General features: G+C 40.0%; 1 protein-coding gene across 2 annotated transcripts; it reads left to right on the top strand.

Moving 5' to 3' along the window:
• The first annotated feature begins 91,911 nt into the window (after positions 1–91,911).
• On the top strand, positions 91,912–204,394 carry lrfn1 (leucine rich repeat and fibronectin type III domain containing 1). Of its 2 annotated transcripts, none has more exons than XM_027014882.2 (4): positions 91,912–93,044; positions 177,482–177,567; positions 195,938–197,333; positions 202,214–204,394. In XM_027014882.2, the coding sequence occupies exons 3-4, from the start codon at positions 195,958–195,960 to the stop codon at positions 203,130–203,132; spliced, it is 2,295 nt and encodes a 764-aa protein (XP_026870683.2). In that variant the 5' UTR covers positions 91,912–93,044; positions 177,482–177,567; positions 195,938–195,957; the 3' UTR covers positions 203,133–204,394. The 2 variants fall into 2 exon arrangements, with proteins under 2 accessions (XP_026870683.2, XP_026870684.2); XM_027014883.2 differs by lacking the exon at positions 91,912–93,044 and adding an exon at positions 108,429–108,676.
• The last annotated feature ends 83,964 nt before the right edge of the window (positions 204,395–288,358 follow it).

The raw sequence follows: 288,358 nt of genomic DNA, 5'->3' as shown, positions 1-288,358 counted from the left end.
CCTGGTTCTGGCCTGTCTGTTCCTGTGTCTCATCTGGGTCCTGTCCCTGTTGTTTGTCTTTCCCGTTCTGTTCCTGTTCATGTCTTATCCTAGTCCTTTTTTTTCTGGTTTTGGTTGTTCTTGTTTTTGCATGCTCCATAGTTGGGGGGGCTGTAATGATTTGTCCCTCCTTGCTTTGAAGGTTTCCCTGTTGTGTGTGTGTTATTTTGGTTCCAGTCCTTTCATTTTCTCAAGCCCTCATTTGGTTTTCCACGCCCATCATTGTTTTCATCTATTCATTGTTTCTAGTCTTGTTAAGTTCATGTATTTAAACCCTGTCTTGTTCCCTGTTTCTTTGCTGTTCATTGTTTGACTGATTGAATGTTTGGTTGTTTGGATGTGTTAGAAAGCCTGTCTGTTTTTCGAAGCCTGTGTTTGTTAGCCTGTGTTTGTTTTTTCTTACCTCCATGTGTTATTTCCTAGTCTCTGTTGTAGCCTGCTTCCCATGTTTGCCTTTGTGTGCTTTGGTTTAGTTTATCATGTATCCTAGTATTCTACGTATTGGCTCTATGACCCTGGACTACTCCAAAGACTATAACTCTGGATTTGTCCCTAATATATCTCGTTCTTCTCTGACATGTGCCCGCTTCCTTACCACTCACCGTTACACTCAGCCTTTGCTGTGACAAAGTGCCATTGGTAGATGATATCTTCTCCTTTCAGAGCCCAAAGATGTGCTCAGGCTGGAGTTGCAGGCATGGTGGAAGCATATCCAGGCATTGCGGTGAGGGTTGGGTTGAGGTGGTAAGTATTGTTAGCAGGAATGCAGGCATTTTCTTTCTCTCTGAAAGAAATACCTTTGTGGCAACACGACAGGTGGGATGTGGGAAATGTCAAGCCCCTCTCTGTCCACTTGAATGGCTAAGGAGAGACACAGCTGTGTATCAGCTGTGAGAAAACAGTGTGTATCTGCGTGAGCTGCTCAGAGGTGTGGGGGAGGAACCCTGCCGTGAGGAGCTAATGGGCAAACAGGCCTTTGTGTCACAAACAACACCACTAGATAGCCAGCCAAGCATGATGTGGTCATTTAAAATAATGCTCAAAGAGGTCCTTTACCCCGAGGTAGTTAAACACCCATTTTTAATTTGCGAGGGACACAAGCACTGTGTAGTAAACATGACCAGTGCTAATATAATGCACTGTAATACAATGCCATTTCTACTTAAAAAAGGAATGGAATATGAATTAGCTAACTGCATGTCTGTGTAGGGTCACTGGCTCTCAGAGAGTGAGACACAGACAACTTCACCCACTCAGTGTGCACGTTCTCTCCACACCTCTTAATTGTTATGAGGAGGTTTTTAAATTAAACACATTCCTTCATTTGAAATTCCACTAAAGCATGGCAGCAGCAGCTTTCAGAGGAATGTAAGATGCAGCATTTTCTATGAAGTGTATAACAACTAACAACATCCATAATCTATAGCAATCAGAATCAGGGCTGTAACTAGCCCAAAATTGCCAATTTCAAACAACATCTTTTAAAATTATGCATATAAAAATTATAAATTGATCAAAATACATACTACGATTGTACTGGATTTATTTAGAGCAAACAAATTACATCCTCTGACAAACTGCCATTTGTAATAACAAATCAGTGGTTAATCTTGATTATAACCTATTGCTTCCCCTGTTTAACAAAGCCTTAAATTACAAAATTATTCATTTTTTCTTTTGTTAGAAAAAATGTGTTTGGTTGTTTGGTGATCTGACCACTTCATAAAATATGCATACACAGAGAGAACCGTTAGCATACACACAAAATGTGAGAGAGATGCGGTGAGGTAAAGTTTGCTATCTGGTGTAATGGGTTTCGCTTCCAAGCCTTGAGTGCTCTCAAGGTTTTCTTCTCATGCTCTCAGGATGTTTTCCCATGCCACTATCACCTTAACTGGCTCATTAGAGACCTTAACCCAGATTCTCTGTGTGGATGATTTCTGTAAATCTACACATGAGAAAACGTGTTCTAAAAGTGCTATAGGCATACAAATAAATTTAAATCTAAGGTAGCCCAAATTAAGTCAGGTTAATTGGTATGAACTAAAATAGCAAAGTTATTATGAAAACAATGTGAAACTACAGATTGATTTAAATAGACTTCAGTGTGTACTAACCCTATACATATTTGGTAGTGTGGTCTATTACTTTATGTTTAGTAGGCCATATGTATCTCACTCAAATTTTGATCCTGGTTATGGGCCTGGTCTGAATGCAGCATCTTAGAAGTGGGAACATTGTCGAGGCGGGAGCGAAGAGTGAAAAGAAGGTTTTATTTAAAGAACAAACTGAAACTAAAGATGCTTAGTAGCGAGAGAGTCTCAGGAAGTGTTGCATCATCGTCTTAGCTCTTGGTTTTCTGTGAATACCAAGCACCTGCCATGGAGCCTAAATAACAGGAAATAAATACATAAATGACAGGGGAGGAGGATAACTACTAAACTGGTGACTGAGACTGGGGAAGTGAATGAGTCTCGTGATAGGTGCACGTGGAATGAGAGGGCTGGCTGGGTACCAGCAAGACTGTGACAAGAAGATTTCTTTAACTGTATATAACTATATGTGTTTGTACTAGGGGTGTTTGGTGAACTGCTGCAAATGTATTCACAAAGTAATAAAAAAACACCATTGTTGAATATACGTGCATGGAAACTGGGATGGTTTTAGATTGACACAATAAGATAACCTGAGTGAACGGTTGGTTAACTATCTAAACCATATGTGTTTGTACTAGGGGTGTTTGGTGAACTGCTGCAAATGTATTCACAAAGTAATAAAAAAACACCATTGTTGAATATACGTGCATGGAAACTGGGATGGTTTTAGATTGACACGATAAGATAACCTGAGTGAACGGTTGGTTAACTATCTAAACCATATGTGTTTGTACTAGGGGTGTTTGGTGAACTGCTGCAAATCTATTCACAAAGTAATAAAAAAACACCATTGTTGAATATACATGCATGGAAACTGGGATGGTTTTAGATTGACACGATAAGATAACCTGAGTGAACGGTTGGTTAACTATCTAAAAAATACAGGTTATTATCCTGGTTCCTAAAAGTTCCCAAACCGTAAAGTTTTTTTTTTGTTTTATCTGTCTAACAGGTGTATATTTTCACTGCTATCAATGTTGGTGGCTCAGTTGCCAGTCTGAAGTGCCCCTCCGAAAACTTTTAATTTGCCGATGGAGAACTCGAGAACAGCTGGTGAGAAGCCGTCTCTGCAGTTTCATTGTGATGTGTTGACAGCAGCCCTTCACATAGCTACAGCTGAGTGGCAGGCGTGGCAGCTAGTGAGAACCGTGCTTTCCCTACTTCCACTCAAAGCCCCGCATTGTGCTGCCCCATTAGTCCAGAGCAGCAGTGATAGTGTGGCTCAGAGGAGGCATGACTCCCGGCTACACTGGGCAATGTGACAAAACTACCAAAACAGGATCCTCTGTCTCTTTGGAACTGGAGCGTGAAAACTTAGAACGTGTACACACTGAAAATACTATCTGTTGGATCAACTGTTTGTGAAAATAATATACTGTGTCACTAAACCATGTTGTACCATTATGATGGAATCTATATAAGCATTTAAGGGGACATTAATACTGATAACGGTATTGCTGTAAATGAGTTGAAGCTAAATTGAACTCATAAAGCAGAGGTATATTATGGGTGTGATTTGCCTCCCGACTCGCTCGTTTAGAATCAGTTTAATGCCAGATCAGTTCATCATAATGAAGTAATGAACATCAGTAACACTGGAACTCTCAACCAACAAACAAACTTCAGCTGATATAACAATGGTGTTTGGAAACAAACACCTAAGGCAATACAGTGAAAGAAGGGCCAGTAATAAAGAACAGTGAAGGTGTCACATAGTGTAACAGTAGTTGTCAAGTAAGTGGATAATGGATGTGTAGCAACAGCAGACATGATATTTTTGGTATGATGCCCCTTGTGATGGGTGCTATCTGGGGGTCTTCATACGTTTAAATCTAGTGATCAGTGTTTTTGTTCTGTGGTACAATATAAGGAAGCATGGGCTGGATGATTGGCTGGATGATTGGCTAGCATGGAACAGTGAGAAATTCTGAAGTTTGAACGCAGATGATTGCATTATTTATTGACCTTTACTGAGGGAACAGCAGTGATATAAATCAGCACTGGTGAAGGATATCTTCATGTATCAGACATGGGTGAGTGAGAGATACCAAGCAGGAAAAACAGAACTTCAAACCCTCACTAAAATAATTCTTTGGTGCTGTGTGAGCTTTGATTGCGCTGTTGTTGTTGGTTTTGCAGATGTCGTCTTCTCCCCCGCCCCCTGTACACTGATTTTTCTATTGTACAACAGATGCTAGACACCGGCATTATTGCTCTGAGAGCAAGCGGTGCGCCATAGTGCCCGACAGCTCTGGGTGTTAAGAGATAAAGAACCCGCCGCTATGACCGGCCCTGTGCGAAAATGAAAGTGAAACAACCATGCTACTCCTAGCTGTGCTGCTATGTTTGCCCCTCCCCCCCCCCGTTCCATTAGCTCTGCTGCTGGGAAAGAAATGTGACAAACAGCACTTTTAGTGCAGAAGAGAGTCAGACTGTGCAATTGTAAACTTCATATTTACATTTGTAAATAGCAAAAGAGGAAGAGGTATGTTTGATTATGTCCAGATTATGTCGGCCACATACGCATTCTCTTAAAAACCTTACCTCTTACATTGTGTTTAAATCCAATGTTCAAGTTCAAGTTCAAGTTTGGTTTATTTGTCACATACATAGTCATACACAGTATAACTCGCAGTGAAATGGTTGATGTGGTGCTGGAATCTTAATATTATCCCTGTCATCTTGTCTTGATATTGGCCAGTCTAACAGTTGAATTATCAGTGTCTACAGATGAATTATGACATATTCTGTAACAAATTGCATGTATAATCTATTAGTACAGTATTACAGCACCTTCTCTTTGCTCGAACTTGGCTTAATCAGAGACCAGTTGGGTAAAAAAAAACCCAAATAATCTGACTTTTAGAAAAATGTATACTCGCAGAATAATCACCATACATTGTATTAGGTTTTATTGTCTGTGAATAAGTTTACAAACTGTGACGGCCCGAGTGCCTCAGATCGCAGAGCAGGACGCAAGGACCCCCTCGATGTTGAAAGACATTTAATGACATAAAACATACACGACAACGATGGCACTCACACAAATCATTAATGGTGAACATTATTACATTAACAACGTGAACATTAATGATGACATAACGATGACAAAGGATAAGCAACAGTAATTATACAAAACAATAACGTTTACAACACCTACACCTACAATGACCCACACCAAGGCACACACTTAATGGGGTTTAAATAGGACAGACAAACATGTAACGATAAACCCCATGCAGGTGTGCGTCCTTACGGAGGGCGTGGCCACAAACAGACGTGGTTCCCCCTGCACACGACAGGTCTTTCCACGTGACTTTTAGGGGGGAGCGTTCCATGACACAAACAGTCTGGATGTACTGCAGCAGTGTCACGTAATTCCAAAATTAAACATGAGATTAAAGTGACATGTGTTATTAAAGCTGTATAAAACATGCTCAAAATAAACATGAAATCCACACCTCACGCTTAAGTTTCTCATTCCAATAAACATGGAGTAGTGAAATAGGCCCAGGTTTGTTATAAGATTACATGCATTCTGTTCTTTTAGAGGCTTTACCACAAGATGCAAATAATGTCACATATTGTTTGAGGATACTGTATTGTGGCGTTAGTGGTATATTAGTTTCTAAAAGCAATTTTGCTCTATGCCCTGTGGCATAGAGAAAAAACATTGGAATTGTCCTTTAAGTGTAGAGCTCCCTGCTAATCCATTTTACAATGGAATACTATGCCCCTTGTAATGCAAAATGTAAATGTAAATTTAACTCTCAAGGCAAGCAGGTTGCAATAAGAACATCCCTACCTCCTGCCCTGCCTATAGCCATGGTGTACAACAGGAATAGTCTCACATTTAGACTTATTTATTGGAAACATACTGCACTTAAAGGCTCTAGCCTAGGAATGAGGCAATCTTACCCACAAAGGTCCAGAGTGCTGCCAGTTTGCATTCCAACCAAGATGTAACACACCTAATCACACCACAGCCTCCATTTGTTTGAAGACTGTGATGAACTGATTGAACAAGTAGAATCAGGTGTGCTCCTGCTCGGGTGGAATTAAAAGTTGCAACCATATGGGCCCTTGTAGATAAGACTCTACACTGCTGTTGCCATGGACATTTTGTGTTTGTCACACCAACTCCTCATCAGTAGTCAGTTTCTTACCACTGGACCACTGTTGGCTGGCTATTTTTGGGTGGGAAACTGCTCTTAACCCAGCAGTGACATTGACACTTCTAAAAACACCAGCAAGAACACTGTGCCTGATTCACTCATACCAGCACAACACTCACTACCACGTCCTTACCATGTCAGTTTCCGTGCTGTGTTGAGAATGGTCTGCCACACAAATAATAATTGGTCAGCAGTGGTCCTGTGGTCAGAAACTGACCAAGGATTAACATGGTGTCTGATGCATGGTGACAGGTGAAATGCAGTTTGCAACTATACATTTAACAACACAATAGGTTAATTTAGTGCAAGTGTTTCTAAAAAAAAAGCTGTGTGGGGATTATTATGATGACGGTGGTAATTGTGAATTTCAATGTGAGTTTTAATAAGATTTTTATTAAACTGCATCTCATATCTCACAGATCTTAGTCTTGCACCTCACCACATAACTGCTACTGCACAGTAGTTGTATTGGCACAGTGTCAGACAATTCTTCTGCCTTGGTTTGTCTTTCTGATTTGTAAATGCTAAACAGTCCATTCTAACCCTCGTATACCTCCATTGATGGGAACAAGTTTATGTCCAACTGCAACTCAGGCATTCCATATGCAAGCATGTCTGCCTCTGGTAACATGCAAGACTTGTGTGTGGTACAAAATACACAAGAAGACTCACTAAATAAAGGGGTTAGACACATTTATCATCATGGTTAGGTGATTAGTTAATGCATTGTTTATATGCACTGTATATAGAGTGTTGTTTATATTCTTTTGTGTCACGATCAGGCTATAATGAAATAGATATCTCTGTTAGACGTGGGCCAAAGTGTGGCTCATCTCCTTGAAGCGACTACAAAACCGTAAATAATTGCGCTGAGGGTTATTACAGTAGGGGGGTTGTGGCTGATAAAAGTGGCGGCACTAATAGCAGCTCAGCTTGTTGGGTGAGTGAGTGGGGGTTGCTAAGAGCATGACACATGGTTTGCAGTGGCTGGACTTTAATAAGAATACAATAAGGCTACAGTGGCAGTTTAAGGTTAAACTGGGGGTAATTGAAATATCTAGAGATAGTCTTTTCGTTCTCTACAATGAGAATGGAGAGCTGTAGAGGGGATGTGGCTTAGAAAGAGAAGACTGGAATTGGGGAGCATGCATGTATATTTGTGTGTCTGTTTGTATGTGTGTGTGTGTGTGTGTGTGTGTGTGTGTGTGTGTGTGTGTGTGTGTGTGTGTGTGTGTGTGTGTGTGTGTGTTTAGCACCATGAACAATGATGGCTGTCAAGCACCACCAGGGAATAAGAAATGAAATTACTTTCATTTGAAATTAATGTATGTGTGGAGGTGTTTGGATGTGTAGGAGGCAGATAATATCAGAGATGAAGGGATGCAAATAGAGGAAGAAGAGTAGAAAAGAAGAACAGAAGACAACACAAGAAGGACTGATTCAAGATCTAAGGTTCAAATGAAAGAATATTCGAGGTATAAGACTCTTGTTTAAACCAAGGCGACAGTAACAAACACAGCTTCTCATCCAGCTGATCTCTTTCCAGACAACCCCAGTGGACACCTGCAATTATTCACCGCATTCAATCATTTTGTAATTACAATGCTGAAGCTCCAATGTTGGATTAACATGACTATGGAACGCAGAGATGGCACCCAGTGGCTATAATTTAATGCTGACAGCTCACACTGATAACTACACATCAATAAGGAGGATATGTACTGAGATCATTCTCAGATACATAATTATATAGGATCAGGAATTTTTGCTGCAGATGATAACAATTTTGAGAAGAAAACCCAAATAATGTCTTAGATGACATTAATGTGTGCATATAAACACAGATTCCATGCAATCCATTGCAGCATGTGTGTTAATGTTTAAATGCTTACAGGAAAAATGTAAGGGTTTGCCTTTAGAAAGTGAGGTTAAACCAATAAGTCTGCCATTTGTAGTATATAAAGCATTGGCAGATGTGAGGATGATGGAATGGAGTTTATGGGGCCTTTGCTAATTATTTTCCCAGGGCAGACAAAGGAAACAAGAGAATGCCAGCGAAATGAATTCATAACAAGCTGAACATGAATGATTTGACAAGGCCCTGACGAGTCTTAACATAAGCAGAAATAAGCCAACCTGAGTTTCAACCAAACTCCGGCAGTGTTTACTGGGGAGTCAGGACTCAGGACCCACAATGCTGCATAACTGTGGTTTTTTTTTTTTTTTTTGTGTGTGTGTGTGTGTGTGTGTGTGTGTGTGTGTGTGTGTGTGTGTGTGTGTGTGTGTGTGTGTGTGTGCCAGTTCTGACAATGCTGCACTGTTCAGTTTTTGTTTTCCCTGCTATGACAACACCTGATCTAGCTCATCAGCTAACTGCCAAACCTCACAGAGACAAAGACAGGTGCATTAGAGCAGGAAAAACACATATGTCATCCATGCCTGAACTGCCCAGTTTTAAAGCTGGAATCCATTTCCGTAGTGATGCAGCAGTGCTGATTTAGTTCTGTCATCACTGTGATGTGGCATAATTGCATCACATAGTCTTATTAGGACAACTGACATAAAGCACAGCTAGCTGTTCACTGTTTCAGAACATATAAAGCTCTAGGTCTAAACTTCTGATGACACAAGCATTGCATATACTACGCAAACTGACAGCTATACTGCACATAAAATTGTGTTTGGTTCTGTTTTTGAAATCTATTGACAACATTTTGAAATATATTCCATTTTAATATAGTTATGTAATGAAATAATTAATTCAGTAAGAAACATTTATAGAGCACAACTGCTATTGATCCAGTGTTGTACCACAACGAAAGACATAAAATAATTAAAATGACATTAGACAGTCACAAGACATCAGACCTAAAACTGTATTCCATGTAACAGACAATCCCATTGGTCTTAGAAAACATAAAAATTCTTTCATGGAACGCTCGCCTCCCGCGAGTCACGTGGTTTGGCCCGCCACGTGCAGTGGGAGGATCTTTGTTTATTTGTAACCACGCCTGCACACCTGCACTGGGTTAGTGTTTTGTCTTTGTGTATATAGACCTGTGTCATGGAGTGCAGTGTGGTCGGTCTTTGACATGTTTTCCTTTCTGCATGTTTGTCTCTGTATATGGTTGCTCTTGTTCACACTAGTTATATGTATTTAGATGTTCACCGTTTATGTCATGTGTGAGTGCCGTTGTTGTTTTTGTTATATGTTAATAAATGTCTGTCCACGTCAAAGGAGTCTGTGCATCCTACCCCTTGCCCTGCGGCACCGTTACATAAAGACTGACCTCTACAGGACGCCAGCTCCCACGATAAAAAACAGACTTACTAGCAGGAAGTGCGTAGGCACCCCCGCACTGCTGCCTGGATCCCATGACATTGTGGAGAAGACCACGACCGCTGTCCGTGTCTTCTCCGGAGTTGGAGGGGAACACCCCCAGGAATTTTTTGGGTGGCTGAGGCTGTTGAGCCTTGGCTGAGGAGGACCAAGGGGCACTACAATGACCAGAAAGAGGGCAGATGGGAGGAGCCATTGGGATCGCCTGAGTCCTTTCTCTTCAGCGAACTCGCCAGTGAGACTGGAGGGATCTGCCCAAAACCTTGGAGGCAAACCACCTCTGGGACGCTCCTAGAGCGGCAGGAGAGAGGAGGACTGTTGGGGGAGGTAGCACGTTTGGTACCGGGGCGGAAGTGCACCCACACGTGTCCATTGAGGCCGCAGACACCTTCGAGGTGCCTGCCCGGATGGCGGGCGCCACGTCACAGTGCCTTATGTGTTTGTGTGTGGGCGCTATTGTGTGTTTGCGCCTTGTGTTTTTATAGGCGCAACACTGTGGAGAGCGTATCACACTGTCCTGAGAGAGGCAGGAAAGCTGCCTTTTTCCCTGGCACCTGGCCCGCCTGGTACTGGGTGGGCACCCAGCTTTGTGTTTGTGTTTACGTGTACACGGCACCCGGAGGTTCACGTTCAGGTTGTGTGTGGTGTCTCATTCGCCACACAACCTGCATCAACTGCAACCACTTTAGATTGTTTGTCACCTGTGCAGTGAAGATTCAGCACAGTTACCAGTTCTAAAGCCAGACTGGATAGCTTAAAAAAATATAATAAGTGCCTGAATGCTGCAGGGCCCAGGGCAGGATGCACAGACTTCCTCAACGGTGCAAGACGTTTATTAACATTAAACATATACGACAAAGGTAGAACTCACACATAACATGACTCTACCCTTAACATTAAATGAAAAACACATACTCATTAATACTGGACTACACCAACCAACGTTACGGCTACCACTTATGTTAACAAATAAGTAGCAACAATGACCAACGGGAATGCACACACTGATAGGGTTTTAAATAGACAGACAGACTTTCAACAGTAAACCCTGTGCAGGTGTGTGCAACCCCGGGGGCATGGTTACAAACAGTTCACACGTAAATCCCCCTGCATGCGGTGGGCCGTACCACGTGGCTTGTGGGGGGGAGGAGCCTTCCATGACAGTATGATTGACTTTCAATCACATACATTTTTGGATGTCACAAATTTGACTGGCACCCAACACACCCAAACATTCACTTCCTGAATGAGGCTGAATCCGATCTTCATCTCTGGAATTCTGATCACCCGTTTCTTATCAGATCTTTTAGTCAATCATGATATTTAATGGGGTTACTTCCAGCTTTTGATTGCAAAATATTGTCTTCCATGATGTGTACTGAGTGTTCATTGATGCCTGTCTTCTGTCTCTGATCTGTGCTTTCCCCTCTGACTGCACTTTCTGCATAATCCCCTGGTGCTCTTTGGGCACAACCTACTCTTAATGACCTCGGACCATTAAGACTATGAGCTAGATTTTCCCCCTGTTGGATTACGCAAGCAAACCTCATCATTTGAGTTAGTTACCCATTACCAAGTGTCTTCTACAAGTTTCCAGTTTCAATAAATATCCTTTGCATTTGGACCCTTTCTGTCTGTGGGTATTCCATTGTTACATTGGAGGTAGTATGTCATAGAATTGGAGGTGATATGTCATGGAGTGTGTCTTTATGAAAATCACACTGTGGTCAGTAGTACATTAATAGGTTTAATGTCATTGCATGATTGACATGTCACAAATATGTGCTACCATGGTAGTGCACTGAACCTAAGTGTGTAATATGAAAGAGTACTGAAAATCAAAGCAGGTTGGGGTTTATTTGTAGTTGCTGCCTGTGGAGAAAATCCATCCAAAATAAACAGAACACTGTTCAGATATATCTCCCTTCACTCCAAACTTCATTTCTATTTTTTCTACCAAAGGCAAAATTCTTCCAAGTAAATGGAACACTGCAGACTGTTTGTTATGCTCTTTTGTCCCAAAAGGGGAAAAACAAATATTGAATGTGAGAGAGCAAGAGACTGAGAAAAAACAAATGTGTGTGTGTGTGTGTGTGTGTGTGTGTGTTTATTTAGTGAATTAAAGAATGTGAAGAGAGATTGAGCAATGGCCACATTTTTAGGTCAGTGGAAACAGGTAACTGTGTGAACAGATAGCCAATCTCCACTGTCCTAATATCCTTAAGAAGCTTTGGAGCTTTTAAGCTTTTAAGCTTTGGAGCTGGATACAGAATGGTCCTGCTTTAGGCTGAGGGTCAGCAGTTGCCCAGAAATGGCCTCCTCTCTCTTATGCACACACCAATTGCTCCAGATCAGACAATGCGCAGAAGAGCCTTTTTATGAGCGGACAGTCTCAGACAAAGAGCCTTGTTATGGTCCTAGCCATGCTACTAGCTTACTATTAGAAATGATCTGGTCCCAGGGATCTATGCTACATATACTAACACAAGAATGTCTTTAGCAACAAATTAGGATGTGAATATTTCTGGATTTAATTGATGTTATATGCATTTTGGTGCATTATCATAGTCTTTATGACCCTGATAGAAATAGATATAACAAGAGATGTACAATCATCAGGTTTGACACAAAATCTGATATGATCATTGACATGCAAAAAAAATCAAGATGTGACACTGTCACATTTGACTTGAAATCAGCTTTCAGGCATGTAAGAGGCATTCATTTGCTTCCAGTAGCTAAGAAAACATGAATGCAGTATTATGAGCATTAAATAGTAATATATATATATATATATATATATATATATATATATATATATATATATATATATATATTCTGCACCAATCTCTCACCAAGAGAAAATAAGATTAGGCACCACAACCACTTTACATTTGATAAATGTAGCTCATTTTTCTTTTACAAATATGACTTTTACAAAGACATTTACTAAAGCCAAATCCATCTAATCTACAGTGTAGCTATTTTCAAACCACATTTAGCTACATTTGGTGGCACAATTTGTAATGTTTCTGGTAGTCTGCAGTGTAAGATATCTTAGGTTCCATGCATTTATATACACACATGCATACACATGCCTGCACAGTGTCAGCTATGGCAGGGCATGGAACCTAGGACTTCTAGCTGCATTTATTAACTTTGATCATTGTCTCTCTTCCTTGTTGTTTGCTAGGTTGTTTCCAGAAACCTCAGCAGACTGTTATTCATGACACATATATATTCATGATGCCTGTTTATATGTACACCTACATAAACACAGGTGACAACTTCATATATGCATATTATATATGTATAACATGTCATAGGAAATCATTTCACAAGATTACATTTCAAAGCTTGTGTATATATCACAGACTGCCTAACTGAACAATGAAAGCCATGCGTGTCACCTTTGCTAGTTCTTTACTGATCACCTCTACAATTCTGATTTGTAAGCATGTAAGATGTGTTTGGGGATATTAATGGAGAATTTGAGAAAGTCTATGTCTGTTCATACAGTCTTTTGTGTCTACATAAGATGACAACATCTGCAAACACATTTAATTTAAATAGTCATTGACTATTATCATTGCTCAATGATGGATACAACCTGTAGTGAACATATAGTATATTACCATAGTCCATGTCTGGCTTGACTATAGGAACACAAAAGATGATTGCAAAGGTATGCTGACTTAAGATAAATTACCTACTAAACCATTGGATTCAAGCCTGTGGACTGATTGGCTTATTGTTCCAGGTCATAAAAATTCATGATACAAACTTTGAGTGACAAAGACAACCTTCATTGTCTTTGTTAGCGAAGCTGTTTATGAAAGCAGCTAGTCTGTTTTGCTGCTAACTCTACATGAAGCTGGTTTGCAAGTGTGACAGATTCTTCTACCAGGAGAAGAGTCACTACTGCATTGACAAATTCAAGTTGGGTAATGAAACAAGTGTAACAGACTTAAAAGTTTTCCCCATGCAACCATGTGTCTGTGTCTGTGTCTTAAGATATGATAGAGTGGTGGAAATCTCATTCCTGAAATATCCAACATAGGAGCTGCCTGCAACCAGACAGGGGCAGGTAATTATCACTCAGACTTCTCTGACTACACTAGCTAAATCACATTTCCTACAGCTTTTGAGGATTAGTAATAATGCATTTTAATTAAGTGCTAACAAGTGGTGGCCTGAGTTAGACTATAGATTTACATTCAATCTAACACTATAATAATAACCCTTACACATGTGACACACTGTTGGAGGTGCTGTTAATTAAATCCTTAACCAAAAAATCCTAAAGTAGCTCACATTAAAACAGATACTTTGTGCCATGTAGCTTTGCATCTACTAGCTTTTGGTGGACATTGTACATTTTTTATTCTTCAAAACATGTTTATGTTCAGACTTAAAAAAAAAAATCTCTCTCAATTTTTGTAAGTCTTTACTCATTATTTTTAGACTCCCCTTGACACAATTCATTCTCCTCCATTTCCTCCAGTGACATGTACTGAATTCCTGTTGGAAAGAGAAATCCATATGTGTATGTACCCCATTCATTAACTGTTCAACGTGAGTCAGAGGCGTCGACTCATAACTACTTTATATACTGCTCACTTGTCTCACACCCACTGTTTTTCTGCTTCTCATATATGTAGGAGTTTTACCCAAGTCTGTAATCAGCCATATCCTATGAAATACTATGCATTGGAGATTTTCCCACCCTTTGGCAGGATGTGGCTTTTAGTTGGAAGATGCAACAGACAGAGGTTTGTGTCCAGTTAATGTCAACAGGTTTGAGGTTAGGTGCAATCGTAGTCTATAAATGGGATGAATGGATATCAGACTGGGTGAAATTATCACCTATTATTTAACAGGTTCAAATTAAGACTTCTAATTATGGTAGCTCACTCAGTTTTGAAAAGAACAAAGCCAGCTCAATGAGTAAGACATTATTAAGTAAAGGTCACAGATTCACAGAGATTCACAAATCCTTCCTACAGAAGACCATTGTCAAATAGCTGTTTCTATTAGCCTAAAGCATAATTCACCATTCATGAACATAAAATGCAACACAGCAAAGCAATCTTTTCTCTTTGGCATCTCCATTGAGAACCTATAGTTCTCAGCTGTTCAGAACTTCTCGGCCATCAAGTGTTTGCCCAAGGCAACACGTTAAAGCCAACACTACTGTTTGGGTGAAGGTTATAGTCCACACTGCCAATTAATTTGTGAACAACTGTCATTTTCATGCCTCTGCCTCACTGCAACGGTGTGCACCACCAAACAGAAGAGCAGAATCAGCCCTTAGCAAAGTCAGGCTGCCAGCCATGTGTGGGTATCCTGCTCCTATAAGCACCACAGCACATGTCCCAGATGGAGTGATTATTGGAAGTGTGTCCTGCAGAGAAATTTCATCACTGGCTTGCAGAGATTCCAGGCAGATGTGAGAGAGAGAGAGATGGTCTGTGTTCTCACTGAGCCAGTGCATGCGCTACTCCCCCCCCCCCCCCCGCATCTGTTTTCCTCTCACTTTCCTCTCACTTTCCTCTCACTTTCCTCTCACTGTCTCTGCATCTGTCTGTCTGTGTATGTTTGGATTTCTCTCCCACTTTAATATGAGTTTGATCTGAGCACCAGGCTTTAGTGAACAGATGGTATAGTTCTTACAGCTGAGGGGTTTGTGGTACAGAAAGGAAGGGGAACCGGGACAGAAACAACCCAATGCAAGTCAGCTCTGTTCCATGTTTGTGTGTGTGTGGTTGAGAGCAGGACACATGGTGGGTTTTTGACAGAGATCTTTTCCTGTGTAGGGTGGGAGACCTTGCCATTTTTATAGCCTCTATTAATCTGAGGACTGTCACATAGCAGAATTCATAGAAGCAGAAGTATATGTGTGAAAGAGAGAGAGGCTATGTTACATTACAAGCCATACTTTTCAATTCAGATTTTTTGCTTAGATAGCATTTGCATATCATAACGGTTTAACATTCATAATTGCAAGTTCCCTAATTTGAATGTCTGTCCTCTGAAACTGCATGCACATGTTCACTGATACGTTTGCTCAAGTCACCTGGATCACCAACAACAGGATTCTATTTGTGAGATGACTTACAGTAGTAAAATGGCAAAATGGGCATGCTAATAGTTCATGTATGCGTCACATTTTGCTCAAGAGGACAGCAAATAGTTTGTCAGAGGTACATGATCAGGTTGAGAAAGTGAAGAATGCCAGGGGGCTAGCTTTGCTGGCTTTGTGGTTAGTATTGCTACTGTTGTCGCTCTTCTCCATTGTTGTTTTGACAACTACTGTGCTAAGTGTATGCATATAGGCAAAAAGTTTCATTAAACCCTTTGTGCTCATTCTCATTCAAGTTGCACGGCCAAGAATCAGAAAGCCAATTGATCATCACATACGAAAGTGACTCAAATCTGATGTAAAAAGATGGGATGTGTGTGTCCACACAACCATGAAAAAGATCAGATTTGTGTCACATTAAGGCAAAAAGTTTGAGTCACTTTAGGTAAGTAATGTGAACATAGCATGAGAGAGAGAGAGAAGAGAGGAGAGAGAGAGAGAGAGAGAGAGAGAGAGAGAGAGAGAGAGAGAGAGAGAGAGAGACAGAGAGAGAGAGAGAGAGAGAGAGAGAGAGAGTAAAAAGCACACAGAAAAAAATGCTTATACACATATAACCAGCACATCACTTAGGTTCACTGAATTCCCAAACTGTATTACTGTCAAAGAAACATTAAAGGTTTAAAAGTTCAAATTTGAAATGGCCTCTGGCCAGGAAAACTACAACATCCAGGTTCACCTCTGGCAGAGCACATTTAAGAGTGACACAGAAAGCAATTTAAATGGATCCCATGAGGCAGGAAGCAGAGAAGACCCAGGCAAATGTGTTCATGCCTCTGGCTCTTAGCTCAAGAATAAGCGTGGAGCGGCTAACAGTATTTCAACACATTCTTTTTTGAGTTCAATTTGCAAGGAGTGGGCTTAGGCTTTTGAAAAAAAATACTCTTGATACTGGTAGGCATATTCTTCACTTTGATGCTCCCTATGCACAGGGATGGATGATATACTGATCATTATTGGGATAATGTCACTTAAATTTCTTTTTTTTAATTATTTACAATATTTTTGATTTTTACTTGTTTACAATATTTTGGATTTTTTCTGTTCCTTTTTAATTATTTCAGAAAATATTGAATTGTTAATAAAAATGTCTTAAAGTATTAAATCTATAAGTTATGTAATAACAGCTTATGTAATACAGCTTGGTAAGGGCCTGGATTCAGCAATAATACAAGGTGAATAGATGGGCTTGATAAGTTTTGAAGCCAGATGCTAGCCTGCTCACTGCAGTTGCATGTGAGGTCTAAAGGTGACTGTTTATTGGTGTGTTAGAACACAGTGAGCAGCAGTGTTTCACAGCACAGTGGCATCCTTGCACAACTTCTCTGAGCTTTTCTCCACTTCTGGTTCCATTAGAACTCAGTCTGCTGGTCATTCAGATGCCTGTCCCGCTACGCACCTGGACGCCTCATCACATGGCATGTTTTATCTCTTTATTTCTTTTTTTAAATGAAAAATTAGTAGAAAATTGTAGATTTTGTAGTGATACACGTCAATGGAAATACGCCACAGAGATGTTAATGAATAAGAGTGTGGAGAAAGAAAATGTGTGTGAGAGAGAGAGAGAGAACAAGAAGTGTGTGAGAAAGAGAGAGAGACAGAGATAGAGAGAGTGTGTGCATGTGTCTGTGTGTGTGCATTTGTATCAGTGAGAAAGAGAGAAAATGAGAGAGTGGAAGTTTTGCCCACCACTTTGGCGCCTTCTCCTGGCAGGTGCAAGCTGTTAGGGAAGTGCAGTGTGACAGAGCGTGCTGGTGTCCGCATACCCTGTACTTCTCCTTTTTAACTCCAAATGTGTGTGTGTGTAAAACTCAGAGAGCCATCAAAAATGTAATAAGATAATAAACATTTTCAGTTGTATGTTTGTTAATATCACTACTAGATATGACAACATCCAATTTGCAACTGAAGACCTAATGATTTAATAAGAACAAAAAATAAGAATGAACAGAGATCTTAGATATTTCTATTACCAAGAAGGACGTAATAGGATATAAAAATGGATAATGTCTGGTGGGAATAGTTTGTTAACAATAAGATGCTTATCAGTGTATTGCTGTTGCAAGCAGCCAAGGGGATCAATAAAGTTGCCATAAATCTGACAGAAGCACAGTTCCATCTAACCAACATCTGCTGCCTGTATCCTGCCTGATGCTTCTGCCTCTTGATCTGTGTTTTAATGCAAGCCTAATCCTTTCTATTCAGAAGACACCCCAAAGGTGTGCTCTTAGACACCAAGCAAATGAACTTTTTGTCCTATTTGTTTGAGAATATCAAAACCTGTGCAATCACCCTAATACAATTTTTGTGTGTTGGATTGTTTATGGAAAACAAACAAACAAAAAATAAGAAGACATACAAAGAAATGCTTGTGTGGTTTGACTCTGAATTTGAAAGGTGGCTTCTCTGTCAGGTGAAAAGTGGCTTTCCTGTCAGGTGCTGAGTTCTGACGAAATAGAAAACAAATGTCTCCTTTGGTCTTATCTGGAGTCCTCAACCAAATTTCAGAGTGCAGGGGGCTTCAGTCGAGAAGAAATAGTAAAGCATGGGAAAGGGCCCTGCTCTAACTGCTCTGATTGCTCTGATTAAATCATCATATTAGTTGACTCTTCCTCAGGAGGGTAATGCCTGCTTTTAAATCCTGCACAATAATAATCAGGTTTTTAAACTTTTTCACACACATGCACACACACACACACACACACACACACACACACACACACACACACACACACACACACACACACACACACACACACAAACACATGCAAACTTAATGAACATGGTATGTGTCAACGGGAGGCCAAGGACTACTGTATAATATGCCTCATAGAAACATGGCTGTCTGAGGATATATCAAGCCATTGAACCCACAGCATTCTCCGTATGTTGCACAGAACAAACGAACTTTCTGTGAAATGCAAGGAAGGGTGTGTGTGTTTGATTAACAAAGGTTGGTGTAATCAGAGGAACGAACACCACATCGAGGCTCCCTGGACCTGGAAAGTAGTGGTTATGTTGACCACTGTGGCTACTGAGGAGATGTTGCCATTGCGTTTTCAGGAGTTGTCGTCATCATGATGTACGTACACCACAGGCTGACACCGATGTGGCACTTGGCAATCTGCACGAGGCTATTAACAGAAACCACACACCCTGAGGCTGCCTTCAGTGTTGCTGGGGAATTCAAGAGAGTGAACCTGAGGAATATTTCTCCTAAATATTTCCAACACAATAACTGTAACACACAAAAACAGATACTGGATGACTGCTGCACCCCCTTCCAGAAAGCATACAAAGCCCTCCCTCACCCACTTTGGCAAATCGGACCACTCCTCTGTTCTGCTCCTGCCTGCGTACAGGTAAGAGATGAAGCGGAAGACATTCATCAAAAGGGAGGTCGATTGTTGGTTGGGCCAATCAGTATCCAGTCTTCAGGACTATTTCGATCATGCAGACTGCATGATGATATGCATAGCCTCGACCGACAACAATGACAAGTGCACAGTCTCTGTCCCTGGATTCTTCAAAAAATGCATGGACAGTGCTGTACCCACAAAAACCAGAAACACACATAGATCCTAACCAGAAACACACATAGAGAATGAGCAGCTCAGTTAGAGTATTTACTAAAGTTTTCAACTTCTCACTCTCCCTGTGTGTGGTTCCAGTGTGTTTCAAAAAGCCACTATTGTTCCAGTACCAAAGTCAAACACTGTAACCTGTTTGAAGCTCTAACCTCCATCATAAGCAAGTGATTTTGGAGGCTGGTTAAAGACTTCGTCTACATGTCACTTCCTGCCACCATGGATCCACTTCAGTTTGCCTACAGACACAACAGATCCAGTGATGATGTCATAACAATACACACTCTCTTTTCACATCTGGACAAGAGGAACACATGAAAAAAAAAACTTTGTGGATTTCAGCTCAGTATTGAACAACATAGTACATGAATCTACATGCTCTTGGTCTGAACAGCACAATGTGCAGCTGGATCCTGAACTTCCTGTTGGGCTGGTATACAGGTGGTAAGGATAAGCAGTACCACCTCCTTCTCACAGACTCAGGAGCACCCCAGGGCTATACACTCAGTCCTCTCTTGTATTCCTTGTACAGACATGACTGTACAGCCACACGCAGCTCCAAAGTCATCATTAAATTTGCAGATGATACAACAATAGCATGCCTGCTTTCAGATGAGAATGAGCCTATAGAGAGAAGATTAGTTCTCTGACACACTGGAGCCAGAATAACCTCTCACTCAGTGACAAGCAGAACAAGGAGCTGATTATGGACTTTAGGAAGCAAGAAAAGGGAGAGTATATACCCAATACCATCATTGGATCTTTAGTATAGAGGGTCTGCAGCTTCACGTTCCTCAGCGTAAACATCACAGAAGACCTTGCTTGGACCACTCACATGGGTCAGGTGGTAAAGAAGGAGCAACAGCATCTCTTCTACCACAGAAGGTTGTGTAGGTTTGGCATTCTGAAGACTGGTTAATACATGCACTGTGGAGAGCATCCTTTCAGGCTGCAGGAATCTGCTCTGCACTGGACCAGAAAGCTCTGCAGAGGGTGAGGACAACCTAACACATCACTGAGGTTGAACAACCATTTTGGTGCTGTACACCGAACTTTGTCTGAGGAAATCCAATAACATATATATATATATATATATATATATATATATATATATATATATATATATATATATATATATATATATATATATATATATATAACATGTGTAAGGTGTACAGAGTGTGAGTGTTGTGTTTTATGTATCATTCGTGTGTGTAATAAACGTGTTTAATCGTGCCTCTTCACCTGTTAAATACCTTGAAACGTTACAGTGTATTCACTGTGTCCACTGTAGGCATCATGTCTCCACAGATAAGGGGGTCACTGTACAGGGTCTTGTACAGTCACAGTTACAGGACATATGTAGACCAACATGTCACCCAGGTGGACCCTTTTAAAAGAGGGGATTCCCAGTTGTCTAACTTGCCACTAATCTAGTGGTTATGTAGTGAAGATAGTTTAAAAATTATTCCCCTGATGAAATTCTAACCTGGTCAAAAGAGGGCCTCTCTCCACCCCTGGGCCACACACCAGACCTGGGACATGCTGGTACCTTGAGGATTAGAAACAAAGCCATAAATCCTAAGCTCCTAACCCTCAACCCCCTCTCCTTAAGGGTCATAAACTGATGGATGTCATGGAACGCTCACCTCCCGCGAGCCATGTGGTTTGGCCAGCCACGTGTAGTGGGAGGATCTGTTTGTGGCCACACCTGCACACACCTGCACCTTGCTTGTTTATATGTATTTAAACCTGTGTCAAAGTGTGCAGATGTCATTGGTGATGTCACATGTTAATGTTGTGTGTTGTTGTTAATGGTAATGTTAAATGTTATACTCGTTGTTGTTAGATGTATACATGTTTATCGTGTTCTTATAATGTTAATCGTTTCATGTTCATCTTCTTTGTTTGTAACACGTGTGAGTGCCATTGTCTTTACGTGTTTGAATAAATGTTCGTCCACGTCCTTGGAGCCTGTGCGTCCTGCCCCTCGCCCTTCCGCACTCGGGCCAACCAACGTTACAATGGATGGTAAGGTAAAAAGCTCTTACAAGCCTGGGTATTTATAAGATCATAAATTTCATTAGATTCAAATTCCTATCAGGGCAAATAACTTTGCTCATCTCACATATCCACAAAGTAACAATTTACCATTTAATCTACCATGTTGTCAAATAATAACCAGTAATGTAGTGATTTTTAATATAATCTCCAAATTGTGATGTGTGCTCCTAATTTTATTTTAGAATTACCTGTTGTTGCGTTATTCTGTTCATTACTTGTCCTTCATTCATTTGTATTATTCACTGATATTACCTCATCTGCATATTGCTTAACCGTACATCTCCAAATTGTGACCTTTGCACTGAATATTCTATTATTTATATTGATTCATTATTCTGTTCATGACTGTTTGAATCACTGGACAATTTCACAGAAAGGACGCTACTCTCACCGCCATTTAGGCAGTTGTATGAAAGACTGATCTTAACATCTGAGTTAAGTCTTTTCCCTCAACTGTTACACAGCCTCATAACTGCACTTCACTGTTCGCAATGTCAAACAACTTGTTGAATAAATGGGACATTTATTGATCAATAAATAAACAAAATTATTGACATTGTGAAACAGGTGCTCTATACTACTATGATGGACTTGGTGAACAGGTGAACAGAATATCTAACGAGTGACAAGTGAATGAGAAAAGAAAGGGGGTGGAGCAGATTAAAAAATGAATCAAATAATAATAAACCAACTACAAAGACAAGAACTGGGACCAGAGGGAAGAACGTTTGTACAAGCCAGAGATCTGTTTATCTAACTTAGCTAAGACTAGCCTATCCCAAAATGTTAACGGAGCTAGCGGTGAGTGTCACTACCAGGGAGGTTGCCTAAAAGGTGAGGAGATTCCTTTTCCTATTATTGCATCGACTAATGAGGGGAGGAAATATTAACCTGAACAGGATTATCTCTAGGAAATGCAACATGCTATAGACACCCTGGCTGGTCTGTCTGTGTAAGAGGGATCACTGAAGATTAGGTGTGGACATGGTTGCCTGGTGATACACCTGATCCTGAATATTCCAGTGCACTGCCAACAACACCAATGTCTTGAATTAGTGAGTGTGAGCATCACTGAGAGTGTACAGCTGAGATGGACAGTTCCTTGACTTTGCAGGTATCAATGCGAGAGCATATCCTAGATGTATTTTGTGGAAATCTAAGGTTGGCTAATTACTACTAATTACTATTGGGCAAACAGGATTAATTCTAACTTTACCAATGATGCAAAACAAAAATTTGACTATGTTGACGGAATAGTGGAAAACAAATTAAATGGTTTAAGATGAGATGTTCTAACTTCTTCTTTTCTAGATGCAACTTTCCTCAAGTTTAACCACCTAAAAACTCCTTATTCTGACTCCTGAGTGTTGATGTTTATAACTGTCATAATGCCAAATCCCCTGACAGACTACGATACTCAGCAACCCGTTCGTCACCCAGTCAATGACTCAACCAATTGGAGGCGTCCAATCAGCTCGGTGTCACCAGAATATTGAACTCACCTGTATGTCCTGATTATTGGGTTTCTAACTCTAAGTCTTTATGAAGTATTGCCAATAGTTTCTAGAAGCATACTGAGCGTTATTTTGGATTGTTTTTTTGTGTACCATACCTTAGCTTACTATTCCTCATTGTTGTATTTTGCCTGCCCCTTTTGGATTGTCTGCCTGGTTATATTGTGATTGATCTTCTGCTTTCTGACTCAGACTGTTAAGATCTCTATGATTCGGATTATCCCTTTATCTTCCCCTTTTGTCATCACACCGGATTATTGCACAACCCCTGAACAACGTTTAAACCAACCTACAGTCTTATATCTGCAAGCATCTGTTTTTGCCCAATCCGTCACAATAACCCTTACTCTGGGATTGTTCTCAGATTTGCTCAGGCAAATTCATGCCTTTTTGGTGGGTAAAACCAAAAACAAAATTTTAAAAAGAATTTTAACAAAAAAAAAAGAGAAAGAGGGGAATAAAACAAATAGGTAGTGATATTTGGTTATGAGACATATGTCTTTTAAACTATAACAGGTGGGGTCAGTTACCTTAATTCACCTGAGCCATTTGGTCCACATATTTAGATATAGAGTGCACATGTTCTGGTAGGAAGTAGTATAAAGCACACACCTATATGTCATAAAGCAGTTAGATTTTCCAAGTAACACACAACTTAAAAACAGAGTTGGTTACTGAGAGAGACAGAGGAACATAGAAGAGAGATATAGAGAAAGGTGCATGATTATCACATGTACGTTACTGTACTAGTATTAATGATTCACACAATTTTCCTCTATCTGTTATACTTGAGATTAGGAGGTAGTCACTATTTAATACATATATAAAGGTTAAAATGCAAACACTAGAATAATAGGGTTAAGGCATGGATATAATATATATATATATATATACTGAAATAACCAGACATAAATAACCAGACATAAGAAAAGTTAAGATAGAGAGAGCAGATTTCCTAACAGTCATGTGGTTTGGCCCACCATGTGCAGTAGGAGGATTTGTGTTCGTAACTACACCTCCACCCAATGACAAGAGTTTAAATACACAAAGACAGTGCGTCTTTGTGTATTTAAACTCTTGTCATTGGGTGCAGTGTTGTCTGTTATTGTTGGTGTAGCGTGATGATGTTATGGTTAGTCTCGTCGTTGTTAAATGTATTCGAGTTCGTGTTCATGTTCATCATTATATGTGAGTGCTGTAACATTGTGTGTAATAAATCCAAGTCGAGAGAGTCTGTGTGTCCTGCTCCATGCCCTTTGGTACTCGGGCAGCTCCGTTATGGAAAGAACAACTGCCACAGGATGCAAGCTCCCACAGCAAAAAATGGACTTCCTAGTGGGAGGTGTGTAAGCACCCACCGCACTGCTGCATGGATCCCAGGAGATTGGGAAGAGGACCGCGACCGCTGTCATTGTTCACTCCGGAAGTGGAGGGGAACACCCCCAGGAATTTCTTGGGGGATGCCTGGGGCCATGGAGCCTGAGCCGAAGAAGACCGAGGGGCACCACAACAACCAGAAAGAGGGTGGTTGGGTGGAGCCAGCAGGATCTCCGGAGGGCAGGGCTGAAGCCCTAGTCCCTTCCCGTCAGTGGACTCGAGATTCCACAAGATGCTGTATGACTTTGTTGCCTCCCAGTTCAGGACTGGGTTTGTAAATGGCAACCTTCCTCACAGCATGGTGTGGAGCTCTGATAAGGGAAAGGAGTACCCTTTTAGCAGTGCCAAATGTGTTCTGGTATTCATAAAACAAGGCCTCTCAGAGTGGGTGTGATGAGCTATCCCAGGGGTGAGGGTCTGGTCACTTCACAGGGCAGTGACTGGTATTTCAGAGCATCTTGATAAGGAGACTTTCTGTGAGGGGAGCAGGCTGCAGCGTCCACTACACCATGCAACAACAAGACCCAGTACCAGAGCCATTTTCCAGCTGATATCCAACCCAGAAATCACCCTTCCCTGAGACATTATAGCAGTTAAGCAACATTAACAACTTATACCTCCAGAGACATCACCTCAAATTTGTCAAAGGACTGCTGTTCCAACTGTCCATAGGAGATAAGCCATCAGCAGAAAATAGTTTACTGGCCTTTCATGACCAAAGACATTGATGAATATATCAGGAGTTGCTTGGTATGCTGTCAGTTTAACACCTCACAACCATAGTATAGGGCCCCATTACAGAAAAAGGAATTACCTTTTCTCTGTCCAATCTTCCAGTGGACTGGATCAGTCCAGTCCCAAAATCTTCAAGCGTTAAAAAGTGCCTCCTCACTGTGACATGTGCCTTCAAGAAAGTGCACATGTCAGTGCACATGGGTGGAGTGCCATCCATCACTGATTGACACAGCAGAAACCCCTTGCTGATTAACCATTTATTCTGCTGTTGGGACTAATCCTTGACTATTGTTTCTGAACTGGTACCCATTTTACATCATTATGACATCATTATGGCAGATGATACAGGTTGAAAGTTCCACATTACCTACTATCCTCAGTCAGCTGGAAAGTTTGAGTGACCCAACCGTACCAGTGTAGGCATGCTGCACAATTAAGTCAAGGCCGATGGCATAGACTAGTATATTAAGCTCCCTCTGGTACTCATGGCCATTCAGACAACCCCACGTCGATCCACTGGTGTCTCACCTTTTGAAATGATGACAGAGAGAGAGATGACTCTTCCTTTATACCTCTATATCACATATATCTGAGCATAGTGGATGTATACACTCCCCACCAATATGTAACAAATTTATGTAGGCACCTCCAGAACCAAATTTGGAAGCCAGTGCCAGAGGCAAAAATGCATATCAAGGCTGGATTGCCACTGTCCACAAATACAACACTGGTGATAAAGTATTTTACTTCAACTCTTAAATTTGCTGGCACACCAAAGAAATTCCTGTCAAACTGGTCTGGTCCTCATGAGATTGAATCAGGTTAGGGTATTAAGACTAAACCAAAGCCCTCTCTAAAATGGGTCCATTCCAGTGTAATGGTTTTAACATTTTAATAAATTGTCAATCACAATTGGTAATGCTAATTGGGGCACCACCCTGATTAACAGGGAAAATGTATTCATTTAAATTTTTTATAATGTATAATTCAGTCACAACTAATGAAGTCACTAATTTGATATGTGATTATTTATTGTCTATCGAGCATTAGAATATCACTCTTGACTCACAGATGTAATAAGTAAGTTATGTTTATTGAATAAGCAGAGATGGGACAACAATCACTGGCTAAGATTCTACTAATGGCCAGAAGTATCGAGTTCACTATAATTATTATAACAATTATAACAATGCAATCAAGTGAAAATTTACACAACTGATTCATGGTGAATAAAGGTAGCTAACTAGCCTAATAAAGAAAAGAGAAAGAAAAAAAAGGAAAAAAGCAATTTTCTGGGAATGACCAACTGGGCAATCTACTTCTCAACCAAACAAGCTGAACAAAGAAAACGTATTAATCAAATGAGATATGTGGTGAGAGAACACAACTAAATTATAATAGAAGAGTCAGAAGACAAAGGGAAACCCAATGTGAAACAGCCAGAGAGAGAAATTATAGGAGTGAGGAGTCTGGAAAGGAAAGTGTTAACTGATCTAATTTAATGTATAAGCCACATTACTATTACCAATAATACCAAATATTTTTACTATTGATACCAACTGGTAATGTAAAAAGGGAAATGCCTGTTCTTATTACTCGCTGGTGCTTGCTCATGTAAAAGTCTTATGACTTGCTGGCACTCGATCATGTCTGGGTGGCAATGAGGGAGAGTGCCCATTTTCCATAAAACTGCAGGGATGGCACTGAGAGAGAGTATCCATTATCCTCAGTGTTGCTGGTTCGACAGTGTACAAGCAATGATGGCCAATGATGATGAAAAGATCAGCATTCTCAGACTGAGGGATTGGATCTTCTGAGCTAACTTGGACAGAGAGTCATAGGCCTTCATGGGCAGGCCTTTCCAAAGCAGGAGTTTGGATTTGTTACCTACAGCACAATGGAACACAATGGTCACAATTTGGAGATTATATAAAAATAGTCACACATTACTGGTTGATTATCATTTGACATCATAGTAGGTTAAATGGAAGTTCTTAGTTTGTGAATCTGTGGGAAAGAGAAATGTATACATCTGTGAACATATCTCTGTGGCATGAGAAAAGTTGGTTGCCTGTTAAAAGTTTGACTGTGATGGAATTTATGGTAACAGTTCCTTGAAGTATTACCAGGCTGGTAAGAGCTTCCTGCATTTCAATCTATGGGGTTTATGACACCTAAGAAGAGGGGGAAGGGTCAGAAAGCCAGGCCAGCATGGTGAGTTATCAGCTAGGCTGTTTGTGGTTTTGTTGCTCGATATCATCAGTATCAGGTGCCAGAGGGGTCCTGATTCCTGTCCATGAGAGAAAGCCCACTCTGATCAGGTCAAAGTTTCATCAAAGGGATAATTTGCAGTCTATCTTCACTACACCAGTCAGATCAGGACCCCCACCCCGTCGAAACAGGGTTGCATACATCAGTAAGCCTTATGCATGTGACGATTCTGCTCTCTATTCCTTTCTTCCCTTCTTTTCTGTTTTGTTTAACAGTGATCAACAGGGTGCACCCAAAACATGTTTGTATCCTTTGCAGGATGACCTTTGGGTGAATCCTAGCAGCTGTTCTTCTTTAAACTGCATAGATGGATAGAACCAGGGCCACATATGGGTATCATCCTCTAAGACAAGCAAGAATTACTTCTGACCATCTGCCACATTCATACTCAGAGGATTTATATCCACTTGGATCCCTGAATAGCTTTTCAGTAACAGATCATTAACCCTACACTTAATAGAAGGGGTTAACGGTTCATCAAACCACTCATCACAGAAATTGTTGAACAAAGCTTGAAGCATAAACAAAATCATGATAGAATGAAACAAAACCAAAAGAAACCACAGGACAGACTGGGATGGAACCAGGAGCCAGGGGAGGAGGCACAGGAACAGCAGAGGAGATGGGGCTAGGAGGTGAGGAGCAGATATGACCATGGGAGCAGGAGTTACAGGAGAACCACAATGGGAACTAGACTTGGTGGTTTGACAAGAGGTGGATAAGACAGGTGACAGGACCACAGACAAGACAGGATGTAGAACAGGATGAACCAGAGACGGGCATCCAGACAATGGACTGGAGGACAGTGGACATGGGAATGGCATGACGACATTTACAGGGAAGGGGACAGATGTACTTATGCAAAGATGGAGGCAGACATACACACAAAGAGCAACAACAACTGACACAAGTACAGAAACCATGACAGGGACCAAGACAAAACCAGGAAAGGGTGATGGCAAAAGCACAGGACCAAACAAGGAAGGCTGTGGGGATGGCTGCAGGAGCAGACAAGGAAGGCTGTGGGGATGGCCACAGGAGCAGACAAGGAAGGCTGTGGGGATGGCCACAGGAGCAGACAAGGAAGGCTGTGGGGATGGCCACAGGAGCAAACAAGGAAGGCTGTGGGGATGGCCACAGGAGCAGACAAGGAAGGCTGTGGGGATGGCCACAGGAGCAGACAAGGAAGGCTGTGGGGATGGCTACAGGAGCAGACAAGGAAGGCTGTGGGGATGGCCACAGGAGCAGACAAGGAAGGCTGTGGGGATGGCCACAGGAGCAGACAAAGAAGGCTGTGGGGATGGCCACAGGAGCAGACAAGGAAGGCTGTGGGGATGGCCACAGGAGCAAACAAGGAAGGCTGTGGGGATGGCCACAGGAGCAAACAAGGAAGGCTGTGGGGATGGCCACAGGAGCAGACAAGGAAGGCTGTGGGGATGGCCACAGGAGCAAACAAGGAAGGCTGTGGGGATGGCCACAGGAGCAAACAAGGAAGGCTGTGGGGATGGCCACAGGAGCAGACAAGGAAGGCTGTGGGGATGGCCACAGGAGCAAACAAGGAAGGCTGTGGGGATGGCCACAGGAGCAAACAAGGAAGGCTGTGGGGATGGCCACAGGAGCAGACAAGGAAGGCTGTGGGGATGGCCACAGGAGCAAACAAGGAAGGCTGTGGGGATAGCCACAGGAGCAGACAAGGAAGGCTGTGGGGATGGCCACAGGAGCAAACAAGGAAGGCTGTGGGGATGGCCACAGGAGCAAACAAGGAAGGCTGACGGGATGGCCACAGGCGCAGACAAGGAAGGCTGTGGGGATGGCCACAGGAGCAAACAAGGAAGGCTGTGGGGATGGCCACAGGAGCAAACAAGGAAGGCTGACGGGATGGCCACAGGCGCAGACAAGAAGGCAAAAACTGCATGCTTTCAAATTTTACATTGTCTGTTTAGAAATGTATAAATGTTTTTTTAAATAATTTATGTTACAGCCCCTTATTGAAAGCTGCAATAAATCACTGTATAGCCACTTAAAAAAGGTTGGTATATCATTACTAGTGCAAGTATTAAGTGATAATTGGTACACATTTTTTATTTACCTGCCTGTAGAACATAAAAGGTGATAACAGTAAGGACAACTTTCTTGAATTTACCAAAAAAGTAATGTCTTTACTTTGTAACAAATACTATATAGTGGGGTAATTATGCGCTCATTTGACTTTTTTCTGTAATGTATAGACTAATCCAATATACGCTGATTTAGTCAGTAGGAAATATCCTTCTTATTTTCTTGTCATTAAAAGCATTTTTTTTCCTTTTTTGTACATACCATTCTTTTGGACATTTGCACACTTCATTGCAAACACATATAATTTCTCATCATGAGTTACTTTATTGTTCATGTGCCGTAATAGCAAGCGCTGCAATAGGAGCATTGGCCACTACAGTGTTTCTGTCTACACCAATTGTCCTGTAGGTATAATGATGACTTTTCCCCCTCCTGTACTGCTGCAAAATCTTGCTGGATCTTTTACAGCCTGCTGTGGATTACATTGGGTAACTTGTATCACATTGTGACTTCTTGGCCACTATAATCTCCAGGCATGAACACACACACACAGACACACGTTGCTAGTAATTCACCCAATTTTTCCTTATTCACTTTGACTGTGTTTGCTGTGTTTTGCAAATAATAAATGATTTTTGGTTAAATCCTGTTGCCTGAAGTCAATAATACTAGTGAACTATGACCTTCAGAATTTAATTAAGTTATTAATATTATCATCAGTGAAAACTAACAGATATTTTTACTTGACTGATAAGATTGTAATAATGTTAGTGGTATTAATATCAATCTCATGCTGATTGTTTAGGTTAATGCTACTTAAACTTCCACTTGGGGCAAATCTGTTGTGTAGGTTGGGTCATACAGGCATAGATGCAGCATTTGACTTGTGCATTCAGTCATGAACTATAATTCTTGCCTGGCTTTCATCAACATTAAACTAATTTAACTCTCAACTCTCACCATTTCACTGCGAGTTATACCGTGTATGTACGTAACAAATAAACCAAACTTAAAACTTGAAACTTGAAACTAAACTCGTGCTATCCTGCCCAATCACACATTGGTAAACATTTTGGCTACGCTGCCTGTCTGCTCCAAATGCCATGGAAAACATAACCAATTATGATCAATTTATTTTTACATTTTAGGATATGGGCAATAATCTGGAAACACAAATATTTTTCCATATTCTCTTTTCTTTTTTATATACTTATCTAGACCTCAAAATTACTGAAATCAAATACTATTTAATACTACATAATACTATTTAGCCTACATGCACCACTTTTAATAATAAATAGTTTCATTTCATTCACTTAATTTGATTAATTTAATTATTTCTCAGATTGCTAACTTTTTAAGATGCTAGATCACTCTATCGCTGTTGTTTGTATGAAATCTCACATAATGTAAAATATCTTCATTGTTGCATGCGGGATTTGAAAGTGCCACTGGGAAAAAGTCTGTTATAATGAAAATTATTATATTTGGATACTCTATGCTATATTGTTAGTAAATATAAAATGAACTGAAAGCAGAGCTATCGTTGTCAAAATGGTTGTGGAAAAAGTTTAAAATAATAAATGAAATATTTACATTGAACATTTTAAAATGAAATGAAAGTGCTACATGGAATAATTTGATTTAATGATTTATTGTTTTAATCATTTCTGCATAATTTGTTTTTTCATATTCATGAAGTAGAAAGCTAAGAAATTATTCAAATGCCAGTCAAATGATCTTTGAATGTGCCCTCAAAGAGATGTTGCACAATGGTAAGAGTAGTGACTCTAGGATGTCCTTGAGCTAGAGAAGCCCATTATGGGAACACACATCTCTCTTCTCTCTCTAATCTAGCCATACTCAGCTCTGCCCTTTTCCATAACATCAACAGTGGTGACCTTTCCCTGAGCTCGCGTTGAATTAGCCACAGCGTCCTGCGGGCAATTCAATTAAGGAGGCAGGGGGACGGTGATGAGCTTCTGCCAAGGAACAATTAAGTCGCAATTCCAAGCAGGTAATTTAAAGGCATTAGGCAGAATGTTTGATACTTACTCTGCCGGAAATAGGAATGTATGTGTCTGTGTGTGTGTGTGTGTGCGCGTGTGTGTGTGTGTGTGTGTGTGTGTGTGTGTGTGTGTGTGTGTGTCTAAGGAACAATGGAAATTTAACAAGGATAGTTGACAGGCAGACATGATAAGTACCACTGTACAACCGTGTTTGCAGATCCCCTCACTGTTTACCTTATGCAGATTGCATCATTTTTCATTCCAGTTTAGGCTGTCACCTGATTGGTTTACAATTGGAGAAAAAAAATCTGTTATGATTTAGATGCGACATTTCCATGGCAACCCAGCGACAATGGGCAATAGCTCTTGGCTGCTGTTACTTGCTTGGATCGGGACAGATTCCACTGTCCTGCAACTTAAAAGACAATAAAACTTACAGCGGAACTTTGAGATCATTTGATCGAAAAGCCTATAACAAGTTCATGAACCAGGCACCATATTTTGTAATGATGCCAAACAGATCCAGTAAAACTTCTATCAGCAATTTAGCTGTCCTGGAGAACACCAGCTCTTTGCCCATACCACTGTAAAATTGACTGTCAAGTTCAAGTTGAAACACAGACACACAGACACACCCAGACAAAAACACACACACACACCCACACATACAGACACACAAACAATTTTTTAAAATTTTATATCCATGCTGTAAGCCATTAGTTTTAAGGAGAACTGATAATGCAGCAGAAAGTCAGGCAGGGTATATGGCACCATTGCTAATAAGAATTTATGAAGCTGCTGTCACTCTGAAGTGCTCCCCAAGGGCCAGGTCACTATCATGCATATATGCAGAAACACAAACACAAACACACACACACACACACACACACACACACACAAAAAGGTAATTGGCTGTGTAACTGTGGCCAAGGGTCATAAGCTTTAAATGCAGATGTACGATTTCATTTCTGGAAAGAAACGTGTGAACAGTGCTGGCCTTCTCAAGGAGTTTATTTATGCCTGAAATCATACAAACTTATTATAACATATTATTGCTGCTGTTGTTAGTTATTGTTAGTATTGTTGTTGTATTTATTGTATTTTGTTTTTTAATTCTTTCTTTTCTTTTTAAACATGTATTCCCTTTTTTGTTGGATTAAGTTGCAGTGCTGTTTGCTTGCTGTTTGTATTGATCATCAGCACTGGGACAGCTCATGTGGTTTTCACTATAGAGCGAGATGTAATGCAACTGCTGTGGATGAACCATTATTTTAAGAGGCCAAGCTGTTTCCAAATGCTACCTGCTTTCATTGTTTTTGGGTACATCAGCCTTTTTTGCCTCCATTTTATCTCCCATCTTCCTTGTGTCAAGCGCTCTGACAGCCATCGAGTGCCATTTTCATAAAGCTTAATGTCAATTTGTTGCAAAGCTGCTGTTGCTGTATTGGTGGCCTGGACCTCGGTTGCGTAGCTTAATGAGAACGAGGCTTCTGAGCGGCCACCTGTTATCAGACGCTATGAAATTGCTGCTTGATTGGCCTGTGTATTGGCTTCTGCAGCCTATTTACTGTCTGAATGGCCTGAATCAGACAAACTAACTGCAATCCACATTCATCTAATTTACAACAGTAAACAAATGCATGATAAGTCTGCACAAAGAGGAGCCATTTTACCAATGGAAAATCTGGTGCAGTCTTGGGACACAGGTTAAAATTCAAGTTGTATTTCCTAGTCATGCAGGGTTTATTTGTAAGCAAGTGTGTCACCTTTTCCCTGCTAATCTCAGCAATAAAAAAATAAATAATAAGGACAGTATGAGGTTTTTTTCAGATAGTCCTGTGTGTTCCCACTCAGCGCCTATGTCCAAATAAGTGGGCAAAATGAAACAATGACAGGAAAATACAAACAAACCTTTTTGTGCACAACAACATTTTAAGGTGCAGTAAGAAAAAGTGACTTAGCATTTACCTTAACCAAAAAAAACATTTGAATGCAAACATCTTGGGCACTTGTCAGCAGACATGATTGAAAGCATGATTGAAAAGCAGTTAAGCATAATTGTTTGGAAGAAAGTTTTTTTTTATTTTTTTTTTAACTGCACCTACCCTGTCTCATCTTTTAGCACGCAAACCATGCTGCCTGGCTAATTGTCAGTGAATATGCTCCGTTTGTCAGTTTTTTTAAACACCTTTCCCTGAGCTCATGCATATAAATGAAATGTCCAAACCAATACTTGCACACACTTGTACAAGCCTGAGTGCATATTTCAGTTAGTAATTATGCTAAGTGCAAAGTCCCTTGGGCCTCATAATGTATGCTTTAACATGACAGGCTAACTCACTGAAGAAATAGGCAGCTAATACACTACAAACCAAGTTAGGCTTGCGGGGTTGAGGCATGTTATTGCAAAGAGAAGAAAAAGTACACAATGCTTTTAATGCAATGTCTGGGGCTTTAGTGTGTATGCAGGTGTAGGACTGACACAATATGCTTGTAGAAGGCAGGTGGAAATCCCCTTTTGGTTCTTTTTGTTTATTTTGGAAGTGGCATTGCTTTTACATCTGGCACATGTTTTTCTGTTTCTGTGCTCAAAAGGCTGCTTGTGCGGAATGACCGGGTGCATTGATCTGTTTACCTCCCTGCCCTGTACCCAGCATGCTTCCTGCTGCTTGACATAAATCGAGCCAGCACCAGAACTCATTGTCCTACAGCAAAGTCACCATGGTATCATTAGTGGACTTATGCTAATTATTTGAATTATGTAAATTACTATTAGCAACAATGAAGTGCCCCTGTATTTAGGATCTAATTAGTATTTTTAATAATTCGGTGCCTATATATTTACCTAATAGTAATGCCAGCTGCTGTTGCACAAGTACATTTTATTAGTCATCTTAATTACTTTTGATTATAAATCTGCTTTTAATATTTAATAGTTTTCCCTTCTGTGAGTTTATAGCATGAAAATATACCGTTAACAATGTTGCTGCAATTAGTAACATGTTATGATCATCATATTTTACTGAGCCCTGCAGTGCAATAGATTTTAACAGATTAACAGTTTTAGGGTTTAACCCTTTGTAGGAGAAACTATGCATTCAGCATGTGCTTTGCATCATTCTACAAGTGGTTAAAGTGTTAAAGCAATAGCTATTACAGCCAAGAAAAAGCCTATGCAACCTCACTGCAGCAATACTGAAAAAAGAAACATACAAACAACAAAGCTCAGATAAAGTCTTTTCATGCTTTGTAGTAGCACACCTAATGTAGAGGGGTGGATAGGAGCAAGAGATTCTTATTGTTTAATAACAAAATAATACAAAGTTATGGTAACAGAATGTGTGTGGTTTATTTGGCACAGTTTCTGTAGAACTTCTCAAGGAAGAATTTCATAACTTTCCACTTCAGCAGTAGATAAAACAGCAGGTCAGACCAGAATGTTTTAGCATTCTAGCCAGGGTATTCAAAAGCTTGTGATGTCTCAAGACACCTGTGCTCTGACTCTTTGTCTATGTCTGTCTCTCTCTCTCTCTCTCTCTCTCTCTCTCTCTCTTTCTCTCTCTCTCTCTCTCTCTCTCTCTCTCTCTCTCTCTCTCTCTCTCCTGCAACAGCCTTCCTCTCCCACGCCATAACAGCCAACACCTGTAGGAGGTCAACCAGTGGCAGTTTTGGAAGTTGCTGCGATTTTTGAGGATGCCATCAAAAAGCGCCACGGCTTTCAGTGCTATTGCTGCTTTTTCATGGCCATCGCAGAGAGTGGTGGAGCATGCAGGCAAGCAGTAATATAGCACTCCTAGCTGGTATTTGAATCAGAATGAACGCTGTTGTGACAGTGTGAATATGAGATTGTTCATGCTGTTGGTAACTCAGCATTTCACTTATGTTTTGAGCATCCCCATCAACGAGGAAATGCCCCCTGGCCATTTCTTTGGTGGAAATAGAAAGCCTCACCTGGTAATCATTGCACTTACAATTACATCACAGACAATGCAGGCTCGATCCAGGATACTTTAATCCCAACTAATATTTATTTAATTGTAACTATTATGTACAATGTCTCTGATAATGCCTCATATATTGCTGATTTAAAATGAATGTGGGTCTGAATGTGTGGGAAACAGTAGGCAGTTTGTCACTGACTGTAAATGATTTCCCTTTTTACAAAATATGAATTCTGAGAGTTTTATTGAAAATTGTGCTATTTAGTGCAATTACTTATAGTTTTCTGAAATAGTGGAAAATATTTAAAAACATCTTTGATTCCAGTGGTGCACTCAGTGTTAATCATATGTCTTCCCCATTTTGCACATTTTGGTTTAATGAATGTGGCAGCTGGTGTGGCACTTTTATCAAGTGGACCTTTGTTTTCCCATCGTTTGCTTATAGTGAAGGCCAGCTAGATTAAAGCTGAAGTCCCATCAGTGTACTCTTAATTCTTGGCCTGTACCCTGGCTGCTTTTTCTATACTGATTTGTTAAAAATGTCAGACTCTGTTTTTCACCCAAATAAAATCAACCTTTTCAGAAAAAGGGAAATGAAAAGTGATCTATCATAGCACTCTGCAGATTGCAGTCGTGCAGCCTTTTTTGAAGCAGTACTTTTACCTATTTGCAAAAGGCTTACAAAAAAATGCAAGCAAAACATTTTTGGATCAACCTAGCACATATATTTCATTCTAAAATCATATCTTCTTAACATGTGCAGTACTTACAAAAAGCAAATTAAAAGCATATTTATATACTAAAAGATTTGTTTGTATCTAATGCAAACTTGAAGGTGTGTAAGAGGGGGTTTGTATGAAAAATAAAACTGCTCTAGGGACAATAACCATGTAAAAAAAAATGCTTTATAATAAAAGACAGGCCTTTATTGTAGTAACACAGTGGAAAAGGTCACAAAACAAAAATGGGCAAGGAATGGAGTAGCTCGATGGAGTAGCATTTATGGAAAACAGTCAGTGTAAAAAAAAACTAGAAAGTCCACTCAAAAATCAAGGCAGCAGAATACAAAAGGGGCAGGCAAGAATCAGAAACAAGAAATACAAAGTCAGGGTTCAGTATACAGAAAGCTAATCCAAAAATATCGCTCAGTATGCATAAAAATCTAGAGGCAATACTTCATAATGTCTGAAAACTCAAGACTGGCTTAAATACCAAGCACACAGGTGAGTTCAATATTCCGGTGACAATGATCTGATTGGACGTCTCTGATTGGCTGAGTCGTTGGCCACATGACAAACAGGTTGCTGGGTATTGTAGTGTGATAGGGTATCGGGCGGTATGACAGCTATGATATTCTTACACTAGGACACTGGAGTGAAACAGAGAAAGCTCTAGTAAGAATATGTGCTAAAAAAGGGATATGAGGCAATCAGAATCCTTAGCTGATGTGGAAAAGATATAATTTTTAATTAGAGGCCAAGTCCTTCACTGGTACTGATCCAACCATCATAGACCTCAAATGTGACCTTTACAAATAATTTGTCTGCCTACTGAACTCATTTGAAACCTAATGATTAGGCTAAAAAGGGGACTCTTTTAAATCTTTTACTGTTCTTCACCACCAGTCAGCAAGCTCTCTGACTGTCTGATCCAAAGCTTAATGCCTTACCTGATTTTACCTCCTGTTTTCTGAGGTGCATTTCATTTGTTATTTCAGATGTCAATCACCAGTAGTCTCGCTGTGTCAAACTCTTTTCAAAAATATTTCAGTAAATCTAAAGTATGGCCTGATTACCATGCTATAATATTTACATCGCTGAAATACTACTTACAATACTTAATGCATTAAGTGCATAATTGAAATCAAAAGAAATATATTTCTTTATAGATTCTCTGCCTGTTCTTCTCAATTCTAGAGATCATTAATAGGAATCTCTGGGAAATAACTGTTTATGCTCTCAGATGGCATGCAAGGCATTGCCAGCACAGTGCAATTATGAGGTATGAGTATCTTTTCACATATGGCCATCTGCTGATGATCCCCAAAAACACTCCAAGAATCTGTATTGATGCCAACATCCAAATTATCTGCACAGTAAGAGCAGTCCATGTTGAGGTTCCCTAAAGAGTTCTTTGCTGACAGATTTCTAACCCTCCATTTTCCCTAAACATGTGTGATCTCCACAATGCATGTTCTTGACGTACCACTGACATTGTTGGCTAGAGTCATGCTCCTTGGGTGGAAGCATTTGTAGTGCCTTCTTCCTACATCTGTTTCTGAGACTCTCCACCTCCGGGGTGGTTGAGAGAGGGAAAGGATGTAGAGGTGGAGGCGCGAGGAGAGAGATGAATGACTGAATACACAGATCATTTAATAACTGCATTAGTGGGCCTGCCATATAGTGCTTTTATCTTCCAGAAACAAATTAGATCAGCAGAGGCAGCTCTCCCTCCATGTGTTGCAAGCTGGATATAGAGCAAGAAGAGGGACTTGGCAGGCCTTCCTCCACATAGAAAAGTACAAAACATTTCAGCTCTTGTTTCTGGCACTCAGAAAAGGTCGGAGGGCTTAACAATCTGAATAAATGGAGCAGGCCAGTTGGTAGAAAGAATTCTTTTCTTTTGACCTAAAGGTTTGATGCATGCCAGCCCTTATATTTTGCTATCTGATGTATAGACCGTTTGAGACAATAGTGAAAATGACATGACTAGCATTATGTAACACTAAAGTATCAGGTGCACAAGAACTCAGCAACAAGTTTGCACTGAGTTTTGCTAAGTGCTTGAGTCTTAGTAAAGGTTACAAGAAGGAAATTGCTCATAGCAGTGACCAGACACACCGATTGGCAAACACAGAAATGTAGAGATGTACAAATGCATTTTCCCCTCATCTTTATAAGTTTATACAGAGTTTAGAAGTACGCCTTTTAATGTTGCAAAATGTCCTGAGTTTAAAGGCAAGAGAATAATTGTTGGACAGTGTGATTGATTTATTTCTCTTGTACATGCCTGTAGTCTTGAAGATTAAGAATGCTGTATTCCTTTGTGCAAGTTTATTTTTGAGAAAAGTAACATCTGCTATGAAATATAAAACCAAATAACTCTTCCAGCTGATGTTATTCTGTGATAATTCCAAAACTGTTTTTTGTGACATATGTTCTCAAAGAAAGAGCATAAAGCAGAAATAAAAGAATCCAAATAAACCAGTCCAAATATAGTTTGTACCTTTAGGCCGAAAGCGCATTAGACCATAATACCATTTTCACAAAATCTGCTGTCTTGGCGGTGACCAAGAGCTCTCTCTATTGTGCCAAATGCCATCATCTCACACTTGACTTTAAAGGTAATAGTTTCTACATTTTATATGCATTATGTTTCTGAGTAGTCAGAATTTGGCCTGGAATGATCGAACCACATTTTCCAGGCAGTCTGAATTCCCAGTCATTTGTGGCGGCCCTTTGAAGCCTAATGCACGGTTGCTGTGGCTTCAGACAATTCTCACCCCTCAAATTCTCTATTTCATGGCGAGCTTTGATTTGGCTGACTAACGGGATGCCTTCCCCTCTCCACCCACTGAAGGCTCAGCTGTTTGAAATCCAATCGGCTTAGTGCCGAAAGACTCGAACGTTAAACCAATTAGGTTCTGCGATTCACCCCGCACACATGTGGCAAGGCTCTCTCTGTCTCTCTCTCACTATCTATGTGTGTGTGTGTGTGTGTCTTTTTCTGTGTCTGTGTGTGTGATAATTATTTACATACGTGTAAGGCAGTATTATATGAGTCTGTTGTCCATCTTTTAACCTGTGCAGCTGTGTGAACATTTCTAGCCTTTCAGACTTTTAATCGAGTAGGGGACTGTAGGTTCAAGTTTCCCTTTTCCAACCTCAGCAACCGGGCCTTTTAGCAAGGACACACAAGTGCAAACAATTCCAGGTGGGCTCCTGGAATCCTGAGTCTCCCCAACACCTAGCCTCAGCATGGCTAGCCTGGGAAAGAGCTAGAGTCTGCTCATTACACATAACTTAAAAGGGGAAAAAGATGACTGCATTCATTACATTTACTAGCACACAAGATCATAGGGTTTATCACCTTGGGACTTTTCGTTTGAGCTAGCTCTTCCATTACCTTTACTGTCAAACTGATTCACAAAGACCCTCTTTCTCATTCTCTTTCTCTTTTTTTTTCTTTTCATCATTCTCTGTCTCTCTCCTCGATGGGCTTGTGTTCTAGACTCTAAAACTGAAAAGTTGCATCAGCTTTAAAAAAGTGCATACATTTATCACTTCTAAATTAGGCAGATGAGGGTGAATTGCTTTAGGTGTGCTTTTAAGTGAATAATTCTCACTGAACTCATTAAAAGACAAGCTTCAGATGTACTCAATTTGATACATCCTTAGCTGATTTCACCTATGATGTGCCTGCTCTAAAAACAACATACTGCAGAAATCGTGCAGTGCTGAATTTGAAGAGAAGTTCAAAGTAGATTCCATTCATTATCTGCACTTAATGCCAGTAGCTTCTGAATGTGTCAAAACTTGTGTGTGTAACTTGCTGCACTACAAAAATAGCACAGCTTATTAGGCAGACTAATTACACATAGGCCCAGGCATGCCCGGTACAAAAAAAGTAAAAATACCATAACTGCATTATCTGTGCCCTGTATAATTTCTATAGTGAACAGGTCAATCCAATCATGGTTAAACTCATGGCTTCTAGCACAATATGTTCATATAAACCACTCTGAGTTGTCTGTGTGTGTGCATGTGTGCACGTGCGCGCATGTTTGTATGTGTGTATTTGTGAGTATGGGAGTGGATTCTACTGGTTTGTCTTAAAACATGGGATAATTGTTCTGTGCATTGTTCTGTGCATATGACTTTTATCAAGAATTTCTGTGGGTCAGCTTCTGTCCAGTCTTGTTATAGAATGAGAACCACTTTGTCGTGGGATGAGAATTAATTTTCTGCATAAGACAAAGAATAAGAGCTCCTTGCAAGAATGGGCACAGAGAAACCTCTGCAGAAGGTTTGTGGTAAATTCCAGCACATTGTCCACTACAAGCGTACCATCTATAGGCCAAAATTACATCTTAGTCACTGAGTCCTTGGCCAAGAGAGGCATCAGAATGCAACAGGAGCCATCTGCCCAGGAGCCATAGCTAGCTATCAATATCTAGCCTACTATGCTTATGGTAGCAACTTTGCTACTAACCCTGAACTGCAAGTTAAAAAACAAATGGAACAATATTGCAAAGCATGGACAGAGTGTCTAGTTTCACCAGTAGGTGCTGCTAACAGCCTTTGCTGCGATGTCTTATATAGCTAGTAGATCTTCACTTCTATATGTGAGTCCATGTTATAGGAATTCATTCCTTTCAGCCAGACCAATTAAAAAATTGTGCCTTTATTACTTTTATTTAAGAGTTAAATATTGACTCCAGTTGCTGAAACTGAAGTATGGTGTTTCATGTTCTGTGATGTCTAACAGACGTTGGCCAGTGTCCACATCGTTCAGAAGTGGCTAAAGCCATGACAGGTGATGCACTGGCCTCCTGTGAGCCCTTCTGGTCATACAGAAGAATTGGAGGCAGAATGATGACATCTGGTCAATAACGTTCTCACTGCATGCTTACAAGGGCTCTGGAAGAATTCTCAGTAATGAAAGCAAGGATCACTGATCACATTCCCACATACTTATGCATGAGTATTCGCCCTTATTCACACACACACACACACACACACACACACACACACACACACACACACACACACACACACACACACACACTTAATTCATTTTAGGCGACACCTGCCATAGTTGATATGTGTCTTGGTGGCTTATTCTGAGTTTATTCATTGTCATACATTACAGAGGAGCATTTCATTAACCTCCCCTGATCTTCACACTCTCCATAAGCTGCATGGGCAAATAACACACACATACACACACAAGCATGCACGCATAGATGCACATATGCACACACACACACACACACACACACACACACACACACACACACACACACACACACACACACACACACACACACACACACACACATACCTGTACACCTGCAGGGATTCAATCACATTTGCAAAATGTCACATTTGTAAATTTATAATGTCATCAAAATAAGTCTGGCACAAAATGTAATGAAAATAAGGTCATTGTTAATCTATAAGTAATGGTGACCATTCACCTTATGTATTAAGGATTAACAAAACAAATGTAATGCAAAATAGCTGTGTTTTTATTTAAGATGCTGTTCATTGGTTCCAACTTACCTCTGTATTTAGAAGATACCTCTGCATGAGAGCATGTTTTGTGGAACAAAAAACATTTATCCCTTATAGTGCCTGTTTTCTTTTATGTTGTTGTTAATATATTTTTAACCCCTTCTCTGCTTGCCTGCAACCAAGGACAGTGTTAACTAGGTGGAGGTGAAGGTGCTTCTGTACCTTATAGAGCAAGCTGTACATAGTGCACTTGGATGATTCTCACTGCAAAATGTATACTGTAAATATTCACCACTACACACAGATTATTAATCAAGTGTCTATGATGAACAACAGCACATGATAGGCTGCTCTGGGCTGTTCGGCACCCCAGGGCTGGCCCATTGCCTGGAGGCTGTGTTCTCAGGCAGTTGAAGCCCTGTCAGAAAATGCCTTCCACAGTTTTAGAAGTCAGAAGATTGTGATGCCGAAAGGCAAAGCATCTAAATTTCATTGCTTTCAGATACCTCAGATATGTACACACAAAAAACCCTTTAATAGTAGTAGCAACCTTGCTACTAGTAGTTTAAAAAAGTTTAAAAGTAGCAACCTTGCATCTTCACTCACTGGCTACGTTGGTGGATACACCTGTCTTATAGTTGTACATGTGTACAGTTACAGACTGTAGTCCACCTTTTGTCATGCAGTTTATCAACCATACTAGTGGCATGGTAGTAGGCCTTGTGTTGGTATGAGCAGATCAGGGGCAGTAGTATTGCTGATATTGCTTTTAGTTTTTAGAAGTGTGGGAATCACTGCTGGGCTAAGAGTGTTCTGCCACGCAAAAACATCAAGCTAACAGCAGTACTCTGAAAGTGTTTGTGTGTGTGTGTAAAGGAAAGACAATTATATTATTTAATTATGACACAGGAAGATGCTTTACCTTGTCAGAAATGGTGTCATAAATGTGTCAACAGCAAAAAAAAATCTATAGCTTAGAAAATCTTACTGAAATTAATGAGGCCTTTGGGACCTGAAGGTGGCACAAAGGGGCTTCCACAGGTTTATTTTTCAGTTAGTGTGAATTATTGACCCAGTGAAATTACAGCTTGATGTGGGCTATGCAACCAACTTTTAAAACAGCTCGCCTTGTGAAATGCCCTTAATTATTCAGGTCAGCATGGATGGGGTTGAACACTTGTTTATGTTGGTTAATGTTATGTGCCTTCAGTAAATGCATCAGGCAGTCGTGGATTTAAATTTTTAAGTTTGACGGAGCCTATGGCAAGTGGTCTTGTGGCCACTGGCATGCAGAGAGTTTGGAAATATAATAAAGCAGTGACAAGACTACACACTTAAAAATGAGTGTACTTACCATCTGCTTTGTTAGAACAAGACATGCTGCTGTTTTGAGCTTTTAATGCCCAAACTTTTATTTTACCACGAAAAACTACTCAGAAAATCTGGGCTGTTTCAGCACCATGAGCAGCACAGTTTAGGCCTATAGTGCTGAAACAGCTTATTCCCTTGAAAAACATACCTGCTTTTATTGCTATAAGAGGTTTTGCATGGGTCATGAGAATTACAATATAAATTGTCATGCATTCTGACCTTATTTCTCATAATCAGCCACTTCAAAATGTTTAAAGGAATCATATACAGTGCCAATTCCCTCAGGTGTCACTGATTAACCCTTTCTCTTTCATGCATCACTTGCCCACCATTCTGCATGATTAGCACACTAATAGCAAAATCATTTCAGTTGCCTCAGAAACTGTTGTTTGATGTATTAATACCAGGGTGATGTAAGCCAAACTCTTGTCTATGAAGTCTTGTTCTTATCTATCTCCACTGCTGTGTAACTGTCATCTCACAGAGATAAGGGAGATCACAGCGTAATGGTCACTTTGGTGCTACCCCAGCACAATGGTCATTTGTTATGCAGGAGTGTAAATCAATGTCGCACCAGGTGTGAGTACCTGTGGCTGTTGTTCTATGGTGGAGTGTTACGAGTATGTGAATGCATTTGATTGGTCAGTGGTGCAAACCCTGTTCTAGGTTAAGATTAGACAGAAGAGCATCGTGGCCTTGAGTGAAGAGTCAAATAAATGTAAATAGATTTCTGACACCAATTCCCTATAAAGTATACCATCTACTGCATGTTTAATAGGTTAAATCATAAACCAAAAAGCAGGCTGTACATTGGTTAAACATATTCGCAAAACTTATGCTGAGTTATAGAACATGCCCTTTCCAACACTTTTATTAATTATAAATAATAAATAATAAATTATACATATATTCAATTTTACATACATTAAATATTTAACTATCTATTTCCATCACTGGTTATAGGTAAGCAGGGTAGGGCTAATTAAATACTGTAAGTAAAACTCCATACGAAGTGCAAAACAATTTGTGATAACTTAGACCCTTTTATGGTTTTACATATTTCATGCATCATAAATATTAGGATAATGATTGGATAGGAATATCCACATAAAAATACAAGTATAAATGCACCCAAGATGAATTTAAATGATTGATTTCTCAAACCACTCATGAAAGGAGTGCAATGAATTTTAAATACATATGAAATGCGTTTTAGCCAGATGATACACAAGAGTTTATTGATTGATTGACTGATTGTCGTACTTGTGAAGAAATGGCAGATTCACATTTACATACTGTTATCTGAATGCATTAATCCTCCTCCCATAATAAAAACAAACATGCACTGAGCTGGTATATTAGCAGAGAGAGAAGTACATTAAGCCTATATTAGGGACATGGTTTTGTGGACTGTGATGATCAGATTCTCGGAATATGCCTACAATTTTACAGTCAGCCATTGTCAGAATTGAGCAGTTTACATTTTTGGAACAGGTTTTCCTGCATTCCTTAAAGGGTTAAGCACTTTGCAGCTTCCCTCAGCTGGAGCCATCTTTGTGCCTTTTTTCTTTAGCTTGATGGACTGTATGAACAGATATATTAAATTTATACTTGTCTAAGTGCACTCACAACACTTCATTTGCTAATGCATTAGGTGTATGCAAGAATATTTTTAATTCTGCAAATAAAGTAAAAGGATATGTGATAGGTACCTGCTTTAATTGGTGATAATGAAATTGCTTGCATTTTATACATTGTTGCTGTTAATTTTTATTTATTTTTTTTGCCACGCTTTTTATGTATGAAATGTGTAGCTATTTGATTTGTCAACTTTGCATTAAAGATTTTAGTAATTCTATTCAGACTATATTTGTATAGGACCTTTCATAATGAGTATGTTGTGACAAGCCTTCACAAGCAGAGACTGGATTCAGGTGCGGGCTAATTTATTTAATGAAACAAACAAAACCAAAACAAAAGTAAAACATGAAGAGTATAACAGATACAGAGTAAACACTTAGCCAAGTAAGGACAAAAATGAAATCAAACAAAGCACAAAATTACAGGCAGCACCACATAGAGAGCGACACAGATGAGGGGGTTCCATTACAAATGTCATGAATCGGAATTAGAGATATTTTTTTAAGTTCTTTTCTTTCCTCTTCTTCCTAGTAACAACAACAACAACAACAACAACAATAAAAAAAAAAAAAAAAAAAATAATAATAATAATAATAAGAAGAAGAAGAAAATGTTCTTGAACACATTTTAAAAATGTTTTTGAAAAGAAAAAGGTTGAATAGTTAGAGCTGTCTGTATGATCCCTCATCTTAATCCTTCCTAACAGGCTTGGTGTAACAGTGAGCAGTAAGGAGGCAGATGCAAGTGCGGAGAAGAGCTAGATTTTTTAAAGGCAAATCCAGATTCAGAGTGGTTATGGCAGTCCAAAGTCAAGTTATCAACATGGAGAGTTTGATAATACATGATAACAAAACAAGGGCTTGGATAGTATACACAGAGGCTAGGAAAAACAAAGGCTAGGAATAAGAAACAAGGCCTAGGATTCACACAAACGGGGGCTATTAAGCACGAAGGCACAGATTATATTCACAGACTAAACTTCCAATACAAATACAGGCTTTCAATGAACAGCAAAGACACAGGAAACAAGACAGGGTTTGAATAAACTAATAAATACTAAACCAGACACAGGTGCAAATCATGAAAACAGCGAAAACCAGAACAAGGACTGTAGTGGGAATGGAGAAAGTGAAAAAACAACATGAGACAAGGAAACCATGGAAACATGGATGCTAGGATGGACCAACCGTGACACTTGGCCACAACGTTCGAAAGAGACATGGTGCCCTACTTTGACTAGTAAGCTAAGAAATCCCAAGAATATGAAATGGTGCTCATGTGTTGTGCTGTGTGACTGACAAGGAGTTATATAACCACTATTTAGATGTGTAAATCAAAAAGCAGAACAATTAGTGAATGGCTAATTAGTTCCAATGTTATAGTTATTTTTCTTTGTGTTTTAGAAATACTCTGTTTGAATGGTTAATGATGACTAATGAGGCTTCTTTTAACAAAATTCAAAATCACACAAGAAAATGTTAATGAAGACAGACAGAGAGAGAGAGAGAGAGAGAGTAAGACAGAGAGGTGAAAAGTGTCTGAGATTTGCAGATACTTAAGGAGATGCTAATGTGCTAGCAGTGTGGGCCAGGGTGTAAGAGTATTGACACTTTGTGACTGAGCTAAATTAGGGTGGAAGCACACACCATGTGTAGGTCCATATTGGAGAGCCTTCATGGTGAAATATTAGCACAGGGAATGGGGATACAAAGATGCTGCTTTCAGCATGTTTCCTGCTGATCTCCTCCAATCCATCCCCATCTTACACACTGATTGCAGAAGGAAGAGAACAGACATTTTATTGTGAGTCCAGTGTAACTGACCCATAATTTCTGAGACAGAGAGTCTGAAATGGTGGATAGAGGTGCAAACCAACTGCACTTTGTCCAGAAAAGGTGAAGCTCATGGCTGTAGAAGGCATCAGAAATCTGAATTCCTATAAAGAGAGACAACAATAGGGTGATGAGAGGTCCAACTTTCCAACTTTATTACCTGTGTAGCTGCTAGGTCTTAGGCTTATGAAGAAATATGTGTTAAAGTGTGAACCCAGAGATGTTGTGGAACCAGAAGCACCTGTGTGAGTGGGGGGCTTTGGTCTAGGACTCCAGGAAACTTGACTAAGTAGCATTTTGGGATTAATTTAATACATTTGATGCTATTTTAGATTAGATTAGTGTATGCCAAACCAAATGCTTCCCAGAGCATGCTCCGCGTAGACCAGAATTTATAGAGCTCTCTGTATTTGTGTGTGTGTATGTGATGTCTGCTGCTCTTTGGGAAATGGCTGACATAGTGAGATTGCCATGGGGCACTTGGAATCTTTCTGTCATAGTCCTATATTATATTATAGTCCTATTATTATTATTATTATTATTATTAACAACAACAACAACAATAATAATAATAATAATGATGATGATGATGATGATGATGATGATGAGGATGATGTAGCTGCATTTGCTTTATTGTAATCATTATCTATTATTTATTTACACTCCAAATGTAAAACTACACATCAGTCACACACTGGAGCCTTAGAAAAGTAAAGATGCTATGAGAAAAAAACACACTGGCCTGGTCAGAGACCAAAAGCAACTTCATAAACTTTCATTCTGCTCAGTTATTTCTGTGTGGCACCAACCAGATTGTGAAGCTGTGTGTAAATCAAAGAAGCAGTCAAAGTATATGTCTGCCCTGTGGTTCTTTTTCTAGGTTCTCCTTTATAAGATTTTTTTTCTTCCAGGTTTTCTTGGAATTTGGTAAACTACTATCCAGGATTTTAACACATTTCAATTTTGTATTTATCTCTGAAGACTTTAATATCCACTTTAATATGCCTTTAGATCCCATTTCTAATGGGTTAACATTTTACTGAACTATTTTGATCTTACACAGTTTGTTGCAAAATAGTTTTGGTTACACTGTATCACATTGTTTAGATATCAAAATGTTTTCAATCACCACTGTGCCTTTGTTGAGATGTCTTTGCTCAACTGCAACATGACTGATAAGAAAGTCATTTGTAAATGCTATTTTATTGACCAAGTGGTGATAGCTTTCTCAGACCTCTTTGCTGTTCTTCCTCCTCACATTGACACCTTCTGTGACAGTCTTGTAGAGCATTAGACTTAATGCATTAATACTCCTGCCCCACTTAAAACCAAGCCTATATCTAGCCCTCTGGGGAATCTCATAAGTCACCTTAAAATTAAAAAGAGACAGGAGAAAAGCAGAATGAAAAAATGAAACCACTCTAAACAATCTACTGTGAAATATATAATATTCAACTGAAATTCTTTAATAGTCAAGGTCAAATAGCTAGTAAGGCATATTTTTAAGCCTCAGTGTTATTTAAAAAGATAATCATAAATTTATTTTTCACAATCATTTCCTCTTTTCCATAATTAACAACAGACCAGCATACTTTCCATTAGGATAGAGCATGGCACTAGTAACACCAAGGTCATGGGATCACACAAACTGTCATGCTGATAAATATGTACGTCACTCTAGAGAGCATCTGCCAAATGCCATAAATGTAAATGATCACCTGTCTGCAGACTTTGTGCATGGTAGGGCAAGAAGCACAATGTCAGCCGTCTTTACAGTGAATCATGGAATGCCTACTAAAGTGATTTCATTTTTGAATAGTACTAGCTGCCCTCTTGATTGCCCACCTACCAGTTTTTTTTTAAGTACATGATTTACTCTCTAGTGATGTCCTGTACATTGTTATTCACTTCAACATGATGTTTATCCACAAAGTCTTAAAGCAGATCATAGCAGGTCTCTTCTGAAAGGATACACTGACATTCTTTTCTCAAAAAACAATTTCACATATTCCCTTTCCTAGGAAAAATCATTGAAAAAATGATTTTAGCTCAATTTCATGTCTCGATTCTTACAGCCTGAACAAGGTATTTCAGTTTTCTCTCTCTTTTTTTTTTTTAAGTTCTCAATGACCCTGGAGTGAATCAAAATGCAGGTAGCATATTTACTTAATTTTTATAGTGTCACTTTTGAAGCCACAAGTTATTACTTAATTGGCTTCAAAACTGGGTTGGCTTTTCTGGCTCCGTTTTTGTGGTGACACTGCTGGTGTCCTTCATCAGACGATGGTGGTTTTGCATGCAACTTTTGTCAGGTCTTCTGTCACTCATCTCTGTTTTTGTTTTGTGCCACTCCCTCTACTCAGGTGGTGTGTGCATGTGTGCCTTATTCACACACCACCTGTGTCTTATTATCTTATTATGTTGTTTCTTATTTAAGCAGTTTTGTGCTACTATGACTTTGTCGGCCATTGTTCTTATATTGGATTTCTTTTGTTCCTGTTAGTGCACTTTTATGTTCGGCTTCGTTTTTGTTACTTTCATTAAATTCTTCAACTGGAGACACGTGTTTGCTTCCCTTTGTTTCTTGCAAGTTCTTTGCCCTTGACAGTGTTAGAATGGTATGTTTCATCTTCTGAAATCCCACAAATTGTGATTCTGGGATCTGGGATTATTTAATCTATATATGCCCCCTGAAGTATAATTAATAAATACAATTCCTTCCATCAGGATGCTGGCAACACACTGCTGTATATGTTCCTAGCTACTGACCTTGGCAGGCCTGTAAGATCCCTGTTTGATTGTTTAAATGACAATTCCTGGATGTGCCAGTTTTCTGCAGTTAAACAAAGACAAAACTCAATTCCTTGTTATTGAAATGACGAACTGAGAAATGTTACACTTCATTGGAAATTTTGAGTCCCTACCTAGGAAAGCTAAAACTGTGACCAAAACCTAGATGTTAGTTTTCAAAAGCAGCCTTATCTTTAAGAACCATATAAGTAATGTTTGCAAAACATTGTTTTATCACTTCAGAAATGTTTCCAAGGTCTGTAGCATTCTCCTCTAACATCTTACTGTGGAAAATGTAAACATGTTTTAATGTCAATTTGCCTGGATTACTGTAATACTTTTTTTCTGGAGTACCAATAAGCTCCACTTACACAAAATGCAAAACCCAGCAGTGAGAATTTTGACACGCATGAGAATGTGGGTCAGATTTCACCTGTTTTTACAGATGCACTGGCTCCTTGTATAATTTTAGTACTGAGATAGCTTTGATGACCGTTAAACACCATCATTTTCTGACCACATTCTTCCTGAATTAATTGATTCTTAAGTATGGTTCCACAAATGCCCTTAGATATACTAACAGAAATGTGCTAGTCATACCTGTTACCTGAGTAAAGAGTGGCTAGCAACCTTTTTCTCAAAGCCCAATGCCTTGAAATTCCTTTCTTAGTGATCTGAGGGCTCTTGATGGCATATTTAAGAAAAGTGGAAAGATATATCTATTCTGATTAACTTTTAATTGGCATGCAATAAATCATATATACTATAGTTGCAATTTATGTTCTGTTCCTGAACTTTACCTTGCTTATTCTTTGTTTACTTTTTAGCTTTTCTTAGTATCATATTTCATTCTATATATTTAGACTATACCTGTAAACCTGTTGATTTAGTATGACTATCATAAATATGTGACAGAGGCAGCAAGGAGGGAACAAGAGGCAAGGGAAAGTTTATAGAGTTTATATTCTCTGTGACATGAGCGACAATACAAAATAAGCGGGCTGCAAGGTAGCGTTAAGTAAAATAAACAAAAGGCGAGGACAGTGTAGTAAAAAGCTTGCTCAGGAAGGAGTCTCAGAAGCAGCTCATCGTTGACTCTCAGGCAATGTGAAGCAGCAAGGGTAGCTATCTGTGGGCTTATATAGGGGAAAACAAAAGCAGGAGAAATGAGAAACAGGTGTGCACTGACTAATAGGTAGGTGAATGGGACTGTGGCAGGTGTGTATGTGTGTGTGTGTGTGTGTGTGTGTGTGTGTGTGTGTGTGTGTGTGTGTGTGTGTGTGAATGAGTGGGTGTGTCCCTCCTGCTGGATGGATAGCCAACCATGGCAAAATAAAGATTTATTATTATCATTATTATTTTATTTTTTAAATTATTTTTAATTTTTAACTGCCTTCCATGTGTGTTGAAGGTGGTTAGGTACAGTATATATGTATCAATCTCAAGTGCTTCGTTCATTGTTTTTGCTTTTTAAAATGATTTCCACAGCCTCTATTTGAAATTTGAATACATTCTGAACCATACCTGTAGGTCATCAGAGCATGCTAAACTTTTTGACTAAGAAATGGCCGGAGAACTATTACCCTAAAGTGAAAGCAAATCTAGGGGGTCCCAGACCACATCAAACCTCAACATTCGGAATGATGGTTGGACTTTGGTTTCTGGTAATAGAAGCTGCCATCTCTAGCAGCCACTTTCTAATTTCAGCGTCTGAGTCAGACAGAGGAGTAGACATATGGGCTGTGAAATGGGGTGATGGGGGATGATGATGATGATGATGATGTTGATGATGATGATGATGCTGTGGTAACAGCAGGTGGGCATTGGCAGGGAAGGAGGATGACATCCTGAGTTGAGTCACTGACCTCAACAAATGGCACCTGAAGGGATGAACATCCATAAACTACAGACACACCACTGACAATGATATTCTTTTTTTATTTTACACTGCACCTTCTCAGTGGATGCTGCCTGTTGTATAATCTGTCAGCAAATATTGTTGATGCTGATTCAGTATTTCTTGATGAGGCATGGGACACATCAAAAACAATGTCATGGCTCAGTGCTATACAGTCTGTTTAAGGAATGTAGTACTTGAATTCTATACAATATATTTTTTTGGAATGTATCAAAAGCATATTAAATTGTATTGTATTATTACATAGTGTCTTTAAAGAGAAGTAGATCAGGCTCAAGGAACAATGTCCTACAACACTAACTTGGTAACAAGATTTTGCAATTTTGCCTTATACATAGGTAAACGTTTAGAATGTACAAAACAGATCAAGAGTCTTAAACTAGAAACCTTGTTTGCCTAAGTAATGAATGTTTATAGATATGCACAGACTCATTTCAAAACAGAATTTTTCTACACATTGTTTTTACCATTTACCTGCTAATTAATTTACTGGAGTCAGATATTTGCCCTACCAATAACTGATTCAGTTATCCACCTTTCAAAGACTGGAGCTGGATCACACATGGAATTAATGCAGAGATGAGGAATGACAGCAAGCACAAATTTGTCAGCATCATTAATTAAACTGCAAATGAACCCACAGAAGGCCAATAGTAGATCGGTGGAACTAATCAGATGATGAGAAATGAGAAGTGCTCTCTTTTGACACTTTTCAAGACCGTGAAACTCTTCTTTAAGATCAAAGCTTCCTCCTTTTGCCTACCCAATTCATATGGGCTTTCCCTTCAAACCTTTATATTTATTGCACAGAACACATCTGGTTTAAATAACCCTCACAAGTATCTAGGTGTAGCAATGAGTAGGTATAGTGCAGAGTTTTTAATTAAAGTACACTGCCCCCCAGGTAACAAAGTAAAGATGTTTACTACTCAAATATAAATAGTCTTCTCAAAGATGTACTCATTGCTGTAGTCTCAACATGGATGGCTAAAGAAAGGTTAACTTAAAAGGCAGTAAGGGCTTATGGATAGTGAGCTTTCCACTTGGAATTATCTGGTGTTACAAATCATATATGTTATGTTCCAATGGGCTGGGTATATGCTGTATAACTCAGAATTACAATGGGCAAAAAGTAAAAAATGCAAGTTTCAAACTAAGGTTTTAAATGAAAACAAAGGAAAACTTTTTAAATAGTGCACAAACAAAAACTAAACAAACCCAACGTAAAATTTATGACCAACGCAGTGGATAAAATGAAAAGGGATTTTTAAAGGAAAGAAATAAAGACATAATGACACACAGATGGCACAATGAAAGGGATGAGAACACACACCACCTGTTTGGGGGCACCATCACAACTATTACTTTAAATACCGCTTCTCCTCCTCCTCCTCCTCCTCCTCCTCTTACTACTATTAATGATAACTTCATTTATATAAAACTGGAAATTCATAACTGTGGACAATAAACCAAAACAAGGAGTTTGTTTGAATGTACAAAATATACAAGCAGACCTCTACAAAATGCAAATGCAGAATACACAAAGGCAAACTTGTGAATTGAGTTTGAGTTTTGTCTGTGGTCTGGGGAGTACAAATAAGTATTACAAGCAACACTGAACAGCGTGACAGAAGGAATGTGGATTGGGATGGTGAATTAAAGTGTGTGCCAATTTGAAAAGCAAAGCTTGTCGTACCATCAGTGTATGTTTAACACATTTAAATCTTCTTTGTCTCACCTGTAGCAGGTTAAATTAGATCCATTCTGTTTTTAGACCTGTTAGTTTGCTCATCTTTTAATTTGGGCTTTGTGGTTGCAGTGTTGCATTTTACAGTGTAGCAGAAAAATACTACCTCAAAAGATCTACGGTGTGTGTGTCTGTGTGTGTATAGGCACTTGCATATTTATGCTGTTTTTTGTAATGTTCATACAGACACCTGCGTGAAGTGTATAGATGTGTGATGTGCCTGTGAGTAGGTGTGTATGTTTGTGGGTAATTGTGTGTGTGTGTGTGTCTGTGTGTGTGCGTTATTAGTCATGAATACACAGCCTGGGACTTATAAACAGTCAGCCCAAGCACTGCAGTACTCACATGCTCCCATCCATCTCAAATAATATAACATTTAGCCATATGAATCTTTCACCAGAGCACTTCATATCATTTGAAATGGGATCCTTTACATTCTAAAGGGTCAGATGACTGATACCAGACTTTGGTGAGGTGTATGTATGTGTGTGAGCCCGACTTTCCCCATCAGCCTCGGCCCAGTACTAATCTGAGTAGACCCCAACTGCCTCAAAGCTTTCTCTTGGCTCTGCTGTTTCTGTTTGACATGCAGTAACCTTTCAGAAGTGAGAAATCTGCACACTGGCTTAAAGAGGTAAAATTGTGGGACTGTGGGTGGTCCCTTAGAAGAATGATTTGCTCTCTCCATTTTTAACCTCTCTCTTTTGTCACTGCTTTTTAAACTAATTTTTCTCTCTCTTTTTTTCACAATCACTCTCTTTCTCTATATCTCAGGCATATGTGGGATAGCAACACTTTCACATGATTTGCCAAAACTATTGTCAATCAAAATGATGAAGGAAGAATCAAATTCTTGTTTGGTCACCCTTGTTGTCAAAGACTACAGCTCATCCAATCAATGTTAGCATAGCTAATGATAGATGGATATATATATATATATATATATATATATATATATATATATATATATATATATATATATATATATATATAAAATAAATGGCTGCTAGGTTAGGTTGCATGCATCAAAGTAATTTCCCCTTCTGTTGGCAATCCTCATTTACTATGTGGCAAACCTGGCTACAAATTCATTATAAATGCTAACGAATGCTCACTCAACTTTCCCAGCTTCACTTTTGCCACAAGCAAAGTTGCTTTATTAAACTTCAAAGGACTTATCAAATTAAGAGAGTTTCAGCAATGGAGTTTGCTAAATGCAATTTAAAGTTCAGCTTGAGCCACAATACAATACAATGAGCATTAATTTATCATGACTCCATTTATATGATCGGAAAACCAATATATATTTGCATCCTGCCATGGTGCATTAGGTAACTGGATGAAATAAGTAAGTAAGTGATGCTCTTTGACATAGCAGCAGTGCAACAGCAGGTGCGATAAATGTATCAGACAGAAATGACAGAGTTGGCAGATTCCATTCTTCTCTGTTGCATTAACTTTCTACCTTTTCATGGAGTCGTTAACATTTACATTTTACGGCATTTAGTAGACACAGACGTTAACATTCAGATTTAAACAGTTCTAGTATTAATCTTCTTAAAAATGCGATAAGCTTGAGAAGGATGTGATAGAAAGGAATGAGTCATTCTGAGGGAAAAGTCACTGCTTTGTTTGGAGCAGTGTTGATAAGATGCAGGTATTATCACAAGCTGTATACCTTTCCAAGGAGCTGAAGTCGTGTCTGGAGGCATACGCTCATGACCCTCTCATTCCCCAGAACAAACTCTTTTACAAAATGAAAATATAATAGTTGCATCTGGGGGTGTGGACCATAGTTGGACAGCAGTGCGTTTGTCCAGCCTCTGACAGATTCTTAGGCAATAAGAGCTTTAGGTCCTGCTCACACCCATTCTAAGTTTACCCAAGCTGAAATGAAATGTCCAGCACTTCAGACAAATGGATCGTGGCAGCATTGAGTCAATTACTTAACGTAACCCTAACCCTAACCCAGAGAAAATGAACATACACACAAGTGTACATATATGCACACTTGCACAAACATATGCACACACAGACACGTACATACACAGTCAATAATCTACACACACACACAAATACACACATGCATGCTCACACATATACACACACATATTCTGTCTGAATATGACACAAATCTGAAATATTCCTGTACTAAATGTAGGAGCCTCTGATGTGATTTTGAAAAAAAAAAAGCACTTAATTGATTACTTTGATTTGATCGAATATTCTTTTGCTGTAAGTCTTGTTTAATACTTGGGCAAACTGTAGTCATCTGGTTGTTATTTGGAGGAGTGATTGGATGCTTCATGTGAAGATTGGATTAGACAGATTATCGTTCAAACCACTCGAGTGAAACATGAAAGAGGGAGCTGGAGTGAGGGTGAGACTGAGAGTGAGACAGAGACCAATGGGGAGGGAGAGAAAAAAGAGAGAGGAAACAAGAGAACAAAGCAAAGCTTCCCTGTGTTTGCATCAGGGAGTGGGGGATCGCAGGTGTATTTCCAGCTTCTTCATTTACATCCAAATGGTTCCCTTTGCGTCCAGTCTACACCTCCACTAAAGCCCATCAGAGCTGAGGGAGCCTTGAGATGGGTGGAGAAGGGTCCCAGCATTCCCACGACAAGCTTCGGGAAGCACCCCTCCACCACCACCACCAGCTGATGCCTCTTCTGTAATTGCCATTCTATACCCGTGGTGGGCAGGGCGCAGTGCAAGGTACATTAGATTGAACTGTTAGGCAGTCTCGGAACACCAGGTGAAAGTGGAGGGAGGGCTCGGTATATTCTCCTGTATGCAGAGGCTGTGGAGTCATGCTTAATGACGTATACACTGGCAAAAGAGGATGGGATGGATTATAGAGCTATTACCATCAGTGCTGTTATAATGAGGGGTCATGGACCAAAAGACTAGAAGTAAGATATTTAATGCTGAATAGGGTTACCGGGTTAACAGCATAGCTATCAGGGTAAACAGAGTGTGGGGTCTTGCCATTCATATGCTATGTTAACTTTATGAGTTAAATAGTTTGATATTTATGTAGAAGTAGGTATTATATACCATATTCTAAACAAATTTCTTATAGAAAAGTCTTTGAGTGTTCGTTTACGTACAAATGAACATCAGCCAATGTTTGACTTCTCTTTCAGTCAGTAATGACCCTGCACTGTAACCAGGGACTACCTACTGTCTAACTGCAGCCAGAGTAAGAAGAAAAACAGCTAGACACAGATGCTGTCTCACAGAGTCTGTATGTTTGCATGTATGTAGGTGGGTAGATGTGGGTGTGTGTGTGACAACTGGACTCTGAGTAGTATGATTGTATTTACTGTGCTAATGCACTACTAAGCATAACTGCATGCAATTAGTAGTGATAGTCCTAGTAATTGTACTAGTTAAAATTAGCTGGTTTGTTTAAACAAAGCACTATGTCTGTGTGATGTAATATATATTAAATAAGTCAAGAAAAAAGAGAGAACCATTATTAATGCATTTTAAATTGTATTTTATTATTATTCTGTGTCCCTGAGCTTTAGTTATATGACTCCAATGGATCAGAGCTGGAACTGGGTCAAGTGCACATTAATCTGAATAGCTGTGTGGAGGAACAGTTTGTGGATTCATCTTTTTTTTGAGCTGCTCCTCTCCTTATGTGATGCACAGACTCATTAGCACCCCAGCCTGAATGTATGTTGCAGCAGGAAACACCAGGAAGCTTTCCATCTGAAACATGTGGCTGCAGAGCTGCTGTCAGGTCTAGCATCACCCAGTGGTCTAACAGGGGACATCTGCTCAAAAACTGAACGTGGAGAGATTAGCCCAAAACATGCATGTGCACGCACACACACATGCACATACATCACACACATGCACAAACTCACACACGCACACACACATCCGTGCACGCATGTGCACATACTCTCTCACACACACATGCGCACACACACACTTCAACAAAGAGCAATACTTTCGAGGTCTTTTTTCAAGTCAGAGATAGAAATAAATGGAGACCTTGGCACTTTCAGAGTCTCAGAGAGATGTATTTATCCCCAAGTGTAGATGTGCCCTGCTTAAGATGAAAAGCATGGAGATGATGAACAAAGATTTTGCCCTCACCATCTAGCTCCTCTATAAGTTCTTTCTGTTTCTCATTTTTTCTCAATCTCATTCTTCTCCCTCTCACTGTCACTCACTCACTCATGATCTCATTTTTGTTTTTGCTCTCTGGGTATATCAAAGGCTCAGACCACACCCACATAGAATGTTGTGAATGTACAGCTTGCCACCACTGTAGTAAATGACACATTTTTTACAATTATTTACCCAAAGTGGAATTCTGAGTCTCTTTCACACTCAGCTTACATATTGTTCAATGATGTTTCATTAAGATGACATTGAAAGTGACAAAACATTTTTTCCCTCAGCCTATATGTGAGAGTGTGAAAAGTGGCTGAAAGTAATTTATTTAAACTCTATTTGTTTTAGGTTTTAAATGCTGGCTTGTCAAATCATTTTCTCTCTATATAAGCCAAACAACTTGAGTCACCAGTATAATTAAAAAAAAAAAAAAAAAAAAACCTGTTTGAAATTTGTACGCATTTCTGTTTCTCAATGTGAAACAGATTCCAGCACTTTCAACAGATCTATTTCAATCTTTGCTACAGGACTCAAGCACATCAGAGCTTTCCCAAATCCAACCAACTAAGCATGTATTTATTGAAGACAAACATCAAAAATCAAATTAATTAGAAAACTGAAACTGTTTTATCAGCACATCCAAAATAAAAATAATCAGTTGTTCACTCATTTTGGGATTCCCTTTTAGAGAGAACATGTATGTGTGCATGTGTGTAAGTGAGAGAGAGAGGGGGGGGGGGGGGGAGAGAGAGAGAGAGAGAGAGAGAATGAATGAGGAAAATAGAGTGAATGCTATACTCAAATGTACAATACATTTGATATTCCATTGAAAATTAAAATGACAAATAAGGGAAATGAAATTTTCCTGAAGGGATCATGTGTTCTATGAACATCATTTGCCTATATTTGATTTATTTTGTTTTGTCTTATTCTTCTGCTCCTTACTACGACACCAGTATATTCAAAATATATGTTCATGTTCAATTGTTGCAACAGTAATGACCTACCATCTACATCCAAAATTGACCAAGGCAGAAGTAGCACAGCAAGTTGAGGCTGATTCATACCGACAGAAGGCAAGCTATGTTGAACATTGCCTTCATCCCTCTCAAACTGCATGTGTCTTCAAGCCAGTTTTCGCCATGAAGATTAACTGGATTATGCAATGCTAAGTTAATATTATCCCAGCATTTGTTTAACACCTGTTATCTCTGCACTGCCAGTTATACAGAATTTGCATGTTGTATAAATTGAAATGGGTTGCTAATGCATGCTATGCAATTAGTAAGTTCTGTGTTGTTGTGGTACACATAACCTAATTTTTTTCATCACTTAGCCAACCTAATGGTTTTCATTTTATAGCCTCGTAGTATATCCATGAAGATAAATCATTGACAGTATGTTTCATATACAGTAGTTGAAATGACAAATATCAAATCGCAAGACTAAAACACAAATACCCTGGATGCTAAGAAATTGTTTTTTTTTTGGACATTTTAAAATAGAGCGAACGAGATTGTGAGAACTACTTGGCAAATTAAAACAAGCTGCAGTTGTTAACTAGAACAGCATTCACCGGAGAACAGTGTGTGTGGGAGACCCGGAGATGGGGAGTGTGTGGGAGAACCTGACTCTAAAGGGGCTCTGTCAACACTGCACTGTTTGATGCATGTGAATCCCACAGGTCTCCAAAATCCTAGTTCAAAAGAATACATAGTAGAAGATTCCAGATAATTCAAGTTAATTATGAGTTTCTTCCACCATGTTTCTTATGCTGAGTGATAGTCGAACACCTACGTGTGGCACTACTTTGTAATGCAATATGTGGCAGGGCTTGTATTTCCTCCTTCAGTGGAGCCAACTATTAAAATATGGATTAAGAGTACTTGGAGTATGTGATATATGTGATATAATAATCTCAAATAAACCAAATTTAAGTCATTACCCATTTATGTCATTTATGTCATCAAGCTCTTATCCAGAGCATCTGACAATTTCAATCACGTTACAGAGCTAGGTGAATGTAGTCTTCCGAGTCTTTCTCAAGGATTCTTATTGGTACAGTATGGTACATTTTCCCAGATGAGAGATTGAACCTTGTCCCTGACTGCAGAGGCAGCATTGTTACCCACTACACTATACTATTCACATACACCAAGTTCTTGTCATGACTCATCACTTTTTAGAACTTCTAGAAAGTTCTAGAATTGTAAAAACTTTGCTTCTATGAACCAGGCCCATCAGAGCTCAAATAGAAACATTTAAACTGTTTCATAATCTGATCCTACATGGTTTGGCAAGACACAATCCCACTTGATGATTCAGAGAACAGTTTTTATTTGCCATCAATGTTCTGTCATTCTTTATTTATTTGATTTCTCTCTTTTCCCCCATATGCTCTAGACTCAGTCCTGTTGGATTGGTGCAGAGTATGCAACACAAGAATACGACACATCCAGCTGCTTTCCCCCACTCCTCATACACATCGATCTTACCCTTTCATGCCTTCTCTCAACTCCCAAGAATGTCGTCTTATGGCCCCGTGGCACTGGGGTTTTTCAGTTTTAAAAATGGCGACATCAGAGGTAGTAAAGTTGTTTTTTGTTTGTACTGGGTCGTTATTACATGAACTTGTTCTCGTGGTCTGTCTCTTTTAATGGATGTGAGCAAAGCTCACCTATCATCCTGAGGCTCAGAGATTAATCGAGATGCAGGAAATGTACATCTTGCTCATTTGCACTTCACTTTTTTTCTCTCTCTCTCTCTCCCTCATGCAGTGATAACTATAGCAATGATCATGACTAATGATGCATCATCAATGTGAAACACAGCATTTCCACAAAACTAAATAACATTAGAAACAAATGTAATACTAAATGCCATTGAAGTCTTAAATGCTAATAAAACCACTGCAAACATAAATGCAAGCAGACATCTATGTAAAATGCTTGCATATAGGATTGAGGTCAGTTCTTTTTTACATAACGTATTTACAACATTAGCTATACACCAGTCTCCAAAAAAGACATCAAAGCTAGGAAATGAAAAAAAAAAAACTTCAGATGCTATATGTCTCCCTGTATCAAGGGGGCAGAGTGCTTTTAACCAGAGAAAACTCATTACCCAATGCTTGTGGCTGGCCTGAGGGGATTGTTCTGTTTCTTAGCCTCTTTCTTACGTTCTTTTCTCTCTGCAATTTTCAGTGGCTCTCTCCATGTCTTCTCACTTTTTCTGGTTCTCCATCTTTCCACTTTTCTTTCTTTCATTTGCTTTCTCTGTCTCATCTAGCTGCTCTCTCTGCTTTTCCCACTTGAGCTTGACAGCATGTGAGAGTTAAAGAGTCTCCCTCTTCTACTGTCAATAACCTGGAACTGATTTCCATAATCCAGAGCGGCTGTATTAGGAGGCTAAGCTGGTTTGCCAGTGCAACACGAGAGCTACTAGCCTGTTCTTAACACACCCATTCACACTAAGGGGAGTAAGGCAGGGAGTGGCACAGAGGGATAATCCCATGTGAGATATAATGTCTGTTGGAATGAGAATCTTACATGCTTAAACAAATACCTCACTGCTCAGCATGCACACTTACAGTGAAGTTGCTTTTTAAAGGTGCAGCAGGGTCTTTTCGACAAATGTCTCTTCCTTTGAATTCAGATTCTTTAGTATTTTGGTAAATAGAAAGCTGGCATCACAATTCACAGAATGTTGTTCAAATCTAAGGAACTGGGTGCATTTATTTTCAGTGTTAGTGTACAGAGATAAGAACAGAGTGTGGCGAGGCAAGGGGGAATGAGGACAGCCAGGGTCGGTGTATGACAGTCGAGGTGAAAGGGCATGGAGTCTGGGAATTTTGTTGATCTTAACCTCTTTGTCCAGATATACAGCAGTAATGGACTTCGTTCAGCCTTAGAGGTCTGGGAAGAAAGTAAGCGGAATAGACACAGGGAGGTGGAGGGAGGAAAAAAACAGACTGTTAATGCCATGCGCCCCAAGTGAAGCCTGTAGAGGACACCTGGTTATCATCCCAGTAGACTATTTATCTGTGCTAAATGATGGAGGTTGAGGATGTACAGCCTGAAAAATCAGTAGATGCCAGCCGTGTGTAGTTTGCATGTAGTCTCCATGTGGGATTTGGCTGTCAAAAACAACAGTGCTGAATGGGGCCTGTATTCATTCAGAACCACGGAGAGCTCTTTGCCAACCCAGAGGCTCTCTGCTTTTTGTTTTTTTTAAATCCCTAAGGCTGAAACTGAAAAGGGAAATAATTAAGTTGCCAGTGATTTTTCTGTGTATAGCAATTCTTTAGAAAATATCTTTAAATAACACAATTTGTAACTCCTCTGCCAGTGGAAGTACTTTCAAATACACCATGTAGTCAGTAAGCAGAAGGATGTTGGATATTCACACTACCCTGTATATTGGAAACTTTAAGGAGTAAAATATTTATTATACATTGGACATGCAAAATGTTCCTGTGTTCCTAATGAATGAATTCTGTAAAATGCTATAAATCAAAATGCTAAATTCACTGCTTAAAAAAAATGATAAAACCTGAGTATAAGAAATATAGAGGGAGAGTGTAAATACATGCATCCTGCCTGCCCACAAGCTATATTTTTTTGTTCACATATGTAGTGGAAGCTGTAGCCTTCTACTGTAATTAAACCTAAGGTAACCCAACACCCCTCACAGAAAGTCTACTTATCAAGATGCTCTAGAATACCAGTCACTGCCCTGTGGAATAACCAGACCCTCACCCTTGGGACAGCTCATCACACCCACTCTGAGAGGCCTTGTTTCATGAATACCAGAACACATTGGGCACCGTTAAAAGGGTACTCCATTCCCTTATCAGGTCTCCACACCACTCTTAAGGAAGGTTTATTACTCCACCAGGACACATGTCCCAAACTTCACTACCCCAGCCTTGGACTGGAAGGCAAACTCATAAAGCATCTCGTGGAATTTTGGGATGACTTCACAACATGGAATATTTAGGTCAAGAAAAACTTATTCTTGAAGCAATTTTGGAAAGTGAAGTTCTTCTTGGGAAAGGCCTCCTCGAGAACATTGCAACAAGACCATGATCATGTACAGTATATTAAAAAGAAAAAGGTTTTGTATTTACGATGGATTGTACAGACAATGGATACATACCTCATTGACTATAACAGACTTCCCATGTGGACTTGTTAACCATGTATAGTCATTGTTATATATATGAGAGGCTCAACATGCTCAATTTGGGCTGAAGTCTAACTAAGCTATTATCACTGAACTGTTATGAAATCTATTTATTTAACTGTAACCCCTTCTCTCTCAGTCTGTGGCTCCCTGGCAAGGCTCTGCGTTGTGTTTGATGGAATGAAGGAGACCAGGGAATGCAGAATTGTGGTGCACCAGCTGGTGGTCAACTTCTCTCTAGCTTGCGACAGGCAATGGTTTCTTCAGTGGCATCAAGCTTAGCTGTGGACATTACATATTTAAGGGGATTATTGTCTGTCAATACTGTGAACATACTGCCATAAAGGCGGTCATAGAATTTATCTGTGACTGCCCAGTTTAGCGATAAGAACTCTAATTTATGAGCAGGGTAGCATGTTTCAGCTGGGGTGAGGCCCCTGCTCACGTAGGCTATGATTCGCTCAGCATCTCCCTAGACTTGGGCCAGAACCGCTCCCAGGCCTTCACTTGAAGCATCAACCCGCAGCAAGAAAGGTAGGCTGTAATCAGGATATCCTAAAACAGGAGCCATGGTCAGTTTCTCCTTCAGGGTTTGGAAGGCAGTTTGGCATTCACTGGTCCACTTGAAAGGGAATGCAACCTCAACAGGAGATTTGCCTCTTTTCTTCCACCTTGGATCTCCAGCTGTAAGACAGTAGTGGGGGGGGGGGGGGGGGGCTGCTATGGAGACATAACCCTCTATAAACCAGCAATAATACCCAGAGAATCCCAGGAACTTCAAAGAGTTCCTTGCGGTTGGTTGGCAGTGGCCAGTCTTTCACTTTGTTGATTTTTTCAGGATCTGTCCTGATACCATCAGCCGATACCACATGGCCAAGATACTTTACTTCCTTCCTCAACAACTGACATTTCTGAGGCTTCAATTTCACAAAATTCAGGTCACCAAAACAACGTCATCAATCTTTGAAAGGTAAACGGCGCATTCTGTAAACCAAAAGGCATGCAGTTTGCCTCAAATAGCCCCATCGGAGTGCTGAAAGGAGTCTTATGCTTGACAGGTTCAGCAACTTCATCTTGCCAATAACCACAGGTGAGGTCAACAGTGGAGAAGAACTTGGCTTGCCCAAATGCCTCTAGCGCATCTTCTATTCTAGAGGAGGGGGAAGGCATCTCTAGTGCTGCAGGAGTTTAGTCTCTAATAGTCTATACAGATTCTATGAGACCAAGCTCTTTTAATGACCACAACAATAGGGGATGAGTAAGGGATTTTATTAGGGTAAATTATGCCGGCCTCAATGGCCCAACTGACCTGCTGGTACTGGGTCGGGGGTATATTTCTTTAAGGCAATCGAAAAGGCTTGGTGTCAACCAGTGGTATTTCATGCTGCACAGTCTTCGTGTGCCCCTTCATTACTAGGGCCCACAAGGGGTGTGTCATAACAGTTCTGAGTGACGGTGGCATAAACACCAGGGGGACTTCGCTGACAACCCATGGTTGCCCCAGTAACCACAGGTTCTAGGCATTTAAAGACTGGTTAGTCTCACAAACACTTACTGCTTGGCCTTACTCCTGTCCTACCAACATAGCCCTGCAATAGCATGCAATTTCACCTGGTTTCCCACACCGGTGACAGGTGAAATCTAGCTTGTTCATAGCCAAGCTCAGTGGCTCCTTGTGCTCTACTAATGGCCTACTGGGTTCAGCTAACTTGGCCTCGAATTGAGCTAGCCTATTCAATTGCTCTTCTTACAACCTCAGTGAGTTCTGACAAATCTGGGTTGTTTACCAGGTCTTGGGTCATGATCTGCTCTATGTGCATGCATCTAACTGACTGCTTTCTTGGGCTTGGTCAGGAATCTCTTGGCTTCATGGGCCAGGCCACGTACCTACGTACCTTTGCCTGGAGCTCTCTAAATGAGGAAAATCTTGACTTCTTTGGCGCCATCTTTAAGTAAGTGTCCAAGTCATTTAATCCCCGGAAGAATTGACGAATCAATTTAACATCACAGTCCAGGAAAGGGTAACCTTCATTCTGGGATTCCTCGGCTGCACACAAAGTAGCATCCAGTGCAATAGCATAAGAGCAAGATGACTCACCAGGTTTTTGGCTTCGCTTTAGGTCTGCAAGGGGGTCCAGATGTCTGGGCATCACTATATTGAGCTCTCAGCTCATCAAACGCCCTTACTGGTGTCTGCTCGTGAGCAGGTAAGTTCAGCACTAGCTTCCTCACTTCACCACTCACATAACAGACCACTGTGGCAAAGGCAAGATGAGGGGGAGGCTACCCACATCCAGGAGACATTGCGCATGCCTGATCCAGTCATCTATGAGGATTCAATTATCAGGATTGCCATTAAACACCTGCACATTCTTTACTTGGTGTGCTTGTGTAAAGCCATACTGAGGATGGGTGAGGGAGGGTGTCGTGTAACTACTGGCATACTCGTGATACCTGGAGTTGGGAAAGGATGTAGCTGAGCTGACATGTACAGAGATGGATAGGTGTGTGGACCTTCCAAGTGAGGATGACTTCCAGCAGGAGTGGGAGAGCAAGAGCAAGGCATTGAAGTGAAATCATGCTGTGAGGGCACTGCTGCTGGGCTGGTGCGAGTGTGAGGGCTAACATAATTGGGTGGCTGTCCACATGCAACTTTAGGTTTTACTGACCTAGGTTGGGCTGGTGCAGCATTTTTCTCCACCTTAATCTCCACTAGGTGGCCAGTACTCTGTCGCCCTTGACTATGAGGGATTCTGGCAGAATCCCATGACAACCAGGGAGCATTGAGACAAAGATCACTTGTAGGAGATAGCCGAGGGCGAGTTATTTTAGGGGCACCCTGCATTAGTCTTTTGTCTGAGCCCTTTCGTTTTTTTTAAATAGCTAAACAATTTCTGATGGCTTTCAGTTTACTCCTATGTGGGTAAGGGAGGTGTAGTTTATGGGCTAGACTGCAACAAAACTCTAGTCAAACTATGCCCTATACTAGAAGTTACTCTGAGTAGATACCTCAAAAAAATGACAAAAATAAAAGATATTACAAATTCCAGGTAGCCTTTTTAGAAACCAATCAGTTACTGAACAAGAGAAACTGTTACTGACTCGCTACACACACTATTTTTCAGCCTCAACTTTTCATTTTTACCACTAAAGTACCAGAAAGTACTTCCCTTATGACAGTTTCACCTGTAGAAATGTTTTGTTTTGTTTTTTAAAGTTAAATAAAGGATATTCAGTCTAGGAGAAACAACGTTGCCTGCAGAAGTAGCCACCACACCGATCCTCACACCACATCCGGGTCACGGCACCAGATGTAACCCCCTTCTCTCTGTCTGCGGCTCCCTGACGAGGCTTGGCGTTGTGTTTTATGGAATGAAGGAGACCAGGGAACATATAATTGTGGTGCATCAGCTGGTGGCGCTGTTTTTATTGGTCAACTTCTCTCTAGCTTGCAACAGACAACGGTTTCTTCAAAAAATAAAACAGTAATCAATTCAAACATCTTAAGTTTCCTAACGCCGCTAATAAGTTACAGGCAGTATTATCCCCTTCATTCCACGTTCCAATTTACTTGAACTAGACAGTACGCATAAAACTAAAATTTACACAGAACAAAACTTAGTAAGAATTCTAACCTTTATACATTTTACCAACTAATATTTTCAAAGAAATAAAGTACAGAAACTGCCCTTTTGAGGGAGCGAATACAGTACATTAACACAGCCGATACCGCAAAACCTATATACATCTTAGCTACTTAGATTAGCAATTTAGTTATGGTATCTCAAAAATAAACGAAAATAAAAATATATGAATTCTCACCAAACAAATGACATAGGGGTTATTATGTAGCTAATCTATGAGAGACATTGCTGGATGCCTAAGGTTTTCCAAGGATTCGCATAAATTATTCACAACGACAAAATCAGCGTCACCCACCTTCAAATATTAAAACAGTAAAGAATCCACGGAAGTAACGTCGCAGCAACGGAACTTGCGAAACAAATCAAGCGCCACCCAGTGGCTCCAACTGTTAACACTATCTTACATTAACTTTTCTTATGTCTGGTGATTTCAGTCAGTTATGAAATTATTATAGCCATGCCTTAACCCTATTATCCTAGTGTTAGCATATTAACCTTTACACATGTATTACTTAGTGACTACCTCATCATATCGAGTATAACAGATAGAGGAAGATTATTTGAATTATTAAAACTAGTACAGTAACATACATGTGTAGTAATCATGCTTTCTACCTTTCTCTATATCTCTCTTTTATGCTCCTCTAAGTAACCAACTCTGTTTTTTTTAAGTTGTGTGTTTCTTGATGAAAATGTAACTGTTCTTACATATAACTGTGTGCTTTACATTACTTATCAGAACATGTACACTCTATATCTAAATATGTGGACCAAATGGCTCAGGTGAATTAAGGTAACTGACCCCACCTGTTGTAATTTAAAAGATGTATCTCAACCAAATATCAGACCTATTTGTTTTATTCCTATCTTTTTCTTCTTTTTTGTTAAAATTCAGAGATGAGACAAAGACGCATGAATATGCATAAGGGAACCCTCCTGAAACAGGGTTATAAACATCAATGCTCAGGAACAAAGAGTTAGAAGGAGTTTTAAATATAGTTATATATGTGAAGAAAGTTGGATCCAGAAAATAAGAAGTTAGAACCTCCCATGAGAAGAATTAAGTTCTTAGCATAGTCTTTTAAAAAAAAAAAAATTATGTTCATCTTATATCTAGTGTTAGTCTGTCTTAAACCTTTTAATTTGTTTTCCACTATTCAGTCAACACAGTCAAATTTTTGTTTTACATCATTGGTAGGGTTAGAATTAATCCTGTTTAGTCAACAGTAATTAACCAATCTTCCACACATTATGTCTAGGGTATGCTCTCACATTGACACCTGCAAAGTCAAGGAACTGTCTATCTCAGCTCTACACTCGGTGAAGCAAGCTGAGGTTTCCCAATTTGGTACAACCTTTCGCACAGTGTCATTGGCAGCACACTGGAATATTCAGGATCAGGTGTGTTTCCAGCCTACCATAGCCACACCTAAACGTCAGTAACCCCTCTTGCGTGGGCGGACCTCCCAAATTGATGATTGTCACTGGAAACAATGGTAAGAGCTACATTCGTTCCATTCATATGCTATTTCGGGGTATCTATAACGAGTTGCATTTTCTAGAGATAATCCTGTTCAGGTTAATAATTGGTCCCCTTCATTAGTCAATAAAATAATAATAATAGGAATCTCCTCATTTTTTAGGCAGTACTCCGGTAGTGACGCTCACCGCCAGTTTCATTAACTTTTTGTTATAGGCTAGTCTTAGGTAGGTTAGCACCCTAGCTAAACTGTGCTACTCTGGCTTGTGCAAAGGTTCTTCTCTGATCCCAGTTCATTTTCTTTATCTCTTCCACCCTTTTCTCTTCTCATTCAGTTGTCACTTGTTAGGTATTCTATACGCCTGCACCAAGTCCGTCATACTTGAATATAGCACCCGTTTCACAACGTCAAAAATGTCATAATGTTTGTTATGTGTTTTTGCTACACATGGCTCTTTTGAATCTGTAGATGTCACGGTACACCTGTGGCATCTACATACATGTATGTGAAGGCATTCCTGTCTATGTATGTAGGCGCCCATTGTCTGTCTGTGTTTGTAGGCGCATCACTCTGCCGGGAAATCATAGGACTGACCCGAGAGAGGCGGGCACTCTGCCTCTCTCCCTGTCTGGTGAGGGCCTCCCAGGTGGGAGGTTCCTGGCCCGCCTTGTGCTGGGTGGGCACCGGGCATGGCTTTACTGTGTGTGTGTACGGCAGCCTGGAGTTCGCTATCCCGGAAGGGGAAAGTGTCGGGAACCATGTCCCTAGGGAGGGGTCATCATTGGAGAGTGTCTCCCCCCCGTATGTTTCGAAGAGCCCGCCAGACTGCCCTGAAGGAGGCAGAAATCCTGCCTCCCTCCCTCCTGTTTGGAGGTCTCCTGTGACATCGGTTCCTAGCCCATCTCATGTTGGGTGCGCACCAGGCAAAGCCGTCCTCTGTCTGTGTACACGGAGTTCGCAGTCCTGGGATGGACGCGCCAGGAGCCGTGACCCTTGGGAGGGGTTTCTGTCCCGGTATGCTCCCCCCCACGAGTCACGTTCACACATGTTTGTAGCCACACCCCCGTGAAGTCATGCGCCTGTACGGGGTTAAGTGTTAGTGTGTGTCTGTCTATTTAAACCCCCGTCAGTGTGTGCCTCACCGTTGGTCATTGTTTGTTAGCGTCTGAAGTGTAATATTTGGATCTATGTTTGTATAACCTGTGTTGACGTTAAAGTCTTAATCGTTAGTGATAAGTGTGTCTATGTTTATTGTTGATGTTGTGTGAGTGCCACTGTAGTCTTGTTATGTCATTAAATGTTTCACATGTCGAGAGAGTCTGTGTGTCCTGCTCCACGCCCTGTGGCACTCGGGCACAGTTACAGTAGAAGCCTGGCTACAAATGAAGAACCCAGACAGAGATCAGCCTATTCTTTAAAGTTGCCTGTAAATCTGAAAATAATCTATAACAAGACGTTCCTCAAAATGCATCTATGTTCTGTATTAAAATATAATAAGTGTTTAGTTCTCGTGTGAAGATAATTTTAAAAAGAGTAGTGTTTTGTTACCTGTATAGAATTCAACAGTATTATTAGTAGTATTATCAAAAACACAGTCACTATGAGATGAAGGCATGAAGCATTTTCTGACTTAATATCTTATCTACCATTAATTCTACTTTTGATAGTGAATAGTAGTGTGTAATTAACACATTTAAGTATGTTTAACACATACTTAAGTATTAAGTATTAACACTTAACACAAAAGCTGGTAGTTTCTGGATAATTATTTTGGTTTATGTTTCTGTGCAACATAGTGTAGAAGAGGTTAAACAGAGGTATTTGTCCACTACTGTTTTAAAACCAAGTGGATTCCTATTCTATTGAAAATACATAGGAAATAAATAAATAAATTTATGACCCCGTCTAAGCTGTGAGGCCATAACAAGAAAAAAGAAAAATGTGAACGGCTAACGGAATGTAAGTTGAAAAAAAGAACAGCAACAAAACAAACTGGATCACAAGTGGAAGATTTTGTCAGTGTATTGTACAGAGGTTATCATTTACAAATAATCTTACTGGTGCAAATTGCTTCAGGAGTGACTCAGGCCAAAATAATAACCAAAACCCACACTAATGAAATAAAACTACACACTAACTAATCCTAACAACACAAGAAACATACAACAGATTTTCCTAACTGCCTAACATATAAACGAAGACAAAACCCACACCCAACAAAAATGACAGTCATTCCCTACCACCAGTGTCTAAGACCAATGTACCAAACAAACAATTTTTACACTCTTTACAAAATCTATATATGTATATATACACAGCTACCAAAGCAAGAGGGGCAAAGCCAAGGTCGAAGTCCAAAAATGGGGAAAAACACAAAACATCATACGCATTTTCAATCACAGCCAAACAAACTCTCTCTCTCTCTCTCTCTCTCTCTCTCTCTCTCTCTCTCTCTCTCTCTCTCTCTCTCTCTCTCTCTCTCTCTCTCTCTCTCTCTCTCTCTCTCTCTCTCTCTCTCTCTCTCTCTCTCGGGAGGGGGCCATTAAATAGCCTACACAGTTGGCTTGAAAACCCAGTGACGAACGGGGCGGAATCTCAAACAGGGTGGAAATCCTGCCAGTGATTTCAGCACATAACAATACATTTTAAAAAATTAAAAATAAGTGTAGCTATCAGAGTATGTATCTTATCTGAGGACATCATACTTTAATAGCAATGCCTGTTATAAATGTTAGCCCTCTGTCTTTCTTTATACTTGACCCTCTTTCTTTCTCATATTTGGTCTTCCTTTATTATTTTTGAATCCTAGAGATTTCAAGATTTTTTTACACTGTTCATCTTACCATGATTTTCAGTAGAGTGTATTGCACAAATACCTGATAATCAAAGCCAAATTGACAATTTCCACTGTAAATGGATTAATAGCGAAAACCAGTTGTCCAGGTCTTATGTGCATAAATACATACCTTGTGGTAATTGGGGGTTAATTTGATGTTTATGTATGCAATTGCTAAAGGTTCATGCATCGAGTAAAAAAAAAAAAAGCTGGATGTCTGCACTTCATGACCATAAAAAAACAACCATCTAATCTGCTTACTTTTTTTTTTTTTGACAACACAAATAGGGCCACAGCTGAGGAAGAGAGAAAGGGGTTTGACTTTTAGATTTAGACAGCATGGAATACTGTGCAATGAAGTGAGATGCATAAAAATGGGTTAAAAATAATATCTGCAATTGCTAAAGCTCTTAAGATTGAAAGTAGCCTAAAGTAAGCTGTATATGCATCTAGAGCTAATTTTCTTACAAAATGATTTTTAAAGAATATTCTGCTTTCTAAGTAATATTTTAATTATTTTACTATGCAGGTTATCACATATTATGGAATGATTTGTAGTATCTACAAACTAATACGTCTAATGATTAGCAATTTACTAACAAGTGTAACGCGTGCTGGCCCGAGTGCCGCAGGGCGTGGAACAGGACGCGCAGACTTCCTCGATAGGGACTAACATTTATTACAGAAATGACAGCGGCACTCACACGTATTACAAACGATAACATGAACATGAAACTAGTGACATTTAAACAAACACGATGAACACGCATACGCTTTCCCAATGACGAAGAAACATTAACACGTTAGATCAACACGTTACATCGACAATGACCAATAACGTCGCACACCCTGACGTGAGTTTAAATACACACAAACAAAACGAAGTACAGGTGTGTGCAGGTGTGGCCACAAATAAAAGTCCTCCCACTGCACGTGGCTGGCCACGAACGTTCCGTGACAACTAGCATCCTGTTTAAGGAGTGAATCTCTGTTTTATGTGATTGGTGTGAATAACTCCAGCGACTGTCACTATATTACCAAGACTGGGTACCACATTGCATTACAGCACTTTTTTAGTGTAACTACACAGTAAATAACCCATGCTTAGCAACAGTGTGTAACAATGCAGAGAAACTTTGTATGTATATCATGGAAAACATAGTATCATTGCATATAGGACTAAGCAGAGTGTATGAATTCATTATTACAGATTAGTATGCAGTATACTGCACTCTAATAAATTATTCTGTAAATGGTGTTATGTAAAGTGTTACCATATATTGTTTTTGTTGTGCCTTGGAGTGAAGCGCATTCATATATTATTTAATTCAGTGAGAGAGTGGTTTTGGCTCAAGAACTAAAGCTTTTTATTCATTTTTTAGTGTAAATGATATTCTCAGTCACATCCAGTTTGTGATTTTGAAAATAAAATAGGCTACAGAATGTTAGGTAAGCATAAGTATTGAAATAGTTATGCTTGGCAAAAGCATCTACCTCACCATCCTAGTATGAGTGAATGAAAGGTGTTAACCCCCGACCCCCACAATGTTTATTTAAATAATTCAGCAGCATCTAGTTTGAATGCTCAGTTTGCTTAGTTTAGTGAGTTTTCCTGGAAGGCTATCACTGTGGCAGCCCCTTGTGCCAGCCCTCAAATGAAGTCATAGTCATCCATTGAAATGGAATCATTGCAGTTTTTTTGGCTGACTATGTTTGCACATCAGATTGGAGCACTGGTAAAAAATGTCATTAAAGCCCACACAATGACATGTGTTTTTCCCTGTTTCTCTCCATTCTTTCCGTTAACAAAGTCAAGGATAATTCTCTCAGCAGAAAATTAATTTTAATGCACAAAAAAAATTTGAACATTTTAGGAAAAGGGGAAAAGTGATTTGTGATTTGACTTTGGAAAGCCTGCACTGGGAAATTATGACCTGCATCACACTGCAGGGCTAATTTAGGCCATGAGAGCAGAGATGAACTTTTGACCAGTGATGTTGAGAGGTATCCCAGTGTGAAGGCTAATTCCTCTCTCGGCACACCTCTCCTCTCCCTCTGCCTCTCTATTACTTTTCTTTTCATTTAGTCCCTAATTCCATATTTCCCTATTTCTCTAGTTAGATAAATAAGGAATCTAGTTCCACTTACAGTGAGGGTGACCAGAGAATATGTTTTGAGTCCAAATGACCATTGTAATGCAACAAATATGAGCTAGACACATGCAGATTAGGGTTATTCAAAGAGGTGGAGTCGGTAAACATGAGTGGGACGAATACCAGAGCATGTAGAGCCAATACATGCAGGGCAGGCATAGGGAAAAAACAAAACTTAAAAACCACAAACCAGAAAGCAGTCTCAGAGAGTGAACAAACCAGTAAAGGAACAGGCAAAGTTGATAACCGAAGACTAAACAGGCCACTAAACAGAGAAGCAAATCATTGGTATGCATGGACTAGGCATGGAAATACTTCAAAATGAGGGAGTAAAAACACACCAATTATATAGGCAGGTGAAATAAGGAACTGGCTGAGCACATTTAATAATCAGGGAAAGTGGATGAAGGGAGAGAGCTATGATTGGTGGATCATGGTAGCCTGATGGATGCCTTGCTGGCAGGTGGATGCAAGGGAGCATGACAACTATACATACCCCTCACCCAACCTTTAGCACTATTTCTCTCTCATTCTCTCTCTCATTTGATCATTTATATGTTTTCTTTCTCTCACTTTCTCAGACTTACACACTCCCCTACATCCACATTCATACAATCATCTATATGCACACTGCCTTTTATAATAATGTATGCATAGTATTACCAGTAACATCAATAAACAAGGTAATAAAGTTCAAATTTAATTTCAGCTGGAAATTGAACAGACCACCAACACACCAGGAACTCAGTAAACACCTTACCTTGAACCTTACTCTGAAAGCCCGATGAAGAGTTTAGACTCACCCATCAAGTGACTTGCTTGATTAACCTAGCCTATACATTTTGTAATTGATTTTATGTCATGATTTGTAATAATGTTATTTCATTAAGGTACTTAATCTTGTATGTAAACTTTGTTTTGTGCAAAACATTTTATTCATTTAAACAGTTTTTTTTTTATACTTAAAAAACTTGAGGGAAATGTATGTTCTGTGTCAAGCCACCAAGGTTAGAAAAGAGCTAAGAGTTGTACATCTCTGGGGTTGCTTACCTATTCTGATGGCCCACACATCAAGCACCACTATAGAGGCTAACATGTTGCCACCACACTGTGACCATATGTACATTTGAAAAGAGTTGTTATGACACAGTGAGCTGTTAAGCCCTCTCCGGCTGTGATGTGTAAATGACCAGATGATTCTCTCTGCTAATTCATTTCTGTTTCTGAAAGCCTCAGCTAAAAAAGTAGCCTCATATGAAGTAAAGGTGGGGTTACATCTGCTATTTTAAAAGGTTAATTTTAGCTGCAATTTGTTTCTATTTTTTAATGGATTTTAGTGAGGAAACCTTTTTGACACCATTTCACCAGCAAGCCTGATACACAGTGCCACGCCCTTCCCACTTAGTGCAGAATTTATGTGTTTAGGGCAAAGACATTAAAATCAGAGCCCACAAGTTCTGCATCCTACTTTATAAGAGTCAGATAAGATGACAACATTAACATTAATGTAACATTACATTAATAGTACCATAACAACATCATTGCTACATTAACACTTCAATTAGAAAGTGACCACAAAAATGACATATAAAATCCAGGACCAGATTTGGATTGGAACTACAGAGTGAAGTACAGTTGGTTTAGGGAGTAATGTGCTTTACAGAGAGCAGGGCCTGGTACAGTGATAAGAAATTACCCCATTCGATGTAGCTCTGGTGTTTTTGATGTAAGACACACAATGAGGTGGTTTATTGCTTCAAAGCCAATGTACCAAGAGGTAATGGATGAGAAGTGTCGCAGAGGGTAGGGTGATCTGAACAGCTCGATCCACAGTTGGTGCAGTGCAACTGCAACTACTGGATATTGAAAAATGGGCATCTGGGGAAATTAATGGCATATCACATATAAGGGATAGCAAGAGGATTCCATTATAACGAATCCACAGGATTTCTGCCTCTGGCCAAAACCTATACACACACACACACACACACACACACACACACACACACACACACACACACACACACACACACACACACGCACACACGCACACACACAAACATGTACGCATACATGTGCATTTGAAGTCTGCTAGCCCGTCGGGCTGCTAGGTGACAGCATTTCCTCAGGAGGTGGTGTATTAAGTGTAGAGGCAGCTGTAACCCACCTCAGGGCTCAGAGACACAGCACTGTCAAAAATGCTCCCACTTCCCCCCACCACCAGCACAAAGCCCACCTAACTCTTCTTCTCTCCTCACTCTCACTGCCTCACTCTCATCACCTTCTTTCTGCCTCCATCATGCTCTGTTTTTCTCCTTACTTTGTCTTCCACTCTCGTTCCTCTCGCTTGTTCTTCCCCCTCTCCTCTCTCTTCTCTCTCATTGCTCTCATTTTGATCAATCAATCCAAAAAAATCTAAAATTTATTCATATAGCACTCTTTACAACAGATGTCACAAAGCAGTTTTAGAAATGTCCAAGTCCAAGCCCCCAGTGAACAAGCCAATGGTGACAGTGGCGAAGAAAACCTCCCTAGCGCATTAGGAAGAAACCTTGAGAGGAACCAAGACTCGACGGGGGACCCATCCTCCTCTGGCCAACAATGGTCACCACAATAATAATAATGTCTAGTCCAGTTTTCTAGAGGTTCTAGTCTTGTCCCAATGGTGTGTATGCATCCGAAACACATCCTGCAAGAGAATGTCCATTAAGGGCATTGCAGAAGTAGTTGGCTAGGGTGGAGGTGTGGTGGGCTACAGCAGGGGACATCAGGGGGTGGTGGGAGTAGCCATGACAGCCTAGATGGGTTGAGGTTCAGTAATATTATGACATCAGGGTATACCTCAGCAGAAAGAGAGACTAGATTATTAGGCATGTCCAAGTACGAGGGTATGTAAATTAGAGAACTATAATGTGCAATGATGGACTCTGGCAGCACAGCTAAAAGGATGGAGTCAGAAGGAAACAGGCATGAGGGCACCCTGGAACATTAGCACTGCACTCTCAGTGTGAAGTGAGAGCATCAAATGAGAGGCAAATTGACAGCATCATAACATCCCAGTTTACCATAACTCTTAATGCCCATGGACCCCCAGATCAACACCTTTACCTAAGATGGGAAGTAGTTAATAAAATGCTTGACTGTACATATAGGTTTTCAGCCTAGCCTTAAATATTGAGACTGTGTCTGAGTGTAGAACATTTACAGGAAGATTATTCCATAGTGTGGGAGCTTTATAGGAAAGGGCTCTGCTCCTGTGCTAGATTATCTTATTATTGGTACTAGTAAAGAGCCTGCACCTTTTCATCTAAGGAGACGTGGTTGATTGTAATGCACTAAGAGTTCTCTAAGGTACTGTGGGGCAAGACCATTCAGTGCTTTGTAGGTCATTACAAGTATTTTATAATTAGTACGAATTTTTACTGGGAGCCAATGTAAAGTAGCTAAGATAGCAGTGATTTTTTAGTTCTAGTAAGAACTCTGGCTGCTCTGCTACATTTTGAACTATATATAGCTTCTTTAGGCATTTAATGCTACAGCTGGATAGTAAGGCATTACAGTTGTCCAATCTTGAAGTAATAAATGCATGGAGTAGCTTTTCTGCATTATGTAAGGAAAGCACTTTCCTAATCTTAGAAATGTTCCTGAGGTAGAGAGAGAGAGTGTCCTATAAATATTATTTACATGAGCTTTGAATGAGAGACTAGGACTTATAATAACTCCAAGATCTTTAACTGTTACAGAAGATATGATTGGGAGACCATTGATGTTCATTGAGTAATTGGGGAGCGAGGATCTTGCTGTCTCTGGGCCTAGTAGAAGCACCTCTGTTTTGTCAGGATTAAGTGAGAGAAAGTTCCTCAACATACAGTGTGTGACATCCTTTATGCATTCGTCAACAATACTAAGATGATATATGTCCTCTGGCATATAGCTGAGTATCATCAGCATAGTAGTGTAAACTAGCACAGTGTTTACATATAATGCCACGTATAGGTAACATATATAAAGAAAAAAGCAAACGCCCTAGAACAGATCCTTGTGGGACACCATAGTTAACCTTGTTGTATGCTGAGAAGTCTCCATTTATGCTAACAAACTGGTAGCGACCAGCTAGATAAGATTTAAATGTGGTCATTATACCAATTTTTTGTCGCTAATTTTTTTTATTCTTACGTGCAGCAATATCATTAAGTTTGCAGCGGAATACTGATTCTAAGCATTCAGTTATTTGATCAAGTTCTGTGGGGATTGAGGGTACCTAGTTGCAAATGATAAGTCTGAGAGATTTGCAATAAATCTAGGTGCAGTGGCTGATGTGATCGTGCGTCTGTAATGATAGCGAGGCGAGATTACTATTTTGTGGCTCATACGTAGTTCAAATGTAATTAGGGAATGGTCTGAGATGGCATCTGACTGGGGTAGTATAACTACATTCTCTAAGTCTACCCCACATGTCAGTACTAAGTCAAGCATATGTCCACCAGAGTGTGTGTGTTCTCTTATACATTGGGTGAAACCAGTTGATTCTAATATAGAACTAAAAGCTGATCTCAGAAGGTGTTGGGCACTATCAAAGTGAATATTGAAATCACCAACAATAATGGGCACTTTCTACTAGAGATTAGAAAGGAAATCTGCAAATTCTTAATAAATTCTGAGTAAGGTCCTGGTGGCTGGGTGGGCTTCTTATCGCTGGCTACATCATTTATGTTAGTAAAAGTTGTAACGCGTGGTGGCCCAAGTGCAGAAGGGTAAGGGGCAGGATGGGGCACAGACTCCAGCAAGGTGGACGAACATTTATTAACATATAACAACAACAGCACTCACACGTATCACAAATGAAGAACAGGAACATGTAACAGTTCATCTTAAACAAACACGATAAAAACACATACATTTAACAATGATGAAAAGAACATTAACACGTTACATCAACAATGACCAACGACACTACACACACTGACATGGGTTTAAATAGACAGACAGGACGAGGTACAGGTGTGTGCAGGTGTGGCCACAAAAGAGAATCCTCCCACTGCACGTGGCGGGCCAAACCACGTGACTCGCGGGAGGTGAGCGTTCTGTGATAGAATCCCGTCCCAAAGGGTGCAGCTCCCGACACGTCCGTCCAATAAACGTTTACCTCCGGGTGCTGTGTACACATAAACACAAAACACAGCATGGCAATGCCTGGCGCCAACCCAGTACCAGGCAGGCCAGGTGTCGCCAGCAAGGGAGACCTTGTGACGAGAGAGAGAAAGGCAGCTTCTCTGCCTCTCTCACAGCAGTCCGGTATGCTCCCAGCGACATTGCGTCTGTAAAGACACAAGGCGCAAACACAAACACACAATAGCGCCCACACACAACCATATAAGGCGCCTTGACGTGGCGCCCGCCATCCACACAGGCGCTTCAAATGTGTCCATGGCCTCAACGGACACATGGGGGTGCACGTCCACCCCGGTAACAGACGTGCTACCTACCTCCAATGGTCCTCTTCTCTCCCGACACTCTAGGAGCATCCCAGAGGCAGTTTGCCTCTGGGGCTTTGGGCAGACCCCTCCAGCCTTGCTGGCAAGTCCACTGAAGGGAAAGGATTCAAGCTTCCACTCTCCCTACTGGAGATCCTGATGCTCCACCCAACCACCATGTCTCTGGTCTATGTGGAGCCCCTCAGTCCTCCTCGACCCAGGCTCAACAGCCTTAGGCCCCCCGCCCCCCCCCCCAAGAAATTCCTGGGGGTGTTCCCCTCCACTTCCGGAGAGAAGACACGGACAGCAGTCGCGGTCCTCTCCCCAGTGTCCTGGGATCCAGGCAGCAGTGAGGGGGGTGCCTACGCACCTCCCGCTAGGAAGTCCATTTTTTGTCGCGGGAGGTGGCATCCTATTGGTCATTCTGTAATGCGTGGTGGCCCAAGTGCCGAAGGGCGAGGGGCAGGGCGCATAGATTCCAGCGACATGGACTAACATTTATTAACAGATAACGACAATGGCACTCAAACGTATCACAAACAAATAACATGAACATGTAACGGTTAACATTAAACAAACATGATAAACACGCATACATTTAACAAGGACGAAAAGAACATTAAACTTAACATTAACACGTTACATCAACAATGACCAACGACTCTGCACACACTGACAGGATGAGGTACAGGTGTGTGCAGGCGTGACCATACACGAGAATCCTCCCACTGCACGTGGCGGGCCAAACCACGTGAATCGCGGGAGGTGAGCGTTCCATGACAGAAGCCCCTCCCAAGGGGCGTGGCTCCCAATGTGTCCGTCCAATGAACGCAAACCTCCGGGCACCATTTACACGTAAACACAAAACACAGCACGGCAATGCCCGGCGCCCACCCAGTACCAGGCAGACCAGGTGCCGCAAGCAAGGGAGACCTCACAACGAGAGGGAGAAAGGCAGATTCCTGTCTCTCTCAGAGCAGTCCAGTACACTCCCAATGACGTTGCACCTGTAAAGACACAAGGTGCAAACACAAACACACAATAGCGCCCACACACAAACATATAAGGCGCCATGACATGGCGCCCACCATCCGCACAGGCCCCTAGAAACTGCTATTTGATGTATGAAGTATCTAGCCAAGATTTCACAGAACAATGTTTAAGGGTATATTTGTTTATTCATGTCCTTATTTATTCACATTTGCAGTAATACACTTGGATTAAAGGATTCAGACAGAATCCAGGACTAAAGGACTAAAGGATTAAAAACCCCTGAGTCCTGGCCTGGGCTGGCTATCATTCATGACTGTGCCAGTGCCACTGAAAACCATAAGACTTGGCACAGAGCTTGCTGCAGATCCAGACATGTGTAAAGCCTACAGCCTGTGTAAAGTGTATGTAGACTGTTTGCTGTCTTGTGTAAAGAGGTTGTAAAGAAAAAAATACTCTGACAAAGGTGGCCTAAGGAATAGCTGGTTTGTACAGTAGAGTGTATATGGTTGTATAGTGTGTAACACTACTTTTCCTACAGTTTTAAAATGTGATTCACACAATTCAGCTCCAGTGTCATTCTACCTGTCTTGTGTTAATTTCTTAAATTGCTTCTAAACTCTGTGGTTTGCTTGAACTATTCCGAAATTGAACAGAATGAATTAGCTCCGCTGGAGACTCCTTTCACTAACAAACTGCACCAACTGCATTACTCCTGTATGGGTGGGTGTGATTCCTTTTTTTTTCTTTTCTTTTTTTTTTTCTTTTTTTGAGCACATGCCACATTGAGAATATCTGCAAAACCAGGAAGTTGGAAAACCTTAATGTATTTTCTATGTGGATGTGTGTGAGTGTCTACTAGACAATGTCTATTTATAGACATTGTCATACAGCAGCTTTATCGCAGTCCAGGCCACTAATGAGGAAGGTTTGGATGGCAGTGGAGAATTTTCAGCCATGAGGAAGGAACCTTGAGATGAGCCAGCACTTAAAAGAGGAAGCCATCCTCCTCAGGGTGACGTCAGATAATGAAAGAATAATAGAGGTTTACCTCTATGAAACAATGGCAATCAGACCATATTCAGATCATTAAAGGAAAGATCATGGAGACAAACCAGTGATCAATGTTAAAAGGTCTGTTAGATCTAAGAGACCACAGATTTTGTTGGAGATATTCAGGGTATTTGAGATATGAGAACAGTGCAGGTAGAACTTCACTGTAAGAAAAGGCTGATATAGAAAAAGTAAAAAGACTGAAAAGTAGGTTCAGAGGTCATATACACAGAAAACAAACTTTAAACAAATGATCCAGGTCCTGTCCTGTCCTCCTGTCCTCAAAAACTAGCAAACTCACAATGCACACAAAGCCTTCAGCTCTGTTCCTCAACAATCTTGTGTGTGTGCGGGTGGGTCGGTAGGTGTGGCATTGCATGTAGAGTTCATAAATGTAATATGATTTTAAAGTCACATTTTTAAAGTCTAATGTAAGTTTGTTCAGGTACTAAAACATGTTAAATTTGCACCTCAAAACAATCACTAATGCTAAATAATATGTGTTATAAATAGCTTATTAGTAGTGAAATATTTGGATTTTTCGATGGTAACATGCATTAAATTATTTTTTAAATGATCTATTTTTTAAATCTAGTTGTAAATTATGTGGGGACATTGAAATATTTTATCAGCATCTAAGGTTAGTTTACATAGGGACACTATATATGGAGACATAATCAGGTGCCTAGCTCATTAGCATGTTTATTTGATAATAAGCACATAGAGGGGCAGTGCGAGGGGCAGTGTTCTTAAGAGTAAGTGCTGGCTATAAATATTGGTTGATGGGTTGAAATGTGAGATTGGAAATTGGTAGCAGATGTGGGTAAAAAATATAGGTCCCACAGTGCATTGCCTTAAGTACCCCTTGCTTATGCGTACTTAAGTGTTGTACTCTGAAAGTAAGCAGTTTATATTATAGAGTTAACAATTCCATTTGAGGATGTGGATGAAGCATCTGAAAGGAAGAAGTTGAAATATGCAGACTTTGTGGCTTAGGTGAGAAAATGTAGGAGGCAGGTATATATAAGGCCTAGAGATAGGTGCTCTAGGGGATTTATATCTATGTCTGCCACATCCTTGCTTGTGGAATTTGGTTTTAGAAGCTCTTAGCTGAGGGCAGCTGTGAAATAATTATCTGAAGTACCTGAAAGGGCTAGTGAGTGGCTGTGGATGAGCAGGGCACAGGTTAGTTGGGGGAAATACTTTATAAAGATGGACTAGCTGAGGTGTTCAGTGTCTCAGGCATGTGGAAGATGGGCAGGTGAGGTGATTGTTGTGTCATGTCATTTTCATATCTAGAGTGATATATCCAGATGGAACCAGTGGCAATGAGCATACATTAATGGTGTCAGTAGGACTACGTCCTTAGTCACCAGAGAGACCAGTATGGATCTGCTGTGTTGGGCAGTGCTTGGTGGTGTAGTAGGTGTAGTAAGTTCATATGGAACTTGAGGTACTGAGTATGCATTAATGGTGCCAGTGAGGCTGAGTATGGCCTGTCACTGGGGAGGCCAGTATGGATTTTACTGTACAAGAAGAGAGTTTTGGCTGCGTGGGGGCAGCAAAGTGGGTTAATTAACACAATGTGCGTTGGTGTAGTATGTAAAGCCCATGTGGAACTGGTAGCACTGAGCACACATGAACTGTTTCTTTGTGGAAGGTTATGGCCTTAGTTACAAGGGAGGCTTTGAATGTGGTTGGTTTAAAAGTGAGCTTGGAGGGGGTGGGTCTCGGAAGCCAGACCTCAAAGTTGAGCTTTCTGCAAGCGTTGTGGGCTTAATTCAGCAAAACACCAATGAAAGGAGGTGCCTGCATGATGACCCGTGAAGAGCTTGCGAGAATGTGCTGTCTGTTGTGAAGTGAGTAGGCTGGGACCTATATGAAACTCCGATGGTCTGGTACAGGATACTTGACAGCTTATTTTGTGTATAATTACACATTTATTTCACTTTTTAACAGTTAAGTTAAGAAAATCCAACAATTCACTGATCAGAAAAAAAATCTATCTATCTATCTATCTATCTATCTATCTATCTATCTATCTATCTATCTATCTATCTATCTATCTATCTATCTATCTATCTATCTATCTATCTATCTATCTATCTATCTATCTATCCTTCCACCTTATTCTTTTTAAAACTCACCTTCTACATACTTTACTCCTAGCCTCTCAACTGTGACCACTGGCTTCCAAACTGTGAGGAATCAGAGAGATAATACGACACAAAAAGAAAACACAAAAACCGCAGAGAACACAAAAAGACAAGAAAGCAGGAAAGCAAGTAGGAACTGAAATAAAAAGAAGCATTTCCCTGAGTTAACTCAGCTCTGCACTTCAAATCCAAACCTGCTTTTGGATTTTGCAATCATTGACAGTTAGCATTTGTTAAAGTAGATTAAAGTAAAGTCATAATGACTCCTAGGTAAAAAAAAAAAAAAAAAAAAAAAGTAGAAAATTTGTCTCTTTGCAATGATTTGAATTCCTGTTTTCTGTGAGTTCACTTAATGCACAGTCATTTAAAAAATCCAGGACTGGATTTCCAAACCTCTATTACAGACAGTTCTGTAGCATCTGTCAGCAGCAGAGCAGGTGAGATGATAGAAAGAAAGAGAAGGAGTGTCTGATAAAGATAGAACTTCTGCCATGCAGTATGTCTTTACTGAACAGCCAGAATGTACCTCCAGCTCAGGGAAGCAGAGAGCATTTGTCTCAACCATATAGGGAAATCTCCCAAAATATAATTGCAATGAAATGTCATATCATCCTGGACTCCAAGCTGACCCATGCTTGGGCCCTGGTCAACGCTTTAGTCATACCAGTCCTGGAGGCTGTCACCAGTTCCTTGTCGCCACGGGAATGTGAAGACTTCATCGCCATAACCAAATCCTGTGAGGGGGATGGCTAACAGAGGGGAGTGGAAGGGTTAAACGTTTTGTGATACTGCCTTGTCATTCACGCAGCCTAAGGTGCTTCCCATAGCCAATCCAAACCTGGCCTCTGATTCCAAATTGGGCTCTTTTGTAAAAAGATTTCTGGAAGTTATTTGAACAATTTGTATATTTATTTAGCCAGTATGCCATCACATCTGACTGCAAACTGAATTACATTAGCAGAAGCCCAGACCACAGTGATCTTCACTGAAATCATTAAAATTAATGATTTTAATTAAGATTAGATCTAACTGGTAATTTTCAGACATGGCTGCAATTTACACCTAAAGATGAATTTGTTTTCCAGTTTCATTATACGTGTTTATATAAAAATTGTGACTTCATTTCTCAGTGAAGCAGTGAGCAGCAGTGGAGATTTGCTAATACACCAGTCATTCACGATCTCCCATTTGATTGCATGTGCAGATATCTACAGTGCCACTCTCCCAAACACCCCAGTGTGTGCTCCTTATCCAGCTACAGTTCACTTGTCTGCTGGACTCAGTAATGGCTGTCTGCCACCAGAGGAGACTAGTTATGCTCTGTGTGGATGAGAGGGGTGTGTGTGTGTGTGTTCGTGCCTGCACGTGTGTGTGTGTGTGTATTTGTGTGTACTTGTGCGTGTGTGCATGTGCATGCTTGTGTGTGTGCGTGCATGTGCGTGTGTGCGTTTGTGTGTGTATTTGTGTGTGTGTGTGTGTGTGTGTGTGTGTGTTTTGAGGATACGGTGCTGAAGAATGTGTTATGAGGAAAATTGGTTTTCCTCTACATTCCCTTCCTGTTGGGATAGTTGTTGCAAAGCACACAACAAATCTGTTCTCTCTCTCACACACACACACACACACACACACACACACACACACACACACACACACACACACACACAAACTTACTTTCCTGAACATATTTTGCAGTGTGTAGGTGATTTAAAATGAGAAATTAGATATAAGCAACATCAACATTGAGTTGTTGAGCTCAACAACTGAAAACACTAGGCAGGATTGTCTTGGAACATAATTAAACATATTTAAACAATTCTAATGCATAAATAAATCAGACTATAGGTACTTTTTTTTTACCAGATTTTTGCCAGTAGGATTAATGTCACATGATGGGAGAAATACAAATCCTTCTCTGTAGTTTTCATGCATTTTGTTTTTCACTTTTTAATACATTTCTAATTGTGTAAAGTGCCCTGAATGCATTTTAAAAGCATGTTTGTGGTCTGTGGTTGCAACATTTCTAAACTTGTGTATATGTTATAAAGGCTTACAAGTTGAGTCTCAGAGTCTTATGCAGAAGGGAAACTTCTTTGTTGGTGCCATCTTTCTACAGAGAATGTGCCTAAAGCAATATATTGCAGTAATCTGACTTCTTGGAGCACCATGCATAATTCCCTTACAATGAAAAATTCCCGGCCTTGTTCTTTGTGACCTTCAGGCCATGGGTATAATAATGGAGATGTGTGACTAGGTGACCTGAGAGTAACCAGGGCAGCCTAAATACCCAGAGCTCCAGGCATTCCAGATGCTCGGAGCAACGTGTTGTGGCCTCCAGCGAGGTTTGTCTGACCCTCGGCCACATCGCTACACCTGGTCTCCTCAGTCTGTGGAGGGAAATGTTTCAGGCAGAGAAAAAATGGTTTGCTATACTTTGGCAAACACCAAGATGGACTGATGCCCAAAGCTCAACGATGATCCTTTGCCTCACAGTGGCTCCAAGAAGCTCCTGCAAATGCAGTATTGAGGGAGCCCTTATAGTAGAGATCAGCGCGAGGAGCCCCAAAAGCCTGGCAAGCATGGAGTCAATTGCTTGTGTTTCATGGTCCTCTGATACGTGTGTGCATGTGCATGTGTGTAATAGGATTACCTCTCTGGGTTTTTGCAGACCAGCGAAGATAAGCGCAGACTCCTCCATTTTTCCAGATCGATATCTTGGGCCGGCATGGCCACCAGAATCAAATTAGCTGCTCTCCACTCTCCACTCTCAGCACTATACATGAAACCTTTTGCTGGCGGCACGGGTACGCATGTGTGTCCTTTCGACAGAGAGCTGCCTCAGTTCCTCATCACCCAGGACTAATGCTGGGGAAGATTTATAGAGCTAAAGTTAGGGGAAGGCAATATGGCCTTACAAGCTGAGAAGAGATAAAAAGAAAACCTAAATAAAAGAGAGAGAGAGAGAGAGAGATGAATGGGGGGGCAGAGGGCAGAGACATGTCAGTTATGGAGTTAAAAGGTGTCAAACAGCTCAACTTTGCGAACTTTGATCTTTGAGTCTCTTGCAAGTGCACATGTAGACACATGACACGTGCTCAAAGGCAGAACACACACAAACCCAGAAGCAAGCTGAAAAAGTATGTGCCCACAAATACTTCTCCACTGGGTCACGTACGATCAGGATCATCAGAGGGGAGGCTGTTTGTGCCGAGACAGACTGAGAGAAGGAGACAAGGGTTCACAAGTGAAAGAGCAAGAGAAAGAGAGAGACAAATAGGAGCCTTTACCTTTATAGCATCTGGCAGGCACTTTCATGTAGAGCATCGTGCATACAGAAAGATAGTACATCTTTTCCACTGGCAATCAAACCCATGATTTTGGGGTTGCTATCATGTTACTCAGCCTGCTGTAGCAGGTGAGCGAAGGGAGACTTTGACTGATCCCTTCCTGCATCGACCCCTGCTTTCATTCACACCTGTCAAAGCCCTCCAGCCTGTGTTCTGCTCCAGCATTCACTTTGCACAGTACCTTATACTCTGCACTCCTTTTCCTGATATCTTAGTTGTTGTTGCTAAACATGAAATCCTGAGGATCTTTTCCAGTGCTGCAGTACTGAACATGACTTTTTTATATGGCTGTGTTATATGAAGTAAATAAATATGAATAGCTAAACTACAAGAAAAAGAGAAGCATTTACCACATGCTATTGTGTTTGCATTGGCTCACATGTCTGGAGTTCATTGTAATAAGTGCACTCGGTCCTGTCTCTGTCTAAATAGCAAAACAGACCCAGGAGACCCCGAAAATGCAACAAGGTTCTGCACAGCACAATGAACAAATGTCTCCCACCACCAAATAGTCAGTATTCTCCTCATAGTCTATATAGGTCATACACGTATTGCACAAAGTATATACATATGTGATAGGACCAAAAGAGAAATATAAATTATGACAAGATAAAACAAAGATAGAACAGAGAGCTAATTAAATAATTGGGTTATTACTGGGATGTGTACAATTCTAAGTCTGGGCTTTGGTCCAAGTGTTCACTAGAGGCTTTTCTTATTTCTACATGTATTCCCCCATTTCCTCATTAGCTCCCACTGGTGATGGTGTGTGTGTGTGTGGCTAGTCATCAGTGTTTCTAAATTTTCCCATGGCACTCCACTATTCTGTTCACTTCACTGGCTTCCTGCAGCTACTTTGTATTAGATTTGAAATACTGATGCTTACTTACCTGTACCTGCTCCCTCATACTTGTTGGCAATGGTCAAAAGCTGAGAGGTCCTGAGAGGTTGTCCCACCATCTATCCAAAATTCATCAAGACTAGCAGGCATTTGGTAGAATGAAATTCCATTGGCTGTCTGAACAGTCCCTCACTATCTTCCAATGCTGATTGAAGACTCCTCACTTAGAAATGCACTTTAATTAAATCTAATCATGCACTTGTAAGAAGATTTTATATTTGCACTTGTCTTGTTAAGTAATTGCTTTTGAATCGTGTTGTTCTATGTAGTATTATATTGTATTGTATTTCTCATTTTAGGTTCCACTATTGACACAGGCTTCAGTCAGTAGCTTGGTTAATGATATTTTTGAACTCTAATTTGTACTAGGTAAGGATACTTTCAGTAGAGAACTTAAGCACTTTTGAAAGTCGCTCTGGATAAGAGCTAAATTCTGTAAATGTAAATGTAAATGAGTGAGCACATCAGTGTGTGTATATGTTTGCGCATGCGCAAGACGTGTTTGCAAGTGTCTGCATGCATATGAGCACATTACTGTATGTGATTAAGTGAGAGTGTGTATGTGTGCATGTGAGGATGCAGGAGTGAGTGTGTGTGTGTGTGTGTGTGTGTGTGTGTGTTTGTGGGGTGGGGGGTTGTATGCATGTGTATGTGTTGCATTCACATGCAATCAGACCTGCTTGCTAGTGCAATGGGGATAACAAATTGTCTTCCTTGTCATCAGCCTCACTCTCTTTGCTCTCTCATCAAAATTCTTCCGAATGCTCCGTTGCCATGGCAGCCTGCAGAATGTACTGCTGAGATTTCTCCCCTATGATAACAATTCTTTCTTCACCTCTCTCTCTCTCTCTCTCTCTCTCTCTCTCTCTCTCTCTCTCTCTCCCTCACTCTCTGTCTGTCTCATTCTTTCTACCGTCCTCATAAACAAATGTAACATAACCTCTGGTACTGTACATATTATTAGATAAACCAGCAGGCATGTTCTCTGAGTTAATGATACCATGTGAAAAAGCTTGTAAAAGTAGTTATGTTTTCTGAAACTGACAAATGCAATGCAGAGTTGATCTGTCTCTTTCTCTCTCTCTCACTCACTCTCTGTCCCTCTAAGTGTGTGTGTGTATGTGTGTGTGTGTGTGTGAGAGAGAGAGAGAGAGAGAGAGAGAGAGAGAGAGAGAGAGAGAGAGCAAGAGAGAGAGAGAGAGAGAGAGAGAGAGAGAGAGAGAGAGAGAGAGAGAGAGAGAGAGAGAGAGAGAACGCATGTGGCCCTGGGTTGATTTTAGAAAGAACAATTTTCTTACTGAACAAATGTAACAGGGAACTTCTGCAGATTTGAGTGGGAGTTTGAATGCTGGGTTTTGGAATCTCCAGCTGAGTTTTTATGCACTCTAGAATCTTTTAAAGTTCTCCTCCTCAGATCCATGTTTGAATTTTAGTTGATTGTGGGCCATTAGTGTTGTTCACAATGGGCAAATGAGGACTGGTAACATTAGCTAGGAGACAAACATGGTCATTACTTGTGATAGAGCATGTAACCTATTACCATATACCAGCCATGTCCAGCAAGAGTTAAACATGCAGCAGTAGGATGAATTAAACAGTGCAGAAGAGAAGCATGAAATTCCTTGTACTCATGAACATACAAGCTTCAGAATGGGTGCCATTTATATGTTGTATAGCCTTTTGTTAATTTATTATTATTATTATTATTTTTATAAAGGCCAGATGTCATACCTGACCAGCCCACATTGCTACTGTGTAATCGAGCAGGAGCAAATGTGTGCCGCGAAAATGCGGCCACAGCAACTTCATTAAGAAGCAGCTGTGTTATCAAGCTCCTAGCATTACCATGTAGTGCTGTTAGCTCCTCCTGTGGGAGTCACAGACCCCCTACAGAAAACCCCAATCGCTCCTCTGACTTTAAATAGCTCACATACGTTCTGCTTCCCTTCTCTGCCTAAGAAATGGGGGATGCTTTTCCTTGAAATGGGGGCATGGGGAAAACAGGCCTGTGGTTTAGAGTGGGGTGTGCTCAATTCTGCACCTAAGAGTTCCACTGCTGGTCAAAAGTTTGTGCTCACTTTTTTATAACTAGCAATTTTTGATATCAAAGTATTTTTAAACGTAATTACAAAAATACTAAACCAAAACAAAATATAAGGAACAGCAGAGAAATATATTGAGACACTTGAAAAGTGTCCTTAAGTCATGGGCTGTCTAAAATAACCACCTTTGCCCATAATGTAAAGATATGGAGGTACTTCTATAGCTGATGAAGGACCTATATCCAAAACATACCTTTATTCTGGTACCCTGGAAACCTTGTGTACTACACCTTTACCACAGTTCACTGATTTATATATATATATATATATATATATATATATATATATATATATATATATATATATCAGATTTCCAGGTACTGGTTGGTTTGTGCTCTAGAATGAAATCTCTTTGACCATCTTGCCTCCTCCTTTAATGCCCTTTCTCTCTTTCTTTCTTAAAACTCCTGCACTAGACCTTAAAAAAAATCTGCACATCTCTGTATGCCAGCAGTGCTGGAATTGCCTGAGGAGGAGTGGAGAAAGATGTCTCTCTGCTGGACCCGCTGAACTGCGCTACAATACATCCACAGCTGAGTCCATCCCTGCAGTTAATTTGAAGCTAGCCACAAAAATCTTACCTCTCTGCCTTGAGAGAAACTCTTAAAGAGCTGGCAACCTTTTATCCTTATTTTGTGCACATTTAGATTTCTTATTTAACCCATGTTTTGTGTAAACATTTTACTGATATTTACATTTACATTTTTTAATGGAATACAATTCTTGTTTAGTATCAAGGATATCATCTAATAAAAATTCAGAAATTCCAGACATGTTTATTCAGTTTACACCATAGTCTGGTGTTCACTTGTAACAGTGAGCGGGGAGAAGAGCGAGATTTATTAAGGGCAAATCCAGAGATGTGGTCGTAGTCGTAGTCCAGGGTCATTGAACCAATACAGAGATTACGGGGATACATGATTAAACAAACAAAACACATGAAGGCAAACAGGGAAAGCAGGCTATAACAAAGGCTAGGGAACACGAAGGCTAGCATAAACACAAAGGCATGGAGTACAAACTTAAATACATGCATATACAGGCTTTCAAAAACATTCACCAAACACATAAACGCAATCAACAGCAAAAACACAGGGACTCAGACATGATTTAAATACATGAAATTAACAAAGTAGAAATGAGGGACAGGTGTGAGCAATCAAACGAGGGGCAGAGAAATTTAAACTACTGCATGGAACTAAAATACACACGACAGGGAAAACATGGAACATGGAAGCTGGGAGGGACTAATCTTGACATCACTGCAAACACAGATCAAGTGCGCATGCTAGTGCTTATCAAACTCTTATCACATTGACTCTCAGCATGATACCTGTTGATTACAGGATCATGGACAGGAGCCACGCAAAGTCAGCACCTTGGACAGTCTCCAACCATTCATCACTCAATAATCATAGTCATGAAGGCTTCACATTTTTGTGCTCTGCTTGTGGTAACTCAGCTCATCCAGCAATTTCCAGCCACTACATGAAGCATCAGGTGTGTCAGAGCTTTTGAGTATGCAACATCTAAACTCTGGCACTTGGCAGCTTGGGGATACAGATCATGTTGCTGATTTTATGGCGTTCTGTGATTGCTACAAAATCTCAAAGCATCTTTACCTTTGTAAACCTTTGAAAGGATCTTTCCAAAACAGATCCACTCAAGGTAAAATTCTATAGTGATTGTACATGAAAAATTTTCTGAAACATACAGTTGCACCGACACTACAAAAATCAAGACATCTAACTCTGTATATCTCCATCCATCCATCCATCCATCCATCCATCCAGCCATCCATCCATCTATCCATCTGTCCATCCAACCATTCACTTACATTGTGCTAACCAAATTTTTAAGAAGTCCTCCAAAACTCTTTTTGCTCTCTTGCATGTGCTCCCAGGTTGCCTCCTATATGCTTCTTGTGTGGTTAGTGTTATATATCCTGGCACTCAGCAGCAGGCTAATCTATCACAGATCTGCATGCAGGGGAGGCTCAGCTGCAGCCATATACACAGGCCTGTGTAATATAATAAGGCTGGCTAGTAGTGGAATGCTTCGGAGCTGACACTGCTGCCTCTCTCCTCTAAACTGCACTTTACTCTGCTTGCCAAATCACTGACATCTCTGACACGCTGTTATTGGAAAACAGTGGAAAGTCACCATGGTTTTTTTTTTTTTTTTCACCACTACAATCATTACTGATGGCATTTAGAACTCCATTCTCCCTCTTTCTTACTCTCTCTCTCTCTCTCTCTGTCAAAGATGCACATTTTCTATCAGTATATCTTAATTTCTTGTGCTCTTTCTCAAGTTCTCTCTCTCTCTCATACACACCCACACACTCCCCTGTCTTTCTCTTCTCCTGTCTGTCCCATCTCCCTTTTTTGGTGCTCTTTCTATGTCTCTCATCTCTCATAAGATGTCTCATGTGCCCTTTCATTCTCCCTCCACCGCTCACTGCTTCTTTCTGTCCCTGTCTTTTGTTCACCTCTGTGCTAGACCTTGAGAAGTCTGCACATCTCTGTATGCCTGTCTTGCTGGAACTGCCTAAAGAGGAGTTGAGAGAGACGACTTTCTGCTGGAACCCCTGAACTTTGTTGCATTACATACACATCTGAATCCATCACTGCAGCTCATGTGAACCCAGCAACAAACATCTTACCTTCCCTCTGCCTTGAGAGGAACTCAATGCAAAGAGCCAGCAATTATTTTTTTCCCCTTCAGGATACCGTTACATTGCACTTTCAAGCCAAGCATTGACAGATAGTTATGTAATATAGGATGGTTTCTTTCATTCTAATTGATTCAAAGCAACACCCCATTCTCTCTTTTGGAAGAGAAGTAAAATGAAATGCCTATTTGTCTTCTTGTCCCTCTGTGTGACTAGCTGCAGGTAGATCAAGTGCCACAGACTATTTATATAATTCCCTACATCTGTTTCTGCTGATAATTAATACCGAACTGCTAGATTGAATTTTTTTTATTTTTTTTAATCCAGCGTGTGAACAGGGCAGCTGTTATCAGTCTGGAATATATCAGTCTGGCTGCTTTCTGTGCTTGTAGGTGGGTGGTTTTAAGGAAGAGATAAAATGGCAAGTGATTACACAGACTCTTACATGCTGAGGAATCTATATGTCTCTGTGCGCAATTATTCAACCATTTTGATAAACTTGAGAAATCTGACAGGTCCTCAAAGCTCCCAAATTATAAGGTCAGAATGGATGGAGCATAAATGCCCTACTTTTATACCTGAAAAAGTGCGCATTAGGTTCATGCCACATAAAATGGGGTTATAATCTGATTCCGTTCTTGAATAGGAGTACACTCTTGATTCGATGATGATAGCAGTGGACGGGCTGTAGTGCGCCACAGTTCTAAATCAAGATAACACTGGAGACGCATTGTTTGAGATTACATTACCTATGACGAAATGACATCACGTTGCTGCGGTACTGGGGTCGCCTGGCGGCACGGGCGGGTCGGGGTGATATAAAAAAATGAATAGTTTGTGTACATTTTTCCCATCAGTATTATCATTTTGTGCCGTATGAAAGACGGAGAGGGACTTGTATAGCTTGTTTTAGCACGGGCAGATTTCCGCCCCTTACTCTGTCGTGATTCGACCGCTACACAGGTGTTAAGGCGACAAGATGCACAGCTCTTGTCATTCGCTCGTTCATATGGAGAAAAGCAATACACTAAACGACTTCGCTGTGGTACCAAGATCATAGTTTTTTGGATCCAAACAGCTCGCTTCGGTAGGCTATTCCTCATGCAATTTTCAGAAATACGCAGATAAAAATACGTGCGTGGGATACCTTCTGGTTTCTGTACATTGCAGAGGATACAAAAGAATTCGAGACGAGAAAGAGAATCCTACGTTAGATCGTGGATACAAGTGGCAGAGCGATGAAGGTTATGGCAGTCCGCAGCACACACTGGATTCACTATTCTTTATTCGCCCCAATCGGAACAGCGTCCCTGAAAGTGCCGCTGCGTCGGAGACGAGCTTGTTTCACTCGATGCCTTTGAAGCGTCTCAGCCAGGATATTCATCGAATAAGAAGGTTGTTCTCATTTTCCGCTCAACATCGTTGGATGCGAAGTTACACAGAGATGAGTGTTGCAGAACCTTTCGCCTCGTGTGGTCCCGCCGTAGTCCATGACGCTTTTGCAGTTTAAACGGACCATTTTGGCTTTCCCCAGGCAAGCAGCCGCTACATCCGACCGTCTTCAAAACTATACTCTTGTGTTTCGGTAGTGGATTGTTAAATCACGCCCAATTCTTTGCCGATAGGATTGACTCTGGATTAAAGGTTTTGTTATTTCGGGTGACCTTACGGTCTCGAGCCTACTCTGGAATTCAAAGATAGTCCGATACCCGTGCATATTCCGTTAACGAGCAGGCTTCGACATCTGGAGTTTAGAAGTCACCATTTAATATAACTTTTACGATTTGGAACATATTTAATCGGATGTGAAGAATGCCAGCGGATGTGTGTTTTTTTTTTCTCTTGTTGTGTGTGATATGTTACTCATTTGAGAATACTGAAATAGTCAGTAGTCAACGAAGAGAAAAGGAATATTGAAACATTTCTGGAGACACGCCTGCCCTCAACTTCGGCTGCATTTTGATGCGACTGGCCAAAGGTAACTCGCCTTGATTTTTATTTTTTTCTTCTTCTTGTGCAGTTGCATTCAGTGACGTGTTCAGATAATCATATAATACCAATGTAATAATGTAAACCGCAATACATATTAAATCATCGTTAAATGAATTCGTTTTAAATATAGATAAATTATTCCCATGCATTGCTTGTAGCTCGTGTTCAGCTGTGGCCCGACGGTGTCTGTTTCCTGAGTCGTGTGTTGCAGACGGGAACGGGATATATATATTTTTAAACTTCATGGGTTACGGTTTTCTAATCATTGCGCATGGCGCTTCTGTAATATCGAAGCTGCTTGAAGCGCAGGCAGGTGGAGCAGTCTCTAATCAAGAGCTGTGCGTCGCTGTAAGTGGTTGATTAATGCAACATTTTTTTTCTGACCTCTGAGATGAAAGATGTTTTATGCCTGTTGTTGTTGTTCCCATTACCCAACCCAAGATCCACTGTGTTTTCCTCCAAACGTGAAGGATGGCACAGCGCTGATAGGATTCAGCTAACTACCAAGGGTAGTTCCGATACCACCGAGTATACACACTGCTAAAATAATTCGCTCGCGCGTTGTTTAACTGTTCTTAATGAATCTGTGGCCGTACAGTAGTGGAGTCTATGTGACTCTTCCACAGCGGCCCACGAGATTATAAGTAGCCTATTCGACCAAGATGCCAAGTTGTCACTTGTAAGGCGCATCACGATCTCAGAGGAACACGCAAATGTGCAGGCTTTGTCACTGCAGCGGTACAACAGAGGTACTGTTAAAGAATACAGTTCTCCATAGGTTACAGTGTAATGTATTTGTCCTTGTATCGTACATTTATTCAGCAAATGCATAAATATGTAATACGTAAGCAAAGGCTAATTTGCACCCTTGGACAAACCGCCATAATCCCTTTGCCTGCAATTGTATCGGTTGCGCTGCAAGCTATGCCTGGTCGATAAACTCAGCGGTCCAGCTCTTCGGGCGTGTCTACTGCGAGCGGCGCAAGACTTCAGCAACTTCGCGGCGTACTGATGCTCGTAGGCTGAGCGGTGCCTTGCACGGCGGCCGCTGGGGGACACTGATACTCCCGTGTAATTATTGAGCGTTAACTAGTTCTGTTGAACACCAGCGCGGTATTTAAAGATTCATGAACTTAGGTAAAACGCTTTAGAGAAATTGTCATTTAAGTAAATATTCAGTACTTACACCTGTGTATCAGGTGTTTCCAAGTGAACAGTGACGTTTTGATTAGCTTATGATTTAATGGCATATTTATTCACATTACAGAGAAGATATAGAACATGGCAGGCGATTATTTGGGATAACATTAGTCATGTAAATTCCACTACAGCCTCCTGCTGCTCTTGGAATGCTAATGTATTCAAATGCGATTCAAATTCATGAACTATTCATAGCTTTTACATCCAGCTGGAACGCATACAGCGATGCAGATATCAGCCCTTACATCAGCGGAACGCATTCGAGACATAAATTAGACGACAAACTAAGGCTTCGATATCACCGTAATCTAAAATGTAGGCCGGGGAGACTAAAGGGTGCGTAGGTCTTGTTCGGCTTTTTACTTTTTTTTTATTTTATTTCCTGTTTTTCTTTTTCTTTTTTTTTTTCTTTTTTTTTTCTTTTTTTTTTGAGGGGGAGGGGGAGTACCACTAAATATTCTGTCCCAATTATAGGGTTGCTACATATTGCGATATGGATTGCACTATGTGAGAAACGATTGGAGTGCATTTCCTTTTTTTTTTTTTTTTTTCTCTGTTTGTTGGGTCAATGTGAATGAGGTGAATGTTATAATTCACCAAGTAAGATTACCCTTGGGTGTCTCATTTGCATATAACAGCCTTTACGATATCAATACCTCCAATGATATGTTTTGCATACCAATACTCATATACACTTCATCAAGACTTTGGCAAAGTTGAGTTGTTCTGTGTCGCAGGATTTGGCTGCGGTCAGCAGTAGATTTCAAACAGTACCACAGTGCATTCTGGCCTTACTCCACCAACAAACAAACAGACAAACAAACAACTCTGCTTGACTTCTATCTCAGTTAGCTCAACTGACCCTGCTCAGTTCAGTACTATCCCAAATCACTGGGGAAAAGAGATTTGTCGCTCTAGAAGTTTGTGTCAGTGATTCAAAGCGAACGCCACCCGAAAATGGATTTGTTTTCTCCATCTTCTGCTTGTACTGGGGAAGTCAGAACCGAGCCCTGCAGGCTATCATCATACATGTGTGGGTGGATTGGTTTCTTCAGAAAATTATTTCCTTTGTTGTATTTCCCCCAGGCTGCATTAAAAAAATGAAAATAAGTATATTATCGATTGCCTCAACAGGAGCTCATTAGTGACTTCAGGTCATCAAGCTTGAGTTCACCTTATGTTTCATAACTGCTGACAAAATCCCACCAGGAATACTTATAGAAAAAGCCTGAAAAAACCTTGAAAAAAGAAATGAGAGGTTAATAGTATGTAAAAAGGTGAAAGCGAAGGGGCTTTGGTATAGTTTGCAGAGCTGTGTTTGTGTGTGTGTTGTGTGTGTGTGTGTGTGTGTGATGGAAATTGGGTATAACATCACAAAATTACTTATATGACAAACACATGCAGCTCTACTGAAACAGTTAAAAAAACATGCTCACATGGGTAGGCAGACATCATCATGTGCACATGTACACATTGACAATATCCAAATAGATCTGTCAAATCACATGTAGTTTCAAATGTTTTTAGACCATATGTCATAGAATTGCATTGCATTTCACCTGACTCCACTGTTAAACAGCAGTGGATTCAGATATCCGCAGAACTCTTTAGTAGATAGTTGAGAGCTGTCCTGACCATGCTCAAAGTGGGCCATTTTATGAAGGAGAAAACCATAAATAGCTCAGCAGTAGCTAATCAAAAACAGATGGGCTATATCCCAAAGCAGTTTAAATTCATATGAGAAGCCAAGCCTGTAGGTACAGATCAGCAGGTGCCAGCATCTGTATCACATTAGATGGTTTACATTCTTCTCACTTAATGCTTAATGATTCATACCTTTATTTTTAGTTTAATGTAATTTGCTCCTCAGAGTTATTGGCAAGATCTCTAAGAAGAACTCTAAATCTAAATGTGGGGAAGTGTCCTAATTTGCTTCAGGATATAAAGATTGACTTCCACTGCAGCACACTGATATTAAATTCTTAATTCATAAGCCAGTATGGAATTTTGTTATGACTCTTCAAGTGCTCTTGTGGTAAGAATTTGTTAATATGTAAATGTCTCTCTGTCTTTTTGAAATCTAACTTATATAAAACATATAAATGGTTGTGCCTGATTCTACCTTTAGTTTACTAAAAGGCACTTAGAATGTTTTGAGAGTCACCTTCTTTTAGGCTGTTCAGGGTCTAAATGAAATTTTGCATTAACAGAAATTTTAGGAGAAAGACTATACTGAAATCTTCTCCCCACATTTGGTGGATTTCTTGTTTACCACTAAAATATTTTTACACTTCAGTGTCTTCTCCATGTTCTGCCACTCCTACATTTCACCTAGCTCCAAAATGGTGAGTCCTATCTTCCAGTTTATGGCTGCCCTGATCTCCAGCCAGATTTCTAGGAGTTTGTTCCTCCTTCATTCACCAGTCAAGCCACAATCAATAATTAAAGGCTCACAGAAAGACACAGAAGTGTCTTTATTATTTATGGTGGGGTTGGTTTTAAGGCTCATTTTTTAATGCTAGGTCTGTCTTACAGATGTATAATCAAAATCAAATTTTTTTGAAATAGTGCTTTTTACACTAGATGTTGTCACAGAGCAGCTTTATAAATGCCAAAGTCCAAGCCCCCACTGAGCAAACAAAGGATGACAGTGGCAAGGAAAAACTCCCTAGAGCATAATGAAGAAACCTTGAGAGGTTTCGGGGGGGGGGGGGGGGGGGGGGCATCCTCTTCTGGCATATGTATATTGAGTGCATAGGTTCACAAGAATGAATGAACATATCAGTTTGCATTAGGAATGGTCTGTTTGGAGATCTACGACACATAGCACAAAGCAAATGTACGGAATCCATGGTTACCCATCAAAATATGAGCTAATACCAAACAATCCCTTTCAAGTATTTTATTTATTTTAATTTTTTTTTTTATGTCAATGTACAGCAAAAATTGAGGTAAATGTCTGAGCCTTTATGCTTTATGAAAGGGGTGCATGGAAGGCAATTCTGGTCTGCTGCCAGACATTTAGTGAGAAATATATTCATATGAAAAAAGGTGAGCCCATTTTGTGTACTGTGAGACAATAATGGAGGATAGTGAGCACTGCAAAGAAGCATTTAAAAGCTGCTTGGATGTTCCTGGGTGGAAATGGTAATTATCTGTATGAGAGTACTAGCTGTGGTAGAACTATCACAGTTAACATCAAAACATTTCTCTTCATTTCCCATCGTTATCTAAATCCCCAAGACTTAACTAATCCATATTTGCTAAGAATTATATCATTCCATGTGAGTCCTCTGAAGCCCACCCACTTAGTTATCATAATAAAAGTCTAAAGCTGTAGCTTGTGAAATAAACAGTCCGTGAAAAATGTTTTGCCTCTGGAATATCGATCATCTAATTTCCTATCCAGACGTATTAGACCCACATTGCATTGAAGAGCGTGGTGACCTCTGTCTGTCTGGATTTCACAAACAGCACCTGAGCTGGGTGATGTGTAGGGTAGCTGTGTTTATTATTGGCCTGTCATGTATAATTCAGCCTTACTGAGCTGTTGACCACCACAGAACCTCTCTGTAGTCAGCCAGAGCTCATCATACAGATTCAGGGATGCTATTTTCCTCCCAACTCGCATTAAGGCATTACTAATGCTGTCACCGGAGATAATGGACTTTAAGGCTTTGCACGTTCTCCCTGGGCTGTTGGTGGATTTGCTTGGTGATCAGGTGTCATGGAGTATTTGCTCTGGGAATGGCTCATCTGTGCGCACTGTTTCTGCTAGTGATGCGGTGTGCATAGGGAACAACAACAACAATAACAACAATCAGAATTGAGATCAGAGTCTGTGCTCCTGAGTCATCTTACATGCTTGAGCACATGTTGGTTGTCTTAGTGGCTGCGATGAGGATGACGTTATATCATCTTTATCAGCCACATTACACTACATGTCTACAATCTCTATAAAATGGATGAGCGTTGGCTGCCACCTGTTTGGACTCTTCATAGACTGCTACTGTAATTGGTAATTCTCTACAGAAGAAAATCTACCCTTAAGACACCATATGGAAAGAAAGTGAAAGTGTAGAGAAAGGCTGAAACTGGACATTTAGTAATGTGGGCTTAACATGCAAAGACTTCTTAAACAGACTGTCTGCCTCAAAATGGCTGCCCCCCACCCCTCCACAAAAAAAAGCAAACGTTGATTGTTAAGGCAATAGTAATTTTGTGCTTCACTGTGATAGGAGAATATGCTTTCAGCATTGGTTATATCAGAGCTGATTATGCCACTGTAGATCTCGAGATCTTTGAGCTGGAGTTCTTGCTGGCCTCTGTGGATAAGAAAAGCCAGTCCCACTACTGAAGGAAAAGAGGAGTTTGGTGTTCATACTTGCATATAGTTAACCTCACAACTGGGGCTAAATGTCCCAAAGATACCACCACAGAAAATGTCAAATTGGCCCACAGCATCAGTAGAAATAACCTGTGAGTTCTCATTTAAAGGAATCATTACAGTGGCCTAGTTTTCTCTATACTTCATAAAATACATTGGGTCTGACAGACCAAGGCCATTAAGAGTCAATCTGTGCAATTTCACCAAATTGTAATTAATATTGTATGTGATTATGGTTCTGGGAATCAGTATTCATAATCACAACATTTTAAAAATGTATTAAAATATATGCAGTATGTCATCAAAAATGGCATTAGAAATTCAGGGCACAGGAGGCTGAAGTTTGAAGTCTGTGGCAGGGTGCACACTGTATGCCAATATGAATAATCACATGGAATCAAACACCCTCTGTACCCATTAGTGACCCATACGGCAGGAAACAGTGTTCCAAAACAGTTACCATCATCCCACACTCAGTGTCCGTTTTACTTGAGTTGTGAATTTGTGTTTTAGCAATGATCTGGAACTATTTTGGCTTTTCTGATTATAAGGGGCAGGCATTGAAAGGCTTTGACTGGGTCATTTCTGATTTGCAGATTTCTGATCCACTTGCAGTCTGCACTGGATTGATAAATTATTTGTCTTTAAAAAAAGAAACAGAAAGACAAAACACTTTTGCACATCAGAAGAGTACACATTTGTATAAACAAAATTTTAAGCATGCATGCACACACACACACACAGAGATGCACACACACACACACACACACACACACACACACACACACACACACACACACAGCTTTCCATCCAATTTCTGGAATAGTGTGAAATCATTTTCTGCTTCAAACAAGGGAAAAATGAAACAAAACAAGCAAAAAAAGCAGTCTTCCCAGAACCTTAAAGAATGTTTGTTTAAAGAACAACACAACAGTGGAAATCTAATTAAGAAGAACACACACACCCACTCACACAAAGGAAGGCAAGTTAGAAAAGAAATTTTTGAAGTTACTTTAACATAGATGGCCACTTGCCAGAGCGGCGACACATCTGGTGGGGGATGAAGATAAGGGAACAGTGTCTCATCTCATGATGCTGGGCAAGGAGCAGTGGGTTTACTGTCCCAGAGGCTCTGGTGTGCAACCACTTCAGGAGGCATACAACAACAGTGTTGTTGAGTAATCAATCACAACTCACTTTGATAGTAGAGTGGGAGAGGGAGATATGGGAGATGCAGAAACACACACACAGACACACAGACACACACAGACACACACACATACACATACATATGCTCACACACACAAAATGGGACAGACAGAGAAGAAGATATGGAAAAGACAGACAAAGATAGGGAAAAGCTGAAGGAAGAGATAAGATGGGAGTGGGAGAGAAGGAGATAAGATTGCTGATTGAGGGAATGAGTGAGGGTGAAGTGACTTGGCTGGAGCATTGGCAAGTTTACATGGGGAGGAAGTTCAGTAATGAAGCCTTAAGGACTGCAGGCCATTTCATGCCTGTAAAAAGGACCATTCATGGAGAAACCAGCATGAGAAGAAGTAAAAAACCTGATTTGCTGAGTACTTGTACATTCTTCTTCCTGGTGGGTATGGAGGTCACAGGAAGGAGAGAAAGAGAGCAAGAGAGGCAGAGACACATGAATGTGTTTAAAAAGCTCCATGATTAAGAAGCTCCACTAGGTCTCAGCATGAAAAACAGAATTGATCAAACAGGAGAAATCTGTAGTGCATAGAGAATGGGAAAGTGGCATTAAAGTTAGGGCAAAGAAAGGAGAAAGAAAAAGAGAGAGAAAACAAAATGAAGGGCGTGAAGGAGAGAATTAGTGGCATCGGAAATAGTGACAACATTCTGGAAAATTATAATGAAGAATAAATACCTTTTCCCATTGGCCATTAGAGAATGTAAATTCTCCCATTGGTTGTATTCACAAAACATGAAACATGCCGCATTGTATTGAACTTCTTTTTTTCCCCACAGACTGCTGTTTTCCAGATTCTTTAACATGCATGTTACCATCTCAGAAGAGCTGATTGATAATCTCTTCTTCATTACCTCCTCCACTCCTTCATTTTTGCTCCTTACAGGATGTGAGTTAGAAGCAGATTCATACATAAATTCTCATGATTGGCAAATTATTGCTGAAGTGTGCTTGTCATTATAGATCCCAGTGACCTTCTCCAATCACATAACAAGTGTCAGAACAGCTGTTAGATGCCATGCCATCGTCATGGTGTTGAACGGCTGAGGGTTGGAAAAACAGCCATTTGAGATTAATAGCATGTGACTTTCTCTCACACAGATATTGACATTCACACACACACACACACACACACACACACACACACACACACACACACACACACACACACACACACACACACAGAAAGAATGAATCTAAAGGGGTTGTTGAAAAAGGGGTCACTAGGTATGAAAGCATCTGGGGTTCTGATCTGCCTCTATTTGCCATACAGTCCTTTCTTACCAATCCTGGCAAAGCCCCCTGCTCATCCATATGACCAATCCTGACACTGCCACACTATTCAACCAATCCACAGTGGCACTGTTCCCATGTCTAATGTTGGAGTGCTGACATGTTACTTTCAGTCATGACTAGTACCAGCGGGAAACAGTGGGTCCTGGAGAAAGTTAAGTCTGGGCTCAACATTTAGCTGACACTGGGTTCAGCTTTTAGGTGAAAGAAATGTACATTTGTTGATAACTGAACATGGAAATTCATGCTGCAAATTAAGAACAGTGGCATTAGTTAAGCAGTTTATTTAACATAAAAACCTAATTTTAGTTTCATGTCTCATGTGAATAAACTTGTGACACACATTTGAAATAAAAAGAAATAGTGCTTTCCCACTCATTGTACTATATATTCCCTGTATATGCATGCACTTTATTAAAACAATTTTTTATAAATACTTTATGGAGTAAGGACTATAGTTCATTTGCTACCATGCAATATTTGAGTTAACAAATATTCATCAGTGGTGAGTTACTGACCAGAGGATCACTGTTGGCTGGATATTTTCGATTGGCAGCTCTGTCTCCATCCAGATGTCCCACTGATACCTGTTAACTTCCCATCAGTCTTGGTGTGTCTCATAAACTTGTACCAGCTCACAATTACAACCATTCCACTACGCATGTCACTGCTGTGTTGAGAATTAATCACCACTGAAACAATGCCCAGTCAGATACACTAGTGGTGAAGTTGATAATGGGTAGCGGATGAATAATATTATGTCACTAACCTGCGAATTCAATTTCAAAGCACATTGCTAAATTAATCTATGGACTGCTTCATGGGACCAAGGCTTTTCAGGTGTGGATATGAGTAAAGTGGAGTAGGTGGATGTTATTGGGAAAGACTAATGGGTCACTGTGTACTCTATATCACTCAGGGTAAGTCAAGTACAGTCAATTCTGTTCATAAGGCACTGCAGTTTGGTAATCAGGATGCACAGAAGATGCCACGACTGACCTAACATTTCAGTTCATCTCTGACACCCTGAGTCACCAGTAGTGCAGCCTTCTTCTGGAATTCTGTTATCACAGTGATTCCCAGGTTTGTTTCCCAAATTCATTTAGCATTTCACTTCCCCAGAACAGTCCATCTGCACAGATAGAGTCAAGAATAAAGTGGGTCAGTGTGCAGACCCGAAACATTCATTTTCCCTACCTGTTATTGCTAGATGATTTTTCATGGCAGAAACAGTACAGCAAGGTGGAGGGGGAGGAAGGAGTGCCTCTTGTTTTCATGTTATCATCTGGATGATTCTAAATGAGCTCTCCAACCCAAGCCAGAACAGACATCCAGCAGTGTATTCAGTTCTTCGACTATCACATGCACAAAGTACACAATTTATCACTGTGCACCCAGCTCTCAAAGTGCCACATCATGATGAATAACTCTCCAATGTTTATCTGGAGTGGACATTTAAAGATACTCTTTGGTAAACTTCTGCTGGACCAGGGGTTTTTGTGCTGTGTCCAGAAGCTGGGAGCCAAAGGCAAACAGAATAAATCTAGACCCAACTAAACAAGCTCTGGTATTTTAGAATGGTGGTGTATGCGAGTTATATCTGGCCAGGGAGGATGTTGTAATCATTCCCATTTATTTAGAAGATTGAGTACTCTGGTGAAAACAAATTACTTAAACTACTTAATAAATACCTGTATATTTAAAAAAAAGAAAGAAGCAGAATAGCAAACTATGCCTACAGAGAGAATGATCATAACTGTTTGGCATAACCTTTTAGATTAGGGTAATGGACTATATATATATATATATATATATATATATATATATATATATATATATATATATATATATATATATATATATATATATATATATATATATATATATATATATATATATATATATATGATATTGAGGGTATGGCATAGTATTTACACCATTCCTAGGATTGTGCTTATCTGTATTGAGATCGATTATTATATTCACAGGATCTGTTGAAGCTTAGGGGTCATAGCTCCAAATGCCCCTACTGAGACACCTTTTGTGTTAGCTTCCCATTCCACTCTCTATTTCGTTTTTCAGTCCCAGAAAGGTCCCTCAATGTTTCCATTACTTGCCACATTTATTACTACTGCTCTTTTCTGAATTTTATCTACTTCCACTTTGTCTGGTTGTTTGATGTATACTGCAAAATAAAAACTACTTGTTTAATAGTAAGTAGCTTGGCAGGGCTGTTATACAACAGGACATGGAGTATCAGTACTTAAAAGCTTTAACTGCAATACACTGGTAGGAGAATATGAGATGTAATAGCGTGAGAGGTAATAGTAATGATACATAATGTGTAGAAAAGGACTTAAGGGGTGGAGATTAGCTGTCTGTGTTGGACAGAAAGATGACACTTCTTCCTGCTTGTTTTCTCTGGCATTTGAGGTGGCAGGTGTGATGGAAAGAGGTGAGGAGTAATTTGCTGCTCAGATTCTGCCTTTCACTGATGTAACACATGATTGATTATGATATTTCTTTTCCCCTAACCAAGTTTTCTGTTAGCACACATGCTAAATGGCTGGGTGTGTATTCACACTTGCTATCTACAGTACCTGGCCCACCATTTACTCTATATAGCTCACACTGTTACCCAAAGCAATTTACAGTTATAACTGAACACAACTTGAGCAATTGAGGGTTAATGGCCTTGTTCAAGGGGCCAACAGTGGCAACTTGGCAGTGGTGGGTTTAAACTGGCAATATTCTGATAACTAATAAAGTAATTTAACCATTAAGCTTCCACTGCCCACAAGCAAGGTAACACCTTTTTCAATCTTTGTTCCTGGATTGAGTCTTACAGTAACACATGATAAAAAATTAGTATGATTCTACTTTGGTATTCTGAGAAGCATACATCTTGAGTTCCTCAGGATTGTATGGTTAGCATAAATGTATACTGTGGAACTGAATTTCATGTCATCTGATTGGTAGCAGTTGCTCACATCTTGCTCACAGTGCTTCTTCATTCTTATAACACCGAAAGAGTCCACCCTTTACATGTTGTTTGAAATTAATGATTTTCAAAAGAGCTATACTTACTGAAATCTCCTGAAGACAAATGGTCAATATTAGCATGCAACACAATGTGGTTTTTCTTGCATTACTGCCAACTAATTATGCACTAGGGAACTTTTTTTCTTTCTTTTTTTCTTTTTTATAAATAATAAATATCTTTTTGAACTCTTGCCTTAATTTCAATGTGATTGTGTTTTGCTGGCAAAAAAACCCAAACCAAAACAAACAAATAAACAAATAAAAAAACCCCCACATTATATATATGCCTCTAAAGAAGGAAAATTGTCTCCACAACTGTGGTACTGCATTGAATCACCTATAATTTAAAACTACTGCTTTTTTAAAACTATAAACAGGAGATGCATGTTTAAACAATACACATGTAAGCATCATACTTCAGTAGGAGTTGGATTGTATAATTTCACATTAAAAGTCCTGAAAAGGTAATCTCTCAATGAGTTTTTACAAAATTATACATTTTTGTTTTAGAAATAGAACAGAGGTGCTTTATTTAGCTAAGTGAAATATTTCTACCTGGATCTTCAGGCTGAGGCTAATCAAAGTGAGTAACCAGCATTTGCACACCTCCCACCAACTCATACAGTAAAGGTTGCCTACACTGAGGAGGTTGTCTACATGGAAGGGGTTGTCTACATTACAGGAACAGCTTGCATTTCAGGCTCATTGCCATGCTCTTCACATTTTGTGTGCAACAGAGTGTAGTAGTTTCCTGAATAGATGCATGTTTCCATTTTGGTTAGGCCCACTGAAGAGGTGGAGGGGTTATAGGCACTAAGGTAAATTTAGTGTAATGACAGATCAGTTTGGTGTAGGACTTGGCTTACTGGAATGCCTGATTTTCATATTGCTTTGTCAAAACAGTTACAAGCTGATAATTTTATTAAAGAATGTAATATTTAAAAAAAAATGGTGTTTCAGTGCTGTAACTTTTGTTTATCATCCTAAACTGTAAAAACACAATGCACAAGGCAGTGCAATGATATGACAATAGGTACAAGACCTAATACTAGATATATATGATATAAAATAGATCTGACAAAAACCATGGCATTTTGTGCCCTGGGAAATGCCATATGTTTACTTGCACAAACAATGAAAGACAAGGCTGTTAAGCGTTAGCCCTATAGTTGAAGCTCTCCTGGTTTGTTGGTGTCATATGCTGGGGTGAAACTTAGCTAGCCAATTGGTGGAATTGGAGACTACTAACATTGGGAGAAAATTAACATAAAAACTGTTGGAAAAAAAACCAAACAAACAAACAAATTAAATACATTTTTAAAAGGGTGTTTATGGGGCAAACCAGCATGTGTGGCAAACCCTCACCAAAATGGAGAGTAACTGCTCGTCTTCTTTATGACACCCATTATATGTTAATATTGCCTTTTTTTGGTAAAATGTAAATACCTCAAAATGTATATTGCAAACATAAACATCATTTATATGGTTAACCTCACACAGACAGTGAAGAGTAATTAGTTAAAAATAAACAAAATGATCATTTTCCTTAGATGTTGTGTGGCTGAGGTATGTGTTAGGAAGTAAGTTGTGATAGCACATTCATATGTGTGGGTGGTTGCGTTAGTGTAGTAGTCAGGCTTCAGTGTGTATGTGCATTGTGCGCTTGTCAGGTGTGTGCGTTTGTGTGTCGTGGTGCAGTAGTGGGATGTTCTAAATTATTTACCAGTGTCAAGTTGACAGATGACGCAGAACTCCAACTGCTGTTGCTGCCAGGAGATGAACGGACATGAACAGGCTGATATTTACTTCATGGACGTGATCAGACTGCAGACACGCATGCAAACACACAGACACACACACACACACGTGTGTGCACACACACACCCATGCAGGCAAATACACACACGTGCACATAGACATTTATGCACACACATATGCACACAGGCAGACACGCGCACACACACACACACACACACACACACACACACACACACACACACACACACACACACACACACACACACACACACACACACACACACACACACACACACACACACATCAGTGGTCCTTCTATGAAGCCAATGACCCTTCTGTTAAATAAAAAAAAAGGCTTGGTATTTAGCCAAATGTCCTCATAAATCTATGGTGTTTATGAAAAGAACATAAAGATGCTACCAGAAGAATGCAGGCTGAATAAGAACCACAGGGAGAAGCAGTGGAGAAGCAGCCATTAACACCTACACTTCCCAGAGCGTCCCCCACAGTAAAAAAAAAAAAAGAAAAAAAAGAAAAAAAAGATGTTTAACTTAAAATAGTAGGTATCTGGGCTGCCTTAAAGTAACATGTTACTGTTCTATTAACTTATTATTATATACTCCTACTAGATATGCTTTTAATTCAAAATTTTAAACTAAGGCAATAGATCATTTTCATTGCTAAGATATCCTCCCCAGTAGTACTCATTTTTTCTCTATTCCATCTCCCAGACCAAAAGTACCAGAAAACCAGTGTTCTTTGTGGCTTGGTTCAGGCAGGCTAGGAGCTTGAATGGTGAAAAATGTGGCCTGGCTCAGGCTGTGTGTCAGACTGGGTTGAGAAACACTGCTGTTAGACACCAGATGCCACAGACATGTCCTCTAAGTCTCTTACCTCATGCATACTGTGAACACACATGGACAGAAAATTGTGCATCTCAAAATCTGTGTCTGATATGCCTCTACTTTTGATGTCCTCTGATAAACTACTTTTCTGGAACCAATGATTTTGAAGCAGAGTTGCCATGGTAATTTAATGGATCAAAGTAACAAACAACTGCCTTTTCAAATCTGTGGTTTGTTTCTGGTTTGGTGTTTGGTGGTATATACCTGCACAGGCCAGTTGTATTTCATTGCAGATAAATGCCAAGCACTAGTGGTTATGACTACAGACTGATTAGAAAACACTCCTTGAACCTGAACTCTCTCCATAAAAATGAAGTAGGATTATGGAAGTCCAAAAAAAACATTTTTTTTTGATTGCACATCTGAATATTTCATCTTGAATTCCTGATCTGGAGAATGGCAAATGCTGACTCACTGGGTATGTAAGTCCCCCAATCATTTGCATTCAGTGAAACAGGTTTTTCAGTTTTAAAATAAAATACTGCTGCTTCTTCTACTGCAAATGATAAAAGATAATAATTTGTAATTACAAAATAAAATAATAGATCATCTGTTGGGGATTAGAGCGAGAAAATGGAATCGTGCAGAAATATGTAAACGATGTTTTAGCGTCTATCGCTGATGCTGTGGGGTAGGGTGTGGGCTCGGAGGAGCAGTACTAGGGGTTGCTACGTAAACACTGCTCTGACGTAAACAGTTATCTGAGCCTTTACATCGATGTGTGATGCAAGCAAAACAAACAACCCCCCCCCCCCCCAAAAAAAAAATATTAATTGAAAAAAATAAATTAAAAAAATAAAAACAACAACCTGAGCCCCGAGCCGTCACCTTCCTCGGGGAGCATCGCATATGGATCCATTCGAGATCTATGCATTTAAAGTGGCAGCACATGGTTTAAAAATATTGTTTCTGGAAAAGAAATATGTCACTGCTTGCAATAAATAACGAAATAAATAAATTAAAAAAACATTGTGTCACGTTTAAAAAATAAAATAAAAATGAAATAATAAAATAAACATAGGGCATAAACATAAAAACTGACATTTTATATTCGTTTTTATTTTTAGGAAGAATCAGTCAGTGTTGATGTGTGGGATCAACCATAAAAACAGACGGAAAAACAGAAAGGTTACCAACATAACCAATTTTAAAGCGTTTTCAGACTACGTAATTTTCTGCTTGAAAAGATATTAGACAGTTAAGTCTGACGTTTGTGGACAGGTGTTCTTATGCACGTTAAATACACGTTATTCATAATAGACACATTTTAGTGAATAAAGTGCACCTATCAAAACGAAACACAAAACGTTAATATTTAATGTGAACAAGCATGTTACAGTGTTGGTAGTTATGACTGCCCTTCCACCAAAATACTTTTTTGAGGACAGAAGCTGCCAGCTAATAGGCTTGAAATTGCCTTGCGTTAGAGGCATAAGATCGATACTGTGAATCCACTTAGAATAGCATTTAAACGGTCTAATTGCAATTTAGCTCCGTTTTCTGCTCAGCTATGCATAGTAGCAGTAAGTGGTTCAGCCTCATCTCGTCTTCCTGCAAGGTCACATGGGTGGCGTTCTCTCGGTAATCCTAGCAGCTGCGCGTAAAGAGTTAAAATGTCGGGTTTAATATGCCGTCGGAGTCGACTGCCCGTCACCCCCGTGGTCCTATCCACAAGTCACTAGAAGCAGCCCTATTTTCGCGAAGCATTATTGGTTCAAAACGTAAACACGGACGGGAATCAGCATAAGACATGTTCACCGCTGCAATTCCAGATGTAACCGCCGGGGCAACGAGTATGCGCTCAGGCAACAGCTGTAAGTTGTTTGCAACTACTACGCCGTTAAATGTGTTGTGACTTTCTCTCACGTTTCTGTCATGTGCATTTTAAACAGCGGTTCCCCAGTGCAGGAAGCCTTTTTCATACTCCATGGGACTACAGACAGAATCGGATAGCAAAAGCTATACGCACTTGGTGCACTTTGGAAGCCTATACTGTTTCAGACGACCGGGTGTGCTGCACTGCTGAACGCTTGTTGTCTGTTGCAGCAATAGCAGAACACTCACTCTCTGGCTGCATCTTTTCCTGATTAAATGGTAGCTTAAGAATGTGGCAGACCTCATTTCTTAGAGCTCTTTTGCGTTACTTTTTGGTTTTGTGTTTTGCCCTTCTATCAATATCGTTATGAATTCCTGGGGCTCTGTTTATATTAAAGAGTGTATAAGTAATACAGCCATAAAATACGTAAAATATTTTAAATCCCAAATTAAATTGAAACGAATAATGAAGACAGTGATTTGTAAATTATCGTTGACCTGTATTACATTGGAAACAATACAACAGTGCATTATTTGATGCTTTACCTCATGAATTGTATTGATTTTTGAGTCCACCAAGTGCTAAAATGTTTCAGGTGTAACTTGCCCCATTTTGTCTGCAAACAAGTATTAAGATGAATAACAGCATAGGGTCTTTGTTGTTGCCTTTATTATGCATGTGAATGTGTTTTTTTGCGTTGTCTTGTTGAAACATGCATGGACATTCCTGGAAAAGGCAGCATGTATTACTCCAAAATCCCTATGTTCTTTTTGGTATTAGTGGTGCTGTCACAGAAGTGTAAGTTACCTTTGCCAAGGGCAGTCACACAACCCCATACCATGACAAACCTTGGCTTTTGTTACTGGTTTGGATGTCCTCTTCTTTGGTCTGGAGCACACTGTGTCCATGTCTTCCAAAAATGACTTGGAAATATTGATTTGTCTGACCACAATACACATTTCAACTGTGTGCTGGTCCATCACAGATGCCTCCGAGCCCAGGGAAGTCAACAGTGCTTCTGGATGTGGTTAACATGAAGCTTCCTTTTGGCCAGTTAAAGTTTTAACTGGTATTTGACAAAGGCTTGCCAAAGTAATCCTGAGCCCATGTGGTTATATTGATTAAAGATGAATGCCAGTTCTTGTGTTGCAGTGTTGTATGAGGGATCAGATCACGGCTATTCATGGTTACTAATGAAGGACACCGCTTGCCCTTTATGCACTGACCTTTGTTCATTGAATCTTATAATTGTTATGCAACATATTTGTGAAATACCCTTTTTATTTCTTTAAGGAACATTGTTTTTAAACATTTCAATAATTTTCTCTTATTGTTATACTTTGTTACTTGCGCTACACTCTACATTGCACCTGTCCCAACTTTTTTAGGTATGTGTTCTCTGAACTGCAGGAATTTATGTATATTTACACATGAAATAAAGCTGCGCAGACAAAACATACAATACATTGTGTTCATACTGTCTGCAAGGCAATAAAAGTTCAAATAAATTTAGAAATTGATGCTTTCTTTTTTGATTTTCCTTCCCCATACCACCCCAACCTTTTCTGGTTTGTGGTTGTAAGTAAAATAACCATGGGAATGTAATTTTTGTAATGCTAGAAGAATTTGTGGGTGGTTTCACAACAATGTTCCTTTAAGTTTCCAAAAGGAGCTGCTGATGCTCTAAGACTTAGTAAAGAGTATTACTACATGCATATTGTATTTTCTGTAGTAATGCATTAGTTCAAATGCGATATACCTCTTTTAAACAAGTTATTCCAAATTTGGGGTCTTAATGAAATATTTGACATGCTTTGGTAAAAATGCCTCAAGAATACCACAAGGATCAAACACCACAACACCCTTCTCACCCTGTCTAAACAGCCCTTTCCAAAAAAGCTGGTTTGACTGCCTATTCCTTTAAATGATAATGAATCACTGCTCACCCCACCCCACCCCACTTCTCTGGACTGTACAGCTTTTCATTACCTTTGCAACTGTTGAGCATGAACTTGGTTGGTATAGTCAGATGTTGCTCACAGTCCATTTCAAGTTTAAATAGGTACATCCATAACCATGACCTAGAGCTTTACAAGAGTACAATACTAATTAATATAGTGTAGTGGAGAGCCATGCTACTTCTCCTGTGGGGGGCTGAGGCTTAAATCTCCTGTTTGGTTAAGTGCAACATAGTATCCCAATAATATTTCTTGTGCAACTCTCAGTATTAGAATTTGTAAAATGGTTGAAATCATCAGTTGCTTTGGATAAGAGTGTCTGACAAATGCCTAAAGTACTAAGGATGCATGCATGACAGTGATTTTAAAAGTTGCTACTTGCAAATCTTTCCAGTCTAAGAGCCTGAACATACAGTGCAACAGGTGGCAGAGCAGATGACATATACTCATGTTGTATATAACATTCAGTTTGCTTTGAGGTCAGGTCTCATTCTAGTAGCATCACACTAACTTACAGACCTACATATTGCAAAGTGTTCCCATTTGCCAAATAACAGATAGTTGCTAATCCCCGATTACCTGAGTGGAACACAACTGTAACTTTGGAGAACAGCTACATGCAAGTGTGAGCACTCTCCCAGGGGTTGGAAAGGGGATAGTATGGGGGCAGGGCAGGCAGATCAGTCAGGGGTTGGGACAGGGGTGAGGTGAAATGGCCTCAATGATCCACAGCAAGTCATAAACTTCAAGTGAATTTATAAAATCATCTGAAACATCAGGAGACATCAACACTCATTGTCTCAATTTACTTTCATATTATTCACTTGTTGATAAGAATGAAGATCATTCACAAACTAATAGCATTATTGTGGATACTGCAGCCAGTAACACCAATAACTTTCTAGAAAATTACATCAAATATATTACTTCAGCTATTAGCAGTAGTCTGTGCTAAATGGACAAATAACGTGCATAATATATTTTTTTAATACTTACATCTCCCTTGTCTGCTGTTTTGCCACTGATAGTCATGAACCCTCTTTTAGTAAAAGTTTTGTTACCAGTCCTGTGTTGTACTGATCCAGGTTGGAAAAACAGCCAGATGCAAAGTGGTTAGCACACATGTACAAGTTGTTGCTGACAGTAGCTGGCAGTCAAGAGCTATAAACTTTATCCACTCAGCTTTTCTGTCCTGTTATGCTGAGGGGTGATGTAGCAATTTGTGCTTGTCAGTGCAGTCAACACAACAGTTAAGCTTTGACATACTAGCGGGTCCAGTGCTTCAAGAAAAAATGGCACATCTTGGTAGAGGTAGTTTTCAAGCCATTGGTGGGCTTACTCAAATGTTGGGCTGTATGAATCTAACGAGGGCCCATCTGACATAAGATGTGGAGCAATATCTGTATGGCTTGTGTATGTCAAAATTATCTTATTTCACAGTTTGTGGGTTGGTAGACATTCTAGATACCCAAATGTATGTGCACAAGCACTGAAAAAATGAATTTTTCATGTCTCCTTTAAATTTCAAATACCTCATTGTAATACAGATAATGGTCCAGCTGAAATACTAATCTGCCAGTGTCCTGTCACAGAGGGACTGCCCGTTTATTTAAGGCCATCTCATCCCTTGGCTCTGCGTATAAAATGTAAATGAGTGAAACCAATGATTTTGGAACTGGCTTGATGATCGTTGAATTTTAATTAATTTGTAATGGCTATCTGCAAATGAGCAATCAAGACAGGCAAATTAGGGTCAGCTCTGCTTCAATATTTGGTACCATGCCTGTCTTGGTGAGAATTCACCAAGACCCCATGGGATTTTCCCCCGACGGCTGGACATGCAAAAAGCTCCACTACATGAAAGACTGTGTGAATCCAAGTGTGTGGGTGTGGGTGTGTGTGTGTTCAGAGAATGTTCCACGGAGTCGGATGGGATGGCCAGAGGTGTGGGATCCATGGACCAGTCATTGGTAACCATGTCCTCATTGCCTTTTAAAGACACACTGATTTTTCGAGTCATTAGCTATGAAAGATAGCTGCCATTCTGGGGGTGACCCAGGCAGATAAAAGCCTAAACCAACACTTCTGCTCAAGGTGGCCCATTTTGAGTGCAGACTCTTTGGCACACATCCTGTTCAGCTGGGTGAAGAAGGCAATTACCCATGGCGGGTTGCATTCCTCAGGTGTGTTGGTGTTTAATCACTGGTGTCCCAGTATGTGCCAGGCATAGATTCTTGTCTGGTTTTACATATACTGCTGTGCCGATGTCTTTGTTGCGCCTTTAAAAAAAAAAAAAAAAAAAAAATTACTTCTTTCCTTTTCTTACCTCTTTGGGCTGAAGATTGAGTCTTCTTTCACTTTAGCTGTGTTGTGATTTTAAACAAATGCATGTGATGTACGTGTCATTGTAGCAGAATCAACTGTGACTGTGATTGAGTGCCACATGGAAGATTTGCTTGTGAATTACATATATAATTGCAACAGGATATAGATTTTTATTTGTTTTTGTTTTTTAACACAGAAGCCATGGAGGTCAACTATCTATGTGTAAATTATTTATTATGAGCATTTGGGCCATTGTTACTATTGATTCTTGCTAGTGTTTATAAAATATGATCATAATACATGTTCACTTTATAGACTGCAGTGTAGAGATAATTTAGTGCTTTCACGATCCTGTCCTAATTGGCCCAAAATGAAATAGATAGGTTTTGTTATTATCTAGCCATATGTGTTATAAAATGGCCATTTCCAAATTTTTATTCTTTTAGAATAAGTAGAAGCAGTATTATATCATTTTGTTTGTGGATGTTTCAATCAACCTGTTTGCCTCTAACTCATATGCTGACATGATTTAGCATATTGATCATAGTTGTAAAATTCTTGCTATCACTTATATCTCTGTATTTTACTGACGTTAAATAGACAATGCTCACCTAAAGAAATGACTTAAAATTTTCAGCCTCATAAAAAATATCCTACATGATGTTAAAAAGAAGTATCAGCTCTGATCCTAATGTGTCCCACTGCACAGTTTGGGGTTTGTCCTTCTGTTGAAGCAAAGTATCCATGCTGAGTTCTTCGTGAGTGAAATGAGATGTGCTGGAGCACAGAAAGCAATGATGTGTAGTGATTTGTGAAATAAGTCTTGAGAATGGCATTCAGCAGACAAAGCTATATATTTTATTCATAATATTATATATAAACCGATAAACAAAACCCAAAACACAATTTTATCTGGGACAGGACTTGTTTCTTCTGGTCTAGCTCTATGCTCTGCCCTCTTTGCTTGCAGTCAGAAAGCAGCTATAGGAAGTCTCGTTAGTGAAGTTTTAAGAAGAAGCATACCACAGAGCTGTCAGATGGGTGGCCACCTTCATTCAGTGTGTTGCTTCTTTATCACTGCTCTGTACAATAGAGGCATCATGGAAATATGAGCCGCATGCTACTTTCGAAGCAGCAGCATCTCTGGCACAGACTATTTCTGTCCTATCAGGTTCCTCTGACATCCTGGATCATATTGCAAAGCCTGATGGGAAGATTCACTCTCTTGTTGCTGGTATATAGCATTGTATTTTGAGAATTGACAGTGGATATTAGCTTTCATGGAAAAAAAACCTCCCCAAAAAACCACCTTCTCAAGAATGCATTTGCGTAGTAATATCCAGTGCAGCCTTAAGCGCTCAGTATACTTTTTGTGAACGAAGTTTCAGAAGGTTGTGCGATGCCAAAAGCACCTTCGCCAATCCTAGGCTTAGATGAATAATGTTTTCATCCATGGAGTTTGTCCAGCCACCATGCACATGACATGGCACAGTCCTCCCCTTGATGTCTGCAGTTGTTCGTTTTCTCGGCAGTTACGTCACATTGTTTGCTGATGCCAGCCAAGAAGTCAGTTGAGGCCTTAGGGTGGATCTGGCTGCCGGCTGCTGTTGAGTCTTTTTTTTTTGTGGGGTTTTACTCTCTTAGGAGACAAAAAGCAATTTATAACCATTACTAATGTTTAGAACAGCCACAGGAAAAAAATGGTTTCAAAAGCTTTCTTCTCCAAACAGATCCTCTTGCAACTTATAGGGCGGTGCTTCGATCCAACTATGCTGCACATAAAACCTTTCCTTCAAGGGCTTCTTTATTGATGTGTGTGGTTTTAAATAGCACTCTTACAGCTAAACTCTCAGAGAGCATCATTAGAGAGCTTGTGCTTTGTGTGGGTAGCTGATGTGATGTTATTAGGGGAATAGGCAGTAAACATCGCCACAGAACCAAAAACACTTTCCAACAAGGCTAATGAAGAAGCAAGAAAGCAGAATAAGGTACCTTTAAATATACCTATAAAAATGTCTTATAAAAAATATATGGATATATGGATAATATGAGTCTTTATTTTTAAATATAGAATCTTTGCATGGCTCACAAAAGAAAATAGCATGTTCAGTATGTTCAGAAATTAGTAAATTGCAAGTGTGAGTTTTTGCCGTTGCAGTAGCAGAGGTTTCGCATATCCATGATGCACCTGGGGTATAGCCATCACCATCATCAATGTCTTCAGTACACATATCCTGCTCTGCATCGTTAAACTCAGTCTTGTTGGGGGGAAGGTCAATCCATGTAAAACTGTGTTTCTGTGGTGCTCTTGTGATTGGAATAGGCTATATTTGCCCCTCACTACAGTAGACTGAACAGATAACTTTAACATTGTTATATACTCCAGGTGATATGTGAAAATGATCTTTACTTTTTCATAAAAGTATGAAACTTGGTACACAGGTTTGAACTCTGAACATTTTCAGAAATAGAGTCATCATAGAAATGCCACAAAACACATTTGATTCTTCATTATCTTCTTCAGTTTCTTTTACATTCTTCGATCAAGCTGTGTGCTTCATAGAGGCTATATTTGCATTTGCAATTACCCCAGCATTAGAGCTCAAGCATGGCCTGGCTGACCTATGGAAGAGTTGACCGCACTGGTCCCTGATCACTTCGGATCAACTCCGATTGGGTTGGTCCATCCATCCCCAGGCTGATGGAGATGGCATATTTGGTGCCACCTCAAGTGATTGTGCCCAAGGAGGGGGGATTTGCTGCATTTTGTTTGTGCCCAAGGAGGGGGGATCTGCTGCATTCTTCTTCATTGTGAACACCTCAAGACAAGCTAGATCGATGATGCAGTATCGGTGGCTGCTGGTTCCATTGTAGGGGAGAATTGTGTAGCATTCTACAGTGGAACGGAGCTGCTCTGGAATGCATTAAAATCGAGCTTTTATCATAAACACTAGTTTGAACCTGCACCCGTGCATTAAAATTAAGAGTATTCCAAGGTCCAAAAATATGTGCAGCTAACAAAACCATTCAGCTGATTCCATAGTCAACCTATCCTGGCAAACTAAAATATAATGCTCAGTACTGGACAGGATGTCTGTCCACTTGGATCAGTGAAGATTGTTTCCAGTTAAGTGCAGTTGGTTACTTTTCTAATGAATAAATGACTGAATATATACCTTACAGTAGGTTTTCTGTCTAATAACAGATGGCACAAGATTCAATAAAATGATCAGAACCTTTTTAAGTATTACTTCATCCATCATATGAAGACAAAAATTCAGACAAAACTCCTTAGTACAGAAACTGAATGTTCTGGATGTAACTATATGGAACTCCACACTCATACTGATGCGTTAGCAGCATCTTTTTCCCATTCCAGTGGGAATACCATAAAGCTTGTCCTCATTCCTGTTGTCATTATGGAAAAAGGTCACTCTGTAAAAGTGCTCTGTATGATCAGCTTTTTGAATTTTCAGCTAATTTTCAACCCAACCTGGCAGAATCCGGTTCAGCTGAGTGAGTGAGTTATTTTGAGTCAAGCAAGTTTGACAACTGATGACATATGGCTTATTTAGGAATCATGCAAAGGCTGTCGGGATCAGCTCTTTTGGTCAGTGAGTGGGTCTGACTCTGTTTAGTCTACTCTGTTTCTCTAATAGTGAGACCCTAGCAGCCACAGATTGCGCAGAGTACAAACAACAAAGGAAGCTACAGTCTACAGACTTCAGGGACAAAATGTATGTGAATTAAAAAAAATAATAATATTTTTATAACGATTTTATTTGCAATTTTCATTAGAATTGAATTAGAATTAACCTATAACACACATAAATATTTCAAAAATGCAGAAAAACTTGATTCGGCTGGATGTTTGAATCAGTTTGATCGATTTACAAAAAAATAAAAAATAAAAAATAAAAATAAATAAATAAATAAATAAAAAAATATATATATATATATATATATATATATATATATATATATATATATATATATATATATATATATATATATATATATTAGTATTTACTAGTCAAATAAATACGTAAATAGAAACACATCATGAATTGGATACCACTACATTTTTTGGGATGGTCTTTCCACCACTTAGACATCCACGTGTCTTGATGGTGATATCCAAAATGTGATCACGGGCAAAATAGGACCTGCACAAATTTCTCGACTGAAATTGTCATGCAGAATGAAGGCTGAAGATTTTTATGATTTCAAACTGACATTCAGTTTAATAGGTATCATTTATCAGCTGACAAGAAAGAAAATGAATGCAAAATAACCAGTACGTTTAACCAGTTTTTGACTTGGCGGCAGGGTTTGGGGGAGAGGGAGGGGGTTTATGTGGAGGGAGGTAAAGAGCCATCACTAGTCTTTTTTTTGTGTTAAGGTTTGTATCTCTTATCACTGTTTGTGTTAGTTTCAGCAGATATGAGTTTCAAAAGACACATTGTTCAGTTCATGTTTGGCAGCAAGTCTGTGTAGCATTCTGATTGGTCAGAATAAAATGATAGACATATGTATCCAAAGCATCCTTTCATCATGAAGGATAGAAGAAAGAAGCCAGTTAAGGGCTGGGCTCAGTGTAGAATTATATAAACCCAGCCTCCTGCATAATCAGTCTAAAAACCAGGTGCATTCACTTGTGTGGAGAAATGCTCTGGCATTCAGTTGAAAAGATGAATGCATCGAGGCATCTGAAAGGTCATCTTCACTAGTCGATTGATGCGCACCAATACATTAATGTAAACAAGGCAATTTACAAGTCTTTACAATGAAATGAAGGCAGATTGTTTATCACAGAGGCAAATGCCATTTGTCTGTTACTCTTCTTTCTGTCTCTGTTCTGCTATCTCTCTCTCTCTCTCGCTCTCTCTCTGTTAGCATTGGTTAATGTCGCCTGTATCAGAAACTGAGCTGCTCTTTAGGGGCCCTGGAGCTAGACAGAAGAGCAAGGATGTGTGTTAAGTGCGTTGTGACATGGGGAAGGAGAGCAGACATGAATTTAAATAAAGCGGAGAAACACAGTTTCTGGGCAAAGATACACATGCACTCTATTAATATGGAACAGACACACACACACACACACACACAGGCACGCTTAATACACGTCCCTCCACCCATGTCATTTATTGTCTGTGCTTAAGTACTTAAGTCCAAATGAATCAGTAATTTGCTTAAAGTTGTCTGTAGCTGGCAGGGTACATAAGATTGTTTTTAGAAGAGCTTATGTCTATACTAACCCATCCATGCAAAAGAGAGCGAGAGAGAAAGAGAGATGCAGAGCATTTGATTATTATTATTATTATTATTATTATTATTATTATTATCTGTTACAGAGGTAATGGTAGACATAATAATGGTAATAGCAGTATTGTTGTAGCTATATTGTTCTTATCGTTATTGGTAGCAGTTGTATTATTGTTGTCTATAATATATTTTGTTTAATATGTTAATTTCTTCATCAAAGAAATACTAATATTTGGCAGTACAAATGTGAATATTTGTCACGCCAGTAAAGCACCATTTAATTGAATTTAATTGAACTCAAATTTGAGAGAGAGAGAGAGAGAGAGAGAGAGACAGAGCGAAAGAGAAGCTTCTTTTAACTCCCCTCTAGTTAAGTTATGAACACGAGGTGTTCCTGATTACAGGTGTTTATTTTGGACATCCATGCTGTCAAATGTGGCTTCAAACATGTCATGAGACCTATATAAATTAAATAGACAAATCATAAAATGATTTAATACATTCTCACAGAGAATAACTATAAAAACAGATTGCAGAAACATGAAATACATTAAATACATGAAACATGAAATACATGAAACTTACAAAAGGCTATACGCCGTTAAGCAATAATTAGCTCGAACGTTCACTGAAACGTTAGCTAGCTCATTATCATATTTAATAAGTAAATAAACCTCCCTACCACATAATACACATTGGTTGTATTATCTCAAAAAATAAAAAAAGAAAGAAAACCGCAGGCTCTGTAAATCTTCAAACCTTATTTAAACTCAGAGGGTTCTTTACCAGAACACACAAAAAATGCGTCCCCAATAATATTAACCTGATCACGACATGGAACATGGATTATATCATGGATTATATCATTATATCATGGATCCTGTACAACACTAGACATATCCTTTTCCTATGAACATATTCCTAAACTATATTTGTCAACTGCCAAATAATAATTTTATTAACATGGAGATTATACTTTAACTGAACAAGAAAGGCTTAACTTTATAACTGACTGTGTTGTAAGATACAGAGAGAGAGAGAGAGAGAGAGAGAGCGAGAGAGAGAGAGAGAGAGCAATAATAGACTGGAAAGAGGCGGACAAGCAAGAGCGAGATTAAATATGATCAGATCCCTTTATTACTATTTGACCTTATTACTATTTGTTTCCATTTATGTGATACACATCACTGAGTGAAATATTTGTTGACTCATTGTGCTTCCAGAGGCAAGTGGTAGTGCTTAGACTGACCATTGAGACTGTGATCTGCCTTCATGGCTGTGACCTGCTTTTGAGGCTCAGAGGCCCATCTTTGAGGTTGTGATATGCCTTCAAGACTCTGGCCTGCCTTTGATGCTGAGGTCTGCCTTTGAGGCTATATTTTGGCTTTGAGGCTGATATCTGCTCTTGATATCTGCTCTTGAGAATGACCTGTGGTTTTTTTTTTTGTTTTTTTGTTTTTTAATGAACTGTTTCCACTGAGAATCAAATATGCAGAAAATACATTCCCCATGCATTTATAGACCTCAACAGGCAAGACAGAAAACAGTCTAGAAAAAAAAACAAAACTTGAAGAGACTACAAAGATAACCACAAAACAGTGGGTAAACACTAGCAAGACAAAGCACAATGGGACCAAGCTTTTACATACAGGTATTGATGACATTAACATGAAACAGGTGCTTGGGGAGTGTGCTAGAGCGGAGCCTGAGCCAGAGTGGCCAATCAGGAGTGGAGGAGCTGGGGAGGGGCATGTACATTGGCAGACATGCTATGACATGCCTTTTGTGCATTTTGCCTTATTTGATGTCAGTTGTGCTGTTTTGGAAATACCAATATAAAAAAAACAACAATACAAGAATAATCAGAAAACTCCTTAACAAGTCTTAACTTATCTTCAAGAGATCCCATTCAATTAACATGGGTTTTTTAAAGCCTATCTCCACAAATATGAGTATTTAAAGTCCCACCTCCACAAATCATGGTAATTCAAAGCCCTGCCTCCACTTAACATTAAAAACCTTTGCATATATTTATTATATTTATTCAGCACTTTAATACCCAGGTAGAAAGGGATATCACTCTTATTCCAATTCTATTTTAGCTCAAATATGGTGTGACTGAACTCATTAGACAGAACAACAAGACAGAGTCAAGTGATGTCACGTTATGAAGCTGCACTTGACCATATACCACAATGCTAGTCTTATATTAATAGGAGACAGACTCCACAGGCTGGAATCTCCACAAGCTGGAAGCATGGGAAATGCTCACCTTTGAACCTTAACACAATTGACAAACTAACAGGAAAACAAGTAAAAAACAACACAAACAAATTCACACCTTAGTTTGCAAAAGCTTGCTTTTCATACTCGAGTCGACACTGATTTCTCCCTTTGCCTTTGTACTTGAGCTTGAGGAATTGATTTCTTTTGTTACTTTAATGATCTCAGCAGTTTTCCTCATCCCTCTGTCACCATTCGCTCTATCTTTTCCTCTCTATCATCTCTAGCTTCCCTCTCTTCCACTCTCAGTCGTGTCCACTCTGCACCAAGGACTGTCATTAATGTTGAATGAGAGCAAGAAGTCCTTTGGGAACAGGGAAGAAAGAAAATATGTGCTGTCGGTGCTCTCTCTTTCTCTATTTCCTTCTATCACGCTCACTTTATTCTTCTCTCCTCTCCTTTGCATGATGATTTTTGCTTCAACCACTAGTTCAGTGTTTAACACTTTCTATATGTAAACTTTTCCTGATGTCTTTCATGTAGAAACATAATATGTTTTATAAACCAAAATTTTATACGACTACTGTCTTCTAACTTACTGCTGAATCATGTTTTAAAATCAAATGATTAATGCAGTAATTCACTACATGAGCTGTGAACACTCCTTTTCTCTTTTCTCTTCTTCTTCTCTTTCTCTCTCTCTCTCTCTCTCTCTCTCTGTCTTTTTACTTCTTTCTTCCTCTCTGTCTTTTTTGGGTCAGCAACACTACTTTATTGATCCATGCAGTGTTAAACTGAAGCCACTGTTACGTATGCAGCTTTGTTCCCATGGCAACAGCGAGCTGGCCGCCGAGCTCTGGGCTGGGCCATATTTACTGCGGCGCAGCAGGAAGCCCATGGAACATTTTCCCCATGAGCCACTGGCTAAAAGTAGGCCAGCGTTTCCAGTGTTCTGTGTTCAGCGTCACATTCTGGCACATCTCCCACTTGCTGACAGAGACACCTGCCATGAGTCTGTACCAGAACCAGATGAGGAGGTGAACAGGATGAGTGGAAGAGAGGATGAGAAAAAAGAGACAATGCAAAGGAGGATGGGAGAAAGAGAGAAGTGAACGCATGAGCAGATCATGTCTACAGCAATGCATTTTGGCTGCCCTTCTCAGTATGGCATGCACACGCACACCCTCACACACACCCTCACTCAAACACACACAAATCTGAACCCCGAGGAAAGCGGAAACAATGGCTGGCAAGGGCTTGGGGTGGGATTTGTGCCAGAGGCTCACTGCCTGCTGCAAGATATCAGAACCCTTAGCCTCAGCAGAATGCATCTTTCTGCATCACAAAAGCGCATTAGTCTGCCTGTGGGTGTGTGTGTAGGTGTGAATGTACGTGTGTGTGGGTGTGTTTGTGTGTGTGTTGAGAGACCATGTATTCAATCATTTGTAGTGATCAAACGATAACTTGTGGGGGAAATCATTCATTTTGCTCCATGAACAAAAATACATTTATACAATGATGCAACTTTTACACTTTTTTTTACTGAGACAAGGGTTAGAATTAGGGTAGAAAAAAAAAAAAAAAAAAAAAAAAAAAAAAAAAAATATATATATATATATATATATATATATATATATATATATATATATATACACACTGTATCTGTGTATGTAGCTATATTATGTAATGTTATATAACACACAAGAAGCATGGAATTTGAAACATAGCGATGATGTTCCGTAGTAACATTCCCCTGCCACACCTTGCTGAGTTATCGGGGCCTGAAATGGGATGATGTCTCTTTTGTGCTTCTGCGTGAAGCCCATCTCACCATATGACAAAGGAGAATGCTTTCCATACATAATAAATGGTGACAAACTTCTCTGGCTAGGTTGTAGGAAAGGGCAGCTTCCTCCTGACATGTGTAATAGATGTGTAAATCTGGGACTAGCTCACTGGCTGTGTTATAACAGATAACGTTACAAATTACAAACTTTACTGCTCTATTGAAGAGTATTCCTTGCATTTAGTGTTCTGACTACACTTTTGGATTCACCATGGAATGGAATAATGTTTGCTGTGTGAATTTCAATTAAGCTCTGACTCTGTTTCTCTCAGTGATAAAGCAGTACTTATCCCCAATGCTATAGTGGATCATAATCTTGAGTTTATGGTTTGGACTGAAACATGCCACCAGCTGAATGTCTATTTTACACTATATGAAGCTACTCCTCCAGGATATCAGTATATTGATAAACCATTTGGCCATGGTGGTGCACTGGCCGTCCTGTATTGCTCAACATATAATAAAATACGTGCTGATTTACCAAGTAATGTCTTTCGAATGCCTTGCTCTGAAAATTTCAAGGATGAAACATCAGTGGATTCTTCTTGTATACTCTTCTCCTAAAACTTAACCTAGTTTTATAGCATATGAAAGCTTCAGGGCAATAGCCAGAACATTTCAATAGGAAAACTGGTTTGATGGGACATACTTATTTAAAAAGACCATGTCCTTTGTTATAAGTAAGGACAAGACTGATTTAAATAGACCAAGACTGATTTTATACCACTGCCATCAAAAATTGCCAGGGAACTGTATAAGCTCGGTTTTACACTGTTAATAAGCTATTGTAGCCTACTAATAGTTAGTGTTTAGCCCTATTTTAAGAACTCTGCTGTAGGAAGAATTTCTGATGCTTGATAAAATTGATAATATCTATTTACAACTTTGCTTTTTATTATATGCTATCCCTTGGCAAATCTATATGCTATACTAAACCTACTGACACACTCCCACCTATTGATTTGATTAAGTGTTTGGCTGATATAAAGATTTGGAAGGCTCAGAATGTTCTACAATTAAATAATGACAAATCTGAGCCCATACTAATTGCATCTTCAGTGAACTTGAAGGAAATTGGACATTCTTCCCTGGCTATCCAAGACTTTATTATGTCCTATAATGTCCTCTGTCTCCAGGCATAGGAATCTTAGTGTCGTTTTTGACTCCACATTGTCGTTTGAGGATTATATTAAAAACATCAGCAAAACTGCATATTTTAATCTCGAGAACATCACTCAATTACATTCTTCTGTATATTCCTAGGTTATATTTCTTCTCTCCCCCTGTAGCTGAGGCATTTATTCATGCCATTATTATATCTAGACTTGACTGCTATGATGCTGTTCTTCCTGGGTTTCTTGCCCGTGGGCTCAAGAAGTTGCAGTATGTCCAGAACTCAGCTGCTATGGTTCTCATACCAGAACTTGGGAACATATTACTTCTACTCTTAGTCACCTACAATGGTTTCCTCTCCACTTTCACATACAGTACAAAATCCTTCTTATGGTTTTTAAATTCTTACATGGTCTGGCACCTCCTTACCTTTCTGCTATCCTTCATATTTATTCACCTTCTCATTCCCTTTGGTTTTCTGATACTCTCCTGTTCTACACCCTCTTCCAGGCTACATACTTACAAAGATAGGGCTTTCAGTGTGGCAGGCACTAAATTCTGGAAGGCTATCCCTGTACACCTCTGCTCTTGTACCTCCCTCTCCAATCAGAAAACCTCTTCCACATTGCATTTCCTCATCTTTAGTCCCTGATTAAATAGGACTACACATATGAAATTTATTGTAAATTTAATTAATTACCTCTATTTAATTACACTTTGCTCCTTTCTTTTAATTGCATCTTATCCTGAATTTTTAAAATGTTTTAATTTCTTAATATCATATATATATATATATATATATATATATATATATATATATATATATATATATATATATATATATATATAATTTTATTTATTTATTTTTATTTATTTTTTTAAAGTGTCTTATTTGTCCTGAGGTGTCCTGAAGGGCACTTATAAATAAATATCTAGTTTTATTAATGTTAATTAGCATAAAACATTGTTCTGTCCATTCTCTATGTGTGTAAACTTGTTTGGATATGCAGGTAGGTCTGAGTCACAAATACACTGCCTTGATTTACTGTATGTGGGAAAACATATTCTCCAATATATTCCATCCACTTTGGTAAAGCATACACACACATATACGCACACACATACACACAGAGCAGATGGCAATGTTTAAGCTTTAGATATGTTAAGTGATGAATAATTGTTGATTGCCATGGGGATAGTTCCGTGTTCTGTTCTGAGATGCAGAAAAAAACATCACTCAGCCCCTAAAGATAACTAGAATCTTTTGAAAAATCACCACTGGTAGTGAAGGAGTTGAAACAAGCTTTATAGTATTCAATTCACATTACTGATATTTAAAGACATTCCTTTAAATTAGCTAAATTTGTTGACATCATTCAGAAATCCCTTAAAATGTGTTTTTCAAATTTAATAATTAGTCTTAAATGAGTCAGCTTTTAATATTAATTTAATCTAGTTAGTAGTATTTTTCTCTTGGTTAATTAAATTCCTGCTGAGTGACAGATTCTTGCCTGGAACAAGAATGGAGATTTCCTGAAGGGCATGACTTGGCCAGACCATATCTGCCACATGACACTGTCCAGTCTTCCCTCTCTGTGTGTGACTGTGTGTGTGCCTATGTAAAAAGAACTAAACATGTCATAACCCTCTGTGTCTTAGGTCCCCTTAGGTCTTAGGTTTCTCTCTGACAGCATCATTCAATATGGATATGAAGCCAAGATCCTCCACAAACATCTAGTGGCATATCTCTAAGGATGCCGAGGATGAGCTGTTACACAGAGACCTGGCCAGGAGAATGGTGCAGTGACCCAACCTCATATGCTCTAAGTGTCCATGTGAGATAATTCAGAAATCATGTGCTCATTGGACCCCCCCCCACACACACACCATCAAACGAATTTCAAATTTTGGCACATATGGATGAATCCTGTGAGCCCTCACTTATTTCTGAACCACAAATACAATCAACCCTATCACAAATTATTTTTCCTTTTTTTTTTTTTTTGGCAAGCCCAATCAATCTAAGCATTTATAGTACCCGTCCTGGGTCCCAATTTCCCTGCAGTTTCCAAGTATTTCCTGCACCATCACACCTGATACAGCTCATACATCGTTTGCTAATTAGATGATGATCTGCATCATGTGTTGGGATTAGGGAAAATGTGCAGGTCAGTTGGTCTCCAGGATAGGAGCTGAGAACACCTGCTCTAAGGAGCTGAATGTCAGTTCAGTTGATGATAACCTTCCATGGATGTCAAAAGGGAGCTCAAGCCAATATCCTATGCTTTCATGATTAGGTTTCTAGCAGTAGTGGCTGGATATATTTATGGCAGGCCACCAGAGAAGCTTGAAGCTTGATGCCATTTGTTAATGTCTGCATGTACAAGTATTCGAGTATCAGGGGAATTCAGAGAGGAGATTCACAGAGGAGAGCAAAATGAGACTTCGGATGTTCGTTACCAGGTCAGCAAAAAAATAAGCTTGAAGTGGATCTGCTGTGTACAAGCAAACATCATAATGGCCACAAAATTGGCTATATCATTTGAAATCAACATTCAATACACAAAACATTTGCAGTGATGTGAAAACAAGCACAAGCAAATAAAAAACTAAACAAAACAAAACCAAGAGCACAAATCAACTTTAATCAAATTGCAATAGTCACCATTAAATTCTGTCATGTGGATGTCTCCCTTAAAATCCTGTGTGCACTGTATTATGACAGCACAGCAGTCTGGAAAATAAACTTGACATTTTCAGTCATCATCCTTATTTGATCAAAAATATGGTTTTAGGTTTGTCATCTATTACATCAGTTTACAACCAGCCACACTGTGCATTGTCAAACAAAACAGCATGCATACCATCTTCATTTCTTTCTATCTCTCCTTACCATGTTCATCCTCTTTGCCAGGTAGTGAATATGTAGTGTAGTGAATATGTAGTGTAATTGAGTTTGAGAGTGTGTGTGTCTGTGTGTGTGCGTGAGCTTGAAGTATCTCCAGAAAGAGTATCTTCCTCACAGGCTGATGGCTCACGCTGGGAGAATGTGGCTCAGTCATCACCTCGAAAACACCCCCCCCACCCCCAAAGCACCTCCTCTGACCATTTTTCTTCTTTCAGAATCTTTTCTTCTTTTCAAAATCTTCCTCTCCTCTCCTCATCTCCTTTTCTTAATGCCTTCTTCTTTCACTCAGTATTCTCTTCTCTCTATTGCTGATCTCCATTGATGTCTGCATCTTATTTGCTTTGTTTAGCCCTCCATCTGTTGCTGTGAACTAGGCTCATTCTGATGACCTGTTATGTCCCTGAGTCATGACTCTGTGATACTGCACTCACAGTTAATCCCACCTTCTCTGGTTCTGGTTCTCGTACAGCCCAGCCTCTTAGCCTCTGGCACCAATCAAATGTCATTTCCATAGTGTCCAGAGTGCAGAACTCTGGGGGTATGGGGGTTGGATTCGGGGTGGGGTGGTCTCTGGACCTGCAAGGCTGAATTTCAGATGCAAGAGTGAAAGATTAAGTGATGAGGTTGGATGTGCATGTTGTGGCAGGCTAATTACAGACATTTAACACAGATTGCTCACTCTACGCTCTCAAGCTCTCCTTTCCTTCTCTCTTCTGTCTCCTCACTCTCTCTCTCTACATGCACACACACACACACACACACACACACACACACACACACACACACACACACACACACACACACACACACACTTTCTCATTGTCACAGAGTCAAAGTGAAATAGGACTCTCCAGCTCCCGCCAAGGCTTCATTTCTCATTATGTACACTGAGAATGAGAGAGACTGTGTCGCATCCATGGCAGAGAATAAGATGAATCATATTTGATGTCCCATTTATATGGGATCACCCTGTTTCATATGAGTAATATAACTAAAAAATACAGTGTTTCATACTGAATGAGCTTTCATTTGAAGATAGGATTTGTGCCTAATTGGCTTTGTTTATGCCACACAGAATATTTGGTGACATGAACATTTTGATGCCATTTACAAACTTTCGTCCTGGCCCTCAGTTACTCCTTTTATTGACTGCAGTCTTTATTTGCTTCAGTGCCTTTTTGGTTGTTAGCTAACATTATCTAGCAGCTACCTAGGTATCAAAATTAACCACTTACAAAAAAACCCCAAAAAAACCAACTCCCCACTGACTGAATATAAGAAAAAATTATAATATAAGAAAAAAACTTTTGTGCAGACATAGCCTTGCTTCAAAATGTCTGTCCGAATTCTGTGAACTGGCTGGCCTTAGTAGTTAGGATATGGATGTGCATATTATATTTCTGTCAGTGTTTTACATCTTGCCATTATTTAAATCTTGCATAGTCACAGTGTTACACAGAAATTCTTATACAGAAAAATCCTCTTCCCAGATAAAAAGGATAAAATGCAGCATACTGCAACTGTAGTCTTATGAGTTTAAGACCAAAACCATGTCATAGATCAGTTAAGGTTGGGAGAAAGAGAAGACCACATTATGGCTGGTATTAAAATGGCCTGTTTTCTGGTCAATGGCTTTTACCATCTCAGTTCCAGCTGATGGACCTTAAACAACAAGGGTTATAAATGCAACCATGATCGAGTACGACTTATGACCACCTTTCCTGTCTGATGGCTCATGACCACATTTCCTGTCTGATGTCTCATGACCACCTTTCCCATCTGATGCCAGTCTGATGTCACTGCTGCATCTTCTAAGCAGATCTGATGTACTCTAATCGCTGAGCCAAGGGATACATTGGCTCTCTATTCAACATGGATCTCCACTTCACCGTCATGGTAGTCACTTCACTAAAGTGTTCTAGAAGGTACTGCAGTGTTGAAGGATCCCATCTCAGCCGATGTGCAGTTACAGCAAGCTGTCCCTTGCGGCAGTTCCTTAGGGTCACTTATCCAAGGCAATTTCCATTAGGATTGTAACATGAATGTAATCTCATATGTCACACTGTGTAAAAATGAACAAGAGGTTCCCTGGACTGTGGAAAAAAAGATGAAAAAAATCCCAACATAGCCATTCCTTTGGTCACAACAGGGCAAGCGTGACGAGAGCAGTTCTTGTAGCAGCCGCTTGCAGTAGACAATGGTTTAGATGTCTAAAAATGTGAGAGGTGGAGCCCCTGCTACATCAGAAAAGAAATACTCTGTGCAAGTTCATTCTGTGCAAGTATGTCTCTAGTATGTTCAGCAAATTCTAGTATGTTTTAATTCATACTGGACTAGATGAATGTATAGTGCAATAAAATACAATGTTAAAGTTAATTAAAAGGAACTATGGAGGACATGCAGTATACTAAGTACAAATGGAATCAATTTTATTGTTGTCATAATTTGCTATGCAAGTGAAGTAATCTTGTTGATAGTCTCAGTGGAAGGCATACATATATCTGTACCAGAGGGCATACCATGGCAATACACGATGCATTGGTAAAAGCTTAATTACAGCACCACACAAGCAAACCCTGCTGCTAAAACAACAAGCTTTATCTTTAATTCTCATATCTATCATCACACAGTAATGTGGGAAGAAACTTTTGTTTTTTGAGGGGTTGGATGGGGGGCATCTTGGCATTTGAGTAATTTTGATGTGTTTGAACCAGATAACAGAGTTGTAATTATGCCTAGACACATTGGGGAAAAGCACAAATGCAGGCCTGGATGCTTCCCTCACAAAATTATATTGCATTTATTTATGAATCAAAGCGTGGGTGGTGATAAAATTTTCCTTTCTTTCTTTCTTTCTTTCTTTCTTTCTTTCTTTCTTTCTTTCTTTCTTTAGGATCACAGTACTGAATTTATGAGGTGCAGCTAAAAATGACAGTAAGGACTGTTGAGCTGATGGAGCAAAAGTGTGTGCCTCCTCTGCATCCAGCTCTTCATAAAATTAAAGTTCTGTAAAAAAAACCAAAAAACAAAAAAAAACCTTAGTGTTCTAGTAAACCTGGCGGGTTCAGAAGTGGTTTGTGTTGACTGCCCGGTGTGTCTCTGGCAACTGTCTGCTGTGGGTTCATTGAGTATGGCTGTTGCAGTGCCAAATCATGAGGGCGGCAGGGGCAGGGATGGTGTAAGTCTGCATACATGCTTGAACAACGCCAGTATTCTAACGTGCAGCAAATGCATGCTCTACTCTTGATTTTGTTGGCTGTGAGCCTCGGCATATTGAATTGTGTTGTTCAAGGGATGTGTTGAAAATAAATAAACCTGCTTACTTGTACATATTTTGAAGAAATGATGACCAGCTTATTCAAGCTTCTTTATATTCACTGTCTATTAAGTGAATAATCAACCTATGACATCTTTCTCTCTCACTCACCTTCTCCCTCTCATCCTCCTTCTCTTTCTCCCAACCTTAAGCATTTACTCTCACTCTCTATGAGCCAGAGACTCATAGTTCCTCGATGAACAATGTCAGCTCTGAAATTTGATTAGAATAGTAAATCAGAGGTGGGGTCATGTCCTCCATTCACCACCAATTTAACCAATCTGCTATAAGCACTATGAAAAACGTCTTAGCTGTGGCAGCAGAAAGTGCCTCAATATTATAAGAGATTCCTATAACATCCTACTTGGAACTGTACGCACAAATACTAAGTCTGACCTGCTGGCAAATGTGGCTCAAGATAGTATCATTTCTGAGAAGACAGGATCGGAGGAGGCTATTTTGAATCATGCTTTAGTTTTGAGCACATGGAATGATGCATGTCCCCTTGTCACTTACGTCTTTATATCCAGCTGCCAAGAATTTGTCTGATGTCGTCATGTTTCATTTTGGAGCTCCTCTCTGTTCTCCTCTCATGATGTGCCAAGAGGCGTGGATATCCTGCTGGGAGGAATTACTGTGCGATGCCGATCTGTGAACGGTCATGTTGTTAAACAGCCTTCTCTTGGGCCATATGCCTGGTGCATGGCAGACCATCACATTTGCTTTGGCTATGCAGACGCACTTGATATAGTGCTATTCCAGCTCATGCCCCATGGCATCCCGGAAAGCAGCACTGATCGACTTGCACTTTGTAAGCTTGACGTGCTGACAATCACATAAATCTAATAGCCGAGAGGCACTAGGAGAATTCTATCTTAAAATGAACTTAAAATGAAAATTTAGCCAGTCAAATATCAACTCTGCCTCTGATGTAGGCTAATGTAGGCTAATGATATATTAATATATTGATAGCTAGATAAGCCTAACACTCTCATCCCAAACAATTACAATATCTGGGATGTCATGCAGGGTGATCAACTAAGGTGTGACCAGAGGTCTCCCAGCACTCCCTGCGCTGTCTGAATCCAAAAAGTGGGACTGGGTGATGATTCTGAGTTTGTGGCTCCTACATTCTCCTCTCTCAGGATGTCCAAGTTCAACCTGGAATGCTGTCTTTGTGCTGAAGGCAGACATTGGAGTGGCAGGGAGGAAGGCAGTATTTCAGAAGCAAGAACAGACAGTGAGTGGAAAAGACAAAGAGAATGAAAAGGGCCATATTTTCATTCACTGCTGTCACAACTGGCTTTAAGGCTGTCAGCCAATCAGAGTTTCCATGTGATTATTGGAGAGAGAGACGAAGGAAGAGGGAGAGCCATAAGATACAGTGGCAGTGAATATTCAATAGTGACTCATTGGCACTCAAGTATTGGACTCCATCCATGTGAGACAGTGATGGGACGAATAGAGCCTGAAGGCTTAGGGAGTGTAATCCCCTCAAACTGCAGCAAGAAATGTCAGTAGGAACATGACAAAGGCGACTAAGCCAGCGTACTGGTTGAAGACCTTCCTTAGCAGGTCAGATTCTCTCAGCACTGCAGCAAGTTATTTGTGTTTGTTTTCAGTATCTATTTTGTTAAAGAATTCATATTTTGAAGGTTTTACAATAATACGCTAATTCCTAGAAGAAGAATGTACATTCTAGTTAAACACTGTTATGTGCCAGCATGGTGATTTAAACCTGACCTCTCACCACATGCAAGTGTGCAGCACAAGCACTAGTGCGTTTCAGGTATCACAAGCATTTCTGTCAGGTGTTAAACTCTGTCCATCTGTACAGCAACCTTGGAGACCTCCAGCTCTTGTCCATCATGAGCTTTCATAGCTGTCCTATGTTGTATTTTCATGTAAGGATTATATAAAGCGACATGGGGTATGAAAAAGGTGCTATACAAATTATTATTATTATTAATAAATGTAATAATTAAGCATGTAATTCTGGTAGTGTCATAATGAATAAAGCTGGAATATTTAAAATGACAAACACCCCATTTGCCAAATAGAATTGAACTACAATACTCCCACCACTAAATGATCCTTCAGCGTCAACTTCCCAACAGCCAATTACCCCTCAAGTAAAAATACTTCACATGGCAAAATGCCATTCAAGTACCCCATCAACCAAATAGGCCTAAACCACAACTACCCTGGCAGCTAATTACCCCTCAGCCTACACTACCCCACAGACAATTGTCGCTCAACCAAAATACTCCTCAAACACTAACATTCTTCCCTCCATGCTGATGTGTGTGCATTGAAGCTCAAGGATAGTGCCGTGGAACCAAAGGAGCAAATGTGCTCCTTCCAAATGGTGCCTTGAAACTTTAGAATTTAAAGCTATAGTTTTGTCTTTGGACAAAAGTGCACTTGCAAGTGTGAACTTGGCTTAAAGTAGGAAAGTAGCTGTATAAGGACTTCTATTAAACTAATAAGATTTCTCAGTACTGTAACACTTCAAATAAAAGTCAAATGGCTTTGATGGAGTGCCCATTTTTGGGGACTCTATGCATCATCAAAGTGGTTTCTGAATGCAGGAATTTCGGTCACATACTGCAATCACACTGGGCCAGCACAGATCTGAGGGAGAAGAGGTAAAATATATATTACTTTTAACATGATCAATTACACGTCAATATACCAAGAGCATTACATCATGGAAGCCCTCTCTGCTATGTAAGAAATATGAGAGAAATAGAAAGTCAAAGCTCAAATGACGCGGGATAATAAATCTTTTCATGCCAGAAGATTTTTCATCCTGCAGTTTTCCTAAGTCTGTTTGGATGTTGCAAAGTGCACCTAGCTAAGGATATATCTACTGACTGTGGCTATTTTAAACTAATGTCTTTGTAATGGTGTGGGAGAGTTGGTTAGCTCCCATTCTCCATAGCTGGAAGTAAATTTGGCTGGCTGATTACATTTTTGGTTGGGAATCATTTATTAGCACATAAACTTTATTCCTATATGCTATTGTTAAAGTTGTGACTGCATCATGTTCAAAAGAGCATGTGAGGGCCTCTCATTCATTGGCATGCTCTCAGATCATTCAATGAGAACATCTACGACTGGTCAGTGCATAGGCACAACACAGCAAAAATGTTTCAGATTGTTTGGAGTATACATATGTGGTACATATTCTGTGGTTTTTCAATATTGTGTTCCAGTATTGCAATAATGATTAACAAATGATATATCCTGAAACTCTGAAAGGTTCAGAGAGCTGCACAGGAATAGGGGTAACACTGCTGATTTGTGTAGCAATCTGTGAATATAGGGACAAAATAAAAAGTATTGCTGCAGTGACAGTTGAGATGGGAATATGTTTTACTTTATTTCTGTTATGAAAGGTCTGTTAATACTGCATTGGTATTAACATTAACAATGGTATGAGTGTGGGCTTCCACATAGTTTAATTCAACACATTTTCAGATTTTATACTGAGGAGTTTTATCAGACTCCTGACTGCTTAAAGAGAGTTGTTATTGGCTGTAAGGTGTAACTTTGACATCATCTGTTACATGAAAGTTGTCTCTAAGGTGTATACTCATTCATCATAAAAGTTTTGACTAAATTTAGAAAAAAACAAAAACAAAACCCTGCACATATTGTATGCATAGCTTTCATGTACAAGTGCAGGTTTGAACTAGAATTGATGTTAAGGACTACATATTATCTATTTTGTTGAAATAATGAGAACATTATAATGCATCAGTACTCAAGACCAAATCTGGCAAATTGAGAAATAAATAGTGAGGAAAAAAATTAGATTTTTATAATACTGTGAATTATATTTGTATCCTTCTATTTCACAGAAATGAAAACACTAATGTCTAATGGTTATAAAAATAAGCCAAATATAAAAAACTAAATTTATTCAATGAAAAATGACATATTTGGACAGAATGAACCATGGATATGGAGTGGGGATAGTGTTGAGGCATGTAGAGATAGATTACCACTAGTGTTAGGAATGTCAGAGTTGGGACAGTGTTATGGGTGTCAGGGAGCAGAATGTCATCTCTGTGGTGTTGTCTAGTTCATATGCAGTGCAAACAGAGCCATTGTGGGTTAGGGAACAATCGTTTTCACCTCCCATTTTTACAGGAAGTTGAGTCATATGCAGTTAGTGGTCTGTTTTTTGTCTAGGAAAGGTTCATGTATAGGCTTATTCTAGGCTTTACATAGTGAAGCAAAATGTGTAACGCTAAATAAGGTCTAATAGTTATGACATGTCATGACATGGAATAAAACATTTAATAGTAATGCCACATAACGACATGGAGTAAAAGGACTGACATATGTTATGGAATAAAAGCAGTTGTGTTGTGTGGAATGATATGTATGCTTGATACTACAGCACATACAGCTATGATCATTAGGACATGACACTCATAAACAGCCATGTTTGGCTCTTCTCCATAGAAGAAAACAGATTCGTGAAGCATCTGGCTCTCTTAGACAGACCATGGATGGCCAGTGGCCTCTCAACACACTCTGCTCTCCAGGGGACTGGCTAGCGCATGCCTCAGCTGCTCTGAGATCAGCTGGGGGGACAGCTGCTCAGCAGCACAAACAGATGGAGGAAGCAGCTGGCACTGGTCTGAAATCAGTGGGTTAAGCAAGGGAGAAAGAGTGAACTACTGCTCCACTGCCATTATTATGGCACAGAAAAAGCCCTTTCAGACATCCAGCATTCCTGTAAGAACGCAGTAATTGATTCTTATGTTGATGCTTGTGTTGTGGACTTTTACATGGATGTGTGCCCATACCTTAAAAATTATAGTTAATCTCAAGGCCACTAAACAATTTATACTATACTCTCTCTCTCTCTCTCTCTCTCTCTCTCTCTCTCTCTCTCTCTCTCTCTCACTCTCTCACTGACTTGCTCTCTCCCTATATATATATATATATATATATATATATATATATATATATATATATATATATATATATATATATATATATAATTCTGTTCACTCCCTCTCATTTCAGGTTTTTTTTTTTTTTTTTTTTACTTTTCCTCACTTATGCATATTTCAGCCTGTTTGCTAAAAATATGTAGATATTCATACACACACAGGCACATACACAGATGGAGAACATGGTTCTTAAAGCCTAAGTTCTCCAAAGAATAAATGTCAGCTACCTTACAGAATGCACACACACACACACATGCACACACACACACACACACACACACACAACCACACACATACACACACACACACACACACACACACGTGCATATGCATGTGAGTTCCTTTCTGTTGCCTATGCAGAATTCATTAAAGCAGCCCCACAGCTGCCATGAGTACTTCATAAAGAATGCTTTGTATCCTCGCTTGACTTCCAACAAGAAAGAGAGAGAGAGCGCAGGAGAGAGACCCAGTAAGATTGAAAAGAGGACAGAGAAAGAGTAGAAGAGAAGCAGGAGGGGGAGAGTGAGTGAGAGAGAGATAAGAAGGCGCCATCAAGAGAAAGCTTTGTGCACAGAATCTATCTTCGTTTGCACAATGGATTTTTCATATGTATGCACAGGAGTTTACTGACACCACTTTGTGAAACTGAGTTACCATTAATAGGAGGTGCACAGCAATGAAAAAGAAAGTAGCACATGAGCCCTCTGTCCTGCCATAAGCCTGGGCAAAACAACTTAAAACAAACCCCACACCAAGATAGGCATAAATCAACAAAAACTAGTGTAAAGAAAATGGGGTGACATTTTACATTGTAACACCACTGTTACACTACATTGGTATTACAGTGTAATATACTGAGTAACAATGTGTAACAGTGTATAGCTATTCTGCAATTACATAATACAAGAATAGAATTCATGCAACATTAATGTATTTCAATGCATTATTACATATGTTTACTAAGAATATACATTAGAATCATGCATCATAACAGCAGTGCTGTAATTTAGTCTGTAGTTTAAACCCCCTCTGGTGACAGTCATTTCAAGCACACTTTAGACCTGACATACATTTACGTGTAACAGACAGGAGGTTGTGTACTCGTACACTGTAAGGCAAACAGGAGTAAACTGAAACACAGCAACAACATAAATGATCAGGTGAATAAACAGGTACATGTTTTTTAGAAATGTTTTACAGACATACCTGTCTTCTGTGCTTCCTAAAAACATAAGTCCAAAGCCTGGTTGTGGTTAAAAACGGCATCATCTGGGGTTGGTTCCCAACCCTAACCCAAGTTTAACTAAAGAGTAATCACTCAGGTATTCCTGTATGATTTAGTTATTGTCAGCTGAACACAGTTTAATATTAGTTTTTGGTGAGTTGAGGAAACTGAAAACAATTTAACTGTAGAATCGAAACTAAATGACAATGAGCTGAAAATTGAGTTGATATTGAAAAAGAAGTGAGCATTCTGTGGTTTTCATCAGAACACATGAATACAGGATAATACCATGCTACAACAGTATGTTTGAATTCTTTCTTCCTTTTTTCCTGTGGAAATGAAAATAAGTTGGGAGGATTTAGGCACAGTTAAGCAGATCTTACACGCTTCTGTGCAACTAATGAGATATAAGCAGAGATTAACACATATCTCAGGCAGTACCATGTATGCCAAGGGTCTGAGAGAAATTTATGTTCTGGAACACTGTATAAGGTATAAGAAATTGATGAATGGTTGCACACACCCACACACCCACCCAAACATATACACACACACTCACACATACATATACACCCCCCCCACACACACACACATACACACATGCACACACACAGAGACAGACATACACATGCACACGCACACCACACACACACACACACACACACACACATATACACATTGTGATGCCTTTTGCATGATTCCCTAAGAAGATTTCAAATCTGCAGATTAAAAAAAAGGAATTAAAAAACTGCCTAAACATGACCAACAAAGTACAAACAACAACAGCAGAACAAAGCATAAAATGTGTTTGTGTGTGTGTGCCTATGTATGTAAGATGGAGATGGAGATGAAGATGGAGAGATAGAGACACTGGAGGGAGAATTACCTGTTACCCTTCAGTACTGCATAACTATAGTACTGACAAAGAATAGTATACATGCAGGCTCAGTACACCAACACACCAGTAGTCCAGTAACATATAGATAGTAGTCTAATAACATGTTGCAACAGTATTACAGTATTACCGCAGTCCAGTAAGATATAGACTCAGTACATCAGTTTTATAATAGTCTAGTAACATTTTGCATCAGTACTACAGTATTACAGCAGTCCTGTAACATGTAGGCTCAGTTTACCAGCATTATAGCAGTATAGTAACATACATGCTCATCATTGCAGTATTACAACAGTTCCGTAAGATGCACACTTAGTACAACAGTATTAAATGCTGGCATTTCAGGCCCAATATGGTCACATATATGGCTGCATGTCATATTTGCCAGTCTTTATTTAAGTAATGACAGTGGAATTAATTCTGAGCGATCACAGTCAATTTAGGTGGGTCTTTGTTGTACATGCTTTATTGACTCATGTTCACCTGATCCAAAATAAGTTATTTATTTTGGTCAAAATAATATGGGTAGGTCTTTATCCATGACATCTTAATGCTTCGCTAGTGTTTTTATTTTATTTCATTAGAGTAATGTATTATAGACACAGTATTGCAGTGCTACTGTAGTACAGTACTGTGTAGCCTCAATATTCCAGTGTCATTGTAGTGCAGCAAACCATTAGGGTCAATAACACACACATCCCACTAGCACAGTGCTGTATAGGCTGCGAATAATGTAATGCTTGAATGCTTGATTTTGTGTCCTGTGTCCTGTCCCGTGTCCCTGCACTCTGCCCTTCTCTGTGTACTATAGCCCTACAGTGACCATCAGAGACAAGGTCAAGTATGAGTGCCCTCTCTGCTGATGATGTACATCACTCTATAATGGCCATCACGTACACACACACACACACACACACACACACACACACACACACACACACACACACACACACGCACACAGACTCACACACACACACACACACACACACAGACTCACGCACATACACAAAGCATGTACACACACACGCACACGCGCACACACACACAAACACACACACACACACACACACACACACACACACACACACTCTCTCATTCCAGGCCATTGAGTCAGTTATAGATTAACCTAGCACTTCTCTTTCAAGAACATGTAGCAGGAGTGGAGTCATCTGGAACCTGACATATTATATGCGAACTGACATCAAGGCAAGACTCAGGCAGTAGAACATTTCAGCCAGCACTTCAGTGCCAGTGATGGGAGCTGTCAGGTCCATGCGATGGGGAAGAGGCGTAAGAATGGCAGGGGAGAGAGCTTGTTTGCCTGGCCAGCTGCCAGTTCTAAATCAATAAGTCAAAAAAGCCCTGGTTCTATCTACAAGCGTCAGATGATTCATAATACAAAAATAAACAAAGAAAAGAAGAATTGCAAGTGAAATCAACTTGTGTATATATCTTGGAAAGCATATATGCTCCCTAGTAATAAAAGTTATGACCTTGGAGTTGGTAGCACCATGTTCCACCTGCTCTACCCGGTGAGTGTTGTGCTCTTGTACATTATGTAGTTTATTTATGTACATTGAATAGTTTTGGATTACAACATTTGTCTTTCTCTACATTGCTAAGGGTGAAAAGATTTCAGGGAGAGTGTCAACTCTTCCTAGCAGCTCTGTGCCACTTGTGCATGCTGGCTAAACCATATGTCATACTCTCCTCCATCAGTAAAATCCACACACTTACAGATGTGCAAAAACACGCACACCAGATCCCACATTTGGAGCAGTGTGTGTGTGTGTGTGTGTGTGTGTGTGTGTGATATAATGACTGCTGTGGAAGGGGTGTCTGAGAAATCCACTCATCCAGCTATGGTGAGATAAAAGGCATGGGTAAAAAGGACAATGAACCCCCGCTGTCGTGCAGAGAACGATCTGGACAGTGGGTGTAGAACATGAACAGAAGGAATCATGTGTCTCCAACTAGAGAATTTAATGAAATGAATGGAAATGCACTAGAACAAAACTAGAACAAACATAAAGACAATGACTGACAACAGTCATGGAAACAAAAATGTTTCTAAAAGGCACAACATACTAACAACCCCCAGGTGGTTTGGTGAATCAGGCACAACACACAACACACACCACCTGAGGAAGGTGGAGAAGGGGGGTGGGGCAATACAGTTACAATTTCATGTTAATTAAATAGAGCAATAAATTAAAGGCAAATTTTTCCTTTTTTTTTTTTTTTTACCTCAGCCTTAAGGGGATAATTAGGCCATGCTGGAGAATGCTGGGTTAGTAACCAGCAGCCCACCCTGCTGGAAATGTCAGATGGCCACTTGCTTGCACCACCAACAGCGTGAATTTGAGCTTGGCGCAAAGTTTGCTCTCAATGTCCCTAACCATCAGAAATATAACCTGAGGGCTTGGCTTAGAATGGACAGGAGGGCTTTGCTCTGTCCCAAAAAACAAAACAAACCAGCATGACTTGAGAGCGTGTGTTCAGGATATGTGCTGCAAGGCTTCTGAAGTGGCGCTGGGCTATTTCCAACCACGCTTACTCCAAACAAAAGATAGGAGAAGGAAATTCACTACATGGCTGGAGCTAATTTGTGTGATTGGCTTAGACAGAACCCCGGTGCTGGGCCACATGGGGGTGGAGGTGATTACAGAGCAGCAGTCGTGGCAGCGTGGGAAGTGCTGCTGCCTGTCCTGGCTCTGAGTCCTGACTGGGCACCTTCTCCTTTAGCCCTGCAGGAGAGCAGTAGGCTCCACCACCACCTTGACATGCCTGTTAGGCTCTTTAATTGCAAATATGGGTTATATGGTCTCCTCAGGCTTTCAAGGCTACTTGCCTTGGATGCTCTGTGTATACTGCTGAGGATTCATTATTAAGGGTGGGGATATTGCTATGCTTGTCAATCGTTGATGTTTTAATTTAGACACAGAGTTAATTAATAATGAAATATATATTTAAAATGCATATAACTGAAATGAATCTCATAAAATAAAGATAGTTATAATAAGGTATTTATAAAATACAATAAAATGGCCAATTATTATGTTTTCACTATTCCTGCATTTAATTCCTTTTTAATTCTAAAAATGTGGAGGATATATTTTGTTTGCATGTTTTATGAAGCTCTATGCTGTTGACTTGTGATTTAGATTTCTGCCCAGGACTCAATGCCCCATGGTTTCCTCATAAACACTCCAACTGCATATCTGCACAATTTCACAATGTTCACAGCAGCAGAAAAGATGGGGAAATTACCATAATCCAACATCATGCCTCTATGTCTCAATTTGTCCTGTGCCTTTCATATACATTATAAAGAGTAGCTTGTCTGCTTTGACATAACACTCCATGGATGTTCTTGTGAATAAGGGCAATCATTCTTCATCTGTGATACCTCACCATTTAATGATGTGACATCTTCATGCATACTGAACGATCGATTTTCATATTTTATTTACCCCTATTAACACATACTTTATTAGCACACACATTTTATTAGCATTAATTTGGCTGATTTTGTAGCCAGAAAAGGACAACAGAAGGCTGTTTTGTCTAATGGAAGCTCTTGTCTTGCTGCTTCTCATTTGTCTTGCTGCTTCTCATTTTCGTTTAACCCAAGAAAGAGTGCACAGTTTATCCAGATCATCACGGGAATGGTGGCATTAATTAAAGAAGACAGCACTTAATTAACCACAGCATTTGGCATTTTGTCCCTGCCAATGTGACAGCATTCACAGGAGGGGCTCGTGAGCTTATGACCAACTATGAGGTCAAAAGCAAACCAAAAAACTTTCTTTCATTCTGGCCAACACTGAATTCATTAGAGACAGGCTAGGGTGCATGGCATTCTTGGCCAGTCTCTCTCTCTCTCTCTCTCTCTCTCTCTCTCTCTCTCTCTCTCTCTCTCTCTCTCTCTCTCTCTATATATATATATATATATATATATATATATATATATATATATATCTTCCTTTCTATCACTATTAATACAGGACATTATGTAAGAAATGGGTGTGGCCATTACAAAGCTTATTACTTATGTGTAGACTTTAAAAAGATGATATATCCATTTCACTGCACTTTCTAAGATATGGCATAGAACTTGCAGGAAAGGAAAGGAAGAGTTTAAAGAAAAGAACAAAAACAAAACTGAACATAAAATGCACTGGAACAAAAGAAAACCAACATAATAACAATAATGAGCAATTTACAGTTACAAAACCTAACAGGCTTATAAATAATATAATATTAGATAATATAATAGTAAAATAAAGACATAACAACGCCCAGGTGGTGTAGCGAATGAGGCACAACACACACCACCTGAGGGAGGCGACCAATCAAAACAGGAATCATATACAATACAAGACAAAATGTAAGCACAACGCCTTGTGCAATACTACCGCTGTATAATGGAGGCTACCATCAGGGGGCACAATCACAAGTATTCTGTTCTACTCTCTTCTATTTATAAGCAGTTTCTAGGAAGTTTTACCTCATTGTATTTGATTACGATTTCCATTATCTTCTAATTCTATTTTATTTTATTTTAATTTGTTTTTATTTATCAATGTTTTTATTCATTCATTTAAATCCAACTTTAACCAGATGAAAACTCATAGTATGAATAATGATTCTGAGGTCCTAACCAGCCATACCAGGTCTGGTAGGCCTCATCACAGCTGAAGGTTTCCCTCGTTACTAACACACCAACTGCTTGGGAGAAACGGATAAAACCAAGTTCACAAAATGAAGTCTTTCTCAGATCATTAAAACATAGCCACTGTCTTGCCATGTTTGAAACTGAGGAAGGCACTCAGGCTTTTGTGGTGCGGGTTTCTCTGGTTTTGACTACTGTCCTGCTGAAAATATCACTGTGCTTTTATTTAATTTCCTTTTTTTTTTGTATTCCAGCAGTAGTATTAAAGAATACTAACTTTATTTCAACAATAAAACATCTCATTGACCATTCATCTTTGGCTCCTTAGAATGTTTTAAACTTTAAACTTTAAACAAAAGTGAGTCTATTATGTGACAATAATAAAATACCAGCATAAATTAGACCTTACACTTTTAAAACACACAGAAAATGAAATAACTGCTAGTTGAGTTTCACTGCATGGCAAGTATGATGCAATTCAATGTCTTTATCATGCTTCAGTTAATAGCTTCTTGACCCAGATTTATCCTGTTCCTTTATCAGGTTTTTAACACATAGAGAGGTATATAGTATCAGGCTGGGACTGCTTGAATTGGTCACAGTTCCTTTTGTAATATAGCAAGCAGTGATAAGGCTTCTGTAAAGATGTTAATCAAGATGGCCACTGCAGCAATTAAAACCAACTGTGAAGAATCAGCATGCCTCTGAACTCACAATCTATGAGAAGAGAGATGAGAAAGTAATTCTCACATATTTCATCCTGGTTCAATTTAGCACAGTGTGTGTGTGTGTGTGTGTGTGTGTGTGTGTGTGTGTGTCTTTAGGAGGGGTGTAGACAGGAAAGATAAAGTGTGAAAGAACATTTTATTCCCCATCAGCAACACAGCAGTAATTATTCACCTGAAAAGGGTCCTTTTGAGCACATTACATAAAGCATGTTTTCTTTTTTGTATTTGTTATGAAATTATTACCTCAAATTACACAAATCAGAGAACCTCAGTTGACCTGTACTTTGGCAAACATATTTCTTTATTCATTGATAATAAAAACAGTTTTCTGACAATTATCTTAGGCCTTGGGTCATCGTGTCTTTCACAGCTAAGCCCCTCTCTTGAACTCGAGTGCTTTGGGTTTTGCTGTGAAGATAACTTTTGAACATGTTGAAATCATGCCAGAGAAGCATGGCCTACATTTCCCAGCAGGCCACAAGTATCCAATAAGCTCAGGATGTATTGCAAAAAAGCACAGAAGCAGAATAGCCAGGCTCAGAAACACATATTAAAAATGACTCGGATTATGATTAAACAAGACAGCCCAACTGAGACAACTGTCTGGTGCCATCTTTAATGTGTACATTATTTGTAAAGCTGTCAAGAAAACAAATATCTTTATTAATGCTACAAGCAGCTTTTGTGAAAAGTGGTTTGCCTTGTACAATGGCATGTTTCCCCTTTAGTGATCTTCTCACCCACACACAAAAGCATAGATGCACACTTACACATGCAGCATAAACAGAACAAACACATTAAAGCTAGCAAAGCAACATATAAACTAAAATCAATGCAAGAGTGACTCATTAGCTGGCTATGTTCTCTTGGTCGAATGTTGCTTGTGGCCTTACATCCACATTTTCACGACTACAAAAAGTCTCATTAAAATCCCAGCGGGTTTACACCTTCCAAACAGAGTCAGTGGTGGGGGTGGAGGAAGGTATTAGCATGAAAGTTACATATTGTATTTATTAATGCAGTATTATGTATTTATATATGTATACACTCTTTAATTGCTAAATATTCCAAACCAGTGACCAGAGAGCAAGAATACTGCACAATTAATGTTCAGGCTGTATTGTTCCTAAAACATATTACTAAGGAGCTTTTCATCTATGGAGTGAACCCAGACATATCAAAGGAACTCCCACAGACTTCAGACTGACACCAAATGACACCAAATGAGCTCTGCATGAATTTACTGCTGTTTACCCATTAATGCCATGGTTATATAATCATGCAGTCCACCGATGCAGATTGTTCACAAGAATAAGAACTTACCCAAACAAAACATTTGGATTACTGGCTCTCTGATCTTTGCAAAATATGTTAATATAATGAGCAACATAATTTTATATCTTCATATCTGCACATGGGTATATTATTGCATTGCTATGGTGAAAGACATCTTAGACTCTTTGGGTGGTACCCTGAGTACAGCTAATCACTGGACACCCTCCAGAGGACAAGTGTAGGGGCGTTAAACATTGAACGTTCACGGTGGGCTGGTTTTCCATTTAATCACTCTTCATGATGATGTAGCACACCATTCACAGTGCTAATAGTGCTGAATGTCTGGACATTTGTCTGATTTATGTATTGCAAGTGCTTCCTCTGGGTAATGTGAAATGTATTAACTTGAGATCTTACCCTCATGCCACTTGAAAGAGAGAGGACCGGATATTGATCACCGTATGTGAAACACACTGATGGCAGTGTGTTTGAGGGATAAGTTTGCATTTAGGCAATTCCTAAAACACTTGCTGCTTCCTGAGTAAGAATTAATTAATCAATCTCATTCTTCCCCTGTGCAGTCATTTCAATGACAATGTAGCCACTTAGCTAAACGTAGAAAAATCAGTGGAAGGTTTTGGGGAAAGTCTCTTTCTAAGGCCCTCCCTCTAACATTTCACTTGATATTTCAATATTTTATTAATCTAATTTACATTCCCATAGGTGTGTTGTCATTTCATTTGCAACGAGCATGGCATCTGATTACCCTGTAAAACGCTCTGGCAAGTCTATTTAACTCTATATACTGTATACCACTAAAGGGTTACAAGCTGACTTCATGTAAATAATGGCATAATTGTCAGTTGTTGAGAAGCCCCTTTAAGAAATAAACTCATTTTTGCTCATAGAGTGAGAAGGTTGAACTTGATCGCCTTGCTGTTCAGTCTAATAAAACGCCTCTTGATCTTTTTAAGGTGTAATGGAGCATGGCAGAGGTGGAACTGAACAAGATGTAGTGGTGCAAGGCTATGTGAGATTTCTTAGGAATTATGTTAAACCTTACTGTAGGATCCACATTAATTGTGAGGAATGGACAATATTTTATTCATTTTTATTCATTTTTTCAGTGTTCTTGCTACCATTTTAGCATATGGTTGAAATTCCAACATATAATTTATTTTCTGGGACTTCTATTTGGGATATGATAAAGTGCCAAGTCACATCATGTTCTACATCCTCACCAAGGCTAAATTACATTCTAGAACCACATTAAGGATTCTAGAACACATTCCTGAAACCTCACTTTTGAAATCCAGACTTAAATCACTAGCGTCCAATTGAAAGGATGTGTTGTGTCTTGTGGCTCTTTTGGCTGTTTGCCATATCATCAGCAGACTGCTGCCTTGTCACTAAGCAGGACAGCGCCCACTAAATCTCCGGCATCCGATCTCTGCAGCCCCCTGCAGTTTTCCCAGCATGCTCTGCTGCTGTAATTTATGTAATTTCTTCTCATGTCTTTTGGATACACTCTTTCTTTATTTCCCTTTTTTTTTCAATTCTTTCTCTGTACTGGCGGTTGTAAATTAGAGCCAAACAGGACCAACTCTCTTACAGCTTGACAGAGAAAAGCACAGGGAAAAGGAAGCCTGATTAACTTCAGGGGGAGTGTGTGTGTGTGTGTGTGTGTGTGTGTGTGTGTGTGTGTGCGTGTGCGCGCGTGTGTGTGTCTGTGTGTGTGTGTGTGTATTGTCTGTTCAGTTAGAAGGAGAGATATGCTAGAGAAATAATTACAGCAATGAATGTCAGCCTCTGGTAGGGATTAATCCAGAATGGCACATGTGACTCCTGAGTAACGCTTTATAAGAGTGTGTCATGGGTGACATATGGAATCTATAAACAGATGTGGATTGAGGACAGCTAATGTGCTGTTCTCATGTATGCTCTGGTCGACCTAGAGGGGCTATTGATTGCCAAAGATGGAGAAAGGGGGAAAAGGAATAAATAAACAAAACAGTAATTCTCACTGGAGATTGCTAAAAATCCTCTCTGTTCTATCCAAAGAGATAAACACAATTCCTCCTTATTTTCACAGAAACACACACACACACACACACACACACACACACACACACACACACACACCTGGACCCAGAACTACCTTTCAGAAGACGGTGTCTGGCACATATTGCTTATAAAGAGACTAAGTCCAGGGACTTAGCAGTTTTTACCATATTTGTAAAGTAGGCAGGAAATGCATCTTGGTGATTTCTGACCATTTGGCCAATCCTTGCTTACAGCTGTTGAAACCTGCCATTGTTCCCTGCCATTCACTTTTGCATAAATTATAGCGTTTTGCTGGGCCTTTTCTTTACCATTATAGTTGTTTGTGTACTGTCTATGAATGCTGCATGCTTTACACAGCCATTTTTACAAACCGTTATGCCTTGTTAAAATGATTTTAATTTTAACAAGATGATCTTTCTTGTGTTATTAGTTTCTTATTTTCTGTGCTATGGTCTGATTCACAGTGTGTGTGGTCCAAGATTTATTGTTTGTGTTTTATGGATCATTGCACTGATAGTACATCATTTCCTAAATTTTATTCATGAGTAAATAAGTGCTGAATGGTTTTGGAGTAAAGTTCTAAATACCGTCACTTGTTTTGATACAATGGAGGAGCCTCAAAGTAGGTGCTGCTATAGCCAAACATTTTCTGTCTGTTTATTCTGATTTATAGACCTGTTACTGTTAATTGGAAAAGGTTCATTCTGTGAGAATGTGTATACAGAAGCTACTTTAAAACAATGACAACTGCTGCAATAATTAAGGGCCAGCCATTGAAGATTTATTGCTTTGTGAATATGAAAAAAAAACAACCCCATCCTTTGTACCCACATCCAAACATCCATCCATCCATCCATCCATCCATCCACCCACCCACTGTTGGGATGCTGCATACTTAGAATGGGGGAGCGTGTGCACAGAAGTTGTTTACACTTATTTGATGCAAGGTTATCAAAAATGCAATAGGAGCTAGCTTATCAGGAGATGGTAGACCAGGGACCCCTCCTCAACCAATAGAAACCTTTTAGCAAATCTGATGCTTTTACGTTTACCGCCGGTCTCCTAGGACTGCCACCTCAGAAAGTGCACTTAGAGAGTTCTGCCCCTAACCTTTTCTGGAAGCTTCCAGTAAATGCAACAAAAGCTAAACATTTTTGGAGAACTTGAATTACTCAAGTGATTACAATGCAGGTGAGGTGAGTGATATTATATAGGTCACTGCTGAATAGGCAGCTCAATAAAAGACGTTGTTACAGCATAAAACCAGCATAAACGTAGCCAGTGAAAACCAGTCTGCTGAAAGCTGAGTGAGATCAGGCTCACCTGAGCAGACTCCACTCCTGAGAGGGCTCCTTGCAGTGCAAGTCCATCCCAGTAATTCCATGGTGAATATAATGTTTCTCTTTCTCTCTCCCTCTTTCTCATTCCCTCCTTCTTGTATTTGTCAGGAGAGGTAAAGAATGCACTTCTTTTACCATTTCTCAGTGTATATTGTCCAATTGCCTGACTTTAAATTGAAAATTAACACCTTAGCTTAGTCTGTTGGCTGTAAATAAAATAAAAATGCAGAAATCTCTTGTGAACTGCCACAAGAAAACAGGGTAAACTATGAAATCAATGTTCAGAAATATACTGATTCATGAGTGAGAGATTATTGCAAGCAGAGTTAATTTTATGCTGAGTGACCCATAAGTATCTATGTTTTTTTCATAGCAGTACTTAGCCCAAAAATGCTAGCATGTCTAATGATGCTGTGAAAATAATGGTAACCCATTAGTATCGTTTCATCCTATCATCTGATATTCTTCCATTTATAGGGACACTTTTGTGCACAGAAAAAAAAAAAAGAAAAGAGAAACTGTTAAAACAAACAATTTATGTGAAACCAATTTCCACAATTCAACATAGTGAATCCAGTGGATTGCATTTCTTTCACAAACGTAATGTACCCTTTTAACGTTGCAATATGTAAATAGGCTAATCCACAATGGCTAGACAGCTCCTTTATATCAAATTTCGCCCTAATGGTAAGTGAATGCATGTGAATAATGGGAAGTAAACGAAACCCACCTGACAACATCTCCCCGCCCCTCACCTGGACTGCTGAGCTTAAGGCTGTGTAAGACCCTTGCACTCATCCTGCACACCCCAGACACCTCTAATGGAATTTACAAATTGAGCGCATCACTCACCTCATCCAAGACATTGCATCACCAGCAGTAGTGGAGGGCTGACTTATTAGTTTTGCTTCCCAGAGTCATTGTTAGCCTATGCAGGTGTAATGCTAGCATCTAGCATTAGTCTACCTTGACTTGCCAGCATTTAGAACTGGGGATGTGTCACCGTGAGTGTGGAGGCCTGATTAAGGTGTGTTCAATTTAAAGAGCTCATGGAGAGCCGTGAGCTGCATACCCACTAAATGCCCAGTGTGATAGTGCTGAACGCTATCACTGCTTTTCAAGCTGAATGATTTTGTCTTGTAAGACTGATTACTAACCCTGCGGTGATAGCTACATTTTGTCTTTCCACAAAAAAAAAAAAAAAAACAGCTAAAAAACTAAATTCAGCAGAGCATCTCCTGGGCATATGACTTGTTATTCACATAACTGGCACATAAAACAAATGGAGCCCGACTGTTTCAATTCCAAAGCTATGAAATGGGAGATAAATGAGAAGATGAGGAACCCTTGTATCTCTTCTTTTTTTTTTTTTATCGGCCTATGCAGTGACTTAACTGGTCGGTTAGAGAGAACATGACAGCGATGTACTCCACTTTTTAGAAGTTCCTTCTCAACATTGATGCTTGGTTACAAATATTTTTGCTTGTGTGTGTCTTTTGTACCAGAGCACATAGAAAACAGAAATCTGTGTGGCAAATCTTCCAATAGAATCATCTTGGAGTGAGCTGAATGCTTTTCTTCATGGTTCTCAAGACAGGCTGCTTCTGTAACAGCTAGGGATCTTAATCAACATGGAGCTCTGTAAAAAGTGTGTTCACCAGGTGTAATCTGTGGAAACCAACTTAATGAAAAAATGCAATAAATACTTTAAGACTTTTGAAAATTGCTCCCAAGGGGGATTCTAGTGAAGCAGCACATAACAAGCCAAATTCATCCCTCAGGCTCAGCTCTAATCAGAGCAACACATCTTAGCATCCATGACAGCCAGTCAAGGGTGACTACATATTTCCACATTTCCTATACTGACAAATATAGATGACTAAACTGTGAAACATAGCAACATTAAATGTTTATGGTACTGTTAAAGTCTGAAAATCGTTCAGCTGGCAGGTCAGTTTGTAGGGCCGCAAAATACATTTATTGGTTTTTTTTTTTTTTTTTTTTAATAACAATGTGTCTTAACTGTACTCACTCATGGACACATATGAACACACTCTATTAGTAAGTGCAGCACTAACCCAAGGGCAGCTGTGGCACTGTTTACATTGGCATGTTAATGCTCACAGCCCTACAAATGATGCATTTGCTAGATAAATTGCTCATTATCCTCACTAAATCTGCTAAACATGTGACATATCACCCTGCAAACATAAATCTACTGCAGCTCCACATATAATTGACCACCAAGGGTGAAAAATAAAATGATTATTTTATAATTAGGTCAACCACTCTACATTACAGAAGAATAAGAGCATGTTAATGTAGAATTGCCCATGTAATAGTGCTCGCCTCAGCCAAAAGAGTTTTCTGTTCATACGTGTTTAATCATGGACATTCTTCTGTGCATTAATAATTGCCATAGTCTGCAGGATTAGTTTGTAATTGAACTAGAAATCCTTTCCATCCTAAACAGTTTTCTCTTCTGTTCTCTTCTCTTCGAAGAAGTTTATAAACAGCATGGTATAATTTTTTTTTTTTTTACAATTTATATTGAATATTCAATTTATATTTCAGCAGATGCTTTCAAACCACTTAAGAATCAAACTCTATTTGACACTACATGCATGTGCTATCAAATCAAACAGTTTAATAAATAATAATAATAATAATAAATATTATTAGCATTCATGATTCATGATGATGCTCTCCTGTGACGGAGGTGGCACAGAGGAAGCAAGAGATGAGACTGAAAGAAAGAGTTCTTTATTATCAATAACCCATACAACTGCAAAGCAGTGACAAAAAGGATGAAACAGGCATTTGAAGTAGCATTGCGTTCCATCATAGTAAGTAGCTCTGTGGTCAGCTAATGTACAGCGCTGACATCAGGAACCTGTGAGTTTAAATAGCAAAGGAAGAAAACAAGGAACAGGTGAGGAAGGTTAATAGGTGGGTGATTGGGAGCAGGGCAGGTGTGTGTTGTGATCCTGACCAGGAGTGGGTGTGTCCCTCCTGCTGGATGACTGGCCAACCATGACATATCCCAAGGTACAATGCAGCAATAAGTAAAAAAAAAAAAGCAGATGTGCATGTACTAATGCTAGGCCAAAACCAAAAAGAAATATATTCTTTTGAAAAACAGTGAACAGGAATATCTGAGGCAAAAGCACAAGATGAGTGTGAAAAAACAGTACAAATAGGTATGTCAATGGGAATCCAGAAGCAAAAGCCAAGGTGGGGAACTGGTATGTGTGGGTGTGGCCATGATCAATAAGCTGGCTATGCAGAATATAGGAGTTCAGGGGGAAGCAGGAGGCATTACAAAATATAATATGCATGAACATAAAAATCAGAAAATAAAACAAACAAATAATTAATTAAAAAGATGCAAAAGAAAATTAAATTAAAATATAAATTACTCATTGTAAAAAGCACCACACAAAATGCCTTGGAATCTTTTTTCTTTTAAATCTTTATTTTTGAAAATATTTTTAAAAATCTTTTCAAATGTTTTGTTTTGGAGTTCCTGACAGAGTCAGAAATCTTATTTCACAGTTGAGGAAGCAATGCACTAAAAGCTCACTCACCTTCTGAATATACTTTATAGGTGTGAGAATGCAGATTGGTAAGCACAGCATATTACTTTCAGAGGTGTGAAGATGAAAATACAATGAAGCTGTAGTGGTCATGCACTTACAAACAAGTGAAAGGATTTTAAATGAGACAGTAAACTGGCCAATGCAAGTAAAGCTGACTTTTCATTGTAGCATCCATGTGGTAAGTGATAAAACCTAAAATATCTATCATTCTAGCATCTTTCCCATTTCTCATATAACAAAAAAACATATTATTATTGTTATTATTATTATTATTATTATTATTATTGTTATTATTATTATTATTATTATTATTATTATTATTATTATTAGTAGTATTTAACAATGGCTGTCATATGCCAGGGGTGAGATGCATGCTGGGCTGTTTTATGAGTAGATAGGGTTTTGCAGAGGGTCACAGTTCTGTGTGAGTATCTGGTGTTTCTGTGAAGCTCCCACAGGTGAAGTGACAAGTATGTGGGCAAAAGGTTAGTGTGCTTTATACAGCAACCCCTCCACCAAATATGAGGTCGGGGGAAAGACCCTAAACCATGATAAACAGAGGTGTTGGCAAGATGTCAGCAAGCTTTTAAAGTTTACCTGGGATGAGTGGGTGACAAAAGGAGAGAGAAAGAAATGGAAAGATTGAATCACATTTACATACTTCCATAGCACCGTTATTGTTACAATGGCAGTTGATTAAGCAGATAACTTCACAGTTTACAAGACACTGGGGACAGTGTTCTTGAATAGATGTGCAGTGGCAATCCTGTAGTTTGGTCCTCAATGGAAGATATCACTCTTTTCCGCTTTCAAGGCAGGAGTGTGAACTGTGAGCAGCCTGCTGATGGTGTATAGTTAACCCATGGAGGCATGACCCAGGTGACAGCAGTTCTGAACTGTAAAAGGAGGTTAGCACCATGCTGAGCTTGGGCATGCGGACGGCAGGTGAATGCCACCTGGGCAGAGATGGAGCAAAAGGGCAGATCTCCCTCAAGCACAGAAAGGTCACATCTCTGTGGTTCAGTGGTTTCAAAATAGAGAATGAGAATCTCAAATGCACTTTCTGGACTATTTTTCTGTATACATCACAAGGAAAAGCATAAGGAATATGAAAATCCTTGATTACAACATCAGAGGCCTTACAATAATTTATTGTTTTTTATGGATTCTTTATTAGTGGGTAAAGTAGTCTAATGAGATCATGAGGATCAGAAGAGCAGGAGTACTCTGCCTTCATAGCATGTTATTGCAGTTCAACCAGTCAACAAAAGAATGGACAACTGTAGTGCTCAAATTCTTGATTGCATTGTTTTGCTGGCCTTTGAATTTAAATGTAAATCCACTGGGACAACTTCTCTTACAGACTGTATTGTGTGCTTTGTTTCTCTCAGCGTCGCTCACTTGGCTCCTGGAAAAGCCTTACATTGCATGAAAATCTTAACATACAGGAGCAGCTACTCTGTGTCCTTCTCTCTATCTCTCTCATTCTCTTTTTCTTTCTCTTGCTCTCTCTCTTCTTTCTCTCTCTTAAATAAGTCTCTCCATCTCTGTTTTTACCATCTCATCTTTGCCATTTTGCCTATGTTGCCGGAGAGAGAGTCTTTGGCCATTAATTGGGTTAGTAGCTTCATCCACCATTACAGTGCATTAGGCAGCTCATTCCTCTGTCCACATCCCCTCTCTCCATGCCCGTTACATCTGTAGCGCAGTGATAACGCATTAATGCTAAATGATAACGCTGTAATGCTGCCTGTTCACACACCCACTGCTTAAGTGCTCAAGATTAGCCTGCAGGTAAACCATTCGCTACATTCTCTTATCTGTGGGGATATCATAAACCCTGGCCTACTTACAACAGCATTTACAGCATGGTAAAACATACAGTGACAAATTAGAGGAGATTGGGTTGCTGTTTGTTGTTCTTTTATTACGATATGCTGGAGAACTCTTTGTAGCATGCATTATTCAATGCATGCACACTGGTGTATGATCTGAAATGAGTGAGAGAGAGATTGAGAGAGAGAGAGAGAGAGAGAGTGTGTGTGTGTGTGTGTGTGTGTGTGAGAGAGAGAGAGAGAGAGAGAGAGAGAGATTTTCAAAAATTGTAGTAAAGTACACAAGGTTTCCAGAGAACCATGATGTTTCAGACAGAGGTCCTTCATCAGCTGTGCAAACAAACTGAACAGGAGGAGAAACTGGTTCATCAGAGGCACTCTTTTATGTACTTCACTACAATTTTTAAAATCTCTACATCTCTTACTACAGCACACTGCAGTTACCCACCTGAAATCTTGTGTGTGTGTGTGTGTGTGTGTGTGTGTGTGTGTGTGTGTGTGTGTGTGTGTGTTTCCATCATACCCCATGTGCGTTGTGTTTCCTCTTCCTGCCATTGGCTTCAAAATGACAGAAGGGTGCTCGAGCGCGAATGCATGTCTCTGTACACAAACGTGAGCACACATGCAGCACATCACAAAACAGTCGAGCAGCAGAGGAAGAGGACACTGTCAACTGGGGGAGAATATTGGGAGGGAGTGACTAAAGGAGAAATTCATCTATGTGTGTGTATGTGTGTCTGTGTGTCTGTGTGATGAGACTCCAACTTTCTCTTCTGAGCAAGACAGGCAATGGGAGTGAGGGTGTAGCTTTCATAAATATTTATGCTGTCTCTGTTTGTTTTTGTGTGCTTATGTTGTCAAGCCCCATGCATCGGATGGTTCCCCTGGGGCTCTGACTTCTGCTGTGATGGAAACTTCTCATGTCTACTTTAGGCTGGGTCTGGATGCCTGCTTCTGCTGGTGGATTTATTTTAAGTGTACATGATGTGATAAAAAAAATATGCATCAGCTGTACAGCTAAAGTTTTTAGTTCAGTTATTTGAGACTGACCCCCTGCAGAAGCTCATTTTAGACCTAATCTAATATTTAAATGGTCCCTTGAATAAATCAATAAATAAACTCAGAATATGCAGATATAAACAGGCTTAAAATGGCAGCTGCCAGTGTGAGAGTAGTCCAGGTCTTACAGTCATTTATCTCTCCATATACACAATCTGCCAGCCTACAGTACTTTCTGTTCCTCTCTCTGCGTTACAAACCCTCCCAGGATGATGGTGTTGCTTGCGTGGTGCTAAGTGATGGTTACTAAGCAGTGGTTACTAAGCGGGGCCCCTCCGTGATATCTCAGAAGGTGTATGTCAGATTTGGGCAGGTGACCCATTCTACCGCATATTCTAATGCATTGTAAATGTCCCTGCTGCCACAGAAAAAAGCATGAAGGCTGGCTGGAATATTCTGTTAGGGCTTCCTGGACACTCAGAAGTGCCATTTTTCTGATATGTGGTGTTATTTTGCTTTGTATTATGCTGCTATGCACTCAGTAATGGTTTTGAAGGAATATCAGCCAGGCCTCATCCCTGGTGGGAGAGTTTGTAGTCAGTATACATTGAAAGTCACTCCCATGCTGTATAGCTCGTAGCACTCTGTGTGTGTGTGTGTGTGTGTGTGGGGGGGGGGGTCACAAAGCATGTATAGAGTATTGTTCCTCATTGTGTAAAGAGTCTGCCTGGCTGCATTATGCTCCTCTGAGTGCAGTCTGAGCAGCTGTTATAAACAAACTATGCTTACTGCGGCAAAATGCTTTCCCTTTGTCAGGTCATCTTTCTTTGCATATTATCTGCCTGCGTGGAATGCTGCCCATCAGAGAATGCCTATATGGCCTCCTCTTATTCTTTACAAGTTTAAGATTACTGACATGCTGTGGATTATCACAGCAGTTTTTCAGGATTTCTGCAAGCTCTATCATTGGTTTTCTCTTTCTCATTCTGCCTCACTCAACCCTCACCTCACATCACTATCACAGATAATAGAGAGGTCTGAGGATGGATGAGTTCAAATAGATGACAGAAACAGTGACAAGATTGTTCTTTAGCACTTTAATGATAAAGTGTGAGAGAGAGAGAGAAAGAGAGAGAGAGAGAGAGAGAGAGAAAGAGAGAGAGAGAGAGAGGTCCTCTTCTAAACTTAGGAATAGACCTCAAACTTCACTGAGACAGACACACACACACCAGCCTGAATTTCACTTCATCAGTTTATTAAATTAATTAAGACACAATAGGAGATTTAGAAGGTTTTACTTTCACCCTAAATCACAATTCATTTCATCCCACCAAGCAACATGTCAAAACAAATATCAATCCCAACAAAACTTCATAAAACCACTTCACACAAAAGTTACCATAAACCAAGCAGTAAATGTTAACCCTTCCACTCAATTGGCAGCTCAAAATAAACAATGTACAAACCACAGCAGTCATGCAGTCCTAAAAGTGACCTGGATCACTTGAATTAAAAGTCCATATAAAGATTTTAATCCCATGATGCACATACAGCTGCTCCAACACACTGACCATTGTCAATCCACTGTCCCCCACAACTGCTCCACTGCTGCGCTCCCTTCATTGGCTCCCTGTATCTGCATGCATCAGATTTAATACCTTGATGCTTGCCTACAAAGCCAAAAATGGACCAGCCCCTTCATACATGTGGTCAATGGTCAAAGTCCGATACGTACCTCGAGTACTTTGAACCTCAAGTTTGGCTCAGCTTGAAATACCTTGCTTCAGGTCTCATGGATGACAAGCATCGAGACTATTTTCTGTCCTGGCTCCAAGATGGTGGAATGAACTCCCACTTGCTGTCTGGACAGCAGAGTCCCTTGCAGTCTTCAAATGCAGACTGAAGACCCATCTATTTGCAGAATATTTAAAGGACAACTGACACTGCTCCCGTACTGACTGACTAATTTAATACTTATTGTAGGGGTATTGTTTAAGTTGTTTAACAAACTCTAGCACTTATTGTTTATTGCACTTTTTTTAAGACCTTATGTATTTTGTACTTCTAGGTATCAGCATTCATCCCTGTATTCTACAGTATTCTAGTTCATTGGTATGTTTGATTCTAAGCTACTGTACTAGGATATATTCTATGAGTAAATGACAAAGCACTTTTGTAAGTTGCTCTGGATAAGAGCGTCTGCTGAATGCCGTAAATGTAAATGTAACTGGAACTCCTGTTAAAAAGAAAGGGCAGCCACATCGGCAAACAATCGCACAGTTAAAACCACCAAAAAGAAAAATAACTTTCCTTTTTGTTGTGCATGCAACATGATGAATCAATTGGCAGGTCACAACCTGGAAGTCCTCATACATACTCGTCCAGAAATCGTTTCCAGTTGGCCTGTTACCATCTGCTTAAAAAGAGGTTCCTGTCCAATCAACACATCTATCACGTTACACACAAATACCATAAAACAGATCACCTGTAGCCACAAAAAATAAATAACTTCAGTCCCACATGATGATTTACATAAACAAACAAATTAACAAACCAAGCACAAATAACACTAATTAAATTAAACATTAAACAGCATTATTTATCAATTTGTGACAGAGAGAGAGAGAGAGAGAGAGAGAGAGAGAGAGAGAGAGAGACAGAGAGAATGAGACCAGTTCTGGACAGCTGCAAAATAAGTAAATGTAATTACTGTACCTGTTTCAAGCATATTTATTTGAGTACCTGCTTATAGTGTACTTATTTGAATATCTTCCACTTTTCAAACCTTTTAAGGTAAAATTCAACTTATTAGTGAACAAAGGGTGTAAAAAAGTCATGAACAAACATAGTAGAACAAAGCCCTATTTGGACGGGATTAGTTTTACATGGTGCAGTGGAATAATGTAATTTTATTACATGACATCTGCGAAATTTATGACCGATTCGCAAGGGATAAGAAATCTCTATATAAATGACTGAAATGGGTAGCTACTCGATTTATGTACTGCTGTCACCTCAAAAACACATGCGTAATATGTGGCCTCCGCTGCTTACAATTCAATCCCTACTGCTCACAACGCGGTATGTGGCATCCTACAATTGAGGTGTAAGCCATCGACATTAAAATTTTTCATATCTGTCTCGCAAAAAAGGCTTTTCTGGAGATTGTAGTTGGTGGTACAGAGTATAGAACATCAACTGTAGGGTCAAAATAACAACATAAGTAATATAAATTTGAAATATTGCCCATAAACATGATTATTACTTACTCTGAACTAAATAACATATCTATGTAACATATCTATATTAATGTAACCTGGGGTTATTTTTTATGGCTCGTTTTACAGAAGGTAAAAGGCGCCCACTGTTACTAGGGCCCACAATTGGTAAAAATGACCAACATAGTGTAACGAAGGTACACGCACGTGAAAGAGAGGATCCAAATTCAAGAGGTTTTATTAGGTTTATATAGCTATTAGGCTGGGACCGAAGGGAAAGGAGTTAGACAGGAGACAAGGTCTGGAAAACATGCAGAGTTCGGTAATCGGGAAAACTAACACGTACAGGAAAGGCTTGGTATTCGTTATGAGAACGCAATACTTTGCAACAAGAGTGTGAGGGAGGGTATCTTAAATAGAGTTCGGGGAGGGAGAGAATTGGCAACAGGTGCATCTAGTTAGTACTCCAGCGGACCAGATTGGAGATGATGGTGGGAAGAGGTGGATGTCGCACTGCTGGGACGAGTATGGCTCATGGGATCTGTAACTCACAGCGCATTCGGTCAGGACTAACATTGGGACTAGAAACGCTGGTAATAAATACATTACCCCACCTTCCCATGTGAAACTAATTTTGTCCGAATAGGTCTTAAGGCGTTTCATCTTGATGCATGCTCAATAATCCAGGTAAAAAGGTCCCACAAAGTTTAATCAGTATAATCAGTTTTATCAGCAGTCAGTGAGATGAAGTCACTTGGATGGGTGATGAAACGGTCCTTTTATTAAACTTTAAGTTCAGATGAACTGATGAAACTTTCTGGGATGTACCTTTATTATGAAACCCCTTCCAGCAGGACATAGCGTGAATTTCAAATGGTTGATTTGCTTTGATCCGTTGTATTTGCATATGGTAGACGTATGAGAAGAGTGCATATATAATGTAATCAAGTGACAGGTGACAGAAAGTGTGCATATGTTTTTATTATTAATAGTAATAATAATAGTAATAATAATTACTGGTAATAATTGTATTACTACAAGTAACTCCCAAGTGTATTACTGCAAATGCAGGGTTTGTGTACTCTGTCTACCACTCAATTAAACTGAACTTTGTAGCGTAATACAATGAGGAAGAAACATACCGTTGGCCCAGTGTGTGTTTGCGGTGGGGGGATTATTTAATTGGTCATCTGCTTTAGATCATTTTGGATAGGAGTGCCCTGTGATGTTGGAGATCCACCATCCGGCAGATTTTAGTTCCAATTCCAATCTAACTCACTGATCCAGTTCATCAAGGTTTTCAGCAGCTCACAAAGAGTAGAGCCGGGTATTTTGACTCTGCTGTGCAGTAGATCTCCAGGACGAGAGTTCAGTGCTGCTGATTTAGATAGTCAGTCAGTCTGTCTCTCTCTCTCTCTCTCCCTCTCCCTCCCTCCCTCCTTTCCTCAGTTTGAATGAGAACTGTGCTCTTCTGGTCAGTGTGTGTTTGTGACATGCAGCAGTGTGTGACAGGTCTGAGTCACTGAAGAGCAGAGTGGCAGTGATAACAAGAGCCTGGGCTAGTAGAAATCAGAAGAACAGGTGCTTGAGCAGGGGGAGGAGGAAAAACCAGGGTCTACATCTAATGTCAATATCAGCGTAACAAGATGATTTTGTCCCTATATTTCAGTTATCCACAGACAGCCAAGCATAGAGCAGAACAGGGTATGTGTGTGTACAATCAACATTACATTTACAGCATTTAGCTGATGCTTTCCAAAGCAACTTACAGAAAATACTGTAAATGCTGTAATACTGTAAAGAAATAGTATACTTTATCATTTATACTTACAATTTGTAGCAGGATTACGAATTCTTCCAGCAGTGAATGGAAACATCCAGTGATTTGCTATGCAAACATCGAAGCTATTCTATGCTAGCAGCTAAGCTAATCGATGCTAGCGGTCAAGCTAGTCCATGCTAGCAGCACTCAAACAACTCCACATAAACTTCAGATAAAATAAGCCTCTTCCTTTCCATGATGTCCAAACATATTGGCAAAATCATCAAATCAGTCTTATGGTTTCGCCAAACCGATGCGCTATGCTATCTGCTAACAACACTGAATCACTGAAAGTACACAGTGCGAATACCTTTAAACATTAAAGGGATGACTAAACAAGGCGAGTGAGGTGTCTACGTTTTCATCTTTTTCAGTTAACCAAAGGCTTGCGTAGTTTGGGTTTGTTACGAAGGAACCGAACCGGAAGAAAAACCTCGCTTTTACGCACAGAAGTGAGCACGCAATTAAATAACGTTACTAACACTGTATACCATTTAAACATGTCACGCAGTTGTTTTGATGGTAATTGAATTTTCTATGACAAAATCCGAACTTATGTTATACCGGAAGAATGATTTAAAAGACAACTTAAACGGGCAGGCACGTTTTTGTGGAAATTTTACCCGAAAAACATGTCTTCAGCATGCAATTTCTGGCGAACGGATACATGTAGACAGCTGAAAATCGGTAAGCAGGTACTTGTATTAGTCCTAATAGATGTTATATTGCATTAATAAATGTACTGTACTTTAAAAATATTCGATGTTATCAAGTAATTTATTTGAGTATGCCCGTTTTATTTGAGTATGCCCGCAGGCGGGCCCGCTAGGGGGCGTTGGCGCATATAGGGGCTAGAGGAGGGTGTAGATTTACAGTACCACTTCTTTTTAAAAAAATGAACCTACAATAAATATTAAGTTTCATCTCAATGATGTATTAGGTAAAGGGTGCCTCACTACAGAGCATGGCTCCAAACCTCGACTGCAATATACACCTAGAAAATCTGTGTTTCAAACAGAATGGACAGTGAGCAGGTGTTTCTACAAAGTGTATCATGGTTGGATCTGTTTTGGGATGGCAGTAGGATTGAAAGTTTGATGACTACAGAGCAAGCTGGTTAAAAGCCCAGTAGAGAATCCAAATAAATAAACATTTTTTTCATGACTATAATTTGTTTGCACTCTCCATTATTTCCACCTATCTTCCATTCTCAAGAAGAGAATGACTGACTGGCACTTGAAATCATAACATTTCACAATGTGTTTGTCTCTGGGAGACGATGAACAAGCAAGTCAGGGTGTTCAGCAACTGTATGTAAAATGGAATTTTCTCTCCTGAAATAGCTGGTTTCCACTTTTACAACAGATGTAGACCACAGGGATTCTATTAGCACGACTTATGTGCTGTTTAGTAGTTAATGTACCACTGCTGGTAGATATGACAATTCTGGTTTCAGTGATGGCACAGCATATTTTGGGAATACAGAATCTGAAACTGCTTTTAGACCTTAACAAAAGGAAAATGATGCATGAATAAAAGTTAAATGTCTGACCTCAGAAACAGAGTTGTGAAAGTGTTGGAAATCTATAGAAAGAAGCCCTGCAGCTTAGAGCCTGGTTGGAGTGTTCAGAGGGATTTGGGTGCAGGCATTAGCAGGTGAAGCAGTGTGTTCATGAGCCTAACGCCAAGATTCCCTGCAGGGTAGCTGTGGTTGGAGTATAGCAGACATGGGCTAGTGGAGCAGAGACAGGAAACAGGTCTGCACAAAACACACACACACACAGACACACACACACACACACACACACACACACACACACACACACACACACACACATACACACATTGCTCTCTCTGTCTCTTTTTCTTTCTCTCTTTCTCTCTCTTTGTACTTTTGCACATTGCATATAGGTGAATTTACATATGGCATACTCATGTAAGGCCTTACTGTACATTACTTTACATAAAAAGATGATCTTTGACCATGACCATGATCTCACCTCATCTAATTAGATCTTTATACTGCTTTAAGTAATGTGCTATTTACATATCTGAATTGCATGAAGATAGGTTGTGTACAAAAAAGACTATACTTCCCGTATACTAACTAATTGCCTTAACTGCCATACACTCAGAGGATTGTATTGTTCTTCCTACTAAATTGCATGGTTGAGGTTTACCTGCATGGATCGCCAATAATGGATCTTTCCTGTGTGTGTGTGTGTGTGTGTGTGTGTGTGTGTGTGTGTGTGTGTGTGTGTGTGTGTGTGTGTGTGTGTGATCACTAGCTCCAGTGGTGTGTGAGAAGAGACAGAAATCCTCATTAAATGTCATTTCATGGCGAGATGCATCACGTCCCACCCTGCTCTGCATACAGACTACAGACCAAACAGAGTGTGCTGAGCCAGAGGAATTTCAGGAAAATGCTGAATAAGAGAGCAAGAGAGAGAGAGAGAGAGAGAGAGAGAGAGAGAGAGAGAGAGAGAGAGAGAGAGAGAGAGAGAGAGAGAGAGAGAGAGAGAGAGAGAGAGAGAGAGAGAGAGGAAAACGGGGAGGGAGGAAGAGAGCTAGACAGTGAAACAGAGAGGAGAGAGAAAAAGGAGGGAGAGTGTTGTAAAAGTGCACAGTTATTAGGCCTTTAAGAGAAATAAAGCAAATATTAAAAACTGATATCAAAGCTAGTTAACTCTTCTGAGGCCTGTATTAGCATGCTTAGTTTGGTTTTGGTTAGCTTTTAGCTCCATTTTAGCAAAGCCATAGTTGACAAAGTTATTCTTTAAAATATATTCTTGCATAGTGTGACTGTGTTTGTGTGTTTTTGTGTGTAGCTTTTGTTTCTAGTGTGTGTGCTGAAGCATTTGTGTGTATTGATAGATACATATCTTTGGCAAACAGTGTGAAATAAGTATGAGTAAGGAGAGAGAAAAACTAAAGAAATGAACTGATAGTGATAGAATGAGAGAAAACACATATTGGTATTGGCATTACCTGTGCTTGTTGTAGGAGATTTGAGTGACACATGCACACACACACACACACACACACACACACACACACACACACACACACACCAGCAGCAGTGCCAGGTACCGTGGCAACATCACTACTGTAACTGCTGTGGTTTTCAAAACAACAAGAATCAAAAGGCATGAAGAGAGTATGCACGTAATGTAAATGTGAAGTGTCTTCCACACTTGTAAAACCGCCCTTACAAAAATATTGTGGTTGATTTGCCCTAGACAATTTTAATGTGTTTGTCTTTCCAATTGGAATAATTTGGGATTTGTAATCTACCCAGCAGTGAGCAAACCTGCTTTTATATAAAAGGTGTTTTATTTACATCTTAATCATTGCCCAGTTTTGGGTATTAAGGATGGCTACAGCCTGGGGATGGTGGTGGTGGAGGGCATGCTTACACTATAGCTCTATGAAAAGCATTCAGTCTGTCCCAACACATAAACTTATTGGGTTTTTCATGATTAGTAAATCCTATGTAGATGAAAGAAGGTAGAGAACACACGTTGGCCAGCACAATAAAGAAAACATGCCCTATAATACCACTGAGACCATCAAAATATCCAACTTTTCCTCCCTTTAGAAAGGTGTCGTGCGACTCAGCGTGGCTGTCCGATGGTGTCCGGAGGGAACGAGCTCTCGGAGATCTGCCATTGGAATTAAAAGCATCTCCACGGAGAGCAGCTGCCGTTTTGCACTATGGCATTGCCTTTATGGATTTGACCTCAGAGATCAATGAGACATGAGGGAGCTATGGAAGATGGGATGCAGAGAGGGCTTTCCTATTAATATCTTCCTCCAGTGCATCCCCAGCTGCCTGTAAGAATCTGCCACAAAGCCACTGGGTGCATGATACAGTGCCCCTCCTCTATTCATCCAGCCACCCCATTGGTGACTGACGCAGCTCTTATCTCAGTGACAGCCAATAAGAATACAGAGTGATTGGCAGCATACTACACTGCTTTTTCTCTTTCTCTCAAATTGACTCTGTGTGTGTCTTTGTCCCTCTCGCACTATTACTCAGTCATTGTGATGTCTGGCCTAAAAACTCTCACTCTCTCTCTCTCTCTCTCTCTCTCTCTCTCTCTCTCTCTCTCTCTCTCTCTCTCTCTCTCTCTCTCTCTCTCAGGAAGATATCAGGAAGCGGGCACACTTAGCTGTCTAGCTTTTGAGGATCTTTTGATCTACTTCACTGTCAGGGAGGTCCTATTTAAGTGATTTCTTGATTGAGAACAGGTGTGGCAGTAATCAGGCCTGGGTGTGGCTAGAGAAATTGAACTCAGTTTTCCAAAGATGTGATAAACCACAGTTAATTTATGTTTTAAAGGGGGGGCAATCACTTTTTCACACAGGGCCATGTAGGTTTGGATCTCTCTCCTGGCTTGATCCAAGATGGCGCCGGTGAGGTCGGCTGCCGTCATGACTGCTCCATCCACACCTGGCACTTTTTTCGCTCTTTTCGCTATCTTCTTCACTCTTTTCGCTCTTCCCGCTACCCCTGATTTCTCCGCAACCCTTCTTACACCACGACACGTATCTCTTACAGCAGAGATGCACTTATTTCTCTTAATCTACCTAGCACTCACCTCAAGCCTTCTCTAACCCCGGACACAAGATGGTCGACGGAGATCCTGAGGGAGAACAAAGGACGCGACACGAGGAAAAGGCCTCGAGGGAAGTGAGCCAGCGTCAGGAACAGGCTGAGGGCTCGGGCACACTGATCTCCCTTACCTAGCATCCTGCTAGCCAATGTCCAGTCTCTGGACAACAGTCTCGATGACCTATGGGCCAGGATAAAGTTGCAGAGGGACATTCGGGACTGCAACCTCCTCTGCTTCACCAAGTCGTGGCTAAGCCCAGCGGTACCAAACCACGCCATCCAGCTGGCCGAGTTCTCCTCGGTGCACCGCATGGACAGGACGGCAGATTCGGGGAAGTTGAGAGGCGGTGGAGTGTGTGTGATGGTAAACAACAGCTGGTGCAACAATGCCAGTGTTGTTACTCTCACCCGCTCCTGCTTACCCAACCTGGAGCTGCTCGCCCTCAAGTTTTGTCCTTTCTACCTTCCTCGGGAGTTCACTTCGGTCATCATCAACACCGTGTACATCCCACCTCAGGCCAACATGGACACTGCACTGTGGGAACTTCATGAGGCTCTCATACAGTTTCAGGCACAACACCGGGACGCTGCACTTATCATGCTTGGGGATTTCAACAGAGCTAACCTCAAGCGTGCAGTGCCTAACCTTTACCAGCACGTAACCTTCCCCACCAGGGGAAATAGGACACTCGACCACTGCTACACCCCATACAAGGACAGCTACAAGGCACTAGCTCATCCAACGTTTGGTAAGTCAGAGCATGCCGCCATCTTCCTCCTACCAAAATATAAACAAAGGTTGAAACGGGAAGCTCCGGTTCAGAGGGAGGTTGTGCGCTGGACAGACCAATCGGTGGATGCTCTGGATGACACAGACTGGGACATGTTCCGGCGCAGCACTGATGATGTCAGTGAGTTTACGGAGGCAGTAGTAGGGTTTATTGGGAAACTAATGTACGACACGATTCCAAGAACCACCATCAAGAAGTTTCCCAACCAGAAGCCCTGGGTGGACAAAACCATCCGTGAGACTCTGAACTCTTGCACTACTGCCTACAACGCGGGGATCATCAGCGGGAACATGGACGAGTACAAGTCTGCGGCATACGGAGTACGCTGGGCAGTGAGGGAGGCAAAGCGGCACTACGTGAGGAAACTAGAGACACAGTTCCAGCAGAGTGGCTCTAGATCCCTGTGGCAGGGACTACGGACGATCACGGACTACAGGAGCCCACCCTCCAGACTGATGAGTGCGGATGAGTCTCTGGCAAACGAGCTAAACACATTCTTTGCTCACTTCGAGGGTACATCTAGCAGCACTAATGCTAACAGTGCTTACGCTAACAATGCTAATGGTGCTATCGGCGTATGTGCAAAGCCCACCATAGAACAGCGCCCTCTCATCATCACAGACAGTGACTTGAGGAGAGTATTCAAAAGAGTGAATACCAGGAAGGTGGCAGGACCAGATGGTATCTGCGGGAGAGTCCTCAAAGCCTGCGCAGACCAGCTAGCCCTGGTATTCACCAGCATTTTCATTCTCTCCCTGACACTCGGTATCGTCCCATCCAGCTTCAAGCGTTCCACCATCATCCCCGTCCTGAAGAAACCTCGACCCTCCGACCTCAATGACTACTGCCCTGTTGCCCTCACATCAGTCGTGATGAAGTGCTTCGAGAAGCTAGTCAGAGATTTCGTCACATCTTCACTGCCAGCCTCCATGGACCCACTGCGGTTTGCATACCGCCACAACCGCTCCACTGATGATGCAATTGCACATTTTCTCCATACCACACTGACCCACCTGGACAAAGGGAGGGGTAATTATGTTAAAATTTGTAGACTACAGCTCAGCATTTAACACCATCATCCCCTCCCTACTCACTACTAAGTTGGAGGATCTAGGACTGCATACATCCCTGTGTGACTGGATCACCAACTTCCTAACAAACAGACCACAGTCAGTACGGGTGGGCAACTGTGTCTCATCCACCCTCACTCTCAGCACTGGAGCTCATCAGGGTTGTGTCCTAAGCCCCCTGCTCTACTCACTGTACACATGCAATTACTCAGCCACTTCCAGCTCTACCATCATTGCCAAGTTTGCTGACGATAACGTCGTTGTGGGCCTGATCTCGGACAACGATGAGAGGGCCTACCTGGAGGAGATTAAACACCTGGAAAACTGGTGCCAGGAAAATAATCTCCTCCTACACGTCAGCAAGACAAAGGAGCTGATCGTGGATTGCAGCAAGAAGCAGGAGCGGCACTAACAACCTGTGAGGATCAGTGGAACCATGGTGGAGAGAGTAGATACCTTGGTGTTCACATCTCGCAGGACCTGTCCTGGTCCCACCACACCATCTCCCTGGCAAAGAAGGCTCGTCAGCATCTTTACCGCCTCAGACGCCTAAGAGACTTCAGACTGCCCTCCAAGGTACTGCGGAACTTCTACACCTGCACTATTGAGAGCATCCTCACGGGGAACATCACAGTCTGGTTTGGGAACAGCACCAAGCAGGACAGACAAGCACTCCAAAGGGTGGTGCGTTCAGCAGAGCGCATCACTCATACGGAACTTCCTGACCTGCAGAGCATCTATTACAAGGAGTGCCAGACCAAGGCCAGGAGGATTGTGAAGGACCCCACCCATCCCAACAATAGGCTCTTCTCTCTGTTGAGGTCAGGGACACACTTTCACTCCCTGATGACCAAGACAGAGAGACTGAAGAGGAGCTTCTTCCCACAGGCCATTCGGGCCCTGAATCAGGGAAACTGATAAACTGTGGGGACCACCACCACCATGTAACTGTAAATATTCAATTGTAAGGTGGAACTGTACAGTGTGTACATACATTTATACATATCCATATATACATTGTACATTGTGTATATAAACATATTATACATATATTGCACATACACTGTTAATATATTTTGTATATATATATAGATATATATTTCCCTATACCACTGTAATTCTCTATCAGTTGTTATTGCACATTGGGAATAGCCATAAACAGGATAAACAGGAATGTGTATGTGAATATGTATGTGTGTTTACAGCAGGAAAACATATACCAGTACACAGACTACTGTGACTACTGCTTTATATGAGATAGAGAAAGAGAAAGGGAGAGAATCTAAATTACAGTGAAGTACACAAAGTTATCAGAGAAACAGGACATTTTGGACAGAGGTCATTCATCAGCTGTACAAGCTAGGTTCTGCAAGCTGTCCTGGCATTCTAGGAGGTAGATCCCATTTATATTAGAAAAAGTAGATGTTTAAATCATAACATTCATTCTATGGGGTTATAAGAGTGTAGACCAATTCTTTTTCTTTATGTTTCCTAAGTTCATTGTTGCCATAGCAACAACTGGTAATGCAAACTGGCATGTCATTAATGCAATGTCCATTAGAATTAAAATGCTTTGCCAATGGAAATGACAAATCCTTAATTCTGATTATCCAAAGGTGTTAAAAAACCCCCAAAAAAACCAACAACCAGCAAGCCATATCTTGGTTTCTCCAGTGTAAAGCCAATTGATCTCTTGCAAATAAAACAGTAAATAAATCCTGCAGTAATAGCATGAGGAGGAATGAGTGATAATAATTTATCATTTTGTGCCAGTTATTTTAGAGGCTGTGTTAATACATTTACATGTAGGAAATCTAGAGCAGTTGCAGGCTTTTGTACCCCAGTTATTATTCAAATTTTCATTTATCTTGATGAGAATGTCTTTCATGTTTTTGTCTCATCTGTAGGTGTTTTGGGGAGGATCCTTAAAAGGGGGTACAGTCTCTGTGTCCTCTTGGAGGATTCTGAAGTATTTGAGTCTAATATTAGCCACTGTTTTATTTAGGATGAGCACCAAAGGAATTCTTGTTGTCCTGTTGTAGATTGTTTATAGGTCAGTGCATCCAATCTCTGAACAGGTGAAACACAAGTTAAGGCATCATTAGTGACTTCCTTAGGAAATCCACAGTTAGTAAAATATTCACCAGCTACTGGTGGATAAAACATTAACTCAAGACTGTTGATAAGACATTTACTCAGACAGACCAATTTGTGCTCCACCTGGACCGACTTCAAAAAGCTTATTATTCAATGCTCCACACATAGATCCTGGAATACCTGAGGCTGTATAACATCAACAGGACTCTAAAAGCCTTCATAAAGAACTCAATGGGGCTATGTAAGACAACCCTAGAGGCTGGGGATTTACCAAGAAGATGCCCTTTCAATGCTTCTGTTCTGCATAGGCATAAACCCCCCCAGTGATATCATCACTAAGAGTGGCTATGGATTCAGGTATGGAATGGAGCAACCATCAGCCACTTCTTCTACATCAGAGTCACTGTCCAGGAGTGGCTGATATGAAAAATTATTTCCAATGGCTAGAAAAGGCTGGATGGAAGTACAGCACGGAGGCACTAATCATTGCAGCACAGGAACAAGCTCTAAATGTGAGATCAATAGAGGCTGGGATCTACCACCCCAGGCAGGATCCCAGATGCAGGCTGCACAAAGAGACAATCCAACACAAAACAGCAGGATGCAAGATGCTAGCAGGCAGAGTGTACATAGAATGCCATAACCAAGTGGCTAGAGTAGTATACAGAGATGTGTACCAAGTATGGGCTGTGAAGTTCCAAGGTCAAAGTGGGATACAGAGCACAAGGGCTGTGACCCCCAAACTGAGAGAGTGGCTCTAAAAGATCCCTGCAACAACAACCAAGATCTCCATCCAGAAGAGTGCAGTTCTGCAAATAGCTAATGTACTATGCAGGACCCTCAAGCTCCCAGGCCTCTTGTAGATTAGCTGAACTTGAAAAATACAAAAGAGTGCCCATATATATATACCACTACAAATTTTTTTAGTTTTACAATTGATGGATATGTGTTTGACCAGGCAGAGCAGTTTTGTTTTATTCTATAAAATACTGGCAACATTTCTTCCAAATTCCAGATAAAAATATTGTATTTTAGAGCAATTTTTATGAAAATGACTAATGGTCAAAATAACAAAACAGTTACAGAAATTTCAGACCACAAATAATGCAAAGAAAACAAGCTCATATTCATTTATAAACAACACAGTACTAATATTTCAACAAGTCAAGAAATCAATATTTGTTGGAATAACCCTGACTTTTAATCACAGCTTTTATGCGTCTTTGCATGCTTTCCACTAGTCTTTCACATTGCTATAAATTTACGCCACTGCTGGCGCAGAAATTCCAGGAGCTCGTCTTTGTTTGATGGCTTGTGACCATCCATCTTCTTCTCAATCAAATTCTAGAGGTTTTTAATGGGGTTCAGGTCTGGAGATTGAGCTGTCCATGATAGGGTCTTGATCTGGTGGTCCCTCATCCACACTTTGTTTGACCTGGCTATGTGACATGGAGCATTGTCCTGTTGAAAAAAAAAAAAAAAAAACAATCATCAGAGAACATTGTCAGAGCAGGAGGAAGCAAGTTTTTGTCCAGAGTGTTTTGAACCGTCCTCGCTGTGCAATTCACCCCAGCTGCTGCATGCCATTCTTTTTGTAGGTCACTTGACATCTTGTTCTTATGAACCATAGTTTTTTACATTTTCAAGAGAGAAGCAACCTGATGCTCACTGTATCCCTCTGCCAGTAAAGCTACAATTGAACCCTTCTTTTCCTCATTAAGAACCTATTTTCAACTCTTTTGGCCTGGTCTGTAGCTCTATTTTGACTACACTTACTTTTTGGGTAGTCCTAGCACTGCTTTTCCCATCCAGCTGGTTCTATAACAGAATAGTGATGACAGCAGCAGTGGTTTTTATACTGTTGCTCATTACAATACGATTTTGTTAAGGTGATCACCTATTCAGCATTTCATTAAGCAGAATGAAGTGTGTGTGTGAAGGAATTCAACAAACACTTGAATGGAATGGCTGCTGTACATGTGGAGATGCTGACTTAAGAAAAAAAATTGTCTTATTTTTTTCCAGACTGCCTCCATTCGCCATGCAGCACATTAGCAAAGCCATCTGTCTGCACTCTTAGGGAGGCAACTGGAGCGTTACTAAGAGACTCGTGTCAGTAGTCTCCACAGACATACAGAAGAAGCAGAGAAGCAGAGCAGAAAGAGCTAAAGAGAACAAATATAGAGCAGAGAGAGATAGTGAGAAGCAGACAGAGACAGAATTAAAGACAGCAAAGAGATGGAGAGAGCAAAGAGATTGTTGGAAAGAGCAAAAAAAGAGAGCAAAAGAGACCAAAGGGAGTGAGAGAGAGGAACTGCAGAGATAAAGAGAGCAGATAGAGAGAGAGGGAGTGAGAGAGGTAGAATGAAACCAGTTTTGGACAGTACCAAAAGAAATCTAATTAATCACTGTACCTTTTTCAAGAATATTTATTCGAGCATCTCTAGAATATCTTTTTTTTTTCTTTCCAATACTCAACATTTTAAGGTAAAGTTTTTTACTTCTGAGGGAGGGAGAGAGAGCAGACAGATAAATTGCTGTTCTTTCTGAGGCAGTGACAGATTGGCAGATGGCTTTGGCTCATGTTGATCTCCTGTTCAGTGGCTTTCTGGGCCTGACAAGGTAAAGTTTATGCAGGATAAAATGTCAGCAAGTTGAATGAAAAGGTCAGCTTAACTGGTCCAGGAAAACAATGCTGTCCAAGTGGAGCAAGAGTCACACTTTCAGGGAGGTTTACATGGCTCGAGGCTCAACAGCAGCTCTGAGTTTAATTCCTTGGTAACCTTGGTAACACCACCTCCTCTACCAGGTGAGCTACACAGGTGCGCTTTGCTTACATATTCAGGTGTTTCCAAAGAGTTTATCATATTATACTGGAACATTGTAGAAGGGTACAATGTTCTCATCTGTGAATGTTACTAAGCGGGCACTGTGAATGAGTGCAGGAAATCCTTTACGGAAAGGGTTATCAATCATAAGTATCTTTTGCTCAAAATATTTATTCAACATATTTGAATATATTACAAATATTCATTGTTTGTTTCACTTTGTACACAGAGCAGAAGACTCAGTATCTGCTTCATTCTGATGAATGGAGGGTCTCGTTCCTGAAGCACTCTCAAAAACGAAGGGAGTTGCTTTCGGTCTTTGCTTGTGTTCTCTTTTGATTTGGACTCCTCGTAAGAGCCACTTGGTCTTTGCTGGCTACGTTTGGCTCAGTTTGTGCCCCGTTAAAAGTAGATAGGAACCCACTGGTCTTTGTAGGAAAGTCAGTACTGCTGTGGGTACTCTTCTGCTTGGCACAGCGCTGCGATCCTTTTATCTGCTGCAGTCTGATGAAAGCCGTTCACTTGGACACAGTGTTCTGCACTGCTAGCTAATGCTTCTGCACAGTGAGTGAGTCATGAGAGGCAAGGGGACAGTACTGACCTTAGATAGGAAAGGCGGAGAGCAGGACTGAAGGTGGAGAAGAGAAGGGGGGGGGGGGTTGGGGTTTTTCAGTGCCATATCCTGCTATACAGTACAGTATCTCAGTGGCAACCCATGTCTTATTAAATAAGGCACAAATGTAAATGTGGAGCATATAAACACTTTTACCAATGACACTCCCTACCAGCATGCCCCGAGAATGCTGCAACACCAAAATCTTCCCTCAGGAAAGCAGTGTAAATCCACCTTAATCTTGTTGGGCTTCCCGGGGTGTGATATTGCCTGAATACACCTTTGCCCCAAGGCAGACAAAATGCTGAGTCTATTCCCATTCTAAAGCCCAGTAATGATGTACTGATATATATATATATATATATATATATATATATATATATATATATATATATATATATATATATATATGTGTGTGTGTGTGTGTGTGTGTGTGTGTGTGTGTGTGTGTGTGTGTGTGTGTTTGTGTGTGTGTGTGTGTGTGTGTGTGTGTGTGTACATTTCCAACTGATGCTGCCTGTGTCTGTGTGTCTAAAAACTGAAAACGAGGCACAATTTGGTACAAAAGAAAGTGTTTATATATGTGTGTGTCGAAATCAAAGTCAAATTAAAGCTGCCTTACAGATGTTCAGTGTGGCACCTGCCATATTACTGAATCAGCAGAACTCATGCTTTCTTACGGTTTTGAGTCTTCTTATATCATGCAATGGCTCCTAGACAGTGAGACAGAAATACAAAGAGGAAGAGGTGGAAAGGGGAGAGAAATAGTGGGGGAAGAGACAGAAAGAGAGATAGAGAGAGAGGAAAAAAGAAGGATGGAGAGATGAAAGTAAAGGAGGGGCGGAAGAGAATAGGACAGAGACAGCTATGATAAGATGAGGCAGACACTTCTGCAGATAAAAATGTACCTGCCTCATCCTCTGCTGACCTCAGAGTTATCTCACTAGACCAGGCGTGTGTGCCGATATGTAGCCATGTAGACCGAGTAGGTAGACATTTCTGCCACTATGCCAACTGCTTGTTTCCACATCTACTTGCAGCTAGCAGGTAAATGGGGATGTTGAGCTCACTACTTACTAAGGGGGATAAATATAGTACAGTCTAACCCTATAATACATAAAGAGAGAAACATATGCATGAATGGTGGTCTCAGCCATACTGTTGTTCTGAAAAATGTTATAATTAGGAGTTCTCCTATCATCAGCACCTATCATCAGTTTTCAAACACTTGAGCTGCTATTGTATTTTTGCATTGGTTTATTAAAGTTCACAACACTGAGACATCATCAATCCACCTACAGTACATAATTGTTATGGAGAGAGCTACAGTACTATTAAGAAGCCATAGTATATTCTGCTTGTAATGTATTCCAATCCCTAACACCCTCATTCCATGATGTCATGAGCGAACAATGTGCAGACAGGAAGGAAGCAAATGTGAGTCTCTGAATGAAAATGTTTAATGAAACAAAAGTGCACTAATAACAACTAAAAGTGCACTAATAACAACAAATGATAGCCAACGTAACATCACTGACCGGCAATTGTGAACACAACGGGTTTATAAAGCGACAACATAACCACATACCAACACACAGGTGACATGGCAAATGAGGCTCAACACACCTTTATGGGGCGTGGCACACAACCAAAACATAACACATGCTACAGAAAAGCAGAACATAAACAAAAGGCCACATGAACATCACAGCTGCTAGATGGAGGCAGCTGTGGAGGGTGCACCATCACACCTGAATTCAGTTCTAAATAGACTAAGAACATTTTATATGTATTTTAAGTCATCATCAACAACAACAGTGTCAAGGTACCGTCATTCTGCCGACAGTTACTGGCATTTGTCGGCGGTGAGCAAGTCGATTTTGCATATGTTTCTTTTGTGTTAGCACATGTCAACGTTCTGTTTGACCACACCTCCCTCAGGTGGAGTGTATCAGTATCAGTCTATCAGCAGCCACACCACCTAGAGGTTATCATGACACTATGTTTCGTCTTATTAAAGCCTGTTTAGTTTCCTTGACTAGTTGTGAGTCATGGATGTTACGTTGGCTTAATTTGTTGTAGTTAGCGCACTATTGTGTTTTTTGTTTGTTACTTTCATTAAACACTCCAGTTGGAGACTTGTGTTTGTTTCCCTTTCTTTTTGTCTGCACCTTCATCACCTGAGACAAACAGCAACAATAATAATAACTCTAATAATCATAAAAACTATTTGCATGCATGTTATGTGTCTTAGTGAGCTGCTATTTAGCTCCTTTTGAATGCTAATCCAAAAAAAAATTTAAAAAATGAATATTAATAATATTACGAAGAGTACTCAAACTTGAGGCTAAACCAGTTCATGGGATATTATTTGCCTAATGACTAATACTACTACTCACTTATGGCCCTCTATTTAGGGCTTTCCAAATTCACCAGTGTTTTTAGTATCTTGTGCTGAAGTATCCACTTAATTGCAATAGAGTGCTGAGACTTCTCTTTGTAAAATATTGCGGACAGATGCACCCAAGCGTATCCAAGGCTACCGTCCATCATGGTAACTCCGTCTCATACATAATTGAGCAATATGTAAGTGAGCTGCCTGATGCAACATCCCTTATCCTCCCACTCGCCATGCTGTTAGTGTGTACGTAATCTTGCTTGGCATGTGTACTCTGCTAGACTTTCCTTCCTGTTGAGAGTGCATCTCCAGAGTGCGGCATGGAATCAGACGACCTATTGAAAATGACGAATGTGAGTTTTGACGCTACTATAGAGACAGAAGTCACAATTATCAGTCACTTCATATACATTTCTGTGTTCTGCTCCTTGTTACACTATAGAGCAATATGCAGGCCAGTGAAAGCTTTTGGGTTTTGCACTCCACAGGATCTAGACCTACTGAGTTGTTTACGCTTTTTTTGTTGTTTGTTTGTTATTTTTCTCCTCTCGGGTAAAAGCAAGGGAAGCAGATGCTGCAGCACAGGGTGGAACTGGCTGGTGTTCCAGATCAGACACCTGGCAGAGAAAAAGCTTGACGGACTGTCAGTGTAGGCCAGAGTGAAGGCAGCTGTGCCTCAGAAACACTGCCTTTATTCCCTCAAAGGGGAGGGACTGTTCCAGTACAGAATTCATCAGATTAAAGGGAGAATGCAGAGAGAGGGATGAAAGGTGATGGTAGAGTGACTCATACAGAAGATAAAGTATATTAGAGGTTGATCAGAAGAGAACAGTATAGGTGTCACTCTAAAAGTGTTTATAGATTTGGTTGTATTTTAAACACCAATCAGTAATATTAAAATATCAACAAACAAAAAAAACTAATATCCCTGCATCCCTGTATTCCTGCATTCAATGTTCTCTTTCTTAGTCATAAAGGCAGACATGCTTGGAGATGTGCTTTCTGTAACGGCCCGAGTGCCGCAGGGCACGGAATAGGATGCACATCCTCCCTTGACATTAACAGACGTTTATTGACAAACAACGAATACAATGATGGCACTCATACTTAACATAAATGGTGAACATGAACATGAAGCTAACTAGTGTGAATATTAGCAATGACAACAAGAACAAGGACAAACATGAACAATGACCGATAATACTGCACACACCAGCCTGGGTTTAAATACATAGACATAACGAGATTAAAACCAGGTGCAGGTGTGTGCAGGCATGGTTACAAACACGGAAAAACAAATAAGACCACTGCACGCGGCGGGTCAAACCACATGACTTGCGGAAGGAGCGCGTTCTGTGACAGAACCCCCCTCCAAGGGGCGCTGCTCTTGACGCATCCTTCATGGAAACGCGAACCCCAGGCCGCCATGAATACATGTACACAAACATAAAAACGACAATGCCTGGCACCCACCCAACACAAGGCTGGTAGCCTTCACCCTGGGAGGTCTCTCGACACATGAGGGGGAAAGGCTGAGTCCGTACCTCTCCCAGAGCAGTCTGCAAAATGCTCCTTGGTGGGTCCATTGGCTCCAAAGGTGTAGCTATGATGTCCAGCAGTGACCACCCCTTCGTAGGGACCCAGCCTGGACCTATGATACATAGCACCCACACACACAACAAATAAACGGGTACACACAACAAATAAACGGCCCTGTGAACACATACAAAAGGTGCAAGTACACACAAAAGACTGCACCTACAGATACACATATAAGGCTCTTTAACAAAGCACCTGCTGAAATCGCAGGCGCTGGAGGCATGTCTCTGGCCCCACTAGACACGTTGAGGGGCACGTCCATCCCAGCTCCTAACGTGCTCCTCCAGACAATGGTCCTCCTTTCACCAACCACCCAAGGAGAGCCCCCGAGGCAGTCCTCCTCTAGGGCTTTGGGCAGACCCCTCCAGTACTCCTGGTCTGTCTGTGGAAGAGGAAGAACACAGGCTTTTTCCACGTTAGCCAGGGACCTAGCCAGCTCCACCAGACCACTTAAACCGTGGTCTCCATTTAGCCACTCAGATCTCGGTGGTCCCGAGAAATTCCAAGAGGCATTCCCCTCCTCCGCCGATGTGACCACCAACACCTGTAAGGGTCTTCTTCCCACCATCTGGGAATCCAGGCAGCAGCTTGGGATGTACCTATGCGCATTCCCATAGGAAGTCCGTTTTCTGTTGAAGGAGCTGGCGTCCTGTGGTGGTCGATCATTTTGTAACAGCCCAAGTGCCGCAGGGCGCGAAACAGGACACACAGACTCCCTTGACAGTGACAGACGTTTATTGACAAACAGCGAATACAACGATGGCCTCACACTTAGCATAAACGGTGAACATGAAACTAACTAGTGTTAACAACAACAACAACAACAACAACAACAACAACAACAACAACAACAACAACAACAACAACAACAACCACAACGGCAAACATGAGCAATGACCGACAATACTGCACACACCAGCCTGGGTTTAAATGCATAGAGATAACGAGATTAAAACCAGGTGCAGGTGTGTGCAGGTGTGGTTACAAACACGGAAAAACAAACAAAACCCTCCCACTGCATGTGGTGGGCCAAACCACATGACTCGTGGGAGGAGAGTGTTCTGTGACACTTTCCTTCCTAAACAAACATGGCACTTTCCAAATAAAGAAGGCTAAAAATTAACAGTCAATACTAAATATTAATTTATCAGCTTTGGGCTTCTTTTGTTAGGGAAGGAGACCTGACTCACTGTAATCTCATCACGCATTCTAAAGCAAGGGGAAGAGGGAGCTTAACATACCACTTTATGAATTTTGCATTGCCTGGATGAATGGTTGTGGGTGACACACTTTGAAATTGTATTCAGAATTACAAATTGATGTTCAGTAGGGGCTTGTCCTGCCAGTTGAATGGAGAGGAGAGGAGAAGAGAGGAGAGATGTGCTTTGAGAGAAAGAGAGAAAAACAAAGAGAGAGAGCAAGAGAGAGAGAGAGTGAGAGAGAGAGACAGAGAGCTATGAGACTCAGTGGACCTTGACTCATCTCATCCTTTCTCCTCAAAACAACTGAAAAATGTTCTCTTCACAAAGCGTGCTCATCGCACATGGGCACCATGGCCTTCAGTGACAATTAATCTCATCAACTGCAGTTTGCTGTCAATTGCTCTAGAATGCCATTTACAACCTTCAGCTCTGCCAGACTGAGGAATGGTTGCTACCCCAGTGTCCTCAACCTTCTGAACCAGGTAATCAGCAAAGCATCTTAGGTGAACCCATAGGTCGACACAATATGTCTCAACATATTCAAAATTGCTGGCCTGGATGTCTGGCACCACACTCATGTGCCACACACGTGCACATACATATACACACTTGGAAATATATCATATATAATATATCATATACCATATATACCACCTATAAACTCTGCTGAAACTGCTGCTCAAATTAAATGTACAACCCTATCATCAAACTCTCAGGCTACTATAGTTGTTAATACCACACTACATTTGCACTACATCACTACAGCATTTGGACTACATCACTATTATGGACAGTGTATGGTACTGCACGCTGATGTACATACGTACTGCACATTTGTATATTTGCACAGTACTGCAGTTCCACTTTACCATCTCTGGACTACAGTGCATACTACCTGAGCCACAGACCTCCACTACCAACAATATTCCCTTCCATATTCAAAGACGATGTGCATTTAGCCAAACAGTTGTTTACCTCTGTACCTGGTCCTAGCTCTTCTTTCTCTTTTCTCTTATGTGTGTGAATTGCAATTGTAAATACATATAATAATATATGTAAATTATATGTGTAAATGATATGCATATGTAAATGATATGTTCATGTAACTATATGTAACAAAACTTTGCAGTGAATCTCTTTATACTCTTTATAACCATAACAACAATATTCATATTTGCATTCATATTTGTATTGCTGGGGCATGGCGAAAAGAAAATAATTTGTGAGAAATGTGTTACCCTATAGCCTAAACTCAAAACACTTATTATAACTCATAATAATATTTTTAATTTTTCATCCTATTCCACTTTCATATCCTGTACCCCCTCCTGTTGGAATGGCACAGTGATGAAATTTTGATGATAGAAAATGCTATTGCCATGTCATAGAGACTGATAGTGCCTCAGTTTTCTTCCATTATTGTGCTGTTTCATTATGATGTTTTCTATTATATTCGGATGTTAGATAAGCAGTGCTCCTATGCCTTTAGGCTTCAAAACAATGGTGCAATAGGCTTCAGCAAAGCGTAACTGAATGATTTGTACTGAATGATTTGTACTGAGTTCTGAATAATTTGTTTGCAACCTCCTGCTCTTCTCTTCTGCATACTATGTGATCATTCCCTGTACTTCTTTCCAATTAATGGAATTAGAATTTAGAAATATGGCATTGTTTTTATGTGATCACAGGTAATAGAATTAACTCTGCATTATAATAGGCAAATATGCCATGAACAGAACAAGGCAGAGCTACAACAAAACACCTATTCAGTAAAAAAGAAATAATAAATTTGAGGTAGAGGCACCTAAATGTGACAATTGCAACATTCTTAGTGTTGAACAATAATCTCTCTCTCTCTCTCTCTCTCTCTCTCTCTCTCTCTCTCTCTCTTTCTCTCTCTCTCTCTCTTTCTCTCTCTCTCTCTCTCTCCCACTCTCTCTCACACACACTATCTCTCCCTCTCTCCTTCACTCTTTTTATTTTTATTCCAGGTTGCATTGATCTTATTACCCAGAATTCCCCAAGAGAACACTATGTTTGCTTGAGATGAGTTACAAAGGAAGAGCCTTCATCTCTGGTGAGTGTTTTACACAAACAGACACACTTCACTTTCCTCCACCTGTCTCTCCACATTGTTGAGGGCCACTATAAGATTTGGAGGCTGTTTTCCCCATATGAGTTCTGCTCTTAATGCTGGAGCTCGACCATGTTTACTGGCTGGTGGCTGCACACTAATAATGCCACTTGCCGAAGCAGACAGTAATGCTCTCAGTGCCGATCCATTATTTCGATCCGCTGATTTGCTGGCTAATTAGTCAGTTTGCTTTCGTCCAGGAGTCGTTTGGCAACCCATAGCGAAGGTTTTGCAACCTGCTCACCAAAGTCCAATTTTATGATACTTTAAAAAGGATGTGGACCCATGGGAATGTTATAATACCATCATCTTTCTTCTGCATGATTTCACTTCATTTCCCAGCAGGGGGAATCAGACTAGTGGAAACATCCAGTGGACCAGTTTAATCTTGGTAAACAAAACCTGGTGCTTAAACAGTTCTATAATCTCAAAGGTTCTGTGGTTCCATTGAAGAGTTAGAATGGGGTATTTGCCTAAAGATCCATCTATCTAATGGTGGGATTAAAATATATTACAGTATGAAACAAATAATTAAACCATTTAATTTATTTTAACATCTTTAGCTTGAGAGAGTACAAAGCAGAGACTGAACCCATCATATTCCTTTGAATATTTTTGGTTTTCTTTGTTTTTTTGAGCGTGTATGTGTGTATTAGTTTGTGTGTATGGCCTTTTTTTTTTAACCTTGAATGATAACAAGGAATGTAATTCAAGAATGTATATAAAACATTTGTTTCCAGTGGATCTCGCTGATGTACAATTTTATATTGATCATATGACTACACAATATCCAAACCAATGACCTGTTAATATTTAGTAAAAAACAAAACCTAAGAATATTTAGATAATGTTAATGTATTCAGCATCAGTATACTCATTAATCTGGCAAGATTAGGCCAGATAGGTTGCATATTCCAGAGGCTTATCTGGATGTAGCTGCTGGGTTTGATATTCATATTGATAAATATGTATGTTGCTCTGGATAAGAGGGTCTGCCATATGCTATAAATGAAAATATATGTCATTCACTTATATATCTTGTCCTTGTTGGTGGTTGGTAATTGGAAATTGTATCTAATTGGTCCACCAGGCCTGAGCCTGGTTCTACTGCAGCACTTTCTGCAATGCAAGTAGCTTTCCTACTAAACTGAATTCAAACTGCTTTAATGTTTATTTCACATCCAAAAAGCCACTGAAGTATATGTGGAAAGTGTGCACTCATTAAGTATTTACACTTCTCTGACAGGAATAACATAAAAGCTTAGTGCATTATTCATATAGAAAACTTGGCTGGTGCTGTTGAACTGCATTACTGGCATATGTGTATAATACTGACCCTGAGACGAACATTATGGAAACTGTGGAAATAAAAGCACCATGGGTTTCACAATCAAATTATTTCCATATTCCTAGATTAGAACTCTCTTCAGCACTTCACCAAAATGTCTAATGGCACTAACGCTGGAAGAGACAAGATTGTGCTAACTTATTTCCATTTGAAATGGTGAGCAATACCATACTGGGTGACTCATCCCTTTAAGTTACATAATACTTAGTAGTCCTCTGAGTTAATTAAACAGCTTTACCTGCCTTCTTATAATATAATTATAATAGTTTTGCCCTGATTTCTACCACAGAATCCATAAAGGGTAATGTTAGCATTGCTAATAAAGACTGAATCCCAGTAAAGGACAGTTAGCATTATGCAGATGAGATCATGCTAACTGGCTATTTGCTAGCAGATTTGGGTTAAGCATTCTTTGCCTACATTTGTGGTATATGTTTTTTATGGCAGTAAGCTACCACCCACAGACCATGTGGCTAAGCTCCTGCAGCCCCCCTACATCCATGTACAATGCCATTCATAAAGTTCATCATATTTACCAAGTTGATAAGAAATTGGCATTGATTCATATCATAGCTAAAAGACTTAATGTTTGTCTGTTAATCGGATGACACACATAGTCTTTAAACTTGTTTTTACATTTACATTTACATTTACAACATTTGGCAGATGCTCTTGTCCAAAGCAACTTACAAAAGTGCTTTCTCATAGAATATCCTAGTACAGTACAGCAGGTTAGAGTCCAACATACCAATGAACTAGAATACTGTAGAATACAGGGATCAATGCTGATACCTAGAAGTACAAAATACATAAGGTCTATCTTAAACAATGATAAGTGCAATAAACAATAAGTGCTAGAGTTTGTTAAACATAATAAACAATACCCTACAATAAGTATTAAATTAGTCAGTTAATATGTGAGCAGTGTCAGTTGTCCTTTAAATATTCTGCAAATAGATGGGTCTTCAGTCTGCGTTTGAAGACTGTAAGGGACTCTGCTGTCCAGACAGCAAGTGGGAGTTCATTCCACCATCTTAGAGCCAGGACAGAAAATAGTCTCGATGCTTGTCGTCAATGAGTCCTGAAACAAGGTATTTCAAGGTGAGCCGTACTTGAGGTTCGAAGTACTCGAGGTACGGACCGGGCTTTAACCATTGACCTCATGTATAAAGGGACTGGTGCATTTTTGGCTTTATAGGTAAGCACCAAGGTTTTAAATCTGAAACGTGCAGCTACTGGGGGCCAGTGAAGGGAGCGCAGCACTGGAGTAACATGTGTAAACTTAGGAAGATTGAAGACCAGTCATGCTGCTGCATTCTGGACAAGTTGTAGAGGTTTGATGGCTCTTAGAGGAAGACCAGCAAGTAGCGAGTTGCAGTAGTCTAGCTTTGACATCACAAGAGACTGCACAAGCACCTGGGTAGCTTCCTGCAAGAGAACGGGCCAAATCCTTTGTATGTTACAAAGGAGAAATCTGCAAGACTGGGTTAGATTAGAAACATGAGTTGAGAATGACAACTGGTTGTCCAAAGTTATGCCTGGGCTACTGGCAGCTTTGGATGGTGACACCAGGGAGTTCTCGAAGGAAACTGTGCACAGTTGTTCACAAACATTCAGACACACACACACACACATACACTTGCAGACACACATACACACGTGGGGTATCTTAGTTTAAAATCCAGTTCAGCTAGGGAGCTGAGAAAGGGCAAGAGCAAGTGAGCAAACACAAACTTGGAAGGAAGCCCGGCCCTCATCATTTCAAAACGACTCTTGTTTTCCAGAGTATGAGTGCTGTTGTTGCACTGAGACTGGGGAAGATAGCAAAGGCCCCATGGTGACTACTTCAATTATAAGTAAAATAATTTGCTGTTTGCTTTTGGCCCACAGATACTTGCCTATAGGTCACACTGGTTAAATACAGTCTAGCTTCAGCTGTTCAAACTGTCTGGTAAAGACGCCACTAAGGCAGTGATGTTAGGGGATGGGCTTTCATTGATTCTCTCAAGTGTCTCATGGTACTAACCAGTCAGAATGAGCCCAGTGATTTAGCAAGGGATTGCTTATTTTATGACTAGCATAGGATCACTTTCCGGAATAGGTCTCAGCAACCTATCAATGTTTCATGGCTCTTTTAGAAGAGGAAAAGTCCAATATAGCTGTACAAATCTTACTGGCTACACCATTACCCAATTCCATTGTCCCATTCAGAAAATTCCAGAGCATGTAAGACAGGTACCATCAAGTGATTCCATTATTGCACCTTCGTGTGTCTGTGCATTACATAGACTTGGAGAGAGAGAAAGGCACTGTATGTTGACAAAGAAAAAGAGAGGAGTGTGTGCAAAAGAGAAAGAGTGTATAAAATATAAATAGCCTTTGGAAGAAAGGAAGAGAAAGAAAAAAAAGATTAGATGTGTGTGTTAGCGAGAGGTATTTGTGTGTGTGTGTGTGAGAGAGAGAGAGAGAGAGAGAGAGAGAGAGAGAGAGAGAGAGAGAGTCTAAACTTGCTGTCTAAACACCTCCTGTCCACATCCACACTTTTCCAAAAAGACCCTAGCCCTCTAGCTAGCCAGTCTGGCTAATCGTCACCTAATAGCAAGGTAAATATAACAAACTGTAAGATGTCTCATAAGCTACCTTTGGCAAGAGCTCTGAATATTCCTACAGACTGTACTAATCACAAAGTGATCACCAAGTCCAATGCAATGTTTGTGGCTTTTGTTATATGCACAATATTTAGCTGATATTAAATACCTAAGCATAAACATAACACACAAACCAAGTAGGACAGACCCGGAGCAAAGAAGAACAACTGTTTATGATGTATTTTTGCATGCTGAATCTAAATATGTTTTCAGGTTTTTTTTTTATTATTATTATTATTTTTACCTATTTTTGTACCTATTTAGGTGTACATGTATGGCATTTAGCAGACGTGATCCACCAAACTGTTTTTAGCAGTGTGCTTAGAACCGATTATACTCATATATCATTATGCATAGTAGGCCTATAAAAATTAGTACCAAGGAAAGATCCCCTCTGTGTTGGCAGACTATTGCTGGAAACTGAAGCAGGATGTTCCTGAGGTCAAATATTCGCAGAATACATACACCTGTACAAGACTACATATTTTTCTGTGTAATAACAGCCTTATTTATGAATGAGTAATATGTAGTTATTGTAAATTTCACTTAAAAATCATGTCTCACGGAGACATCTGTAAAACAGATTTGAATTCGGTGTATAAAGAACTATGGGGACCACATGTTTTGATATATATTTTTTATTATATTTTTAGTGTTATTAAAGGAGTTCCATTGAAGTAACTCACTTACTCTTTTTAATAGTTACTTTCTTACTTTTGCTAAGTAATAATTTAAATGACTACTTTTACTTTTACTTAAGTAATTATTATTTTAAAGTAACAGTACATGAGTACAGTTTTTGGATACTCTACCCACTTCTGGCCCTGTCTCACTCCCACTCGACACAGCTCTCGCCTACTCCCATTCCACACAAACCTCTCCACCTCATTCCTACCCCACACAGCCCTCCCCTACTCCCACCCCACATAGCTCTCTCCCACCTACTCCAACTCCATACAGCCATCTCCCACTTCCACCCCATATGGCCCTCTCCCACTCCCCAGTTTGTAAGAGAACATTACCTGGGTTTCGCGTATCATGAGCAATATAGCACTCTCTCCCTTCCACACTTTAAATCACCAAAATAAAATTTGTAACTGTTACAAATTTCATGAGAATTAGTCATCACTGAGTTATGTGAAATTAAATGATTTATGAATCATAATTTTATGATGTTAATGTGACAAATGAAAAATAAATGGTGTAAATGTATTATATTTCATAAGACACTGTTGATGTATTGCCATTTTATAAGTACTGGAATTATAAATTAGTCAAATGTAGTACTATTTGGGCTAAATGAGTCTTGTGGGAATGAAGCCTCTCGTCTTTTTTCTTGAACAGTACAAAAAATAATCTTGCTTGTGAAAATTGCTAATTGCATACGACTTAACAACACATCAATAATCATCATTAAGTATAATTATTTGCTCCTTATGGTGACACCGCAGACAGAACCTGCTGTGAATTTCATAAAAATCATGTAAATTCACAGGCACTCGATGAAAAAGAGGCAGAGAGAAAGAAAGCATGGGGGAAAGAAGAATGCAATCTATATCAGTGCTGAACGGATGTCCTTGCTGGGACACTTCAATGATTCTTGAGTGAATGTGCTTCTGCACTGGGCATCGTAGCCATGCCTCTGATTCGTGCTCCACCATTAGGAGTCTGCTGAAACACAGCATTGCCATTTTGTGCGACCGTGACCTTCCATTAAAGTCCCCATCAGGGACAACTCCTTCAAAAGCCCTCCACCCTGCTCTTCACCACTTACACCTCCACCCTGCATATATAATATTACTGACAGTAAAAACAATTGCCAGTGACCCTAATTGGAATGCACTATCTATTACACTTATTCACCGGCATTGTATAACGGATTATCTAGTGTTATATATGCTGTGAACTGCATAACGCTCCCTACTTTATCATTCTGTGGTAATGTAGTGTCCAGATAATTAGCTCATGCTTCACATAAACACCCACACACATACACACTCTCACACATGTAGGAAAACTCAGTCAGATGCCAAAAGGGGCAAGTGCAGTCATGATTATGACAGGACATTCATTCTGAGGACTGTTATTATCCTCTTGCTGTGGGACCCATCCCTCTCATCTTTGTTTGATGGACAGCCAGTCTGTGTTGGCTCTGGCCTGGCTATTGATGGGGGCTCCGTAAGTAGCCTTCCTCTTTACCATATCCAGTTGTCTCTACCCCTTTTGTCTCTGTTTCTTGGACTTGTATGGAAGGGTTTCTCTGATCTCTGTCTATTTGTCCCTGTAGTCTGTAACCAATACTTTAGAAAAGTCACCCTGAGGAAACCTGAGGAGATGGATGTGTCTTCCAATGCAGAGCCTAGGTCTGAAAAAACAGCCAAGGTGCCTATAGAGGTGCATTCAAGAGCAGCAAATGGAATTCGATAGCCTTCTTCCTGTTAGATACACAGGATGGAATATAGAACTCTTCAGGACTGCCAAGAAGCAGGTGGCATTTTACACACTCAAGAGTAACACCTGCACAAGCAGATTTGATGAGGAACATGTTTGGCCCACAATTGTTTTCTGAGACGATATGGAATCCTCAGTGCTGCTCATAATTCAGACCAGACATTACATATAACAAAATATAGCGGAGAACAGTCAAACATCAATGTGAGGATTTGTCTCACAAAACTAATGATATGCTCTTAGTTAATGACATGGTCAAAAGACACAACATCTTATCACTGCTTGAGAGCTTGTGATAATTCCCTGATACTGTTGGCAAACTTCACAGCCCATGTCCTGATTAGTTTCTTGTATGACATGGAGGAATTGTGACCTAGCAACCCAAACCAAGTTATAGCACACTCTGCTGTTAATTTGGTCTGCAGAGATTCCAGGGTCACTGAGCTGTTTCAGTTACTCTGGCAAATCTAGCCCATTGCGGGCAAACATCATTAGAGTGATTACAGTGCTCACTGTGCTTGGTAAAACCCAACTTTATTTCTGCCTTTCTCAGTTTGGGTATCACAGCACAGATGCTGACAGCATTGCATTCAGCCATGCTTTCTAGCCAGTAACTGAACTGGCATGAAGCTACATGCATGCTCACAAATACCAACAAGAAGGTTTCATTCTGAATATACTGAATGAATCGCAGCAATAGAACATGAAAGAACAACCTAAGGGCAAAGAACAACAACAACACACACACACACACACACACACACAAACACAAAACAAAAAAAAAAAACAACCAAAAAAAATCCATAAATGGAAAACCTGATTTAATCTTCTGTGGTCTAACTGTGTATTGTAATACTATTAAGATAAAATTTATAATACTGTGTATGGAGAATTATATAATAATTACAGCACCAAACTGTAAATCTAGACCCTAGTCAGAGAATTAAAATATTTAAGACTGATCTTCTTTCTAAGAGACAAACAGTGTAGCATTTGGCAGTAAAATGTTCCCCGATTTAGGTGTTTGATTCGGGTCTCACTGGAGCAGAGTGTGCTATTCAGGACTGTCACACACTGTTCTGGGTCAGAGCAGACAGACTGCATTGGACCGCACCCTCAGTACATCCCAGGACCAAGAACTGTGAATTTAACACCAGAGTTTTCCCATAGGCTGCTGCTTATAAATATCTCCCTGAATTGTACTTCTGTTTTTCAAATCATTAGTTTGTAGTATGCAATTAAGCCTTATAGCTCTCAGAAATATTACATTGAAATATTACATTGGAAACTAAAATGCCTTTGTTTCAGCATGTTTTTATGCTGCTGTGATTCAACCAAAAGGCATTTACACTATTCCAGATTAGCTCAAATCTTGTGGTGTTACAAAAAATGTGACTATTCCATGAGAATGAATCAAAGGAAATAGTGCTCTTTGTTCAGTGGGCATTAACATCAAGAGCACAAAACTTGCCTTCTGCAACTGTCCTGCCTATTTTGGTGTATGGAATCCATGCTAAATGAATTAATTACCAGTTGTTCTACAAATCTAGAAATTACAACATCTGTTGACCATTTTAGCAGCTATGATGTTCAATTTGAGTTTGTGTTTAGTTGTAGCCTTTAAGTGACTGTTTTAAAGCAACAACAAAAAAAGGTTAAATCATTGCAATACAGTCTCTAGACAATGGGCACTGCATATGGTACTACATATGAAACCAAACTACAAAAATATTAGCATTGCACATGTATTATTTCTATGTTCCTTTTATATGTGTGATTTTCAGTGGTGCTTCTTTAGCACACCATGGCAGCAAATACTACAAATACATGCTAGCCATGTTATGATCCCAGTACTGGCAACCATGCTATGATGCTATAACTATCCTATGAAATGTGAAGAAGCTCATGGTGCAGACTCTGGCAACCATGTCATGATACAGGGGCTGGCAGCCATGTTAGCTTTCCTCTTGACCATGAGGAATCTCGGGCCAGTCAAACTCTTCATCCTCATAGCTGTCACAGCTTTGAGAGGTGGTAGCACAAGCATCACTCTGAACTCTTTCTTGTGGTGATGGAGAGGTGATGCTTTTTTTGTGTGAGACTTGTAGTGCATTAGCTCAATTTGATGGAATTAATGAATTAATTAATTAATGAACTAATTAATTAATTCATTCATTCATTCATTCATTCATTCATTCATTCATTCATTCATTCATGATAAAACACAAAATTTAGACAGCTGAAAATGAAACGCAAAGTGACCTATAATCTGACTTTAGTGCAATGCTTCTGTCTGCTCGAAGCATTTCTAAGTCCCTAATTTTATTTTAAGCCATCTTTTGGGAACTGTTGACAGTCTCTCTGTAAGTAGGCCACAAGGACTGCAATAATCTAAACTGCAAAACAATACGAAGATATGTAAGCTCACAGCTGTAGGACAGGAAGCTTGGAACAGCTAATAACAATGGCTTAGTTTCTGTAACAAAGTTACTTGTAATAAACAGGTGATTAATGCGTTATTACATTTCTTTTTAAAATGTACTTTTGGCTGGATACCATGGACATTTTTATTGCCATTATAAGTAGTACCTTTCACATGGCAAAAATTTGCTTGGTTTATTATAGTTTGAGTACATTTTAGTTAAAATGTTTGTAAAAATTTCCCTAATTAGTTTACTTCATAAGAAAGTCAAATATATTGAAATTATGATTTAACTACATTCCACCCGTGTAAAGGCTCTATAGTGCTTTATGCTGATTGCACGATTGTAAATTGTTCTATGTGTGTTGGAGTGAGAGACTCATAAAGAGTTTATGTTTGTGTATATGAGACGAATGGTATTTTAAATCCTGGATGGGCATGGCTGCATTTCTGACCTATACATTAAGAGCCTTTTCAAAACAGGTCTGAAAAAATTTTAAGATGGTAATTTCCGCTCCATTAGACAGGGCAGGTGACCTCCCAGGATGGCAGCGTTCTGCAGGATCTCAGTATACTGTCTTCTTCTGGATTAGAAAAAGTACTTAAAATTCAGCAAATAAACATCTAAATGTTTAAACGTATAGTTTTATAATATAATATTCAGGTTTATAACTAAATTGAGTATTACTGTGATGTCATCAGGGAAGGAGTGACACCAGAGTACAGGAATGCATTGTCTTTATTATTCATCAAGATGCTAATAACAAAGGAAGCACTGTGGCGAGCAGACTAAATAAAGAAAAAAAAGATGAAGCATCACAGCAGAGTAGTGGTTTCACTTGGGGCGTCCTGTGCACACAAGGATTAGGAGCAATGCACTGCACCGAGCGTTAATGAGCATTAATGTGGGCTTTAAATAGAGGTGGATAGTAAAGAGGACACATGTGCGAGCAGTCAATAATCACGTGTGTGTGAGCAGGGCAGGTGCTATGTGTGTGTGAATGTATGTATGTATGGGTAAGTGAGTGAGTGACAGTGGGCATGTCCCTCAAGTGGCATGCCTGGTGCACCATGACCATTACATAATTTAATAACAATTTAATAACAGTAAGATTGCTTACAATTATTATTTAAAATAATATTTACCATTTTACCTTCTTGTATTTCATAATTATGGTTTTATGTTTTATGTTTATGTTATGTATTTTTTTTAAATATAATTTAGAAATAAAAATATAATTTCAAAACAAAATAATTTATTTAGTCATAACTATATTTTTTAATTTTTATAGGCCAAACTCTGGTTTGTGTAGTTTACTTCTCATCTATCCTCACTGCTGTACATCTGTGTTCTCACAGATATAAAGGTGGCTACATCACAGTGGTCAGAGCTGGGCCAGAGCTGCTGGACAGAAGTGTTATTTGGATATATCACTTCCTTGAGCTTGCTTTTTCTGCGAATTTGTAATAATATTTTTATACTTTCTTTTTATTATTATGACTGTTGGTATTTTATTATGTAAACCTAGCACATTAAATTTTATTTCACTGCCATGCAATTACAATAAAGTATTCTATTCTATCTATTCTATTCCTTCTCTTTCTTTAATTGTTTCTTTCTCTCTCTCACTCTGTCTCTCTCTTTGCCAGGCATATGTTTATGCATATGTTTATGTGCAACAGAATTTGCTCTTTCCAGCACAATGATTAAATATAGAGTCAGATAAATGTATTAAAGTTTTAGACGCATTGAAACTTCACCTGCACCTATTTCTGTCATTGGTTGTAGGTAAGCAGGGTAGGGGTAAGTAAACACAAAAACAAAAACCTCACTTTACCTATTTTAAACTGTAGAATTCTTAATGTGTCTATATACTTTCTTTTCACAGCAAACATTCCTGTGCTGATTTAATACTTACAGTGTTACCACTCTTTACACAGGCCAGGTAATATCAGACCTATACTGAGTGGTGCCAAAACTACATATTGCCTAAGGCTGGAGACTGGAAAGTTTAATTACAGTGCTTAATAGTATACAACACTAGTGAGTTTTTGCTTTGTCAGTAAATCTAGTGTAATACAATAGTCTATTTCATTACACAAAACCTTAAGGAAATGGTGTTTATTACATGATATATGTCACACAACCTTTATTATCAAACTATTTACAGACAATTTATTAATTGTTACAGACTCATCTCCAAAAAGTCTCTGTGGCAGTAAAACTCTGTAGAATTCTTTGTAGAAGCCTAGTGAACACTGATGCTTTTGCCACTGGCAAATTTTTTGCCATTATGACAATCACACCACAATCACACCCAACCCAAAAATGAATGAATAAATGACATAGAGCTTTACCTAAGAAAAAAAAGAGAGAGGGAGGATAGAAAGAAAGAAAAAGGCCTAGAGAATAAATTGGTTTAAAATTGCTTAAGGTGGCTGGCAAGTGTGAGAGATTGCATTACCTGACGAGCTGTTAGAGGAGGCAAAGGCAATTTCCCCTTTTCACTCCTGAAAAAGGAAGCAGCTTTAAAATGGTCAGAAACTTTATAAGTGGATGATACATCACTTCCACTTTGAGACTGGACTCACTGGTAATTATTTTACTGGTTTTCCTACCAAACCATGTTCTGTTTTTAGCTGAATTATGTTATAGAGCCAATCGTATCATCAAGATCAAGCTCGGCGAACTAGAGGAAGAATTTAGCAAGAAACTCTCACATTATTTAACTTCAATAACATAGGCATCATGCTGTTAGACTCAAACGTACTCTGCTTGACTGCAATTTACAAGCCATGAACACTGCAGAGGAAACGATATGAGCACAATCAAGAAAGACATGCATTCTATTGAAGGGAAAGTCATGAATGCTATTGTACCATTTTAGTACAGTGCCTCTTTCACACATTAATGGCAGCCATGCACTCAGAACACAGCAGTAACAGCATCAGGATTGTGGATCAAGCAGCGGACGCCACAGGGGTTCTGCCTTGGAGGCTTCTCACATTTGCCTCTCTGCTGAACATGGGATGTAAAGGTTGTTCTTTTCCTTTTCTCATCTCGGCTAATTACAAAGCCTAACAGAGAGCCCTGCCTGCACTGAATGTCATGCTACTTAGTGTCTGGATATGACGCAGATTCCCCTGTGCAGTTTTTTGCTATTTCAGGAAACCAACTTTTTTTTTTCTTCAGGAACAAGAAAACTATTCTAATCAAATAAGAACTTCTCACTGCTCACTATTGATAGCCAGTGCTCTAGCAGAAATTAAAATGTATTGGATGGCACCTTGAGGCAGAGAACATAGTGGGGAATGATCATTAAAGTTGGAGCTCTAGAGTGGCTTAGTGATCACAGCGAAATTGATAATGCATCAAGCAAAATGTTTGCTTGTTTTATACCACACAGACTGGTGCATTTTAACATGGATAACCATTTAGCTGATTAGTTAGAAAGCTGTCCCATTTGTCTTCATTTAATGTTTACTGATACATTATTTCATTTAACATTTACTAATGTAAAGGTGGTTGTTCTTGTCCAGCCAAAAACTGAGTATCATCACCATAAACACTGCACCATTGAGGCAAAAAATGCTGTTGGCAATACAGCTCGCTGAAACCAAAACTGTCATTAAAATGCCACAGCTTCTCCCACCTCTTCTGCATCCTTTAAAGTGCTTATTACCTGGCTTTCATTTCCTTGTTAAACGCTGCCTGTGCTCATTACCTTTCTTATGTCTTGATGCTTCCTTGCAATTTCTAATTGTCTTGTCTTCAGTTATCACATTTGGATTTCCTTGTTTGTATCTGGAGCAAACAGTGTTCTGCAGCCCACCTGCCATGCAGTCAATGCTAAGTGCTAGTGGATTATGTATCTATTATTATTGACACAACTGCTAGAGTATTTGACATCTGTCTGATAGACCTGTGGGCATATGGACATTTATGCTTTACTGTGTTCTTGCACCAAAGACTCAATGAAGCGTGTCATTCTAATTGAAGAATCAAATGAAATGTGTTGTATTGACTAAGCATGGGAACAATCAATCGAGACGTATTAATAATTTTGTGTTTAATATTGATTTTTTTCCAGGCTGTGTGATCCAAAAACAGGGAAAGAAAGACAGGAAGCAGGCCTCTTACCCAGCGCAGGTGTCCAGGCCATGTTGCTTCAGATGTTCTTGTGATTCAGGACAGTTTTTTTAGATGGTTGTGGCATTGCTTGTGGCTTTGTGTTTTCATTTTGTCCTTTCTTGCAGATCTTCCCTCAGGTGGTGTGTGTTTGCCTCTTTTGCCACATCACCTGGGGGTTGTTATGTTTTTATTTTATGCTCTTAATAAGCACTTATTGTTTTGTGACCGTTTGCTGGTCATTGTTACGTTGCTTTTCTTTTGTTGTCATTGATGTGGTTTTATGTTCGGGTTCATTTTCTTTATCTAAAGACTCATTAATTAAGGCCACTAATTAATAAATAACTCAGATATCACCTAATATGCATTATTATTATTATTATTATTATTATTACTATCATTAATATTATTATTAAATTACTTGAATCATGCCAATAGAGTTTTAGCATCAAGGTAGCACTATTTGAGATTAATTAAACAACAGGAAAAAAACAAACCAACAGCCAGCTAGAGGCTTAATGAGACCTTGGCCAGATGTGAGAAAGTAGCCTCTGCATCGAATTGATTTCAATACTAATTAAAGTAGCACTGGTGAAAAACAGTTCTCTCTCTCTCTCTCTCTCTCTCTCTCTCTCTCTCTCACCCTCTCTCTCTGTCTCTCTCACACACACACACACACACACACACACACACACACACACACACACACACGTACATCTCTGCTTTTGACCTGAATTGCAGCTAGCTGTTAGTTCTGGCCAAAATAAAGTCCAACACTGCACAGTTTGCTAATTTCCACCATCTTAGCACAAATGTTCTGCCTTTGTTCATGTTTAACTCACACCATAGTGACTGCTGTGATTTATGTTTTAAATGACCAGTCATAATAGCCCATGAGTAATACTGAATGCACAAGCTCCTGTTTTTTTTAAGTTGCTTATGTTCACATGAAGCTTTGAACAGACTTATCAAAGCAAAGAAAATGTCTGAATCACTAGGTTCAAAGTCACAGTTTTTATTAAAAGGAAATGAAAAGTAGTCTTTATTGAATTTCTCTGGAGAGTATAGGTAGTGAGTCAGTGCCTCTGGGCATTAGCAAGGCGTCTGGCTTGGTTGGGCATCTGTGCATCTGCTAGGAAGAATGCAATTGATATGTCAATAATTTGGCAAAAGCCCTGGGCCATTATTGTCTCAAGGCTGTGAACAGTTCACGAAGAGACTATTTGTGTCTAACTTGTATTTATTCCTGCATGGTGCTCTGCTTTAGAAAAAACAAAAAACAAATGAAGAATGGAAAAATAAACTGAACATGAACAGTGAAACAAATACCACAGGGTCAAGGTATTCTTTTTTTTAATCATCAACAGACCAGATGTGTAGATTCCTAAGTAGCAGACCCAGTACCATGTTAATAATAATAATAATAATAATAATAATAATAATAATAATAATAATAATAATAATAATAATAATGTTATTACATTCCCTATTATAATTACAATACTCCACTGGCATGTTGAGATTTCAGAATACTTTGAAAGGTTTTAAATGTGCTATTACAGTGAGAGAGGAAGATAGCAAGAGATAAAGAAAAAGAAAGAGGGACAGAGATTGAGAAAACTTAAAAGAGTGAGAAACTAATGATGCTTAGGGCAGAGATGGGCAGAGCACAAGGCTGTGCAATATCAGCTGAGCTGGTGCTTTAGTTGCAGATAGCTTTTTGAGATCTGAGTGATGAAACCACCTCGCAATAGCTATTCAGAACAAGGTGCTTTTTTGTCTTTTAAGACCCATGACAAGATAGCAATGTCTTAACGTAAGATATAAAATATCACTGCCATTAACACCACTGACAAACTTGACAGTGGCTGACATCTACAGAGCAAATAGCTCCGTAATTAATATGCACCACAGGGTGCACTTGCCCGGGCAGTCACATAGCTTTTAGTGGTCTTTACAAGCTTAGTTATAGCTCTTGTAAATATTCAATACCTGTATTATCCCCATCAAGACTGAGACTTCGAATTCTCTGGCATTTTATTGGAATTCAAAGACATACATTTTTGAGACAACAGAGTTGCCTTGGAAACAAAGTTCTGAATCTTTCTGTCTCTGTCTCTCTTTTTTTCTACGACTGGAGTTGTAAGGAGATCAATAGCGAGATTTCTTGGGGGTGGGCGCAGGAAGTGCTCCAGCTCTCTGCCCCCTCTGAGTGCCCTAGTTAGCTCTGTATTCTCACTCCAGTGTTCCACACTCAGTGCCAAAGTGGGTGGATGTTAACACGCAAATGAAACTGATTATCCGTTAGTCATATTGACAAAATGTGCCGTTTACAAACCCAGTGCCAGTGCAATCCCAAATGTCAATGCTTGTATACTTTTATTATACTTACATTTGTGGAAGCAGATTTGCTTTTCTGTGGTAATTGGGCTAAATTGAACTTAGCATGCAACGGTATGTGTTAATTGGAATACTCCAGCTGACAGAGAAAAACAATACATGGCTCAGTTACTTTCTCAATAAATCAGTGATGCAAGGTATTAAAATGTCAAATGGAAAGGTGTAGCACCTCCATTTTAAAGAGGGATGGCTCTTTCCCATTATATTGCCAGTGCTCTTTTAAGGCATAGCCAAGTGCTAAAAAACATTTGTTCCTCTATAGAAACCGCATCACTGCTATGTGATTGCAGGACATCTAGTGAAACTGTAGCCTTTATTTTTAAGTAACTTCCAGTTCTTCTAACATTCCTGGCATTCCTCATAGTTCTCATAGTTCAGCGATGCACAGACAGCCATGTGAGGAAAGAGCAAGACAGAAGTGACACTGAATAATGAAACTCAGTGAGCATTAAGACCTGATGTCTTTATTGTCACTTTCTCTCCCACTGTTAAAATTAAAGAGCAAGAACAGTATATCTGTGGTAAGCATGCTCTAGATTTATAATCTGTGAATTTCTCTCTAATATGATAATACAGTCTACAGTAGTTACTCTTGGCAGACACAAGTTTCCTTACATCAGATAACTTCAAGGACACAGCGGGTAGTCCATGTGTTTCAAGCAGGCTGATCTGAGAATGACGGAGAAAGATTGATGATGCCTGGAAAAAATGCATCGCAGTAGATTTGTGAGGCTAGACAATGTGTGTTTGTTTTGTTCATTTATGTATTTATTTGTGTGTAACATTACTAAAATGTCTTGGGGCAATTACTGTACATAATATGGTTTTGATAATAAATACAATTATTTTCATATTATGAAGACAGAAAAAGAGAAAATAAAACTAGGTTTTGTAATCACAATATGATGCCTAGTTAACCTGGAATACCCACGGTTGACAAGATCAAATTTGCCAAAAATTGCCAAAGGAAAAACAAAAAGTCAGGGAAACAGGAAATTTGGTACCCATGATCTCTTTAAGGAAGGACACATATTCACTTCTGATCTGTGTTGTAATGTCATAAGAAGTGACAGTTCTTTCTTATCATTTACATTTTGTTGTTGTAGTTGCTACGGAAGTATTTAGCTGAATCACTATAGCAACAGTTCCACCAAATATGCTTGAACAACCTGACAGGCCATTGCAGCTTTGGAACACATTTAGTTTCTTTTATAGCCATGCATTTAAGGCGTTTTTCTAAACAAGTTGATAGCCATTATCACAATATGTCTCAGTGACTTACTCTACACTTAAACAATGGCAGTTGCACAAGTCTCTTGCCAGCAGCAAGCACATCAATTCTACAAATGAATTCAAGCTCCACCCAAGCAAATGTCTGAAAAACCACAGTATAATATAGCACAATCAGAGCTGCAGAACAGGCCCATCAGCAAGGGAAGCAGGATGACCCATTAACTACATGTCACTGTCCAAAAACTCAGCACCAGGAATCACAGTGTGTGAGTCATCAGGTCGTAGCAAGTTATGGCCCCTAATGGACACCACTAAGCTAAGCACAGCCTGGGAACAGCTCCCCCCCGCCCCCAGGATGGCTAACGTGAGAATGCAAAAGATCTGATATAGCAGATATTCAACTTGATATTGCATTGAGGATCTTAATTATCAGACCCCAAAGTTTCATTCTTCTGTCTCCCTTTGCCACCTTGCTGTCAACCGCCAACTTACACTCCTAGAGGAGAGAAATCAATATGGTGAATGGAGATCAGACAGAGAGAGCATTACCCTCAACACATAAGACCCATCAAATAACATCACAGTCTGGCAAAGCTGCAGCCTAGGCCATTTGAGATGTTTTATATCCCGTTTGGTTTACAGCCACAATCTTTTGCACAATTAAACAGCTGAAATTGGCCAAGAACATAAAGACTCATTACTTTCAAATCCTGTAGAATGTGATAAGCGTCACTCTGCAGAGGCCTTCATGCAGTTACACTTAAAGACATGCATGCCAGGCTAAAGCACACTCTTTCCTTAGCAACGTTGCTTTCTCAAAGCACTGGAGAGGCTTTGGGCAGGAATAAACATTTAGCTTTGTGTGTAGCCTTTTCATGTTTGTAAACAAAGCAGTTGGGCATGCCCAGTTCTGTCACACCTTTCGGTACAGTAAGTTAAAATCTTCAGGGCTAACCAATAGCAGCTCAACTTACTCTTAAAGACCAAAGTACTTTATTGGAGTTAATCAAAAATAATAAAAGAACACAACCTTAGCAATTTATACCAGTATATGTAATACAAAAAAAAAAAAAAAATCAGAAGATGAGGGCAACTGCACACTGACCTAAAACCTTCAATTAAGTACTTGCTATTATTACTAGTGAATATAGGAGTATGGAGTATATTTGAGGTTTTCACATTGTGTGAAAGATAATCTTCTCAGAAATGGTGCTTAAACATGACTTTCTCAGAATTTGAATTTCAGTGGAAGCAAATGAGGTTCTTTTATGGTCCACAATAAAAGGATCCATACAAAAGCTTGTAAAGAGATTCTAATTAATTCAAAGACATGTGTTGCAGCAAATTATGCAGTTCCCAATCTGTTCTTTTTTATTGCTCTCATATTAACTTTGAGATTTTGCACTGAAACAAGTGCTCCTCAAAATAATTGATAAAAGTTCTGTCACAGTTCTACCAATTATATACAATTAGATTACTCAAAATAAAACAAAAAAAAAAATATTTGTTATCTCTAAAGAAAACTAATTCATGACAAAATGACAAAACAAACATGATTCTTACCACAATGTTATCTAAATAAGAACTCAGAATACATTTTCAATTCTTTCATGAAATTTAAAGTCTATAGTCTTGTTCTGGTGAATATATTTGTTTTACATTTTTGTGTGGTGTGTTTGCAGGACCAGGAAGCTGATAAGCCATGGAGAGGTTCATTTTGTGCTTTATGCTGATGGGGGTTCTGGTGCATGGGCAGCACTGCCCAGGCCGCTGCATCTGCCAGACAATCTCCCCGACCCTGACCCTGCTTTGTGCCAAGACCGGCCTGCTGTTCGTGCCTCCGACTATTGACCGCAAGACTGTAGAGTTGAGGCTCACGGACAACTTCATCACATCTGTCCGCAAGAAAGACTTCCTCAACATGACCAGCCTTGTGCACTTGACGCTCTCTCGGAACACCATCAGCCAGATCGCTCCACATGCCTTCGTTGGGCTCAAAGCTCTGAGGGCGCTGCACATGGATGGTAACCGGCTGACGGAAGTAAGAAACGACCAGTTGAAAGGCCTGGTCAATCTGCGGCACCTCATCTTGGGTAACAACCAGATCCACCACATTGATCCTTCAGCTTTTGAGGAGTTTGTGTCCACCATTGAGGACCTAGACTTGTCCTACAACAACCTGAGGACATTGCCTTGGGAGGCCATTGCCAAGATGACCAACATAAACACATTGACACTGGACCACAACCTTATTGACCACGTAGGAGCTGGAACATTCACGCTGCTCACCAAACTAGTTCGCCTGGACATGACATCGAACCGCCTGCAGAAGCTACCACCCGACAGCCTCTTCCAGCATGCTCAGGTGCTCTCCGACCCCAAGGGCTCTTCCAGCTCATCAAGGCTGACTGTGAGCTTCGGCGGGAACCCTCTTCACTGCAACTGCGAGCTGCTGTGGTTGAGAAGGCTGACAAGAGAGGACGACCTGGAGACCTGTGCCTCACCTGAGCACCTGATGGACAAATACTTCTGGTCCATTCAGGAGGAGGAATTTATCTGTGAGCCACCACTCATTATCAAGCACCACTCCACAAAGCCCTATGTGATGGAGGGGCAGGGAGTCACACTCAAATGTAAGGCTATGGGCGATCCGGATCCCACCATCCACTGGCGCTCACCTGATGGCAAGCTGGTGCACAACAACACCCGTACTGTCCTGTATGATAATGGAACACTGGACATCCTCATCACCACTCTGAAAGACAGTGGTGCCTTCAACTGCGTTGCCTCCAATGCAGCAGGCATTGCCACAGCAGCTGTAGAGGTTAACATGATCCCGCTGCCACTGTTCGTCAATAATACTGGTCACATGAGGGAGGCGGACCCAGGCCTCTCTGACATCACCACCTCCACCAAATCTGGGAACAATGACACCAAGCTGCAGGACAAGAGAGTGATGGTGGATGAGCTGACCTCCAACTCAGCCATGATTCACTGGCCTTCTGAGAGACACATCCCAGGGATTAGGATGTACCAAATCCAGTATAACAGCACCCTCGATGACACACTCGTCTACAGGTAAAGAACAATACACCCTTTTTGTATTTCCTAATAAGGAAGCATCAAATAGTACATATACATACACATAAATCTGGCTAACAATACTCTATATTTCATATATTTATGTTTTTATTTTGTTTTTTAATTTTTATCGCCAATTTTTCCTCCCTAATTTCAAGTCCCATCCATCAGGTAATTCTCCCTTGTCACACACGATACCTGCCATCCAGAAAGTATGAGGCATATGCAGCCAATCAGGACAGTTTTTCAAGCTATGGCTCTGGGAACATCAGGGAGCAGTCTAAAATGCTCAGAGGAATTACACTCACCACCCTTTTCTGATTTATCAACTCAGAGACAATGGTGGTGGGCCAGGGTCACTGTAATTCACAGGGTTGAGCATGCCTGCCACCCCTCCCAAAGTGTATGTCCAACATGATCTCTCTGGGTCCCAGCACAGATGGTGGTGGCATCATGAGGGATTGAACCCACAATCTCACAATGATAGACTAAACACCTCGCTGTTGCACCACTTAGGAGCCAGGCATTTTTATCACTTGTGACCTTTTTTTAAATTTATTTATTTATTTGCTTTTTATGTAAAGTTTACTTTTTTATTTGAACAGTTAAGCCTAGGTGTGCGGTATGTCATACTAGGTACTAGCCTAGGTATGCAGTATGTAATTGCTGATGTAAGCAATTTACTTAAAGAACACTAGCTGAAGCTATAACTGATAGCACTGAAATAGTGGCTCTTAGACAGTAAAAATGTGTGTAACTGATGTGGTCTGTGTAATTAGAATCTAAAAATTTAAATTCTATCAATTAAGCCCCTGCAATGAAAAAGCATATATGTCCATTTACTGTTTTTCTACATTCTACAAAAACAATTATATAAAGTATTATTGCAAGTTTTATTTTTAAATGCCCACATGAATAAAGTCTAAAGAAATTTAGAATTTTAATGTAGTTTTAATATAAAAGTGGTACAAAAAACTAAAACTAAAAACTAAAATAACTGACAACACTGAAATGGCTGATATATGTTTGTTTATTTTTGTTGTTGTTGCAAGGGCTCAATTATTATGTGTATCTGCTCTCACCACATAGAGGACAGGTGAAGTGCTAAGCATGTTTTCTTTGGTGGGAGGAACTTTAGAGGAAGTTTTGAATCAAAGGTGTGGGATTGAAGGGAGGGGTGGACTCCTTGTAACCAATGTTTCATCAATTACAGCAGTTTTACATGCCAGAGGTATGAAATTTAAAATGTAAGGGAGCAATATAGATTATAGCAGGATGGCACAGATTTAGGCCTTGATTTATAGGAGCTCTAAAGAAGCATACTACATGATTCAGCAAAATTCATTTCTTGTACCACCCTCATAGGAACACAGCATTCCTGCCACAGCAAACACTGAATAATGCAGTGCAGCAGCTGCATTCCTTGTCCAATCATAGAGGAGTAACTGACAATTATTGCCTCTTCGACAGCTTCTGCATCTTGCTAATCCACATTGCCTTGGCATAATTTCAGATAATATGAATCTAGTAAAAGTTGCCCAGCTGCTAATCACAAAATCCTTTGGCTTGAAAGCTTCTTGGAAAAACTAGATGAAACTTAGATCAGATATTAGGTGATCATTAAAGCTTAGCAAGGCTTAGAATTATGAGTAAATTCCTTCTGTCCACATGCTGAGGCTTGATTGTATGATTGTATGATTGTATGGCATGGTGTTTGAAGGACTAACATCAAAGGGGTTCTAAGATATGAAAACAACAAGCAGAGTCGTTTGTGGTGTATTGGAACAATTTACTCACTAAATGGGTTTGAGGAGCAAAAGCATCATATGATATGGCATCTGTAAAAAAATTACTAAATAAAATAATTGTAGTGATTACTTCATGCTGCTTATAAACCAGTCAAAACTGATCTTTGGAAAGGCGAAAATAAAAAAAATCTGATAAAATGCTGAAAAATCTCTGGTTGTGGAGAATGGAATTTACAATGCAGGACTTGAACAGAAGGAATCTAGTGCTCTCATGGAATGATGCCCTGCAGGTTTATTAGATGATAACAGGTTTGCATTGGTGAATGTAAAACAGCAATAAAGATGTGTATGTCATTCATGAAAAAGACCGGTCTGAATTAATGCGATGATTAATGTGATGATGTTCTTTTAGGCCAGGCATACAGTACAATGCTAAGACAAATGTCAAGCATCTATATTTAAAATAGATTGAGTGAACATCGAGTGCAAAAAACTATCTCAGCTTGGTTCAAATAGGCAAATAACTCTTGAAATTCTAGAAAAAGAAGCTATGTTTGCCCTATGACATCAGGGAAACAGAAGCTATGATTATCTGATGACATCTGAGAATTTATACAAATGAAGTTGAGCATAAAGTCTGATGAACTGATGTTTAGAAACCTATACTGTGATTGATAAACTTTGCTGCTCATCCTCTCTGTCATGTAATGCACCTTACATCCTTGACTGCTCACGGATTATTCACAGTGTGTAATAATTAGGTCCCAAAATGGATTGATTCATCGTAATAGCAACATATGGGCTGGAAGCAGCCTCTGTACAGGCAGATGCACTCTAAACATCTATGCATACAACAAAAAAAAAAAAACACAAAGATGCTAATCACAGACTTTTCATGAAATGCATCATCTGTACTGGGATCCTTTCTTTGAGGAGTTCCAGGTGCAGCTTCCCAAATTCCCAGGGAAAGGCATAAATGGGGGAAGGCATCCTAGACATCCATGTAATGGTGCGCTTTGATCACAAGAATCTCAATATGGTCTGTGTTGTTGAATTCTCTGATAATGTGTTAACATGGAAAAATATGTTTATTCATTGTTTTATGTAGGGGAACATTAATATGACAGAAGCTGATCCGAGGTAAGATGAGTAGTTATATTGGCTTATAAAAGGAAATGGATTATACATGTACTTAAATTGTTTGTGGGCACACAGAAGATGTTCGCTGTGATGTCTTTAAGCTTAACACGGCCAATAAAATGTCCAATGTTAAAGTACTGCCTGCAGTTGGGCCAGTGAAACTTTGAAAATGTTCAAAACAGCAGCTCAAAACTATCTCTGTACGTTTAAATATAATTTTGTTCACATATTTCAAAAAGATGCACTTCTATCTACAGTAGTAAGAAATGTTGCCTCTCTATTGAAGAATGAAAGGAGAATCCCTGATGGAAGCTTTTGCAGCAGCTAAAACACCTGCACAGCCAATAACATTCAACACAGCCTCTCTCAAAGCCACCATTAAGGAATGCATGTGGAAGCGTGATGAGAGCTATGTGGAGGAAATATACTTACTAAATGAAATACATGTAAAATACAAATATAATTACTAAATGAAGACTTACTGCAATGCCAACTGTTAAAAACAAAACTGTTGGTGCATGTGACACACTTTGTCAAGCTGTTAAACACAAATAAATACAAATTACTGTGGCTTAAATACAAGCAATGTTTGGCAGTTTTTTCACACTCATTTACAGAAAAAGAAAAAAAAAAACACTCCAAAATGATGAATAATGGTATTAAGTATGTTAATCTCTGGTGAAGGTTTTCTGAAGTGTTTTCTTACATTAACAAGGGAACTCATTCCTTGGCCCTTGAAGCCTTAAAATTAGGCCTCTGTGTTTCAGTTCCATTTTAGGAGGTGTACCTGACCTCTGATCATATAGGAAGAGCCCTCAAACTGGCACTGGTTATTTTTCAGCATGACCATTTGACTTCTACTGTGCAGATTCATACATCATCAGCTGCAGAGAATGACAACTTCCTGTCCGATGTTGTCCAATCAGAAGTATAGAAATATCGCTCACTACAATCAGAGCAGGGAGACTTGGAGAGAGAGAGCGCGTGAGAGAAAAAGAGAGAGTGAGAGAGATGGACACAAGAGGGAGACAGGGGCAGTCTTGCTAGGAGAGCACAATATAAATGTACATGTTTTATGTTCATATAGTGCCAGTTTTATTATTCCAAAGCTTTTTGCAGTCCTACAAAAGTCCAGCAATTGCTGCAGCACTCCCCCACTTGGGGGCTTAAAAGGATGAAACCAACATATGTATCATGATTACAAACAGACTGGCACTCTTTGTATGATATAAAAGCTATTACAAAAAGAAAAAACAAAAACAAAAAACTCTCAGTGAGATTCTAGAATGAGGAAAAGCCCTGTGAGAGAGAATAAGAGCTCACCAGCCACGTGCACACAGAGCTACCTCAGAACATCAGGCACGTCCATTAGAAGGATTAGAAGATTTAGCTTGGGGTCTAAACAAAAACCCTGTCTGTTAGCTCGCATGCTCTCTTTCTCAGCGTTTGATTTTCCTCTTCTCCTGAGCCTTTTTCACAAGTAGTTGCACCCTTAAATGTTCTGACTGTTTTCCGCTACTGAGCCATGTGTGAGCAGCTGAAATGCTGTGGGAGTTCATCCAATAGATTGCTGGGACTAGACCTAGTGAAATTCCCCACAGTGCTGTGCATAGCCTCAGATACAAACAAAATGCACAATGTACAAGACAAGATTTTTATAATGCATTTGCCCTGTGTTATATTTCTTTCTCCATCCATTTTTTCTTTCTCTCTCTCTCTGTCTCTCTCTCTCTGTATATATATATATATATATATATATATATATATATATATATATATATATATATATATATATATATATATATATATAATAGTGTCAGCTGTCTGCACATGTTGTAAAATAAGAATACATGGATCAGAACTATTGTTGATTTGTTAACAATGTTATCACTTTACAACACCATTCTAAACAAAGTGTACTCTGCCACATACAATGTCATATCACAACAATGTTGGCTTTACTCCACTTTTTCACTCTTTTTTCTACAGGATGATCCCCTCTGACAGTAAGAGCTTCCGTATCAATGACCTGGCGGCTGGGCGGGACTACGAGCTATGCGTGCTCGCGGTGTATGATGATGGCATCACGTCCCTGACAGCAACACGTGTTGTTGGCTGCGTGCACTTCCGTACGGCACCCGAGGCTGGCCAGTGCCGTTTCGTGCACAGCCAGTTCCTGGGTGGCACCATGATCATTATCCTGGGTGGTGTCATCGTGGCTTCTGTGCTGGTCTTCATCGTCATCCTCATGATCCGCTACAAGGCGTATGGTGGCAGTGACGGCAGCAAGGCCAAGGCCACCGATGTGGCGACACCTCCACTGCCAGGCGGGAGCCAGAGCCGGTCAGGAGCTGCCGATTCCAAGCAGCAAGCCCCACCTGGGGAGGAGAGTGCATGCTGGAGGGAGTCCTCACCCAGGATGGACTGCCAGGCACTCGTGCTGCTCAGCCTGGAGAATGAGACTCGGGAGGAGCCAAAAGCACATCTCCCATCACCATCGCCCACCCCTGGCTCCGAGGCTCTCATGGCCACACCTGCCCCTGCAGTGTCCAGGCGGGCAAGCTTGGGTGGCCCACCCTCAGAGGACACCCAAACGGACAGCAGCCCAACGGGCTCCACAATGTCCCTGTGCCTGATAGGCCCATCAGCCGGTGATGGTCCCTCGCGCTCCAGGGACAGCAAGGGAGCACTGGTGGGTATGGGCCTGCTGCCTGGCGAGCTAGCCAGAGCAAGGCATCGCTTTTCCTTTGATGGGGACTACGCGCTATTTCAGAGCCACAGTTACCCACGCCGGGCACGGACCCGGCGACACAAGTCCACAACGCAGCTCAACGCAGACGTCTCACCGCCCACCAGCCGGAGGGGCACATTCAGCAGCACGGAGTGGATGCTGGAAAGCACAGTGTGAAGGAGGCACACATGCACATACACAACTGACTACAAACTATAATGCTCCTATTTACACACACGTGCACACAGACTCATATGCACAACAAACTGAACACACTCACATACTCCTACATAAACACGAAATACTCGTAGAGTTACACACTCACACACACACAGAGATACGCATGCACAAACTTTCCTCATGTGTGTCTTTGTCCAGATTACATTAGTGTTCAGTGTTTTGTTTGAGAGCACAGTGTGGCTCCATCCTGCCTCCTCCTGATGTCCAAGAAACAGAGTGAGAGAAAGAATGCTACAAAGCTTCAAAGGGAAGGAATGAAAGAGAAAGAGAGATAGAGAGAGGCAGTTGCTATGTCCCTTCTGATAATGCAGCGGTGCCTTATTCCTGAACATGTACCAATGGAGGATGCTGCTACATGTGACACACACACACACACACACAAAATAAACAAACAAAAAACACCACCATCACACTGACCTAATCATATCATTCCAATAGATTCAACCATATGCACACACACACACACTCACATACACACACACCACTGTCTCCCCACCTCGGGTTGTCCTCATGACTACGTGGGAATACGTCATTATTATTTTTTTGTCGTGTTTTGTTATTTTTATATGTGATGCCAAGGTGAGAGGCCGATGGATATCTCTCTATTTGCAGTTTCCTTTTCATAAAATTTGATGACAATGAAGATGATAAATGTCCTAGCGAGAGCCTGGGTGATATCTTACTATGTGTCAGCTAATTTAAAGACTTTTGCACAGAAGACACGAAATAATATGGACAAGTATCACACCAGTTTATACAACATAAAAAGACATCTGAATAGAGCTATACACATACCGATTGCTTTAGTTAGAATGAGCATCTGAGCCTGGTAAATTCTGTGGACTCCTTTAGGCAAAATTGACTATAAATATCATAAAATGTGTCATTCTTCAAGTGACTGTATGATAGTAATCGGTATTGTATCTGGCTGGTCTAGATAAAAAAAAAAAAAGACAACTGCAAGAACAGAAACAAAATCTACATATATAAATATATTACAATCTATCACTGTATGTGTTCTAAATATGTAAGTCATAGGTCACATGACTTTTTACAAAGCATTCTGGGTGATGGCCACACATTTTTACATTAAAAATTTGGGTCATCACATCTCCCCTTAATTTAGTATATTAAAGTTTTGACCACTTACCCCTGATGAAAGGGGATTAAAGATTTTTTCTTTGTGTGGGTTGGCTGTATGAAGTTTTGTGTGTATCATTTTTTTCTAATGTTTGTTTAAGGGTCTCCCTTTTATTCTTTATAGTGGTATAAACACTACATTTTTCACTCTGAGTTTATGGGAACTGTCATCCTATACACTGGTGTGAAAAAGTGTTTGCCCCCTTTCTTATATCTTATTTTTTTGCATGTTTGTCACACTTAAATGTTTCAGATCATCAAACAAATTTAAATATTAGGCAAAGATAATACAACACAAAATGCAGTTTTTAAATGAAGGTTTTTATTATTAAGGGGAAAAAAAAGCCAAACCTACATGGCCCTGTGTGAAAAAGTGATTGTTAAAACATAATTTAACTGTGGTTTTTCACATCTTTGGAAAGCTGAGTTCAATTTCTTTAGCCACAGCCAGGCCTGATTACTGCCACACCTGTTCTAAATCAAGAAATCACTTAAATAGGGCCTGCCTGACAAAGTGAATTAGCCCAAAAGATCCTCAAAATCTAGACATCATGCTGGAATCCAAAGAAATTCAGGAACAAATGAGATACAAAGTAATTGAGCTCTATCACTCTGGAAAAGGTTATAAAGCTAATCTAAAGATTTGGGACTCCAGCGAACCACAGTGAGAGCCATTTTCAACAAATGGTGAAAACAGGGAACAGTGGTGAATCTTCCCTGGAGTGGCCAGCTGACCAAAATTATCCCAAGAGCGCAGCAACAACTCAGCCAAGAGGTCACGAAAGACCCCACAACAACATCCAATTAACTGTAGGCCACACTTGCCTCAGTTAAGGTTAGTGTTCATGACTCCACCATAAGAAAGAGACTGGGCAAAAATGGTCTGCATGGCAGAGTTCCAAGATTAAAACCACTGCTCAGCAAAAAGAACATACACCACTGTACTTGTTGTGCATACATGTGATAGAGAGACTCCAAATTGGACATCAGCATCAATGCAGTGCAGCAGCACCAAATGCATGTTGGGAAAGACTAATCCACGCTCTTGCTAAAAAGGATCATCGCCTGTTTGTACCCGTAAAAGAAGCATTGTTGCTAAATACTTTTCCAGTTTAAGAATAAGGTATGCAGATTTTGTCATGGAGCTTCCATTACACCCCTTAGGCTTTAGATTGGAATAGACCAGTTTGGGGCTATAGAGCAGTGCTCACTCCAGCACGTGAAGGCCATTATCAAACCGATTAACATGGTAATTGCTCCTGTGATGGCCAAGTCTCTAATTACCCACTCCCAAGGAAAAGAAGAGGAAAGTAAAAACAAAGCGCTTGTTTACCGAAGTGGATCGGCCTTTGGGCAGCATATGGCTGCTATATTCCCAGTCTCTTAGGTGAAATGTCGCATAACTGTAATTAAGAGAAAGGACTGCTCCTTAAATCGTGGGCCCAGTCCCCCCAGATAAAGCCCGCTTAGGGGCTTGTTCTACCACACATTCAAAAACCATGAATTGGCCCAAAGTGAAATCCAACAGAACTTTGGGTTCTGCTCTCTTAATGAACTTAGCTGTAAGTCATTGCCCTACATTTTTGAAAAACAACTGGAAAAAATGTTCATGGTGACAACAGCAAAAGAGCTGACTATATTGCAAAAGCTAGCCACAGAGTATAACCAGGAAACATATCCATGAAGTATAGCCACAAAGCATGACCATTAAGTATAACCAGCAACAAAAATTATTTTCAATGCACTTACTTATAGTCCTATAGTTTGACATAATGACTCAACTGCATTAGAAACTATGTAGCCAACCTTTATTGAAAACCGTTTATCTTCACTCCGACTCTCTCGCTCTTTGCTCCATGTGCATATGTTTTCAAATTGTGTAACCAGTCAGCAATGAACAGTACCCTCTGCCACCATGCTGGGGAACCAGTAGGCCTGCCAGTGACAGCTAGGAGCAGACAGTAAAAACTGGAACCGTTGTTACTGGACCAGTGGCCAATGGAAAAAAATAAATCACAGTACCAGTTTTCTGCCGCCAGAAGGTTCTGGCATTTTGGGCAGTGGAAAAACAAAATGTCCCTAGCACATTAAGATAGAGACAGAACAGACGTTGCTCTAAACGTCATGCGCTCTGCCATCTTAAATTGTTCTTTCTTATCTAGTGCTTTTGCTAAACCCAGCCATGACTGATTCAGATGGTTAAAGGAGGTAAACCAATAATCTGATTTTATTGTTTTGTTTGCTTTTTTTCTGAACTTGTATAAGAAGATGAGATAATAGGTGGAAAGGTATTCACAAAACCAAACACTTGATCTTGATTGTTGAAACAATTATCAGAATTACCACTGAAAATGGTACCAAGACATGCCAAAATAGTTTTATCTGTGCTCTGACAAATGCTCTCATATTATTAACATAGAACCTGCATCAAAGGAGTACTTTGGAAATTAACACTGTCAAGGGAAAGAGAAGACAGTTTTGTGTCATGACAGGTTGGTTCAACACTATGGCAGTTTCTTCAATCAGTTTAGCACATTTTACAAATCAATGCTGCACATGATCAAACCATCTAATGTGCATCTGGATTAGCACTTGCATTCAGTATTGCCACTTGAATATTGATTGAAACCAACACTTGTTTAAAGAGATGCAGTCTTGCAGCAATTTTCTTTAAAAGCATATTCCCATAATTTTCAAATCTCTAATACATCAGGAGTGTTTGGCAGATTACCACAAACAATGTCTTAATAAAATTGATTCAAACATACTTACAGTGGAAGCCAGAGGCATTTATAATAAATCTGTTTGAGCTAATATTTCTTCTGTTTTGCATAAAGAAAGGACGCACATTAAATTATTGTCCGTAGATAATAGATAACAGATATGGCAGACACTGATTAGGGAGGAAAGTGCAGAAATATTCCTTTTACATTGACTTTAGTGTACTAGTTTAATTGTATCTGTCCAATTACATTTGTTTTTGGAGATCTGAACACAAAATATTTTTTGCAGTAATAATTGTCAAAACCAAAACCCCTTCATTTTTCTAATCACTTTCCTAAAATGAAATATGCACATAACTGTCCACGCACATATCCTTAAGCAAACATAAAGATGATATGTAAAGTATCTTTAAGAATTTTCACAACCTCACTCCCATCTTTCTGTTTGTAAATATTGGGGCTGATGTAATCTTTTCTTACAACTTTATTCATACAGAGTGCACACACACACACACACACACACACACACACACCACACACAATATATATATATATATATATATATATATATATATATATATATATATATATATATATATATAATATGACTCAGCCAATCAGGGACGTTCAATCTGATCGTTGTCACCGGAATATTGAATTCACCTCTGTGTTCAGAACATGCATAGAACATGTATATAAGCCTGTCGCAAGCTCTCATACATTGCGAATTATTGCCTCTAGATTCTTCTAAGCATACTGGGCGTTATTTCTTTGATCATCTTCCTGAGCATCATATCCTGATTTTGTTTTTCTCATTGCCGATTTTTGCCTGCCCCTTTTTTGGAACTACTGCCTGGTTTTGGATTGCTCTTCTGGTTTTGACATTGACTGTTCTATCTCTGTGATTCAGATTTCCCCTTACTTTGCTCTTTTGGTTTTGACCCTGGTTTATTCAGCTGAATAGAACCACTGAATAGAACACCAATAAAGCTCCTGTTTTATATCTGCAAGCATCTGATTCTGCTTGGCCCATCACAGAATACTTTGCCTTCATGCAGACGGCGGATTTGGAAGCCTTGAAGGAGGCTCTTACCAAGCAGGGTCAGCTACTCAACCAACACCAGCAGGTGCTTAAGGTCAATGGACACGATTACCAAACAACAGGCTGATCAACAGACACAAATGTCTAAACTCGGGCAGTGTCTCAGAGAACTTGCCTCCGGGCTACAAATGATGAATACCTCTACCTGGTTCACTCCAATGCCAGTATCCGCTTCTGCAGCCATCAGTACTCAACCGATCTTCCCCATGAGTAAGCCCAAGAAATATGATGGCTCCCTTGAAAGGTGTCAAAGTTTCCTGCTACAATGCTCCATATATTTCAATAGTATTCCACCCTGCTCTATCCAAGAAAAGAATTTGATCCTTACCTCTCGTCTATCAGACAGGGCATTAGATTGGGCTAATGCCATCTGGGAGAGTATACAAACCTCAACATATGAAAAATTTATCACTCAATTTAAGGCAATTTTTGACCACCCACATGAAGGAAGAGCATGTGGGGAATTGCTCACTATACTATGCCAAGGCAACTGCTCCATAGCTGATTATGCATGCAAGTTCTGCACTGTGGCTGCTGGTAGCTGGTGGAACAGTGTTAATTGTCACTTTCCAAAATGGTCTCAATTCAGAGATATGGCATGAGCTAGCTTCCCGGGATGATGAGCTTAATTTGGATCAACTTATTGCTCTTGCCATCTGTCTGGATCGTTATCTTCAGGAATGAAGACCACAGAGAACCAGTAGTACTTGCTCCACCTACCCCCATTTTAGTAATAGATCAGAGCCTAGTCAAGAGCACATGGTAGAGCCAATGCAATGTGATTCCTCTTTCTTAACCGAAAAGGAGAGACCGTGCTGGTTTCAAGAGGGTCTGTGTCTCTACTCTGGTTCATCAGGACATATTATCAGGGAGGGTCGTCTTAGACCCAACAGATCTGTATCACTGAGTCATAGAGCAGGCATGACTCCCACACCACAAACTTAGGTAGTGGTCTTTCCCAAGCAAAGGATGGTTGCTAAGTCATTTTCTTGCCTGTTTATGTTGGGTCTCACACTCTGTCCTCTATATTTACAGCCCTTGTCAACTCTGGGCAGAGTGCAACTTCATACATGCACAATTGGTACAATAATTGAATATCCCATTAGAGCCTTTACCCAAGACCCTTCGAGTGGCCACACTGGATGGATTACCAGTAGGAGGTGTTTCCATATCTCTTCGCACTGCACCTCTAAAACTAACCACCAGCGCACTCCACTCCAAACTCATCTCGTTTCTTTTCTTAAAAGCCTCATCATTCCCAGTTATTCTGGGCCTACCTTGGCTTGATCAACATAACACAAGCATATCATGGCCCCAAAAGGAGATAACTCAGTGTTCGGTTCAATGTCAGAAGAACTGTTTGACCTTACCCACGATTAAACTATGTTCCACAATGATAGAGAGTCTTGCTGATGACCATGCCTTTTCCCATCCTCAAGAATATCAGGACCTTGCTAGAGTGTTCAGTAATAAGAAAGCTAATTTGCTACCCCCTCACCATCCCTATAATTGTTCCATTGAACTCCTGGAGTGAGCTGTGTTACCCAAGGCTCACATCTATCCTCTCTCCCAAGAGGAGGAGAAAACCATGAATCAAAAACTGAATCAAGGTTTTATTCATCCTACCCCCCCCCCCCCAGGTATCAGACTTCTTCTTTGTAAAGAAGAGGGATTGTGGCCTTCATCCCTGCATCGATTAATCTTAATCAGATCTCCCAGAAATATGCATACTTGCTACCGCTCATCCCCATCACCCTGGAATAACTACGAGATGAAAATTCTTGACCAAATTAGACCTCTGTGATGCTTACAACCTTATATGTATAAAGAAAAGAGATGAATGGAAGACTGCCTTTGTGACCACTAGGGGTCACTATGACTACAAGGTGATGCCATACTGTCTCATTGTAGCTCTGTCTGTGTTTCAAGCCTTCATCAATGACATCCTTTGAGAAGACATAGGGAGATTCGTGATGGCATATATCGATGACATCGTCATCTACTCACCTGATCTTCAGACCCATATATGACAAGGGAGCTCTGTGTTGAAGACTCTCCTTGAGAATGGACTTTATGTGAAGGGGGAGAAATACGAGTTCCATACTACTACTGCTACTACTTTCCTGGGATATGTAGTCAGCCATGGGGGAATCACAATGGATGATAAAAAGATAGAAACCATCCTCCATTGCCTGGTACCTACTACCATCAAGAGGCTCCAGAGCTTCCTAGGTTTTGCAAACTTTTAGCGATGATTCATCAGGAACTTCAGCAGTATAGTGACCCCCTCACAGCCCTCCTAAAAGGAGCATAGACCAAGTTTTGTTGGAATCAAGAGGCTGAGCAAGCATTCATCTGATTAAAGGAAGCTTTCACCACTGCTCCCATACTTAGACATCCTAATCCGTCAATCCCATTTGTAGTAGAGGCTGACACTTTGAACATTGGTGTAGGAGCTGTACTCTCTCAGAGACATAATGAAACCAAACTACATCCAGTGGCATATTTCTCCTGAAAATGATCTCCGGCAGAACAAAACTATAGTATAGGAGAACGTGAACTGTTGGCCATTATACTAGCTTTGGAGGAGTGGAGGCATTGGCTAGAGGGGGCTAATCATCCCTTATTAGTTATCACTGACCATCGGAATCTGAAGTATATGCATGCTGCCAAACAACTGAACCCCTATCAATCCCATTGGTCATTATTCTTTTCAAAGTTTAACTTCAAGATTATGCATCGTCCAGGAACCCGCAATACGAAAGCTGATGCCCTGTCCAGTATTCACCTAGGGGAGAATGAGGAGAAATTGGGTGATAAAGAAACCATCCTAACTACCTGGTGTCTACAAGATGGGATATAGATGAAGAAATGGAACAAGCCACACAAGGCACTGTCACCCCAATGATATGTCCGGAAGGTAAACATTACATACCTGCCTCTTGCCATGGCCATCTAATAACCTGGGCTCATTCCTTGCTCACTGGGGTCATCCTGGGGAAACACATACTCGTCAGTTCCTGGCTAACCGTTATCGGTGGGAGAGTATGACAAGCGACATTCACCTGATATGTTTCATCATGTTCTATCTGCAGACAGAGCAAGACTCCTAAGACTCTCTCTGTAGGAAAACTCATCAGGAAAACTTGGTTGTCTCCTGCAGTCAAATGGACAATGTGAATGAACTAATCCAAAACTGAACAAATTCCTGTGATGTTTTTTGCATGAATAATCCATCAGATTGGTCCAAATTCCTACCTTAGGTAGAAATGGCACAAAACGCACTCACTAGTTCTTACATTGGCCTAACACCTTCTAGGTTACCAGCCCCCTATGGACCTCTATCACGGCTGATATCCCTGTGGTAGATGAGTGGATGCAGCATAGCGAGAAGGTATGGGAGGAGACACACCAACGTATCGAACATGCCCTACAAAGATACAAAGAAATAACAGACAGACACAGAGGGGACACCCCAACCTACCAACCAGGTGACCGAGTGTGGCTATTTATGTGGAACTTCCATGAGCTGAGGTCCTGCTGCAAACTGGGCCCCAAGTATATTGGCCCCTTTGAAATAGCCAAACACATCAATGAGGTCACGTACCAACTCAACCTACTTATACACTTCCATATCTTGAGGTCTTTTCATGTGTCTCTTCTCAAGCCTGTTATTTCAGGTCCTTTAAATGAGGTTTCTCCCAATGATACCCCACCTCAGCCTATTGATTATGTCGGCACTTCGGTAAACGCAGTATGCCGTATTCTGGATTCCAGGAGAAGGGGTGGTTCAGTACAATACCTGGTGGACTGGGAGGGGTTCAGCCCTGACAAACAGAGCTGCATCCCTTGCTGTGATGTATTGGATCTTGGCCTCCTTTCGGACTTCCACACGAGGTTCCTGGACAAGCCTGCTCCTCGTCCATTAGGTTGCCCTCGCCACCTTCCTGTAGAGGATTCTCATACTGGACTGGAGTCTGCTGTACTGGTAAGGTGTTGTCACGGTCATCCTTGTACCTCGGCTGTCCCGGACTCTTTGGGGGGTTACTGTCATACTGCCCAACCCCCATCACACTACACTACCCTGCAGACTGTTTGTCACCCGGCCAATGACGCAGTCAATTAGGGACGTTGAATCAGATTGCCGTCACCAGAATATTGAATTCACCTGTGCCTTCAGAAGATTTTGTAGATAAGCCTGTCGCAAGCTCTCATACATTGCAAAGTATTGCCTCTAGTTTCTTCTAAGCATACTGAGCATTATTTTCTTTTATCATCTTCCGGTATATTGTACCCAGATTTTGTATTTCTCGTTGCTGATTTTTGACTGCCACTTTTTTGGAATTACTCCCTGGTTTTGGATTGCTCTTCTGATTTTGGCATGGACGGTTCTATCTCTATGCTTCGGAGTTCCCCTTACTTGCTCTTTTGGTTTTGACCCTGGTGTATTCAGCTAACACTGAGTAGAACACAAATAAAGCTCCTGTTTTATATCCACGGACGTCTGATTCTGCTTGGCCCATCACAGAATACTTTGCCTTCATGCAGATGGTGGATTTGGAAGCCTTGAAGGAGGCTCTTACCAAGCAGGGTGAGCTACTCAACGAACACCAGCAGGTGCTTAAGGGCTTCACGCAGTCAGTGGACATGATCACCACACAACAGTCTGATCAACAGACACAAAGACTAATAAAGCTCCTGTTTTATATCTGAGAGCATCTGATTCTGCTTGGCTCATCACATCTTCATTCTCCAAGTTTCTCCCAGCTCATGCAGTAAAGCACATCCTGGCATGAAAATAGGCATGAAAATCTTTCAGTGAAGTTTGCAAATTATTGTTTAAATACCACCATCTATTATAAACCCACAGACTCTCATACCTATTTGCAGTAAAATTATTCACATCCCAAGGCCTGTAAAAATTTCATCCCTTACTTACAGCTACTTAGACTTAAACACATTTGCAGTGAGAATGAAGACTTCCACCAGAAAAGCATGGGAATTTGTGAATATCTTCAAAACTGTGGGTTTCCTGAGGAAGTCATAGATGATTCCTTTGCTTGTGTTTCACATGTTCAGAGTATGGACACAATGACCTATAAACAATCTGCTGTTAAGACTACAAGAATTCCCTTGGTGCTGACTTATCATACAAATAAACAGTGGCTGATGCTGATATTATACTTAAACACTTCAGAATCCTACAGGATGATGCAGAGGCTACATTCCTTTTTAAGGATCCTTCTTTAATCTCCTACAGATGAGACAAAAACATTAAAGACATGCTCATCAAGAGTGAAATAAATGACCATTCAAATAATGGCTGTGGTACTGTAGCCTGCAAATGCTATCACGGTGCCTTGGTGGTTAGCATGTTGCCCACACAGAACTATAGTCTTGGGTTTGAGTCCTTATATGGGTACAGTTTCCTCCCACCATCCAAAAAAATAAAACTACCATGGAGGTTAAGTTGACTGGATATTCTAAATTGTCCTGTATAAATGTAATCTGTGGTTAGTGCTCTGTCCTGGTCTTAACCTCTCCCCCTGGTGCAATCCCCCAGGGGTCTGTGGTCTCTGATAGTGTTACAAACCCCAGGAACAACACTCAGCCATGCTTACTCTCACACACCCCCTTATCTTCATTACTGACCCCTTTATAAGCTTCCCTCCCCTGCATTCACATTCTGAAGTATTGTTACTCTATGGTGCATACCGAGCATTCTGTCTTACTGAATTCTGCTTGTTTTTTAGACCTTGTCTCCTGCCTGACCCCTGGACAACCCCCCTGGACTCTGCCCCGTGTTGCCAAGCCTGGAAAAACCTGACCGCAAATACCTGCCTGACCCCCATGGATTTGTTTGATTTCGCGATTAAATCCTCTTGCAATTGGATCCTCTTCCTTGTGTGTGTGTGTGTGTGTTCAATCATTCCAGATAGATTGTACACTGTGTGCAAATTGGCTGCTTCTTCTCTGCTGATAGCTGTAAGTGTCCTTGAGTCTGATACATGTGCCATACAAATGTAACTAATAATAATAATAACAATCACACATACTTCCTCATGCATCACTACGGGAGTCTACTGAATTACTTGTAAGAGATGTAATCAGCTTTATATTGGAGAAACCAAGAGAAGAACACCTTTGGACCATCAAAATTAAGGATTTGTCATTTCCAGTGGCAGTATTAATGGACACTGCATTAATGACATTTGTTTGCATTGCCAGTTGTTGCTATGGCAGCAATGAAATTAGGACATTAAAATAACTCATCTACACTCTTGGAACTTTATGATTTAAATATCTACTTTTTTCATATATATATATATATATATATATATATATATAAATTTTTGGCATGGCACAACATCAGAACACTCTCTACTATTGCAGATTACAGTTTAATTAATTAAGATGGCTTCAAGAGGTAATTTAGATTAAAAATAATAAAAAGAAAAAAGTTAGGTGTGGTCTATGGAGCTGTAAATTGCCCAGGTCTGACAGAAGTTTAGAACACAATCAATTAATGAGTCATTTCTGTGTTTCTCTAATGGAGCAGGGTCCTCTAAATCTCTCAACCCTGAAGGATGGCAGTAACAAACTCAATGGTCCAGATCATTTTGACAACACCCAGCAGACTTTGTTCCAGAATGGAGTAAGTGAATAACACTTACTGGATTTGTGGGTATATATATTTGTTTAGGAAAGATATAGGAAAAAATCTGATTTTCCAAGAACATTCTTTTTTTTTGTGGTCTACATATTTTTACATATTGGTGGTTTGCTTGTTTTTGATTGTTTTTATTTATTTATCAGTAAAACATAAGGCTAGGTTTACATGTGGTTATAATGTCATTTAGGTAAGTAATATAACTGAATGTAAAACAATCATTAAGATCTCAATACCAGTGTGTGTATGTGGGTGTGAGTGTGTGTGTACTTATGTACTCTTGTACATGCAGTCAAATAGCTCACAAATATCTTTATATGTTGTCTTAAGGCTCAAACTGATTTATAATCTCACAAGGGTGAATATTCACCCTGCTTAGAATGCTGTATTGCCTGGTGTAGCTGTGCAGTGCTGTGCAGTAAACTATAGTAAACATGCAGAAAAACCAGAAAAGGAAAGCAAAATAAGTCAAACCACAGTAAAAGCAATCAGCAAGGCAACCAAGTCCAAAATGGAAAATGTCAACAAATCAGGAAGGAAAATAATACTGGGGGAATCAAGAGATTGAAAAGACAATGCAACATGCAGAAACAAAATCAAAACAGAACAGAACCTTAAATGAGGGAAGAAGAGAACACATGTGCAGGGTTAGCATGCAGGGGATCCTGTATTATTATTGTTATTATTGTCAGGAATTGTGTTCGAGGGCAAGGGATTCAGGGAGTTGAATTCCAGGTCTTTGACAGCAGGCATGACATCACTCTTCATCTAACCCAGGAGTTTTGATGCCAATTCTGCCCCACTGACCCAACACGCATGATCCAGCTCATCGGCTAATTAAGCCTTTGATGAATCAGTTGAGATGTACTAGAGAAGGGAAAATGTTTAAGTTCACAGGATATGTGTCGAAAGAGCTTCAGTTAAGAAAAGACTATCAGAGAGCTTCAAGACTACTGGTGGTTGTTCTAATGGCTGTGTCACCCCACCCTCAATGTGGATTTTGTACAATATACAATTATACAATGCACAATGTACAATATACATACCTTGCTACTCACATTGTGCTCCAAAAGCTCAGCTGAAATGCAGGCATGACCAAATAGGTGCAGAAGGAGGCTGACTGGGTGAAGAGTATCCTCATACCTGTGACTGTGACAGTATCCTCCCACCTGTGACTGCCTTCATGTGCAGCAGGTACAGTGTAGAAGGGCATAGCCTGTCCTTTCCTATCAGCTAAATGATGAAAAAGAGCATCTGGATTTATACCTTTATGTTTGTGTGTGTGTGTGTGTGTGTGTGTGTGTGTGTGTGTGTGTGTGTGTGTGTGTGTGTATGAGATGAAAGGGCTTGGCCTGGATTTTGCACCACATTGTGAATTCACCAAATCAAGGTAGTCATTCTTAAAGCTCAACATCCTGAAAAAGTCTGCATTATATAACTTTAAAATTCTTTGAATTCAGCTTTGAATGCTAACAAGACACAGAAATATTTTTTAAATAAAATTTTCTCTTGAATGATATGTCAGAACAAGGCTCTTCCAAAAGAACATTTGCAATATCTGTCTCAGAAAGACAGTCGGAAAGTGAGTTCTTGGGGATTTTTCTTTCTTTTTTTATGCCATGGTGCATCTTCATGAATACCATTGTCATTGCGTATGTGTGTGTATGTGCGTGCGCACTTGTCTTTTGTGACTCATGAAGTCCAAGGCTATCTACAAAAAGATAAAATATATAAATGTATTCTAAAAGTTCAATAAGTAATTTTGCAGCTATCTAATTCTAAATATGCATTTTAAAAGACACCATGCCTTTTAAGTGGCTAGACATTAGTGTTTCTTGTATTGGTTCTAGTTATGGTTGAACACAATTAATCTTAAAGTAAAAATTTTGCTTGGGGCTAGATTTGGTATCAGTATTAGCTCAATACAATGTAACTGATATTTCAAACTCACCCAAGAGAGCCAATACTCATGCACACACAAATACGCACATGCGTACACACACACACACACACACACACACACACACACACACACACACACACACACACACACACACACACACACACACACACACATTTGTTCATTAATTCAAGATTATTTGAAAGGCTGTTTGTTAAAATGTAAATCGCCCATAATGTTCCAATGGTTCAACAAAAGTGATGCCTGGTGTGCATGTTGCTCAGCCAGACCCTGCCATGAGGTGAATTTCACCTCCATGCTCAATTACACTGAAACACCTCAATCAGGCCCGTTGTTTCGATTATGTGTTGTTCCATATAATCGTTCTCAACACTCTCTGATTCACTAGATCACTGTAGAACACGCAAATATCATTAATTGTGTCATTTTTGGGATGTTTGGTGGTGGTGGTCCAGATAAGTGTCGCTGTGGGTATACACTTATCTGGAAGGAAGCCTGTGGATATGCAGTACTACATTGATGAGTCTTCATTGTACCCTCAGAAAGCTGCTGGTGAACTTGACCTCTTTAAACAGAAACAGCCCTTCTGAACCAGTAAATCTTGGCAGTTTCAGGGCAGCAGTCTTCTCTAGTCAGCTGGATCGAATGACCTGAAGTGCCCTTTAATGCGGCTCCATTCCAGGAAATGACTACTGTTCATTGCATAGATCAATGACTTGGCTAACACACTTGTTCACTTTGTCCGCTGCAGTCACCTGGCCTCCTTTTACTCCCTGAACCACCCCAGCCAGCCATCACAAACCATTTTTAGGTTTATTATTTACCATTTTGCTGTGTAAAGAGTATGAGATTCTACAGCATAATCAACATTAATTGTGAAAAGTGACGCATGCATCACTTATACATGCTGTTTGTTTGTGAGGGATGTGCATAAGAAGAATTGCTAGTGTTAAATCAAAGTTAACAGTGCTCAGTGTAGAGTGGTGGGGAAGCAGAGTGTGCACCAGCGACCACTCAGACACAGCGGGTCCTGGTTGAATAATTCACCATTTGCTGTTTATTGCTGAATATTTTGCGGTGAATATTTTATTGTGCATAGTGGCCTGTAGAGACATTTAGTGGAAGCTGGGATCTCTGCAGAATGATGTCTTAAGAGAAATCAACAATTAGAAGACCCTGCTGGATTAATGGTATACATGTTATTATTTCAGTTCTTATATTCACCTTAATAGCACTTTAAATGGATGATGGCACTTAAAAAAAAATTGGGGCTGTCATCTGCAGCAGATAAATAAAATGAACACCTGGTCTAATTTGAGAATACTGGCATCTATGAAATATTATGTTATCCATATAGCACTTTTTATGCCTTTGCCCCTTTAATTGGACAATTGACTACACAGTTGTTTTTGCTAATAAGCAAGCAAATCACCTGGGGCATGCATGCATTTCAGCTGCTCCAGGCCACACCAAAGGCAACACACCCCTAAAGAAGCATTTGTGTATTACAGTCATTACAAGAAGTCACTGATTTCAAAATGCAAAATGTAGCATTTTTATTTAAGATCAGGTAAATTTGTTAAGTTACTCTAATTGGGGAGCCATGTATAAAGAAAGTATTCCTTTGTGGTTCATCCAACCTGTCTATCAAACCTAAATGTCATGGCCTTGTTCTTAGCAGGGTGCCCCAAGTGCATGTCCGCACCAAATAACAACTTAATTTCTTTCACTGTATGTAATTTATATATAGTCTTTGTTCCCTTTGTGTCCCTTGCAAAAACTTGCTAGTTTTTGAATACAAATCAGTTTGTGAACTCTTCCATCCTAGGTATTCCATGATCAACTGTGAGATGTATTATTGAAACATGGAAGCATTTAGGAACCACAGCAACTCAGCCATGAAGTTACAGAATAGGCTTGCCTAGTGCTGAGGCGCAGTGTGTAAATGTCGCCAACACTTTACTGACTCAATAATTGAGTTCCAAACCTCCTCTGGCATTAACATCAGCACAGAAACTGTGCACAAGATGCTTCATGGCATGGAAATCCACTGTGGGTGACACAGTTTTTGCCCTAGCAGCTGCATGCATGCCTTACAAATGTGTTCTGTGGAGTGATGAATCATGCTTCTCTATCTGGTAATCTGGTGGATGAGTCTGAGTTTGGTGAATGTCAGAAGAATGTTACCTATAAAGTTTGATGGAGAAGGGATAATGCTATGGGACAATTTTTTAGGGTTTTTTAACAGTTCACCTAGGCCCCTTAGTGAAGGAAAATCTTAATGCTTCAACATATCAAGACATGTTGGACAATTGTATGCTCCCAATTTTGTGGGAACAGTTTGGGGAAGGCCCTTTTCTGTTCCAATATGACTGTGTCCCTGTATACAAAGCAAGATCTGTAAAGGCATGGTTGTGTGAGTTTAGTGTGGAAGAACTTGACTGGCCCACACAGCGCCCTGACCTTAACCACATTGAATACCTTTCAGGTGAACTAGAATGGAGATTGAGAGCCAGGCCCTCTTGTCCAACATCTGTGTCTGACCTCACAAATGCTTTTCTAGATGAATGGGCAAAAATTGATTCAGACACATTCCAAATTTTTGTAGAAAACCTTCACAAAAGAGTAGAAGTTAATATAGCTGTAAAGAGAGGACCAATTCCATATTAATGCCTATGGATGTAGAATGGAATGTCATAAAGGCTCCTGTATGTATCCCAATACTTTTGTCTATACTGTGTACCACATGTGCCACACAGATACTGTGCTGTACTTTAATAAGTAGATATGTTTTATGTAGTATTGCTTGCAGAGTGATCTGATACACCCAGATTTTTAAAAAATTCATTCACTGTCGGATCATTAAAAGTAATTATAGAACTCAAAATGAAAGCCCCAAGCAGAGTCCATAAATATGAATCCATCTGTTCCCCAGCTTAGTTTGTGACAAAGTTCTCAACTTCCAAGCATTCCACCTTAGTTCAAATTAAACTGCCCCTTCTTTCAACATTATCTTTAAAACCCTAAAGCATTTTATCTGACCTGAAAAGGGGTCAAAGCAAATACATGGGTGAAAAATACAAAATTTTGCCTCAAATCTTTTTCACAAAAAATCTTTATTACCATTAGCTCCAAACATAGTGATCTCCTCCTCTGGCTGTTTGCTTCAAGAGGTGGAGCTCATCTGCCCACATCTATACCCAAACAAAGGGAGGTCATTGGAACTAACTCTGCCATCGTATAGAGCTCTCCTACCCCACACACACTTTCTGTAGCTTTTGGCTGGGGTTTTGACTGCACAGGCCAACATCCACCTCTGTGTTCAGGCATAAAAGCCTGAATGAAAAGCTGGAGTTATTCTGTGTCATGACATTAAAAAAATAAAATAAAATAAAATAATAAAAAATAGATTGCTCAGGACTCAGGGAAACTGATTTGTTACTGACAGATATGGTATGGCTGGAGTCTCTCATCTTTTTTAATGTATACAGCTTTGTATACATTAATATATACAGCTGTGTATATATGTGTGTGCTCATGTGTGTGTCCATTCAGTCTGACCTTAAATAAAACATGTTTATTAATGTAATCTCGTGACATTACACTAACAAACTTGCAGGTACAAAAATTCAGCGCACCTTGCCTATTTTCTTGCTACATTACATCATAGTATGAAAATAAACTTTTTAATGGATTAATAATTTATTGCATTAATTAACATATATCATTAATATTCTCCTCTACAATATTAAAATTGTGACTATAAAATTTGGCTCCCTGATGTGGCTCCCTGTTAAGTCTGAAAAAATGGATCTGAACATTGTGAATTTTGGCTCCACTTTAAACAATGCTTTGTGGAGTGGTTAACAAAAAAACACATTGCAAATAATGTGTATAAAAAATAAAGCAGGAGGTCCATGTATTTGATTGAGGACACAATCAGGGTCCGTATTACGACCGATTGGAATCTCAAACATTAGAGGAAACATTTCACTCAAATGACAGAGATTACCATCAGTAATCTTCATGCTGTGGACCAGCATTCCAGAGTAAATTGTTAAGCGATGTCTTACATTGAACTACCGCTTTGAAATCAGACATATTTCAAATCTACACATAAAACTGCTCTGTGCCGCCATGTGTAACATCTGTTTGGGCATCTGTGCCTTAATTAGGAAATGATAAATATAAAAGGACAAATAGAAAGGATATCAAAAAGCAGTGTTTCTTTTCAAAGGAGTCATGAACAATTTCTGTTTTGGAGTCTGCCTCTGCAGCAAGTGAAGCAAAGACTTAAAAGGATGTGAATCTGCCTGCTATTTCCTGGACAGGTAAGATGCCAGTGTAAGTCATGTATCCTGATGAGGGCCTGCATGTTTATATTAGGACAATTTTAAAATGTCCTTGACAACGCAAGCACATTTCTTCATACAAAGACCACTTCCTCTTCAAAGCTATTGCTTAGTTTCCATAGTGTCCAGGTGTTAATATTTACAAATAGCAAGAAAAAAAAATACACCTAACTGCACAGTTAAGGTTTCATGAGTATATTATATGACACAATTTAAATTTTAGGGAGCTTTGCATTTTCTTTTTCTTTTAGGTTTTTTTTTTTTTTTTTTATCACCTTAGCCCTTAAGTAGGCCTATTTGACATTATCCCTCAAAATCATCATGCAGTAGTCAAAGTCATGTGATACAAGGGGTTTGTAATTACTATGAGGCAGTGGGGGGAGAAGTAATACGGTGGTCACAGAAACATCGCTCAGTGGCCACCCACTCTGTAACTGCAGTCCTGGGTTATAATATGATGACCATGCAATCATTAACTTGTGACCACAAGGACTGCTAGGAGTCTTTGAGCACAGTTTACTGGAAGTGTCTGGGGTCTCTAGTCTACCCTGTGGGGGCCAGGTATTGTATGTAAATGTCACAGTTTATCCTATGTTGCTCCCAGGGTTTTGCAACATGTAACTCCTGAACCCAAGCAATTTCCCTCTAGCCAAACAGCAGCATTTCTTTTTGCCTATGAGAAGAGTCTCTGTGGAAACCTGCAACTAATCCTTACACAGCTCTTCTCCATTTGGATCTCCCTGTTAGAGTAGGAGAGACAAGAGACTTGGAGGAATGTCCCTCTGCTTCTCCTTCCTCAGATCTGGCTTTATTGTAAATCAATGAGCTTCTAGAGTAGATAATCCACCTCCTCTCCCAGGCTGGCCAATAGACATCCTGGCCCATGTTTCATCAGCCTCTCTGATTTGCATGAGCCATTAACTTGGGTTCCAATATGCAAAAAAGGTTCTTGCTGCAATAAAACCCATATTAAAATGTGCATGACTTATAATTCTGTGTGCCTGGGTGTGAGAGAGAGCGAGAGAGAGAGAGAGAAATCAAGAATATGTGTGCCTGTGTGTGTGAGAGAGAGAAATCAAGAGTATAGAGTACTGGCACCGGGTCAGGCTGACACCATGAAATAGGCTGGCTTTGGGCCAGATGAGTACCCTCTAGCATCAACAATGTGTTTATGGTCATCTTCCTAATGTAGCAGGCAGCTGGGTTATATTCTCCTACCTCTGGCACTCTGTGCTCACACCAGAGTATAGAATGGACCCTCTCTCTCTCTGGCTATCTCTCACATTCTCTCTCTATCTCGCTCTTTCTGGGTAGAATCAAGAGATAGGAGAACTTTCCACATTTAGATTAAGCTGCTCTGACTCAGCATATAGATGAGATGTTTCAGTGTGTCTGTCTGTGGAATGGATGAATAAAAAATCCATATTCTTATCATAATAATCTAATATACAAGAGATTTCAGTTGTGCAAAGCCAGCTGAATGTTATTCTTCCATGGGCCCAGTGTTACTTGGTTCTGCATGGCTAGAATCCAATAGCGTGCTGCATTGCCCAAAGTCTCCTTTGAAATGATTTTGAAATAATGTTTTTCTGTCAGGATATTACTTACAAAGACCTACAAAAACTGCTAGTGGAGGAAATGGAACAGGTGTAAGATCTCTAATGAAGCAAAGTGAGACATGCACAGGCATTTGTTGGATTTGGTTATTTTATTAAACCAGATTGTACATTAGCTGCATAAATCTCATTGAAAGAGGTTTCCATGGACCATGCCTCTGAAAAGTATGTTAAACATACAGCATTATACACAAAAACAAACATACACACACACACACACACACACACACACACACACACACACACACACACACACACACACACATACATGTGTGTGTTTGTGTGTATAATGCTGTATGTGTGTGTGTGTGTGTGTGTGTGTGTGCATGGCCCATGAAGATTATATATATATATAAACTACAGTGCATATAAAAAGGCTACATATGCCCTAAAGGCCTTTTTCATCATTGTTGTGAAATTACAATATATTTGTGATAAACAAACATAAATGCTCTAGGGAAAAACAAAAAACAATACCAAGCTTACATATGTGTGCTTGCTCTTTTATAATCATGAATATGGGTGTGTTCAGAATAAACCAATCACTATCAATCTCATGTTAAATAGTTGTTAGTATATACCTGCCATGAAATAAAGTGACTTATTAACAAGAAATAAACTTGTTCCTACAAGAGTTCCTTGACACCTTTTTGATAACATCCAAATAAAAAAGTCGAAAACCTTACAAAACAGGTAAGGAATATTTTGTGGAAAAATATCAGTGAGGAAAAGGATACAAAATGTTTGCAAGTAATGAAACACTATAAAAACTAAAATGAACAAGCAAAACTATATGGTACAACAGTCATGATGTCCCTCTAAAACTGATGAGAAGACCAGGAGAAAACTGGTCAGGCAAGCTGTCATTGGGCCTCTAGTGACATTAATCCTCTGAAGTCTAAGGGTATTTTCTCAATTTTTGCATGTTTTCTTAAATTCACTTTAAAGGTTCTTCCTTATAGCATGAAACCCATATGTTGGGCAGCAATTACTAGCAAGTATTGGTTGCTTCCCACATATAATAACAATCTCCTGAATTCTTCATATATCTGGGCCTTTTTATAACAACAACAAAAAAAAAATTACAAAAAAAAAAAAATTCAGAACCCAGATCTATGCTCAAGAGATGCCCAGCCAGTTTAATTGTTAGAATGGTTTTGCAAGGAAGGCCTGCAATAATATTGCTAAGTTGTGCCAAACTGAGTGACTCTTAAAAGATTGAATGCTGTAATCAAATCTAAAGGTGCTTCAACAAAGTGTTAGTTTAGTATTAGCTGCACACTTAGGCAATAAGGTAATTGTATGTTTTCCCTAAATTATTCCTTATGTTTTCACTTTAACATATTGTGTAATTGCAATGTATAAAAGCAGAAATGTTTCTGAGATGTTCAGTCTTGGCTTCATTTCTGTACATCACAAAATCTGTCAGATATCCACCATACCCATCTGCCTGTCAATGTATGTGTGAATTTATACTGGACTCAGATTGAGATAATTCCTGGGATCTGTTGGAGCTACTACTCCACCTTAGGGATCACAGCCCCAAGTGTCCCTCATCTGTGTGTGTACCAATATAAAATGTATAAAATAAAAGTAAAAAAAAAAAAAAGCACAAAAAGAAATGTACACCAGTCAGCCACAACATTAAAACCACTGACAGGTGAAATGAAAAATCCCTCATAACAATGGCACCTGTCAATGGATGAGCTATATTAGGCAGCAAGTTAACAGTCAGTTCTTAAAGTTGATGTGGAGCAGGAAAAACAGGCAAGGATATGAACGACTTTGACAAAGACCAAATTGTGATGGCTAGACAACTGGGACACACCACCTCCAAATTCCTGGTATGCAGTTGGTGAATATCTATTAAAAGTGACCCAAGAAAGGAAAACCAGTGATCTGATAACAGGATCATGGATGGTCAAGACTCATTGGTGCATATTTACAGCAAAGTGCTCTGTGGAGGCAACCCAGCAGAGGCAGTTTGAGGCTCTGGAAAATGTTCTGTTAAGAAACCTTGGGTCATTGCATTCTAGATTTTTTTTTTTTTATTGATAGGCTTCTTGCCCTGCCATACATCCATGGTCCATTCCTTGATATTTCACTTCTTATCACAGAATGTGAGGTAGTGGTAGCTTACTTTTTAAGGTACTTGACTTGTAATCAGAAGCTTACCAGTTCAAGCCCCATCACCACCAAGTTGCCACTGTTGGGGCCCTGAGCAAGGCCCTTAACCCTCAGTTGCTCAAGTTGTATTCAGTCATAATTCTAAGTTGCTCCCCATATCTGCAGGTCTTTTGAGCAGGCATGTTGTTGAGCTTCGCACAAACCCTCTGACAGTGCAGCACCTTTCCTTCCATCCCCCTTCCCTGAATTCCACTAACAGGTCTGTGTATTTTAATTGTTTGAGCACCTGGTTGTGTCACCATCTGAGCCGACCCTGCATCAGTGAAATTTTGCAAACTGTCAGAGCATGCTGGAGTGAGGCATTGGCAAAAATTGTGGACTTACATGGCAGAGTGTCAAAAGTTGCCCTTTAAAAAGCTGAGATGAGCCTGTAGGAATATTCAGTCAGCCGACCTTCCAATCCCTTGGTTCATGACAACCTCCCATGTTGTCCAACGCCCCTATGCAACTGCCTTTACACTGTACTATTTTTTCTCCATCCTGGTTACTTGAGCCAGCATGAGGTCTTTTGTCTCCTTCTTACTGGCTCTGGACCATAGGCTAGGTGGGTGACCTCATTCAAGGTTTTCACACCCAGTTTGGACCGTATCCTTCACTTCTGGTGGTAGTCTACTTTCTGCCCTTCATAGCCCTTACTTAATGTTCTCAGCTTGGTGGCCATATCCCTCAATCCCCCATCATAAAGGTTCCTCAGTGCTGTTACTATTCTTGACTTTTGTTGTTTATACCCAACGGTGATGTATTTTAGGGGTAGCTGCAATGTACAGTACAGTATTCAACCTTCAAAAGCCATGTTATCCTTGGGCACAGTGTGAAGTGATGGCATGAAACCTTATGCTTTCCAGGTAGTTGGCTTCAGATGATCCTTGCTAGGCCTGCTGAGACTGAGACTGCTGTTTTTTCCTATTTCCTTGTCACAGAGGCTGGCCAACTACTGCCTTCTCAGACTTGAAATGGGTTGCATGGCAATTTGGGGGATGCCCTCCCCACAGATGGTGAAGATTACTGTTAATATGCCCCCCTTTCTATAGAGAGACTCCTTTTTTGCCTGGCTTGAATATCATCCTTGCCCAGGTGATCAGCACATCTAGTCTTTTCATTCTTTTTATCACAGAAAAAAAGCTCTATAGTATAGCTTTATAGTGGGGGCAGCCTACATCCTGTTCCAATGAGGATCACTTCAAACATTGCCACAAGAGGATAATATGGTTCCTTTCCCTCAAACAGAGAATGTTATCACTTCCTGACCTTGGTGCCTTCTTCACAAAAAGACAACTTGGTATATATGACTTACAGACATTCTGAAAATTAGAAAAAAATAGGAACATTTAGCATAAATCCTATATATAGATATAAATGATCAAACATAAAATAATCAGACACAATCATAAGTGAATCAAACATGAGACATTGGAGGGGCATCTGAATTCCTTCACCATGCAATCCTCATGAGGATCCATAATGGCTTCAGCACTCTGACAGTTCTTGTACAGCTTACATGATATGTTGTCTGATGATGGTATGTTGTCTGAGTCGATGTGAATCTTTCCCAGAAGATTACATGCCTGACTAAGCTAGGTTAATGAAGTATTGAAGAGATCTGATGGTTCTGAGGGTTTGAGTACATACCCTGTGAGCCATAGATGCTCAGTCCTCATCAGATAACTGTACTGGCCATGAATGTATTATTCCAGATGTAAGTGTTCTGCATGAATTTTCCTTGAGAAATCTGGGTGTGAATTGGAACTTTTTTTTAAAGATTGCTTTTATTTTCTCCATTTTTTCTCTGTTGCCAAATGTGTTCTGTTCTCCTCAGGTTACCAAGCTGTCATTGCATGTTATTCCAGAGAGACATCATGCCTTCTTTTTCAGGTTGTACTGCCATTCTTCAGCACCTGTGGAGCTGCCTGTTGCTTGATGCCAGGCCCTTGTTCTCCTTCCCTCTCTTCCCTTTTATCCTTTCTATGGGTTACATCACCTTACCTGGTGCTACCTTCTTCAAAAGGTGGAGGTGTATGTTTCATGACTAACAAGAAGTGATTTGACCCAAGGAATGTCTCTGTTCTGCCACACTCCTGTTCGCCCAACATTGAACATGTGGCTAGCCTTTGTGCTAACTACTACCTACCTAGGGAATTCTCACAAGGGATCATTGCTGTTTATATTCTACCACAGGCAGACTTGTACACTGCTATAGCCATATGATCTCATCAGCAAACACTATGTCAAACACCTGGACGCAGCCCTCATAATGGCTGGAGACTTTAACATGGCAAACCTCAAGTGAGTTATGTTGAATTTCTACCAGCACATAACTTGTTCAACAAGGAGTTGTAATACGCTGGACCATAGTTACACTCCACAAAAGCACTCTTATAAAGCCACCTCTCGTCTGGATTTTGGGAAGGCTGATCATGCTGTAAAACAGGAAGCTCCAACAAAGAAGTGGTAGCTCAGTGGTACTTGACTTGTAATCAGAAGGTTGCCAGTTCAAGCCCCACCACTGCCAAGTTGCCACTGTTGGGCCCCTGAGCAAGGCCCTTAAACCTCAATTGCTCAAGATGTACTCAGTCATAATTGTGAGTTGCTTTGGATAAAAGTGTCAGGTAAATGTAAAAAAGAGGTCAGACACTTGTCTGCCACAACAGAGTATGTGTTAAGTGAAGTAGACTGGGATATGTTCTGTGCAAGCTTTGATGATGTGTTGGAGGTTATGCAATTCATTTCCAAACTAACTGATATTGGTCTTGTGGTGAATGTTAATCTTTTTCCAAATCAGAAATGGTGGGTTGATAGAACAATCCATGAGGCTATGAAAGCATGTACTGCTCAATGTTCAATCTATTCCAGGCCCATTCTGTTGTCACTAGATGCCTTAAGATATCTACCATCATCTCTCTTTCCAAAAAGACTAACCAAGCCTGCCTAAATGACTGTAACACTAACTAGGTCTCTCAATCAATTAAGTAGATTTAGCCACTGAACAGGTAGACATTTTGACAAATCATCTTCTCTACTATTCCGTAGACAATGGATGATTTCTCCAATTGGTAGGGTGCTTATACAACTGATACAATCATGATAATGATGTTGACTGACATGACTTGCAGTAAATGCCACCATTATTGTGAGACCTTTATTTTGAAGGACATGAAATTGAAATGCCTGTAAACATGTATGATCAGTGTGTATACCATATGATATATGCATAAAAGTAAAATAATCCTTTGACATGCATACATATATGTGGACATTATGTTTTATTAATTTATCTAGCTGTTAAGTGGGATCAATGCTGTGGATCAGTGGAAAAATTCAGTGGCATGCACAACTTTTTGGTGGTTATGCTCCTGAAATCTATTAGCATCTATTAGCATTTATTAGTTATTAATATCCAAAGGAGACATCTGTGAAATTAAATTTAAGATGAAGATTAAATAGATTATAGCAGTATGCTCATGTCAGAACCAATATGAGTTGATACTTTTAAATTCATATTGGAAAACTAAATATGAACCAAATCAGTTGTTTTCTGTAACATTGTTGTTTTTTGTAGTAGGTCATGTGAGGGGAAACCCTGTCACATGAAACTACATTAATACGAAATGTAATCTGAAATGTTTTAACTAGCAAAAAGGTTTTTGTGTGGTTTGTCACACAATCTAAGGAATTAATATATAATTTATCCACTAATCTTAAATGGAAAACCATTTCCTGTGACATGCACAGGATAGCAAGTGGAGGTTCATCTTTTTATTCTTATTGTTTTGAAGGCTGCATAGTGGTGGACCTCTGCCTCTCTATAGAGAGAAATGAAAGCCTAGGAAATCCCAAGTGGGATATGGATGGTCAATAATCAGAAGGATGTGAAGTCTCTGTCCTGAAGCAAGATAAGGTTAAGAGTGCCTGAGTGCCGAAGGGTGAGAGGCAGGACGCACAGACTTCAGCGAAGTGGACGAACATTTATTTACACAAAACGTATTACAAATGCAGAACATGAACATATAATGATTGATTAAAGACGAAACGAGGTACAGGTGTCTGCAGGCGTGGCCACAAATGAAAGTCCTCCCACTGCACGTGGCTGGTCAAACCACGTGCCTCGCGGGAGTCGAGTGTTCCGTGACACTGGGTAGATCACAAATGTCCATTTGTTCATTTTCTACCCACTCCACATGCACTAATAGATAGAATCAGTAGCTCAAGCCATCTGACTTATTTGTGTTCTTTAAGACACCTATATAATAGTGCAGCCTTGAATGATTGAAACAGCAACCAACAAATACTGTAAGAGGGACCTTGTCTGCTCATTATCTCAATCTAGACCTGAGTGCTAAGTGTGTGTGTTACATCAGACTGTGGGTGTAAATAAGGCAGATGAATCTTAATATGGATTCTGTCAACCACAGTATAAACCAATAGTATAAACCAATTTTAGAACCCATTAAGTATAAAATGACTATTATTATAGAGTTTATTTTTATTGAGATTAAGAATCTGTGATATTCTGTTTTGTATGCTACTTGTCATTGAATGACAGTTAATAGAGTGTAATGCCTAATGGACATAACACATTTGAGCATTTGTTAATACTGTGGTGTCCATCACTGGTTGGAGAGAGCACAGAAGAAGATCTTTATTTTATTAGAAAATAGTACTGTGGTTAGTGTATTTGTGTTATCTGTTTTCTCTGCTCCTCCACCCCCCACTTCCCCAGTTTTGCTTTGTTTCTTCTTCTGCCTACTTGCTGTGTGTGAGCTTTTTGATTAAAAGAGCTGTTCCTGAACAGAAATTACTCTTCTTTTACACTGACAGTATAATACTGTTAATTCTGGGATTGTGGTAGATTATAGGTTTTGTCCTTGCAGATCATTAGCTGTACCTGCAGGTCATTATTTGTTCATAGTCCCATGCTTCCTTTTCATAAAGACTTTTTCCAATAGAACATGAGTCACTATAGCAACAGAAGCAACAAAATTACCTTTCCACCCTTCAGTGTAGTTGAAAGAAGAGAGAGAGAGGGAGCGAGAGAGAATTTCCATTTGTTTGTGCATTAGAGGCTCACAATTTCACTAAACATATGGGCTGCAGCCTCTGAAATTTCTCTTTATGTCTATTTCCACCTTCTCCCTCCATTGTAGGCCATGCAGGCACACAAGGACAATATCCTTGTAAATGAAAAAATGTGTGTAATGGGACAGATTTTTTTAGATGTTGTAACTGAATATAAATATAGAATGAATGTATACATTCTGTATACATTCATTATTATCCCTGTCTTTCCATACCATCAGAGCCAAGTAGGATGCACATTTAGACAGCTTTAAAGATGTTCCACATATTGTTAGATGAGTCAAAGTGCTTTTGCTAGCAATGATCGGTGTCACCAATAATACAACTGAACTTCTTAAGAGATCAGTGGCAGATCTCGTCTCATAATGACCCAAATAAATCCACAAAACTAATTTATCATGATCAGACACTGATTGTTAAACGTTCCAACATAAAAAGAGGATCCCTTTCTTTGTCTGATGTTTCCCACTTTAGCTGTGTTGGATCTATAATGTATCATAAAAATATTACTGAACATGTTTGAAAAGTATCTTGAAACCTTGAAATGGCAAAAGCTGTCTATCAAGCACTGTGTGAAAGAAAATCAATTCAAAATTTCTTTTAACACATCAAATCAATGTACAGCTACTCATTTTGAAAAAGAAAGGCAGCCAGCCCGCTGTGTAAGAGATTGCATTGTATCATTTGTCGAGCCAGTACTTAATGCCTAACAATCATTATACATCACTCTAACTGATATAATGATTGCTTAAAAACCAATTAAGCAGCCTTTACTATATGTTAATCATGTAGCATGTTAACTTAATGGCTACAAGGCTTCAGTGTTAGCCACATGTATTTAACACATAGCATTTCAGTTAACGGTGCAAGAAGTAGTGAGCATCATAGTATTACAGTGTGCAGAGTCTCACAGGAGTGTGGCTGAACCAATATAGAAAGTTTTACGAGCTACTGAGATGAGTGGTCAATGGGTCATTGTCTACTTGTGGTCAGTAGGCAGTGGACCTGGCCATCAAGCAGCACCGCAGGGCTATCTGGCTAGATTTAATGTGCTAGAAGGTAGACCCTTATTAGCTTTGGTTACTGTTAAACCTATTTTCACGTCTTCATTTTAGAGTCTGCTTAAGCGAAAAACAAAAAAATATTCTGAGACACTAAATGTGTTGAGATGCAGTTTGAGCCATGTTTGTCTGGCCATTTAAGCATTTTTGAAATTGCATGTTAATCCCTTGTTTAAATGCAGGATTCCAAAGTTACATTTCTAAATTTATTGGCATATGTAACAGTTTGAGCATTACACCATGCTCTGTGTAAGAAGCCTTTTGCTTCAGAATTCCTGCACATCACTGTTCCTTAAAAGGAATTGTAGGTCAAGCCAAAAGCATTACCTGCATGTTCTCACTGAAGGATGAGACATTCCCAGACACTGAGATGGTTACATTTGCTTTCTGAGGATCAGGGTCTGAAATAGAGTAGCTGGCATGGCTTAAGGTGGCCTCACTCGAAATGATGCGCTCCATGAATCATGTCTGCCATTAGAGACTCATACACTTGTAACCACATGAAGTAATGACTCTGAAAAACCCTGGAGAGAACAGGAGGGGCTGGATGTAGGGTATGCGATGCCAAGGCAGCCAAAGCCTTTAATCATACAACAGAGACAAAGGATGAGTTGGGATGGTGCACACACATTCTCTTCCAAGTCCCTCACTACCCATAACTACCCATAACCCATAACCCCCACTCTACCCAGGGCATTTAAGCTTACAGCAAGATAACATTGTGTTTAAAGTCAGAATATATGAGTAGCTGCTTTTATGTACTTTTCTGGAATCAAATGGTGCTCTCAGAACAAGCTAAGTTAGATTTTCTGTGAATCAGCTAATTGTTCATGCATGTTGCTTGCCCTGGTCTTTCCTATTAGCACAAGCATTGGCTAACTGCCCCCACTGTTCAACACACAGCATTTATTTTGGTAACTGTGCAAAAGCTCTTCCCTTGTGATGTGCTACACTAACTGAATATTTAACACAAAACCCACACATTTCCTTCACAGGCGCATTCTGCTGTGTATTGCTTTTTTACTTGACAGAAAAAAAAAATGTTAGCCTCTGCCACCCAGGCTGGTGAGCACCGAGAATAAAAATCCAGTCATGTGGATCCGGGTCACAAAAACTGGGCCCTGAGTAGCAGGGGGCTGAGCAGACAAGGCAGCTCTAAGGCCAGCAGCCGTGACACTTTTGCACAGCAGAGGCACTCTGATAATGACCTGGAACTACTGTGCCACTGAGGAAAGAAAAAACAAAGTGCTGACTTTGACTGGCCTCTGAAACTGAGAGCACCACCCAATAGAGTTATAATTGGACCCTGTCTTTTTTTGTCTCTGAAAAAGTAAGTGGGTAACTTGGTCAGCTTTGCTTACACTAACTCCCCTGTCATGTAGGAAAAGATCTGGGATTTAATCTCACTTTAGATGTGAGGCCATGCAATATGTACTTACTAAAATTGATATTTAGTATATTATGCAACTATAGTGTATATAATCATGTACATCATGTTTACTAGAATATATTGGTATGCATTGTTTAGTATACTGTGTTTTGAGTGTGTCTCAGATTGAAGATTGCAGATGAGGCAGGAGAGGCCCACATGGTGCACAAAGGTTCCTCCATAGAGCTCATTCACATGCAAGCAACATGGCATAAGAAGTCTTTACCATCCTGACTAGCTAGTGTAAGCAGTGTGACACATTTAAATCACAGACCTAAGATAAGAGATTTAAATTTATCATATTAATGGCATGTAGCATGCTCAATACTTGATTGTCTAGTTACTTAGCAGCTTATAACATCACTGTACCCAACATTGTGTCAGATTTCTGGCTTGTGGTCATTGGTGCACACTTAAGAAACTAATATGGGATCACCATGAACTTGTACAATCTGCAGAATTTTAATCTGAAGACATCTGATTTTGCAGCCCTCCCTGGAAGAATACACCAGATGCATCCATATGGAATTCACTAAAACAAAAGAGTCATGTCTCAGCCACATTTGAACCTTCCAAACGGCACAGCAATCAGTGATGTAATGATGTAATGCTTCTGACCTAAGCGGCTGTATCTTTATCCATGAGATTCAAATTTTGTCTGCATAGTGTATGCAGTGCCAAATGTAAAAAGCTTGTTACTAAATTGTTGACATTTAGGCAAAAACTAAATGTGATACATTTAATCATCGACATACATCCAGTATGTCACATATGACACTGGCTAATGTGGAAGAAAAAAAAAATTAAAAACAAATTAGACAGGCCTAAGTATCTCACAGTGAAATACATAATACATCATTGATTGCTAAACATTAAGATCAACACCAATAAAAAAATATTTTCAGCAAAGTGTGACATTGACTAGCTATCAAATCCTTACAGTCTATGAAAAAGCTATTCTTTGGGGATGAGTCAAACTGTCACTGTAGTTCTGGTCATCCAGCAGGAGGGGCATGCCCACTGCTGCACAGAACCATAGAAAGCACCTGTCCTGGTCCCAATCACCTGTTTATTGATCATACTCACCTGTTCCTTGTTTCCCCTGTCTTTATTTAAGCCCACAGGTTCCTGAAGTTGGCACTGCACATTAGTGGACTTCAGAGCAACATGCCACTGATTATCTCAGTGTGAAACCTACACTTTAAATTTCTACAGCTCTCTTTCTGCTTTGGCAGAGCTGTAGCTCACTTACAAACTTTGAATAATGGAGAATAAATAATCCTTTGCCTCACCCTCACCTCTCAATCCCTCTGTCAGCATCACAGAATGTGTAGCCTGCATGGAGTGACGTGAGCAGCCCTGACTGGCTAGGATCTGCAGACAGGCCCTGCTACATCCACGGTTGGTAGCAAATTATGCTATGGAGTTCCGGACACAAGCAGCTGGGACCCAATGGAATGAACCAGCGCTAGTAGATGTTTTCCTTGGAGGCTTGTGGGGCGAGTTGCAGGCTGAACTCGCTTGCAAGCAGGAGGCAGTGACCCTGAATGAGGTGGTGCATCTCGCCATCACATATGACTGTCTCCTGCTGGAGAGACACCACTATCTCCACAGAGGGTTGCCTACCCGAGAGCCCACTTCACCAGCAGGACCAGCTGTGGCTCCCGAAGAACACACGCAGCTGGGCGACACCAGGGTCCAACGCAAGCGAGAGGAGACAAAGAGAAAGGTCTTTCCAATACCATCAGTGTTTCACATTTCTGTGAGAGTCTTGCACAAAGGTTGCTCTTCTCTCATTACAGCATTAGTGGACTCCAGTGTAGCATGGAACCTCATGGATCTGAGTTTCGCCAAGAAGCTGGGGATAAAGCCAATTCATAGTAAGCACTCTGGCTGCTGCATTTTGAACTAGCTGGAACTTGTTTAGGCACTTAGTATTAGAGCCTGATAGTAAGGCTGTAATGGCCCGAGTGCCACAGGACATACAGACTCCCTCAACGAAGACATTTATTAACAAAAGATAAAGACAACACCACATACATATAACGTAAACGGTGAACATGAATACACATATGACCAGCTTGAACATTGTGAACATTAACAAAGGCAACATGAACAATGATCAACACCGTTGCACACACCAACAGGGGTCTAAATACATATAGACATAATGAGACTAAACAAAATAGGTGCGGCTAAAAGACGACAAGTCAGTCAACGAGAAACTCCCACTGCATGTGGCAGGCTGTACCACATTATCAGTAGGAAAGGGAGCATTCCATGACAAAGGCATTACAGTATTCCAATCTTGAAGTAATACATGCATGGACTAGCTTTTCTACATCATGTGAGGACAGCATGTTCTTAATCTTAGAAATTTTCCTAAGGTGGAGAAAGTTGGTCCTAGAAATATTATTTACATGAGTTTCTAACGAGAGACTGGGATTCATAATAACTCCAAGATCTTTAACTGTTAAGGAACTTACCACTGAGGTTCACTGAGTAATTAAAGAGTGAGAACCTAGTTATCTCTGGGCCTAATAGAGGCACCTCTGTTTTGTCACTATTAAGTGAGAAAAATTTCCTGAACATCCAGTATCTGACATCCTTTATGCATTCGTGAATAATACTAAGATGATGTATATCCTCTGGTTTGGCTGAGACATATAGCTGTGTGTCAGTAGCAGTGGAAACTAGTATAGTGTTTTACATATAATGTCACCTAGAGGTAGCATATATAAAGAAAAAAGCAAAGGCCCTAGAATGGATCCTTGTGGGACGCCATAGCTAACCTTGTTGTATGCTGATAAATCTCAATATATGTCAACACACTGGTAGTGACTAGCTAGGTAAGATTTAAACCAGGAAAGGGCTGTTCCCCTAATCCAAACAACATTTTGAGTTTATCTAGTAAAATGATGTGATCTATAGTGTCAAATGCTGCACTCAGATGAATAAATATAAGCAAAGAGACATTGGTCAGAAGCCAACAACAGGTCATTAGCTGCTTTAATTAGTGCTGTTTCTATACTGTGATTAGGCCTAAACCCTGACTGAAAGAATTCATGTATCTGGTTCCAATTCACATATGAGCTTAGCTGCTGAGCTGCTACAGCTTTTTCTAGGATTTTGGAAATAAATGGAAGGTTTGAGATCGGCGTGTAGTTTGACAGCTGACATGGGTTGAGGCTAGATTTTTTTTTTAATTGTTTGATTACTGCTAATTTGAATGATTTAGCAGCATAGCCAAGGTTCAAGGAGGAGTTTATTAAATTTAGTAAAGGTTCAATTACTTCAGGTAGGATTTCCTTAAGAAAGTGTGTGGGTAGTGTGAGGGAAAATGCTCAATGCTTGCTTATAAGGGAGGAAGTAAGGAATATGTGACTTTTAAGTGACCTTTGCCCTCAACTTGACCAGTCTGCAAGAAAGGTGAATAGAGAAGTGATGGAGTATGACAGTTATCGCTTAACTGTTGCTGGGCAGGGGTGTAGCAGCAGGGAGTAACAAACTTGCTTTTAGCAGGAAAGAATGTTCAAGGACGGTTGGGAGGCCTGGCACCTGGAGTCATGAGATTAGCTCATGAGAGAACAATGGGGAATGGTGGGGGTATATGAGCTCATGTGAGAGAGAAGTTTGAGGCTTCTCTCCCTTGATGCATCTGCACATCTGGCTCGAGTCCTATTGATTTTTCCTCCACAATTTGGTGTAGTCAGGATTGCACAGCTCCATACCCCGCAACTGAGAGGGAGACGTCCGTGAGGAAAAAAGATAAATATCCTCATTTCCTAAACCCCATATCCGAAGGGAGAAAGAAGTTCCAGAGGCGGGATCCGGACTGCTGCAATCGACCGTAGAGTGAACCGAGGGTAAGGTGGATCCAGCGGCTGTCTGGGACCTCGAGGATCTGGGACCCAGCGCAGTGTGACGACACTGGGGCAAAAAGTGTAGACTCCAAAAGGTGAACTGTAAGGAAACAGTAGCACCAGAGTCCCCTCCCGTCGATGGACGCGAGTGGTAAAGAGTGGGCTCCGACGAGCCGCGGATCAGGGCCACTCAGGAAAGTTTGGTTTAGTATGGAGGACGACAGTGTGACCGAAGCCAGTAGTAAGTAGTAAATAACTTTCCAATATTGGTATGAAATGGATTGTTTGATGCCTCTGATTATGTACAAAAAAAGAGTGAGAGAATAATATTATTCTGTAACACCAACCAGTTAACAACACATTTTATTGATCTCTTGATTTTGATTTTATTATTGATGCAGTGATGGGTAATAATAAAAGTAAGAAACAAAACGCTGAAACAGCTGCACCGTCAGGGTGTCAGCCTCAAAAATGGAACTCGTAGTTATGTACAGATATGGAAAATAAATATGGGTCAGACATAACGGCTCAAATAACATTATGGAGTAAATGCAGGTTTCCACTGGGAGGTTGTGTGGGAATAAATAAACTATGACGTATACAATATAATCTGAGGGAGGCAGAAAAGAACAAACTGATTACAGTTGATTGGGGAGCATAGGAGAATTGGATGGGGGAGGCAGAAGAGAGAGAGAGGAAAAAGCGGGAGGGGGATGTTAACCGCATGTTTCAGATGCTTCAGTCTGTGCAGGTTTCCAAGGTTGATCCCGATACCAACTCCTGCCCACTAATGCTTCACGCTCCACCGATAGCAGTGCCCGCCATGCCAGTTCAACCACTGGTTGAAGAGGAACAAGGGGCTGTGACAGGAGCAGCAGCGTCGGCACTGAGCCAAGAGCCAAGGCAACTCAGGCCAAGGCCAAAGCAAGACACTCCGCCGACAGTGGTGGAAGCCTATTCCAAAGTCTCTCCCCGAGCCTACCCAGGATGACCCGGCCCTTACGGCGATGCCATCACAGCCATGCACGCAGCAGCTCTCGATAGTCAGCCACTGACTTCAGCGACTCCTCCTGCAGCGATGGAAAAATCCCAACTGAATCTGTACAACCCATTCCACAACCCTGTGTCACCGATACCGACGATTCAAGCCCCCATGTTAGAGGTGGTGGGGCTGGAAGGGCCAATACTGGTATATTGACCATGGACAATGGAAGATATGAAATCAGCATTGCAACATTTACCACGTCTAGCGGAGGCAGGAGGCACTAGATGGGGACAAGAGTTGTTGACATTTTGCCAGGCGTTCCACCCCACATGTGCAGAACTCCAACATCTCATAGTGCAACAAGCGGGACCTAACGCATGGGCCAAGATAAAAGGGGACTACCCGGGGAATGATGTGCACCTGCAAAACCTCGACTGGACTTGTCCAGACAATGCAGCGTTTAGAGGAATTATTGCCACACTCATTCAGCGTGCAACCACAGCATTTCCAATACGAGTTAACATGGCCATCATAGCTGGCTGCAGACAAGAGCTGGAGGAGAATGTGACAGAATACTGTGGCAGACTCATATAAATCCACACTACCCACTGTAGAATAGAAAGACCGGAAAGGATGGCAGCGGGACCGGCTGAGGTCTCAGCATGGGAAACCCACCTCCGCAATAGCTTCATGAACAGTCTGCGAGACGAAATCAGAAAAGAGGTATGCGAGCTATGCATCGGGTGGGAACGGCCCTCATGAGCACTATCGAGCAGTACGCCATCCACTCTGAAAAACAGCTGAGAACTGTATCAGAGAAAAAACGAACGAGGAAAGAGAATGAGGCACATCAAGCAGCCCTCACAATGTATCAAGCTGTCGCAGGACAAAGAGGCAGAGGCTGTGGTCGAGGACGAGGCTGTGGAAGAGGAAGAGGAAGAGGGGGCTATGAGCAGGACGACAGCGAAAGAGATGACCGATGCTACACGTGTGGAAAGAAAGGGCACTTCGCAAGAGACTGTAAAACATGGAAGGAGAGGGGCTATGATGAGGAAGCAGACTGATGGGCAGAGTCGGGGATGGGTCAACCGCAGCTACAGATAAGAGCACACATACATCATGCACACCGCACCCTCCCAGCACACACGCACCGCATTCTCTCTCCCTCATATCTGAAATATACCGCACCTCCTTACTCTTGCGTGCTGCAATTATCCCTAACAGTGCACGGTATATGTATGTCATTCCTGGTGGATTCAGGTGCTGCTAATTCTGTAATTCAGGCTAGGGAATTAGACGTCCCATTATCTGGGAAAACACTGACTGTGGTAGGGGTCACTGGACACACTACCCTAGAACATTACTCACACCCTCTCCTTTGCCAAAGTGAAGGGGGTTGAAATTTTACCCATGCATTCTTAATGTCCACAGTGTGTCCAGTAAATTTGTTGGGACGAGATCTGATGCGCAGACTGTTCATCGTACTTGAGTCCAAACCCGAGGGCCTAAAGGTAATTGAGCCAACAGTGCAACAGATGTATTCTGATAAAATTGAACCACTGCACTCATACCAGTGGCTGATTGTGCAGGAACCCACCAGAACTGACTATGTGCAGATGTCAGATATCCTCAAATGCAGTGAACAAAAAGGGGTAGAAGTAATGACACTAGAACACCTGCACTGTACCGCATATGTGTCTGTAGGGCCAGATCATGAGTATGAAAAGGAGTAGTTCGGCAAGGAGCTCCCAGGAGAGGTAATTTGCCTCAATTATGTGTATTGGGGAAAGGGGAAGTGCGCAGCCTTAGTGATACTAGCTGAAGGCCCGCCTACTCACCAAAAGGAGCATTTTGCTGTGGCACTCTCACATCCTCATGTGTCAATCACAAAACCGAGAGGCCTCAAATGGGAAAATTTGGGGTCTTGGGTGAGAGCAGAGCAGAAAGGTACATGGGAAATTAATGAGCAGGGAGAGGAGGTAAATAGCTGTATGGGAACAAGAAGACAAAAGTTGCAATTTACCCTCAAGGTTACAAGACATGTAGAGGTGGTAGGAGAACACAGGGGATGGCAGGAACAGGCTTCCAGTCCTCTTCCTGAGTCCCCCCTCCTAAAAAAGGTTCCCAATGTGTTGTGGGCACGAGGGAAGAATGATGTAGGCTTGATTAAAGGGGTAGCACCAGTAAGAATCACACCCAAGTCAGATTACAGGCCCACGCAAAGTCAGTATGCCCTGAAACCAGAAGCCATAGAAGGCATTAAACCAGTGTTCAAAGACCTCCTGGACACAGGATTGATAGTGCCATGCCCGGATTTGCCTGTACGAACACCAATTTTCCCTGTTAAAAAACCAGGTCGTAATGAATGGAGGTTTGTACAGGACCAAGCAGTCAATACAGAAGTTAGACAAAGAGCTCCAAACGTCCCAAACCCGCACACAATCCTCTCACTTATACCAGACGATAGTAAATGGTTCACTGTCGTGGACCTAGCTAATGCCTTTTTCAGTATTCCAGTGCATAAGGATAGCCAGTAATGGTTTGCCTTTCAATTCAAGGGAAAACCTTACAAGTTCACACGTTTGTGTCAGGGGTATTGTGAATCTCCCAGAGAGAGAGAGCCTAGCGCCACTCCAGTTATCAGAGGGCAGTGTACTATTGTACTATGTTGATGATTTACTTCTGGCTGCACCCACCCAGGAACAGTGTGATAGAGATTCCTTGCATTTACTCATGCATTTGGCCGAGACTGGTCACCGAGCCAGTAGGTCGAAGTTACAATTTGTACAGCCAGTATTAAACTTCTTGGGACACATGATTTTTGGAGAAGGGAAGGCATTGGCCACTGACCATTCATCAGCCATCACTTACATTCCAAGGCCCACCACCAAACGCCAGCTGCTTTCATTCCTAGGAACGTGCTCATACTGCTGTACCTTCATTCCTAATTATACACAATTGGAAGCTGCATTGAGAGCTATAGTCCCAACAGGGGGATCTCATACCAAGGTGGAATGGACCCCAGAGGCAGAGGAAGCGTTCGTGGGGTTAAAACAGTCCCTCCAAACCACACCCACCTTAGGTATACCAAATCCAGACAGGCCATTCACCCAGACAGTTGATGAACGAAATGGGTGTATAACGTCAGTTCTCCTGCAGAAGCCTGGAGACAGAAATAGGCCAGTTGCTTACTATTCCTGTAAACTAGACCCGGTGGCCACAGGCCTGCCACCATGCCTAAGGGCAGTAGCGGCGGCTAAAAAAGCCGCGTCACGAGACATCATGGGGTACACCCCACTAACCCTGCTGGTTCCACATGCTGTACATGCACTTCTTAACAACCACAAGACATCACACCTCACTGCGCAGCGATGGCTAAAATATCAAACCGCGTTGCTGGAAATGCCTAATGTAATGGTTCAGCAGTGTACAACTCTGAACCCAGCATCCCTCCTCCCTATGCCGGAGGACAGGGCGGCGCATGTCTGTGTGACACTAACAAATTATCTCTGTTCCTCTAGGGTTGACCTCCAGGATGAGCCCCTCAAGAATCCTGATTTAGTGCTGTGGGTAGATGGGAGTGCATCCAGAAACCCAGAGACAGGGAAGCTGCAGGTCGGGTATGCAGTAGTCACTGCACATAGTACTGTTAAGGGAGAACTACTCCCCTCACATTATTTAGCCCAGGAAGCTGAACTGATCACGCTAACAGAGGCCTGTAAAATTGCTAAAGATAAAACCATCACCGTTTATACAGACAGTCACTATGCCTTTGGTGTAGTGCATGATTTTGACATGATTTGGAAACAGCGAAAATTCCTCACTAGTTCAGGGCAACATATTCAGCACCATCACCTTGTTGGCACACTCAAATCCAAATTAGCAAAAACATATCAGGAGATGGGCCTGACATGGACTAAGGCCCTCCCACTGGTGCTCATGAGCATGAGGATGGTGCCAAAGGCAAAACATGGTCTTAGCCCATATGAGATTCTGTTCGGACACCCACCAAATGCAGGATTCGGAGGAATGGGAGCAATTAACAAGCTGGAAGGAACCATATCTGACATCATGCTTTCTTAATGTATTAGACTACATGCATCTCTTTTTCAGGTCCGGCTCCAGGTGAAGGAGAATCTTCCCACAGAAGCAGATGGACCACTCCATGACCTGAAGCCTGGGGACTGGGTGGTGATTAAGGACCTTAGAAGAAGTAGGTGGAACAAGCCATGGTGGCTGGGACCAGCACAGGTTCTCCTGACTAGTCACACCGCTGTTAAGACTCAAGGAAGGAAAACTTGGATGCACGCATTGCATTGTAAAAGAGCTCCTGATCCTGAGGGGTGATAAGATAACCAACCTAAGGGGGGAGCAGGGAGGAAAAGGCCATGTGCTTCCCTCTCGTCCTGAGGGAATCAAGTTTGGTTAACCCTCACCCCTCAACAGGATGCTGCTCCTCTTGCTAATGAAACTTGCAAGTTTGGGCACAGAGATATTGGGAACATCCACCTCCCAATATATCCTCATTAATGGCACCAAAGGGGTCATCACTTGTGCCACTCCCTTAGGAAATGGGGAGCCAAATTATTTGTGTAGAGACCCATGTGGTTGGAAAGATGTTGTGATGGTAGCGCCAAGTAACGGTTATACTAAAGAGGCAGTAACCCGCAACTGTTGGGAACCTCGGTGCAAGGCAATCAAGTCACGGGGGGGGGGGGGAATACAGACCCATGACCTACACCTTCGATCCGGTCCTCCCCTCGGACGCAGACGTGTACTGGTGCAGTGTAGAAACGGCAGGGGCAGACAGATGGGTTAAAAGGTTTACCATACTGATCAGTTTTCCTCCAACACAGGAGAGTCTGCAACTGTCTATGACTGAGGAAATAGAACCGGAGTACATGGATGACCTAGGGGCAGAGGAGTCTGACCTCGATGGCGAACATCCCCACACTCCAGGACTAGCCCAGCACACGCTAGCCAGATGCAACGGAAACGTAGCCTGTGCATTGGCACTCCTGCATCATGGTCAGCTGAATACCAGTGGTCCCTGCTGGATATGTCACCACATGGCATAGAAATGGGCCAGCAAACCATTGAAATGGGATCCCATGGTAAATGGCGCCCTGGGAAAGAGTTCCCTTTCACAAGGCATGAGACGACTCCTTCGTGCCGGAGCATTAGTATGAAATGGCACCACCCTAAGCAGCTACACCTATCAAGTCAGGGCAAGAACAGGGCTGTACAAACCCCCCACAATCAGGATTGAAATACCACAGAAAAGGGGTGAAACCTGCATCTGTAGAGTAGGTGGGACGAGGGTGGGGGTTAGCAACTGCCTCACCAGGATAATATACAATGACACACAATGCACGTCAGATAACATTTCATGGACATGCAACATTACTTTTTGAACTCTGCCCGGGGCTGCTTGGGCATGCGGACGGCAAGCCTATTATATTATCCCACAAGATTGGGACGGGTGTTGCTTCCCTACTCCAGTAGCTCCCCCCATCATAGTCCTTATTCCAGAGAAAATTCAGGACAAAAGCTCAAGCAGGACAAAACGAGAAGTGACCATGCCTCACTGGTGGCGTGGGTATCATCTGTGAGACCCCTGGACAACCCCGGGGACAACAATGGGTTGGGCCCTATTACCTGGTGGCAGCAATGCTGCTACCTTGCAAATATTAAACAGGCTGGCATGGCAGACGCAACTTTTAGCAAACGAAACTGAAGTGGCTTTAGGAACAATAGACAGGGAATTGTCTGCCATTCGCACTACTGTCCTTCAACACAGGCTTGTTCTCGACACGATTTTAGCAAAGGAAGGGGGAGTGTGCAAGATGTTGGGCACTGACTGTTGTTTTTACATTCCAGATGGTCAACTTAACCGATTTAATTACAGCCATGAGAGATGATCTACCTGCCCCTCCAGAAGCAGAATCCTGATTATCTCAACTACAACATCAGTGGGGCCCATGGGGCCAGCTGTTAGTTCAAATTTTCATGCCCATTATCTGTGTGATGTTATTGCTTTTGTGTTTTGCTCCATGTGTGTTGTCCTGTTGTTCCAGGGTTGTAGCTCGACTAGTCGCTCCACAACTGTTGTTATTTCCCTACAATAATGGGAAGGTAGATGCCCTGCAGCTGCAGGATGACTTTGACCCCGACGAAGAACCAGACTTAAACCCTCTTCCCAATTGGATGATGGATCCCGACGTTTAGAAATGTATTCATGAACTTTATTATTATGCATGTTACCCGTTTGAGGACTAGCCTCAAATGAGTTGAATAAGCTTATTTTTGAAATCGATGTTAGGTAGTGACAATGTGTGATATTATCAAAGGGAGGAAATGTGAGGGAAAATGCTTAATGCTTGCTTAAGAGAGGAAATAAGGAATATGTGACCTTTAAGTGACCTTTGCCCTCAACTTGACCAATCTGCAAGAAAGGTGAATAGAGAAGTGATGGAGTATGACAGTTAATGCTTAACTGTTGCTGGGCAGGGGTGCAGCAGCAGGGAGTAACAAACTTGCTTTTAGCAGGAAAGAATGTTCAAGGGTGGTTCGGACACCTGGCTCCTGGAGTCAGGAGATTAGCTCATGAGAGAACAACGGGGAATGGTGAGGGTATATGAACTTTTGAGAGAGAGAAGTTTGGGGCTTCTCTCCCTCGATGCATAAGGGACAGAACCAATAAAGCTCCCTCATCTGCACATCTGGCTCAAGTCATATTGATTTTTCCTCCACAATAGTGAATCTAATAAGCAAGTGGAAGATTTTGAACATGTGATAAGGGATGTAAATTCTTGCTCTTGGATAGGTGTGAAGGATTCTAGAGTTCTCCCAGTTTGTATTCCGGATCACCTTCAGACCAGGGGAGAAGAACATGAGAGCAGATCTCTGCTTGTTTTTTGGATATCCCTCTTTGCTTGTACCTTGTCTGTTTTGTTTATTTCTTGGACTGATTTCTGGATATCAACCCTGGCTAGTACTTTGGATTATGATTGAGGAAGTCCCTAGTTCTCTAATAAAGCTGCATTTGCCTTATTGCGAGCGAATCTGTTTCTGCACATACTTGGAACATTACAGCCATTAAAGAAATTGAAAGACGTTGAAAAATACAAAACAGTAAGAGACAAGGAGATGTTTTGAGCTACTTTATCCACAGCTGAATGAAAAAAAAAAATCATATCCATGGAATTCAAGCTGCCTTTGTCATTGTCTTATGATTTAAAATCACTATATCTACATTTGAATTTCATATATTAATGGTTATGTATGGCAAATGAATTTGGACTACCTTAAGAAAAACTTATATCCCCAAAGCACCAATTAATGAAGGGAGGAAACGCAGCTTTTTAATTATCGTAAAAAGTGTTTTAAAGTTTATTTTACAGCTCTAAATTGTAAATAGCTCATGGATGAGAAAACATTGGCAATTTTAATCATTTAACTGATTTAATTAAAAAATGAACGAAATAATCAAAGAAAGAAAATTATTTTTCTTAAGGCATTCTAATAATAGCATATCTCAATATTTGCATTCTGACTGAAAATACCAGAATTAAATATTAAAAATGTGGTCCTCGTTTTTTATGCACAATGGACGGATCCACCCAGAGGAACTCTGTGCCTCATTCACACTGGTGCCTGAGAAGTCTAAAATTGCAATGTTAGTCCTGGAGCTCTGTCACTGGTGTGTCTCCCAACAGTAGACCACACACTGAGAATCAAGGATGACCTTTTTTTAGTCCACCAATCAAGCCCAGCAGTAAAACATTTACATTGTTTCGTCATTCACATTGCAAAGCTTCCCATGCTGGTGCTGGGTGCCCATCACCACTCTTGATCACCCCTCAGTTGTCACACCAGGCTCATGCGGCATATCCATCAAGGCAGACTCCAAAATTCAGGCATCTTTGCATACATCAGTGCCTGATAACTCTAACACAGAGTGTAGTGGGGTGTGGGCACAAGTTGGGGATGGGATGTGGATTCTCATGGAACAGCCAGACAGAGGCCCACTGAGCCATTTTCAAGGGCTCTCTACCCCAAAGCAAGCGTAATTCCAGCCACCTCAGAGAAAAATAATTCAGCATCTGCAGAGCCATTCACCCAGGAGGGGTCCCTGCCTGATACTGATGAATGCTTCTCACAAACAGATGAAAGGGTTTTGTCATTTCAAATGACAAGATAAATAGTGGAAAAAAAAAAAACACTTAACATAATGCTGTAGGCCAAACTCTGGTCTGTGAGGTATTGTTCTTTTGCTCTCCCCATTATTGTATCCATCTGTTGTCTCTTGCAGAGATAAGGGTGGTCACATCATAATGGTCCATTTTGCCCTGGCCCACCATGCATGGTCAATTGATAATCAGGAATGCAACTTAATGTCCTACAAGGTGTGAGTTCCTGTAGGAGTGATACCCAATTATTGTCTTAGGGCAGGGGATGCCGCAACAATGTGGTCAGGGTCAATTGGTCAGTGGTGGGCAAACCCTGTTCTTAGTCAAGATAAGACTGAAGGAATTCTGAGCCTAGGGGGTCATTGGAATGGAGCCAAGATTGGAGCTGGAGCAGTGGTGGTAGTGTCACGGTACGGCCCCTCCCCCTTCAAGTGTGTGTGCGTGTGTGTGTGCGTGTGTGCATGTTTGTGTGTGCATGTCTGTGTTGCCACGCCTTCTTGTGTTGTGCACCTGACCCATGTAGTGTGTTTGTGTGTGTTGAGTTGTGCTTGTGATTAAAAACGTATGTTCTGTTTAACGTGCCTCGTCCCCGCATCCTCCTTAACCTGTTAAATGTCACAGAAACACAGACTGACCAAGGATGCCTGGGAAAGGCAAGAAGAAGAAGGGGAGGAAAGGAAGTCAACGCTCTCCCACAGCACGTACAGCGAATTCTCCCATGTTCTTAGGCACCTTCCTGACTCCAGGTGTGGAAGCAAGGGAGTCATACGGAACTCCAGCGGATGACCAGGACTGGTATAACGATTTCCAATCCTCAGAGTCAGACTCTGTGGACCCCTACGTTCCAGTGGTAAGACCTTCCCTCATCCTGGCCTCGCTTCATGGAGCTAGCGGAAGGGAGGAACCCACTGATCGATTTTGGGGGGGCCCTGTGTATGGTCCGGCATCGGACAGTGCAGAGTCCTACGGAGAACAGCCGGACCAAGAGGACCGGTACTCGGAGATGGACTCTGCTGGGTCCTACAATCCCTACCTGGATGATCATATGGGAGACACAGATTATGGAGAGACAGAAGAGTGCAGCGACGTGTCTGCAGTCGGATAGGGGTTCCTATTGTGAGGAGGAAACTCCTATGGAGGTAGAAGAGTACCCTCTTGGGATCTTCCCTCCCACGGCGACGCCAAAAGCTCAGAGAGCAAGGAGCCTCCAGCACCCAAGGCACCGCCCAGTGTACACCACCCAGGTGTGAGCAGGCTAACACGGATGGCTAGAAGGGAGGCACTGTTGTCAAATGTGGACACTCCCCCACCTGAGGCGAAGAGCTCCAGAGCGTATGCGCCTACGCCAAAGCCTCATGCAGTAAAAAAGGCAGCGGTACCAGTACCAGAACTAGGACAGTCGCCACTACCTAGGCTGGCGAGGGATACTTCCTGCCAGGCTGGTCAGTCTTTGACCCAGCCAACGACTGGGGGCCTGACTGGAGTTCCTTCCCCTTCCTCGGACTATTGAATGTGTGTGGTGTTGTTCATGTGACTGTCCCTGTTACCGTGTCTGTCCCTATTACGCTAAATGTACCAGTCACTTTGTTCCCCTTTGTGTCTGTGCCCATGCCCATTAGTGTGTGCATCTTTGTGTCTGTCATCATCTTGGTCCCTGTCCTTCCTCCTGCTACCCTGCTCACGCTGGCCCGTGGCGGGTTGTCTGGTCCTCCAACATCGCCTTTTGGTGTTGGTCTCGGAGCCACAGCCCGATAGGCTGGCGCACCAGGAGTCGAGCCCTTGAGGGTGGGCTCTGTCACGGTATGGCCCCTCCCCCCTCAAGTGTGTGCGTGCGTGTATGCGTGTCTGTGTTGCCATGCCTTCTTGTGTTGTGCATCTGATCCATGTAGTTTGTTTGTGTGTGTCGAGTTGTGCTTGTGATTAAAAACGTATGTTCTGTTTAATGTGCCTCGTTCCTGCATCCTCCTTAACCCATTAAACGTCACAGGTAGGGGCTGAAGTAGAGACAGGTTTGGGTGATCTCTCTGTTTAGCTTTCAGATAACATTCATGTAGTACTTCTTTGCTACATTTGTGTTTTTTACAATGTCATTTGTATATCCTCAATACAATATGTAAGCCTATTGTAAATGGTCATTAATTGTCTTGTATGCCTTTTAATAAACCCTGTGTTACCTTTTGAAGTGTTAAACTTAGCAAAACCAGTCTTGATTTTGTGATGGACAGAGTGCTGCAGGGCAAGGAACAGGAATATACAATCCTCTCAACACAGACAGACATCTACTTACATGAAACACGAATGTTGAATGGTATGGCACTCACACCTGACAATAGGTGCAGCATGATGAGGACGATGAACAGAAACATAAATACAAACAAGAACAGCAAGCATGAACAATGAACATGAACTTACTCATAAACCATGAACATGAACACCAATGCTAACATGAACATTACATTAACAATGACCTGTCTGCCCACACAGGGGTTTACATACATACATCAATGACAAACGAACAAGGTGCAGGTATTTAATAACAAGAGGGGTTGTGATTCCAAACAAGAGGGCAGTAACAGGCAAAACAGGAAATAAACACAAGTCCCACAGCATGTGGTGGACCATACCACATGATGTGTGGGGCAGAGGAGTGTACAGTTACAGATTTTATTAATCTGTTTCCATTTCAAAAAAGGTGGTTACAAAGGCTACTCAGACACCAGGCTGAATTAATTCAAATATTGTTTTCCTTTAATGTGACAGATTAAATTTTTCTAAAGCTGTGTGGACACACGGATCTGATCTTTGCAGATTTGAACACCAGTAGCTGCAAAAACAGTTAAAGCTACCCATCTAGCTTTTTTACCTTCATCATGTACAACTGATCAACTTGCCATCCCCCATAGCAAAATGCAATGCATATATGAACTACTAGCTGTCCATTTTGTAGGTGTTAATACAATGAGCTGTCTCATAAATATGAGTTTTTTTTAAATTATTGGTTATGTTGGTGTTGCAGGTGCAAAGATGTCTCTGTGCACGTGCGCCATTGTAGAGGACAGACTTATTGACATTACAGACAGACAGATTTTGATATCAAGGTGGTCAATTATTTTTAATACTGAAAATGTTAAAATCAAAACTATTTCTCTGAATTAGGAAATTAGAAAAAAACTATTTTCAAGGTAAAAAGAACTTTGCACACCAGAATGCTGAATCCGTTTGTCTCTGTAAGGTTTAAGTACCTTTCCCATTCTATTAAACCTACAGTGAAGGGGGAAGTAGAGGAGCATTAGAGAAAAGCAGCCCTGTGTTGTGCTCTGCCTGCTCTCAGCTAAACAGATGAAACAGCCCTGGTGGTACATTCTAGCAGCCTGCCTAAAGTTTTAAATAAACCATCAAAATAGTCGAGGCCTGGCAGGTGATAGAAGACAGGTGCTCAGGAAGTTAACAAGGCCTGAAAGGCATGCTACCTCTGACCCTCACACTGCTCCGTTGTCTGCCATAGCTGGTCATAGTCTGCCATGGCCTGATCCCTGGTCCAGCCGGTGGCCTGACTTGGCGAGGATGTGCATCTTGCAGAATTTCTCCTTAGTAGCATCACAGTTCAGTCCTTCTGCTGAGACCATCTGTCAGCAGCACTGGAGTCAACAAGCCGGCCATCCAATTCAGGACAACGTGTCAGGTACTCTTTTTCAGACTGTCAGAAGATTTAAGGCAAGAAGCTGTGTAAAGTAAAAATATTAGTCACATATTAGCACAGATGTGTATGAGCACAGATGTTTATGAATTGCAAAGGCATTTTCTTGTTTCTCCTTCAGCACCAAATTCTACTGCACCTGTGGCAAAATTACGCTTTCTGCCAGCATTTGGTCAATGTCTGTTCCAGCTTCCACTGTGTTACACTGCAGCATAGTTTAGCCAGTCCTTAATTTAAATTATACAGACTTCTAAAGTCTCATAAATTTATTGGCATTTTCTAAGAGTCATTTTGGTTTGTGACTTCATTGTTTACACTACCAATCAAAAGCAAAGGAACGAAAAAACATACCTTCTGAATGATAAACACACCACACACACACACACACACACACACACACGCACACACACACACACAACAAAATCTCATAATCACAGTAATCAGAGGTTCCATCACTTTTTTTATCCCCACAGTTTTCATGCATCAGAGAAGACTAGCCAATTCAATCTCCACACCACTGTCACAAAACACCCAGCTTATACATAACCAATGGTTCTGGTCAGTATCCCAGACATGCATACACAGTTTCATAGGAGACACATGCTTTTATCATTTCAAACCAGTGCAGCTGTTCATTCTGCTTAGAAGATCGTATAAAGAAGTATGACTCCACAAACACACAACATTTTTTTCATTCTTACTATAAAAAAAGTATTAGTAACAAAAGCTCCATGTGCTTTTCAGCAGTTCTATACTACATCAAATATATTACAATACATAAAAACTAAATTATCATTAGATTAAAGTGTAAAATGAAATTTAATCTCAATAATTACCAGAAACCAGAAACTAAACATCAGTGTTGCAAATGATGATATCAGCCATATACCAGTCCTATGTTCTTCCTCAGGGGTACTTGTCCTAAGAGTGGATGCTTTCTTGGCAAAACCTACACAGCCAAACTTGTTCATTAACACCATAAATCTGTTCAGTTATCAGGTTGAAGAGCAATAATAAAGGTTGGAATATACTTTGGCTTGGAGATGGCACAACACATATGTTCTTTTGGCAGCTTGGCTTTGAAACATATACCTTTTCCAGCTTGGTCAGAAAACATCCACTCTTATTACAGCTGGACCAACCTCTAAAACCAGAGGCTATTAAATGGCATATTAGTCCCTGTCGGGTGGCTTTGTGGATAAAGATTAAACCTTCTCTTAGAATATATTACAATGTCAATGAGGATTCACTGAAAACCCTTTTTTTAGTTCAATGCAAGGCTTATTTCATGCCCTGAAAAGCATCAATCAGTCTTTGGTAGATAGAACCTTTGTAAATCTTTAAAAATAGATTAAAAAGTATTCTTTGTGCTTTCATTATCAGGCCCTCAAAAAAGGTCGTTGTTCACACAACATATGGAGGATGCCACTTACTACAGGTTACATATTTAAATCACTTATGAAATGCAAGAAATGTTTGAAAACTTATATCCCTACTATTGTACTGTGGTTGCAGCCAACTCTTATGCCATGAAATATTGCTTACCTGAACAGCAGGTACATCACTGTGAAGAGAAATTTCAAATGAAAAATATATAGCTTGAAAAATATTTATATGTATATCATGTTATATACATATCTTAAAATACATGTCTTTCTGCAAATCCACTACAGTGAAAATGTATGTTTGGTTAGGATTTGGCTGTAGTTGGTTGAGATTAAGATTCATAGTTGTTCTAGAATATAGGTTAAACTCAAGACTGTTAATCTGAAGCTGTTTACATGACCTGTTATGACATCTGATCATAACAGTTTTATTGGTACCAGATTAGGCCTTCTCTGCTTTTCATAGGCTGCAGTTTATGCAGTCAATTGTCTTACAGCAAAAATTCAGTCACACATGAATGCAACAGCATAAAAGTGATTCCATAATCAATATCATGGTAAGATCAGTGCAAATGCAAATTAATAAATAAACAATCAATTTATTTTTTTTCAGAAAGCAATCTGTGCTCTGCCTTTTTTTTTCTCTCCCTCATTTTCCATCCTGCAAATGTAACAGGTTCAGGCAGCCAGTCCATCTGTGTTATGAAAATGATCTCTCTTTGGTGGGGTATCGGGAATGCAAATGTATCCTGAGTGATGTGTTCAAATAGGTTCCATTATTGTTTTGTGTGGTTCCAATTTAGATAAGGGAATAATCTGCCTAATGCCCGTGATCGGGTTAATCTGAGCGGCAAGGCAGAGTGCTGATGGGGGGGGGGGGGGGGGGGGGTGATGGAAAAGGGAGTGATGAGATTATATCTTATATATGGACAAAACATATTTGTCTGTCTCTTCCTCTGTCTCTCTGTCTATTTCTCTCTCTCTCTCTAGCTATCTCTAGCTCTCTCTCTGTCTGATGGACTCTCTCTGATACACAAGTCTAGGTCCTCAGTTACATAATGAAAATAAAAACATAATTTGACTCATTTGCCTTGTCAATCTGTTGTCCAGATATGCAGTGTCTCCACATTCTGTGATAAAAGTAAATATTTACCAATCATGAGATTTTAAGACTTCTCAACAATACAGCTGTGAGAAAGAGACTTGCACATCACATTGACATTGCTGCATAATTCAATTCATTTTAATACAATTCAGTCACTCATAGAGAATAACACTTTCTACAATAGACATTTACAAAAAAAAAAAAGGCTAGGCTACAATATGAAATTCTTGTTAATAAATCATGCTCCAGCACACACACACACATACACACAAAACTGTCACAAAGCATTTGCAGAAATATGAGTTTTTCTTTCATTTTAGTTTGCAAAAACTATAGGCTGCCTTAGCTATGCTTGAATCTTGCACGCTGCCTTTATCTCAGGAAGGCCGACTGATGCGTAAGACTGTGACCTCAATGCCAATGTTGTTTGTGTTTGGCTAGCTGAAGCCAGAGTTATTTGCCAGATAGAGTGAGGCTGAGATGAGCACCCCATTATTTTCTACATTCAGAAAAGACTTATGCGGCACCTCAACTGTCACAGCCGAGAGTGTGAGTATTGGAAGAGACACACGAGAAACCTGAGAAAACTGCTGATAGACAGTCAGAGAGAGAGAGAGAGACAGTATGAGAGAGAGAAAGTCATAGAGGCTTGGCATCAGAGTCAGAGAGTCAGAGAGAGTCAAAAGACACAGCGAGAGAGTCTGAGAAAGAGTCAGAGAGATGGAGAGAGGGAGAAGGAGAAAGAGGGAGAAAGATACAGACACAGGGAGAGAGAAAGACAGAGGCAAAGAGACACATAAAGAGAGAGAGGGAAAGGGAAAGGGAGATGCTGTGTGCTGGTCAGCGAATGTGACTGTATTGCCATCTGCAGCAGCACCCCTGCATTAGTGCCCCACTCATTAGACACATGATTATGTCATTAATAAGTCTGAATAAGTCATGAACTGCTGATTAATGCCTAGATGCCATGAGAGCAGCAGTCTCCTTCCCTCCTTCTGACACCCCATTGTTGTGGCAGCAGGGGCTGAGGTCCAGAGCAGAGGAAGGCCTGTGTAGAGTTGATCTGTACCACATGATGGAACGATCACCTGATGGGCTACGCGCCAGGATACCTGTCCGCATGCTGTACAATCTGACACAAGAAGCAGGGGAGGCAAAGAAATAAGGTCTGGCTCCTGAGCCACGATCACACCACATAGTTAGGGTCTCAGGTTCTGGGGCTGAGATTAGGTATGTCAGAGCTAAGACTCATGCCTATAATGCTAATATCACAACAATCTATTATTTATTTAGGCATTAATGTTTGTTATTTAGATAATACTTGCATCACAATGCCTATGTAAATGTGTTCTCATACTGCAAACCCTGCAGGTGCCACCCTATTGCCTTGTTTGTGCCTGAAGCATGATGTAAAATTCTGACCCCCACACTGCTCCATTGTCTGCCATAGCTGGTCATAGTCTGCCATGGCTTGATCCCTGGTCCAGCCGGTGGCCTGACTTGGTGAGGATGTCCATCTTGCAGAATTTCTCTTTGAAATTCATGCTGATAAAGTCATATTTTACCATGAAAACAAGATTTTTCAAAGTGGAACTCACTAGTGCTAATAATAACCAGGAAAGTTTTAATATCAGTGAAATTGGCTCAAAAATGTTTTGGTTTTTTTTAACCAGTGCTATTTCAAATAAATCCTTCTAACATAACCTAAAAGTTGCAATGCAAAGAGATTTATAAATATAAAACTGTAGGGATCATCATATTATAATGTTGCATTTTGGCATGGAGTGCATTGTGCTTGAGATCTCTCCATTGCTATCTGTCTAATGTCATTCTCTGTGGTGCTTCTCATTGAGCAAACTATGCAAATTGGCTCTTATTCTTCCCTGGGGTGGGGGGGGGGGGTGATAAGCACTGTGATTGTGCAGCTCCAAGTTGCAAGCCAGCTCTGAACAAAACTCCAGCATTACAATCCTTCTGTGACATAAACAGTGTCTGTGGAGGATGAAAGCTCTTGGCTGTGGTGTCATGGCTTTGGTATCCTGAAATCAGAGGTATAATAAGCAATTAATACTGAAAGAAACTGCAGAATGCTATCAACATTCTTAATTTTCAGAGTGCTGATGTGGTAGGAAGTGACTGATAATTAGATTGAATACTCAATTTCTAATGTTTGTCTTTGCGTGTGTGTGTGTGTGTGTGTGTGTGTGAGAGAGAGAGAGAGAGAGAGAGAGAGAGAGAGAGAGACTAGCTTTTGGCTGGTTTGATCAGTTTTCTATGGAAGATATAACTAGAAAACATCTTCTTTTTTTTTTTTTGTCCTGTCAGTCACAAAGTATTATTACAAGGTATAATACTAATATCACCCAAGAATATTTCATCCATTAATAACTTAGACTATGTAGATATAAATTAAATATAGATACCAAATTTTTAACAATATTATTAAATACTAAATAATATAGTGAAATTATGGTAACACTTTCTATGAATCTGGTATTAAAGTCCATTCATAAAGATAATTCATAATTCATAATATAACACTTGATATAAGACTCTGTAACTGTACATAAAATGTTATAACACCATAGCTTCAAAACACAAAGTGACGATGCATTATAATAATTATTTTATCTGTTCTTAAAATTGTTGATGAGACATAAAGCTTTATAACATGTAATGTTAGGTTCATTCACATAAAGTTTTATAAAGACTCACATGGTAAAAACATGTGTCCCCTCTAACTGGCATACCCTTAGTGTTTCTTACTAACTTCAGAATGAAAATTATTTTAAGGTCAAATAACATCTAACTTTCTTTACAGACATTAGGTAAAGTGTTGCCATTAATCAGCTCTGGGGGTTAAGGGGTTAAGTAGACTCCATTAATATTAGCATATACCAACTTTTAATAAAATGAAATCATCTTGATTAAGTAAGGATGCCAAAGGAAGAATCCAGTCATTAGTTTAGACTTTGAACAGTGGTTATTTTATTGACAAATTACACTTTTACATCAAAATGTATAATGCTGTCACTATAAGACTATAAATGTATATATATATATATATATATATATATATATATATATATATATATATACACACACACACACACACACACACACACACACACACACACACACACACACACACACTGCCTGGCCAAAATGGAATAACCTGGTCATTCAGTATATTCAGGTAGTCAGTTGACCTCATTCTTTGGGCACATAACATTGCTGAACCTAGACATGACCAACTGGACCCCCTGCAGTTCGCTTACTGCCCCAACCGCTCTACAGATGATGCCATCTCTACCACACTTCATCTGGCACTCACACATCTGGAAAAAAGGGCACCTACGTAAGACTGCTGTTCGTAGACTTCAGTTCAACATTCAACACCATTGTTCCTCAGCATCTGATTGGAAAGTTGAGCTTACTGGGCTTGAACACATCCCTCTGCAACTGAATCCTGGATTTCTTGACTGGTAGACCTCAGTTTGTTCGGATTGGGAGCAGCACTTCCAACACCACCACACTGAGTACTGGTGCTCCCCAGGGCACCATACTCAGCCCTCTGCTGTTCACACTGCTGACTCATGACACATCATCAAGCTTGCTGATGACATGACCGTGGTGGGTCTCATCAACAAAGACAACGAGTCAGCATACAGAGAGGAGGTGCAAGAACTGGTGAGCTGGTGTTAGGTCAACAACCTGTATCTGAATGTTGACAAGATAAAAGAAATGGTTGTTGACTTCAGGAGAGCAAGGCGAGATCACTCCCCGCTTGCCATCAATGGCTCCTCAGTGGAGATCGTCAAGAACATCAAGTTCCTTGGTGTTCACATAGCGGAGAACCTCACCTGGACCCTGAACACCAGTTCCATCACCAAAAGAGCCCAGCAATGTCTTTACTTCCTTCGGAAGCTGAGGGAAGCCCATCTCCCATCACCCATACTCACTACCTTCTACAGAGTTACTGTAGAGAGCATCCTGAGCAGCTGCATCATTACCTGGTTTGGGAACTGCACCGCCATTAGAAACCATTAGACTCCATTAGACTCCTGAATTCTGGCTAACTCCAATGCCAATTCAGATTCCAAAATGGGCACTTCTATACATGCTTATAGACAGTCACACACACACACACACACACACACATACACACACACACACACACACACACACACACACACATACACATACATACATACATAGCTATACACACACTCACACATTGTTTTGCATCGGACTAGTGCTGAAGTCAAACCTCACACAAATAAACTATGCACTCCTGTTGCAGTCTTGCACATTATCCTACTTGCTGCTAGAGTATTGTACTAAACCAGCACTGTACTCTGAACTGTTCTGGCTGCTACCGGTGATTGCTATGTTCAGGGTAGCATGTCACTGATTGCTATGCACAACTCGCTTTACATATACCCAGTACTGTGTACTGTACTAAATTGCACTGTCTACTCATTTTGTATTTTGTATTTGTCCTGTCCTGTATTTATTATTGTTTATTTAATGTTTATTTATTGACATTTTGCATTATATTGGACTGTTTGCACTTGTGTAGCATGTTGTCTGTTGCACTGTTGTTTTTATGTTGCACCATGGTCCTGGAGGAACATTGTCTCGTTTTTGTTGTGTACTTGTATATAGCTGAAATGACAATAAAACCTCTTGAACTTGAACTTGAACTTGAACTTGAACTGCAGCAACCCCAGCACTGCCTCCACAGGCTTATACAGTAGGCACTAGGCATGATGGGTGCATCACTTCATCCTCTGCTCTTCTTAACATGATGTGCCCATCACTCTGGAACAGGGTAAATCTGGACTCATCAGACCACATGACTTTCTTCCATTGCTTCAGAGCCCAATCTTTATGCTCCCTAGCAAACTGAAGCTGTTTTTGCTGGTTAGCCTCACTGACAAGTGGTTTTCTTAAGGCTACACAGCTGTTTAGGCCCAATCCCTTGAGTTCCCTTTGCATTGTGCATGTGTAAATGCTCTTACTTTCACTATTAAACATATCCCTGAGTTCTACTGCTGTTTTTCTAGGATTTGATTTCACCACATGTCTAAGTAATCACCGATCATGATTTTTTTTCTGACCACATTCCTTCCTCGAAGATGATGTTTCCCCACTGTCCTTCCACTGTCCTTAATGTGTTTGACAGTTCTTAACCCACTTTTAGCAGTTTCAGCAATCTCCTTAGATGTTTTCTCTGCTTGAGGTATGCCAATAATTTGACCCTTCTGAAACAGATTAACATCTTTTCCACAACCACAGAATGTGTCTTTCGACATGGTTGTTTAACAAATGAGAAGCTACTCACTGCATCAGTTAGGGTTAAATAACTTGTTGCCAGCTGAAACATAATCATCCATGCAATAATTATCCAATGGGAGGCTCTTACCTAATTGCTTAGTTAAATAGAGGCAGCGTGTGTGTACATATATATATATATATATATATATATATATATATATATATATATATATAGTAACATACAGAGGCTAAGCAACGTTACGTAACTAAGACAAATTACGTTGAACAACAACATTTATTTACACAGACACCAAAAATTACCTAGCAATTAAGATAGCATAACATCAAACACTGACAACAGACAACAGAACCATAGGGGTTGTTTATATACACACATAAATGACAAGCAATTACAAACAGGTGTGACACATGGGGGCATGGCCACACGGAAAAATATATACACACACGGGGAGACACTTGGGAGGAGGGGCCATACCATGACATATATAACCTTAAGACCATTAACATGTACAACCAATCCAGACTACATCAAAAAGGCATTGATGTTCACATATACAATTAGCAAACAATTCCCAATACCTCCTTTATTTAATAAAAATAATCCTAAACAAGCAAACAAAAAACATTTTAAAAATCTTAAAAGCAGCTAAATTGGAGTATTCTAGCAGGAAACCCTATCTAATGTTAAAAGAATATCTGGGTATGAATATTTTTAAATGATTCTGTAATTGTGATGGAGTGTCACTGTACTGTTCATCAATATCACATCAATACTTATTATAGAAGGAACTACTGGAAAATGCTGCCAAACTAATATAGAGGTTTCTAAAAACTTGAATGAATGAATGAAAATAATAAATGGAAACAATCTATGTTATTTTCTGGGGCAGGGTAAAGCTGAAGCAAACTTAAAACAAACATATTTAGAAATGCCCCATAAAACATTGCAAGAATATCTTTAATCAGTAAGCTAATGGGCATTTGCCTGCCTGTCTGTAACATTTTATTATCATTGATCAAACAATATTATTATTGCAGCTACAAACTATTTTGTTACTCTCCATATTTTGATTCCTGATCTGTACAGATTAATACTAGATAATTTATCAACAGAATAAACAACAAATCAGATTTACAAAGTGACTTAACACATCAAAGGGTAATTTACCAAGCAGGAGTTCTCAGTTATCCTGATAACCTAAGCAAAAAGTTGAGGCTTGCCCAATAGCAATAAATCTCAGCTCTTTTCCTCTTGGTCAGGCTTAATTTATCTGGTTAAAATCATACATTCTGCTTTCAAATAACCCCTACATCCAGCTCATGAGGTTGTTATCCAGTCCTCCAGTTGAATTAGGTGGGTTTGGGGAACATCTAAAATTAACATCAATTAACAACAATAGACAATGCATCACACATAGACAATGCATTTTCACATAAGCATTTTAGCTCAGTTCACATATAAAAAACAATCTTAACATTAATGACCTGCTTTGCACTGCTGAGATGGCAGAACAGTGACAGTGTTACTTGTGCTTGGATTCATGTTTATATCAGAAGAACAAACCTTTCACTCAAGTGTTTCACTTGACACAGCAGGTAAACAATCTACAGGTAAACAATTATGTTTTTCTCAATAAATTATGAGTCACATGGCAGAAATTATTTAATTGTTAGTACTGCTTCAGCAGTATGGGTTTCAATCAAACATCCCAAATAACCTTTTAAAAGCATCAAATTTTCTCAGGGAGTGATACTGAGACAGTTTGATCTTGAATATGGAATTGCTGGCAGCAGCTGAATTCTGACCAAGATGACATCAGCACTGAAAAAAAGTAATAGCACTTCTATCACCCTAGTTACGAGTCAATTTCTCACTTCAGCCATAACCTCACTTAAACCGCTTTACAAATATATGTCAAATGTAGTAGTAATAAAAAAAAAATTTTTAAAAACCTTACTGTCGTAGCTTGTCTGTGCTCAAGGTCTACATCTCAGCAATGACAAAACATTGTCAGAATGGAGGAATGGGTATTGGAGGCCTGAACCACTTTGTGATGATAGACAAGAATACATTTTCACACAAAATAAAGGTCAATATCCTTTATCTATGTATGTATACATTTACAATCACTGGCCACTTCATTAGGTTTTTCCATCATGGCTTCCATTCTCCTTCAGCACGCTGAGTGCAACATGTTTAGTTATTCTTCTTCTGAGTCAGTGATAGTTTTGTCTGTGAGTGTACATTAATTGCTAGTTTGACGGAGAAGATTCTAGCGCTAGATGTGTGCATCCAGACCTTAGAAAGTGTTAGACCTATAGAACTAGAAATACAAGCTCTGGATGCCTTAGGGAAAGTTAGCAAGCCCTCAACTCCGGCACTATAGCCCTCACAGCAGGGCAAATGGGTGACATTATGGAGAAATAGCCGAGCTGTAGTATGATCTGGTCCCATCCCAATGCAGCATGGTGATATAACATACAAGCCAGTTATTTTTGCTGAACTGCTGGATGTTCAAGTGGTGCTCACAAAAGAATGTGGGGTTTATAGATAATTGGAACACATTCCAGAGCAAGCCTGGCCTTTTAGGGAAGGATGGTATCCATCATACTAGGGAGGGCACTGCTCTCCTTTCCTGTAATATAAGCCATAGTGTCATGACAGACCTAGTTAATCTATAACAATCCAGAGTGGAGGCCAGGCAGCAGACAAAGAAACTAAACCAACCAGCTGCTGGTCGCTACGTGACATCACCCAAGGTTCATCATATTGACATCATATTGTCTGTTCCCTGAGCTAAGCAAAACTACAGAAAACAAAGAAAAACATGTCTCAATTAACCTAATTAGTATTAAGTAACTGATTCACAGAACAATACCTGCAACTTTTATCTAAAGCTGGGTTTACTAAATGTTAGATCAATGTTAGATCTCTAACATCTAAAGTGCTTATGATAAATGAAATCCTAACAGATCAGAAATTTAATGTACTTTGCCTAACAGAAGCCTAGATCAAACCAAGTGAGTACATAGCTTTAAACAAAGCATGTCCTTCTGGCTATAGTTATGTACACCGCCCTCATCTAACTGGCCGTAGAGGCAGAATTGCAGTTATTTATAGTGACACATTAGGCATAAACCAGAAAGCTGGTTATGATTTTGATTCCTTTGAAATTATTTTTACTAGCATAAATGCCAGTGATAAGAAGCCCACCCAGCCTCTTCCACTAATTGGCATGTACAAGCCATGAGGACACTACTCAGAATTTAGAAACGATTGATTTCACCCAATGTATCAGGGAACCCAATAAATAACAAAAATAATCCTAGATTTCTTTTTAGTACAATTGCACATCTAACTATGAATAAAACTGACACCCATGCACAGATGACATCATCACACAGTAGAAATGAGTTCATGAATTTATTTAATGAGAAAAGTAAGCACATTAAAGATAACAATAGTATGCTAATACAAGCGTATTAGCATGACATCGGGCAGCTACTTACAGATCAGAACAACCAAGCCAAAAAGGACTCTAGGATCCTTCACACCTATCCAAGAGCCAGAACTTAAATCTCTGATCTCACGCTCAAAATCCTTCACTTGCTTAATAGAGTCACTGCCCACACACTTTCTTAAGGATATCCTACTTGAAGTAATTGAACCTTTACTAAATTCAATAAACTCCTCTTTGAACCTAAACTATGTTCCTAAATCATTCAAATTAGCAGTATTCAGACCATTTATCAAAAAATCTAACCCCACCCATGTCAGCTGTCAAACTACAGGCCAATCTCAAACCATCCATTTATTTCCAAGATCCTAGAAAAAGCTGTAGCTCAGCAGCTAAACTCATATCTGAATCAGAATCAGATACATGAAGTCTTTAAGTCAGGGTTTAGGCCTAATCATAGTATGGAGACAATACTAATTAACATAGTTAATGACCTGTTGTTGGCTTCTGACCAGGCTTATATCTATTTTCTTATATTGCTTGATGTGAGTGCAACATTTGACATTATAGATCACGCCATTTTAATAGATAGACTCAAAAATGTTGTTGGGATTAGAGGAATAGCCTTTCCTGGTTTAAATCTTATCTAGCTGGTCACTACCAGTTTGTTAATATAAATGAAGACTCAGCATACAACAAGGTTAGCCATGGTGTCCTATGGTGTTCTAGGGTCTTTGGTTTTTTCTTTATATACAGTGCATCCAGAAAGTATTCACAGCGCTTCACTTTTTCCACATTTTGTTATGTTACAGCCTTATTCCAAAAAGAATTAAATTCATTTTCTCCCCTCAAAGTTCTACACACAATACCCCATAATGACAAAGTGAAAAAAAGTTTTTTGGAATTTTTGCAAATTTATTAAAAAAAAAAAAAATACTTCCTGTAAATGTTTGAGTCTCAATATTTAATGGTAGGCTGAAAACCTATCTATACAGTCAGGCATTTTATTAACTACTTCCCATCTTAGGTCTAGATCTGGAGGTCCATTGACATTGAGAGTTATGGTAAACTGGAATGTTATGAAGCTGTCACTTCACCTCTCTTTTGTCAATTAAGTTTGTTGACTGAGAGAGGTGGAGTGCTGATGTTCCAGGGTGCCCTCATGCCTGTGTTTCCTTCTGGCTCAATACTTTTAGCTGTGCTGCCATAGATAGATCTTCCAGAGTCTATCTTTACACATTATAGTTCCCTAATTTACAAACCTTCGTACCTGGACATGCCTAATAATCTAGTCTCTCTTTCTGCTGAGGTACACCTACCCCTGATGTCATGATGTTACTGAGCCTCAACCCATCTCAGCTGCTATGGCTACTCCCACCACCCCCTGATGTCCCCTGTTGTAGCCCACCACACCTCCACCCTAGCAAACTACTTCTCCATTGCCCTTAATGGATGTTCTCTTGTGGGATGGGTTTTAGAGACATGTATACCACTAGTCCTAGACTAAGTAATTTAAAAAAATTGGATTAGACATTTACTGCCTATTTTTTAATTTGGTAATTTATTTTTCTCTTAAAATTGTTATTAATGTGGTCACCATTGTCGGCCAGTGGAAGATGTGCCCCACCTTTGAGTCTTGGATCCTCTCAAGGTTTCTTCCTCATGCTCCAGGGAGTTTTTCCTTGCCACTGTTGTCCTTGGCTGGACTGGGACATTTGTGAAGCTTCTTTGTGACAACATCTGTTGTAAAAAGTGCATTATAAATACATTTTTATTGATTTTGATTGACTGACTAGTTACACATACCTTGTATCTACACTCATTGTCCATTTATCAGCTCCACTTACCATATAGAAGCACTTTGTAGTTCTACAATTACAAATTGTAGTCCATCTATTTCTCTGCATACGTTTAGCCCCCTTTCACCCTGTACCTCAATGGTGAGGACTCTCACAGGTCACCTCAGAACAGGTATTATTTGGGTGTTGGATCATTCTCAGCATTGCAGTGACACTGCTGTGGTGGGGGCATATTAGTGTGTGTGGTGCTGGTACAAGTGGATCAGAGCTGCTGGAGAAACTGTTAGTTCACTTGAGGTACACCCACCTTGTTTATTCAACTTGAAGATGTAAAGTCAGAGAGAGTTTATCTGTTGCTGCACAGTTTGTTTTGGTCATCCTCTAGTCTTTCTTTGGACTGAACATTGCCCACAAGACACTGTTGGTTGTATATGTTTTATTGGTGTACTATTTTTACTCCAGTAGCTGGGGTAAGTCTTTTGTTTTTATGCAGAAATGTTTTACAACATTAGACAGTTTAAGCTTTTTTTCTGGTGACAGTGGGTGCTAGGAATTCTGGAAGTGTATACTGCCACCCAGAAGGTCATAATAAAAATAGTCATAGCGAGGTCGAGTGAGCAACTGCTACCTATAGTGAGGCACTATTGTAAGAAGAGGCACCAGTATCAACTGATGAGTGGTGGGCTTTCAGATCTTGTCTATGATCATCACACTGTTTGCCACAAAAGACCTTTTGTGCATCTTCTCACCAGGGCCCACACCTAGCACCTACAGAAGGCTTGTCAAAAATACAAGGTTAATGTGTGGCTACACTATGCAAACTGAAACACAAAACATCTAAAAGAATATCTGCTTCATGACATTAGAAAACTATATAAATAAATCCTGCAAATGGAGTGGCAATCATTCTGAATCTTGTTCTTTTCTCATAAAACCTATGAATAGAGAAACTATTGAGTTATTTTAATATGGTCATGTAGTTTGGGAGAGTGTTCAAAGATATTTTTGAGGATACTACTGTGCATGTTTTACAGGGAGATTCTTATATGCCTTTTAGATGTAAAAGTGTCATTTGTCATTATTCACTGTTCAAAGTCTGGATTCTTCTTTTGACACTGGTCTCATCAACAATTTTAAGAACAGTTAAAATGTATTATAATGTATTGTCACTTTGTGTTTGTGACATTTAACGGGTTAAGGAGGATGCTGGGACAAGGCACATTAAACAGAACATACGTTTTTAATCACAAGCACAACTCAAGACACACAAACACACTACATGGGTCAAACACCGACAACCTTGATGATATGACACGAGACTTATATACACTCATGACAATTATACACAACAAGGATCAGGTGCACAATACAAGAGGGCATGGCAATACGGACACACACAGACATGCCCGCACACAGACACAGACATTTGGGGGGGGGGGGGCATACCGTGACAGAGTGCCCCCTCAAGGGCGTGACACCCGGTGTGCCAGCCTACTGGGATTCGGCCCCGAGACCAACGCCAAAAGGTGACGTCGGAGGACCTGACAACCCTCCACAGGCCAGCGCGAGCAGGGTAGTGGGGGGAAGGATAGGGATCAAGACGATGATGGACACAGGGACGCACACACTAATGGGAATGGGCACAAACACAAAGGAGAACAAAGTGACTGGTACATTTAGTGTAATAGGGACAGACATGGTAACAGGGACAGGCACATGAACAACACCACACACATTCAATAGTCCGGGGAAGGGGGAAGGAACTCCAGCCAGTCCTCCAATCGTCGGCTGGGTCAAAGACTGACTAGTCTGGCAGGAAGTGTCCCTCACCAGCCTAGGTAGCGGCGACTGTCCTGATTCTGGTACTGGTGCTGCTGCCTTTTTGCCTGCACGAGGCTTCAGCATAGGTGCATACGCTCTGGAACTCTTCGCCTCAGGTGGGGGAGTGTCCTTATCTGACAACAGTGCCTCCCTGCTAGCCACCCGTGTTAGCTTGCTTGCACCTGGGCGGTGTGCCCTGGGTGGTGCCTTTGGTGCTGGAGGCTCCTTGCTCTCTGAGCTTTTGGCGTTGCCGTGGGAGGGAAGATCCCTATGAGGGTACTCTTCTACCTCCATAGGAGCTTCCTCCTCACAATCAGAACCCCTATCTGACTGCAAACAGACATCACTGCACTCCTCTGTCTCTCCATAATCTGTGTCTCCCATATGATCGTCCAGGTAGGGATTGTAGGACCCAGCAGAGTCCATCGCCGAGTACCGGTCCTCTTGGTCCGGCTGTTCTCCATAGGACTCTGCACCATCCGATGCCGGACCATACACAGGGCCCCCCCAAAATCGATCAGCGGGTTCCTCCCTTCTGGTAGCTCCATGAAGCGAGGCCAGGATGAGGGAAGGTCTTACCACTGGAACGTAGGGATCCACAGAGTCTGACTCTGAGGATTGGAAATCGTTATACCAGTCCTGGTTATCCGCCGAGGTTCTGTATGACTCCCTTGCTTCCACACCTGGAGTCAGAAAGGTGCCCAAGAACACGGGAGAATTCGCTGCATGTGCTGTGGGAGGGCGTTGACTTCCTTTACTCCCCTTCTGCTTCTTGCCTTTCCCAGGCATCCTTGGTCAGTCTGTGTTTTTGTGACGTTTAACAGGTTAAGGAGGATGTGGGGATGAGGCACGTTAAACAGAACATACGTTTTTAATCACAAGCACAACTCAACACACACAAACACACTACAGGGGTCAAAGACCGACAACCTTGATGATACGACGTGAGACTTATATACACTCATGACAATTACACAGAACAAGGATCAGGTGCACAACACAAGGGGGCGTGGCAATACGGACACACACAGACACGCATGCACACAGACACAGACATTTGAGGGGGGAGGGGCCCTACCGTGACAGTGTTATAAAGACTTATGCTGTGGTACATTTTATGGGTGTGACTATAATCAATTATAGTGTTGCATGGGAGTGTGGATACTGGTAACACTGATTTCACTGGATATGTCTCCAATAATCCATGGGTATGGGGAAAAAATGAAATAAATATTCCCATGGTGACAATAGGAATGGGGATAAGATTTATGGTTTTCCCATTGGAACTACAATAAATTATCTGCTAATACTTAATATGTCTGCTAGCATTTCTGCATAACTTGATTCAAAACACATATTCCACACAATTTAAACATTCTCAGCTTCTGTGCTGGGTTTAATTTGCCTGTTGGATGACGTAGTGCTTATCGGCAGTAGTGTCTGGCTAAAAAGTGTGTCAATTATTTTGGCAAATTTCACATCATCTATTATTTGACAGAAATCCAACTCTAAGATCAATGTTCAGTCACTTGTTTGTCAAAAAAGCAAACAGTTATATTTTGAAATGAATAATGCCTGGAAACAATTTTCCCTGATCAAAGTCGAAAGTTATGTGACAAGCATAGTCAGATGCTAGTGGATATAAGTTTGGGGTTTTATTGCAGCTCAAATCGATGGTGAGTGAACAAGCCAGGATCAAAACAAAAAAGACAAAGCCAGGGGTAATCCAAATCATGAAGTAAATCAGTCTGAGTAAAAAAAACAGAGAGCAATACGTAACCAGGCAAACTAATCTAAAAAGGGAGCAGGCAAAAATCAGAAAAGAAAGAAACCAAAACCAAAACCAAATCCGATACACAGTAGACAAAACCAGATAATAACACTCGGTACACACAGTAAACAATGGAGGCAATACTTCACAACATAGATGCGCTCTAAGAGATCTTTTATACATTGACCTAAGTGAAAGCAGGTGAAATCATTTCTCAGGTGATGAGGATCTCACAGTGTGTCTCTGACTGGATGAGCCATCCAGATGACTAACAGCCTGCTGGGCAATCTAGTGCACCATGGCGTCGGGCGGTATGACAGAAAGTGGAAGGACATAATAATTTTACTGTACAGTGCTGAGCATTACATTTTAGTTCACCAAAGGAGAGGCTACTTTGGCAAATGTATATTACATTTAAACATTAGTTGAATGAGTTTCAAGTGTTTGCGGTATATTCAGCTATGTTCTTAATTTTGTTCTTTGAACTATTATTGAAGTTAATAACTTCATATTCATCTGTTTTGTTAAAATAGTAAGAAAATTTTAATATGTCTCTTCAAGAACATGTCTGGCAAAATGAGAAATTAAATAAAAGTAATTTATTTACAATTTGTGCAATACTGTAAATTGTATTTGTACTCAGTATGTTCATTCATACTAATCATATTTTTAAAAGTTATAACAAACAACTCAAATCTAAAAATAATTTATATAATAAGCCCCCTGCCAAAAATGACAAATATTTGGACAATAGTGAGCACTGTTAGGCCACAGGAAGATGAGGAGGAGACAGGGATCAAGCCCCCAGGGATGGGAAGGAGATGGTACTAGGTAATGTGGCTGTGTATGGAGTGCAGTTGGTGTTAGGGTTGTCACGGATGGGAGGGGTGGGGACAGAATTTCATCCCTGTGCAGCTCTCAAGTTCCTGTGACTGTGATTGCTGATTGTTGCCCTATGGTGTGGGTGATACCAGCATGTATTCATTTTTGATTCGTCAATGGTGCCACACTGTTCTTGTTCAAGATAAAACTCAAGCAATTCTGAGCTAGAGTGAGAAAGTTTAGCTGAGAGGGTTGCTGGAGCAGAGCTGGTGGACTGAGGAGTTATGTTTGGAGAAATATCTCCCTTTGGCATGTTCTCTTGTTTTCTTTCTCTCTCTGCACCCTCCCTTTCTCTTTTCCTTCCTTTCCCTCTCTCCCTTTCTCTGTGTCGAGCTATCTATAACATTGAGGAAGTATTTTAGATGCTGCATTTATCTACAGTATAGTTTCTATTGCTTCAATACAATATCTGTCCAATTTAAATATGTAATTAATTGGCTTATGCTAAAAAATCCTGTGTTACCTTAAAAACTCATGTGAAACTCAGATCTTCAGATAGCATTACATAATGTGAATGCTTAAGTGTACACCAATTAGAATGAAGTACAAGCAACAGTTTTATAGATAAGACACCAATTATTTGTGTCTTATCTATAAAATCCTAATTTATTTTAGCTGAATGGTAAACACCCAAAAAAGCAGGTGAGTAAATAAATCTAGTAACAAAAAACCCAACAGAGTAATTTCTCCTTACAGTGTTTTCCTCAAGATTTGTTCACTGCTTTCCAAATATGAGGTATTATAGACATAATTCTTTGTTATACATTGTATTTTTATTACCGTGTGTGCACAATTATTAGGCAATTTATATTTTTGAGGATTCATTTTATTATTGAACAACTACACTGCTCTCAGTCAATCCAAAATGTTAATAAACCTCAAATCTGAATATTTAAGAAATGTCACAGACTGCTCCTCCCCCTATAGTCACGTGGTACAGCCCACCGCATGCAGGGTGATTCACAATTGTACTGTGTCTCTGTTTTTTAACCACACCCCCCCCCCCCCCCCGGATTGCACACACGTTTATAGGGTTTAATGTTAATGTCTTGTGTGTCTATTTAAACCCCTGTACATGTGTACTCCCTTTGTTGGTTATTGTCGCTACCTTTGTCTCTACGTGAGTCACTAATGTGAAATATAGCTGTAGCCTGTAATGTCTCTTTGTTTTCACCATTTTGTGTTTATGTGTATATTGTCAGTGCTAAATGTTAATAATGTTCACCTTTGCAATTGTATGTGAGTGCCACTTGTGTTGTCTATGTTATATGTCAATAAAGGTCATGCACGAATGAGGAACTCTGTGCACCCTGTGCCACTCAGGCCAGCAGCGTTACAAGAAAGTAAAAGTGAGGTTTTGCTTTTTCTTAGGAGAATACTTATCTGTGCATAATTATTTACCAATTATAAGTGTACAGAATTATTATGCAACTAAATGAAAAACAGACAAAATTTACAAATAAACATTGCTGACAAAAACAAACAAACAAACAAACAAACAAACAAAAACAATGACCAATATAGCCACTCTTCTTTTCAATAACAGTCATAATCCTTCCATTCATGGAATTTGTCAGTTTCTTAATCTGTTGATTTATCAGCTTTTTGTGTAGCAGCAACCATAGCATCCCAGACAATGTTCAGAAAGCTGTACTATTTTCCTTCACCATAAATCTCCCATATAAGAAGGGCCCACAAGTTCTCAATGGGGTTTAGGTCAGGTGAGGAATGGGGCCATATCAATTTTCTTTCATCTTTAAGGACTTTACTGGCTAGCCACACAGTGGAGTACATTGATGCATGCAATGGAGCGTTGTCCTGCATAAAAATCATGGTCTTCTTGAAAGATGCAGACTTTTTCCTTTACCACTTCTTGAAGAAAGAGTTGATTTGGAGTCTATCTTCAACCTGAAAAGGTCCGACTAGCTCATCTTTAATAATACTAGCCCATAACAGTACCCTACCCTAACCTTGCTGGCATCTGAGTCAAAGTGGAGCTCTGTGCCCATTGCTAATCCAGCCACGGGCCCATCCATCTTGTCCGCCAAGAGTCACTCTCATTTCATCAGTCCATAACACCTTCAGATATTTCTTGGCCCACTCTTGATGCTTCACCTTGTGTCTTGTTCAGTGGTGGTCAAGTTTCAGCCTTCCTTACCTTGGCCATGTCTCTGACTACTGAATACCTTGTAATTCTGGGCACTCCAGATCGGTTACAGTTTTGGAATATGACAGCACTTGAGAAGGACAATGGGTTCATGGTCAATTCACATTTGATTCTTCTCAAATCTTTGGCAGTTAATTTGCATCTTTCTTTCTCATTACGTTTCTTGCAACCCTGTTGACTATTTGCAACAAAAGGTTTGATGGTTCTGTGATCACGCCCCAATTTCTTAGTAATTTTAAGAGTGCTGCATCCCTCTGAAGGTCTATTTACAATTTTTGACTTTTCAAAGTCAGTTAAATCTCTTTTTGGCCCATTTTGCCTGAGGTAAACAAGCTGCCTACTAATTATGCACACCATAATATAGGGTGTTGATCTCCTTGGGCCACACCCTTCCATCATTACACAAATACACATAACCTGATATGCTTAAATTGAATAAGCATACAAGTTTATACAGTTTGGAGTTGGAAAATATGCATAAGAATGATGACATGGTCAAAATACTCTCTTTGCTAATAACTGTGCATGCAGTGTTTTTGAAAAATAGTGTACATTAGAGGTCTAGCAATTCAGCATGTTCATTGTTCTATTTGATAAGGCGACAACATAATATATCTTTAAATACAGCAAAACTTTGTTACACAAAACCAAGCATTACTTGTTAAAAGAAGTGTTATAAATAATCAGAAAATTATAATGAATCAAATGTTCAAATATATGAATAGTCTAAGTTTAGTGAGGTGCTGAGCCTGTGAGTCAATTAAAATCATGCCCATTGGCATTTTCTTTCAAATCATAACACTACTTCAGAATTCATAATTTATTTCTTAACCTGAGACCAGGAAACCAGCATGTTATTTTTATTGCTGCAGGAAATTACTTGTTGGCCTGTGTAAATTCAGGCCAGTGTATGGTTTTCTATAACTGGACATCCTACCATCTGTGCCAAATGACTGATGAACCTTTAGCTGGATCTTTATTGGAGCTACCAAGGTTTCTGCTCAGTGAAGCAATTATCCCTAAATTAAGGCCAGACCTGTGGACCTGTGCTACACTATAAAAGGGAAGCGTTTAATTTTCGCTCTCTCCTGAGAGTGGCAGGGATGTCACGCTACATTTAGCACCGCAACAGAACTGGATCACGCTTGTCTTGGTACCCATCAGCTTCTGGACTAGCCTGGATTAAACACCAATCTAAACTCACAGCCTGGTCAGATACAGACACAACCCTGCCCACAGCTACATGATAACACACACTCTTCTACAACAAGGACCAGTTGCATTCTTCTTCTATCGGCATGCATATTCATGTTACCATGCCATCTGATTCCATGGGTGCAACCCATGTAAATTATGATCCCTCTGCCTCAATAAAGCACTCTGATGCTCATCTTACACTCATGACTGTCAACTGTCAAGGTAAAATGTAAATAACATTCCTTTGGTCTTCTGGGCACCTGCTAGAATAATTTCTGGAAAAAACCCCTCAATTTTCTCAATGCTGATGGGGTTATCGTCATGCAGAGTTGAAGGATAACCCCAGAGTGGCTTATTTCAGATTCTTGAGGGATGATGCAGAACTTCTCTCATTACTCTGAACAATGTCAACTGCTTATTAAGTGCAGCTGGAGGATTTGATTAGTCGATAAAGGTCAAAAGTGCAGCATATTAACACTGTGTTTACCTTCAATTGATACCATCATTTGTCACATTGGGTGACAAAAGCCATTCGAAGTGCAATTCAGAACAGGCTAATTGTGTTCAAATGGCTGTTTTTAACCTCCATGCCAGACTGCAAATGTAGAAGGCCTTGGGTGTCTGGCTGAAAAGCTCTGACAAAAGGATGTGGTGCCATAATAAAGCTGTCTGATTAGTGTTGAGGAGATCTCTTTTAGTCAAGGAAATCCATTATAGACTAAAAGTAAAATATGAGCCCACTTCAGATTTGATCTGTTTTCTTAACCTGATGCTTACTGAGGTCTGTTTCTTTTTTCCTAGACAGTTTTATATTCTCTGCATTTATTCAGATCTTAGCTAGCCTAGTGGGATAAACTAACAGTTTTCAGGATTAAACACTGATGGAAGACTGACTTAGTCAGGTTCCTTGAGACTCACTGGAGTGTCTTCATTATGAAAAAGACATAAAGTATTGCTCAGAACCATTCCAATGAACATTCTAACTACAAAATAGCCTCATTATGTTACTTTCAACTCATTTATACTTGATATGTGGAATTCACACTGAAAATTGTGTCCTTGTCCTCAACATACTTCATTTTCATAAGCATTTGAAGTCAGCAATTAACTCCTTAACCTTGTTATTGGTGTATCCATTACTTTCATCCATGTCAACATGAAACATGACTAGTATTTTCACCGTAAAATACCAAGAGATTAAAGAAAACCAGTGTGACTAATAAACCAATCACTCATTTTATTGTAGTAACATCATTTGTCTGGCTGCCATGTGTAATGTGTGTTGACTTCTATTGAGATTTTAGTTTGTACTGCCAAACCAATGGATTTAATAAAACATCTGAACTAACTGACCTACATATAGAACACCTTAATTCTTCCAAAGGGAATAGAATTACCCAAATGTCTGTTCCACTATTCAAATATATGACAATGTTACTTATACAACAATTAGTTCCAACCAAGTAATTTGATTGGACAAGAGAAATTCTGAGTGCTGATAGTATATAACAGCAAAGAGACTTTGAAATGTTCATGTACCACTCTATTTACAGGTGAATTCTATCATTATCTATTTTAGATTGTAACAAACTTTGCTCTTAATTGCAATCACACATGCCACCATCACAACTGTTTGCATTTACCAGTCACATCCATCCAAAATGACTTACAATTATGACAATAATTTGGGATATTTTGGCCAATGAGGGTTGAAGGCCTTGCTCAGCGTCCCAAAAATGGCAAGTGGGAAGCTTGAACTGGGAACTTTCTGATTAACAGACAAGTACCTTAACCTCTGAGCTACCACTACCCACTTTACTGCACTGGTTGTACAATAAATGGAAACCTAAATTTACATGATACAAAGTAGCTGGCCTGCAGTAATGTAGAGCTGAACAAAGTAGCATCCTAGTGTACAGGAAAATGTTTGTGTTGCTTGTTAGAGTCCAGTTCCAGTCCAGTTGTGCAACTATTTGTGTTTGCAGTGACAAATAAATTATTAAATAAACAAATGTATCAATCTGTGGCTGCCTATTTTTGTTAACTAATTAATGTCACTTGGGGATCCGTTGTATTAAAGCAATATCACACTCAAGGTTGTGCAGTTATATATATATATATATATATATATATATATATATATATATATATATATATATATATATATATATATATATTTATTTATTTTTAGTTTTTTTTAAATTTATTTATTTATTTATTTTATTTATTTTTTTCCAGTAAGTCCTTTTCCCTTTGCACTTTGCGACTCAAAGCACAGCTCTCAGAGGCAAAAGTTTGATATGGGGTTGCTTTTTACTTCCCTCGCTGCTGTAATTTGGCACTTAACACAGAACAAAATCTCCCCACCTCTCTTTCTCTTCTTGTCTCTCCCATTCATCTGCCACTCTTCTGTCCATTCTCTTCTTCTCCCTGCCTTTCCATCCTTGTTATACAGTTCATGTCCTGTCAATTACTCCTTGATTAGGATAACTGGCTTGGCCTGATTAAGCTGCTCTGCTGTTTGATGCATAATAAACAAGGCTGATGAATAATGCGTGCCTGTCACAGAGGGTATTAATGGCTCCTGACTAAAAGAAAGAGGGAGGGGGCGACGTGTGTCTGAGATTTGCGGCGTCTTCTGCTGAGACTTGCTGTCTCTCTAGGGGTGAGGCGTAGGCAAAGAGACAGCGAAGTTGGCAGACACACTGAACTTTAGCTACGTCCAAGGCTGGAGGAGAGGGATGCTCAGTTTGCTCAGTTTACCACCCACAGGCTGTGCTTTGCAGACTGTGTTTTGCTGGCTGTGCTTTACTGGCTGTGCTTTGCTGGCTGTGCTTTCCTTTGCATAAGATGATGTGGAGTGGAGCAGATAATAACGTATCTTACAAGCTTAATGTGTAGTGCTCATCTAATTATTCCAGTAGATTTTTCAAGTAGTGTACTGCCCTCTTTATGTAAGTATCCACAAAAAAAGAGTTTCATATGCTCATTTAAAGAAGAAGGCTATAAGTTAAATAAATGCATATGCAGATTTTATAAAAAGGTAAACCCCCTATTTTCCACAGCTTGTAAACAATATGTACAATGATTATTTTACTGGGAAGCATAGCATTGCCGTATTGTCCCTCCTGCAAATAAACTCCCACACAACATTGGAAGTGTCTACTCATGAATAGCTTAATTACACTTAATTCTGATACAGGTGTAGTAATGAGGAGCATGCTGACCCTATAGTGTTTATTATGTGACATGGGCATATGTTCTCCCTCCCCAAAGATGAGACATGATTAAAAAAACACCGGGTTGCCAGAGTCTTGGTATGTAAGTGATATGTAAATATTGACTCATGCTTCTGCATGATCCTCAGTCTCCTGAATAACACAGAAATCTAACTGGTCACCACAGGTAATGGTGTTGGCAGACTTTCAGGATGCCTATTGGTTAGAGAATTCCTGAGTAAACAAAATAAAGAAAGAATTTCAGAATACAGGGTTTAACACAGCAAAATTTGTATAGAATACATTTGTCAATACAGGCTTATCACTGATTCATGTATAAATTCAAAAGTTTAACAGCTACCTTAACTTTGAAGCCTATTTATCGAAACCATTTTTTCAGCACAGAAAGACACTCATCACTGGCACAAAGTTCCTGATAATTCCCCAGTGCTGCCTATCATTTAAGATTAAATTTGTCAACATCTCTTGGGAAGTTAGCAAGCAATTTTGTACGTGGAATTTTCTATTGTGCATACTTTTTTGCCTTGTTTGACCAAGGGCAGCATTTCTAGTTGAAGTTGAATGTTGAGTTCAAAGAGTAAGATGCAGTACAGTAGGCCAGATACCAAAGGAACCATAATTGAAAATGAATTTATCACCCTTGATGAGGATTTAATGATAATAAAAGCGAGGAGAATTGCTCTGTGGTCAGGTGAAGAAGAAATGAAATTGGTCCCTTTGTAAAATAAATCACTTTGGAAAAGAGGGTTTTTTTTCAGTACAGAAATTCCTTGACATTTTATCCTCATGATTTTCAGTTAATTTTTTCATAACCAACTTCGTCATTGGTTTAATGTAATATTATGAACGATCATGTTCTGTAATTCACTTGACATTTCTCTTAAGAATACTCAGTTCTGTTTCATAACAGTTGATTTTTTTTTCTTTTTTCATTTCATGAAGATAGTAGGTTTAGTAGACCATGTAGTAAAGTATGCCTGGACATGTTTACTTAACATGTTGATGTGAGTGTAACAATCAGATCAAAGTGTGTCCTTATTCACAATTACGCATTGAAATAGAACTCTTGAACAAAGAAGCATTGAAAACTTTTCAAATTCTACCTCTCCACTTTCCATTATGGTTCCATTCCAAAGAGTCCTGTACTGCAAGCTCTAGCCAGCACTCTGATTGTTTTGTCAATGGCGTTTTGAGCCAGCCATGCATGTCAAAACCAAGCAGAGATGATAATTAAACTTGTTTTTTTTTTTTCTTTTAATTGGTTTTGAGCAGCAGACCAGAACATGTGGGCATGGCTTAACGGTAGTCCACGCTCCACTAAGCAGTCTTATGGAGAAATGTGAATAAAGCTGTTTCACCAAAATGCAGATGGCAAATCTCTGTACTCCACTACACTTTGTACTACAATCATTTTCATATGTCCCAGAATTACACAAAGAGCCCCCCTCCCCATTCCATCCCCCAAGTGGCATGTGAGAGGACCTACATCTGTGTAAGGTCAGGTAGGTCTAGGCAAGTGCTCTCCCTGAATGACACATCCAGACCAACCTGAAACTGCCTGTTTATAGCTGCTGTAACCAATTGTCCAGTTTTTGCTAACTTCCATCATGCTTAGCCAATAAAAGGAGTCCAACCTCTCCATTTAACTCTTCTCTCCAAAAACCTGCAGGCTTAGTTTGTCTTTATGTATCGAACCCACCATGTGCCATTTGCACATACAGAGTAATTGACAAGCTGGGAGGACCACCTTCTTGTAAAGACGTTTCCCAATTGGTTAATGTGGGTGAATCATGGTGAGATTTCTTTGCCCCAGCAACTACTTCAGTGTTCAAGCAATGCAATGAGAGCGATCAGGATCTAAAGACAACTTATCCAGTGTTAAAATATGCTGTGTACATTAGCTTCAAATGTCAAAAATGTGACACACTCATATACTTCACTGCAAACTGCATAAAAGTTCATAGTGTAAATTACATCTTGTGGAAAGATTTATGGAACATGTTGTATAACTAGTCAATTATTAGTTTAAATGATTTTCTGATTGGATCCATGTTGAATCTATAACTCATCATCAAAACGGTGATATGTAAAAGTTTGACTTTCATTTAAATTTAAAATTTTAAATGATGTTTATACAATAATTGGAGTTTGGCAGAAAGAGCTCCCACATTCCTTCCCAGTAGTTAATAGAGTTAATAATCTCCCTAATCCTCACCTTTTCCCTGTTTTCAATCCCCTCTATCCTGTAGAGGCACCTAGTACACACCTTATAAAAGAACACCAAGTTCTCTCCATCCTTTTCCACCTCCTACAGATTGCATTTTCTTGAGAAACTTAAATGCAAGTATGCCAATGATTGCAGGTGTGTTTTTCACTCACAGAGTAGGCTTGTTCACTTAGATGCTAACTAGAAGACAAGTTCTAATGAATTAACCAATTAAGGAGCAGGATGTACAGACTCCCTCGATGGAGACAGACATTTATTAACATACAGAAAATACAGTGCCACTCACACATAACATAAATGGTGAAAATGACTACAAATATGACTTGCATGAACAAAGGCAGCATGAACAATGACAGACACCGATGTATACACCAACAGGGGTTTAAATACAGACACAACGAGACTAAACTAGGTGCAGTTGTACGCTAAACATAGGTGTAGTTACAAACGAGACAGTGAATTCCCACTGCACGCAGTGGGCCGTACCACGTTACCAGTGGAAAGGGGAGCATTCCATGACAGCACCCCCTCTCAACAGGCACGGCTCCTGATGCGTTCATCCCCAGGACAGTGAACCCCAGGCTACCGTGCATGTATACACACAAGACAAATAACATATGGCAAAGCCTGGTGCGCACCCAACACAAGGCTGGGTAGGAGCCACCAACAAGGGAGGCCTCTCAAAGTCAACAGCCAATATTATGTGCTTGGTTTTGTTATAGAAATTCGGGTCAGAGTGTCCTTGGCTTCAGGCCTTCTCATCTCTCTTTCTCCTTACTTTCTCTCTCCCCTCTTTCCAGCTTTCTCCCTTTCACCTCTCCTCTCTCACCTCCGGTCTTTGCGCTAGATCCATTCCTGGCTCTCTATCTGTGTTTGAATACCTTATTACTGCTGACTCCAAGAAAACACTGTTTCTACAGCATCAGCTTGCTATGGGTGGGGCAAGTTGTCAAGGGGAGGGGAAAGCATCAGGACTGTTCTAGCTACTTAGGCCCAATGAGCATGAATTTGTAACATGTTTACATGTTTTACATGAGCTTCCAGGGTATGTCTATAGATATTATAAACATTATAAACAGTTTTTTTTAAAGAAATAAAGATATACAGCAGAAAGTGGTTTAGATTTTTCTGCCACGGAGAATACAAAAGTATTAAAATTGTTTCTCTTTAAATTAAATCAGCAATGTGTTTTAGATAATACATAAAATACCTTAGTATGGTTGCTTAGTGTATTGTAGAGATATACAAAATTATAGTACAGCAGCTTTGGATGATCTCATCACAGAATATCACTTTAATTTAGAAAAGAACTGCTGATACAAACATCATTTGAATATACAGGACGATTTCATAAAAAGATGTTTTTTTAATTTTGTCTACATATACGTATATATATATATATATATATATATATATATATATATATATATAAAAAATGAAACGTTAGGTATTTTGTCTATGCACTTTAACCATAGGCCTAATAAATGAAAACACAGAAGTTATTCAAAGATATAATGCTAGTATGTACATTTTTTAAAAGTAGGCCCAAAAAGAAAAAAACATCGATCTAAAGTTTTCACTGTAATAAGGTTTATAGACATTAAGTCTTCAGTATAAGCTTTAGTATATTGTTTTACCTACTCTAAGGCACTGATGGACCAAGATTTTTTGGGATATTTGCTTGAGATGTCAGTAAAATTGCTTTACCAATGTTGCTTTCAGGGAGAAAGTAACAGTAATTGGCATGAGCACATCCTAGATATGTTTGTGTGTGTGAGCGTGTGAGATTATAATCGACATGTTCCTGAATACAACTGTGCATAGATAACCATAATTGTTCAAGTCTGTCACTGATATTGTTATAATCTGCTGGCTTCCTTTGTCTAATTATTAGGACATTTCATTTTATTAGACCTTTTATTCAGAAATTGACCATATAATTGGCCTCTGGACTCCTGTGCTTTGGAGGTGTTCTCAAAGTGCTTCTACAACTCCCAGTCAGCTTCATTCAGACCAATTCCAATGGAAAGCATTAAACAATACATGTGATAATAAAAATTAAATGTAGTTATAGGAGCCTCAATAATTATATTAAGCAGAAAAGGGCAGGAAATAGGAGGAAAGGAACTCAGGCAGAGTTTTTTTGCTCTATAAATTGATTAATTGCATCTTGTGTGACAAATTTCACCTGACCTAACTAATGGATTGACAGTGACACAGAGGTTCACGGGCATGTGATTAATTACCAGGAGTAATTATGGCCACCCTCTAAGCAAAAAGAACAACAATATTCTGTCCCCCCCCCCCTCCATTGTTTTCTCCTGAGTGAAGCACTTTAAACAGGGACAAGCCCATTTTAGCACACATCTAACACATCAACTGTCTCTACAACTGTGTAAAAATGTCAACAGTGAATAATGTATAACTAGGAATTATGAGTACATATAATGAAATATGTTACACATTTTGTGTATGTCTGGATGTTTATATACATGTTTTGTTTGTATATTTGGTTGTTTAAAACAGGCCTCCACAATATCATCACACTATGCATGCACTTACCACACGGAAGCATCTACCCTATCTTTTTAACTTTTGTTTGATTACTTAAAATGTATAAAACAACTGAAATTATTTATTTATTTATTTGTGGCATTGTGTATGTGTGTAAAATGCTCACTGACACATTCCCCATACATACCCTGAGGGTTTACATTAGGTTGTTGGACTCTTGGGATGTTGAAATATCCAAGACCACTCACTGACCTTTGTCACTTTGTTTAACATTAGGAGTTGGGGTACTAAGAACTGACCATGATCAGTGTAGCAGAACAACATCTGATTCTGCCAGAAGTTTGAAATTAAAAGTTCAAGCAGATCTGTCAGAAACACACAGCTGACATTTACTGCCTTTGCATTGCTGATGCAGCTTGCAGCACTAAAGAGGACAAACAATGAACAGGCACTCATCTTTCTGTTTGACCTCATCAAACCTTCTGACACTGGTTTGTCTTTCTCTAACGCTTATGGATAATATGTGGAAGGGTGATAAAATAATTATCTTTTTTACCTTGAATTTTTTGTGAGATTTATAGTAGAAAAAATAGTATCCACTTATATAAAATGAGCATGTAAAAATTGATGTTGTAAATATATTCTGTGTAAACAGATTTTAAATAGCATATTTTCAATATATTACATTTCCTGTAGTATCCATTCCATTTGTTCAACTATTAGTTCATCAACTTGTATATGTGTCAATCTTTGCTGGGTTTTGTAGCACTGTGTATTTTCTTTGTGGTTGTGGCTCCTTGTAGTCATTATATTTTCTTATGCAATGTTTGACTACTTACCACCTGACCATGGGCCATGCTTTAAATTTTTGAATTACCCTTAAATCTCACTTCCACACACCTGCATAATGCCTCTCTTCATCCAGAGCTATATTTGGTCAAAATAAACACTTAATCTGCTGTTAGTTTCTAAAATATATTGCCCATTCACAAATAATTTTTGAATATTATATAATATCAAATGCAAGGCCTAAACTGCAACAAACTAGCATTACCAGTACAATGTCACTATTGCTGGAAGATTACTTAATCAGACATATTCTGAGATTACCACAGAAGATCATGTCTTATTTATGTCAGGAGTGGCATCTGAGCAGTCTGCAGCCTTGTCTAGGCCTGTAGTCTGCTGTGTTTCAGAGTCAAACATCAGCCTTTTTTGCAGTCATGTTTGAATATAAAGTGAGTAGAGGAGCTGCTGCCCTTTGATCATCCCCGAGGAGGTGGCAGGCAGTCCCTGGATGATCTGAAAGGTCAAATGTCAAGCACCTCTCTGTCAAGGGTTTTCTTTGAAGCTAATTTTTGTTAAATTGGATTTTTTTTTCCCTTACACCAGTGCTAACTGATGATCTTGTAAATTGTTCTTGTATTGATTAATTGTAGGCTAAACTATGAACTATGAAATCTTGTTCTCATCTACCCACACTGACATTATTTCACAGATCTCTCAGAAATAGTAGGAAACTAGGTGAAATTAACCAATTTTGCCAATGAATTTTATAATGCCATAATTAGCTGCCCAGGTCAATGGATTACACCTAGAAGCTAACAATGAGTACATCTTTCTTTGGCTCTTTTGAGAAGGGTGTACACTTAACATTGGGAGTAAACTTCAGCAGTTTCTCTTGAATAAGTTATATAAACTTGTACTGTCTACTTAATGCACCATAAAGGTCCTATAGGATTATAAATCTCTGCTGGAGAATATGCGCAAACTAAAGAACATCTGCTCTGAGGAAATGAGTAGAATGCTGCAAATAGACTCCTGTGCAAAGCAAAATGAGGCATTCACTAAGCAGTAGTCTGGTTCCAAAGTAAGTTGAAGATAGACGCTTTCGAGAAATGCTGTAATAATGTCAGATTTCCAGTGGCTACTCATTGACCAAATATGGATCCTCAAAATCACACTACATCTGTATTGGAGGACAGAGTTGATGATGACAGCCACAGCAGGGAGGTTTCAACTGTTTCACGAATTTTCTGGTATTGACAAGCCCATGCACAATAATGCAATTTTCTTTCAAACGCTTCTGAACAATGCCTGTCCTCATGTTCAGCATGCACTCATCTGTAGTAGCAATCCATCACTGGATATTTTTGAGAGGACTGTAAAAATGGTGTCCAGTATGGAAAGCCATATCAAAATGCATGGGGTAGTAGCAGCAATACAGTGTCAGGTGGACATTTCCTCAGCTCAGAGACCACAAAGCAAACTGCAGCTTGAGAAATCCTGCTCTTCCTGCCAGAAAATATGGCACAGTGCAGAAGCCATCACCCCAACTAATTTAAAGGGATGTGGGACATGAAATTACAAATCAGACAAGTACTGTAGCTCAAATACATCCATGTTTAAAATTCTGAGTTCCTGGTGCCAATACTGCAAAATCTGTTAGGAAGTGGACTAACAGTCCTGTAGCATTAATAAATACTATAGTAAATGTGGTGTACATCCAGAAATATTTTGTTAATCTGCAGTTAAACCAATTCTGGGGATAATTTCAGACATATGTGTTAAATATGTTGAACATTTGCATTCCTAATAGTGGTGAAGTGTCTTATTTCAAATATAGCACCAATCCAGCAACACCAAGAAACAAAAATCACCATTGAATATTAACATTTAAAAAATCAACAACATCCACGGGTTCCATACTCCTGTACAGCAAAACATACACCTGTACAGCTAAACGTACAGCAAACAAGTTCACAATTACATTCTCACATCATTCTGGATTTTCCAGGATATTCTTGTATATCACCAATGAATTTGTGTACATCTGCAATCGTGTACATCACCAATTGATAAAGTTTAATATTTTACACTCTACTATGCTCTTGCAGGAACATTCTAAGGACATGTAGGTGCCACATACATAGTTACACTACTACTTACACACATCACATGCTTATGTTCTCACTAAATAGAGTAAACAACTGGCTTTAGTTAAATAGATTGCGGACACCAATATATAAATATAAATATATAATAAATATCCAATCTACTGCACTTTAAGATCAATTCTAATGGAAAACACGTGGTGTTTTTGGACAGTCTTCTAAAGTAAAGTAACTATAATTAAAAGAGCAAATCACAAAAACTCAACAATCAACAAACCAGTACCTGATAGGATACTAAATAAATGTAACTTTAAACATTATGAATGGATTGGATTCCATTTTGCCATCAGCGTCAAGTTTAGAATTTAGGTTGAAGCATATGGACCTGCTGGGCATGATGGAATCTGACACAAAAGGGCACATTCGACGTGCATATACTGATGCCAAAGCTGCCTAAGCATCAACATATAATGAGTTGGGAATAAGTATGGGTTGAGACAGACCCATAAAATGCAATTAGATTTACGTTTAGAAACTCCCAAAACAGTCATGAAAAACACAGCATAAATCAGATCTTTCTCCTCCTGAGTCTGACTAGAAAAATGATTATTTTCAACCTCACCGACTGATCAGTAAACTAGTGTGGTTCCACTGGTGATCTGTGTTAAGATTTGAGCTCTCAGAGTCTCTTCACAGCTAAATAAAATTACATTTGGTTCACATGCAAACATGAAAACATTGCAGTGGAGGAGAGAAATGCAAATTGCCAAAATTCACAGAAGAATGACACAATATGGGCACCTGACACTAACTCAGTCACTAGAAGAGTTTTTTAAATGTGCAATCTACTATTCGCAGCATGCTGTGGCTCTTGCCTGTAGAAGTGGAGGATCATTTAATTTACACATGGACCTGAATTATTCAAGGAATTAAAAGGTTAAAGATTGATTTGTCTTTCTTTATTAGCAGAAACACCCATCAATAAAACTAGAAAATCCCATTCTACAAGAGAAAGTGTTTGTTTTGGTGAAGTGCATTTGCATTTATTTTTCTGTCTTAAAATATTTTAATCTTTGTAAATATTATTATTAATGTTGTATTTTTGTGGTGCCATTTTCTCTTGTAGCCAGCAGACATTCATGCAGTGGAGCAAGGTTTGGGTCAATCTAATTTCAGTTTCATCAATACACAAGATAAATAAAATTCATGAGTGAATTAATTTTCTCTATGGCATTAGGTATCTTTACATAAGGATACAGGTATATTTGAAATGTCAAGACAACTTCAATCTCGATCAATCAAAATTAAGATGACCCTGCTCTGACCCCTGTCTGACCTTCTCCTGATCCACAACCCTTAGATTTGGCACAACTAAAGAGACAGCCAGTGGTGGAGACTGCCTTCAATTAAAGGTACAACCTCTTCTAAGCTCTTATGAAACTGCAGCAGCTTTAGATAAACTCAGTGAACATCTTTAAATCATCTGGATTGATTCTTGCTTAAAAGCAGACCACAGGTTTGGACTTGATGTGTTGATTCTAGCTCTGCAAGGGGCATTTTGTTTGTCTGAAATAAGGAGATCTGGGCTGAGAGGGTTTGATTTTGAAAGTGCCCTACATTTGTCACTTATACTAGAGTTTCCCCAGTAGTTATTTTAGTTATTTTATTTTAGTAGACTTCAACTTTTCAAAGCCCATGTGCATGTGCACACAGCGTGCACACACACACACGGAAATCTAGATTACATGCAAAGTGATACCTTTGAAATACACATGCTCATTAACAAACACCTGTTCTCCTGCCTGCTTCATGTGCAAAGGAAGAAGAAGTTAAATAGATTATTGGGTGCTGCTTGTGGTGTGTGACAAGCTTTGATGTAATAGAGATGCCTCTTCTCAGCAGTGCCAGCCATCACGGGTGATGCTAGTTAATTGGTCATGGTGGTAAAAAAGTTCTACAAAACAAAATTTAAAAAAAGAAGATAGAAAGCACAAAGAAAAGAAACACACCCTTCTAATCATATCTGCAAATGTGGGTTTCTTGAATATAGTTTGATGAATTGATGTCAAGTGAAACTCATTGAAAAGTTTTTTTATGACTTTGTTTGAGGCTGAGAACTCTGAATTTCACTAAAGCTCTCTCCTTACTGCATGACAGTGCCACCAGTCCAAAGAGCTGAACTTGCCTTTTGTCACATGACATAACTGAGATGCAGCGTTACATGGTGTCATATGGCCTGACACCACTTCTAGAATGTTAATCTTAGCAAGTCCTAGCCACCATGATGCTTGTTATGTTAAAGTTTCAGTGTGCAGTTAAGGACAACCTTTTTGATGAACAGACAGGCAAGCCATGTGTGACGAAAGAAGGGATAGAAATATGTTTCTGTATTATTTTTTTGACTTCCTGGGAGCTTGTATTTCATCTCCTGCCTTATTTGTTATTAACAGGGACAGCTGATAGAATTCACAGCGCTAACTGGCTTACTGCTGTTAAATGAATTAAAACTTAAATTTCATGCAGAATGGGTAATTTCTTGACGATTGTTAGGACATCAAATGGAGAAAGAGCATACCATTTCAATTAAGTAAAACAAATGAGTATGGCAGTGAAGGGGTGTGGCCTAGTTTGGTCCGCAGGCTCCAGGTAAACAAGCGGGTGATCAAATCAGATGCACCTGCATCTCATTATGTGTAGATTACATTTCCTATCTTAGTAGGATACCTGGTGCAGAGTTTGTTGCCTTGTGATAAATTTAACACAACATTTACAAGCCTGAAAGTAGCTAGCTTGTTTCTGTTGTCTTTCATTTCATCTTGTATTATAATAAAAACTCTTGAAGCCAATCCTGCCTCCGAAGCTTCATCTTCTGGTTACTTAGGAGCACTTTAAGAGAGGTTTCTGTAAATAAATTGCTAGTATAGTCAAACCTTTTATTAAATTCCTTAGTCTGCGTGTACCTTACTGTTGGTCATCTAAGTGTGATCATGAATTCAACATTGCTAAAGTGCTTTAATATAGTACCTGTGTTTTATGCCAGATTTCTCTAAACCTTTCAAATTAGAGGTTGACACAAATGCTGAGAGAGAAGGTGCAGTGCACCTCACTTTTTTTTGACTTGTTGGGAGAAAATGGCTTGTATATTACCTCTTGACTTATTTTTTTTAGTTCTTTATTCATATTATGTTTTAACTTCTGTTAATTATTCCGTAGCCACACTGACAATGTGAAAAGTATGTAGTTACATGAGTAAGGATGGATGGTTTAGAACCACTGAAGTCTCCATGTAGGAGTCAAACTGAATGAAGGTTTGAAATGTTTTACAACAAAGTTTCCATGTGGGTTTTAGTTAAGTTCAACCTAAAGTTCAGCTGTCCCTCAATGGTTTTATCTCATCTCCTTCCATTACACCTCTGTGACAGGAATCAATATTTTGTCCATTCCACTATACCGTGAAACAATAGAAACCTCCTTTCTCTTCAACATCATCATGAGTCTCCTTCCATGAGCTGTGAGTTTCACTTCTTATCATCACATTCATAACCCTTATTTTGCCTGTTCTTCACCCTCACTCCACAAACCGAAAAGAAAAAAAGAGACCAAAAAATCCAAATCCAGGAAATAGTAACAGTTTAATGCTGTTGTGGCAGATCCATTAAGAGGGACAGCTGATAGAATTCACAGCGCTAACTGGCTTACTGCTGTTAAATTATTTAAAACTTAAATTTCATGCAGAATGGGTAATTTCTTGATGATTGTTAGGACATCAAATGGAAAAAAGAGCATACCATTTCAATTAAGTAAAACAAATGAGTATGGTGATGCCAATGATGCCTACAAAATAACCGTGAAGCTGCCTGCTGTTCATTTTTCCCCTTTATTTTGTATTTTTAACTTCTAAATCATTACATTTATTTTATGTTCCATATGACAATGCAGTGAGGAATTAAGTTCTTTTTCCTTATCAACACTCTCAGAACTTTAGAACCCCATGGAATAAGTACCATGATTTAAACATCTACTATATTGAATACACACTTGATTCACTTCCTAGAGTAATCTTCTGAGGCACTTCACTTTCACAGCTGATAAAGAATCTCTGTCTAAAACCATCCTGTTTATACACCTTGTGTCATATATTGAATTTTTTTATAGACTTTATTGATCATCTTTAATTACAGAATGAGCAGTTACATCTAGACTTCTTCAAAAAAAAAAATTAAAATCCTGTCTTACTCTTTAGGTAGGTGATCATACATCCTGGAGGTCCTACAACATCTCAGGCTTATTGTTCTCCACTACCATCTGTGGCTCCTCCCATTTGGATTTGGGGGTGTCCTGCTCATATGCCTTGGATATGTTCCTGTATTTGATCCCTGCCACTTGGGTGTGTCTCTCAGTGTCTCTCAATGCTCTCCCTGCCAACATGAAGTAGTAAAAATGTAGTACATGTAACAGTAAAGGGAGCTATTATACTATATATATATATAACTTTTTTTTAATTTAAGGAAAGATACCACCACAGACATTTTACATACTTATGTATAATGTGATAGTTTTATATTACATCCGCACATTATTTTACTCGTGTATTACACTTTGTGTTCATAATCTGTGTAAAGTATTATCAAAACTTCATGTCCTGCCAGTGTGTGAGAGGGCCTCTGTTCCAGTCTTTACAAGGGAGAGCACTCTGGTTTGCTAGGCCTGATCTTCACCACACTGGAACAGAAATAATGCAAGTACTGCTAGACCCTGAAAGAAGTAGCAGCCCACCTGTTTTTGACTGGGCAAAAATGTAAATGAAGTTTCGCATGTCTTTTTTTTGTGATTGTTTTGTGATCTCCCCAAATGATTAAGTCTTCATTGCCTCAGATGACAAATGAAGGGTGACAACACCCATGTTAGGACCTTTAAATTTTCTGCAGTGCCTGGCCAGGGAAGACTTTGTGTGTTTCTTGATCAAGGCTAATATCCACCACAACAAAAATGAATATTATAGTCACTCAGACAGTCAGTCATCAAATTTGGTTTAAATGGTCAGATTTACTGTCCTTGCCTCACCTCTCAGGCTTCTTTAAGTTTGAGCTGGTTTAGTTTAATTCACTTCCAATAGATGATGATCTGTCAGTTCTGTAATGTCAGAGCACCTGCTTCAGCTGTCTCTCCTCTCTCCCCCTAGGATAAATGTGACATCATCACCTGTCACTTTTACATGCAGCAGAAAATTATACACACATCCCAATGACCTTGTTCATGACAATGCCAACCAAGAGGTAATTAACTATCAATTAAGGTGTCTTCAATGACAGGGAGCTCATTTCAATGGCAGGGAGCTCAAAGTTGATCCAAGCAAACACAGTGGGTGAATACTTCAGTAAGATATATATTAATTCCATTCTAATGTTGCACAATTGTCTATTTATCAACTTCATAAAATGCATACTTCAACAATCAGCTAACCAAATGTACAGGTGCACCAGGTTTACCTGGCCACCCTTTGTCAAGAACATACAAAAGACACACACTGAAGATGTGGTTAAAACTGGTGCTACAGCATAAATAAACTAAATCTATAGTCAGACAGCCAGGAGGTAGCACAAACATACATACATTCTGACACAGAGTCCCACATGACTGAGCAACACACACATACAAAGCCAAGTAAGAAAACGCAAGGCATATGCAATTATTTATCAGGATGTTACTTAAAAGCTTTGAGGTCCCACATCCTCTTGGAAAGCAGCAATCCTGATTGGTGGATAGTCAAGGCACCACTGATCCCATGGTTGAGAAGCAGAAACAAGGAAGAGAAGAGAGAAGTCAATACCTTGTGAAAACATCCATGCTACACTGGTATATAACATGTCCCCCCCTAAAAAAAGCAACATTAGTATGTGACTTTTTTTCACAAAAACACTAATTTCCTTTATTCTACATATTAACTACCATATTACTTACATATATACCTGTCTGCAACATCACAATAATCGTCATGTTTACAAACCTCAAGATGAACATGAAAAAACATCTGCAACAACAAGACTCCTGCCCTTCTTGTGTCTTATCTCCAAACTGTGGTCCTCATTAACCACTGATTCTAACTGTACATTTGAGATAGCAAAAACAAACAGCTGGTGGTCTATGTACACTACAGGTGAGGTATTAGAACCAATGTTGACACTGCTGAAGACCTAAAAGCAAAGCTATTGCTTCTTTTTTAGTTGTGGACTACTTCATCTGGTGCTTATTAAACTTACGTGAGTAATAATACAGAGGTTGATCCACTCCATTATAATCTTCCTGCACTGCACCTTTTCTCTCAGCACTTGTGTCAACCTCTAATTTGAAAGGTTTAGAGAAATATTTGGCATAAAACACAGGTACTATATTAAAAGCACATTAGCAATGTTGAATTCATGATCACACTTAGATAACCAACAGTAAGGTACACACAGACTAAGGAATTTAGTAAAAGGTTTGACTATACTAGCAATTTATTTACAGAAACCTCTTTTAAAATGCTTCTAAGTAACCAGAAGATGAAGCTTCGGAGGCAGGATTGGCTTCAAGAGTTTTTATTATAATACAAGATTAAGTGAAAGACAACAAACAAGCTAGCTACTTTCAGGCTTGTAAATGTTGTGTTAAGTTTATCACAAGGCAACAAACTCTGCACCAGGTATTCTACTAAGATAGGAAATGTAATCTACAAATGATGAGATGCAGGTGCATCTGATCTGATCACCCGTTTGTTCACCTGGACCCTGTGGACCAAACTAGGCCACACCCCCTTACTGCCACACCACTGTAGTAACCAGTCATGCCCAAACATTTGCACAACTTGTGCTTAGATCACAATGACATCAAGGTAGGCAGAACAGACTGGAACATCACCTAACAAGATTTTGAGTCTGTGGAATGTAGCAGGTGCATTCGGCCATCACAGCATATGGTAGAAAGTTGTCAGGTGTTAAAAGGCAGATATATCAGAAGCTTCAAGGTTTACAAGTACTTGCCAGTATCCCTTTAACATGTGTAACAAAACTTGCTGTACTTGTTTTTCAACACAATCCTCTATACGCAGTAAAGGATACAAATCTTAAATAGTGACAGTACTGATCTTTCTTTAATCAGTACAGAACTTAATCATTCCATCATGTTTAGGACCTAGTAAACATGGTGAATTCCATAATCTAGGTTTAGCAAAATTGTTTCCCAACAGATAATTTATAGCTTTCCCCATAACTGTTCTTTTAGATGCAGCTTTTATCCAAAGCAACTTGTAATTATGACTGAGTACTGCTTGAGCAATTGAGGCTTAAGGGCCTTGCTCAGGGACCCAGCAGTGGCAACTTGGCACTGGTGGGGCTTGAACCAGTAATCTTGTAA

The sequence above is a fragment of the Electrophorus electricus genome, chromosome 15, assembly GCF_013358815.1.
Source record: "Electrophorus electricus isolate fEleEle1 chromosome 15, fEleEle1.pri, whole genome shotgun sequence".
NCBI lineage: Eukaryota > Metazoa > Chordata > Actinopteri > Gymnotiformes > Gymnotidae > Electrophorus > Electrophorus electricus.
This window is presented reverse-complemented; position numbering and strand designations above follow the sequence as displayed.

What these genes read in the sequence shown, in the direction of transcription:
- lrfn1 (XM_027014882.2), top strand. Translation starts at nt 195,958, where the DNA reads ATGGAGAGGTTCATTTTGTGCTTTATGCTGATGGGGGTTCTGGTGCAT. An exon ending in GATGACACACTCGTCTACAG is followed by an intron (nt 197,334 to 202,213) that starts GTAAAGAACAAT and finishes TTTTTTCTACAG; the next exon opens with GATGATCCCCTCTGACAGTA.